Here is a 240,913-nt window from a genome sequence, read left to right as displayed (position 1 = left end):
GGGTGGTTTTGTGTACATTCTAGGACCCTGTGGGTCTCCCCAGTGAACCCTCCTGTGAGGCTGGGAGTTTCTCCTGCTGCTGCAACCCCCACAGGTTTCTGCAGTCAGGGGTTTTCAGGCTTTATTTCCCTGCTCTGGAACCCTGGGTTGTGCAGTCTGTCTTGCTTTTCAGTTGTTCCTCCTGGTTTATTAGCAAGCGAATGTAAGACCACCCACTCAGCCAGCTGCTGCCTTGCCCCATGTCCTCGCCACCCAACCGCCTGTCTCTGCCCCTCCTACCAGTCTGGATGGATGTTTCTTTAACTCCATGGTTGTCAGACTTCCGTACAGTTTGATTTTATGGCAGTTTATTTTTTTGTTTTTAAATTTGTTGTTGTCATCCTTCTTTTGGTTGTGCGAGGAGGCACAGTATTTCCATCTACGCCTCCATCTTGGCTGGGAGTCCTCTTTTTTTTTTTTTTAAAGATTTTATTTTTTTATTTTTAGAGAGAGAGGAAGGGATGAAGAGAAACATCGGTTGGTTGCCTCTTGAACAACCGGAGACCTGGCCTGCAACCCAGGTATGTGCCCTGACTAGGAACCAAACTGGCCATCTTCTGGTTCCCAGGCCAGCACTTAATTCACTGAGCCATGCCAGCCAGGGCTACATTTTTTTCCTTAAACCCAAGGCAAAGCAAAATTTAGACTATCAAAAGGTACTGGAAAGCATCGGAATAGACTTGAAATACATAATGTAGTAGCATGATTACATGAGATGCTCTGCACCATTTTGGATTTTTCAAATGTCTTCAGTAGTTGAGATGGCCACCATTTCCTGAAGTTTTGCCTGATTTACCTGCTTTTGATGAACACTTTTGTTTCAAATATAAACCCCGCCCAAAATGCTTAAAAATGATGAAATAGGTGTAGAGACAAATATTATATGAGTCCTACATTTTATTTCTTTATATTTTTCCTTATTTTGTAAGTTTTGAGACTGTCAGGCTTACCATTATTTTCTCTAAGTGGTAAAGAGTGTAATTCCAGTACTCTTCTATATGTAATGTCTTCTAATTGCTAGTGAAGAAAACATGCTCATTCTTCCTAATCACTGTGCTATTTCCAATAGAGAAGCCTTAACGATACCAGGCTCACAGTGATTGGAGCCATGGCTGGTGAAAGTAACCTATTAACCTCTACCCTTAATTCTGCCTAGTTATCTGAGGATCTGTCCAGAAAGTACCCAGCTATGTAATATGAAAGAGAGACATTTAGTGAAGATACAAGACAAAAAAGACATCGTACATAGAACAATGATGCTTCAGTCCCCTTGAAAGTAGGCACCTTGGAACTTCACATAGTTCCCCCTATCGCCATCTACTGCCCCACTGTATTTTTCTGAATCTCATTGATGGTCTGAAAGCTCTCCCCTGTCAATGGTGATTTTAGATTTGGGAAAAGCCAGAAGTCACAGGGCACAAAATCTGGACTGTAGTGGGGCTGAGTCACCTGGGTGATTTGATGTTTCATCAAAAATTGTATGAGACGTGAGGCATGACTGGGTCTGTTGTCATGATGAAGCTGCCAATCACCAGTTGCTCATAGCTGCAAATAGTTTCTGCAAGAAATGTTCAAGCTTAATGCAAAGTTTGATGTAGATTCATTGCTCTACTTGCTCAGTCATTTTGAATGTGACGGCCACAGTAATGTGCTCACTCAATGGCATCTACCTCCCCCCACTGACTAGTACAGTGAAGTAATCATCACTCACGCATAGGCATTACAGTCCACTCTCCTTGGCTGCCAGGTTATATCAATGCTGCACAAACTTGATCCCATCATATTAACAGAGGCTGAACCTTCTTCCAGACAGACCTCGTATACCTAACAACATGTAATCTTGATGCTAGTATTTTTTCTGAGAAGCAGTAGAGGCCTTTAATGAATGCTGTAATATGGTGAAAATGAGGAATAATGATGGCATCCTTATCAAGTCCTCTGGGAGTGGGCAACACATGTATTGCCCACTCTTTCCCTCATATTGTTTTTATTACATGAAACGTGATATATGAATGACTGTATGCACCAGTGTCAAGTCTACCTATTAAATATTAATGAAACTTAATTTGTCTTTGGCAAGTGAAAAAATTAGTAGAATTTCAAATATTTCCTTCCCACAATCCACTGGGTCATTTTGCCTGCTGTACGACCTACTTTGAGACTATCAGCATGTAAAATAGAGCATGACGGATGGCACGTAGTGGTCCATGGTTTCTCCACCACCGAGCCCAACAACAGAAAACAACAAACCAAGAAATAGATTTCGTTTTAAGCCATGTCACCAAGGCAACATATTGAAAACTTTTTCTGCAATAGCTCCTAATAACATACAGCATCCATATATATGATAGTTCTATGTTCAAATGGAAATCAAGCACTCGTATATAAAATTACCCAAGAAGGGCCAGGAAGACTTTAACATTAGATTCTAAGTATAGCTGATACTTTATTTTCACTTGAAACTGATTGAAAATCCCACTCATTCAAAACTTAAATCATTAAAAAAAAAATTCCCAGTTTAGCTTGTTAGATCTTTAGTGCTACTGAGTTGGTCATTTGGCTTGACTGTGTATCAGGAAGTTTAAGCATTGTCAGAAATCAGGTCAGGCCTTTACTGATTAGACAGATTGAAAAGAATAGTTCACCAGGGTCTATACACAAAGCTTCCTATTCAGTTTAGCTGAGATTTGTTGTCCTTTGTTGCCAAATTCCTGTTAATCAAGGACGGAAGAATATAAACTAGAGCTGGCCTATGGGCCCCATCTAGTGGTGTCTTGAAGAAAAGCAGGTAAAGCTAAAAAAAAGTTTCATGTCACAATCTTCCTGTAAATATAAGCTACTATTTATTTTCCTGAAACCCTAGTCAGGAGAATTAGTATGCATGAAATTGCTAAATGGACTCTCATTCACTGAAGAATTTATTTAAAACAGAGAACCACTGAGGAAGCACATTTAAAATGCAGATTCCTAGGCTCTGCCCTAAAGAATCTGATTTGGTAGGTCTGGGATAGCACCCACCTTAATAGACTCTCCACTTTGAAAAAGACTTCTTGAAGTGCACCAGGCATATTATAGCCGAGTCACTTCCCGTCTATTAGGAAGTCAGCCTACTTATGTACACAGCAGAATGGCTGGCTGCACGGTAAAGGTGGCAGCGAACAATTTAGAGATCAAATGAGGCTTTGCAGACTACTGATAGGGGACCCAAGATTTGGAGGTGGTACGGACATACCTGGCACAGCCCCTCCCCTCAAAGAAGTTGAAGCGATTAGCCAAGACAGAAGACTGACTTAATTTTTTTTAAACCTTTTTATTATGAAATAATTATAACTTGTATTTTCAAGATTTTCTGAGGTAAACTATTCTAATACAGATATTTAGATATTCCCCCCACTCTTATAAGAGAAAGCATTTGGCCTAAATATTTTCAAAGTGTCTTCTAGCACTAACCTTTCACAATTCGAACTCCCTCCCCTCCTATACCTATAATCTAAATGTAAGGTTAATTCTATTTATCTTAATTCACTGGTATAATAAATATGATTCAATAACTTATTAAATTAACACATTTTTAATGGCCTTGGTCTCTTATCCTATTATGTTAATAGGAGACAAGGGCAGTATCAGAAAATAAACTCTTATTGGGAACCTGGTATCAAGTACTGGGGCTAGGCTATTTTTTTAAAGACCTTGTTTGTTTATTTTTAGAGTGAGGGAAAGGGAGGGAGACAGAGAGGAATACAAACATTGATGTGTGAGAGAAACATTGATCTGCTGCCTCTCACACATCCCCCGAACTAGGGACCTAGTTCCAATGTCCCCATGGGCCTGTGACCAAGGCATGTGCCCTGGCTAGGAACTGAACCAGTGACCTTTTGGTCTGCAGGACGACACCCAACCCACTGAGCCAAACCAGTCAGGGCCAGGCTTTTTATATACAGTAAAATTAATGCACTGATACAAGCTCCTTATGAAGTAGTCTCTCTACAAAAGAGGAAGGGAGGCCCAAAGAGGTTAACTAATTTGTTCAGAATCAGAGAACCAGCAAATTAAAGGCAGTATCTGGACTTCGGTTTGCATTCAAAGTGCATGCTTTTTCTGTATGTCCCGTTTCCTACTAAAATCTACAAAGAGCCCTCCAACAGCCAAACTCTATTAACTGTTTCTCAAACTAAAACATCTTTGGCCAGAATTACTGAAAAGGAGAAAAAGTATTTTATGGCTACTTTTCTGTTCTTATTTAGATATGTACGTCTAAAATACAACAGGATAAATTTGTGTGCCACAGGGTAGTGGACAAAAGAAATGAAATAATCTGCCATTGAGTACATGACAACACTGCTTGTGGATGTTTTATTCACTTTAAAATAAATATTGTGCTGTCAAACTGTCCAGAAGCAAAATCTGTGGTACACGGAGGCAGGTATGAAGGAGAGCCGCACAGAATGTCTTGTTAGAGTGACTCATTCAAGTAAGAGAGAAGGATCGCCGACTGTACACTTGGAACACACTCAGGGAAAACACATTCACATCAAGGAGAAAAACAGATAGAAGTTCTGAGAGAAGAGCAACCTATTACCAGTAGGAGTGTCTTAGGATTAACAGAGGTGAAGAAAACTTGTACGTGAGGCTCTACGTGCCCAGCTTTTAGTTCAATACCTGGTAGAGGGAGGTTGCAAAATAAAACTGGCTGAAACGATTGCAGTCTCTAGAACACATATTTTACATGGTCTCTCATTTAAACAACCTCCTATCAATTTCTTTATTATCTTTACTTCATCAACTAGTCATATATACTATAATTTACATAATAAATCTGTTATTTAAAAACTTTCAGTAGGTACAACAATTATGGCATTTCATTAGGCTGGACTGTAAATTGCTCGGATATTTATTTAGGAATCATATTATCCAAGCAAAGGATAAAACACAATCAGTTCGTAAGATACAACAAAAGTGATAAATGTGAGACAAATGCCCACCGTAGACATTTATCAGTAACCTCTTATATACACATATATATCCACAAAGTGGCTGAGAGTCCTTTCCCATGATCCTTTAAATGAGGTCCAGTGGCTGAGAACTCTATAGTAAGACGCACGGTCAGATCGAAATCATCAAGACTTTCAATGATCTTTTCTTTCCCCAAACTTTATTATCCTTTAGTTTGGGAGAGAAAGAAGTCCATTTTCATCTGCCGTATCTAAGATTTTACAGATCACTGGAGATTCAACCTAAAGAACAACAACAATAAAATCATTAAAAAGTTGCTAAGCTGAACACTTTCTTCATCCCATATTATTCTGCTGAATGAATACACATATATAAATGTGTTAAATGTATCCAAGTCCTTGTCTGGATAAACCATCTAATGTTATTTCTACAAATTGAGCTTTTTGAAAACAATCTTTTGTCATCCATATAAAATACCAAAATGGTAGAAAACATATTTTTAAGAGATGAGAGAGAAAAGGAGTAAAGGACAATAATTAAAGAAAATTATAGTAAATACGATGGAAGCAATAATAAAAAATGAAAATAACACATATGGATAGATGGGGGATTTTTAAAAAGATTTTATTTATTTATTTTTAGAGGGGAAGGGAAGGAGAGAAATATCAATGTATGGTTGCCTCTCATGAGTCCCCTGCTGAGAACTGGCCTGCAATCCAGGCATGTGCCCTGCCTGGGAATTGAACTGCGATTGTGTGGTTCGCAGGCCCGTGCTCAATTCACTGAACTACCCCAGCCAGGGCTAGATGGGGAATTTTAATAGAGAAAAGCAAGCCATAAAAAACTAAACAGAAATGCTAGAAGTAAAAAAAAAATGTGGCAGAAATTCATTCAAAGAGCTGGATGGGATGCAGCATAGGGAAGAATCACTGCACATAAAATCAGTTCAGCCCAGTGGAAATGACCCAAATTAAAAAAAAGAGTGAGAATAAAAGAAAGAGTATCTGAGATTTTGGGACAACTTAAACTAACATGTTTGATTGGAATCCCAGAAATAGAACAAGGGTCAGGTAGAGAAAATCTTTGAGGAGATAATGTGCAAAATTTTTCCAAAATGTATGCATTACATCAATCCACAAATCCAAGAAGCTCAGTGAATTCTAACCAAAACAAGCATAAGGAAAACTACTTTAAAGCACCACATAATCAAAGGTAGGACAATAAAGTTCCCAGAGGAAAACATAGGAAAATATGTTTGTGACTTTGGGGTGGCAAAATTCCTTAGGAAAAAGGCATTAGCAATAAAAGGAAAAAAATTGAGGAAAGAAACTTTATGCAAAGAACTTTTGCTCATGAAAATACATTAAAAAATGAATAGGCAAGCCACAGACTGGGGAAAAAATGTGCAATATAAATACAAAGAATTCATGTCCAGAACATACGTGAATTTCTAGAAATAGATAATAAGACAAACAACAAAAATAAAAATGGGTAAAAGACTGACAAAGACTCTCTTCGTGACCAAAACACCATCATCCAGCAGGCTCCCCTGAGCCCTCTTTCCAACCAAGCCTCTTTTTGTCCTTGGGCCCTACCTTGGGCCTGCTGAGCGCAGCTGTAGCAAAAAATCCTGACACGTCAGTTTAGAGAGGATCCCTCACCCTTAAAATCTAAGCACCCTCCATAGTGAACAAACTCCTCATCCCTCACCTTAGATATTGGATTGTCCTGGCTGGCCTTCAGCAATAATCCTATCAAGTCAGTTTAGCAAGAATCTCCTCCCCTTGACATCTCCGCTTAGCCATTTTCCATTCATTGGCTAGCCTGTTCCTCCCTGTTTCTACTTGTTGGCTATACCCGCCCAGCTGCCTTTACTGTATCTAGAGTGGAGCCAGATCTCTTCCACCTATTGTGACAGTCTAGACACCTGTTACAAAGTCCCGAATGAGTCTTCCTACTGTTTTAGTCTGTGTCAGTATAATTTTTTTCTTTAAAAAGTCTTGGTTAGCCAAATCCTTATCCTCCTTCCTTGACCTTAGGGATATAGCTATTTCTTGTCCTGTTCAAGTGGCTGCAGCAGGGGTCAGGTGAGGTCAGGACTGTAGCTTCTAACTGGGGCCTATTTCTATTTTTATTTTGTATTTCTTGCCTGAAAAAAACCCCTAACATTTAATAAAGGAAACTGACACTGGGAAAAAAAGACTTGGTTAGACACTTTGCAAAAGAGGATATATGAAATAATCATATGAAAAGGTGCTCAACACCATTTTTCATATGGAAAATGCAAATTAAAACTACTTAAATGGCTAAATCAAAAGACTGACAATACCAAATGTTGACAGTGAGAATGTGGAGCAACTGAACTCTCATACATTGTTGACAGAAATGTGAAACAGCCCGACTACTTGGAGAAGTGTTTGGTAAAAGTTAAACAAGTATCTAATCTGTGAATCAGCAATTCCACTCCCAGGTAGTTAACAAAAGAGATGAAAACATATGACCACAAAAAGACTTGTAGAAAAATGTTCGTAGCAGCCTTATTCATATAATCAAAGATGAGAAAGAGCCCAAATATTCATCTACAGGAGAATGGATAAGTGAAATTGGCGTACTTACACAAAAGAATATTATTCAATTATAAAAGACAACAAAGCACTGATACATACAATATGCCTGAGTCTGAAAGATGTGCTGAGTTAGAGGCCAGGCATGAAAAAAATGTCTATGCTATATAATTCCATTCATATGAAATAAAAGAAAAGGCAAAACTGCTCTACGGTATCAGAAATCAGAAAGGGGTATCTCTGGGGATTCAGTAGTATTGACAGGGAAGGGGTTGCGAGGAAATTTTCTGCAGTGACAGACACCTTGTTTGGGGTGAGAGTTACATGGGTATATGAGATTGTCAAAATTCATCTAACTCAACATTGAAAATCTTTGTATCTAATTTTATGCATATTATACCCCAATCAAATGGTAACAGCTTTTATAGAAGTAGTATTACATTTTAAAGACTAGTGAAGGTCTTTCTAGACTCAAAGCTAAAAACAACAATGTGGTCCCAAGCTGAATTCTTTTTTTTTTTTTTTTAAATATTTTATTTATTTATCTTTAGAGGGGAAGGGAAGGAGAGAGGAAGGAAACATCAATGTATGGTTGCTTCTGGTGCATCCCCTGCAGGGAACTGACCCCTGCCGGAAACTGGCCTGCAACCCAAGCATGTGCCCTGACTGGGAATCGAACCGCGATCGTCTGGTTCGCAGGCCCGCGCTCAATCCACTGAGCTACACCAGCCAGGGCCCAAGCTGAATTCTTAAGTATTATTTTTTTACTTACCCCAAGGATATATTGACAGGAGTGAGGCTCTAGCATATATACTGTAACAGCATGAGGAGAATCTGATTCTTTACACCTAAAACATAGAGTACTTTGAGGTACTGCCCCAAATATACAAAATTATTATTTTTTAAACAGTTTTATTTATTTTTTATAGAAGGGAAGGGAGGGAGAAAGACAGGGAGAGAAACATCAATGTGTGGCTGCCTCTCGCATGCCCCCCCACCACTGGGGACCTGGCCCGCAACCAAGGCACGCGCCCTGACTGGGAATTGAACCAGCGACCCCCTGCTTTGCAGGCTGGCACTCAATCCACTGAGCCACACCAGCCAGGGCCATACAAAATTATTTTAAGTTGTCTTCCTCTTATCTTAAGTGATAAAAATCCCATAAAAGTGACCCCGTGTAATTTAATAAAGAATTGAATGTGGTTTATTATCATTTATAATTTAATAATTATTATAAATAACTTGTGAATAAATAACAAGTACATTATTGAAATCAATTTTAACAGACTTAGAGTAAAAGAATAACCTTATAATAGATTATTATGAATAAATACAACTATTCATAATTACACTGTATATTTATAAAAACTTTTGCCCAAAGGAAGTAGTTTAAAGAGAACAGCAGGAAGCATAGCTTGGCAGTCTGACTTACTTTAGTTTTACAGTCACCTGTCTTGGTTTGTCAGTTATATCACAAATATCTCCATTCCCATAAAAATGTGACACCATCCTGAATCAGAAAAACACAGACACTTCACTAACTAAAATTTCCAGTAATTTAGAGTCATTGTGATGAGTAAGGAGATAAGATGGTTAGAGGGTCAGTTTTGCATTAGTTAAAAAATCTGCCTATTAAATATTCTTTAAAAATACATATTTTTATGGCTACGTCACAGTCTTTCAGATTTTAAAAGAGAATATACAATTGAGATACTTCATAATGCTTTAATAATAATGATCTTCATTTTGCATATTTATCTGCATAGGAATAGTTAAGATTAAGTTGGTTTTAAAAACATTGTTCTTTTAAAATGAACCATTTCTCCAGAAGTGATTTTCACACGAAAAGTATACAAACATAAGAAAAATCCTTCTGTTGAGTATATTCTAATTTTTCTCATACTTCAGTGCCAACCTCGTAACATTGCTAACTTTGGTTTGGTGAGCCCAAGCAGTCAGCACCTCCTACAAGCAGTCTCTCAGGCCATCCGGCCTAGGGAGAGTAAAGTGAACGCCCAGGAAGGGGAAGATGGATAATTAAATTAAAAATTCACTGGGCAACAGACACTAGGAAAGCTAAAGCTTAGTTATTGTTGGGAAACAAGAGATTAATAATATACTTCAGCTATAGCAAGATAACAACTATAGAGCCCAAAAGGAATGAGACAATTTTTTAAAAAGCCACTGTTCAGCTAATTTTCAACCATTACCTCGGAAAAATTAAGTAACAAAGGAAAATGCTAGAATATATTTAAATAGAACCAAATAACCTAAAGGGGTAAAGACTGTATATGCAAGAGGCAAATGCTTTGTAACAGCCTTAGACCTAAGGCCTGCGACCAGAGCCATTGCTAACTAACATCACCACCATTCCCACTGCCACAACCCTACCCACTGTGAAAGGAAGCAGCCAAAATTTGCTGCATGCTATTGCTAGGCACTATGCTTTACCTGAATTACCTTATTTAAATGTCACAATAATAGTACGAGACAAATACTACTAGGTAAGAAAAGTGAGGCTTGAGAAGATTATGTAATTTGCCCAAGACAGTACATGGATTCATTACTATCATTACTATATGTATGTGTCCTGACTGGGAAATTGAACCCACAATCTTGGCGTAAGAGGACGCTAGTCTAACCAACTGAGATACCTGGCTGGGGAAAGAGAATTTGAATCCAGAGTGGTGGACTTCAGTGAGCTGCATTAACTATTATACTAGTTATTTCCCCCCCAAAAGAAAACTACCCTAATGTCCCTGACAAAAACTGATCAGAGACTATATCTGTTCAAATTTTGTTTTTCAATATTCCAAGTTTCAAATATTCTACTTGTTAGATCCAAAGGCAGATAAAGTCAACCTACCTGACTGACTGGGTGCCATCGTCCTGCAGGTGATAGGCTCTTGCAGTGTTCTTTTTAGCCCACTCAATGTGCTCTTCTTGGTTCCATGTTCCGACAACCACAGAAGTTTTCCCACTATCCTTGTCCTAATGAATGAAAAAATATTTGTGATAAGGTATGCACACTTGATAGCATCAAGTAGACATTAATGCAAATGGCCTATAAGCTACAGTCCTTATCCTCATATTCACACTGGATATCTATGTTCAGAGGTAATAATGTTTTAGTCAAACTTGACTAGTAGAAATTTGAGCTTGTTGTCTTTAGTCCTTGTTTCTTTTTTAAAAAGATTTATTTATTTATTTATTTTTAGAGAGAGGGGAAGGGAGGAAGAAAGAGAGGGAGAGAAACATCAATGTGCGGTTGCCTCTCACATGGCTTCCACTGGGGACCTGGCCTGCAATCCAGATATGTGCCCTGACTGGGAATCGAACTAGTGACCTTTTGGTTCACAGCTGGCACTCAATCCACAGCTGGCACTCAATCCACTGAGCCACACCGGCCAAGGGCTATTCCTTGTTTCCCTGAGAATATGAAACTATGTTCTAGTCGGACTAACTTCAGACACAGTTATTTTTAATTCTTCTATTTCTTTTCTTTCCCACATCTATCAGTCCTGTCCTTTTTTTTCCTAGAGATGTTCTCAGCTTCAGACTCTTCCTTCATATTTCCACTGTCAACACTCCCCCCACCCCAACCAAGAGTTTACTTTCTCATACCTAGATGATATAACCACGTACTACTGTGATTCTTTGTGACATTTTTGGCTTCTATTACCCTGAGCCACACTGTGGCCACACGTAACCTACCCTCATCTTACTCCTTACTCCTTCAAATGCAGACCTTCAAACTATACTACTCTTCACACTCCTCATTTGACACCACACTCATTTCTGCATCCAGACTGTTTCAGAAACCCCCTTTCCCATTCTGCTTTTATTATTTTTAAAACACTAACTGTATGTTGTCTTGTATGTGGACTTCATTCCCTCTCCTTCCTCTTCCTTCCTCTAGTCCCCTTCCTTCTTGTCTTCCTCTCCTTCTTTCTATTTTATGCTGGGCACTAATATACATGTGATTAAAATGAAAAACCCTTACAGTGGCAAATGAAACAGGCATGGCTACTGTGCTAGTGGAGCTTACTGCCTAATGGGAGAGAGAGCCATCAAACATCCTTTTACCAAGTGGACTGTACATTCATAGAAAGACATGGATCAAGAGGTTGGAGATGGAGCAAGACTACCTGGGTTTGAATTCTACTTTTACCATTTACTTCCTATATAATTTCAGGCAAGTTACTAAATTTTTGCTTTTTTTAAAAGTCTTTTTAAAAAGATTATTTATTTAGTTATCTTCAGAGGGGAAGGAAAGGAGAGAAGTATCAATGTATGGTTGCCTCTTGTGCGTCCCCTGATGGGAACTGGCCTGCAACCCAGGCATGTGCCCTGACTGGGAATCGATCCGCAATCCTCTGGTTCGCAGGCCTGCACTCAATCCACTGAGCTACACCAGCCAGGGCTAAATTTTCACTTTTGTTTCCTCATCCTGGAATAACAGTATTTACCTTTTACAGTTGTTATGAGCATTAAATGAGTTAATATATGTAAAGTGCTTAGAACAGTGCCTGGTATACATTATACAGTGAGCACTATATTTGTTAGCTGCTATTATTTTTAAAGGTTTTGTATTCACTTATCTTTAGAGGGGAAGGGAAGGAGAGAAGGAGAGAAATATCAATGTATGGTTCCTTCTTGTGCATCCCCTGCTGGGAACTGGCCTGCAACCCAGGCATGTGCCCTGACTGGGAATCGAACCATGATCCTTTAGTTCACAGGCCTGCATTCAATCCACTTAGCTACACCAGCCAGGCAGCTGCTATTATTTTTATATTTCCCAATGCTCCAGCAGAGCTCCTCTGAAAGTTCTAGGTTATATGACCTTGATCAAAATAAGGCAGTTAAAAACCTAGTGTAGGCAAGAGTATGGGAAAACAGACATTGTTAATGGGAATGTAAAGTGTTCCAACCCACTGGAAGACAACTGCTCAGTATGCATGTACTTTGCCCTAGCAAATACATTGCTAGAAATGTGCCCATTGAATATACATGCAAACGTTCACCACCAGAACTATCTAAAACTGCTCACTAAGATGCCATCACAGCAAAACTGGGAACAACTTAGAGGTCTATCAGTAGAGGTCTGGCTAAATACATTGTGGGTACAGACATAATCCTTTGTAGCTGCTGAAAAGATCAGCTGTTGCTGACAAGGAAAGATCTCCAAGATACTAAATGAAAATATTAATTGCAGAATAGTGAAGAGTATTTAGTAGACATTTTCTGTATAAATCAAAAGGTTACACTAACATTTACACATACACATCTTTTTTCTTGTGGAGGGTTAACTAAGAAAAAGTTAAGTTATTTTGGGGAAATAGATCAATGGTAAAGAATTTTACTTTTCATTCTAAATTTCTGTCATATATTTATTCCTTTAATTAAAAAAAGCTTTTGAGTATTATCTGAACTATAGTTAGATGATATGTGTACTTTTTCATTTTTCTGTATGAATAAATGCTAGTAAAAATAAAACATCTACAAAGCAAAAATAAATGGAAAGAATAGTGAAATTAAACTTCTCAGGTTTAAGTGAAGAAAAAAATGTCTTAGTTTGCCAATGCTTCATAAATTTGGAATGATTTAAATGTTCAAGTTGAGTTGATTATCTTTCCTGGTATGATTCTCTTGGAGTTTAAAATTGGCTTAAAACATCTCAAGAAGCCAAAGCCTTTTAAAAATAGCCAGGTCAATATTTATTAGTGTTTGTCTCAAACATCTAGTAGTTTAACTTATCAAAGTATAACTATGACAAAATTACAAGTGCTTAAACTTCAGAATTTAAGCAGCTTGGCTAAAGTGTGGGAGAATATGCTAATTTATGAAATTATAAATAAAAAGGAGAATAAAAAACCAATGTATGTAATCTTAAAACTTACTTTATTTTAAACTTGGTATACTATGGTACCTTCTTTTGGCTGAGAAACTTGTTGTATGTACCCTGTTTTACTAACTCTAGTGGTAATGTACTATCTTACCATTCACTTTCTTAATTTAAAGATGAATTACAGCTGAATAACAGAATTTTTCAGCAATACAAAAATGAAATTTTGCCATCTGTGACAATGTGGATGGACCCAGAGAAGCAATTTTCAAAATTTTTCATCTCATGGTACACACAAACTAATTACTAAAATTCTGCGGCATACCAAAAAACCCCACACGTTATATTTTTTGGCAATCTGACAAAAAACAGGTATAATTTTAATTCATTCACACCAGATGGTTATTGTTGGTTTGGCTATTGTCATTTTGACGGTCTAAGGGAAAAGAGGTCAGTGCCCCTGACTAAACAGTCAGGTATTGCAAGTTTTAAAAACTCTTGCAGCACACTAGTGTGCCTTTTGTGACATACCAGTTGAAAATCACTGACCTAGAGGGTAGAGGGTATTATGCTAAGTGAAATAAGTCAGAGAAATACTGTATGATTTCACTGATATGTGGAATCTAAAAAACACAAAATGAATAAAATGCAATAGAAACTGACCCACAGATACAGAGAACAAGGCAAAAGGAGGTAATGAGGAGATGGGAATAAAATGTTACATAAAAAAATTACAAGAGAACACTAACTTCTTTGTTATGTATGAAACTGGTGTTGGAGGAAACCCTGCAAGACAAACATTCAGTTCAGGGGCTCTCCCAGTGGTGTCGGGAGATGGTGACCAGAAGAGTGAGACGTTAATTTGGCAGACCACCTGAATTAATTTGTGAACATTGAAAGGCAGGCCTGGTACTTAGTTTCAGGTTTTAAGTGCAACGGTTATGAGTCAGAGAATAAGTTAGTATGATTTTGGATGTCAGAAGCTAGTGAGGAGAGAACAGATAGCAGGGATGCCCAAAAAGGAAAGTTGGACTGAAAGGAAAAAAAGATAAAGGTCAATTATAACAATGACTAATTTTTCAGTCAGAGCTAAAGAGTTAGCCATACTAGATTATTCTTTCAGGCTCATAGTAATATAAGAATCTGAGTAGTTAATACACAATGTTACTTTAATATGACTGACTGAATTAAACACCAAGTTTTACATTTTCCAGAATTTAAATAGTTCAGTGAGTATTTCCATATGAAAATCATGTCATAATTTAAATAACGCTCTCCCCCGTTTTTTTCCTACAGAAAACTTTAATCCATCTACTGGGAGATTGGTATATATGCTGTTCTATACCTCATGGTATTGGTGTACGTGTTTGCCATAGCAGAATTCGTATTTCCACCAGCCAACACCCTATAGGAAAGACAACAGATTAAGTTATATACAGAGAAGGCAGGACTGGGGCCTGTCTCAATATTGCCACACAGTAGCAATAGAAATATATATAATTAAAAAAACCAGTAACAGCATTTAATATGATTAAAAATCTAAAAAGTTACTGACATAAAACAGACAAATACAGAGAACAACTTCTGTACATCCTTGATAAAATAAAATAAAAATTCCATTTGTAAGTAAGTGTGTTTCTCAGTGGAGCTAGTAGTGAGAGGCAATATTTACCTGTGTAAATGTTAACTTGAGTTTTAAATGTGATCGCTATACAATCACTGATGCCCATTCTAGCAATCAACCAGAATTACATGTGTCTTAGTTATATACATTGTCTGTCAAATACATGCCAAACTTTGGTTTGTGAGTAAAGATTACAGTAATGGCTATGGATTCGAGCATGGCAAGAAGCAGAGAGACAATGTCCACTGGGAGGCTTCCAGATACTTGTCATTTCTCTACAGACCAAAATCTTTTTCAATGCTGTTAATGCCCCCCTGAGTAAACAACACACAAATGAAAGCTGTAAACTAAATATTTAAATGGAAGGTTCATTTCTCACCCCATGAAAGCAGTAAGAGCCACTAAGAAACTCTTTTATGAGTTGGTCATCTGTCAATTTGGATATGTGGGTTGTTCCAACAGTGAGCATCAGCTGAGAACCAACGGCAATGGGTTTGTGGACTGCTGGGAATCTCTCTTCTTTAGTTGGCTGCAAATCTTCCTAAAATTAAATACATATGTTTAAGGCCTTCTTTGCCACACTTAATTTTTTCAGTTATGACTTATTATTTTTACAATGTAGAAAACTTGGAAAATAAAATCTATCCATAATATATTTTAAAAAATAAATTTTGCAATGCTTAGTAGTATAGAGAAAGCTCTAGAAAAATGTAGTCCCACTTGTATGGGAACCCCTTCCATTGCAGAGATAATTTCCATTTCACATATTTTGTCCCATTATTTTTAAGTACTTTGCTATTTGTTACATTTTGTGTCTCTGCATTTAGTATTAAAAAATGTGGTTACTATGGGTAAAGAAAGAATAACAAGGAAAAGAGAAACTGAGAGCAAATATGAATATTAATTATAATTATTCAATATAGCAGGGCCTGGAGGAATCTGAGATTTAGTAAAGGAACATACTAACTAACAAGTGTGCAGAGGCCAGCAGATTCATAGAGGTAGCACTGATTCAAATAGACTCTGACAATGAACTGAAACATAATGAATTGAAACATAAAGACTTCACAAAAAGAAAACCCTCGTTTAACTCATAAAATAGAAATAATAACAATTTGTGATTTATGTGAATGTCTGTGTAAGTGTTTTGTGTGTGTGTGCATAAGCATGTGAACCTCTGGAAGAGGTAGGAACAAAGATGTGAGAAAGGTATGATATTTAAATGTAAAGAGATAAGCAGGTACTATGTTGTGAAAATCTATATAATCACTAGAAGTTTGGACATTATCTTTCAGGCTTCAGGTAAAGATGTGGAGTGATTAGGTTTTTAAGCAATCACTAGAGCGGAGGCAGAGAAGGAAGAGCAAGAACAAGTCAGGAAGTGAGGTACCAACTAAGGAGCTGCAGTAACGCAGGCCAGAGACGAAGAGGAGTAAAAGTAGGGGGATGACCCAAGCAGGGTAGAGAGAAGAGGACAGTTTTGGAAGAGGTTAATAAGTTAGCATCTGGTAGTCAGCTGGGTACTGACAGTGAGTGAAGAGAAAATGAATCTAGACGAGAATTGAAGAAGTAAATGTACCAATTATAACCGAATTGAATAATTAAAAAAAACAAACGGTAAAAGGTTTCCAGAAAATGTTCAGTGGACACAACCTCTTTTTTCCCTGGCTGTAGGTGCCATTGACCAACTGTGGTTCTGCCCTACTTCAGCTTGGAGAAGTCCCTGGAAATCTCCTCCAACATTAAGAACAAAGATTGCCAAGATGGTTTATTTTTTGAAAGGACCTTGAATTTTATGTATAACTGGTTGTATATTCAGAGACTGCTATGCTCTTGACACTGTTTTAAGTGCTGAGTACTAAAAATGAAACAGAGTAACTGCTCCTAAGGAGCTAAAGTATAATAGTCCGAACTAATTACTTAGAATACATGGAATCCATAGCAGTTAGTGAAGAAAAACACTATGGTGAAACCTGAAACCGAGATAAAAGGACAGGAAGCAGGAAGAATAAAAGTATGACTATCTATATTATTGCTTCTTGTGGAGAGGACGTCTATTATTTTTTTACCCTCATCTGAGGATGCACTTATTGATTTCAGAGAGGGGGGAGAGGGAGAAAAACATCGATGTGAAAGAAACATTGATCAGTTGCCTCTTCCATGTGCCCCAACTTGGGACAGAACCTGCAACCCAGACATGTGTCCTGACCTGGAATTGAACCCGCAACATTTATTGTTTTTAAGAAAAATTATTCCAATAAAAACAAGGTGATAGTAGTTTTTTTTTAAAGAAGATTTTATTGACTCTTAGAGAGATGGGAAGGCAGAGAGAAAGAGAAACATCAGGTTGCCTCTCACACACGCTCCCAACTGGGAACCTGGCTTACAACCCAGGCATGTGCCCTGACTGGGAATTGAACCTGTGACTTTTTACTTTACAGGCTGGCACTCAGTCCACTGAGCCACACCAGCCAGGGCTGATAGTAGTTTTTGTAGTAAGGTTTAAAAATTCATTAAAAGGGCTCTTAAAAGTCCACTAATCTCCAAATTAATCTAATAACAGAGGCAGAACATTAACCCAGAATTCTGTTAGCCAGATTTGTATTATTGCATAAAAAAGAAAAAAATTATTTAATCTTTATAATAAAGCTTGATCCACACTTAAAAGGCAAACCACCAGCCAAATAACAACCTTTGAAAGAATAGTTACATGTAACACACTAGATTTATTTAAAAAACGGTTCTGAAGTAAAGATGACCCATTTTAAGTGACTACTTATCCTATAGTATTACCTAAGATTTTCATATACAACATGGACTCTAAAGATCCTAAGTGCTTTCAAAGCATTACCATCTATAGCTTTTGAAAAATAGTTTTTCTCAATTGGAAGATTAACCACATTAAAGAAAAGTAAATTGGCACTTTTTCATTGAAGAGTAATTATAGTTGAGTCCTGGCTGGTGTGGCTCAAGGGACTGAGTGGCCTGTGAACCAGGAGGTCGCCAGTTCGATTCCCTGTTAGGGCATATGCCTGGGTTGCGGGCCAGGTCCACAGTGGGGGGGTGTGTGAGAGGTAACAACACACTGATGTTTCTCTCCCACTCTTTCTCTCTCCCTTCCTCATTCTAACAATAAATAAAGAAATCTTAAAAAAAGTTATTACAGTTGGGATTTGTGAAGCATTTTGGTAAACCTGACTTTTAAGTTTTGTTAGTATTTAAATCACTACCAAGAAGATGACTAGAAAAAACTCTATTTCCAATCTTTTAATACAGCACTTCAAGTCATATGTAGATGAATGTTAAGGTAATTTTCCCTTTTATCAGAATGGCAGTGTTCACAACATCCACAAAGACTGACAATACTTTTGTAATAAGTACTCAGGAGGAAAGGGAGAAACAGGCCTTGCAGCCAAATGTTAGTTATTTAAAACATTGTTAAGTACTCATAGCATACCAGGTATCATGCAAGGAGCTGGAAAACCCAAAATAATAAACCCATAGTTTATTCTTTATCTATTTTAATGTAAGAACTATATGGAAAATTAGCAATTTTAGCCATGTAAGGCTACAATGGAGGCTTAAACAAGAGACAAGACCATGGAAAGGAAACATCCACCTCTCCCTGAAATAACGCATTAGAAGTCCTGGCTCATTTGCAAAGAAGTGACACTGGAAGCACGTCTTCAAGCTGAAGAAGTAGAAGTTTATCACTCGTAGGGGAGGGAGGGGAGAAGGCAACAGAAGAATGGAAACAGTATAGAGAAAGGCAAGGAGGTTAGAAAAAAATGTGGTGTTTTTAGAAACTTCTAAATTGTTCAAAATAGTTAATATAAAGGGAATGGTGATGGGAGATGAGGTTGAAGCCCAATCACAAAAGTGCTTGCATTCCCCCTTGATAAAGTCATAGTACAAGCAATGACTTATCCTGAGGGACAGTTTATGTTAACTTTCAAAGGCTCAAATACGTAAGCAAAGGTTCATTACAGAAAGAGCATTCCATCAGCTGTGTGCAAAGTATTAGAAAGGGGAGGTGTGAGGAGGCTTATTACCAGTCTTAGGAGATGACGAAGTCCTGACTTAATGACAGGGTAGATTTGAAGAGCCTTTAGAAGATAACATAAATAGCTCTTAGTAAGTGATTAGAGTTAGCGATGATGAATGAAGAGACAGGTTAAGAAAGGACTTTGGCTTCTGACTTAACAATTGGGTAGAGCACAGTGCTTTAAAAGCAACAGGGAAGACAAGAAAAGAGAAAAAGAGAATGAGCTTGAGATTTTGAAAACGTATCTTCCCGGTGCATGATGGGAAGGGAGGACAGCCCATCCAAAGGAAGCAGCAGCACAGAGAGAAGCGGTTAGGCCAGGCTCTGAACCAGAGTGCTCTGATTCTAATCCGTAACCCATCCGGTCACTCCCCCCACACACCTCAAGCCTTAATCTGTTGAGGAGGATAATAGTAGTATATCTTCTAGGACATTGTGAGCATGAGGAAATTGCCGTTAAGACTCAATACATGTTAATAACTGTGATTGTGGTTCGAGTTCAGGAAAAGGTAAGTGTAGATAGAGGTATATTCGGAACTCATGGGCATACAAATGGAAGTTGGAAGAGTGGGCATGAATGAGCTCACTTAAGGGACTATGGATTGAATTGTGGAGAATGTCAACATTTTAAGGGGCAGGAAGTAGAGAAAAACTAGTACATAGGAGAGAAGAACTGTAGACAAGTAGAGAGAACGACCTGAAGTAAAGGGAGGAGAAAAAGTTCAAGCTTCAAATATTCAGTGTTTTATGCTACTAAGATGAAGTTATGTATATACGCAGTGAATTATACTGAAAAGAATGCTGAGATGGGTTGTAGTTTATTATTTCAACTGGGAATTTACAGTTGCTTAGCTGGGAAGTTCAGTCAACTACTTAAAATTTAAGGTTATCTAGAATGAATAGATGTCAAACTTTAAAATATTATAAAATCAGAAGTGTCAGAGTGCTAAAATAGTTTCTGAGAAGTACTAGAATAGGAAAAAGAATTAAAATCAATAAAAAGAACTGGAATTTAGAACTCTGAATCAGGAAAGCAAATTACTACTATACTAAAGAAATCACTGAAATATTGATATATACCCTATAAACTGGAAAAGGAAGCACTGAGAAAATACTGTTAGATGATTCTCCTACCTCTTTACTTCTCCTAAAAGGCACCCTTAGAATTTCTTCCTGCTGTTCCATCTGTCTCAGGGTGAGGGGTTTAAATGGTGATCCTGGCAGTGATTGGCAAAATATATCATTCACAGGAGATGCTCTGAATCTGTTCAGTAAGAACAAAGCATTAAAATTATGCACGTAGCAACTTTAAAGCATGCACATTTCATGTTAAAATATGAAATTCACATCCTACCTATATTTAGGATGATTGCACAAGAGTGGTGTCAAAATGACAACTTCATATTCACAAGTTGTAACTTCAGCTACTGAGAGAATTTCATGCTTCGATTCAGGATGACATATGTACATCACAGTACTTGATCTGGGCCGGTTTTGTTTCAAACTACAAGGTGTACCATTTCCCATTCCCACTGGATAGTAGGGTGTCATCTGACCTTCGATATTTTTAGTGGGAATCTTAAAAGAAAAGAGTATAAGACAGACTTTTCATTAGAAATGGGGGTAGGATTGAGGATGGGAGAAGCACTTATTTTAAAAGGAAGACAACTATATTTATAAACTAACATTTATAAAGGTAACATTTATGTATTTTTTGTAAGTTCTCCCTCTAATATTCTTTTAATTCACGAGTTCTTATTTGAGAAAATACGCATTTTCAGAGCCTGTTTAATATAGAAAAAAAAGATATTTTTAGCTCTGGCTGATGTAGCTCAGTGGATTGAGCACGGGCCTGTGAAGCAAAGGGTTGCGGGTTCGATTCCCAGTCAGGGCATATGCTTGGGTTGCAGGCAAGGTCCCCAGTGGGGAAACACATGAGAGGCAACCACACATTGATATTTCTCCCCCACTCTTTCTCCTTCCCTTTCCCTCTCTCTAAAAATAAATAAATAAAATATTTTTTAAAAAATATTTTAAAAAGATATTTTTAAAGATATTTTTATTTGGTAGTAAAATTAAGGTGTTAAGTAAGTGTACATTTATATAAAAGGCTATAATATCATGATTAATATGACTTATTTTTAATAGCTCTAAAGAAAGAGACTAAGACAAAACGTAGGAACTTACTATGTTGAGTTGGTCAGAGCTTTCTTCACTAAACTCTCAGCACATGGCTGTGTTAGAGTTTAGATTCTATAGTTGTAAAGTTTGGTTCGTCAAAATGTAGAGCTACATAATAAAACACTATCTTCTAAAATGGGAATCCACTGTACTGGTTCATTAATTTGCTTATTCTATTTCCCTGTTTTTAATATTAATAGACATATTTTTCAGCATATAAACTCACATGAATCTATTAAAGCCAGCAAAAGACAAATGGAGAAATTTTCATGGGCTGGGGGAACAAAAGAGATGACCTCAGAAGACAAGGATTATTAGAAAGTTATGTCCCATACTATAATCTATACAAACACAAGAAAAACCCAATATAAGGGCTTTAAAAATATCATTAATAATACCTCCCAACAAGCCCTTTGGAGGCAAAGAGCTCATCCTGTATCACTTTGGTACGCTGTCAGTGCATATCCAAATAGGCAACAAATAAATATTTACAGGGACAAATATTTTGAGATTTCTTATATGCTATTTTCATGCTAGTGCCTGAAATTAGAAAGTCCTGGGTTCAAACCCAAGCTTTGAATTTACTAGCTTAATAACTCTGACTAAATTCCAGTTTTTGTCATTTGTAAAAATAGAATAATAATATACAGGGTGGGGGAAAAGTAGGTTTATAGTTGTTCATATGGAAAATAAGACAATAATGAATAAATAATAATACAAGAATAAACTCTGTGTTATGGCTATGTGCAACTGCAAACCCACTTTTCCCCAACCAGTATGCTTAAAGGTTGTGGGGAGAATTAAGCATTACCTTTTATTACATGCCTGGCAGAGCACCTAGCTTATAAAATGGGGCTCAATAAATGTTAGCTTTCTCCCCTTACCTTTTTCTTTCTCTCCCTTTATCATTTCACACTTTGAATTCTATCTTGCTATCCTCTAGAGTCACAGTAAATAAGTATTTTAGGTAGTTTGTAAAATTAAAATCTTTTAAAACAGCAATGCTATGTGTGTCTATAATTAGTTTTGCAACACCCCCTAAAGCCATCCCTTTGAAGTAATTTTTAAGGCCTGCTGCCATTCCACTTAACTTCTGATAAGAGTACCATTCTGGTATGAAGCTGTTTAGAGAAATATCCTCTATTAATAAGTTATTTAACTCTGGAAATTCTTACGATTCAAGTATTTCTTGAACTACAGGGGCATTTAAAAATTGTGATTAAACATCCTAAGGAATCATTCTTTTAAAATAATCTTAGTCAGCATTAAAGTATGCATTCACATTCAATAAACATTGATGAGCTGTCTGTTACATCTGATACTCTGCTTTGCACTGCAGGGGGTAAAAAGATAAAAGACAGTCCCTGTTTATAAGATGCTTGAAGTCTGGTAGTTTGTTGTTTATATAGACAGTTTTCTCTGTTTTACGCACAGGGGACAGGGACCAAACAAAAATGCTGTTATTATCATTGTTTCCATGGTTAAAGAGAGGGAAGAATTGCTAAGCACAGAAATGATATGATGCTGTCACAGAAACTTTTCCAGACATGACTTTGGTAAGGTTGCTTAGTTTTGTATGACATAAAAGTGACTTAAAATCATAGTGTAACTTCTCTCAGAAAAGCCTAGCATATTGCAAATTTCTCTTATCCAGTCTTTTGAGATATCTGATATAGTTAAAGAACACAAGACTATATTCTGTCAATTAAGTTGTATAAATTCATGCCTCCCAGATGTTAATACAAAAATCATTTGTCACTTGCCTCTCTTGATTTTTCCTTTTCTTCTGCTTCTTGTTCTATGGAATAATATAAAAGAAAGTAAATGTAAAGACTGACCAGTGATTTTACATATAAGAAACAAATGACTAAGTTTTCAATCAATTCTGTCACCTTAAACTTTTTTCCAAAGTACACTCCAAAAATGCATGTACTTTTTATCTTACTAGTCTGAGCAAGTTTTCCTTGAAATGGTTTTGTGTGAAAGAACCGTCATATTTAATCTTTACCTAGGAAATACTCTATTTGGCACATAAAACCTGGCCGCCACAGCAGTATTTTTTGAAGTACTTTTATCTCAGAGAAAGTTTAATCTTAAATTAGTTAATCAATTTGAATAGATGTTAGTAAAAAATTTCATAATTTGAGGGATACATCAACATGTCTATTTCAATAATAAAACTTTGCTTAAACCAAGCAAGACCAAGCACTATATAAATACAACACTACCATGTATATCTTCTCAGATTTTTAAAAAAGTATTATAGGTAAAAAAAAAAGCATATTTGTTAAAACAGAAAATAATGAAAATATCTTTAAAAAAAGTTTTCTAAGAAATTGTTCAGAAATTGATATCAGTGCTTTAAAATTAAGAGTCCACAACAAAATTCTTCAAATTCCGTTTTGAACATTTACATGAAATTTCAGCATGACAATCAAGTCATTATAGAAACAAACCTTTTTCAGATAGAAGGTTCTTTGCCAACATATTCCCAAGGTAGTACTCATGAATATTTACTTTCTATATTTAAAAAGAAAATAAAAATATAGTTGAGATTTTGCAAATGAATTTTTCAAGAATACAGATTTAAAACCATTAATTTCATTATTAGAGCTCTCATTTGATAATGTTCCACACTTTGTATTTTGAAGAAAAACGATACCTGACCACTCTCTTTCTCTTCGTGGTACTGCCGAATATGTTTTCCGTGACATACTTCGTAAGTCCAATAAGACTCAATCTAAGAAAGATGGATGTATTTAAATGAACAAAAGCTGTATAACTCAACTGAGTTATTTTTGATACTTTAAGTAGATAAGTAGATTGCCCCCAAGATTTACAGTAAGCTTTCATTAAATGAAATGTACTCTAATGCCTCAGAAAAATATGAAATTTCTGGTCTATTCATTATTTTCACTAATTAGCTATATGTGAAAATTCTGTGAAGAAAACAGGTCTGGAATAATCACCTAACTTAGGGGTCATTTTCCACATAACTTAAAAATAATAATTAGTACTTTTAATTAAAATTGTGTGTAACTTCTTTTGATTTGAAAAATATTCAAAACAGTTTGGTGAGTGATATTACTCGATACTGGTATTATTGGGTGCTTGCCATATATACTATACAGGAATTTAAATTAACAAAATACTATTAAGCAATTGCTTAGATTTACAACCCAAAACTTGATACAACATAAAAGAAATGGAGAATTATTTTCCAGGGTCTATTGGCTACTGGAAATTTATTTTCTAGTTATCAAGTGAACATAAAATACATACTCTGTAGGAACAACTGCTTTGTTTAAATAGTGGCTCCAATAGCTCTCTTGGATTAGGGCCTTTATAATCCTTTTCTTCTTCCTATGAAAGAACTAGAGTTTAGTACTTAGAATTATTCTAGAACTTCACCCAACTGTGCTGCTTGGTTATTAACACATTGGTCAAATCACAAATGCTTGGAAATAAAAAGGGGGGAAAAGTCAAAACCTTTAGTAATAATCTATGGTATACCATTTCTTTCAAAAGAAATGAAGTAGAAAATATGGAGCCATAGAATAATCTTCCATTCTTTCTTCTCTTAAGAAAAGGTTTGAGGATTAGTTTCCTAACAATTCTTGTAAACCTATTTCAGAATTTTTAAATGCTTGCATCCAAACAAATTCTAGCTATAAACGCCTCAGAATAGTTGAATCTTGTAGCATGTATTGGAAAATTTTGAGGTACTTCTTAGTTTTCTATGTATTTTCACGTTTCAGATTGCCAAATGAAAGACAAATATATTCATATATGTGAGTGGTTTGTGTCTTTAAGTAAGTTTAAAATGAAATTAAACTGCTGTCTTTCACAGATTTCAAATCTGAACAAAAACTAAGAAAGCACTGAGTTTTATATTTCCATCTCACAGATCATGAAAATATTACATAGTTAGCTCAATACATTTACTGAGTGGAGGAAATGAGTTTCAAATTTTTTCAAGGTTCTGTGGCTAACTATAGCCTATACCTCAGCCTCCTGGCTCCTAGGCTGATGTCCTTTCCATTTTACCATGCTGCCTCTCCTGTTTCATCTTGAAAGAAGTCATTGCCTTAAAGGATGGATAAGAGGCAGTTAGTTAGGGCATTTTAGGAGGAAGAAATGGGCATGAGCTAAGGCAGTGAGAAAGCATAAGGTACCTATAGATTTATTATCAATTCTTTATTAAAATGTGACATATACATTAAAATTATATCTTGTGTCAAAACTCTCTTTTTTCTTAAGTGTCAGTGTAATTCTTCATTGAGAACTGTGGGTTTAAAAACAAAGATTTTATTTATTTAATTTTAGAGAGGGGTAGGGAGGGAGAAAGAGAGGGAGAGAAACATTGATGTGTGTGAGAGATACATCGATCAGATGTGTCTCACATGCCCACAACTGGGGATCTGGCCTGCAATCCAGGCATGTGCCCTGACTGGGAATTGAACCAGTGACCTTTTGGTTCGCAGGCCAGCGCCCAATCCACTGAGCCACACCACTCTCATTTCTATAAAAGAAAGCAGGAGTGGAGTTACATTTTAATTTAAAACATCAATAATTCGTGGCTAATTTTTCCAAGTTGAACTCTAAAATCAAGGACTTCAGGATAATAGTGATTACTATTAATATGGTAAAACAGCACTATTGAGAATCTGTGATTCACTATTGAAAACATATAGTTGCAATGTTTTAAATAAATGGCTTTGGTGACAGGGATTATCAATATACTTATAAAAACGTACCTCATCCCCACCTGTCACAAGAGGAAGAATGCATTTATATTTTTCTTTATGTGTGGTTGTCATGATGACATAATTATCTTCTTTATAAAAAACTCCAGTTGTAGGCTAGAGACAGAACAAAAAACACACATTACTTTCTCTGGTTAAATTGTATTACATTGCGTAACTTATAGTCCTAAGTCAAAATAATTCATCACTTCAACAGAGGATTTTTAAACACATTTTCAAAGAAAAAGGGAAAAGAGTCTATGTATTTTTTAGTGACAAAATGATGACAAACTTCATCCTGGTGTTACAATATAACAGAAAAAAATAAAAATATAGTTTGGAGTATAAAGAAAGTAGTAGTAATGCAACAGACTGAGTTAAAATATGGATTAAAAAGCATTAAGAGGCAAGAAATGTTCATAAATACATCATCGCTAAGTACTTTTACTCCCACTAACAATCACCACCTAAATGTAAGAATTTCCAACACTTTACAAATGAAATCCCAACAGTATTGCATGGGATACAATTTTTCATATTTGTATAACATATGGGTAAATCTAAAAGAAAAATCACTGGGAATTATCTGTGATGAGGGTTTTTTTTTAAAGTATATATTATGGGTCAGCAAACCTTTTCTATAAAGGGCCAGACAGTAAAATATTTTAGGCTTTGTGGGCTGCACAGTCTCTGTTGCCACTACTCAACTCTGCCACTGTAGTAAGCAAGTGCACAGGCAATATACAAGGCAAGTAGGAATGGTTATGTTATGAAAAAAATTTTTTAATGAAAACAGGTCGTGGGCCAGCCCAAAGGTATAAAGTACCAACTCCTGGTATATATTAACTAAATCATCTTTAAAGCTTCCCATACTATGAAGCCAGACAATTTCACAAGTCAAGTATGAATCGATGTAATTCAAATGAACATTTCAATGAATATAACGTATTATTTTAAAAGGTATCTCTGTGATAGCAAATGTGTCACTAACTAGTAAGGCAGAGATTTCACAGTCTATGATATGAATTCTGTGATAATTCAATTTTACTTTTTTCTCTTCTTACAGTACTATGAAACCACTATACTATTTGGCTATTCCTAACAAGGAAAGAACCACTCTTATTAAGTACCTTTGTTCTTTTCTCAGTCTCACAAAAACAACTCTTAACCAATGTCCTCTTAAACACAAATGCAAATTAGGGCAATGTTTTCCCAAGACAATAAATCAAAACAAAAAAATAGTAGTAAATATGACCTGGCTGGTGTAGCTCAGTGGACTGAGCATAGGCCTGTGAAGCAAAGGGTCACTGGTTCAGTTCCCAGTCAGGGCACATGCCTGGGTTGCAGGCCAGGTCCCCAGCTGGGGGCATGCAAGGGGCAACCACACCTTGATGTTTCTCTCCCACTCTTTCTCCTTCCCTTCCCCTCTCTAAAAATAAATAAATATTTTTAAAAAAAGAAAAATAGTAGTAAATATGAGCTGTATTAACTACACCAATGTACCACTTTGTCTTTCACGTTTTATTAACTCAGTGATCCTCAAAACAAGTACTCTACCCATCTAACAGAAAACTAGAGCCCAGAGTTTAAATAATTTGTCCAACGTAACACAGTTAGAAAAGCAGCACAGTCCAGAGATGAAACCAAGTAGATGCTTCCATATTCTGTACTCTTAACTGTTTTAATATATTTGAATCAGCTTTCATTAACATTTTCTTAGATTACAGAGTCCTGGATTATAGCCGATAATCCTTTCTAAAGAAACTAAATTTACTGGAATGACATTGGTTACTAAGATAATATAGGTTTCAAGTGTACATCTTTTTTTAAAAAAATATTTTTTAATTTATTTTTAGAGAGAGGGAAGGGAGGGGGAGAGAGAGAAACATCAATGTGTGATTACTTCTCACGTGGCCCTCACTGCAACTGAGGCATGTACCCTGACAGGGAATTGAACCGGTGACCCTTTGGTTTGCAGGACTGTGCTCAATCCACTGAACTACACCAGCCAGGGCTCAAGTGTACATTTCTATGATACATGACCAGTATATTGCATTGTGCACCCACCACCCAAAGTCAAATCATCTTCTGTCACCATATATTTGTCCCCCTTTATCCTTTACTATCACCCCAAGGTTCTTTTTTAAAAGATTATTATAAGAGAAGAGAGGAATCACAAAGATTTGAGTTACAAAGTAAAATTTACCATCAAGGAACCTTTAGAAACATTTATTTAGTTAAGCCAATAAATTGCTGTAACATTTATAATGCTTTTTAATGTTTTCAGATATATTCAAAAAACAGGACACTGAATTCTTCAAAACATGACTCACATTCACTTATCAATGGATGGTCTGAAGGCTTGTAAAATCATTGCTGTACTGTAGTGAAGGCAGATACTAGGACTCATATATGTACTTATCCCTATTTGTGAAGTCTCTGCAACTCTAACGTTCAGAGTTGAATTCTATAGCAACATCGACTCGACTTATTTGCCAACATGTTCACCAGAATGCTAACACTGAAAAAAGGAACAGCTTGTTTGGAACCACAGCAAAGAAAGAAAGACAATCCTTTTTTTGTAATAAAAACTACTCTTAGGTTTTATGTTCATATGATAAAGAAACTCATTTCTCTGCCTACTGCTTTTTAAGGGGTAAAGAGAAATAGAAGTCATCACTATTTTTGTGTGAAGATGCAAAGATTTGATATTCATTAGTTTAGGAAGCGCTGCCTTCTCTCATCAATAAAGCAGACCAAATAAAATTTTTCTCTCTGAAAACACTGAAACAGTGAGTGACTTATTGGGATCATAAAATAAAATTTGTAACAAATTTTACCCTACTTTTTTGTAATAGAAATTACTGGGAAAAACCTCTTGTGATTTTAACCTCTTGTGATTTTCTAAGTTCAAAAAATTTTTTGATCTACTACTAAAATGCTTCCTTCTGATTTTGTGAAAGGTTCTTATATAAGAAAATGAAATATATAAGTTCTCAATGAAAAGAATTAGTGTAAAAAACTTGTTTTATGTAACATAAACCTTAGAGTGTTTTAAGTGTAATATTAGTGATTTGATAAAAATCGGATTTTAATATAATGACACTAAACAAAGAGCGCTTCGTACTTTAAGGTTAAGAAACTTTACAAATATCTTGGCAGTGGAGAAACTCCTAATGTTTGCCATGAGTCTGCAGGAGTTAAGATAGTTAGGGGATGAGAGACAAAAGTATCCTGGAAGCGGCTGTAAAACCAACTCAGTGGCACAGCCAGTCAGCACGCATAACCCGCTTGCAACATCAGAGCTGGTCACCTCTTCCCAAGTAAAGTGTTTGGGGAAAGTTTTTGAATGGGAATACATTTCTATATTAACAACAGAAGTAAGTAAAATTAGACTTATTTTTTTTATTTTGTAGTTTTATTTTGGTGAAACCCATGAACTCTGTGAAGTAATGAATAACTGAACATTTTAATGACCTGCAGGAAAATGTATACACAAAGATAAATTTTAATGCTAAAAACCAGTAAAGAATATAATTCTTAATTAATATAAACATTTTAAAAATCACAATTTTAGTGATTAATACTGTTTCTCAATATATTTGAAATCAAAATTGTAATAATTATGTATTTTTTACATATATGAATAGGAAGAAGATTTAAAGCACAAAAGTATTTTAAACCTAAGAAAAATTCAGATCTAATCCAGTCCCTTCCAATTTTAGATGGCAGATACAGAGTCCCTCTGCCTAGTTCATACAGCTGCTTAGTTTTATATAAATGTCCAACCGACACACACACAAAACAAAACAAAACAAAGCAAAACAAATGACAGTGCCAGGTGAGGAGGGCTGTAGTTTCAATTATATAAAATATGAAAAGGAAGACTTAAGACTATAAAAATACTTTTAAAAGTCAAAAGAGCAATGATAATGTCTCTAGGGGCTTATTTTTGGCAAGAGGGCCACAGACCTTTTGCCAGCTCATAGAAAAGTGTCTGGATTTTTCGGAAAGTAACTCAAACCAAAAAAAAGAAAAGAAAAAAAAATCCTCCCAAGTCTTCAAATGAGCCCACCTTAGATTATGTTCCATTGCCAAAGTATTTAAAAGCAAAATTTCAAAATAAAATGGACAGTATGTCAAAAGCTGGTACACCATAACCTCCTTTTAGCAAGCAAGCAGCACTGCCAGAAAGAAAAGTGAACAATAATTTGATAGTAACCTCTAAAAAAGCTGGTTTAAGCCATCCACTTACAGGTCAGGAAGTTTGCAGGGCTGTATATCAGCATGTGTTTTTAAATTAAAAAAAAAACAACACAGGTGCAAGAATAAAAAAATTTAATGATCACATTCTTTAAACATTTGACATGTTCATTCCAAGTGTGGTCTTTGGAAACAATAAGCCCAACCCTTCTAAAACTATATCTGACTTACAAGTGTTATATAAGTATTTAAATATACTATCAATATTTCATGGCATTAAACCTAAAGATAAACCTAGGTCCCCAGAGAAATATTCACTTAGATAAATTTGAACTACCAGAATGGGAGAACTGAAAGCAGGGGGGTGGGGTGGGGGAAGAAACAAACCAGGTGTGAACTATTACAAAAACTAACATTTGCAAATAGAAAGCAGTTGTGGTGATGACGCGTCCTTTATCTTGATATAAATTGTTCTGACACGATGGTATCACTTACTCATGTTTCAATGAACCGGTAATAGAACATACTAAAATAGTTTCACATGAAATGACAATAGGTAATTGGAATAAGAATTTTAAAAAGTTTCGCATTCTCTAGGACTTAATTTGAAAAAAAAATGCATTAATCACTACACGGTATCACATAAGACCACAATTTTTTATTGGTCTACAGTGTACAGGAAGACTTTTCAGCAGTCGACTCCCCCAAGAGAAGGACTGCAGATTTTCGTTACTCAGGTTATAAATATGTTCTTCACTGTAGGAAAACTGATCATAAAACCTCGTGTTTTGTGGTCTTAACAGTCGTAATAAATCAGAACTGTAAAAGATATTCTGCATAGAGCGTCGTTAACATTTCAGGCCAAATAGCCATTTCAAAAACAACCCTGAAGGGAAAAGAGCTGTGCATATATGTACGTGTGCATATGCCAGAGAGACAGAATGAATATGACGAGCTAGGGAACTCACACCTGCCCTGCCCACACACACCCCTGATGTGTGTGTAATAGCGAAGGAAAGAAGGCTGCAGGTGGTGGGAGAGCCGCAACTGACTTTCCAAAGAGAAGATAAAAGTGCACGCCTGACGTGGTTCTAAGAAAACTTCTTCCACAGGGAAGGAGTGTTGGTAAGCAAGTCTAGTGACACATTTAAAAACAGGGTGGGGGAGCAGGTGACTGTTGGATCCCCAATGCTTAGCATGGAGGACACATTCACGTATTGTGTTCAATAAACACTTGCTGTATGAATGAATGAAGGCGAGATAAATGAAGTTTTGGAGTGGGGAAGGAAACATGCGCCTGCACGAGTGGCTCTAGGGGGGAAAAGCGTAGAATACCGAAGGAAGGTGCCGAACCCTTAGTGCCGAGAAGTAGAGAGACTGCTACGGGGTTTGCGAGGGCACTGACCAGAGAGAACTCGGTGCCGGGCCAGTTGACTCGGAAAGGGATGTCATCGCTGAGTTGGGGGAGCGCTCGGCCGCCGCCGGATGCCTCTAGGAGGCCGCAGAGGACCAATAACATGGGTCCTCCAGGAACCAGACTCCGTGCGCCGCCGCCTCCTTCCTCCATCCTCCACCGCCGATTTCTCCAGCCACCGACACAAGCTCCTCTGCCACAGAGGAGAGGAGGGGGAGGGGGGGAGGAGGAGGAGGAGGAGGCGGCGGCGGGACTACTAAAACGCCCAAGCAACCCGGAGCCCAACCGCCGCCACGTCTCCTTCCGGAGAGCCGGGCAACACCGCCCTTGCCCCGTTGGGCCACCCAGCACAGCTTCCGGGGCAGGCGGCACATCAACATCCGGGGCCGCCGAGGCCCCCGCCTACGGAAGCCGGGACAACGGCGGGGCTTTGCTTGTTTCTCACAACCGCAGTTTCGCCGGGCAGTCGGGCTCTGCTTTCTCCCGCCAGGGGACTCTTAGACCCGGCCTGGGACCAGTCTTTTGGGCGGAGAAGTCGGGGCACAAGAAGCGGGTGAGTCCGGGAGACGGTGACGCGGCTCTGCAGCGGGTGGCAGCAGTTTGACCCATACTAGAGCGGGAAGAAAGAATGTGAGTAGGGCAGGAGCTGGTCTTTAGACGAGGAAATTCGTAGTAGCAATAAGTGAAGAGTGATAGTTCCGGACTGCTCTTCACTCGTGCTGCTTTTCTTTTTCTCTCTCTCCGCCTGTAGCATCCGCACGCTTCATCTCTCTGGCCAGAGCGTCTCTCCGCCTCTTCTGTGGTGGGTGGTGGTTATTATCTCTGTACTTGGCACCTACGGCTAACGCGGGCAGTTTGCTTAGTCTCTGCAGAGACTGGATTAGGGGATGCCTGAGTTGAAGAAACCTGTCACAAATGTAAGAATACTGTAATTCTCCGAGGTTGGCATGGACGGGACCTCTCACTATCCCCACATTTTTACCCCACGTGGAGCTCTCCTCTTATCCCATAGATGAAGCGTTGAATTGTTTTAGTAAAGAAGCTAAGTTTCCTTAACGTGAGCTTCAGCGCCAGGTTAGTGTGAGGTTATGAATCATGTGAGGTCAACGTGTTGTCTGCCTGCATTCAAAATAAGACAAAAAGTTTTGGATTTTTGTCCCCATTTTTAATTAAAAAACCTCATTGTTGCCCATGCTGGATATCTCAGTTGGTTCGAGCGCATCTGGATACGCTAGAGTTGCGGGTTAGATCTGGTCAGAGCACCTACAAGAATCAACCCATGAATGCATGAATGAGTAGATCAAGTCCATGTTTCTTTCTGTCTCCGTTAGAGATTTGTATTACAAGTCCCTTTTCTCCATGTAGGGTTTGCACACATACTTGAATTCTTTTTTTAAAAAATTACTTTATCGTTGTGGTCATATTTGAATTTGTAATACATAACACCTAACTATTTGTATTGGGTTGGCCAAAAAGTCTGTTTAGTTTTTTTCTAAAATAAAAGACACATTTCTCATTTTCACCACTAACTTTATTGATTTGGATATTTTGAGTATGTCGGCTATCTCCCTCTATTGGCTTCTAGTGGGTAGAAGCCTGGAGTGCTGCTAAACATTTTTCAATGCACAGGACAGCCCCACAGCAAAGAATTATTTGGTCAACATGTCAGTAGTACCATAATTTTGCACACCACTTTTGACATGTTTGATTGGTCACAGCACCTTCTCCATACACTGCACAAATCTTTTTCTGCATTTCAGTTGTTTTTCTTTTTCTTGAAATAATAAAGCATAATAGGCCCAAAAGGTTGCATATCTTTTTCCATCTTCAGTATTAAAATGGCTGCACAAAAATCCACCAATTTTTATGTTTTTTTAAATGCACACTGATATGACAGCTGTCACAGCACAATCGTAACAAACTTGTTTCAAATGAAGTTAAAGGCAGCTAAGCACTGTTAGAGCCATCACATGGAAAAAAAATGTAATGAGCTTTGTGACCTATTTAATATTCTGAGAAATGAGAGCCTCAGTTTTGTGTGTGTTATTAGGTTACAACGAGAGAAGCTGTTTTGAAAGTGAGTTCTAGGGGCAGTGAAGAGAGACAGTTTTGCTAACAAAAGTAAGCTCTTTTGTTATGATTGTTTTTGTTATGTATCTTTGTTATGATTCTATTTTGGAGTCTCCAAATCCTAGCTTCTCTTTGGAGAAGAGAAGCTTCTCCATCTTTGTCACATTTTACCCTATTCAATGAAAATAAATATCCGTGTTCCTAGTCCTTTTGGAACAGGGCCTCCCTATAAATGTTGATGGTATACCACATTATGTTCATATATTATCTAATTTATACCTGGAAGCTGGAAAGGAATATACATAGGGATCACAAAGTAATCCCTTCCCCTTGATGTTTTGTTAACAGTTACATGTGATATGGTAGAAGAATCACTGGGGAGTCGCCAGCTCCTTTGGACCTAAGTTTGTTTGTAAAATAAAAGGCTAAATCTTTGAACTCATCTATGTGATTGTGAATTACAGCATGTGAATACTGGATAGGCCCATTATATTTGAGGGAGTAGCTACCACAGTTAACTCTAACATCTTTATGTAACAAATTATATACTATTTCATGATACAAAACAATCTTTTATACCTCCTTAAGATTCAGGATAGTGAATATGGTTAAGGTCAGGTGGTTTTTGAAATATATTGTAGAAAGATCTTGTGCTTGAGTCAGAGAAACCTGGATTTCTGCTACTTATTAGTACTTGTATGCAAGTTACTATGGAAACAAGCTTACAGGCGTTATATTGAGAAAATGCTTCCATATGTAAGGTGCCTGAAATATCCTCTTTAGATATTCATTAATGAATGTTAGTACTTTTCTTGTTGCACAGGACACATGCAATATCTTCTGGAAAACTAATATTAAAATGGAAAACATTTAAAAAGCTATATAGATTAGTAAATTACAAAGTAAGTTGTTAATAAATAGAAAAACATAAAAAGGACTACTGTTCTTACTATGTAGGACAGCTTTATTTTTATACTGTATTTAGTCATGTCTGGGTATGAAGAATTTTTATTAAGTTTGTTTTAGATTTGTATGATACTGAAATTCTTTTCATATTGAAAGATTTTTAGAGACTGTATATCCTATTGAGAAAGAAATCACTTATATTAGAAATAATCTGATTAGTTTGAATCAAGGCTGATTCTACATGAATTAATAATGTATATGGATAATTCCTGCTTGAGTGGCATCATCAACACTATTCAGTGGCTACCTTTGTTTAGGTTACAAGACAGGAGGGAAAAAAAAGCTGTGTAGCACATGACCTAGCAAATGATCAGGTCATGCCATTTCTTACGTATAAAATTTATTTATTCTATTTACCTATAGAATTTACCATTCTAAAAGCCATTTCAAACACCAGACCTTCAGTTTATATGTTTGTTAATTTGTCATAACAGAACCCCCCCCAAAAAAGAAAAAAGAAAACCCATCTTTAAAAAAATTTCAGTATAAGATTAATACAAAGAAAATGACAGACTACATTCCTAGTGGATTTATGTTATGTAATTTGTGCTTTTTTAGCTGAATGAGTTTTTTTCTGTGTAGTGAAATAATTTATTCAAAAAGAAGTACAGTATATTATAATTCCAAAAAATTTTATATTAAAAATGCAAAATTTTGGCTTAAATTGGAAAGGGTATTATTTAATACCTCAACAAGGAATTCACAATCAAGATTGACATTTCACAACAATAAAATAATTTTAAAAAAGACTGAAATCTTATCTATCTTACTATATATTTCTAATTACACATTATTTTAAGCTTGCATATTTTTAAACCATGGTTATAGAATTATTGTATAGGAATATATTAAGTGTATACCTTATTGTATGCCCTGGACCAATTTTAGTGTAATTTTCTATAACTTCAAAATAGTACTGTGATATGAAACAACAAAATTGTTTTTACTCTAAGAAAAAAACAAGCTGCGAATTGAGTCTTTCATTGTATTTCTTTTTTAAGGAACTCACTTCTTTTTTTTTTAAGATTTTATTTATTTATCTTTAGAGAGGAAAGGAAGGAGAGAAGGAGAGAAATATCAATGTATGGTTGCCTCTCATGAGTTCCCCTCTGGGAACTGGCCTGCAACCCAGGCATGTGCCCCAGCTGGGAATCGAACTGCGATCATGCAATCCATTGAGCTACACCAGCCAGGGCCAAGGAACTCACTTCTTACTAGCAAGTGTTCATTGTCATATAGTTAGGGAATCATTATATTATTAAAACTTGAATTTTTTCTTTAATTATACCCTAATATTTTTAAATACATATATGTTTCAGGACATTTGCAATTAAACTACAAATTGTGATGATATCTTGACTGCAACATTAAAAATATATGACATCTTCCAAGTAAATACATTTCCAAATCATATTGTCATTGCACAGTGAAACTATTCTCTGAAGACTGAAAGTTCTGCTACTCTGGAAGAATCAATAATCAGGTCTTCATAAGCAATTGAGGTTCTGTTTTCCTTCTAAACGTTCTTTTACTAATTTTTCCAAGGAGAAAAGATGCTCGTCTGCTTCTTCTGGCACAAGATTCCTAATAGAATTTGCAAGTTCAAAAAGGTATTCTGTATTTCTTCCACTTGGACCAGCTGCATTAAAAATTTGTTCAGCAATGTCTTCCAGAGGTGCAGGACCAAGATAATTAGGATTATCACATGTTCCAATATATAGCAACACACTGAATGGTTTTGTAGTGGGATCTTTTGGGTAAAAAGTGACTGTCGTGGTCCTATAGCCTCCTTTCTCTCTGAAGTCAAGGTATGCTTTCACTTCTTCTTCCTTTCCTACTGGGAGTTTGTAAGCAACACCCCATACACAACCCTATTGAATAATGAAAAGAATACATTATTTATCATTTACAAGGCTAATGCAGGTGAAAATATGTTGTGATATAAGAAAATATCTTGAATATTCTTAGAAATCAATGCAATTCTCTTTACCTAGTGCATTGAGGAGGTACACACTAAACAATACAGGAAATCATTTAAAATTTTTCAATCAGAAAAAATTATTTCCTTGCACACCAGGATATTTATTTTTGTTTAAATTTATGAAAGTAGTCTTTTATTTAATGAGTTGGAAATGAAAAAAATAACTGGTCTTTACTTGATTATTAAAACTATAGCTCTAAAAATTTAAATCCATAGGCACTGCACTAATGGTATAGGGCAGCAGTTTCTAAACTGCCGCATGGAGTGTTATAGCCACCCGAAGTCTACCTCAAAGGCTGTCTGGATATGAATTTTGGGGTGCTGGCACCAAGGGTTTGGATACCCCAATCCCCTCCCTTCAGCTAGGAGCTGAGCATCACTTATCTTTTTACATATTGGGTGTTACCTTTTTTTTTTTTGCAGAAAGGGTTCTATGTTTTAAAAGCTCTGAAGTAATCAACTACTTAAGGCCATAGCAGTTTCATATTATTGGTTCATTTCTTTAGTGCCTAAACTTTCAAATATCCTTTGTAAATTCTCTATGCAGAATACTACATGACAACCTCGTTTTGTCAAGAGACCCCCAAGAACAAAGTGTCAGTAAGCTGCAAGTATTTTTTTTTAGTATTAATAAAATACCTGTGGGAAGACTAACAGCTGATAGAATCAAGGTGTTGACATAAGTAAAATGGCTACCCTCCTCACACAACCACGTCAAAATTACAACTAAAATATAGAACAACTGTCAACTCAAAACTATCAGGAATTGAGTTGAATGGAAGTCTGACAATTAAGGAATTAAAGAAATCACATTTGTCAAGACTGGTACTGGGGTGGAGACATGGAATTGGCTAGTCCCACATTCACCTGTGGTGGATGAAAATTTGGGAAGAATATCTTGGGAGCAAGAAGTCCCAGCCCCACAGTAGACCCCCTAGTGCAGGGTTCTAGTGCTAGGAAGGTTAAGTCCCCATAACTTCTGGCTGCAAACTTTAGCAGGGATTGAATTGGTGAAAGAAACTTCTGGAGTCCCAAACAGTTCCTCTTAAAGAATCTGCACACGGACTTAGACTCACTCACTCTGGGCTCCAGCAATGAGCCAACAGCTTGAAAGGCACCAGTAGAATACAGGGAGGAACCAGAGTGTCTGGCATCAAGGCAAGAGCTGGGGGACAGCTTTGTCTCAGGCAGAAAAGTGGATAGAGGCATTGTCCCTTTTATGAACCCTCCCCACACAGAGCCACAGAGGTGACAGGTGGATGCCATATCTGAGACTCCATCAACTTGGCTAACACTGTCTGCCCTGTGCTGGAGATCCCGAGACTCTGGTCCCACCCAATTTAAGGGCCCACCCAAGCTGTTAATAGTGACTTTTCCATATGAATGGCTGATCTTGGCTCATGCTTCACAACTTCCAAAATCCTATCAAACAAGCAACAGTTAGCCTCAGTGAGCTCCCAGCCCCTGTACCTCTTATAAAGTGGCCCTAGTCACCGCATTAGCAGCAGCCAGCCTAGATTCACAGCTTGGCTTCACCTCTGAATCTCCAAGCCCAGCATAAGCAGCAGCTGTCTCTGATGCAGGGTGACCCTGGGCAGAACACAGGTGGGAGCTGACCTTGGTCTGCACCACATGGGAAACCCCAGAGCCTGCACACCCAGTGGACAGCTATAGACTATGTCCCAGCACCACCACCCTGTCCTGCACAGCTGATCCTCCACAAAGGACAGAGGTTGGTGGCCACAGCCAGTTCTTGCAGCTTACTGCCCTGAGTAAATCCCTCCCATTGATCTGCCAACAGCAATCAAGGCTCAACTACAGGTGGAGTGTGTACTCAGACCACACAAAGGGTGCACTTTGAGTACTCAGTTTGGGTGATAGTGGAGGCAGTGCCATTGGACCCTACAGAACACCTGCTGCATTGGGCCATGCTGCCAAGACTGGGAGTCATAGCAGCTCTACCTAGTATTTAGAAAAAAACACAGAGAGGCTGCCAAAATGAGGAGACAAAGAAAGATGGCCCAAATGAAAGAACAGCTCAAAACTCTAAAAAAAATAACTAAATGAAATGGAGATAAGCAATCTCTCAGATGCAGAGTTCAAAACACTAGTTATAACAATGCTCAAGGAACTTAGTGAGAAAAAACAGTGGTTATAAGGATGCTCAAGGAACTTAGTGAGGACCTCAGAAGCATAAAAAAGATCTAGTCAGAAATGAAGAATACACTAATTGAAATAAAGAACAATTTACAGGAAAATACAGTACCGTGGATGAAACTGAGAATCAAATCACTGATTTGGAAAATAAGGAAGCAGAAACAAGCAATCACAGCAACAAGAAGAAAAAAGAATCCAATAAAACAGGGATGGTGTAAGTAGCCTCAGGGACAACTTCAAGCATTTCAACATTCACATCATAGGTATGCTAGAAGGAGAAGAGAAAGAGAAAGAAATTGGAAATCTATTTGAAAAAATAATGAAAGAAAACTTCCCTAATTTGGTGAGGGAAGTAGACATGCAAATTCAGGAAGCATGGTGAATCCCAAACAAGATGGATGCAGAGGCCCACTCCAAGATGCATCATAATTAAAATGTCAAATGTTTAAGACAGTGAGTGAATCTTAAAGGCAGCAAGAGAAAAGCAGTTAGTTACCTATGGGGAGTTCCCATAAGATTGTCAGCTGATTTCTCAAAATTTGCAGGCTAGAAGGGATTGATTCAAAGTTGTGAAAAGTAGGGACCTACAACCAAGATTACTGTACCCAGCAAAGTTACCATTTAGAATCAAAGGGCAGATAAAGAGCTTCCCAGACCCCCCCCAAATAAATAAATAAAGGAGTTCACCAAATAAATAATGGCTCACCAAACCATTATTATATAAAATGCTAAAGGGACTTATTTCAGAAAAAGATGATCAAAACTATGAACAATAAAATGGCAATAAATACCTATCTACTGACAATGGAATCTAAAATACTAAGCAAACAAGAAGAACAGAGAGAGAATCATGGATGTGGAGAGTGTTTTGATGGTTGCCAGATGCGAGGGGGTATGGGGGAATGGGTGAAGAGGTGAGGGGATTAAGAAGTACAAATGTAGTTACATAATAGCCATGTGGATGTAAAATACATAGGAAATGAAGTAGCCAAAAAACTTACACACGTGACCTATGTACATGAACAATGGTGAGGCGATTCCCTGAGGGAGTAGGGGATGTTGGGTTGAGGGGAGCAAATGGAGTAAATTGGGACAACTGTAACAGCATAATCAATAAAATATTATTAAAAAATAAAAATACATCTGATACAAGCAAGATTTCCAGTTTGTAATATGGATTTTCTAGTTTCTTGATAAAATTTATTTATTAAACTTTATATTGCTAAAGCATTTTGAGTGAATTAACATTCTGTAGAAATAGTACCATTTATTAACTTTTTAATTAAGAGATAGTTACTAATTTAAAGCCATTTTTATAGATGCTTTTCCTAATGTAAATTATGAAATGTAAAGCATTTCATAATTTTACCATTAATCATGGGCTGTTGCTAGCTGCCGATTTGTGTATATCACAGTCCTTTCCAAATTTAAAACTTTTAACCTCACAATATAAAACTTTAAATCTATACCTCAATTAAATGACTGAAAATATTTAAGAAACAGAAGACTATTGAGGAAATAAGAGTTTTCTAGTGCTTCCAACCTGTTAAAAAACCTGTTGTGCTATTGTTAAATTTAGACAATAAAGCAGGTAACCTCACCTGCTTGGGCTTTTTGCTGAAAATATTAGAGTCCTAGTAAATGTGCGGAGAGTTTTAAGGCTTCCATTTGATTCTTTTTTTTTTCTTTTTTTTTCTTTTTAAAGAGGTTCCTTCAGCCTAGTTATAGACTTACTCATCTTTTGCCCCATTTGTCTCTCAGGTTTTTTAAATATGTTATTAATTATGCTATTACAATTGTCCCATTTCCCCCCCTTTATTCTTGTCTGCCCTGCACTCCCCCCATTCGCATCCACGGGTTGTACATATAAGTTCTCTGGCTTCACCATTTCCTTATGGATACTATCCTTAACCTCCCCTGGTCTATTTTGTACCTACCACTTACGTTTCTTATTTCCTGTACCTTTTCCTCCATTCTCTCCTTGCTCCCTCCCTGTGGTCTCCATTTCTGTGAATCTGTTCCTATTCTAGTTGTTTGTTTAGTTTGTTTTTGTTTGGTCCAGTTGCTGCTGGTGTGAGTTTGTTGTCATTTTGCTGTTCATATTTTTGATCATCTTCTTTTTCTTAGATAATTTAACTCCTTTGTTGTCAGACTTTCATACAGTTTGAATTTCCAGCAGTTTTTGTTATTTTTTGTTTTTAAATTTGTTGTCCTTTTGGTTGTGCAAGGAAACAAAGTGTATCTACCTATGCCTCCTCTTGGCCGGAAGTCTCAGGTCCCATTTGATTCTTAGTTGGTAGTTGGGCTGGATCCATTCATGTCACAGAGGACCGCAAAATAATCAACAAACTCATTAAGAAAAATAAATGGGACTACATGCCATTTGGTTTTCTTTTGTTGTTCTATATTCCAACTTTTTCCAGCAGGTGAATACAGAGAGGAATTCTAGATCTAGTTCAGTTCAAATCATCTGTAATGACTTAATACAATTCCATTTTTTATTAAAACAGAAACATCTCAACAACTTATATGATTAAGGGCTATAAAAAAATTATACCATACCACAGAGTCTTCAACAAGAGTCACAACTCTTCCAGGCTGTTTTAAAAAAAGTAAAAAAAAATTTTTTTTCCTGAATCAAAGTTCATCAACTAACCAGACATTAGCAATTATTTTTGACATGCAACATTTTAACTTCATTTGCTCATACTAAAAGCTCTTATATTTTTGATAACTTTTAAAGTGAATTAAGTAAAAGAATCTATTTTATCCAAACTATTTTGGCCTTTCTAAACCATTCCCTTCAGCCTGTATGTATTAGGTATATTTTAGTTTGACTTAAAATGGATATATTAAAAAACACACCTGTGACTAAGGCTCATCTGAAATGAAAGGCAGAAGGAAGAGGCAGTTATAAATAAAAATATATGAAGTTTATTAGGGAACAAAACATGGCACTCCAAGGTGCTTTTAGGGAAGTGTTTCTTTTTCTTTTTTTAAAGATTTTATTTATTTATCTTTAGAGGGGAAGGGAGGGAGAGAGGGAGAGAAATGTCAACATGTGGTTGCTTCTCATGAGTCCCCTGCTGGGAACTGTGTGCCCTGACTGGGAATTGAACTGCGATCATCTGGTTCGCAGGCCCGCGCTCAATGCACTGAGCTACACCAGCCAGGGTGGGAAGTGTTTCTTAAGATCAGAATTACTTGGAGGGCTTGATAAACACATTGCTAGGTCACACTCTCAGAGTTTCTGACTCGTATAATTCCTACTTGGTGCCAAAGGTTGTGTGTGTACTGATATGTCAACATCATTAGTGAGAGTGTTGAGTTATAAACCACAGTTTTACTTACTTGATGCCCATTGTCTAGCATACAGCCTAAATCTTTAAGATATTGGTGTCATCCTCGTTGCTGTTTCCTTCTAGTCTTCCTCTACTTGTATAGATAATTTGTAATCATGGGTTATATGGCATTTTTGGATTTTGTTTATTTCCCTGTTAGTTTTTTCATACATTTTAATAGTTGTGTAATATTCTGTAATCAGTGAAGTATAAACATTCCTATATTTATATCAGGACATTTAGATTTGATTTGTTTTCTACTTAAGATAATGTTACAGTGAGAGTGCATGTAGTGTTGTGGGTCATGTGGGTACTGCCATAATAGTTCCCATTTCTAAGTGAATTCGCTCTTTCTAAGTGAATACATACTCTGTGTTGTAGAGAAGATAAAACCTTGATTCCTACTTCCAACAGCTTATACTGGAATAAGAAGTGGACATGAGAGAATACCTAATGGCTAAGATGTATGGTATTAAGTGAGGTAAGAATTCTGAGTCTGCTATTGAGGAGTGAGGGTCTAGAGGCAGAATTATACCAGGCCAAGTGTCTGACTTTAGCAAGGGGTCCCCCAGGTAGGGAAGATGATTCAGAAAGATAAGGGCAGAAATAGGACAGAGGTCAGCTTTGAAAAGCCAAAGAATAGAGTTGAAATTAGGGGACAGTGGGAAATAAGAAGTTGCTGAAATTGGGGAGAAAAAGGAAATAAGGAGCCACTCTAGAACTTAGTAGGAGGTGACTGGCGTGAAAAAAGAAGTGTTGTGGGAAGATCATTGTGGTAAAGTGTGCAGTATGCAGAGCAGAGTGGGAAGGAGGTGGATTCCCAGTAAGAAATGCAGTGCGGACAAGTTCTGTGCTGCACCCTTCCTTGCCTCCTTTTACATCCAGCCAAGGCGCCAGTACTTGATAGCTGTTTTCTGGTAATCTGCATTTGGTTCCCTTTTCATCCTTCAGGGCCTTTCTTAGGGATCTCACTGCCTGCTTCTACTTTTGCTTCCCTTCATTCTGTTCTCTACTTGGGCCTAGAATAACTTTCCAGTGCAAAAACTGGGCCACTCCTGTGCTTTGAATTTTTCAGGGTTATTTTCTACAGGATAAAATACAGATTCCTTTGCACGACTTAACCACAAACCTTATTTCTTACCACTGTTCTCCTCAAGCTATACTGAATCATTTATAACTTTTACAAACATTCATACTTTTGGATGTACCAGCACTCAGTGTGGAATGCCCTTTCTTCTTTTGTACTTCTGTGATATTCTCCTGCCACTTTCTCCATAAAGGCTTGGCTGACTCCCCAGACGACTGCAAAAGCAGCTCCTTCTTCTAAACTCTCATTGTACCTTTTATTATTTTCCCTTATAGCAGTACCCAAGTGTTGTTCTTTGCATAGGTGTCCCCCACTCATATGTAAGTGCTCAATAGTAAGTTTTGAAAGGAAGAGGAGGGTAGTAGAATCTTGGACTTAGGTGGTGGTAGTTGAAACAGAAAACAGTTTTATATGGGGAGTCATCTTAAGGAAAAAAGTAATGGATCCCTGTGACTGCTTATGAATATAAGACATGGACTGCTTGCAATACTGACATATTTATAAGAAAATATTTTTAAAACTTAAGTTTTTTCTTCCTAAAATATAAATATATGTTATTGAGAAACAATGTAAGTTTGTAAATGCACTAAATTGCTTTTTTGGGGGGATTGAAACTGAAGGAGGGGTCTTTCCAGCTGACCGGAATTGGAGGATCTTGTCCCATTCCACTGTGCATCCTGCTGCATGCTTTCATTGGGTAACGAGTAATGTTTCTAATCTAGAAAAGTTAGAGATTTAGGAAGTGTTCATGATTATCTTGTGTTAAAATGTTTCCTCTTTTTTGAAACTTACATTTTTATTTTCTCTGATGTGAAAACAGTTTCACATTTAAATAAATCTTTAATTTGATGAGAAATTGCCGGTTTGTTATGTATGAGATGCTGGATTAAATTTAGTAAAAGATTAAAGTCTAATGAAGCCAGAAAGCATAAATTAATAAAGCAAGTAGGTTCATTATTTTTTCCCACAAATAACACATTGATTGCAGTATGTGGAAAGAAGTTTAACGTTTGTTTAATGATGTTGCCTTTTGTACATAGCAACGACTAACTTAGGAGGAGCATGTGTTGCTGTAAAAACAGTCCCTCCCGTACAGCATCCATGCTGTTCTTTTAATTTGCAGGATATTGCTGTAGGCTTTTGTATTCTTGTTTGTCAGACAGTTAATATTTACTTAAGGCTGGTGATCCATTATAGTGAAAAATGTGAAGTAAATCATGTTTTTCCCAATTTTTTTAAACAGCATTATACTTAGAAAATGTTTAGTACTTAGACTTTAATTTGCTATGATGGATTGTTTAAATAAAAGTAGGTGTAAAAGTATTACATTTAAAAACAACTGCGGTTGTTCTCCCTAACTTTCCTGCCTTATATTTTAGTAAATTTAAGTAAAAAGAGAGATACTGGCTTTTATAGCTGCCTTCTTTTAGAGAACCGTGTTGTATTGACTTGGCAATTTCTTATCAGTCTGTTCTCACACTGTACATATCTCAATGTCCTGTGTAACAAACTTGTACATTTTGGTCAAGACTAGAGTAGTAAAATATGCTATTATAACCTTATATGTAAATATTTAATACTTGGTCATTAAGCCCTGACTTGGTGTGACATTGTCCTGCAAAGTGAAGGGTAAGTTTGCTCAGGCCACATGCCTTAGTTGCGAGTTCAGTCCCCAGTTCAGGCTCGGAGCTCATACCAGAAGCAACTGATCAATGGTTCTCTTTCACTTTGATGTTTCTCTCCCCCATTTTCTCCCTCCCTTCCCTTTGCTCTATAAATAAATAAAATTCTTAAGAAAAATAATTAAAACTAGAGGTTAGGCTAAGGCTTTTCTTTCCAGAATGGCAATATTAAGTGTTCATGCCTGATAACTCAAGACATTTTATTTAACTTAGTTCCTTGAAGTCTTAAATATTGTTTTTTTTAACATTCTTAGAAATACTTTGGCCATGAAGTTTCCCTGCTGGCCTATAAATGTGCATTTGCTCTAAGTCACTCCCCTGTTTTCAAGTCATCTATTTACCTTAAAGCCAAATTCTGAATTAATCAACTCTAGTTGAGACAAAATAGCTTCTGACTCAGGTTCTTTTTGTGATTTTAATCCTATGTCTCTTTTTATGAGCAGGTGCAAACTACTGTACAGCCTTTCTCACTTCCTATTTCCACAGCTGCAGGTATTTCTTTGGAATTAACCCTAGTCTCTTTCTTCAACTGATTTCTAGCACTGTAGGTAGTGTGCTTTTTGGCCAATATTAATCACTTTAAAAAACAGAAATTGAACTCTTATAACTTTTGGAGTATTTTAGAGAATATAGCAATAAAAAATGCTAAACTCTTTCAGAAGTTAGTTTAATTAAAACAAGTGGTTGAATTATGCAAATTGTTAGTTACCCCAAACTAAATGTTACTTATGGATTATTTGTTTTACAGCCACTACAAGGCTGATTTCCATAAGCAGTGAGCTGCGACTAATATTTTGTACAAATAGATTGAGATGAGTGTCTGAGTGATTGACTGAAAAATTGATCAAAGAACTTATATTTCACATTTATAATTTAGAGAAGAACCATCGAGAAACATTAAAATAATGCTGGATATAGTAATGGATACTGTGTACTCAGGTAACAAACCAGGAGCTCTTTACTGTAACTTTGCTAGTACAGTACCTGACCATCAAGGCACTCAAAGCTTCACAATAAACCCAGGTTATTTTGGAAAATAGTTTTCTGACCGCAGGTGTCATAAAATAAACTTTTGGAAAGATACTAAAGAAAACTCAGAAATAACTTACACGTTTAAATTCAAATCAATGAAAGTCTGTCAAATGCAGAAATGCTAACGGATTTAATTGCCAAAAAGCCGAATCTGCAAGTTGATACTAGTATTTCAACTCAAAGATTGATCTTCCCGCTTTCTTTTTTTTCTTGTTTTTTTTTGGCAGAGGTTGCCAAGACAAGGGATCCCTTGTCGGCACGTCAGCTTTGTGCGAGCTCTGTGCTTGTGCCCACGTTTCTTGCCTGCTCAAGAAACTAACCGCTAGAGTCTCAAGTAGATTTGGAAGGAGTACCCTAGGTTTGGGAGAGGTGGGAGTCAGGTAGCTGAGGAAGATGCACAGGTGTAACAGCATTATCCCTAACCCACATACTTGTCCCTGGACAGCTTTAGGGTGTGGGTCCCGCAAAGACGGATGGGCAGGCGGAGGCGAACAGCGCTCTAGGGACAATAAGTGTAGGGCACTGGCTGGCGGCTCACCTTGCCGGGGACTCCGCGGTGGTCTGTACTGCCTTGCCAGAAGCGTCTGCTGTAGCCTGTGATGTATCCGACCAGCTTGTCCTGATATGGGAAATCCACCTTCCAGATCAGGGACCCGTAACCAAAAACCCACATTTTTGCCTGCACCTTTACCGCAACTGTGGCTGAGTGCCGGCCGGGTCCTCTGCTTGTCCCAGGCGAGTTACCGGCTGAGCAGGGCGCAGGCGCGGTAGGAGCAAAGCCTGGCTGGTGGCGCAAAATGCACTGGGACATGAAGTTCGGAGTGCATTTTCGGCTGTATCTTGATCAACGTTATTATTTTATTTTCTTCCTTAGGGTAGCAAGTAGCATTGCCCTTCAGCATGCTAAGCAAAGATTGTCCTGCTGCCTCCGTAAACCACCTTTAAACCTTCCTCTGGTGCGCGTGTGCAGAGGACTACAATACCCACAATCCTTGTCTGGGATTTGTGGCTCAGAGGTTGGAACTGTCAACTTTTTTCGAACTGGGGTAGGGTAAGGGGAAGGGAAAGGGCAGGAGTCCTGGCTGTGGTCTGGATAGCGAGAAAAGATGACACGTGTATGGCAGTTGGCATGTAGAACGACTTTTGTCCTGCTTTAAAAGCGGGATTTCTGCTCTTACAACAGCCATAGGAACGCAAGCTGGGAATGCAATCCATATTTAACTTTATTTATTACACCTTTACATCTGCTTTTCAAATAAAAACAGGAAGTTTATTACAGATGTTTTATTTTTGCCAAAGAGCTATTAATGCATCAAAATTTTCTTATATATTTAAATGTTACGTGAAAAACAGCCTTATACGTCTTCAGTATTCTCAGCAGCTTTCTCAGAAAAGAGTAGGCAAAGGTTCTCAGCTTATATACAGGCTTTGGAAGCTATCAGGGGAGCCTCCTGAAAGTGTATACAATATTTGGGGTCTACATGCATTTTTTGGAGAAGAAACTTTATAAGCCTTCATGAGTTCTTCCAGCAGGTCAAGGGTCCTAAAAAATGTTGCAATCTGCTGGTTAGAGCTAATACCACCACTCTGTTTCTGTATGTTAAAGTAAAGGCCTTACCAAACAATGGTTCGTCTTTGAGGATTTCTAACTATTTTCATGGTCTTTAGCTTATTAAAAAAATGAGATAACACCCAGGTTCAAAAAGTATTATTTGTGCCCTTAAATCACTAGGAAACTGCTACAAAGAGAAACTGAGTTTAAGAATAACTATGTGTTTTTATATTTTGTCTTAAGTTGTAGTTTCATATTGCTTAAGATGGTTAGTTTTTCTCTACCTCCCCTAACTTTTTTGAAAAATTTCAAACATACAGAAAAGTTGAATGTTAGGGGGTGGAGGGATAGAGCAAAAAGGGAAAAGCACTCATGGACATGGACAAGTGTGATGGTTGCAGTGGGGAGGGGACTATCGGGGTTAAATGGTAATGGGAAAAATACAATAAAAAATTAAAAAATATTTCAAACATACAGAAAAGTTGGAGAAAAAAAAGTATAGTGATCATATATACCCTCAATGTGGATCCAATAATGTTTTTGCCGTAGTTTAATTTTTTTTCTGTATGTACTCTTTAAAACATTTGGGGTAATTTGTATGTGTTATGGTTTTTCACTGCTAAATAGCTGTAAGAATAAAGACATTCTCCTAATAACCACAGTGCCATTCATTATCATTTTAGGAAAATTAACTAATTACATCATCAAGCGTCTGTTTTATGTTCAGATTTCCTTAATTATCTCAAAATTGCTTTTGTAGCTCTTTTTTTCACCAATCCAGCATCCATTTGAGGTTTACCCATGTGGTTGCTTGTCCTGTATTAGTCAAGAACAGAGGAAAGTTTTTATGGAAGGAGATCTTATGAACAGTTTATTTATGTTAGCCAGTTGGTATTAAGGGTTGAAGGGAATGATCCTGCTATTATAGTCATTACTTTTGACTTCTCCTTTCCATAAGAAGCTCAAAGATATTGCCCAGTTGTGATATTTTCCCAGATTATTGCCTATTAATCTGGATCCACTAACAATGTTCCTAACCATGAGAAAAGTCAGTAAAATTTTGAAAAAGATGCATACCTGTTTCTACTTGAGTGCTATTTTTGCTGTCTTTGCAGTAGGGTTGTTATTTGTGTTTGTGTTTTTCCTGCACAGAAAATGTTTTTTTCTTGTGTTAGATAAATATGCTTATAAATTGCCTTAAAGTGTGTGTGTGCACATGTGTGTATAACTTGGGTGTAATGGCTATGGCTAGAAATTAGCATGGTTTGAAAAAGTATAGGTTAACATTCAATATTCTCCACAGTTTGGCTTCAGTTACCTCTGTAATCTCATTTTCTTACTGTTCTTTGTTTACCTAATCCTCTTTACAAAGGGAAAAAATTGTTCCCCTTATTTACTGTCCTTTACTCACCCTTGCTTGTTCATTTCTGTAAGTTTGGTTATGCCTTTCCTTCTGCCCATTGTCAAACCCTCCCTATCTTTTTCTTAGCCCAGCTCATATCCCATCACCAAGTTGACGTAGTTCTCTTTTTGTTTTTGTCTGCTGTGGTTCTTTATACCTCTCTTATGGCACTATCTGCTTTTTTATTTTGAATAACATGTATTTATTATTTCTGTGAGACTGTATATAACTTGAGGTAGAATCTACATGTTATCTTTATATCCTTTCCATTGCTAATCATCTAGTTGGTGCTCAGTAAATAACTGTTAACTGAAAAATTAAATGTTTTTATAATAAATATCTTTACTAATAATGGTCCAGTTGATCTGATCAAATTAATCCATAGCTAACCTTAGCTGTTTGGCTCATTGTAGAATCAACTTCAGCAGTTACAGCTTTGTATTTAAATGTGACCATGGATAAGTTTAAATTTAATGTGGGAAATACTGTGTGCTTTTTTTAAACCTCTTCCCTCAAACCTTCCTTTTCTGGATAAATTATTTATAATGTGGTTCTAGAAAGTTTTTCACCTCTTATCAGACTAGACATGTTCGTGTGTTCTGAATTACCTCCTGTGATGATTAGAAAACTAAGAAGGATGAGATCAGAGTGTTACTGAGAGAGTGTACTCCATGGGAGCTAACCACTCCCCTGAGAATCCTGAATCTGAGCCCGGTCCACCTCTTAGTGTGACTAACAAGAAACTGCCTCTGTGAGAGTCACATACCGAGAGTTACACTGTGTACCCTTACTTGAAATGAAGATGAGGAAGAGGGCAATATGCCTTGAAGAAGTTTCTGGGCTGGTGTAGGAAAGGCAGACTCATCTTTTTATGGTGTTCTTTATGCGTTTTATTATATTTGGTTAGTGGGACTGTTTCATCAAAGAAAGAGAACCTGAGTGTTTAGCTTCTTCTGGAAAGGACCACATGGGGCAGGAAAACTAGTTTACTACTTAAAGTAAGTAGTAAAACTATTTACTACTTATCTTTGTTCTTTTTAGATCCTTACCCGGGGATATGTTTTTGATTTGGGATGAGAGGCGGGGGGGGGGGGGGGGGGGAAACTGAGCCAGCCAATCAGGGCTATCTTTGTTCTTTTCAATAAAATGTCCTTCATTTCTTTTCTAGCCTTATTGGGTTTAGCATTTTGCTGTAAAGGGCTATAAATTAATTCTTGAGGCTGATGGTCATTAAATGACCATCTCTGTATGCATTTGGGATTAATTGGAGGCATTTAACTCTCTTTCTCTCATTAACAGAGTTCTAATGAGTAATTTAAGGGGAATATGAGTAGGAGCAGGCACCTGCGTGAAGGAGCTGCTCAGACAGCACTGCCGGGGAAAGAATGACAGAACACTTAAAATTCCCTTGATATCTTTGTTAAGAACATGCCAAGGAATTTCAGTTCCCCAGAGAGACTTCCCGGGTTAGACTCTAGCAGAGGCTCAGGCAGGACGGGCTATTTCTCCATCTCGGGCTCTTCCTCAGCAGTCATGTGAGAGATGCTGGACAGGCCCACTTCGATCTGTTAATCTCTAGGAGTTTAGTGTTGCTTTATTGACTCTAGTGTTTTCTTTCTGCCTTGTTTTGTAGACTGGTCAAAAGAATGGATTTTACAGAGGCTTACTCTGACACATGCTCCATGGTTGGACTTGCTGCCAGGGAAGGCAATGTTAAAGTCTTAAGGAAACTGCTCAAAAAGGGACTGAGCGTTGATGTTGCTGATAATAGGGGATGGATGCCAATTCACGAAGCAGCTTATCACAACTCTGTAGAATGTTTGCGGATGTTAATTCATGCAGGTAAAGTAAATTCAGGGTATGGGAGGGTGAGCCTGCTAGCCGGATTAATAAAAACAGAACAATGGCAATACATGACTTATTTGTTTGCCTTTCTGTAACCCTAAGATAATGGCCTCTGCGTTATTAAGAACGATAGGGTTGCTTGCCTTGGGTTGTGTGTGTCCCAGCTGGATGGACATCTGTAAATGTCCTTTGTATGGAAGTACGCAAGCCTGACACATTTTTGTTGTCTGAGCCAGGGGTAAGCATTTGCTGTTAGTGGTCATGGTTATTCCTTTTTCTGAACAAAAGGGCAGAGTTACTGATATTGAGGATGTGAGTATTTTGCTTGAATCAATCTTTTTTTAAAAATAGTTTACAGTGTCCTTAATTTTGGGAATCTTTCCTATTAACTTTGATTTTGTATTTGCTGAGAACAATCAGAAAACTGGACGGACGAGGTCCCTGCCTTTATGGTGCTGACATTCCTGTCAGGAAAACAGACAATAAATAACTAGACAGTTCACCAAGATAATTTCAAAAGTAAAAGTGTTGTGGAAGAAAAATAAAACAGAGTAATGGGACAGAGAGCACTCATGTGCTACTGCCCATTTCCAAGGCTGTATTAGTTGACTTCATTCTTGTAACTCAAGATAAGCTCTGTGGGAGTATTTATACCACAGAAATCAGCCAAGGCTACAAACCAGTGCTGTAACTGGGCTTTTTTCTCCTTTCCTGAGCAAGTTCTACATTTGCCAGCACACTACTGAGTGAAAGGCTCAGGGAATGAGCCTAAGTGGGAGATTCTGACACGCAGGAGATAGGATGGGAAGAGAATTAATGGTGGCGATAGAGCACTGCTTTGTAGCAGTCGTCGTACTAGATGCTTGATTTACATTATTTATCTAATATATATAAAACTGTTCTTGAGGCAATATTATTCTCATTTTATTGGTGACAAAACCCAAGGCTCAGAGAAGTTGACTTGTAATGTAATAAACTAGGATATTTGATGAATCATTTTTAAATAATGATAATGACAATGAATGCCATTAAATAATTTAATTATTTCATTATTAAATAATTTACTAACTAAAGATCACTTAGAATCTTGTAATTAATTATGGCACATCACTAACAAATATTTTAATGTGGCAAATATATTAACTCATAGTACTTCTTTAAAAAATTCTCACCTGAGGATACGTTTAAGGATTTTAGAGAGAGAGGAAGGAGTGGGGAACATGGATGTGAGAGAGAAACATTCATTGTTGCCTCCTGTGCATGCCTTCTTGTAAGGAAAGGAATAGAGAGGGTGGTAGTTGATGGCCTGATAGCAGATAGATAAGTTCTCCTCGGGCCCCACATACTAATTAAGGAGGGCAGTTTATTTTTGGAACTTTGAAAACCAATTTATATTTTGTCCTGAAAACTTTCTTAAAAAGGTATTTTGAAGACTATTCCAAATTTGTGACAACTGTGACAGTAGATGAATACTGTAATTCTATTGAATCTCTTTAAGGGTTGCCAACTATTTTACCTGTTTTCCTGTTAAGGAACCTGCATCTCAGAGAGTTTAGTAATCCACCCAAAGGATAATCCAAACCATAACCAGCAGAGCGAGAAGTGTTGCTCAGATCTCCCAACTTCACATCCATTGCTTTTGCTAGACCATGTTACCTCCTAGTTCAGTGGTTTTAGAGTTAGCTAAATATATCTTTTTTTTTGTATAGGTTAAAATCTTTTAATATCTCAATTAAGTAGTAGTAAATTGCTTTTAATGTTTTTCATTCTGAGTGAGAAGTGCCTTTTCTTTGCTTCCTAGATAATTGTACAGGAGGTTTTTTCCCCTTTCCTAAGATGTGTGTGTATGCATCTCACTAAGGGTGGCCCTCACTGAGGTGGGAATTAAGCACCTTTTGTCTCAGGGGAGTATCTACTACATACATTATTTGGAATTCTGATATTAGGAATATATCTTCTCTTCCATTTATTTATTCATTCATTTCTTATCTGCATGGACTCATGGGCATTTTATACATTGGGTGATAATCCAATATAATGCTATTTATTTTGTTGCTCATATTGTTCTGCCTTCATCACTGGGTGTTCATATTGGCTCCTGCGTTTCTTTGACAAACCCCCATTTTTTGTTTTTTGAGCACTGTTTAATTTTCTGGGCCTGCAAGATACTCTAGGCTCATTTTGTGTATAGTGTGTGCCAACCCTGGAATTAGCCATTCTCCTAGGAGCTCTGGTTCCTTTTATTGGAGAATGGTATTCAAACCAACATCTGGGCACTGGGTTTGTTCATTGCTATTTGCATATTATCGCTTTTTAGCTTTTCAGCAGAGCTAGGAAATATGTATTATAACCCCTGTGTATCCACATACCTGTTAGTATTTCTTTACCTGTCCATTTGTATCTGTATTAAAGGTAAACACGAATTCATACTGATATCCGGGCTCTAATCCAGTATCAGGTGGTTTATTGTAGTCTTCTACCTTCCTTTGAAACCTCCCTCACCAACAGGGAGAAACCTGGTTCTTACTAGCAACCATCCACATATCGATTCATTAAGTCTTATTGTACATATACAGTGGGTTCAGAATTCTCAGTCTGTACCCCTGTAAGACACAACTTCACCAGGTAGACTATAGTGTTTCTGTACAGTTCCTTTGGTCATTAGCCTTACTATTCCTACTCATATAACACCATTTTCCAAAGTTACTTAGGCCAGTCATATCTTTTTTCTTCACTCCCTCAGCGAGGTTGTGTAGTACTTTGTAATCCAGTTAAATGCTTTCATCAGTCTGTATTCTCTCCTAGGACCCTGCTACTGCCATCTCCTGGTTGATTTCTTAAAAATGGTAAAGTTTTGTGGATATCTGATTGAAGGTCAGCTTCTGACTAGTTTGGGAAACACTGTTTTGTGATGTGAACTTTAAAAATGTAACTACCTAGCTTGTTGTTTAGTCCTGTGTTCTGTAAAGTCGGAGGCTCTTTTCTTTGAGTATTTATGCTTGCAAACTGTTATTTGAATGTTATTATGGCTTAATCTGCCAATTTTATCAATGAGTTACAATAGCCAGAATTACTTAAAAACAAATGATTATTTTAGTCAGGAACATTGATTTTATTTTTTTAATTTAATTTTCAATTACAGTTTACATTCAATATTATTTTGTATTAGTCTTGGGTGTGCAACATGGTGATTAGAAAATCATTTACTTTACAAAGTGTTTTCCTGGATATTGCCAGCATCCACTGGGCACCATGTGTAGTTATTACAATATTATGAACTATGTTCTCTATGCTATACTTTATATCCATGTGACTATTTTGTAACTACCAGTTTTTACTTCTTAATTCCTTCACTTTTTTTAACCCAACTCCCTCCCCTGCCTAGCAACCATCAGTCTCTGTTCTCTGTATCTACGAGTCTGTTTCAATTGTTTCTTTGTTTATTATGTTCTTCAGATTCCACATGTAAGAGAAATCAAATGGTATTTGTCTTTCTCTGACTTATTTCACTTAGCATAATACTCTCTTGGTCCATTCATGCTGTTGCATATGATAAGATTGCATTCTTTTTTTCTGAGTAATACTCCATTGTATATAGGAACCATCACTTTTTTAAAAAAATTTATTTATTTGTTTACCTTTAGAAGGGAAGGGAAGGAGAGAAGGAGAGAAATATCAATGTATGGTTGCTTTTGGTGCATCCCCTGCTGGGAACTGGCCCCTGCTGGGAACTAGCCTGCAACCCAGGCGTGTGCCCTGACGGGGAATCGAACCGTGATCTTCTGGTTCACAGGCCCGTGCTCAATCCACTGAGCTACGCCAGCCAGGGCGGAACCATCACTTTTTATCCACTCATCCTATTGATGGGTGCTTGGGTTGCTTCTGTATCTTGGCTATCATAAATAATACTGCAATGAACATAGGGATACTTATATTCTTTCCTGGGTTTCTTCTGACACACATCCAGAAGTGGTATCACTGGGTCATAAGGCAGTTCTATTTTGAATTTTTTAAGGACCCTGCATACTGCTTTCCATAATGGCTGCACCAGTCTGCAGTTTCACCGACAGTGCATGAGGGTTCCGTTTTCTTTACGTCCTTGCTGGTACTTGTTTGTTGATTTATTGATGATAACTATTTTGGCAGGTGTGAAGTGATATCTCGTTGGGATTTTAATTTGCATTTCCCTAGTGATTAGTGACGTTGAGATTCTTTTCATATATGTATTGGCCATCTGTATGTCCTCTTTGGAGAGGTGTCTATTCAAGTCCTTTGCCCATTTTTAATGGGATTTTTTTTATATTGAGTTGTCCAAGTTCTTTATAAGTTTTGGGTATAAACCCCTTATCAGGTGCATCTTTGGTGAATACGTTCTCCCGTTGAGTGAGTTGTCTTTTCATTTTGTTGATGATTTCCTTTGCTGTGCAAAAGCTTTGATTTTGTCCCATTTGTTTATTTTTTCTTTTGTTTCCTTTGCCCGAAGAAATATACCAGAAAAAATACTGCTATGAGAGATACCTGAGATTTTACTGCCTGTATTTTCTAGGATTTTTATGGTTTCGAGTCTCACATTTAAGTCTTTAATCCATTTTGAGTTTATTGTATATGGTGTAAGAAGGTTTTCAAGTTCATTTTTCTGCATGTATCTGCCCAGTTTTTCCAACACCATTTATTGAATAGACTGTCTTTATCCCATTGTATATTCTTGCCTCCTTTGTCAAATATTAATTGACCATATAGGCATAGATTTTTTGTAAGTTCTTTATTCTGTTTCACTGACCAGTATGTCTGTTTTTATACTGTCTCGATTACTGTGGCCTTGTTGTGTAGTTTGAAATCAGGTAGTGTAATGCCTAGGAGTGTTAGTTTTAATTATGGTATTCCAGAAAATATTATTTAAAGTATTAAACATTTTTTTGTTTATTACAGCTCTCAGAAATGCTTTCACTACTCACCTTATGACCCTGTCCTTCTATTGTTGGAGTAGAGGTTTATTATTTTGGAAGCAAAGATAAGAAAGTCACTTCCCAGTATTACTGAATTTTTCAGACTGTAAGATGCCCCGGATCATAAGATACACCTAGGTTTTAGAGGAGGAAAATAGGAAAAAATTTTTGAAGCAAAAATTTGGAAGCAAAATGTGGTAAAATATTTAATAACATAAATGACATAAGCTGCCAGCCCTGTCCCCTGCGAGCCAGGTAAGCTACATTTGGACTATAAGATGCACCTCCATTTCCCCTAAATTTGGGGTGGAGTGCATCTTATCGTCCAAAAAATATGGTATCTATTGCTGTGGAGTTACAAAATTTTAATGTAAACATTATTTACATAATTTGAAAGTTACCAGAACATTGAGATTTTTTTGTTAACAAATAAACTTCAGAAACTTTAAAGTAAATGACCTTTTAAGTTCCTTATAAATTATATACTACTGTTTGATTTCTTTGGAGTGCATTTTATTATTGTGCAATGCAGTCTTCCTTAACTAATAGACTGTAGTCTTGCATTAGACAAGGAAGGCTTTTTTTGGTTATGTTTTGTTTTGTTTTCTACATTACAGCCTCGTGACTTACTTATTTTATAACTGAAAGTTTGTATCTCTTGATCCCCTTCACCTGTTTTGCCCACCCCCAACCCATCTTCCCTCAGGTAATCAGTAATCTATTCTTTGTGTTAGTAAGTTCTGTTTTGTTTGTTCATTTGTTTTGTTTTTAAGATTTCACTTGTAAGTAAAATCCTGTTTCTCTGTCCGACTTATTTCACTTAGAATAACACACTCAAGGTTCATTTATGTTATCCCAAGTGGCAGGATTTCATTCTTTCTATGGCTGAGTAGAATAACAGTGTGTGTGTATGGGCTGTGTGTAGTACATATATGCCACATATTCATTACCTATTCCGTGGACACTTGGGTTGTTTCCATATCCTGCTGCTGTAAATATGCTGCAGAACACGTAAGGGTGCAAATATTGTTGAATTAATGTTTTTGTTTTCTTGGATATGTACCCAGAAGTGGAGTGTTTTTTAAATATATTTTATCAATTATGCTATTACAGTTGTCCCGTTCCCTCCCCCACGTCCCCACCCCCGCTTTATTCCCCTTCACCTTGCACACGCCCCCCACCCACATTCCCCCCTTTAGTTCATGTCCATGTATCACAAGTTCTTTAGCTTCTGCACTTCTCATACTACTCTTCCCCTTCCCCTGTCTATTTTCTCCCCAACGTTTATGCTACTTATTCTCTGTACCTTTTCCCACCTCTTCCCCCTCCCACTTCCCCACTGATAAACCCTTCATGCAGTCTTCATTTCTGTAGTTCTGTTCTTGATCTAGTTGTTTTGCTTAGTCTTCTTTTTTTTAGGTGGGTTGTTAATAACTGTGAGTTTGCTGTCTTTTTACTGTTCGTGTTTTTTATCTTCTTTTTCTTAGATAAGTCCCTTGAACATTTCATATAATAAGGGCTTGGTACGGACGAACTCTTTGAACTTGACCTTATCTGAGAAGCACTTTATCTTCCCTTCCACCTAAATGATAGCTTTGCTGGATAGTGTAATCTTGGATTTAGGTCCTTGCATTTCATGACTTGGAACACTTCTTTCTATCCCCTTTTTGCCTGTAAGGTCTCTTTAGAGAAATCAGCTGACAGTCTGATGGGAACTCCTTTGTGGGTGACTATCTCCTTATCTCTTGCTGCTTCTAGAATTCTCTCCTTCATTTTTATCTTGGGTAATGCAATTATGATTGGGTCCACCTTCTTTGGGACTCTCTGAGCTTCCTGGACTTCCTGGAAGTCTGTTTCCTTTGCCAGATTGGGGAAGTTCTCCTTTATTATTTGTTCAAATAAGTTTTCCACGTGTTGCTCTTCCCCTTACCCTTCTAGTACTCCTATAATTTGGATGTCAGAATGTTTCAAGGTGTCCTGGAGGTACCTAAGCCTCTCCTCATTTTTTTGAATTCTTGTTTCTTCATTCTGTTCTGGTTGAATGAATGTTTATTTCTTCCTTCTGGTCCACACTGTTGATTTGAGTCCCACTTTCCTTGCCATCACTATTGGTTCCCTGTACATTTTTCTTTATTTTACTTAGCATAGCCTTTACTTTTTTGTCTAATTTGTGACCAAATTCAACCAATTCTGTGAACATCCTGATTACCAGTGTTTTGAACTGTGTATCTGATAGGTTAGTTATCTCTTCATCACTTAGTTGTATTTTTTCTGGAGCTTTTTTTTTTACTCTTTTTAAAAAAATTTAATTGTTGTTCAAGTACAGTTTTCTGTCTTTTACTCCCATCCCAGCCTCCCCCCGCCCCCCCAATTTTCTGGACCTTTGATCTGTTCTTTAGTTTGGGCCATTTTTTTGTTTTGACATGCCTATTAGTAGTGAGGGGTGGAGCCTTAGTTGGCGGTGGGGGGGGGCAACCCACATTGCTGCATTGTGGTGCTGTATGTGGGGGAGGGGTCAGAGAGGGAACAACAGCACTTGCTTTGCTGCCGGATTTTGGTCACTTCCCCTGCTCCCACAAGCAAGGAAGGGGTCTTTCTGGTGCTGATTCCCATGTGGGTGGGTTTGTGTATGTTCTAGGACCCTGTGGGTCTCTCCAATGAACTGTCCTGTGAGGCTGGGAGTTTCTCCCACAGCCTCAATCCCCACCAGTGTTTTCAATCAGTGGTTTGAGGCTTTATTTCCCTTCGCTGGGGCCCTGGGTTGGCAGTCCATCTGGCTTCTCAGCTGTTCCTCCCGGTTTATCTGCGCTCAAATGTGGGATTGCCCAGTCCGCCATCTCTCTGGGTCCGCAGCTGCTGCCTTGCCCAGCCTGGTCCTCTAGCTGCCGCCTTGCTGTGAGTCCAGTCCACCTGGCTGCCCATCTCTGCCCCTCCTACTGGTCTGGAAGAATGTGTCTTCTTTAACCCCTTGGTTGTCGGACGTCCATACGGTTCGATTTTCTGTCAGTTCTGGTTGTTTTTTGTTCTTAATTGTTGTTGTCCTTTTGGTTCTGCGAGGAGGCACAGTGTGTCTGCCTGTGCCTCCATCTTGGCCGGAAGTCCAGAAGTGGAGTGTTTTAAACCACCTAATGCTTCTAGTTGAATAGCAAGAAGTAATGCTAGAGATGAGACCATTTCTTTCATGGGTATATATAAATAAAAAACTTGAATTTGTCAGTACTTCAATAAATCTTGCTTAAGCAAATCTTTGGTGCTGCATCCTCTTCAGATTTTGCTTTTGTGTTACCTTTCAACTCCTGCTGCTTCCTTTCCTTTGCCGTCCAAAAATTAGAGAAGAGGAAATGAGTGTGTGGGCAGAATTTTTGTGTTAAGAATATCAGAGAGCTGTTCACACTGTGACCTCTGTAGAACATTTTTAAAATTTTTTTCAGGTTGTTTTAAACTATGAGACCTCCTATTTATAATTATGCTTTAATATTTCTTGAAATCTTTGCTTTTTAATTCCAAGAATTAAAATTGATATCTTCTAATTTATGGTTTTTTATTTCATAGATTCATCTGAAAACTACATTAGGACAAAGACTTTTGAGGGCTTCTCTGCATTACATTTTGCTGCAAGTCGAGGACATTGGAAGGTGGTACAGATTCTTTTAGAAGCTGGGGCAGATCCTAATGCAACCACTTTAGAGGAAACCACACCACTGTTTGTAGGTGAGATACACTTTATGATACAGGTGCAACTTTTAATTCTTATTTATTTTCTATTTTTTGCTGAAGGAACTAAGCTAATCCCCCTCTCACCATGGTGTTATACTTAAAGTATGTTCTTTGGCAAATATAATACTACCACTTCTTTGATTCAGAAATCAAAAAGGTATTTTTAAATTCTGCTTCCTTGTTTTTCACCCTTAGGTGATAGCATCTGGGAATATTTTTAAATGTTTATGTAAAGTTGTAAAATCTATTCTGAATTGTCATTATCATTATTGTTCTCAATGTTGTTCTGAAGACCAAGTAGAGTATTTTATGTTTGCTTTCTTGCTTTTTCTTAGCATTAAGGTATTAAGAAGATTTTATGAAAGAAATTACTAGCCAATCCTTTAATGCCAGTTAATTTGTTGCCTATATGAATCACTATTCAGACTTCTTCAATTATGAACAGTTTTTTAATTCCTTGAGGACAAAAGCCAGGTCCTAAAGGGCACATTTCCAGTACCTGTCTCTTTTTTTCCCTTCCCTCCCTGTGACCTTGTCTTCAGGGACATCAAGTTGAGTGGAAGATGAGAAAAGCAGGAGAATGAGATATTTGTTGAGAGTTAGTGCACCTGAGCCAGTTTTAGTTCTGCCACATGGAACTCATACGTCCACGTATTTACTGAATGTTTCAATGTCCTTACTTACGTAATGAGAGTGATGGTACCTATGTAGTCTTTATTGGGCTGATGATAAAATGAGATGTGCATGAAAGTACTTTTTTCCTCATAAACTTAAAAATATAGATTTTTAAAATTTACATACAGGGAACTTTATTCTTTTTAGTGTACAGTTCTATGGTTTTTATGTATGTATAAAATTGTGTAAAGGCAACAACAATTAAGACACAGAACAATTACATCATCTCCCAAAATCTATCATACTGCCTATTGTAATCAACCTTTCCTGCTTCCACTTGTCTATGGATTGACAACTACTTGTCTGTTTTCTTTCCTGTAGTTTGCTTTTTTGCAGAATGTCATAAAATCACGTGGAATATTAGAACATATGTAATCTCTGAGACTAAGTTCTTTCACTTAGCATAATGCTCTTGATATTCACATTGTTGCATATATCATTGATTTACTAGGTGATAGGCATTTGAATTGTTTTCAGTCTTTGGTGATTATGAGTAAATTACTGTAAACATTTGAGTGTAGGTTTTGTTTGAATATAAGTTTTTGTTTCTTTTGGATTAATACTTAGCATTGTTGGGTCATGTGGTCAGTGTATGTTTAACTTGGGAAAACAATTTGGAAGTTTCTTTTATTTCTGCTGTCATAGAAAATGATGGATTAAGCAGAAACTTTATTTCTAAGCTCTTTGAAGATTATTACAAAACAGTAAAGTGTCCTGTTAAGTGTCTCAAATTAAAGGGACATCATCAAAGTAAACATGACATTGAGAATTCATTTAGGTTGTAAGATTTCCATGTTACTTTGTTTTTAATCATTTGCAGTGTTCTGTAAGTCATATTTTAAAAGTTTTTTAAAGACATGAAATAATGTATTTTTTAAAAGTACCACCACAACTATGAAGTAGAGGAACTTAAGAAGACAAAGATCAGATCTGCCTCATGCACAGAATGGGGGGATCTAATACACGACACGTTAATCATTCCTAACACGTTTGGTAAGAAACAGCTTCTCTGTTTAGTGGTAAAAATAAAACAGTCTTCTCTCAAAAATCAAGACAACATCAAGAAAAATGTTTTCCTGAGTCTCGGAGGCGGTCATTTATCACTTTGTGCCTGCAGGCGTTCCTTGGTGAACTTCTTTCCATTGTTCAGAGTGTCCAGTGTCCCGTTCAAAGCACCGGATCTGGGCTCCCTGAAGCGGTTGCTTCCTGCTTACATGCCTGTCAGCAGGGCATCCTTGCAGGCGTTCTGCAGGCAGTATTGTTGAAGCCCTGTAGCCACCTGAGAGACCTTGAGCCTCTCTTTGGCGGCCTCCAGCTTGAGCTGCTCCACCAGGCACTGTAGGGTATTCACCCTCCCTCCAGAAGACATTCTGGTGGGTGGTGCCATTTGGAAGTTTCTTATAAAGTGACGAGTGAGTATCATTTTTCATTCCCTCCAGGAATGCTTGAGGGTTTCAGTTGCCCCACATTTTCACCAACACTTGGTGTTGACGAATTTTTCTTTTTTGCCTTTACATTTTAATTTTTCATAGGGATTTGATTAAGTGGTATCTCATTATGGTTTTAATTTGGATTTTTCCTGGTAGCTGAAGATGTTGAGCATCTTTTCATGTGATTATTTGCCATCCTTCCTTTTTTCCCCGATTACTCTTGTGTTTAGACATTTTGTTTTGAAATAATTTCAGATAAACAGAAGTGTTAGTAATAGTGCTAAAGGATTCTTAGATGCCTTTCACTCAAATATTGTTCTTTTGCCATATTCACTTTATCATTTGATTTCTCTGTACTGTTTATCCATGTGATATTTAAGCCTTTGAGATTAAATGTAGATACAATTCTTCTCTACTCACAAATACTTCAATGTGAACTTCATAAAAGTAATGAAATTCACGTATAACTGCCATGATCAAAATCAGGAAGTTAACACTGAGACAGTATTTTATGTCCACGTCTTACACAGTTTTGCCAGTTGTTCTGCCAATGTGTTTTATAGCGAAAGGCCGTTATTCAGGATCCTGTCATGATCGCTTGTTACATTTAGTTCTTAAGACTCTTTAGCCTACTGTAATTTTGAAGTTTTTCCGTCTTTATCTTTTATAATTTAAAAACTTTTGAAGAATTTAGGCCATTTATTTTTAGAATGTCTTTCAATTTGGGTTTTCTGGTGCTTTTTTCTTGCTAGAGTTCAGGTTATGCATTCCTGGCAGGAATACCACAAAGTGGAATGCTATCTTAGTGCCTCTTTATCAGGAAGGATATGACCTGTTACTGGTAATGTTGATATATAAAAGTATTTTGAATATGTGAAGTGTGTCACTGTGAAGATATTTTGTAGAAGTCTTGATGTAAAATGGTTTGGGTTTTCCATAGGGGAGATTGCTTTTTTATGTAAAATTTCTTTTTTCCCCCACATCCAACTTGTGTTGGATATTCTGTGCAACACAGCAAGCTTTCACTGAAGCCCAGCTATATGCAATCTCTATTCTAGTTGCTGTCTTTAAGGAATCCATGGAGAAGTGAATGTAATGAATTAAGTCCTATAAAAAGAGAGAGAAATAGTCAGATATTAAAGGAGGGAAAAATAAGTCACCCTGGATGACAGAGGAAGACATCATGTGCCTCTAGAGTGCTGTATTAATTGTAACAATAATGGTTTTTGAGGAGAGCGGATGCCAAGCCCTGTGTCAGGTATTTTACATGGATTAGCTCAGTTTGCACCACGATTCTCTGAGATACATGCACTTTTTATTTCCCTTTTACGGATGGAGGAAATTGTAGAAGCACTGTATTTAGGATCAGACGAGGTGTATTTGAGTCTTGATTCTGCTATTGTCTGCGTGTTTTTTAGAATAGCATTTCCTGAGTTGATTCACTGAACTATTAATGGATGTTCATTGATAAAAGGGTTTTTGATGAACATATGTTAGAAAATACTATGTTCTATATTCCCTCATGTAGGAAAACAAAAACATTAGCCTTCTAGCTTAATGTGTTCACCCAGTCTGAAGTATCTTCTGTACTCTGTTATTTCATATTAGTATGTTTATAGCTCTTATCACCGACTGCAGTTATTTTATATATTAGCTTTTTTGTTTATTGACTGTCCTTTCCACTAGAAGGAATGTTCCGTGAGAACAGACATTTTATTTATTTTACTCACTGTCGTAACTCTCAAACCCAGATCAGTGCCTGGTATGTGGTGTATGCATTCAGTAAATTATTTGTTGAATGAAAGAATGAAGGTCTTTGAAGAGGCCTCTTATAAAACAACACTTGTCAAAAAAAATAATAAAAATAAAACACCACTTGTCCTGACTCTAACCCAGTGTTCTGAAATGTATTTGACCATAATGTTGTTTTTCTTTGTCAAACACAAAGAACAGTAATATTTCATGGGACTGTTTGAAAAATGCTACTTTGGTCACTTATTTTATACTTTCAAAATGTGGTAGTCCCATTTATGAAATTTAGTATTGTTTACTTATATAGGTATATGAAGAAAATTAGAGATTCAGAGTTTTTAGTGATTTACATATTATGATATAGTTAACTTGTAATTTTTTTATGTTAAGGAAGAGTTGCTAATGTAATTCAAACCCACGAATGACCTTTAATTCCTTGTTTTTAATAGTAGGATTTATTTAGTTGTTTCTTTGGCAGCAAACTTACCATTCTAGTAGTTTTGCATTGGTTAATAACAAAAAATAATTTGACTCAAGCAGGGTGTTTAAACCAAGGAGATGTAGTCGTGTAGTACTTTTACATACGCAAGTATTGCATCAATTATATCAGGTCCTTGTTTGGAAGTAGATCAGAGTATTCTTTTAAATGGAAAAGTACTGTCTTAGTTTTTGCAAGAACATAATGTCAAAGAATGGATATATGGCTTTTTAGTTAGGTTATCTGGGCTCTGTTGTGTGGTCTGTCCATAAGTAATATGACAAACTTTAGCAATTTATTTTGCTTCCTGTGTCTTTCTACTCTTCCATAGCAGTCCATGTTTTAATCTATAAGGGAAGAGAGTCTTTTCTTAAAACAAAATCCAGAACACTTCAAGGTTTGTAAAACTGTAGATGATAATCTCTATGTGAGAAAGAGTGGCCAGACCAAGTGGACTTAAAATGAGAAAAGGAGACTGCCCATGTATTATAACTTCCTTCCCCATCTGTAGATATCTTCTTTGCTGAAACTTCAGTCTGTGTTGTCCCCTTTCCCTGAGGGAAGCTATATTCATGTGCATGTTGTAGTACCTGTCCCAGTGGCCCAGTTACTACCTAGACTGTTGCTAGGAGCTATAAATATAAAACCAGAGGATCAAGAGATAAAAAATGAGTACAAAACTATGGAAACTTGCCAGATGACTGGAAGAGTCACTGACATCAGTGACGAGTGATTATGATTGAACCGGAAGTTAAATGCAAAGTTAAAACATTTACTAATCCACAGTTTATAATGGCAACATTTTCCCCTGTACACAACTCACCAGGATTTTCATAAAAATTAGTTCAGAAGGGAACTCTTTAGTCTGATAGCAGTAAGAAATTAGAAAACCCCCACAAGAAAAGGGGACTTCAGGAAACTGCTTATTTTTCCACGTGAAAATTACCCTTTTAGAATATTTTTTATTAGCATGCAATTTAAAGTTTATGGTTTAATAAGGAGCCTGTCCCCTTATTTATTTTGCCCTCATCTCCTCTTTTCTAAACTTTCTTTTCCTTGTCTCATAAATGCAAATATAGTAAATATTTTAAGGATAGATTTGTAAAATTGCTTTGGAAGTAAGAATATCCTTATGTATAAATATAGCAGATTTTAAGTGAAAATCCAGCTAATTATATAGGAAATAGATTTTCTCTTTATTTTGCTGTGTATAAAGCAACACTGATAAATTGGAGGCTGAAACCCAATCCAATGTGACTTCATAAAACAATTTCTGTGGGAACTGCACAGCATGCAGTTCTGGCTTTTGATGGATTATTTTTCATTTTTTGTTCTTCTGAGTCTCTGCTTATTCTGTGTAACCTTCAATGTTAAACATAGCAGTAATGTTTAATGAGAACAAAGTGTTTTATAAACAGTGTTATGTGTGACTGCCTATTTCAGTATTAAACTATAAAAATGTGTTATACTTCAGCCTGTGTGGCATATCCTTTAACTCTAACTCTGCTGATGTGTTCCAGAAGTGAACAAACCACCATCTCTTCTACTTTTCACTATTTTCTGGTGAAACAGTCATTTATAGTGTTGTTTTTGGAGGTGCTAGGAATTTGGGGGGTTAGCATTCATATGCTTAATATATATATTATATCAAACTTTAACTTTGGAGTGATTTAGTTTTAGACTTTTAGTGGAAAGACAGATCATCTTAAGGATTGTAACATAAGCTTTTTACTTGAGGTCATATTAGTTCTTGAAAATACAGGTTTGAGTTTTTCTGGATCAAAAGTATAGCATTCACTACAAGTTACATTTTAAAAATGTTAATTTTATGTTTTATTTACTTTTATCTATTTTATATGGTTTTATGTTTCTTAATAGAGCTTTTTATTATTTTATCGTATACTCTTCTATGTTTTAAGACTATCTTTTTGTTCCTTAATGTAAGCAGTTAGGAAACTAAGATATTTACTATCTTATATTTACCTTCATACAATTAAATATATTTATACAGTCATTTTATTAGTCATGTTTGATTGATAGGTTTAAACTTGTAGCTTTTAAAGATGAGGAAATCAGTTTCTTTACATTGTTGTTGTGTAATTATTTTTCTTCCTCTCTTTCCAACTTTTGTTAGTTGTGTTATATATGCATTGTCAGTGGAGTTAACATTTTGCATCCTGTTCTTGCATTTTAATTCCTTCTTTTCACTTTATTCTTAGTTGTATGGTTGAATAGCTCTGAAGTTTACCACCAGTTATTTTGCCATGACTTTTCCAGCCTTGCTTGGTTAACTAAATTCTTCCTTTAGTAGAGATCTTTAAAAGGACTGTTTTACTAAATCTTTTCTGGAATTATATCTTTACATATTTGTTTTATTATTATGAAGATCTTCTTGGGCTCTAGTTATTCATATGCTGGATATTCTTCTGTTTTTCATATTACTATTTTTTCTCTAATCATCTTTGTCTTTATTTTCACTTTACTTTCCTGTTTTTTAAATCTTCTTTGTTTCTTTTTGGAAATGTCTGTTCTCTCTAGTATTTCCTCCAGTTCCAATCGCAGTCCTGTGATTGTTGTTTTTTCCAGGTCTGTCTAAAGTTGTCCATTGTTTTCTGTCATCTAGTTGTCTGTTACTTGAGCACTTACATATCCCAGTGTTGTGCTGTTTTTCACTAAGGTAATATTTTTCTTTTAAAGGTGCATAGTAGATGGTTTAGCCACAGTTTTTATTCCCTTTGTGGATATATTTTTATGATAAGAGGTTTTCTGGGGGGCGGTCTACTAATAGTTTTTCCTGTAACTTTCTCTCCCCTCCTTTTTATACCTTTGTATAGATGTGTACTTGTTCCTTTGGGAGGACTCATCGGGAAACATGAGGTTGTGCTCATTCAGCTATTTTCAGATTTTATTTTTGTTGGGAACAAGAAAAATAGTCTCAGCCCCAAGGAGCCTGCGTCCCTAGCAAACATCCTGTAAGTTGATTGCCATCTGTTTAGTTTAAAATTTTCCTCTCAGTTGAGACAGACCCCACCCTGTTCCCGCCCACAGGCTCTGTAAGCCAATAGCTAACCGCCACATCTGCTTCTGTGCAACACTTGCTTGCTTGCTTGCCTCTATATAAGGACTTAGCTGTAAGCGCTGGGTGTGACTCTCATTTGCAGCCCTTGTGAGCACTGTGTCGCTGGACACTTTGAGAGTTCACCCCTGCGCAGGTTAAACTTGGCCAATAAAGTAACATCTTTGGAACCCTGAAAGTCTCTGACATTTGTTCTCGTGGTTGGTGGATTCAACAATTTTCATTTTTATTTATTTATTTCTATCCTCACCCAAGGACATTTCTTCATAACATCGACAAGAGACTGGGGACTAAACCGACTGTCTAGGCGTGTGTGTGCCTTGACTAGGAATCAAACCTGCAACCTTTTGGTTTTTGGGACGATGCTCCAGGCAACTTGGCCATTCTAGCCAGGGCTGTTTTCAGGTTGTAAGTGGTTGGGAGCTACAGCCATATTCCTGACGAGCTAGTTTTCCTTTTGACTTGGGGCTTTTGGGTGTGAGTTTATTTAGCCACTATCACCAGTCAAAGGACATAGGCAGCTATGGGCTTTGCAGAGCAGCTTCCTTTCTGTAGTAGCAGAGACCAGTTACTCTTGCAAGTATAGCTTCTTTGTGTGATCCTTTGTTTAGACCCTGCTCTTCTGACTTTCAGACTAAAATTGGATCCAGAGTTCTGCTGTCAGCCCATGAATCTATCCTTTGCTGAGAATTTGAGTTTTGCATCTCAGAGGGAGCCTCTCACCTTTGAGAAGTTTACTTTGTCAGCTCTTTCTGAGACATCTTCCCACCCCTTCCTCCCTTGAGTACCCAGGATTGACCTCCATTCTTTTACGAAGTTCTTTTACCTATTTTTGATCCGTAGTTTTAGCTGGATCCTAGTTTTGCTATTAATGGAGAGAGTGTTTTTATTTCTCCTTCATTGATTTTGGGTTAATTGCTTTTGGATGCTTTCTAAGAAGAATGTGGGGGAATGCTTACTTTATGCCACAATATTAAAATTGGAAGTCCATATTAATTTTAAAGTAAAACAAAAATTCTTGATCTCAGTATTCTGCAATAATTTGATATTCTACTATATGGTAGAAAGAGACCTAGATGAGCTCCTCCTCACCACCATCCCACCCAATCAGTGCAATCCTTGTTCCTGTTAGGTATCACAGAGCAGTGCCACTCAACATGTCAGTGTACTGACATAAGGGGCTTGAGCCAGAATATAAATCAGTGTACCGCTTCCTTCATCAAAGAAGTCATGTTTCAAGGAAAATGTCAGCTGGACTAAACAGTGTGCTCAGGGACATAATTGATTTACATTCTGTTCAAAGCGTCTTACCTCATTGAGGACTGGTAACAGTTTGCAGATTGACAGCCAGTCTATGAACAATATTGAGTAGCACTGCTGGACAACTTGTGTGGCCATCAAGCTGGATCATTGCATAGTTCATTCAGTTGTCTCTTCATTCTTCATAGTAATTATTGCTGCTGGCCAATTATAGGGTTATCACTGGTTAGTATGGGGGAAGTTGGAGTGTTGCTCTTATTTAAACAGGAGTCCTGGGGATGAGAGATAGTTTGCCATGTACTCTTTCTCTGCTAGAGATTCCTCAGTGTAATTATTTATTTCTGTAAGTTATACTATAGGGATTATACCTACAGAGGTGGCTCCTATTAAGAGAATACTACTATGTGAATGCTTCAAAAATGGGAATGGATAATTACAGAAAGGTTTCTGATGTCTGTTTAGCCATTAGACTTTTCTCTGTCGGAAACCATGAGTCACGCCATGTTGTCTGTGGCAACAGGTAGACTTGGATTGGGCCATTGGCCACACCTTCTCGTCACATTCCTATCCTAATGAATTTTGGGCACGAGGTCATGTGTTTTTTTGTTGGTATACATCTTTTAAGACTGTTAGTCAATGGACAGACATGAGGTACTTTATAAGAAAGAAATGTAACTTTTTATTATAATCTTAGAAAAATTAAGTATCAGTGAAATACTGTATTTGAGATTAAAGATTCATGGCCAAGATTCATTATAGGAATCTACCTGAATATATACAATGGTTTGAAATTTCATATATATCCTTGGTAGTAAAGCTCTACTTTATAAACATTTTGATTATAAACTTTAATTTTGAAATGAGTAACTATGGACAGCCCTATGTACCTAGTGACATTCTTTAACTAATTCTACATCCTCGCCAGTCATTTTGCCAAAGTAAGGGTTGCAACTAATGTATTCTGTCAGTGGAGTTCATGTAGTACTTTAATAGTTCTACATGAACTACATGTCTTGGATATGGGTAAAGTATTAGAAAATTATAAACTCTGAAGTCACATAGAATAAATTAGCAGTACCAGCAAAAAAAAAAAAAAAATCCATTTTTTTGCAGTCTGGTTTCTTTTCTAGTGCCACCAGGTGTCAGTATAACCACAGCACCAGAGAAGTATTGCTGTAGATACGGCTTATGAACATTCTTTTTGCTTCATGAAAGAGGTAGGGAAAAAGTTTTAGTACAAAGATTATTTTATTGTTAAATTGTATAGAAAAATGAAAGCCATAATGGAGAATAGAGTACATGTAGAACTTAGAAAAGCATAGATACAGTTAAATATTCATATAGAAATCAAATATACTAATAGAATATGTAGGTGATCTTTATACTCACCAAAGTCAGCACCTGGCTGCTATAACTAGAGTGGTCGAACAACGTGTGGTTAAACTGTTCACTATTGCCTCACTAACTGTGATGATTGCCATTAGAATTGCTATCCAAATCGGAGCCTCAACATGAGTATATATATTTCTACCTTATAGATGTAAAACAGCTCACTGTGATTTGCATTCGGTATAGAACTTATCTACAGTAGTTTCGTAGAATACATAGTCACATTAGGCATTTTTCCAAAAGAACATTCAGTAGGATAATTACACTTTTAAAAGTCTCTGTTTTTTAAAAATATTTTTAATGAATGTGCCATTAAGTAATAATCATTGTTTATTACATATGTGTATAGGTCTGCCATGTCTGTCCCAGATGGGAATCCTACATTGAGTCTGTGCCTTTATGAAGTCTTCATGCAGGCTTGTGGCAAATACTCGGTGCGTTGTAACGCCTCAACTGGGTTAGAGTTTGGTTGGAAGTATTGTGTGGGTCAGAGGCTGTTTCTAGTTTTTAAAATTTCTTTTCAAATACATTTTGTTATGATACGCCTTCCCAAATTACTTCTTTTTTCTTTTTCCCTCTAATTCAGAGAATGGAAAAACTTGCTTCTTCAAAAATATAAAGTGCCCCCTTAGAAATTATTGCAGGATATTCTCATGTCATTCTTGCCATCTTAGATTTTTGCTCATACAGGTTACATCATATTAAGGACCTGTTGTGAGAGAGGCCGTGCCCCTACCCTCAGCGCTCTTGATTTTTCTCTTCCATTGTCTTAGCGGGAGTCGTGTAGACAATACCTGTTTGATTGAAGGGAGGAAAGCCTTCCTGCCATCTCTGTGTGTCTGAGACACTTTAAGATCTGCCTTCCCAAGTGGGGTATTTTATTTCATCCTTATTTATCCTTGGGCTCTGGTGTCTATTGAATGCCAGTGTAATACCACATCCTATGATTCTGCTTTCTTTTTCTCTCTGGGAATCCACAATACTTTTCTAGGTTCTAGAATTACTCATTTCCTTTATTTCCTTGAACACTAACTGGTGGCCTGGCTCCCAGTCCTCGCTGCCAGGCAAGTAGGGTGGCAATAGATATGCCTAGATTCTAGGTTAAATTCCAATTTAGTTAAATTTTAAACTCTAGGCCAGGGCTGTCCGATAGACCTTGGAACTGTCCTATATCTACGTTGCCCAGTAGGATAGTCATTAGTAATGTTTGGCTCTTGAGTACTTTAAATATGGCTAGTTTCATTGAGGTACTAAAATTTTAGTTTTATTTAATTTAAGTTAATTTAAATTTAAATAGCTACATGTGGCTAGTTACTTCTCTGTTGGTGAGTGCAGCTCCTCATACATCTTTAATTGTGCCGTTGTCCTCTTCTATCTTTGAAGCATGTGTCTCCTATGCCCTAGCATGCAATACTTGGGGTGGGTCCCACAAGGAGAGACAAGGGAGCAAAAACCAGCAGCTTAGCCAATCAGCTTTGCTTGTCAGTGGGATGGTAGAAGTTGTTGCTGAATTTGCGTCTGCTACTGATTAGGTGATCATAAGGGTTCTGCCCTTGATTCCTGCTTTCAAGGCCTTCCTGTCTAATTGGGGATAGTATAATAACTAGCATTCAAGGCAAACTATAAGTTTTATAAAAGGCACAAAGTACTATGAAGCTAGTCTGTTCTAATTACTGTTGGTTTCCTATTGTAGGTTCATCTACTTCCTTGTCACCTCTCTCTTTCCCTATTTCTTTAGGTTTCAAAGCATTTTTAATTAATATACAAAATGTGACCTTAAAATACTATGTTGAGAAAGTAGGAGAGTGTTCAGTTAGATTTTTATTCTGATATGTTTAAAAAAATTTGCATTTATACACTTTAGGAATATTTCAGATACTCAGGGTTTTTGGAATTCCTATTTGAAATTCTCTTCAGAATTGGTGGTAGCCTTTTTTTTTAAATACTGCACCGACAGTTTGAAAGTATAGAGGAAAAGGTAATAAATTGCCATGTACCTAAACCTCAAGGCCAATCTAATTTCAGTTATACTTCTACACACTGTCTCCACTCATTATTTTATTTTATCTTTTAAAGATTTTGTTTATTTATTTTTATAGAGGGGAAGGGAAGGGGGAAGAGAGGGAGAAAAACATCAGTGTATGGTTGCTTCTTGAGCGCCCCCTACTGGGGAATCTGGCCTGCAATTCAGGGAGGTGCCATGACTGGGAATTGAGCTGGTGACCCTTTGGTTCTCAGGCCGGCACTTAATCCACTGAGCCACCCCAGCCAGGGCTCCACTCATTATTTAAAGGAAAACTTCATTCACCGTATTTAAATATTTAAAACATAAATATTTGTTTATGTATCTCCAAAGGATAAAGATGTTTAAAAACAATTTTTTTATCCTCACCCAAGGACCTTTTTTTTAGTGGCTTTCAGAGAAAGAAGTATTGATGCTAGAGAGAAGCATCAATTGGTGGCCTCTAAGATGTGCCTGAACTGGGGATCAAACCCACAACCTAGGTTGGTGCCCTGACCAGGAATTGAACCCTCAACTCTTTGGTCATGGGATTGCGCTCCAACCAACCGAGCCACACTGGCCAGGGCATGATTTAAAAACAAAAACACCAGGTACTTTTTCAAAAGAACCAGTCAGTTTCCTAAACTTGCACAGACTTTAGATGGGTTTACATCCCCTAGTTAGACTGACAGGCCTCTATGGTTCAGCGCCTCCCCCTGAGCCCCCTAACAATCTGGTGCCAGATGGGGGTTGGGGGAGGGAGGAGTGTTAATTTCCTTGGCAGAGTGCGATGCTGTGGTTCCCTGGAGTGTGTAAAGCGGTAGCTTCCTGGTGGAGCAATCAGGTTTTTGCTTCCCAGTTTATTAAACTAATGTCTGATTCCCTTTTGCTCCCTGTTTTTCTCCTTTCTCATCTATAATTATGATGGTAACAAAACCAATGTAATTTGCTGATTTTCTTGGATCTGTGAGTCAATATGGCTTTTGTTTTTTGTTTATAGAATCAAATTTTGGAAAATTTCAGCCATTATTTTTTTAAGTATTTTTTTTTGTCCTATTCTCACTCTTCTTCTGGAATTTGTATTTTATGTATGTTGGACTGTTTGATGCTGTCCTAAGATCTGAACAGTTGATATTTTCCTTCAGACTTTATTCCTCAGTTCTTTAGATAAAGGATTTATATTCATATCTTTAAGTTCACGGACTCTTCTGCTATCCCTAATTTTCTTTTCTCTCGTTTTTTTTCAACTCTAGAATTTTCGTTTTGTTCTTTTTAAAAAATAGCTTCATTTCCCTGAGGAGATTCTCTATGTTTACGTGTCTTTATACCATATATATTAGAAATAAAAATTTTGAATGTATTTTCCTTAAAATTTTAAAACACATTTATAATAGCCGCTTTAGTTAATTTGCTAAATTCAATATATGGACCATCTTGGGGTCAGTTTCTTTTGACTATTTTCTGACTTACATACTGGATAGTATATGATAGAGATTTGAATTCTATTCTGTTCATCTGAGCAATCTTGATTTTTTATTTATTTATTTTTTAAAATATATTTTGTTGATTATACAATTACAGTTGTTCTATTCCCCCCTTCATTCCTCCACCCGCACACTCCCTCCCCCACTATTCTCCCCCCCTTAGTTTATAACCACGTGTCTCAATTTCTTTAGATTCTATATTTCCCCCACTCTTCTCGCCCTCCCCCCTATCTATTTTCTACCTACCATCTATGCTATTTTCTGTGCCTTCTCCCCCCTTCTCCTCCTCCCACTCCCCTGTTGCTAACCCTCCATGTGTTCTTCATTTCTATGGTTCCACTCCTGATCTAGCTGTCCTCTTGGTTTGCTTTTGTTTTAGGTGTGGTTGTTAATAACTGTGTGTTTGCTGTCCTTTCACTGTTCATATTTTTCATCATCTTTTTCTTATATAAGTCCCTTTAGCATTTCATATAATAAGGGCTTGGTGATGATGAACTCCTTGAACTTGACCTTATCTGAGAAGCACTTTATCTGTCCTTCCATTCTAAATGAAAGTTTTGCTGGATAAAGCAATCTTGGCTGTAGGTCTTTGGATTTCATGACTTGGAATACTTCTTTCCAGCCCCTTCTTGCCTGTAAGGTCTCTTTTGAGAAATCCGCTGACAGTCTGATGGGTACTCCTTTGTAGGTGACTGTCCCCTTATCCCTTGCTGCTTCTAGGATTCTCTCCTTCATTTTAGTCTTGGCTAATGTAATTATGATGTGCCTTGGTGTGTTCCTTCTTGGGTCCAACTTCTTTGAGACTCTCTGAGCTTCCTGGATTTCCTGGAAGTCTATTTCCTTTGCCAGACTGGGGAAGTTCTCCTTTATTATTTGTTCAAATACGTTTTCCACTCGTGGCTGTTTCTTTCCCCCTTCTGGTACCCCTATAATCCGGATGTTGGAACGTTTAAAGATGTCCTGGATGTTCCTAAGCCTCTCCTCATTTTTTTTGAATTCTCATTTCTTCATTCCTTTCTGGTGGGATGTTTTGTTCTTCCTTCTGGTCCATTCCATTGATTTGAGTCCCAGTTTCCTTTCCATTGCTATTGGTTTCCTGGACATCTCCCTTCATTTCAATTAGTTTAGCTTCATATGTTCCTCTAATTTGTGACTGTACTCTACCAATTCTGTGAGCATCCTGATAAATAGTGTCTTAAATTGGGCTTCTGAGAGGCTGGCAATCTGTTGGTCGCTTAGAGTTATTGGCTCTGGGACTTTGAGTTCTTCTTGAGCCATCTTTTGGGCTGTTCGTGCCTGTTAAGTAGCAGGATCGGAGCCCTAGGTTTTCACCAGAGCAGGGCAACTAAGTCGCTGGGTTGTGATGTATGTGGGGGCGGGGTCAAAGAGGGACAATGGCTTCCTTCTGCTGCCTGCTGCCGCGACCCCCACCGGCACCGCAGCCACCACTGTCACCAGGCCCATGTGCCTCGCTCCACTGCACGCGAGTGTGCCACCGCTGTCAGCCCTCCACCACTGGGTTCACCCCCTGGGGCCTGCGTGGTCCATCTCACTGCGTGCGAATGTGCGACCTTGGTCAGTCTGCCCTGTACCCTGACTAGTTCTGGGCTGCCTGCGCTCCTAGGTCTGTCCTGCCCGACCCAGCTCCGCTGCTGGCTCCACCTCTCTTACCGTCCTCGTTGAACGGTTCGTAGCTGTCGGACTTCCGTATAATTCCGTTTTCTGGTCTCTGGGTGTGTCTTAGTTCCCCAAAACTTTTGTTGTATTGAAACTTGGTTGTGGGAGAAGGCACAGTGTTTCCACCTATGCCTCCATCTTGGCGGAAGTCATCTTGATTTTTTTTTTCTTAACAGGTAAGATTATTTACTGATCTATCACCTTGAAATTGTCTAGGCTTGGTTTTATGCTTTTTTAGACTTGGTCTGTGGAGAGCTTAAGGTGTTTCCCAAGCCTGTTTATCTTGGGGGGACACACCTCTCAACCTCTGCCCTCCTTCCTGATCTTTCAGGCTTAGAGCAGGTCTAGGGTTGGTTTGCTCTCAGACATGGTCCTTACTCCGAGGGCTCTGCCTTTTGGGTCTCGCAGCTGAATGCCCAGGGTGTTCATGAGGTCCTGTGGCTTCACTATTCTGACCTGGACAGAACTTCTGAAAGTGCCATTGCTTCTCAGCACTGTTCGACTTCTCGTTATCTCTCTTTTGTTTTGAGCCCTTTGGCAGTTCTCTTGTAGGCGTCCATCTTGCGTTACACGTGTACAGCCAGATCACAGCCAAGGATTTTTGGAGAACTTCCACACTGGGGCCCTCCCCTTGGCATAATTCTGTTTTCCCCGGGGCCTTGTTCCACAGATTTCAACTGCCTAAACTTGAATCCCTGTCTCCTTAGCTCAGTGGACCGTTGGACTCTGCTTGGACCATTTCCTCTGCTTGAAGTACTCTTTCCTCAATCTTAACCTTGCTCTGCTTAGACTTTAGCTTACTATACCCTAATCAAGAAGTATCCCCAGGCAGAGAGAGTTGAGACGATCATAGGGCTCACGTTGCGTGTTTTCCTTCTCTCAGGAATCAGTCTTTGCCTGCTGTTTGATGACAGAAAAAATTGTCTCTCTATATTTTGTCCACTCTTAACAATAGTTTATGGTGGGATGGCTAGTTTAGTACCAGTTATATTGTTATACCCAGCAGTATAATTCCAAAGCCTATTCAGTTTGGAGAGGGAATGTGTTTTTAAAAAGAAAGAAATCTTATATTTCTTTAGACTTTTTTCCCGTTCATCTAGTCAGCAATTATTTATTGCCTGTCTCCTGTCTGTGATTAGTACTGGGCATATAAGGGTTTCTTTTCTCAAGAAGTATACTTCTTAGTAGATTAGATGGTCAACAAACAGGAAGTTTGAATCTGTTTTTTAAAAATAAACTTTTATTGATGCGTAACAGACATTGTTATGGTGTGATTCCTGCATTGTGGTAACTTGTTACATAAGGACAAAGGAGGTTAACCCGCCTCTTCCAAAGGAGAGGCTTTGGCGATAGGTGTAAGCTCTTAGTACAGTTCGGTAAACCTCTACTTGTAATGTGTTAAACCACTTCTTAATTATTAACAAATTTGCATTGTTTTGAAATAATTAGAAAAAGCTATAAAAGTGTTATTTATATTCTCATGTATGGTTTCAATGGAGATGCATAATTCAGTTATCTCAATGTATTTATGATAATAAAAGTGAAAACAATTTTTGTCTTTGACTTCTATAGTATATTTAATAATCAAAACAAGTTTTTTCAACTTCCTTTTTTTCAACTTTCATTTTTATAAGATCAGCCTAACTTATGAAAAACAGACATACCTTCACTCTGCTTCATATATCACCTTTGACAACCTGATAATCAACTTGATATCTGGCTATAGAATAATTTTTGCCAGCAATCACTGATAAATGATACGTGAATTGGATATGCAACAGATTTTCTCCCTTTTCTATCATGACCTCTATCCAAAATTAGATTGACTTTAGATTGATTATACAAAAATAACAGCTTGAAAACTGTTGTTTTTTCCTAGTAAAATGCCCTTGAGTGTTAACTTAGAAATAAGATTTACTAAAGTTCTTCTGTAGTGGTAGTGTCTTAACCATAGTGGTTACCTTTCAGAAACCTCCCAGAGTGAAAGAATTCTTCATTAAAGAACTTCTGACAATTCTTATGGGGAAAATAAGCTTTAGTATACATTCAATATATAAAATTAATAGAATATCAGTCTGATGGGAACTCCTTTGTAGGTGACTGTCCCCTTATCTCTTGCTGCTTCTAGGATTCTCTCCTTCATTTTAATCTTGGGCAATGTAATTATGATGTGGGACTTCATAATTAAACTTCTTTGGGACTCCCTGAGCTTGCTGGACTTCCTGGAAGTCTATTTCCTTTGCCAGACTGGGGAAGTTCTCCTTTATTATTTGTTCAAATAAGTTTTCCACTCGTGGCTGTTTCTTTTCCCCTTCTGGTACCCCTATAATTCAGATGTTGGAACGTTTAAAGATGTCCTGGATTTCTCAAAAGAGACCTTACCAGGAGGTATCCAGACATGTAGTATGAAAGATAGAAACATTTGTTGAAGAAGATACAAGATACAAGAAACACTGTACATAGGATAATGACACCTCAGTCTCCTGCAAAGTAGGTACCTTGGAACCTCACAAAGTTCTCCCAGTTGCCTTGCCATATTTTCCTGAATCTCATTCATGGTCCGAAATCTCTTCCCTTTCAAAGGTGATTTTAGGTTTGAGAAAAACCAGAAGTTGCAGGGCACCAGATCTGGGCTGTAATGGGGCTGAGTCACCTGGGTGATTTGATGTTTCACCAAATCTGCATGAGACATGTTGCGTGTGTGGGCATGTTATCATGATGAAACTGCCAATCGCCAATTGCCCATAGCTGTGGCCTTCGGAATCATATGAATAGTTTCCACAGAGGAATATTCAAGTTTAATGCAAAATTTGATGCAGATTCGTTGTTCTACTCCCTCAATCATTTTGAATGTGACAGCTACACAGTACACACACTCACTCAACAGCATCTATTTCCCCCCATTGACTAGTACAGTGAAATCGTCATTGTTCACCCATGTGTGTTCCAGCCCACTCTCCTTGGGTGCCGGGTTACATCAGTGTTGTGCAAACTGTTTTTGTTGTATTAACAGTGGCTGGACATTTTCCAGACAGACCTCGTATATCCTTATGAATAAACGTTTTCAAATTTTGGGGGGTATATACCCTGAAGAGGGTTGTTGGACCATGTGGTAACTCTATTCTTAATTTTTGGAGGAACCTCCATACTGTTTTCCTAAGTGGGAGTCTTTAGGTTCAGTTACTATAGTCAAGTTAAATGCTTTTGTTTAGCAACACTCTTTAGTTTATCTGCAGTGCCCTTTTAGTTCAAATAAGCAAAGTTTACTGTTTTTTTCCTCAAAATATTCTCTAAGCAAAATTAAATTTGGTTTTAATAGGTCTCAAAATTCCGTGACAGATTTTTGGTCAACTTGTTTCCATTAAAATTCTGATTTTAAAAGCTAGTAATTTAAAAAACTGCCCCCCACACAAAAAACCAAGGGGTCCTTTCCTGAAGGTTTTATGATGCATTGTAATCATTTACCAGTTTTTACTATTAAACTTAAATGGCCAAGTGAGACAAACATTCTGAGATCATTCTCCCGTCAGTGGGTAAGGCTGGGGTGGCAGGTGTTGGGGGTAATATTATTTAGCCTTCTGAGCTTTCTGGGCAGACCTGGTGACTTTGTGAGCTCCAGCTGCCTTCTTGTCCACTGCTTTTGATGACTCCAACAGCAAATGTCTCCTGGCACAGACAGCAAAGCAGACCAGAGAAGGGTAGTCAGAGATGCTCTCAACACACGTTATCTTGCCAGGAACCATATCAACGATGGCAGCATTGCCAGATCTCAAAAACTCTGGGCCATCTTCCAGCTTTTCTTCAGAACAATGATGAATCTTCTCCTTTCAGCTCAGCGAATTTGCAAGCAATGTGAGCTGTGCGACAGTCCAGAACAGGTGCATATCCTGCACTGATTTGGCCTGGACGGCTGAGTATAATCACCTGAGCTGTGAAGCCAGCAGCTTCCATTGGTGGGTCATTTCTGTTGTCACCAGCCACATTGCCACAACAAACATCTTTGACAGTCATGTTCTTGACATTAAAGCCTGCATTATCCTCAGGAAGAGCTTTGCTCAAAGCTTCATGGTGCATTTCAACAGACTTTATACTTCAGTTGTAACATTGACTGGAGCAAAGGTGACCACCACGCCATGTTTGAGAACACCAGTCTCCCCTCAGGGACAGTAACAGTACCACTGGTTTTGTAGACATACTGGAGAGACGGATGCAGGAGCTTGTCAGTTGGACAAGTTGGTGGCGGGGTGCAATCAGAGCTTTAAGCATTGTGTTTCCACTGGCATTGCTATCTTTATGGGTGACTTTCCATCCCTTGAGCCAGGGTATGATAGCACTTGCTTTCAGCATGTTGTCGACATTCCAACCAGAAATTGGCACAAGTGCTGCTGTGTCAGGGTTGTAGCTAATTTTCTTAATGTAGGTGCTGACTTATTTACCAGTTTCCTCTTCTGGCCATCGGATAGCTCAGGGGAATCCATTTGCTTAACACCAACAGTCAGCTATTTCATGCCCCAGTGTGTAAGCCAGAAGGGCATGCTCATGGGTCTGCCCATTCTTGGAGATCCCTGCTTCAAATTCACCAACAGCAGCAACAAATCAGGACAGCACAGTCAGCCTGAGATGTGCCTGTCATCATGTTTTTGATAAAGTCTCTGTGTCCTGGGGCATCCATGATGGTCACACAGTACTTTGGTCTTGAATTTCCAAAGGGGGATACCAGTGGTGATTCCACGCTCACATTCAGCTCTTAGTTTACCCAAGACCTAGACACACTTGAAGGAGCTTTTCCCCATCTCAGCAGCCTCCTCCTCAATTTTTTCGATGGTTATTTTGTGGACCCCACCACATCTGTAGATCAGATGGCTAGCATTGGTGGACTCATCAGAATCTGTGTGTCCAGTGACCCCAGTGTTGATGTGAGCTTTCTCTTTTCCCATTTTGGCTCTGATTTAGTCACGGTTTTTGCAATACATGTGTTCTGGTGGCAAACCCAATGTGGAAAAGCTGTATTTTTATTTTTAACAATGATTGCTGTGTATGGCAAAAAAAATATCTAAGGTACAGAACTTACAGTTATTTCTCATTCAGTCGCCAGTGACTATTGTCATTTTTGATCAAATGATGATAGGAAACTTTTCAATCATTTTGAGACTCTCTTCTAACCTGTTTGCCCCAGTCTCCTCTCAATTGCATTCTTAACAAAGTAGAAACATATTGTCTCCATTATCAGAGACAATAAATGTTTGCTTCTTGCTTTCCCCCCCCTCTCTATATTTTTAAACACAATTGTAAATAGTCTTTATGTCTACAGACAGGATGTGTGTATTAGTGGGTTGGGCTAAGAAAATTGTGATAAATGTTTCGGCGTTGCATAGGGCACATGTGTTCTGATTTGTTGATTGGAATGATCACAGCATTGTGAGTTGCAAGGTGAGTAAGTGATGAGAACATCACCAAAATATCTAGTCTTACAAACATGCCTTTCTACTGACAAATTTTTTTGACTCCTGTGTTGCAGCTGTTGAGAATGGACGGGTAGATGTCTTAAGGCTGCTGCTTCGACATGGAGCAAATGTTAATGGGTCCCATTCTCTGTGTGGATGGAATGCCTTGCACCAGGCTACTTTTCAGGTAACTTCTGAATTTGTTATTTCACCTTTCTGTAAATTGTGTGTGCTTTACCCTTTTAAAGTGACAGTTCTATACAGTTTTTGCTTCCTACTTGGCTGTGATTTATGATGGGTAGTACAGTGCAGAAAAGGCAGTCTAAATGCTAATGACCACTTTGAATAAGCCAACTGCTCTGGGAGTTTCAGCAGCTTTGGGACAGGGATTATCTGGGTTTTTCAGATGTTGATAGCATAGTTAAGAGACCATCAGAATATTTGGGATGTAAACTGATAAGGAGAAATGGCTTATTTTAAGTATAGTAGTGTGTTTAGAAACGATAACTCCTTAGTGCTTGGTCTAGCAAGCTAATTTTATAGGATTTTATAAGGATTATATTTCCTAGAGATCAGTATTTATCTATTTGTTTAATGGGCTTGTTAGAGGTGTAGAATAATCTGATCATTTAATATTGGGTTGGTCAAAAAATCTGTTTAGTTTTTTCCCATAAAATAAAAGATACATTATTCATTTTCACCAATAACTTTATTGATTTGGATATTTTGAGTGTATCAGCTGTCTCCTGCTATTGGCTTCTAGAGCATGGAGGCCAGGAGTGCTGCTAAACATCTTTCAGTGCATAAGACAGCCCCACAGCAAAGAATTATTTGGCCAAAATGTCAATAGTACCAAGAAACTTCTCAAACCACTTTTGATATCATTTAATCATAGCACCTTCACATATTGTACAAATCTTTTGTTTTTGCATTTTAGTTGCGTTTTTACCTTTCTTGAAGTAATAAAGTATAATACACTGAAAATCTTGTGTATTCCACCTTCAATACTAAAATAGCTGCAAAAATTCACCAATTTTGAAAAGTTTTTTAAATGCATGCTGATATGACAGCTGTCACAATACAATCTAACAAAATTATTTTGAATGAAGTTAAAGATAGCTAAGTGCTACTAGAGCTATGGTACGGAAAAAAACAACAGATTTTTTTTGCCAGTACTTCCTTCCCATCCAACTTTTTAAAAAAGGTTTTTCCTTTAGTGAGGAGAAAAAAAACAAAACAAAAGACCAAAACAAAACACAGTAAGAAATGAGGTACCTTCTATTTTCTTTGTTTTCTCTTATTTAAAATGTGAATCTGTGCTTCAGGAAAATGCTGAAATCATAAAATTGCTCCTTAAAAGAGGAGCAAACAAGGAATGCCAGGATGACTTCGGAATCACGCCTTTATTTGTGGCTGCTCAGTATGGCAAGCTAGAAAGTTTGAGCATACTTATTTCTTCGGGTAAGATTAGTCCATTCACCTTTGCGCTGTTAACGATCATGAGTGTTAAGTGTGTGTCCTAGGAAGAAGAATTCTTGACCAGACGTAAATCAGGTCGTGAAATTTATGGTTTTATGTTGGTGGTAAATAAGACTACATACAAGTTGATTTATAAGTCTGGTTACTAAGTGTCAATTATTAACATAATGCAATGTACAGCTACTAGTTTATCTGGAGAGAAAAATAATGATCTATCACTAAAGCAGCTTTATTGGAAGCTGAATGATGGGGCTGTCTTTTCTTAGAGGGACCTGAGCAGTTCCAACTTTCTAGGGTAGAAGTCTCTTTTAGGATTGATTAAGTTTATTAGATAGCTATTTTTTTATATTAAGTCTTTGAGTTGTATGTTTTGATCAATTGCATGATTATTTACATGGGTTTATTTCAAAGAATGTTTATACTTTTTTTAAAGATGTTATTTATTTATCTTTAGAGGGGAGGGGAAGGGAAGGAGAGAGAAGGAGAGAAATATCAATGTATGGTTACCTCTCGTGAATCCCCTGCTGGGAACTGGCCTGCAACCCAGGCATGTGCCCTGACTGGGAATCGAACCGAAATTGTGTGGTTCGCAGGCCCGTGCTCAATCCACTGAGCTACACCAGCCAGGGCAGAATGTTTATATTTTTTTATGTTAATAGCAACGCATAAACCTGCTAAAGAGTTCTCCATGACACCATTATACATTCAGCATTGTGAGAGAAGATGGGTTGTGGTGGCTTTCTTAACTCTGTGTGACATTTGTGACCAGAAGCATATGTTACGTAAGGGCTTTAAAATTTCTCCAAACGCCTCACATGCCCCACATGAGTACTAACCTGCCAAAGCGTGGATAGTGAAGAGCAGAAGGGAAATACACCAGGTTTGCCATCAGACAGATGAAAAATTTTTTTCAATTACATTTAATACAAAAACTTTAAGTAGCTATCCTTTTCATATACCTTCTATAATACCTAGGCTTCTAATAAATTACTTCTAAATATATAAAAGAAAGTAATTACACAGCAGGGCAATAAATATTTTTATTTAAAAATAAAAATATTTTCTTATTTTTAATTTGGCTTTACAAACATTCAAGTACTCAAGCTGAAGTAGGGAGCAAAAGAAACAGTCATTAAGTTCTAAATTAAGATATCTGTTATACACATAAGTCTGTAAGTCTTTTGTTGAGAGGAATCTCCAAAATTATTTATTTGGACATGTGTTTTTATATTAAGAATCCCAGGTCCTGAGTGTTTAAGTGTCTTGCCAGAGATCTGAAAAATATCTCTGGATGGAATCAGGACTTGGACCCAAGCCTTCTACCTCTCATCTTCCTTCTTCTACATTGTGCCTTCCTGAGGACTCTTCTAATTCATTAAAGCTTCCAGTCCCATAAATTGCAATTATTAGTGTGTAAGTAATATTTAGAATAAAATAGGTTAGACTGCACTTTAATGACTCTCCTTATGCCAAGCCTGTCTCCTGGGATGTTAAGCACCTGTCGTTTTGTTTTGTTCTTTTTTTTTCCTTCTCTCTTCTCTTGATAATTATGAACAGCAAGTTGAAAAAAGGTGTATAGGTGTGTTTATAATGTGATTATTTATGTTTCTAGCCCCTTAAAATGACATTACTTTCAGTGAATTATCTGTCATTCTTTTCCAGCTTTTCCACCATAGTCTTATAGGGACTGGGTTTCTTATTTTCTGATACCTTGAAATTGTCAATCAAAATGAAACATTGCTTGAAAAAGAAAGTTAAATAGACCTTTTTCTTGACTTAATATTTCCTTAGTATAATAGTCTCTACTTCTTTCTGAGGCTGATAGTAGGTGAGGCATCCACATTGTATTGAGATTGTACTTGTCTAGACATGTTGAATGTCCAGTTGGAAAGTTGACCCATTTAAGTGGGTCCATAAACTCATTCATGTTTTCCATAGTTTTTACCCATCTCATGACTTTGGTTTATTAAAGGTGTATTTATGGAACATCCTTTTAAATAAAAAGTAGTTTTTCCCCTTTGATAATGATGATTTTACCATTGAGATATACTCCAGAAATTTTAAAATTCTCCTTATTGTGTAATAACATCATAGTATATTTAACACATTGATAGTCAGAAAAGTTTGGGGAAGTCTTTTGGTTATTTTCAAACCTTTACAAATATTGAGGTCACTTTCAACTTATTATCTTTATATACTTGTGTCTGGTACCTAAATAATTAATTAATAATTAATAAATTAATTAATTAATGCTTTAAAAAATTCAGCTCAGGCCCTGGCTGGTGTAGCTCAGTGGATTGAGTGCAGGCCTGTGAACCACACGATCGTGGTTTGATTCCCAGTCAGGGCACATGCATGGGTTGCAGGCCAGTTCCAAGAAGGGGACTCATGAGAGGCAACCATACATTGATATTTCTCTCCCTCTCTCCTTCCCTTCCCCTCTAAAGATAAATAAATAAAATCTTAAAAAAAATTCAGCTCAGAGCCCACTTAAATAAACTTTTTTCTTTTATTATAGGAAAATAATAATAATAATGCTCTGTCATGCATTGGCCATGAAGAAAAGAATGCAGTAGTCAATATGAGTGTAGTCAGTATGAGTTTTAAGGCATAGCCCCTGTGTATGTCGTATCTTATTCATAGAACTTAGCCTGAATTGATTAGTGGCATCTACAAAGGTTCATAATTTCTTTTTTTGCTTACATTTTCAGTAATTATCAGAAAGGTTATCCATATTTGATGGTTTTCTTTTTATCTTGTTAAACGATTATTTATTGGAGCCACAGAGGGCTTTCTGAAAAGGGGGTTAGAATGAAATGAATCCTTTGTTGACCAAGACTTTTGTTTTAACTCAAAAATGAATTCTAAAATATTAAGAACTTCTTTTCTTGCCAACAAAAAAGCAAAAACAATTTAAATGGTTACCAACAAGTTAGGTGAGTCAGTGTGTTGTGACAGCAGTATCCACTAAGGAGAGGAAACTGTTGTACAGTTGACCCTTGAACGATGTAGAGAGTGGGGCTCTAACACCACCCTCTCCACACACAGCTGGAAACCTGCGTGTAACTTTGACTCCTTCACAACTTAACTACCAAGAGCCTGCTGTCAGCCAACAGCCTTATTGATAACATGAATGGCCGATGAACACTTTTTTTGTTTTATGTATTCTTACAATAAACTAAGCTAGAGAAAAGAAATGTTACTAAGAAAATGAAAAGAGAGAATACATCGACCGTGCTGTGTATTTATTGGTAGTATAACTTCACATCATCTGTTTACAAGGTGGAAGAAAGTCCACATATAATTGGATCCCTGCAGTTCAAGCCTGTATTGTTCAAGGGTCATCCGTACTGTGAAACTCTTTTAAGGAAGCTGCTTTGAAATTCATGTTCATTATTATGTTTTTTAACCCCATAAATGAGGATCATCTGTTAAATGTCTCATTTTGTATTAGGTGCAAACGTCAATTGTCAAGCCTTGGACAAAGCTACTCCCTTGTTCATTGCTGCTCAAGAGGGCCACACCGAGTGTGTGGAGCTTTTGCTGTCCAGTGGGGCAGATCCTAATCTCTACTGCAATGAGGACAATTGGCAGTTACCTATTCATGCAGCTTCACAGATGGGCCATACAGAGTAAGTGTTAAAAACAGAAAATTAAAGTAGTTTCATAATTGAAAGGCAATAAGGAGTAAGTCTTCTGGGCCAGCCCTATAACCTCCAGACAAAATCCTTGGTGTTCCCTTCTCTACCACACTGCTGAGTGACTAGATCCACCCCTGCCTCTGTCCCCCATGCTGTCCCCAGTTCCTCTTAGTCATGCACTGTTCCAGTGGCTGGAAGTGGGACAAGCTCAGGGGCTTTCTCTGGGTGTTAAGTCTTTTCCCTGATTTCTCAAGCTATGGCCATACTCTTAGGCTATTCTCCAGTTTTATCCCAGGCATCTTTAGTTAGCTGTCTGATGGCCTTATTACCTATTTATCTTACTTCTGTGATTCCAGAAATCGTTTGAGTTTGTGACTCCTGTTGGAGTCAGTCTTTTGTGTGGTTTGTGTAGGTCTTCCATTTTGAACCCTTTGATTAGACTTCTGCTTATCTAATCTCAAGTCCAAACCAGTACTTTTCCCTGCTCATATTACTCCTTCTCCTTAGCCAGTTCTCATGAAACTTTTGGTATTGAGAGAGAGAGAGAGAGAAAGAGAGAAAGAGAAAGAGAAAGAAAAGATGGTTGGAAATCCTTGAAATTGGGGGTTCCAGGAATTTTGGAAGCTAATAATCTGGTTATACCTATGAGAATACAGTTGTTTATCTTATCATAAATTGGCAATGAATGGTTTTTTAAAGTATATGATTAAAGTCTTTAGAGTTATAATTGTACAATAATAACTTTATAGCTATTGTTTTATTTAATTAAAAAATTGCAGTGAAATTGTCATTAATGTTTGTTCAGTAGGAAGGCAGATTCTGCAATTTGGTTATTTTGACACTAGGTGGCATGGTATTTTACTGTTTTTTTTAAAGATACTGGTAAGGATGTTTGTGCCTCCTAGGTGAGTATTTCTCTGACCAATTAAAAAAATTAAACACATTTAAGTTGTTTAAACAAATTCTTCATTTTAACACAATATTTGAGTTTTAAAATTTGGTGTTTTTCTTAACTTTCAGTTGTTTATTTAAACATAAATCTTAGGTATAAGCATACAACATAAACCTCAGATCTTTGAATCTGAGCTTTAAAAAATCTTCTTGGGAATTTGTCCTCATTCACTCTTGATTTTGAGAATTCTGTTTGTCCCTGATGCTTTCTTCCATAGACTACTTCTAAGCCCTGTAAGTGTAAGCTCTCCTTTAATAACTATCACCATCTTGGGCCTACCTTAGATAAGGAAAAGTATCAGAGAGAAAGAACATACTTCAGAGTAGCCCTGTCTTTCTTCTTCAAGAAAGAGGGGAGGTTTCCTGGCTTTCATTATCTCTAGTTTTTTTTTATTTTATTTTTTTAAAAGATTTTATTTATTTATCTTTAGAGGGGAAGGGAAGGAGAGAAATATCAATGTATGGTTGCTTCTCGTGAGTCCCCTGCTGAGAACTGCCCTGCAACCCAGGCATATGCCCTGACTGGGAATCGAACTGCAATCATGTGGTTCACAGGCCAGCTCTCAATCCACTGAGCTACACCATCCAGGGCTTCCAGTTTTATTTTCGATTTCAGAAAAGTAGACTAGTCCTCTCTCTGCCGCTGATGCTGGAGGTGAGTTTGCAAATAGTAGAAGGACTTCTGGTTTAATGATTTTCTTAAGCACTTTTTCTGCTTATCAATCAATTTTCTTTATAAATCTTCCTCAGTGTTTAAAGAGCTCATATTCTTTTTCAGAGAGTAGAATATTTGAGCAGAAATTCTGATTTCTTCCTGATGGAAATACTATTCATTTCATGTTACTTATCATTTTTAAAAAATTGTACTAATTAGAAAAATAAAACTTTAGTTTGTACTTTAAGAAGGAAAATAACTTATTTCTTGATGCAAGTTTATATTTACTACAATGAAATTTGAAATAATTGACTAGATCCTAAAATATCTAACATAAAATGTGAATTTTGGGGAGTAGGGTCATCATGGTAAGATAAATAATTACTGAAAAAATAAGAAAAAACACCCTGTTACCTATTTACCTGTAAGAACACGATTCTGTTTCAAATCAGTTTAAAGATGTTTGTATTGAGCAACAATAATAAGTGTAACATTTTGGAGTATATAGCCTGTAAAATTTAATATAGGTAGAAGCTATGCTGAAGACAGACTTTTAGTATGCATATATCAATAGGTGACTATAAATGTATGCTGTAGAAATGTGGCCTATACTTATGTGCATATAAACACATTAAGTGCTTTTACATTTGTGTACTTGCAGAATCTTGGACTTGCTAATACCACTTACTAGCCGGGTCTGTGACACTGGGCTAGACAAAGTGAGCCCTGTCTACTCAGCAGTGTTTGGAGGACATGAAGACTGCTTGGAAATGTTGCTCCGGCACGGCTACAGCCCAGATGCCCAGATGTGCCTCGTCTTTGGGTTTAGTTCTCCACTGTGTATGGCTTTTCAAAAAGAGTATGTATATTTGCTATATTTTTATTCTTTTTTCTATATGGAGATGTATTTCTAACTCCTGACTTTCTTTTATGATAAAGCTTAATATGTCTTAGTGCTAAACTGTTAACTTAAAAACAAAAAACAGACAAACAGAAAAAACCCCTCTATGATGTACCTTGTTCAGTCCAAGTACAGTAAAAATGAAGTGATAATGTCAGATTTTTTTCCCTTCCCTCTTTGGATCTGGAAAATAAATAAGAGAGGGGGAGGAGAAAGAGAGGGAGAAAAACATCAGTCTTTCACTCCCCAAATCAGGGACCAGGCATGTGCCCTGGCTGGGAAATGAACCGGTGACCATTCGGTTTTCTGGCCAGCATTCAGTCCAGTGAACCACACTAGCCAGGGATGGATTATTTTTCAGTGTAACAATTTTAAAGACTACTTTAATTATATTAAAAAATTTAGGGATTCTCTGATATCCTTGGTCTCCAAAACAATTTATAAATTAAAACAAACTTCCAGTTATGTGATGAATAAGGTCTGAGGGCCTGAGTGTAACATGGTGACCTAAAGCTGGTAACACTGTAGGGTGTAACTGACATTTGCTAGGAGAGTAGAACTCACGTTCTTTCCCCCCTCCCTAAAGAAGTAAATTCGATGGAGGGAATTTTTTTTCACAGTGTATACATTTATGGAATCATCATTTTGTACACTTTAAATATCTGTCTTATTTGTCTAGTATACCCCCAATAAAGCTGGGAGGAAAAATTGAAAATGACTGTATCAAATAAAGTGTTGACTATGTTTCATGTTATTTACTAATTGAAATTTGTATTTACAAAACTTGTTTTAAACCTAAAAATCAGTGTTGTAGATATTATTGTATTTGGCATGTAGCATTGTCTATGTGAATCAGAATAATTAAATTAAAATTTCTTAAAAATATCTGATGACCTGCCCCATGATCCTTAAGTTAGAAGAAATGAATTACTGATGTTTTATTAGCTTCTGGCCAATGCTTGTATATTAAGACTCCTAAAGTTTTAAAATACACAGTAAGATTGTAACAAAAGCCATGTGAAGTAATATCTGTGGTTCATCCAATAATGGACCACAGTAATGGCGTAGGTTGTGCAGATAGCTGCTTTTGTTTTTAATGACAAAAGAGGTTTCAGTCATACCTCGAATTGCATTGGCTTTATTCACTATTTGTTGTCTATGATTTAATTTGAATACTTATCAGAAACTTATTTACTAAGATTTTGAGTCTGCCATCTCTTTGCTATTTAGAATAGTTCATTTTATGTATTTGGAATTTAAGTTTCCAAGTATATTTTATAGTCTGAATATTTGGGGTTTTGCTTAATCTGAGTCTCTGGGACCTATTCTATGTATAACTTTCATGATTTCATAGAAGTTTGTTTCAAGTTTTTTCTTTCCAAACCCATTAGTTTACTCTCAGTAAGACTGCATTGATGACTTTAGTTGTTTCAGTTTTCTCCATTCATATCTAACTCCCTTATATTTTATTATTAGGTCAGTTGAACTGGACTTTTAAAGATTAGATCAGAACATGATGATTTTGGATAGTTTGTATGTGTGTGCAATATAATGATGGTTGTTTTTTTTTTTAACCTTTATCTTACTTTTTGGAGAAATGATATTATTAGCCTTTCTCCCTTATCATCTTATTAGAGTATAACATAAAACATATAATATAGTGCTCCTGTTAACCCTGGATCACCTTAAAATTAATGTTTTTCTGGCCTGAAGAGTAGGTAACTAGAGCCATGTGGAACAGAGAATGTAAGGGGGACCTTGGGGAAGAAGAGGACTGGAGTAGGCAGTCCTCTCATTCTGTGTACGAACCTGCATATGTCCTGAGCTCATGCCAGGCTTTGAATGCACAGACCCAGATTGTTGAAAACAAGTTTTAAACTGCCACCCAAGTCTCAGGTTAACCCTCTGAGTGGCGTATTTCATAGGACCGGTTCCAGAGCAGTATAGCAACGCCTTTAAGAACTGAACTGACATTGGAGTCACTGTCTGCAGAAGGTGAAACAGAAACTGTAGTCTGGCCTTTCTGTGGCTCCCTACAGTGGGGTCCGTGGAGCATTGTCCTGGGTTGCTGTCATAATTTAAAGGGAAACTTCACCATTTCTGTAGCCCTTGATGCCCTGCATTTGAGGAAGGCAGGATGTCCACAAATTCCTTGCTATAGGAGCCCTTTTAGGTGTCACACAACTGGACTTAAAAATGGAACAGTACATTTACCAAAGAAATAGCGATGGCATCTGCATCATAGGTTTTAAGAGAACCTTGGAGAAGCTTCTGTTGGCTGCTGGTGCCATTGTGACCATTGAAAATCTGGCAGATGTCAGTGTTACATCACCCAGAAGTACTCACCAGTGAGCTGTGCTGAAGTTGGCTGCTGCCACTGGAGCTTCACTTTGGAACCTTCCCTGTCAGATCCAGGGGCCGGGACTTCTGGTGGTTACTGATCCCTGGGCCGACCACCAGCGTCTCACGGACATTTTATGTTAATCTACCTACTATTCTCTGTATGACACAGACTTTCCTCTGCTCCATGTGGACACTGCCATCCTGTGCAACAACAAGGGGTTCTGTCAGTGTGTCTCTCAAGGGGTACTGGCCCAGAAAGTTCTGTGCATGTGTAGTATTGTCTCCCGTGAGCACCCATGGGAGGTCATGCCCCAGCTCTGCTTCTACAGAGATCCTGAAGAGACTGAAAAATAATGGCAGGCTGATGCTGGCAAGGCTGTGACCAAGGAGGAATTTCAGGGTGAATGGACTGCTCCAGCTCCTGAGTTTATTGCTGTCCGGCCTGAGTTCTCAGACTGGTTGGAAGGCACACAGGTACTCCTTGTGCCTATTCAGCAGTTTCCTACTGAACATGGGGGTGCTCAGCCTGCCACTAAAGACTGGTCTGTAGCCCCGACTCAGTGCTCAGGTCACTGAATGGGTAGGGATAACCACTGAGTGGCCTTAAGCTGTTCTTCCACAAACTCATAAACAAAATGGAAGTAAAGTTGCTGGAAATTAAGCAGTTTCTAAAAAAAATAATTGCAGTGTGAACCTAACTAGGTTATATGCTTACTCAAATAAATAAAGCAACAAAAATCAATATTCCTTAAAGGATTGTAAAAGGACTCAGAGTCTGTACAATGTTAACATTCACAATGTTCAGGATACATTCTAAAATTACTTGACATGTGAAGAACCAGTAAAATATGACCCCTTCTCAAGGGAAAAGACAGTAGGCGCCAACCCTGAGATGATACAGATGTTGGAAATATCAAATATTGAAAACAACTATTAAAATTATTCTCTATGAGGTAAACACACTTGAAGTAAATAGAAGGGTAGAAATTCTCAGATGAGAAATAAAAACTATAAAAAAGGAATCAAACAGCAATTTTATAACTGAAAAATAACTAAAATGCAAAATTTATTGCATTAGCTCCATAGCAGAGTTAGAATTGACAGAATCAGTTAACTTGAAGATGGACCAATAAAATTATCCAAACTGAAGAACAGAGTTCAGAGAAAAAAAGATTGGGAAAACAAAACAAAACAAAACAAGGAACAGAGCCTCAGGGGCCTGAGGGACAATATGGATGGGTTGACATTCATATTGTTCAAGTTCAGAAGGATAAGAGAAAGAGATCGGCACAGAAAAATTATGTGAACTAATAATGTCGAGAAACTTCCCAGCACTGAATGAAGATGTAAATTTATAGATTTAGTAAGCTTACTAAACCGATGCAGGATGAAGCCAAAGAAAAGCGTGTTCAAAATAATTGAACTCTTGAAACCCAAAAGTGAAGCAGCAGCAATGTGGTGTGTAGCAGTTCATGGTCACAGATGTGAGCTGTCAACCTTTGTTTTTGCTGTTCTTGGAAAGTTTGCTCCATGAAGTGGCCCTATGCAACATAATTGAAATCTGGTTCGTTGGCTTTAGAAGGGCTTATCAGCTGTTTTCTTCCATGTGGGAACTTGTAATTGGACCAGAGGTATTCTTAATTAGTAAGGCAGTTTTTCAGTGTTTCAGAAATTATTGGAAGATGTTATTTGTTAGCCTGTAGGGAAAAAGCTAAAACATCAAGATACCTATTTCATGAGAATACCTTCTCCTAGTCTTTCTAATTGACTTTTCATTTGCCTGGGATCCATGGCAATAGACCTCATTTTTGTACATCTTTGCCATTTGTTAACTACTTTGTGGGGAATTTAATTGAAAGAAATCTTTTCCCAGGGCCAAATCTGAAAGATGGTAGTATCATTTAATGCTTGCATTTAATGTGTCCATATAAAGGGATGGATATCAGTATAGTACATAGCACACAGTAGAAGAATATCCAGGTACTTTTCTTCTTTCTACTACCCTTTGTCTATCTAGAAAACAATATACATTAAAATTTTAGTGCCTATACTACATTTATATTAGCTAGTGTCTGCCTATTAGTTTGCATTCAGTCACTGTACATGTAATGCGAAGATCATTTGATTATTTTGGGACTCTGGATAAAAATTTACTGGTCAAAGAAGAAAACTGATGGTCTCCTAGTAGGTTTTGTTTAGTATATCAAGGAGGTAATATAGCTGGGTGTCTGGGGGAAAAATACAAATTAAAAAATTTATTAATTTTTTTCAGTAAATGTGCCTCTTAAAGTTTGGATTCTCTACAGCAGTGATTTTCAACTTTTTTCATCTCATGGCACACATACACTAATTACTAAAATTCTGCAGCATACCGAAAAATATACCCTATAAAATACGCCAATCTGACAAAAACATTAGGTATAATTTTTATTCATTCACACTGGACGGCTATTGTTGTCTGGGCTGTTGTCTTGTGTTTTTTTTTTATTTGACTATCTAAGGGAAAAGAGGTCAGTGTCTCTGACTAAATAGTAAGGTACTACATGTTTTAAAAATTCTTATGTCACACTGGTTGAAAAATGCTGCTCTGCAGTGTCATACCTAAATTAATTAAATTAACTAGAATTCCCATATAAAAAGCAAGGATAATTTAATGTGATTTTTATTAAAAATAACTATCCTGTTCTATTGCTCCTTAATGAAACAGTGTATGAATTTTCTGTATCCCATTTAGCAATTATTAATGAGGAATTGAGTTTTGGTCATAAAAATGGTACGAGGAAAATTCAAAAACTTCAGTTTTCAAAATTAATTATTAGTCAAGTTTGGAGAGAATTGGTAATAGATAATGAGGTAAGTTTAGTTGTATAAATTTAGAAATTTTTATAGCAACAGTATGTTATTATAGTAATTTTAGTTTGGTGTGAGATTGTTGTATAAAATGATTTGATCAACATTTATCTCATTTAGGTGTTAATGAGTTAACAACTTTTGTTTCCTCATTTGTGTGCGTGTGTTTTTGGCACTTCTCTGAGATCTGGATATTGACCATCTGTGGCTCTCCTGGCACTGTTGGCCAGTTGTGTTGCAGTGAACTTCTGTCTCTTTTATACATGCTACAATTTTAATATCAAATGGTAATGAAAATAATAAGTATAAATGATGGCTCTGTGTTTTACACTTTTCCTTCTTCATTGTTCTATTCAGCTGATTTCACTTTAACTCAGGATTAGCATCCTGAAAGGTTTTTGCTGGGTATCCCTTTGAGAAGGATGAGCTTCCCTTTGAAGCAGTGACCTTTCGCTTTTCTCACCACCCTGAGGAACAGTGGGAAGGTGTCTCCTCCACCACTGGACAAAGCAGTCTTTGTCCCTTGGGGCTAAAAAGTTAACAGCTACAGTCACATGAAAGCCAGTCTTTTAAGGGCACAGTTGAGAAATTCAACTGAAATAAGAAAATACAAGAAAATAAAGACTCCTTTAACTGAAATGTGTGAAAGAGGAGGGAAGTTGAGACATTTCAGGACAATTTGAACAAATATTAATGTTTTTTATATATGACTGCAGGAAGAGCTCATGGCTTCTTTGACCTGATTTTGTATTTTGAATTGATACTGATCATTGGTAGCCTGTTCTGTAGAAATTGTATTTTTTCTTATCATCACATCACACATAGGTACATCTGATAAGGCCTAGTGTCTTCATTTTGTTTTCAACAAATGGCTGAAAGCCATTCAGTTAAGGCTTTCTTTATGATCTTTGATCATTCAGCTAATAAGTTGGTTAGATTATTTTTTTGGCTAATCAAACACAAAATGCTCCAGATGTTTGCCCATTTCTGTTTGTTAAAATAAATCTTGTTAGATTTAATAAATCTTGTTAAAATAAGTCGTGTTGGATCTTCTTTCACTGTGCTTCCTTTGATCTGGGCACTGTTTCTGTGCACATTTTCTGTGTACATTTTTGAACTTCAAACAGCAGAATAAAGAAAAATGTACAGGCCCAAAGATAAAGTTTAGACATGTCTTTTTTAGCTTTTAAATTTCTCCTCTTTCTTAGTTATTTGATAATTTTTCATGGTTTACATAACATGCAGTCTGTTAATGTGTCACACTTAGTTGTTGATATTTATATTAAGTAGATCAGCAAACTTTTGGTCCTATCCAAAATGTCCATGATTAGAAAACATCCATGGGTTCAGCTAGCCCATAATGTTTATTTTTGCTTTTGGTTTCAGACATAAAAAATACTACCATGTTTTATTGTATTGTGGTGGTATTGTCAATAATAATTGACACAGGAAATTGTGTTTTTGGTCCTGTTTTGACAGGACCAAAAAACATACAAAAAACATTTGGTCCATGCCAAAAGCTCCCTGATATAATTGGCCCTGTACCAGAATGCCCAAAGAGACACTTGATCTACTCATCTACCACACCCCATGAGCCATTAGCAGTTAGGCTACTAAAGCAAGAAAAATTATTATTGACAATACCACCACAACAGGACCAAATATCATACAGGACCAAATATCATATCATACAGGACCAAATATCAAGGACAGGACCACATGTCCTGCAATGGTTAAATAGGATGCACGGTTTCTTTCAAACTTTAGGACTTGAAGAATTTTTTTGATTCTTTATCAAGATTTAAGAGAAAATTTGTTTCATAAGAAGAGAATTTGTTTAAAGTCTTAAGAGAAATGTGTATGTATGTTCATGGAATTTATCATTTAATCAAAGGTTATCTACACCCTAGGGTCTCCTGTTGCTCAGTAACGTCTTATCATTTGGATCACTGATGTTGCTTGTGTTTTTGGAGCTTGCGTGTGAATTTGAGACCTTCAGCCCTCCCAGAAGCTCAGGGCATGCCGACAGAGTTTTATGGTTCTCCAGTTTATTTTATGTTTATTATCCACCATATGATGGGTTGTTTTGTTGGAAATGGGTTAATACTGTAGCACTAGACAGTTTTATGAGTCTTTTAGGAGTGTGCTTTTGTCTCTTTTATCACAAGACTAATTGGAAGAAGTTTAAAGCTGGACTTTCCCAAATGTCTTTTTTTTAGAATACTAATTCTGTAGATTGTTCATAGATACTACATGGGGTGAAATAGTTAAGTTTGGAAAACATAGGGTTAAGTAATGTTTAAGAGTTAAGAAATAGATTTCTTTCTTGAAGGGCTTCTAAGGATTTTTTTTTTAATGGTGGTGGTTTGTGAATTATTAAGAGGGGAATAAATCTACAAAAATTTGAAAAGCTTGAGAACATAGGATGAACTTAAGTTTATACTAATTATACTATGCTTGTTCCCATGCTTGTAGACTTTTTGGGCACTTTATACTCTATATTATACTTATTTGAGGTTAGTGATTATATCCTTTGCTTTAATTTTAACCTACTTCTCAGAGGTGTCTGGAGTCTGAAGAAAAATGTTTTAGCATATAATTTGAATATGTACTAGAATACTGTGTAAAAATATGTTTATCTTATATTTTCTTTTTCAGACTCTGTACTACAGGGTTTCTCAAATATTTTCATTTCAGAGCCTTTTTTATATGGATTATTTTCAGGGACTAATGTTTCAGGTAACATACTTTGGAAAACATAGGTCTGGCCATAAAGTATTCCTCAATTTGACTACTTCATGAAAGTGTTCAGTTTTCATAGTGAGGGGATATATTTTACACATTTGCTGTGTTACATTCAGTTAGGTTTTGGTTTGACATTATCATAATTCTACTAGTCACTAGTCCTGTAACAAAGCTTTCTTTAATTTTTGCCTCTAGAATAGAGATAACAGTAGAATGTAATTCTCGGGGTTGTTGTGAGGATTAAGGCACATCTTCCATGTAAAAAATTTAACATGGTGCCTGGTACAGAATAAATACTGAAGTTTGTTTTAGGGAATTGTATGTCTGTATATTCCTTTTACACTTTAGAGATTGATGGTTTATCGCTTGGCTTTATTCTTAACATTTTTTTAGCATGAGCCACATGTCTGGGTAGTATTTTGAAATTTTCAGAAGAAAGTCTCTTGGTTTTGTAGTTCTTTTTTTTTTTAAACAGAAAATCTGTAACCTTTAATTTGATATGTGTATTTATGGCTCACATTTACCTTTGTATTCTGTAGCGAAAGTATGCTGTCTTTAAGAGCTATTGATGGTTTCAAAGTACTCAAGATGGCTTCAGAGGGAAGAATTTAGCCAATCCCTGAGCTGCACATGTAAACACACATACCTGGAAAATTGCCAGGCTTCTTGAGAGTGATGTAGCACATTTGTAACAAGTCAGTGTCTTGAGCTTATAGTTTGCCTGCATATTTTTTTGAAGTATGTTCAATAGTCCATATATAGTTTATTCTATAGTAGATCCAGGAAGTAATAATAACTGCAGGCAAAATAATGAGAACCTAACGGGGTTGAAGTGGTTGGAATAAATTGATAATAACTGTTTAGAGCTGTAAGTCAGAAGTGTATCCTTTAACATTTCTTGCAGTGCAGGACTGCTGGCCACAAAGTCTCTCAGCTTTCCTGTGTCTGAAAACAGCCAGAGGAACAAACGCAAACATACAGGACTATTTTCAAGAACAGCGACCTAATGATGGACTTCTTATCTGGAACAAATAACAAGATAGTAGACAGACAACAACATTATTAATTTTTATAAAGAAGTTTTAGAATATAGACTTTTAAATTGCTGTGGAAATAGTTAAAAGTGAAGAAAATATTGTTTAATCTTTTGACTAAAGAAAATAATCACAAATTCGGGTATAAATGAAATAAATTTTAAAAAATATGCATGGGTTAAGTGACATTTTACTACTATATATAGTGTTTTAACCTTAAAACCTTGATTTAAAGTTCTGTAGGAAGTCCTCAGAAGTAGCTGGTCTCACTTAAAGTGGTTTAAACATGCTATATTGGTTTTACCTACAGTGCCTCTTATTTAGATTCTGTAACACTATGGTTACAGAATGGTTAAATATTTTTATTTGTTTAAAATAACATTAATGTCAGTTTTAAAAGGAGAATAATTTTATTCTTGCATATTTTTTCACGGTTGTCTATATGGTAAACATATGTGTTTATTGGGCTTTATAACTGTTAAAATTATATAAATATTTTTTAAGTGGTCATACAACCATGATAATTGCAGGGTTTTTAAAAAAAATTTATCTGTAGAGAGGAAGGGAAGGAGAGAGGGAGAGAAATATCAATGTATGGTTGCCTCTTATGTGTCCCCTGCTGGGAACTGGCCTGCAACCCAGGCATATGCCCTGACTGGGAATCGAACCGAAATCGTGTGGTTCGCAGGCCCGTGCTTAATCCACTGAACTACACCAGCTGGGGCCATAATTGCAGTTTTTGATGAGTGTATCATATTTTATACTTACCCGCTCTTCTGTTATTCAACGTTTAGGCAATATCTTTCTTTTTAAAGTCTGTTACAGATAATACTATGGTTAGCATTTGTGTAAGTAAAATATAATTAAAAAAATTTTACTTCCTGGATAAAGTCCCATGATTTATGTTTATTATATTTTATTTTAGTTTATATGGTATTTTACTTCCCATATCATTTATCTTTACAAATACTTATGGTACATAGGGCTAATTCTGTGCCAGAAAGGTCAAGTAACTCATTCAGTCACATAGCTAGTAATTAAGTGGCTGAGCAGACTGGCTCCGGGGTCTGCACTCTTACAGCTTTGCTGATACTCTTTTTTTCATACATCTTACCAGTTCACTCTCTCAAAAAAGGATCACACTTATTTTTAATCAGTTTAACCACAACTTTTCGGTATTAAATGATAAAACATTTAAAAATAACTAGTTTAATAGGTATAAAGTGGTATACTTTTATTCTATGAAAGTACTTGAGAAAGATTAATTTAGAAATAAAGCTATAAGTTAAATTTTTGTTCATGAAAAACTTTTCTATATGATCATTATTTACCATAAGACATTTGCAAGTAAAGGGGACATTGACTAAGGTTATTGCCAAAGGAAATGGTATTTTGGAGATTGCTAAGGACAGATGGAGTCATATGTTTTTAGAGACAGGTCATAGTGTTTAGTAACTTCGTTCAACAAGTAGTTTGTGGTAGAGATACTTACTTGTACAAAAATATAAATTGAGAAGAGGTTTCTGTATGTCAATGATAATGTTTAAAATTATTTAAGATGAATGTTTAGAATTCTAAGGGCACTTCCTGTTCATAGTTGAAAATTTAAAACCATGCAGGAGTGTAAATGAAAAAGTAAAACTCTCTGCCCTGGCTGGAGCTCGGTCAGGTGGAACAGCGTCCTGGAACGCCAAGTTTGTGGATGGGTCGGTCTCCTGTGTCCCCCTGCGCCCACCATCAGGGCACATATAGGAGTCAACCAGTGAGTGCCTAAATAAGTGGAACGACATATTGATGTTTCTCTCTCTTTCTAAAAGTCCTCAAAGAAAGAAAGAAAAAAGTGAAACCCTCCCTCCCTCTTAGTCTCTAATCTCAAATCCACTAGAAATGTAAAAACCACCTACTATCCCGTCGGCTGTTCTTATTTTGCAGCTGTAACTACTATTAATTATTTGTAACATTTATTCTTATTTTTTTTTATGTAAAAGTCTAACTTCTTTCTTTTCTTTTTGTGGTGGAGCTGTGAATTCTTTGGAATTGTGAATATTCTTTTGAAATACGGAGTCCAGCTAAATGAACTTCATTTGGCCTACTGCCTGAAGTATGAGAAGTTTTCGGTATTTCGTTACTTTTTAAAGAAAGGCTGCTCATTGGCATCATGGAACCATACATCTGAATTTATAAATCATGCAATTAAAGCACAGGCAAAATACAAGGAATGGTTGCCATCTCTCCTACTTGCTGGATTTGACCCACTGAATCTTCTATGCAATTCTTGGTAAGCAATCCTACAATAGTGGACCTTACCTTTTTGAATGGATATATGCCCTTTAAGTTCCCCCAATTTCTTGAGACCTCATTTTGGGATGAGGGGGTGTGTGTGTGTGTGTGTGTGTGTGTGTGTATTAGACTGTAATGGCTGGTTTGGGAGGCTGCTAATAGTGAGATTGAATGTAAAGACAGATTCTTGCCAAAAGAATCTAGGAGGTAACTGGAAGGGAGTAGAAAGGGACAGATGCTAGTACACTCTTCTGAGAGGTACCGTGTATCTCTCCTGCTTAGGCCTCTCTCATGCTCCTGTCAGACTGTCCCTGACAGCATGGTGTAGCTGCGGTGGAGATTTCTGCTGTCGCTTAGTCAGCTAGATCGAGCACTTCTGGTGTACAGCATCTCGTTGATTTGAACGTTGTCTCCCTTAACAACTGCTAATTTCTGAAGTAGCTGAGACTGTAACTTGTTTACCTCAGGGAGTTTCTTAGAAGGGTAGCCTCTACGAGTGATTATTTTGACAGCTGGGTTAGGATCTTTCTTGGGCAAGAAGAGGAAAACCGTTTCTGCAGCCTCCAGCCTTTGCAAAAGTTGTTGGTGTCTAGTCGGGGCTGAGGAGGTGATTGTAGAGTGAGAGAACTCTTTTGGCCAGATAATCCAACTAAGTGAGAAAATAGAGTAAAAGTCTCGAGGAAAATAGAGGAGAGGGTGTTTTATATGTTTCAATAAACCATTATAAAAGGCTTAAGTTTTGTGCTTCAAAATCTACCATTTACTAAAATAGTGTTTAGACTAATACTGAGATTTTGCATGTCAGCAGAAAAGTGTTTGGATATGTTGTTATTATTTTTTCAAATGAGATCCTGTTGGGGTTCATGTCGGTGACAGAATGGTCTCTGCTTGTAAGTTTAGTTGGGATTGCTGGAGGCTCCGTTTTCCACCCGGTGGCTTCTCCATCTGTATGTGAAGAACAGTCCTTCTTTTGGCAGTATCCCAGCATTTCATCTTTTTATTATGTTTTTCCTTATAAATAATTCAGCAATTTTCACTAGGCAGGGTTTTATGCTTAGGGATGCAGTAAGTGATTTGAAGGATGTAGAAGTAAAGGCAAAGTTTAGACACACCCTCTCATTTCCACTTTATTTTTGTGTGTGTACAACAGGTTGAGTTTTTTATTATGTTTACTCTATTCTCCAACAGCAGATTAATACATAGTTATCTGTTAAATGCTCATTGTTTCAGTTTCCTCTATACCTTTTTAATACATTTGCACAAAAACTTTGTATTTTCAAGATAACTGAATGAAATACAAAGATTATTGACAGTTTATTGGGAAATCTCTGATTTTTAAGTTATTTGTATATGTATATTCGTCTTAACAGATACACACACACATGCGACTAAGGTATCGACACTCACTAATGAAATGCTATATCTAGCCATTAATAAAGCTGTGTAAGCATCCTTAACTTTTTACTTAATGAGTTTTATTTTGCGTCTGGGCTCCTGACAGCTAGCAGCAGTTGTTCCGTACCATTCTAGGATTCGCCCACTGACTGCAGCTGGGAATCCAGCCCAACACGTTGAGTAGCTGTTGGCAGCGTGCCCTCTTCCCTCTCTTCTCTCCCTTGATGCTTGTCCCCAAGGCGCCACGTTCTCTCAGCCTCACTCTTTGTGGTCCGCTATTGAAGCTGCTCACTCAGCGCCATACATATTATTGGCCCACTACTTTCAGTTTTCTGATTTCAAGTGTATTTATTTCTCATTTCTAGTTTATTTCTTTAACCAGCACCTGGAATACTACCTGACACGTGGTAGGCGCTATTTTAAATTCTTTACTGTATTAACTTGTTTACTAAGAAATACACTAGATACTATTATTTTTATTTTATAAAAGAGGAAATTGAGGCATAGCGATTAACATACTTGCCCAAGTTTAAACAGCTAGTTAGTGATGGGACTTAGATTTGAACCCAGGTTGTCCTGTATTGTGACTCACATCTGCTTTTCTGACCACTGTGCTATATAGTTCTATCACTTAATTTTGGGTATCTCAATCCCTTGCCTAACCTGTTGAGCTGTGCCAATTTAACTTGTTCCTTTCTGTTCTTAAATTAGTAAGAACCTATACAGGGAGAAAAATTAAATATTGCCTTTTTTTTCCATTCCTCTTCAGCCAGTTACTTAGACTGCTGGGAGGAGAGGGATTTATTTAGCTTTATTCTCTTAGAAGGCTTTGTAAAAATGACTCTCCCATACCAGTTCTCCCCCAATGTGAGTAGCGCATTTGAGAATTTTTGTGGTAATAAGCTGCTGAATATAGTGTGAGCGGTATTTATTGCATGGATTAGGATAGAAAAGAGTTAAGAACCAGTAAACTACAAATTATTTTGAAGTAAATTATAAAATTTACAGGTTTCTGGATTGAGAATGCCAATTGTATATAGTTTACTCAGAGGGGGTGACTTTAGTCACTTTATATTCATTAGAAAAATACAGTAAAAATTGTCACTTTAGCAGTATGCTTATCATGGTCAAATTTTTGCTCACTGTTCTTTATTGAATGGGCAAAGCCACTGTTTACACTGAATATGATAAATGTTTTGCTTTCTTTGATCAAATTTACATTCATAGAGCTGTTATAAGAAAAATTCCCCCGTAAAAATTCAGTGTGCTGTTAAAGTGGATTTTGGTTATATCTTATTTATATCATGTAAGATATAAATTATGACTTACTTATGTAAGTCTGTTGCTTAATCTCTGTTGCTTTAAGTCTTAAATTAAGACTTACTTATGTATGTCTGTTGCTTAATCTTTGTCATGTAAATTATAAATGGCTTTCCTAGCTTTTTTGTGTCTTGAATGTTCTTTAAAAATGTATCTGGCTGAATAATTTGCCTATTACAACATAATCCACAAAGTTGAAATATTTTTTCAACTTTAAATGCAAAACTGAATGAGGGTGCCCCCCACTGAATGTAACAAGTACCATGTTTTGCTGTGTATAATGCACACCCATGTTTTTTGCCCTTTCAGGAAAAAAATCTTTTGTTTTAATTTTTTAACTCAATTTTTTTACTTATTTATATTTCGATAGTTGTTTTTGTATTATAAAGGAATTTTAGCATTTATTTTTTAACATATTATGGTACAAGAAATTTTATGTAACAAATAATTACAAAACACAGTGTGCTTTTTCCTCAGACAGGGTGATGGTAGGGAGCTTCTAACTGAGTTACAAGACCGGTAACCTTGTTAGAATGTGTTGTTCTCTTTAAGCTCTGACTGAATTTCATGTCATCAGGCCTGCTGAAACTTCCAAACCAGTGGTAGTAATAGCAAACATTTATATAACATTTTTTAATTTTAGAGTATGTTTACTGTATTTTCTTATACTGTTGTCCCAATTAGTCTTCTGAAATTGGCAAGTTAAGTATTCTCGTTTTTGAGGGCCAGGCTCAAGGGCTTAGAGAGTTTCAGCAACATGTTTGTAAGTGGAGGTAGTTTTAGAAATCAGAACTTTTCTTTGACTAGTGCTTTTCATTAGGATTCAAGTGCTTATAAAATTTGGGGAGGTCTCTTTTGGGTAGGTCGGTAGGAAATCTGAAATTATTTGGTAAAAATAGAGGGAAAACTGTTTGTCTTGAACAACTTCTTTTAGATCCTAGAGATGAAACAGATTCTGCTACATCCTTTAGAGGTGAATGTAAATGTGGAAGGTTCTTAGTGGGGAACAGTGTACATCTTGGGAGTTGGGCAGAAACAAGCCGTTTCCCCCGTGTGCTTAGCTTAGAGATGGATTGGGGTGTTTAGGCTTTATCCTTTTGGGACTGTTAAAGCAAGATGGTCCAGTTGGGGGAAGATAATGGCAAATTCACTGCTGACACTGGTGCTCTCTCTGTCTTTTTCCCAGCTGGGGAGGGGGAATGAACGTTTCTACCCTCTTTAAGAGTAGAGGTTCCTCTTGTCATCTATGGGGCAAACTATACACGGAGTCAGTTCAGTTTCCTGGGGGAACCTGTAGATGCCTATTCATATTCCCTGAGCTTGCCTCCAGTGACAGGAATATTTCCTATGCCCCAGTTTTCTGTCTGCCTTCCATACTAAGGTGTTGTAAGAATAGATATGTGGTGTTTTGGGGATGAAGCTCTGTTGTATCTAATGGTGTGTTAATATCTTGCTAACACAGGATTGATGCAGTCAGTGAGGACACCCTGATCTTCACTTTGGAGTTTACTAATTGGAGGAGACTTCCCCCAGCTGTTGACAAGATGCTCTCTGCTAGGGCCTCAAACTCCTCTTGGGCTCTACAGCAACATATTGGTAAGAAAGTACGATTTTTAAACATAACTCACTACTTTTTCTTCTCTAGCTGTCTTGTAATTTTAAGAATTGTCAGTGAACATACTAAATTGGGCATCATTAGCGTTTTCTTTATGTGGAGGAAGGATGGGGTTGTGAGGAGAGATGATAGTAATTTTCTTCCATAAAAATCATACCTGATTTTATAAGTTTAGCCTAAGGAGCATATAAAGAAAAGGATGTATTTACTGATATTATAATTTAATGATATCCTTTTATTTTTACTAAGTATCACGTAAACAAAAGGGAGTTCTAAAAGTCTTGTTAGTGAATAGTTTGTCAGAAAATGCTAAACTTAATTTTCTTTTTCATGGTGTGTTTGTATTTGTGTTCTCTCTTAAATATCTTATCATTTCTAAAGGGAAGTATTACCATGACTTATTTCTACCTGCCCTTACTGAATGTATACTGATGTATTGGTATAATATAACTATGGAGGTGAGCTGGGTGAAAATTCTGTGATTGATATTTTATATGACTGTTATAAAACAAATTCTCAACTTACTCTCACTTATAAAGAAGTTTAAGCTAATTAAAAAAATTAAAGAGCATGCAGTAGAAGATTTTACACAGGAAAACTAGTTTAAACTAAATATATGCAAAATATTCCTATTGTGTTTTTCAGATTTATTTTCCTTTAACTACATTTTGTTAACCAGATTATGTGTCTAAGAAAATTATTTCTTCACTGCTACTTTTACATTAAATGTAGCTGTGCATAATACATGTTGAATAAGCTTTTAACAAGTGAACTTATGCACATGTAGATATGTTTTCTTATTTCTAGGAAAGATATATTTAAGTTTTCTCAATCAAAAAACAGACACTCAGGAAAATGAATTAAAATTCAGATTAAAAATTTAATCTTTATTGTATATTTTTCCATTACTATTTGGTCCCCTTATTCTCTCCTCCCCCACAAAATCACCACACTGTTGTCCATTTCCACGAGTCCTTTTTCTTTCGGAAACTTGAACTGAGGCTCATTCAAACTGTCAGAGAGGTTATTGTTGAAGAAAAAGTTATCTGTTTTTAACATAGAACAAAGGAGTCTCCAAGCCTTTTAGTATAGAATTTGTTGGAAAACTCACTTGCATGTAACTCTTAATGTGGAGAATTGCACCTGTTTTTACTAATCATGTATCTGTAGCAGTAGAGAACAATGATCTATTCAGAACAGATATGGGACAGTGGACTTGGGAACAAAAAGTCAAAAGAGGGAGCATGTGCCAAATGGAAAAATTACTGCAGCGTGTCAATTAGTAAAGATATGTGAGAGTTTACTCTGAATACTTTAACATGCAGCGAGTTTGTCCAGATGAAGGTAAAAATTGAGCATGAGTACATTACCCTGCAATAGACTCACTCCACCAGGGCTTCTTGTTTTAATAGGCACTAGGTAGAGCTTGTGTAGGGAAATAATTATCATCTCTTAAAGAGCATTTTATTTTGGCTAAAATTTGTGAAAGCCTTTCTCAGAGGCTTTTCTGGTCTGTTCTCTAACCAAGACCTCTCAGTTCCAGCCTCATATATCCAGCTGCCTTTTGGATACTTCTGCTTGGTATATACTGCATTTTGACTTATACAGAATTTGAACTTGTCATTTTTTCCACAACTCCTGCTGTTCCTTCTGTCTGTTTTCTGGTTAGGAGGTGGGATGACTTGGGAGCGCTATTTACTAAGAGAGTGAGTTATCCCTGGCAGCTATTTGTTTCATCCATCACAAGGGTGTTCAACAGGGGTGACTTGGCCCCCTCGCTCCCAAGAGATGCTTGGCAGTGTCTGCAAACAGCTGTTGGTGTCACAGTTGGTAGGGCTGCTGTTGCCATCTAGGGGGTGGAGGCCAGATGTGCTGCTAAACAGCCCTTGACACCAAAGAATTGTCTGGCCTCAAATGTCCATAGTGCTAGGTAGGGAAATCCTGATTGACACTTGTCCAGTCTTAAGGTCTCTTATTACTATCCTGGAAAGACTTTTTAAGCCTGCTCTTACTGCAAACTACTTAGGAAAAGTGTGTGCTTTCCTCCTAGTCATGTTGGTGTAACAGGGTATTTTTCAGTGGTTCCTCATCTGCAGAGAATGGGAGCAATTCCAATGCTGGATTTTAGTAAGGCTGGGAGGAATTAGGTTTATCTTCAAAAAACTTTTTTTTAAATTTAATCTTTATTGTATATTTTTCCATTACTATTTAGTCCCCTTATGTTCTCCTTCCCCACAAAATCACCACACTGTTGTCCATTTCCACGAGTCCTTTTTCTTTCAGAAACTTTTCTTGCATCAGAAAGGAAATGTGTACCAGGTAAAATTTACTGGCTGGTTACAGCTTTAATAACAATTATTTCTTATTTTTCAATTCTGTTGACATTCAGATTATTTTGTAATAGTTTCTGGTATACAGTGTATTTAATTACAGTTTTTTATCATGTATACCTCTTGTATACCTCTATCATGTATACCTTTTATATACCTCTTAAAACATTAGTTTAACTGCCACGTAGCAGTTGACTTAATAAAAAAATTTGCCAATCACTGGTCAGCTGTCCAAGATCAAGTCTAAGAAATTTAATTCTTATGGATAAAAGCACTGGCCTTTAATTCATCTCGAACCTTTAATGATCACCTATGTGAATTCTATCAATAGTATTATATGGCTCTGGATTCTACAAAGGACCCTGAAAGTGCCCTAGGAAACGCTTGATCTATTCATTTCAGCGTTCCTGTACTTTGTTCTAAAAAGGAGTTAAGAAAGTTTGTAATGTAGGCTATCATAAAACAGTACAAGTTAAAAGTAAAAGCAAATGAAATAAAGGTGGGGATTGGTATGAAATGGGGTCGGGAAAAGCATAGCATGTTAATCTGAAACTCGTTAGGCTATAAATTTGGCTCTAAGTCAACTCTCTGGTCATTGATAGTAAGTTACAGAGTTCTTTTTTTTTTTTGAAAAAAAATTTTATTTTTATGTATTTATTTATTTATTTAGACAGAGGGCAAGGGAAGGAGAAAGACAGGGAGAGAAACATCGATGTGTGGTTGCCTCTGGAGCACCTTTCATAGGGGGCCTGACCCACAATCCAGGCATGTGCCCTAACTGGGCCAGCAACCCCTTGGTTTGCAAGGTGGTACTCAATCCCCTGAGCCACACCAGCCAGGGCAGGTTACAGAGTTCTTAAGGTGAACCAACGTCATTGCTCAGAAGTAAAGATATTCTCCAGTGTTGTAATAAACAGTTTCCTAGACAATATTTTAATAGTAGCCATGGTTCTTGGGGCTTTATTTTACCCATCTTCTGTGTATGTGGAGTATTGCTATCATACCAAAGTGTAATTCAGTACAAACTGTTCTTAAGCGGTCTATAGCCTGGTCCAGGTACTCAAGTGTCTGTTGCTCTGACTTTACCAGGGCTAGGTTTATAACGTCTGGAGGAGTGGATAACTTATGTGCCCTTTGAGCAGTTCTCTCTAAATATTGTCTGTCTTAACTCAGTTTTCAACAATGGTAGTTAAGACATGAGTTCAGAATTAGACTGCCTGAGATGTGTCAGTGCAGCTATTTTGCATGGCAGATTGAGTTGAGCACGTTTTTAAGAGATAGTTGATTTTAAGTAGAGGCAAAAGAAAAGTGAAAAGTCAAGTTTCTCTGTCTTAGGCTAAGTATTCTGTTGTGGAACCTAAGGAACATTATGAGGACTCTTTAAATTTGATGGAGCAAGCAAGTATCCACAGTTTCACCCACAGTTTCCTTTGAAACTTTGGGTGGTGCTCCTAGTTTTGGGTGCTCCTCTGTCATATACCCCTCAGGATAAACTAGCAGTTGTAGTAAGTACATGAAGCTAGCTACACATGGCAACTTATTTTATGAGATTGTTACATTTATAGTTGGTGATTGGGGGATAACTACCAGAAACTAAATTTAGGTGTAGGAGTAGTAGATTTATAATGATTTCTGATGATAAGAACTAAACCTTTGTTGTATTAAGGTACTGGTTTTTAGGATATATACGTTGTCCACAGCACAGCATAGCCTGTAACCAAGCTAACATATAACCAAATCCTGTCTCGGAGTCAATGACCAAGGAAAGGTTAATAAAAGCTACATACAATGTAGTAGGTGGTGTAATTGGTAATGAGTATTTATATGAATGCTTTGTGATGGAATAGCTTAACTCAAACCTACCTGTTTCCTATGCTTATTTAAACACTGATTTGCAAAACCCCAACTTGCAGTTTTTAGATAAAATGTTCAATTAAACTGAAAAGTTGGGTGGGGACTAAGGACATATGGGGAGTAAAGAGTTGCCTTTTTAAAACTAGGATAAATTGTTTGTTGTATCTAGTCACAGGGGCTGTGCCCATAGAATTAATAAAAGTAAATATTTGGTGAGATTTAGAGCCCACTTTCACAAGAGATTTTTAACTCGTAGAAGTGTTTCCTCTGCAAATATAAAGGATACATGGACAACAACTAAGAAGGGTGGAAATTGGAGGGAGGGGGAGCGTGGGGGAGGGGTTGGGATGGGAGTAATAGACAGTAAACTGTACTTGAAAAATAATTAAATAAATTTTAAAAAAAGAGTAATTTTTTTAAAAAGTGTTTCCTCTGGATGCTATTAATCTGAATGAGGCATTATCACTAAGATCCCCATCAGTAAGTACATTTCATCTTCAAAAATGAGACATTGATCTATTTGTAAAGCAGGAAAGTTTTAAAAAAAATATTTTAATTATTTATTTTTAGAGAGGGGGAAGTGAGGGAGAAGGGGAGAGAAACATCACTATGAGAAATATCGATTGCTTCTTTCTCACGTGTGCCCCAACCCAGGCACTTGCTTGATCAGGAATTGAACCTGCAACCTTTTGCTTTGTGTGATGACACTCTACCAAGTGAGTGATGCCAGTCAGAGTGAGCAGGAAACTTTGGACCTCATCCGTTAGATGCTGGTCATGCTGGGGGCCTACACAACTTCAGCAGAGTCATGCTTTCATTAATAGTGTCCTGCAGACTGCCCTTATTATTAGATTTAAGAGCCAGATTTCATTTTATTTTTTAATGAAAAATTTATACTTTTTTAAAATTTTTTCTTTATACGTTATTTTGTTTTTTTAAATATATTTTATTGATTACAGTTGTTCTGTTCCCCCCTTCATTCCCCTCCACCTGCACCCTCCCTCCCCCACCATTCTCCCCCACTTAGTTTATAACCACGTGTCTCAAGTTCTTTGGATTCTATATTTCCCCCACTATTCTCGCCCTCCCCCCTATCTATTTTCTACCTACCATCTATGCTATTTTCTGTGCCTTCTCCCCCTCCTACCCCCCTATTTCTAACCCTCCATGTGTTCTTCATTTCTATGGTTCCACTCCTGATCTAGCTGTCCTCTTGGTTTGCTTTTGTTTTAGGTGTGGTTGTTAATAACTGTGTGTTTGCTGTCCTTTCACTGTTCATATTTTTCATCTTCTTTTTCTTATATAAGTCCCTTTAGCATTTCATATAATAAGGGCTTGGTGATGATGAACTCCTTGAACTTGACCTTATCTGAGAAGCACTTTATCTGTCCTTCCATTCTAAATGAAAGTTTTGCTGGATAAAGCAATCTTGGCTGTAGGTCTTTGGATTTCATGACTTGGAATACTTCTTTCCAGCCCCTTCTTGCCTGTAAGGTCTCTTTTGAGAAATCCGCTGACAGTCTGATGGGTACTCCTTTGTAGGTGACTGTCCCCTTATCCCTTGCTGCTTCTAGGATTCTCTCCTTCATTTTGGTCTTGGCTAATGTAATTATGATGTGCCTTGGTGTGTTCCTTCTTGGGTCCAACTTCTTTGGGACTCTCTGAGCTTCCTGGATTTCCTGGAAGTCTATTTCCTTTGCCAGACTGGGGAAGTTCTCCTTTATTATTTGTTCAAATACGTTTTCCACTCGTGGCTGTTTCTTTCCCCCTTCTGGTACCCCTATAATTCGGATGTTGGAACGTTTAAAGATGTCCTGGAGGTTCCTAAGCCTCTCCTCATTTTTTTGAATTCTCATTTCTTCATTCCTTTCTGGTGGGATGTTTTGTTCTTCCTTCTGGTCCATTCCATTGATTTGAGTCCCAGTTTCCTTTCCATCACTATTGGTTTCCTGTGCATCTCCCTTCATTTCAATTAGTTTAGCCTTCATATGTTCCTCTAATTTGTGACTTTGTTCCTCTAATTTGTGACTATAATCTACCAGTTCTGTGAGCATCCTGATAAATAGTGTTCTGAATTGTGCTTCTGAGAGGCTGGCAATTTCTCGGTCGCTTAGAGTTATTGGCTCTGGGACTTTGAGTTCTTCTTGCGCCATCTTTTGGGTTGTTTGTGCCTGTTCCATAGCAGGATCAGAGCCCTAAAGTGTTCACTAGAACACGGCAACTCAGTCGCTGGGTTGTGACGTTGTATGTGGGGGCGGGGTCAAAGAGGGACAATGGCTCTCACTGGTCTTGCAGGGCAACTAAGTCGCTGGGTTGTGACGCTGTATGTGGGTGCGGGGTCAAAGAGGGACTCTGGTGTCCCGTCTGCCACCTGCCGCCCCGGCCCTCACGGGTGCCGCAGTTGCTGCCGTCACCAGGCCCACGCGTTTCGTCCCACTGCACACGAGTGTGCCACCGCCGTCAGCCCTTGCCCCCTGGGGCCTGCAGGGTCTGTCTCACTGTGCGAGAATATGCGCCCGCGGTCTGCCCCGCACCCCAACTGGTTCCCGTCTGCCTGCGCGCCTGGGTCGGGGGCCCTGTCCTGCCCCACCCTGCTCGCTGCTGGCTCTGCCGCTCTTACCGTCCCCGTTGAACGGTTAGATGTAGTCGGACTTCCGTATAATTCAATTTTCTGTCCATTGGTTGTGTCTTTGTTTCTCCAAACCTTTGTTGTATTCAAACTTGGTTGTGGGAGAAGGCACAGTGTTTCCACCTATGCCTCCATCGTGGCAGAAGTCTTAACTTTTTTTTAAGGTTTCATGTGCCCATTGATAATTTGAGCTTCACACGCCCTCTTATCCAAGTGTTTCTTTTTTTGTGTGGTTGTGGTGGTGTTGGGGAAATCCTTACTAATCTAGGAATGGATTGGTTGCATGCACATTTGCTAGGACATTTTGCTGTTCAAGCTGTTTGTATGTTGTCAGCAGTCTGTTGGTAGCTAAGAGAGGAGAGTTTGTTGCTCTAGAAATTAAAACAATTTTTTTTAAAAGTCTCTAAACTGTAAGGTTACCAATAGTATTTGAAAGCTCATTTTAATGTTCCCAGTTATGTACTGTGTTGGATATGTGAGCTGGCAGACCCTTGGGGCAGCTACATCCCAATGAAAACACAAGAAAATTATTTTCCAGATTCCAAATATCTATTTTAAGGTGGAAAGGCAGTAAGGACAGAGCATTAGCTTCTGATAACTTTATTTGAGAACATTTAACCACCCAGTCTATAATTTCAGTTCTAAATGTAGACCACAGGCAGAAGTTTCAGTAAACAGAAGCTATCATGGAAGTATTTCTATAGGTGGGCATTTACTAATCTAGAAGTTTATATCCGTAAATTTTTCAGTAAGTGGATTCTTTAATTACATGTCAACTATGTATCAGATACTGATTTAGAATCTGTGAGTGAAACACAAAGTGAATGTACTTCTTTAACCAGTGCAGTGGCTAAAAGGGAATGATGCAGGGTCATGGCAGAATTTCCTTTTTCTTTTTAGGATAAGGGAGGTTGAACATGTTTCATAGATCAAGATGTTTCAGTTTTTAAATAAATAAATAGAAGGGGAGGAAGGGAGGAAATAACCCAACACACACAAACATTAAAGATTTGGAGACAGGCCCGACTGGCATGGCTCAGTGGGTTGAGCATCCTCCTGATCAAAAGCTTGCCGGGTTGAGTTTTCAGTCAGGGCACATGCCTGGGTTACAGGTGGTCCCTGCTTGAGACATGCTGCAAGAGGCATTTGGTTGATGGTTTTCTCGCTTCCCCTCTCTCTAAAAATAAATAAATGAAATTAGAAAATAAAAAGATTTGGAGATAGCCCTAGCTGGTGTGGCTCAATTGGTTGGGCATTGTTCTGCAAACCCGGAATCCCAGGTTCATTCCCAGTCAGGGCACATGTCTGGGTTGTGGGTTTGGCCCCCAGTTGGGATGTGTGATCAAGAGGCAACTGATTAATATTTCTCTCACATTGGTGTTTCTCTCCCTCTCTTTCTCCCTCCCTTCCTCTCTCTCTAGAATCAATAAAAGAAAACATAATAAAAAAAAGATTTGGAGATGAAAGCAATAATTCATGTAACGAAATTTCAGGTCAGAAGGAGAGGTGAATAACCTCGGATAGGTCCATTCCTTTTAGGAGAGCAGAGGTGAGGATGGTGGGCATAGGTAAGTTTATAGTTGGGGGATTTGAAGCTCAGAGAAAGATCCTAGAATACCTTTGGTTTTTACTTTGAATACTTTGTTCAAAGTAAAATCCTTTGTTTTACTTTTGCGAAGAAAGGTAAGGCACTTGCTAAGAGAGTTGGGTAAGGGACTTGATGATTTAGAATGGTTGTTTTGGGATTGGGAAACAGTGAAAAGATTTGCTGAGCAACCCTGTGGACCTGGGGGAGGAGGGAAGTGGTAATTGTTCATGTGGTTACATGATTACTTTTTTCCCAGCATTCCTTTGCTTTCTCTGTATTGGGGTGCCAAAGGAAAGTGGTTAGGTTGATCTTGGGGGTTGTCAGACCAGGTACAGAATGGAGATGGTAAAGTAAGATGGCAGAAGTGATAGGCCCATAGAATTGTGTCTGGTTAGGAATGAGAAGGGGAGGGGATCTGATAGACCACGTGGCAGGAGGAGTCGGGGGATCTGAGGTCTTAATGCTATTGAAGCTTGGGTGTAGTGGCAGTGAGGGGGAGCAAACTCTGGGAGGCTTGGAAGTGACATTTGTTGGAATTTAAAGACAGAAACATGGATCTGAAGGTGGTGCAGGAGATCTATGAGGGTGCTAACATTGCCGTCTGAGACCTGTGATAGGTGTGGAAGAATGAGAAATTTCTATTTAATAATTGGTCAAGGAAGTCATTTTCTTGGGAAGATCAGGCTTCTCTGAGGACAAGAGGTGGAGCGAGTATGTTGTGGATAGTGTTCTAGGTGTAGGTGAATTTGTTAATGGTAGAGTAGGGATTTCTGAGAACTTTATGGAAAGGTTTTAGAGGTACTTAAAATTTGCTTTATAATATTGAGTTTAATTTTTCCCTATCAGATTGCTGTACTCTAGTTCCCTAAACAAGTTAGGGAAATGAAAAATGGATTTTTATTTTCTGAGTGATTCTGAGACCACGATTTATTCTTTCATTTGATAATCACAGGAAATGCTTATGCTAGGTGATTTTACATAGTTTTCAAATATTCCAGACTCTAGAGAGGCATCCTCAGGGTAAGAGCGAGGAAGATGGTATTGTTTATCAGTGGTTAAGTTCCCTTTCATTTGACCTTTCTTTAATAGTGAGGTTGTAGCTGTAAGAATTGCACTTTCTTCCTTCTTTCCCCACCATGGAGCACACATACCTTGTACCTGCGAACCCATATGGGTTCGGTCAGTGCTTCCTCAAGTGGGGTGCTTCCCAGAGTGGGGTGCTTCCCAGAGTGGGGTGCATGGAGGTTGATCATGCAGTCACACTTGTGTGCTTTAGTGTCTTGTGATTCGTTGTCATTGTTCAGTGGACCTATGGCTGTGTCATCCAGTTTTATCTTGAGCAGTTCTCAAAAATTGGTAAAGCAGCTTAAAAAGATTTCTGCAAAGAAATAGTGTTCTGTGCAGATAATACTTAAGGTACGAGTCCAACTGAACCAACAAAATAATCATAGAGCTGCACTCCTGTTCTTTATCAGATAGCCAGGTGATATGCTAAAAAATGACATCTAATCTGAGCTGGCAGGAAGTTTAGGAGTATTGAGGAAAATATTTAGAATGTGGTTCACCTTTACTGGTGTTAACAGTGAGCCTGACCTGAGGATGTAGTGTGTCTTGAGATACTCAGTAATAAAAAGAAGTCATAATCAGCAAGACACTATAATCTAAACATCCAGAACATGAAAGATAAACTCTGTGACTTTTTGTACCAACGTTTAATTCATATGATGCTCAATTAATTATTTTTATAAAATTTACTAAGCATAATGATAAGTGCTTAGAACTCTTTTTGAGGTTTTTTAAACCAGTAGTGACAAGACAAAAAGCCACATACCATTGGGGAAACATGTTCTGGCTGCCACAGTAAAACTGGCTGAAATAATATGAGAACAAGGTAAAATACATTCTTTCTTAGCAAATATTGTTGAAAGAAGTGTGGAAAACATGCTAAAGAGTTAAAGAAAACAGTTAAAAAATAATGCTGCAGGCAGAAAGTATGGTATACTAATTTGGAAGAAGATATATAATATTTATAGCATGTTTCAGGTTATGGTATTTGTTAAGATTTTGTTTCATTAAGAAAGTAGTTACTTCTCTGAGGGCTACTAAAGGAAATACGTATCAGAAAAGATATCTTTGCCACAGTTACAACTTCATAGAAAAGTGTTTTTTGGAAAAGCTATGTAAGAATGACTTACATTTCAGTAAATATAAGGAAATGGATATAACCTCATACATGAAATGAGTTTATTGCATCATTAATAGGCCAATACAGGAAACCAGAGGAGTTGAAACCAGAATTGCATGAAATAATAATATTGTGAATAATTTTATAAAAACATGACCTTTAAAATATGTTAGTCTTTTTAGTACTTTATAATGACAGTGGTCATGTTTATATATGTAGAGGCTTGCTCATTATCTTGTGATGTAATATATAAGAGTCCTTGAACTTAAAGATGAATTATGTACCTTTATGAAAATACAATTGTTCCAATTATCTTAACCATTTTTTCTTGGTGCTAAATAGCTATCAGTAGTATGAGACCTAGTAAATATTTTATAAAAGTTTTGTTCATTTAAGGTAAGGATGACATTTCAACTGATTTCTGAAAGCAACTTTGCTATGGGGGTATGATTTTGAAATGAGGTTCTGGGAAATATTTCTACTGTTATTGTTATTTTCTTGCCAAAAACCAGTGTGTGTCACTTAGAAAAACTCATACTGACACATTTAAAATATTTGGAAATAGTTTTCATGGGTTTTGGATGCTTTTTAAAAAAATGTAAAAAAGGTAAACTCTGAAAAGCTTGTAAGGTTATTGATAGCAGGAAAAATAGAAAACTGTCAGATGAGTTTTGATGAAAACTTACATAATTGATAGATGGGATTAGGATAGTATCTTGCTTAGTTCAGCTAAGCCATGATATACTCCCATTTTGATCTGCATGCCTTTGTAAGATTTTTTTTTTTCAGCTGCACCAGTCCTTAAAACCAGATATCAAAATAAACTGGACTTAGAATCAAATCTTGGAATTACCAGATCACCAAGATTTAAATTAATAAAACTTATTTAATCACCTTACTCTTGTTAAGATATTATTAATATTTTTAGTAAAAACAAAGTTTTTTTATACCTTTAATAAATAAATGAAGTTATTTAAAATGTCTTATTTTATTTTGGCTTGTTCTTTTAATTTTGTCTGTGTTATAGTGCAAATAATTTAATAGTATACACATGTCATTTATGTAAGTGAATGTTCTGTAAGTGAACACATTGGGGCTGCTGACTCAAAGACCTTCCATTAACTGCATGTGCTGTCAGAACATTTGGCAATCAGTAGATTAGATCTGGCTATCTAATTTTGTAGGATATTTTGTAGTTTATAAAATAAATTTGTTAATGTGTTCTAACTTGAACCTCATCAAGACCCTTTGATGCAGAGAGGTGTCGTGCCCATTTTATGGAGGAGGAACTGGGGGTCAAGCATGTTTAAGTGACTTTCCCAGTGTTGCACAGTTAGTAGAGGCTCCTCAACTCAAGCACAGGTCTTATTACTGGATAGTGTTCTTTCCACTTATCCCATTTATTGCCATTCTACTGTCATTCTTCAGCTTTTGATTTCCTGCTCTAACCTATTATTTCTTTTTCAGAATCCTCAGGTAGTTGCCTTTTGTATTTTGTCTAGACTTTCTAGTTATAATCAATTGGAGAGAGAGGCTGTACAAGTAAATTAAGAAAGATTGGGAGCAAAAGGATGGAAGCTGGTCAGAAAGACAGTATATGAATGATTAAGATATAAATTGCAGTAGGTGGCCTGGAATTCAAATGAATACACGTGGTGTGGAAAGCCATGCAAAAGACCCATAGGAATCCAGTTCAGGCAGATAGATAGTTTGAATGTCGGTATGAGGGTGGGCTAGAAATGCCTGGTTGTGGGAAGTATAGATAGTGGGTAAGTTTGCTGTACATGGAGTTCAGTGCCCTACTAAAGTTGGCATTAAATGGACGACTGTGTGGTGATTGTGGGTAAGGAAGGTGGAAAGGGTTGTAAGGAAATTAAATTATGATGGAAAAAAATACAGTCAAGGGAATTTAATTTCCAAAAAATTGAGGCGTGTATTTTGATCATTGTTTTGATTTTAATGAAACTTCCTACAACAGGTAGCCTATTTGGATTATTCAATCAGTACATACAACAGAATGAACAGAATTGAAGAACTCTATATAAGAATGAGCATAAAAGATTGCTTGTCTGCTAATAATAGATCTATAGATAAACCAGGTAGGTTTAGCATGCTAAATTGAAAATGATTGGGTCAGAAGGTAACTTAAAAGTATAGCAATGATACCTCAGACAAGGGTTTAATCTCCAAAATGTATAAAGAAAACTCACATGACTAAGAAGACTAAGAAAACTCCACTCTAAGAAGACAAGCAACCCAATTAAAAAATGGGCAAAGGATTTGAACAGACACTTCTCCAAGGAAGACATACAGAGGGTCCAGAGACACATGAAAAGATGCTCAGTATTGCTAGCTATCAGAGAGATGCAAATTAAAACCATGATGAGATAACCACCTCACACTGTCCAGAATGGCCATGATAAAGGAAGCAACAAACAACAGGTGTTGGAGAGGTTGTGAAAAGAGGGAACCCTAGTGCACTGTTGGTGGGATTGCAGACTGGTGCAGCCACTGTGGAAAGCAGTATGGAATTTCCTCAGAAAACTAAAAATGAATCTGCCTTTTGACCCAGCAATTCTACTGCTAGGATTATATCTTAAGAACCCTGAAACACCAATCCAAAAGAAGGTATGCACCCCAATGTTCATAGCAGCTCAATTTACAATAGCCAAGTGCTGGCAGCAACCTAGGTATCCATCAGTAAATGAATGGATAAAAAAACTATGGTAGATTTATATAATGGCATTCTATACAGCAGAAAGAAAGAAGGAGCTTCTACCCTTTGTGGCAGTATGAATGGAACTGGAAAGCATTATGCAAAGCGAAATAAGCCAGGCAGTGAAAGACAAATACCATATGATCTCACCTTTAACAGGAATCTAATCAACAAAACAAACAAACAAGCAAAATATAACCAAAGACACTGAAATAGAGAACAACAGGCTGACAGTGACCGGGGGGGGGGGAATTTTAGGGGGAAAGTGTGAAGGGTTTGCAAGAACAAGTATAAAGGACACATGGGTAATAACAAGGGTTGGGGGGGAAATGGGAGGGAGGTGGGGAGGGCTGGTGGGGGTGGGCTGGGATGGGGAAAAGGCAGAAAACTGTACTTGAACAACAATTAAAATAGAAAAAAAGTATAGCATGGTTTCAGACATCATTTTCTAAGCTATGATCAGTACTACAACCCTAGAAGAGAGAGATTTATTTAACAAACTGAAATCTGGTCTTAAAGGAAGTTTTACAGCTTCTGGGCTTTTTCATACTCTAAATTCAGTGCATGGCTTGATCTTCTCTCAGCCTCGTGGCAACACATCTGGAAATACTACCTACGCATCACTAAAACTTTCATGGGGCTTTGGCATGCTTTGAAATACTGCATATATGATTATAAAATTCTCTTAGATTCAGCGGCATAATAAACTTAGACATGCTGATGGGTATATTATTGTCTTCATTAATCTACAGATGAAAGACTTCTTCAGTTCAAATGAATATTGTTCTGACCTCTAATTATTCATCAGTCCAGTGATCTATTGTGCTCGTGGGGAAGAAACCAAAATGGTGCAATTAAAGTTGGAACCAGTATTTGAAATAACTATATTTCCTTTTCATTATCATTATTATTAAATGGAAAGATCTGAACGTTTCAGTGTTTCAGATATTAGAGAATTATTTTAGGCTTATCACAGTTTAAAGCAGTGGTCCCCAAACTTTTTGGCATCAGGGACCGGTTTCATGGAAGATGGTTTTTCCACAGGCCAGAGTGCGGGGATGATTCAAATGCATTACATTCGAGCTTACCTCCTGCTGCACGGCCCAGTTCCTGACAGGCCCAGACTGGTACTGGTCCAAGATTGGAGGTTGGGGACCCCTGGTTTAAAGAACCTTAGACTTGGAGTCAAATCACTTGGATCTGGTGTCAGTTACATTGCTGACTGACAGTGTCAACATGGGCTGGTCACTTAAGCTTCCCATAACAGATGTGTGCTTCTTTATATGTAATAGTTGAACATAGTGTGCCTACTTGTTGAAGTCGAACCTGCTTACTCCTTTGGAAACCTGGGGGTGGGAGCATCACGGTTTGGGTACGGCCTCCATATGCACTCCTGCTGACCCTCCAGTGCTCACTTTGCCTGTGTTTTCCCGTCTTAGAAGTGAGAATGATGATTCTTCCTTTGAGTTTACAGAACTGGTAAAATTTAAACAGATATGAATGCGAAAACACTGGAAATAGATGTACCATACATTACAGATGCTGTAGTGTTGTTTACAGTGGAGAGTCTATGACTCATGGTTTAAGAAAATACTCATCTCTTCTTAGACTCGGGTTTTTGTACAAAATCAGATGATTATGCTTTTTCCTCTTTCGGCACTCTGAAAAACTGGTTTGAGGAGTTTCCCAGACCCTTGCATAAACTAAACTTAAACCATATGCTTAAACTAAATTGTAAGATGATGGATTACAGTGGTTTAGAAGGTGTTGAAGGTGTTAGAGAATTAGTATGTCTCAGGCCTTATGGGGTATTAAACTTTAAGAAACCCTGGACTTGAAGTCAGACCAGCTGATATGGTATCAGCTGGGTTCTTCATACAATTTGTCTTTGCTGCTGTGTTTCTAGTCTGTTAATTATGTTATGTTTCATGGAAATTTATACAAGGTTTCTTGGACTAATAAAAGGCATTACATTACATTCATATAAAACCAGTAGCTGTTTTGAGTACTCTCAATTTCCATGGACATTAATTTCTTTAGTTAACACTTTTCATCATGGAAATTGAAAGTGCTATTGTATGACTCTTAATTAAGTGTGTGGGGACTATCCTGTAATTGACAATTAGCTTTTGGCAGCAGTTGGTTTAGTGCGTGTGCATGCGCACGCATGCTTTGGGGTCGGAGGCACTTGAGTTTGAATCCTAGCTTCACCACGTGCTGGATGTAGGACCTTTGGAAAGTTACTTAAGCCTGTTTTTAAACCTCCATTTTTTTTTTTTTATCTAAGAGCGTGGTAATATATATCTCATAGGGTAATGAAGATGAAAAGAGAATGTGTATGAAGTGTATGGGCATTTAGCATGGTAGTCACTTTTCTCTGTGTCAATTTTTAAATTTTATTTTTTCTTATGGATAAGAAGTGGAAAGCTTTTGTAAGCTACACATTTATCTACTTAGTGTGGTAGGTCTGGAGACCATTGGCAAAGAAGCAGACTAAAGAGGGTGTAACATATGTTGTTGTGAGCTCTCATTTCTAATGTTAGTTCACCCACTGCTTAAGTAACAACTGGTATTTCCAGATCTTTAGAATTTGAACATTTAATTTTACATGGCCCTGGGTATTAACTTTGAGTGTGTGACCAGCAAGTGGAGGGAGTGGAACCAGGTGAAGGCTATAAAACAAAGTTTATTGTGGTCATCTTGGCCCAACTAATCTTTCAAAGTAAGTCCAAGTAACATATCACTCCTCTTTTACTACATAGAGATGGGGGAAAAAGGCATTTACCTTAACACTTAAATTTTGTCATCTTCCTTTTTTGATGTTTCTCCAGCTGCTGTTCCATCCCTGACCCACCTTTGTCGTTTGGAAATTCGGGCCAGTCTAAAACCAGAACACCTACGATCTGACAGTTTTATCTGTCAGTTGCCACTTCCCAGGAGCCTACATAATTATTTGCTCTATGCAGAGGTTCTGAGGATGAATGAAGTTCCGGAACTGGCAGTTATTCAAGATGGAGAAATCAGCGAAACTACTTAACATATCTTATGTCTTACTTTGAAAACCGCCAAGACTAAGAGCCACAGATTATGAAGTCTTTGTGGTTTTATAGTCACTAAAGATGATTTTTGTTGCAGTGGTTGGTTAGGCTTTTTTGTGGGGGAGGCATTAGTTAATGCAACTGGGGGCTTCCTGGTCAGAAATACTGTAAACCCCACTCACTTTATTATAGTTTCATCACCAGTACATTTTGTGTTGTGATATTTATTTACCTAACTGTTTTTTGCTTTATTCTATTAGCGAACTGTGGTTCTGCTTCTAATGTGCACATGGCATATTCCCACGGATGATTCTGGGTTTGTCTCATGCTCGGGGCTTAGGTAGAAGCTTACATATAACTTGACTGGAAGTGGACGCAGAGTGGGGTTGGATATGTTGTTATCATTATTTCATTTCAGGGTGACTATTTCTTGTGTTCCTGATAGAATTTTTTTATATTTTGTTCTTATTTCTTAATTTAGTTACTTTTATGAATAATTGATATTTATTGGCTTTTCATGGGTAAACTCAGAAGAATTCTTTTAAAAAATATAGAGAATAAATTGTTTTGCTGTTGTTTTTTCTCTTTTTCAATTCCTTTATACTCTCTTTGGCTAAAAAAGACTCTATTTCTGCAAAGGCAAGAACAGATCTAACGTCAAAAAAGATATTCTCAGTTGAAAAAAAATTACGTCGGTATTGGGACAAATAAGCATTTTGCCACATTTAGAATACAAATCAGGAGACTGGAAGGGGCAGAAAGGTACGTATTTCTGAGTTACTTAATATCAAATACAAACATTCAGTCTCCATTCAGCCTCCAAATCAGAGGGCAGCTTTGACCCTATGGAGCAAAATTGCCAATTCTATTAATATTATAGTGCGTTCTTTTTTATCTAGATAGGCTAACAAATAGTGCATGAAATTTAGATCTCAGAGTCCTAGGTTAATGAGACTCCGCCTCATTGATTTACAATGGCTCAGTCTGAATCTACAGTCAGAGAGGACTAAACACTGGATCAAATGAACCATAATAAGAGACTCTGGGGACTAACCTTGAAAGACAAGTTGTGAAAGTATTACTGTCATGACAGACACCTAGAGATGACATTCAAAGGAGGGCAAGTCTTCTGTCCTAGGGATTCTGTGGCTTGAAGTAGGTGGGAGTGGGTCAGCCAGGTCCATCTCCAATAGTCCTTGGCTGTTTGATAAACGTACCGATGATGGCAGACCAAATGATGGAGGCATCGTGAAAAGTCCGACTGAACTCAGCTAATTAGAGCTGTAGTTTCTGCCTGTGAAGTAGAGATAGAGTTTGAATATAGGTATACAGGCAGAAATAGGGAGCATATGGAAAACCAGGTGGAAATGCTGGTACTGAATAAAATTCCAAGAATGTGTGTACTGTGTAGTATTTTTAAGATGTTCTAAACTTCATTTTTTCAAACCCAGAGTCTGTGATTTTTAGCATAATCAGTTTTTTTGTTAGGGCCAAATACAAATAAACTGTTTATATTTGTGTGTGTCTTTTTATGTGTTTTTCTTCATGTTCAAATATGAAATAAAAATTCAACTATCCATAACTTATCATTGAGCTCTTATTCTTAAAAATCTGAAAATTAATACTTCAGAGAGTTTTAAAAGCCCTTAGTATTAAAACAAATGATTTTACTTAGTATGTATAGTATGTCTTTCAGATATTTTATAATAAAATATTTATGAATTTTATGACCTATAGCAAGGAGTCAGTGAGAAAACTTAAAAGTACCTAAAGGTTGGTGAGTTATAGTTACAGTTTCAGTTACAGTTTCTGATCAAAATGATACATCTAGTTAGTGTAACCTTTAGGCTCTGCCCTTCATGCACAGTGGTTCTTTAATACTGTTTAAAGTTACTTTGAGTCTAATGAAGAATCCCATACAATAGTTCTATTGTAGTGGAACATATTACCAGAGCTGGACTCAAATCATATTATAATAACAGTTGCCCAGACTTCACCCTTCCTCGATTCGATGTTATCTTTCGAGTGTATTTCCTGCTGATCCTCCTTGGTATACTGTAAGCAATCCAGCATTCTTTTTTGTGATCATTTGATGTCAGGATATCTTTCTGTGATCATACTGTAAAAGTGGTGACCTGAACAGCTTCTTTAAATTTTCCTCTTTGCCAAGTAACAAGTGTCTTGACATGCAGCTTTCTGGTGGCCCAACTTCCAGAGAGCAGTTGTACTCCTCCTGTGTCCCGTGATCACCTACGACTGATAATCCTTGACACACAGCTTGTGTCATATTTATACTGTATAACTGGTTGATATCTCTAACTTTAAATCTGTGCTTCCCACCTAAGTCCATGTGTAAATATGTGAGTTTGACACACAGCTTGTATAACTCATATTTATACTGTATAACCTGTTGATATCGTTCACTTTAAATCTGTGCTTCCCACCTAAGTCCATGTGTAAATCTGTGAGTTTTTGTGATGTTTATGGATGGATCTTCAAGTCTTGTGTCAAGTCCACATTGAAGACATGAATATTTTTGACTGGTTCCTCCCTAAAATTCTTCTATAATTTTGTTGGTTCTTAAAAACTTACAAGTAATAATCCTAATAGGAATCGAAATAACTACATGTGTTTTCTGGACCTGATGGTTCCCTCAGCATAGAATAAATATAGAAAGGAGTTGAAAAATTCATCTAAAAGTTTGCCTTTTACTTTCCCTTAATTATATTTCTTACTTAGTCTTAGGAATATTTATTTGAAGAGGAACTAACTCTCAGTACAATTGGTGCCAGCAGGTGTCTCTTTTGGAAAAATTTTAAATGCTGAAAATGGTTCCAGGGCTAGTAAAGTTGCTAGGAATCTGATCATTTTCAGTTTCATGATCATTAGTTTTAGATCTAAGAATATGGGGAAACAACCAGTAAAACTATGCACTATCTTCTGATTTCATGAGTTCATCCTCTATGTATAGCAAATAAAGAAAAATTAAAATATATTTTATTGATCGTGCTGTTACAATTTTCCTGATTTCCCCCCCTTTGCCTGTACCCAGTAGCCCTCACTCCCTCAGGCAATGCCCCCACCCTTGTTCATATCCATGGGTCATGCATGTAAGTTCTTTGGCTACTCCCTTTCCTATACTGTACTTTATATCCCCATGGCTATTCTGTAACTTTCTATTTTTACTTACTAATGCACCCAGCTCTCACCCATTCTCCCACACCCTTCTCCATCTCTTTATGTTTATCCTTTAGCATTTTAATAATGATGTGTCTTGGGGTGGGTTTCTGCATCCTACTTCTTCGGGACTCTGTGCTTCCAGGACTTGTCTATTTCCTTCACTAAATTAGGGAAGTTTTCTTTCATTATTTTTTCAAATAGATTTCCTGATTTCTTGTTCTTTCTCTTCTTCTGGGACCCCTATGAACTGAATGTTGGAATGTTTAAAGTTGTTCCGTGGGCTGTTTACACTAGCTTCATTTTTTTGATTTCCTTTTCTGGTTGTTGTCCTGATTGGTTGTTTTTAGCTTCCTTATATTACAAATCATTTATTTGATTCTCAGCATCACCCATTCTACTGTTGTTTTCCTGTAAATTGTCCTTCATTCAATTAGTGTATCCTTCATTTCTGACTGGATCTTTTTCATGCTGGTGAGGTCCTCACTAAGTTCCTTGAGCATCCTTAGAGCCAATATTTAACCTCTGCATCTGATAGATTGCTAATCTCCATTTCATTTAGCTCATTTTCTGGAATTTTGATCTGTTCTTTCATTTGGGCCATGTTTCTTTGTCTCATCATTTTGGCAGCCTCCCTGTGTTTGTGTCTATGTGCTAGATCTGCTTTGACTCTTTGTGTTGATAGTGTGACCTAATGTAGTAGGTGCCCTGTAGGGTCCAGTGGCACAGCCTTCCTTATCACTTAAGCTGGGTAGTCAAGGTGCACCCTGTGTGTGGGTTGGGTACACCCTCTTGTAGCTGGGCCTTGATTGCTCTTGGCAGATCAATGGGAGGGATTTACCCAGGCCAGTCAGCTGCAAAGCCTGGCTGTGACCGTTTACCTCCAACCTCTGCCCAGCTGTGCAGGGGCAGGGTGTTGGTGATCTGACGTGGTCTCTGGCTGTCCACTGGGTGCACTGGCCCTGGAGTTTCCCAGGTGGTGCAGGCCAAGATCAGCCCCAACATGTGTTTTGCCAGGGCCAACCTGCCTGAGTTATAAAGCGATCTGAGATGGCTGCTACTTGTGCTGGGTTGTGGATCTAGGCTGCTAGATCCAGTCCTGGCCTCACCGTGGCTGGGTGTTGCTTGTTTGAGAGGATTTAGGGAGTTGTGAAGCAAGAGCCAAGACCAGCCACTCGTACGGAAAAATAGCTTGCTTGGGACTGTACATTGGATGGAGGAGAGTGTCTGGGGATCACCAAAGTGGGTGAAAGAGTGTCAGCCATGTTGATGGAATCTTAGATATGGCGCCAGTCTCCTGGCTCTGTGGGGAGAGGGCAAATCCCCACACCAGACCTTCCAGCCCAGGGTTCCAATGCCAGGAAGACACACCCTCGTAACTTCTGGCTGTGAAAATCTGGGGATTGTGGCGGAGTGAAATGGAGGGTGTGTGGCATCCCAGACAGTTCCTCTTAAAGGGCCTGCATGCACATCAATTTACTCAAGACTCCCTCTGAGCTCTAGTGCTGGGGCAGCAATTTTAAAGGAACCAGGGACATACAGAGGGGAACTGATTTATGTAACATCAGGGTGAGGGCTGAGGGAAACAGCTTTCTGCCAGACAAAAATGCTGGCAAGAAGCCATTGTTTCTTATCTGAGAACCACCTCACCCTCCACAGAGCCCAAAGGCAGGTGCCATATTTGAGTCTCTATTCATGTGGCTCACACACTTGCCCTATCCTGGTGATTCCCTGAAGCCCAGTCCCGTCCAACTTGCAGGCTCATCCAAGCCATGTCCAGTTGCTTTTCCATACAACTGGCCTCTTTTGCCTCCTCATGGTTCAGACTTCCCTGAACTCTCAAGCAAGTAGCATCTGGACTCTGTATACCTCCTATTTCTTGCTGAGTAACCCCAGGCCCATCACTAGCAGCAGTCTGCCTGGTTCACAGCTTGGCCTCTACTGGGCACTTCCAAGTCCAGCACAAATTGCAGCTATCTGCAGATGTTTTTGTAGCTTATGCCAGGTGGAACCAAGCAGAGGACAGGTAGTGGTTGCCTTTGCATTTCCCAGAAGGCTCCAGAACCAGTGCATCTGGTAGACTATGCTGGATTATAATCGTACCACCTCCACAAGCAGTGCCAATAGTAATCAAGGCTTGTACAAAGCCCACGTGGACACAACCTGGAGTGTCCAGCTCGGATGACTGGGGAGGCTACACTACTGGGGTCTACAGGGCATCTACTAAACAAGGTCATTCTTCCAACTTTGGGAGATGTAGCAGCTCTACTAATACATAAAAATAAACAGGAAAGCAGCCAAAATGTGGAGACAAAGAAAAAGGTCCAAAATAAAAACAGGAGTCTCCAGGAAAAGAGCTAAGTGAAATGAAGGCAATCTGTAGATATAGTTCAAAACGATGGTTAAAGAAATGCCCCAGGAACTTAGTGAGAAATTCAACAGCATGAAAAACTACATAGAAAATATAAAAAAGCATCAGAAATGAAGAATGCACTACTGAAATGAAGAAGAATTTACAGGGAGTCAACAGAGTAGATGATTCTGAGAATCAAATCAGCAACTTTCCTTTTTGCAGAATTCAAACATGAAGACAGTGTAAGGGGCCTCTGGGATAACTTCAAGCATACAAACATTCTCATCATGGGGGTACCAGAGGAGAAGAGAGCAAGAAATTATAAATTGTATTTGAAGAAATAATGACAGAAAACATCTCTTACTTGGTGAAGGAAGGCATACAAGTCCAGGAAGTTCAGAGAGTCCCAAACAAGATGAACCCAAAGAGGCCCACACCAGGACACATCTAATTAAAATGTCAAAGGTTAAAGACAGAATCCTAAAAGCAGCAAGAGAAAAGCAGTTAACTACAAGGGCATCAGCCGATGCCCTTAAGACTATCAGCTGATTTCTCAACAGAAACTTTGCAGGCCAGAAGGGATTGGCAAGAAATATTCAAGAGATGAAAAAGCAAGGAACTACAACCAAGATTACTCTATCCAGCAAAGCTATCATTTAGAATGGAAGGACATATAAAAGGCTTCCCAGACAAGAAAAACCTAAAGGAGTTTACCACCACCAAACACGAACTGTTAAAGGATCTTCCTTAAGAATAAGAAACTATTAAAAATATGAACAATAAAATGGCAATATCTATCAATAACTGAAACTAAATTCAAAATAAATGTACAAGCAGGACAGAAACAGACTCATAGATACAGAGAACATTTTGACGGTTACCAGATGGGAGAGAGGTGGGCGATGGTGAAGAGGTGAGGGGATTTAAAAGTACTAGGGGGTAGTTAAAGAATAGTCATGGGAATATGAAGTACAACATAGGGAATATAGTAAAAAATATTCTAAACTGTCAGATGAGTATGAGATTTATCAAGATGATCACTTAGTAAATTTTATAATGTCTACTCACTGGGGGGGTACACCTGAAACTAACAGTGTATAGTATATGTCAACTGTAATTGAAAAAATTTTTAAATGGTTAAAAAAACTCAGAAAAAAAGGAGGAAGTTCTACCATTGTGGAGACATACTCACCCAGTGTGGGGGCGACTTTCCTCGCAAGTCCCCCCATGTGCCATGGATGAGAGTAATCGTGACTGAGACATGATGTGATCTGCTTGGGGAGGAGAAGTGGCCATTTTCCCAGAGGAAAAAGGCCTTGAGCAGTGGCCAGTTTCTCGGGAAAAAGGCATCATTGAGCTCCCTCCTCTAGGGGTTTTTATTGGGTTGTAATACACAGGAATACAGAGTGGCAAGGATCAAAGAGTAGATAACATTTCAAAGAAATCTGAGGGTTTTGTCTGAGTCCAAGTTTGTCAGGAACAGAGTTTTAGGCTTTCCTGCTAGATCCCTTAACATATGAATGAAAGCACTCTTAGCAGAGCAGATTTCACAGGTTTATCAGGAAGTCTTTGTGATGCCAGATTTTCCCCCAGGACATGCTCTAGTAAGGCAAGGAGCTGCACCTCTCCCCAACAGGTATTCAGGCTTAAGGGGATTAGAGCCAGGAAACACTTCTCCCAGGGGACATGGGGACTCCGGCTATCTCAGAGCTGGGGGGCGAGAGTCCATTGCTCTTTGTTGCAGCCCCTCCAGTCCTTCCATGATGGCCTCCCAAGTGATCGTGTCTGGCCTAGGTTGCCCCTCCTCTGAGTGGTTTACCCATCAAGGACTTCCGACCATGATTTAGGGGCAGGGAGGAAACTGAGGCAGCATTTGCTGCCAGAGACATGCTGTGTTTCCTGCGGCTCACATTCCAGAGGTCACTGACTCATCTTTAGCCATAAGGGGTAGAGTTATAATTCCTGAAACCAGGCTGAGCAGTCCACAACAACTCAGTATTAATGCTAACATGTATGTTGGAATATGTTCTTAATTTCTTAGGCTTTTAAAAAATCTGTATACAAATTTGAGGAGTGTATTTTTGTCATAGTTATAATCATACAACAATTCTGTAGTTTGATGAAATCTTTTTTTTTATCATGTTAATGATACCTGTAGCCAGGCTCAAGCAATGAGTTACCACAAATTCTGAATTGGTAAGAATGAGAAATAAGTTATTTCTGGGTTGATTTTTTTTTTTAACTTAAATGCCTTCATAAAGAAAATAACCCCTCCCTCCTGTTTGCAAGGAACAGAAGAAAATGGAAGTTATCCTTTTTGAACTTGAGCTAGTCATCTGGTCTCAGCCCAGAATGGTTGTGCAGTTGCATATCCCTTGTATAACTCTTACGCCTGTGTATGGTATGTATTTTTAATGAAGGAGTTGAAAATACCACTGTTGCAGTAAAGATTTGTGTCTGCATGATTTTCCTGTCTCTTGGCTTCTCTTTCCTGCGTGGCACTAATAGCGAAGCAGGACATGTGGTAATTGTCATTGGTGCCCTGAGACTTTTGAAAGCATCTGTTTATGTCTCTTTTACCACCCAGTGGTGAGCATAAACTTCTCTTCACTGCTCTCTTATGTACATGATAAAAGTCTGTCATGAGTATTATAAGTTGCTAATTTACACTCTTTTTTTTGGTACCCTTTTTTTTAACATGGTGGAATAGCTGAAGAAGAAAATCCATCTGGTGACTAACTATGACTATGATTTGATTTGAATTTAAAAAAGGTGTAATACTTGTGAGGTTATTACAGAATATTAGATCAAACAATATGTGTCAAAGGTAATTCCAAGCTAGAGTAGGTCCATAAATAGATGCATTAGTTAGTAGTGGTATAGTCTTTTTAAAAAATATTTTATTTATTTATCTTTAGAGAGGAAGGGAAGGAGAGAAGAGAAAAATATCAATGTATGGTTGCCTCTTGTGAGTCCCCTGCTGGGAACTGGCCTGCAACCCAGGCATGTGCCCTGACTGGGAATTGAACCTCGATCATGTGGTTCGCAGGCCTGCACTCAATCCACTGAGCTATACCAGCCAGGGCAGTAATGGTATAGTCTTGCTTTTGGTTTTGACACTTAAAAAATTACTTAGTTTAAATGATAAAATTTAAATTCTTAGGACTTTTGCTTGTAATTATTTGGTTTTATTAAGCCCATTTAAGTGTTATAATTTGGTATTTGTTTATGTATATTGATGTAAGTGCGTTATGTATACTGATTCTTTTTATCCTTTTTATTATGGAAAAAGTAGAGAATTGTATAATGAACTTCCCCATTCCCATCACCCAACTTATTTCCTTCTCCCCACCAATTTTCTCTGTCCCATAGCCATTTTGAAGCAAATTGGCAATATAGCAACTGTAAATATTTTAGTGTGTATCTGTAGAAATCAAATGCTACTTTTAAAAAATACTATAATGCCATCATTATATTTTTCTTTAAAAAATCAATAATTTCCCCTGGCTGGTGAAGCTCAGTGGATTGAGCATGGGCCTGCGAACCAAACAACCATGGTTCATTCCCAGTGAGGGCACATGCCTGGATCACAGGCCAGTTCCCAGCAGGGGATGCATGAGAGGCAACCATATATTGATATTTCTCTTCCTCTTTCCTTCCCTTCCCCTCTAAAGATAAATAAATAAAATATTTTTTTAAAAAAAGATTAGTTTACATTTAAAAAAACACCAGTAATTTAATGGAAGCTATCTTTAACTTTTTAAAAACAATGTCTCAGCTGTTTTCACTACAGGAACTCATCAATCTACTCAGTATTTATTTTATATGTTTTTAGTTGTCCTGTAACTTTTAAAATGGTTTGCTTAATACAGGTAAAAAAGTGTCACATGATGTGATTTTTTTTCTTTGAAAATTTTTGGTTATTTTTTCATAGCATTTCCCACAGTCTGGATTTTGCTGATTATATTTCCATGCCATCTTTTAACATACACCCTATATTTCTTATATTATTGTATATTTCTGTACTAAATTGCCTCAAAATGTAGCAGCTTATTATAATTACCTTTATTATTGTATATTTCTGTACTAAATTGCCTCAAAATGTAGCAGCTTATTATAATTACCTTTACCACACACAGTTTCTATGGGTCAGGAATTCAGGAGTGGCTTGCTGAGTGGTTCTGGCTTAGGGTCTGTTAAGAAGTTGCATTTGGACTGGTATCAGGGGCTGCCGTGATCTAAAAATAAAATTTAAAAAAGTCCTTCAGGAGCTGAAGGATTTACTCCAAGATGGCTCATCTTCGTGGCTACTGGCTGGAGGCCTCAGTTTCTCATGATGTGGACCTCTCCAGAGAGATATTTTTATTGTCCTCGAATGCCAGCTGGCTTCTTCCTGAGCAAGTGACCTTAGAGGGAGAGCAAGGTGGGTACCACAGTGCCTTTTTATGATGTATTCTTGGAAATCACACCATCATTTCCAACACATTGTGTTAGAATTGAATCCCCAGGTACATCCCTTCCTCGAGGAGAGAGAAATTGGGCTCCATTGTTTTGAAGGGAGGAGTATCAAAAAATTTGTAAACATCTTTGTAACTCACCACACTTCTGTTTTCTGTTAATTGGTAGGCAGATGCTGAGAAGGACTGGCTACATAGTTTGCAGGGCCCAGTGCAAAATGAAAATGTGGGACCCCTGTGTAAATTTTAAGATGGGGACAGCAGAGTATTAAACCAAACACGGGGCCCTTCCAAGCCCAGAGCCCTATGTAAGTGTACAATGGCACCCATGAAACCAGTCCTAGATGGAGAGGCTTGACCAGGTGCAGGTTTGATTCTCACATACTCTTTGTTCTTACAGTACTGCTTCGTAGTAGGTGTCAGGTGCTTCATCTCCCCTAGTGATGTTAGGAGCCATTGGTGATCACTAACTAGAACTATTAATTCATTAAAGTTGTATTTCTTTTATTATCTGTAATACTTTGAAAAAGAGAACTTCCCTTAACTATGTGGTTATTCTGAGGTCAGGTATGTATGGAAAAAGTAGTAAAATCCTTGATTTGGATAATGAATTGATTCTCTAATATCCTTTAAGGGTGATCAATACTTTTAAAATATGAAACATATTCACAGATTAGTTTTTTATTTTTATTTTTTGTTTTGATATTCTTTTTATTTTTTGTTGTTTCAATTATCTTTTTTCTTTTTAAATGTATTTTATTGATTATGCCATTACAGTTGTCCCATTTTTCCCCCTTCATTCCCCTCCACCCTGCACACCCCCTCTTACCCACATTCCCCTCTTTATTTCATGTCCTTGTGTCATAAGTTCTTTAGCTTCTACATTTCCCATACTATTCTTGCCCTCCCCTGTCTATTTTCTATCTACTGTCTATGCTACTTATTTTTTGTACCTTCTCCCCCCTTCTCCTTCTCCCACTCCCCTGTTGCTAACCTTCCATGTGATCTTCATTTCTGTTGTTCTATTCCTGTTATACTTGTTTGCTTTTGTTTTAGTTGTGGTTGTAATAACTGTGAGTTTGCTGTCATTTTACTGTTCATATTCTTTATCTTCTTTTTCTTAGATAAGTCCCTTTAACATTTCATATAATAAAGGCTTGGTAATGATGAACTCCTTGAACTTGACCTTATCTGAGAAGCACTTTATTTGCCCTTCCATTCTTAATGAAGGCTTTGCTGGATAGAGTAATCTTGGATGTAAGTCTTTGTCTTTTATGACTTGGAACACTTCTTGCCAGCCCTTTCTTGCCTGTAAGGTCTCTTTTGAGAAATCAGCTGACATTCTGATGGGAGCTCCTTGGTAGGTGACTGTCCCCTTATCTCTTGCTGCTTCTAGAATTCTCTCCTTCATTTTTATCTTGGCTAATGTAATTATGATGTGCCTTGGTGTGTTCCTCCTTGGGTCCAAGTTCTTTGGGACTCTCTGAGCTTCCTGGACTTCCTGGAAGTCTGTTTCCTTTGCCAGATGGGGGAAGTTCTCCTTTATTATTTGTTCAGGTAAGTTTTCTACTTGTTGCTGTTACTGTTCCCCTTCTGATACCCCTTTAATTTGAATGTTGGAATGTTTCAGGATGTCCTGGATGTTCCTAAGCCTCTCCTCATTTTTTTGAATTCTTGTTTCTTCATTCTTTTCTGTTTAAATGTTTCTTCCTTCTGGTCCACTCCATTGATTCGAGTCCCAATTTTCTTTCCATCACTATTGGTTCCCTGTGCATTTTCCTTTATTTCACTTAGCATAGTCTTCGTTTGTTCATCTAATTTGCAACCAAAGTCAACCAATTCTGTGAGCATTCTGATGACCAGTGCTTTGAACTGTGCATCTGATAGGTTAGCTATCTCTTTGTCACTTAGATGTATTAGCTCTGGGGCTTTGATCTGTTCTTTCATTTGAGCCATAATTTTTTTGTCTGGTTGTGCCTGTTTTGTAGTGAGTAAGGGAGCCTTAGGTGTTCACCAGGGCGGGGCAACCCAGTCACTGGGTTGTGATGCTATATGTGGGGGTGGGGTCAGAGAGGGAACAATGGCGCTTGCTCCACTCTCTATTGAGTTTCAGTCTCTTCTGCTGCTTATCCACAAACAAATTGGGCCCTTCTGATGCTGGTTCCTGGGTGGGTGGCCTTGTGTAGGTTCTAGGACCCTGTGGGTCTCTCCAACGAACTCTCCTGTGAGGCTGAAAGTTTCTCCCTGCACCTCAACCCCCAGAAGTGTTTTCAATCAGTACTTCTAGGCTTTATTTCCTGTCTGGGGCCCTGGGTTGCACAGTCTGTCTCACTGCACGTTTTCATCTGGTTTATCTGTGCTTGAATGTGTGACTGAGGTCAGCCAACTGCCTTGCGTGCCTCACTGGGTCTGGGTCTGCTCATTTCCACCTTGAGTCTGGGGTCCACCAGCCACTGCTTTTTCCAGCCGTGACCCCTCTCTGCCAGCTGCTGATTCTGCCTCTCTTACCGGTCTGGATGAATGGTTGCCAGATTTCCGTACAGTTCAAATTTCTGTCAGTTCCTTTGTTTCAAATTTTTGTTGTCCTTAATTTTGGTTGTGCCTAATTTTGGTTGCACAGTCTGTCTACCTACACCTTCATCTTGGCCCTAAACAGACTCTTGTTATATTCTAATCCATTTTATTTTCTTTGAGATGGTTTTTATTATATTTTTTCCATTACCATTTATTCCTTTATACCCTCATCCTCTAATCCATTGTCCTTACTGTCCTTATTGATATTCTAATTGTCCCATCTTTAGCATTTAACTGGTCTTTGATAATTTTTTTGCTTTCTGCTAATAAGAAATTTCAGGCTTATCTTGTATATTCCCTTCCTCAGACCTTTCCTTCCAAGAGCTTTGTTTACTTTTTCAGAAATGGTATATTACATATTATATACAGAAACACACACACAGTAATCTTGGCATTAGGGGTGTTCATTTCATCTAGTTTATCATTGTTCAGTTAACAGACCTAAGAAATAAATATATATTCTGTTTATATTGATATTTCAGATACAGGATTACATTTTAAAATTCAATTTCAGTGATTTTACAACTATGTATTTCCTTTCCTATATGCTGAAAATTCTACTTCTCCATGACACTAACAATTGTTCATTTGTTTTATGCGAGATTCACACACAATAGTCTCAGAATAACAATTTCTATTCTACCAGTGATAACACTAGTGAAAACAGTTTAAAATCCACCCCCCCCAACTCACTAGGGGTGTACAGTTCAAAGTGCTATCTGTGTTTTAAAGTCAGTCAAGTGCACAGGGGTGTGTATTTCATTTTGTCTATTAGGAATTGTTAAAATTTAATTTTGTTTTATAATTACAAGAAATATTTACATAATTCAAAGTTAAATGTAGAGGAAAAAGTATGTTCGCAGAAATCTGACTTCTATCCGCTGTTCATGTGACTTACTCCCCTCTCTCACAGGAGGCTTTTTATGGTTTGTAGAAGGACACGGACAACAGTGTGGCGGTTGTGGGGGGCAGGGGGTGAGCATTGGTGGAAGAGGATATAGGGGGATAAATGGTGATGGAAAAACACAATAAAAATGAACAATCAAAAATAAACATTATTTTATACATGTATTCTCAAAGCTCTTTCTTAGATAAGCAGAAGAGTAGTATATACAGTTTTCACCATCTTGATTTTTTTCACTTAATAAATATATTGTTCCATAATAGTATATAGAGATGGTCCTCATTTCACGGCATCAGTGTGGATCCACCAAAGATTATGCAACCTTTCCCAATTGATAAACATGTTGAAACTGATATTTCTACATTTGTGCTAAAACATTGCAAATGGTGCTGCAATGAGTAACTTTGTGTTGTTTGCATTTTTACCAGCTTAGCATTGGAAGATTCCTAGAAGTGAGATTGCTGGATCAAAAGGTAAGTATGTGTGCATGTTGGCTAGATATTGTCCATTTCCCTTCCATAGGCAAATAGTGTGTGCCAGTAATGTTTATGAGAGTGCCCATAGAGAAAGTTGTCAAATGCATGGCAATTTGCTGGTCTCATAGGTGAGGAATGTACGTCAGTACAGTTTCAGTTTGCATTGCTCTAATGTGCAAGATGGAACATCTTTTCATGTTGGTGGACGGAATGGAATGCAGCTTTAATGATTTCTATGTGATTATCCAGTTATCCTAACAGTATTTGTTAGAAAATCCATCTTTTCCCTACTGATTGAGAAACTGCCACCAATTGACACTGCATCTCTACTGATTGAGAGACTGCCACCAATTGACACTGCATTTCTACTGATTGAGAAACTGCCACCAATTGACACTGCATTTCTACTGATTGAGAGACTGCCACCAATTGACACTGCATTTCTATATGCCCTTTTCTTCTCTGTTGGTCTGGCTTCTATGTATGCACCTCTACCAAACTCTCAATAATAGACATAATTGACTGACTCTTCCTTTTTCACTTTTTTTGACATTTTCTTGTGGCTGTTTTCCCTTGTTTGTTTTTCCAGGGAAACTTTAAGTCTTTTAGATCCAGTAAAATATTTTATGGTATTTTCATTGAGATTGTGCTAAAGTAATTTAGAGGGAATGAACATCTGTATGTTATCTTCCTGCAAGAACGTGGTTTGTCTTTCCTATTGTTTAAATCTACTTTTGTGTATTTCAGAAATATTTTATGGTTTCCATTTATATTCTCTAACTGCTTTTTTGTTTGTAAATATTAAAGCTGTTGATTTTATAACCCACCGCTTCATTAATAACCCACCGCTTCGTCTCTGTTTTTAGTAATTTTCCCCCATTAATTTCTGTTGATTTACTATTATGTTTTCCAAAGTACAAGTATATAATCATGCCATCCATAAATAGAGATGTTTTCCATTTTCCTTTCGATTCGTAAACTTTAATGATTTCTCCTCTTTAACTATATTAGTTCACATTTTCCACCTTTAAAGAGCTTCCAGATTGACGAGCGCCTTGCCGTGCTGGGAGAGCGGTGCACCTGGAAAGGTATGGAAGTTCTGTGCCCCTTCCCATACAGGTTGCCCTATGCACCTCTTCCAGACTTATATCCATTATAATAAAGAAGTGGTGGTAAAAAAAGTGCTTTTCTGAATTCTGTGAGTTATTTTAGCAAATTATGGAAGCTGAGGAGGGGGTCGTGGGAGCCTTCAATTTATGACAGGCCCTGATTGGGTCTGAAGTGGGGGCAGTCTTGTGGGATGTTACATGAACTCCAGGTAGACAGGGTCAGGATTGAACTGAGCTGTAGGACACTCAGCTGTTGTCAGAGAATTGGTTGATGTGAGGGGGAAAAAAATTTGGTGTTGGAAGTAAAGTAGTGAAAAGAAAAACAGATGTTTAACTAGTAGTAGAGTATAAGAAAAAAGATTTTAAAATATTATTTAGTATTGACTATACTAAATTGATTTTCTCAGGTGTGTGATGTGCTATTTTAATATATAGACCAAAGGTTTTTAAAAGGTTTTAAATTGTTAGTCTTGATTCCATTTCTTTGGTTCCTCCTTCAGTAATTCCAACACCATGTATTTTGCATCTACTTTGTCTACTTTATACATCTGTCACTTTTTCTCAAATGATTATATATTTTTTTGAATTAAGATTTTCTTTTTTTGCGTGTTTTTTTAAAGTATTATTGTGTATATTTGCTGTGGTGTTCTGGTTTAGTCTTTACTTCTGAAATTATGTTTTTCTTTTAAATTATTTTTTAACTTCTTATTTTCTTCTCTGTCAACTCTTCAGTCTTGTCACTTCTGTTTTCCTGCTTTAAGTGTTTTTTCAGTCTTCTGGCATCTTAGTTTCTTTTAGCTCATTGTGAAGTACGAGGCGATAGTTCTCATGTTTGTGGGCCTGTCTCTGGCATGTTTTTACTGTCTGTAGGGACGCTGTGTTCACTCGGTTTTATTCTTACGTCTACTTTGATTTCACCTTTTTGTCGCTTTTTTGTGTTAAATAGATATTTTTCTAGTGTACAGTCTTAATTCCCTTGTCATTTCTTCTACTACGTATTTTTGAGTTATTTTCATAGTGGCTGCCCTGGAGATTGCAATAAACATAATTTATAGCAATCTAGTTCAGAAATTAATATCAACTCAATTTATTATTATACAGAAACTTTCCTCTTGTACAGCTCCATTTCCTCTCTAATTTGTGTTGTCACACATTAAATCTTTGTACATTCTGTGCTCATAAATGCAGATATATAATTACTATTTTACCTGGGCTGGGTATAGAACCCAGTTTTCTTGATTTTCTTTTCTTGTGCTACTATGTACCTCAGATGCCATGAGACCAGGTTATCCTACCTGCACCCAAAGGACTCCAAATGAATTTTATAAAAACATCATTGTAGCCCTGGCCACTGTGGGTTGGTTGGTCGGAGCATTGTCCCATAGCCGAGAAGTTATGGGTTGCTTCCTGGATAGGGCACATACCTAGGTTGCCTACAGATTCTTGACGTTCCTTAATAACTACAAAATAAACCATGTTCGTTCAGCTAAGGTGTTTATAGCAATATGAGTGGCACAGTTTGAGAGAGTAAAATATGTAAAGGAATTATTTTGTCAGTGGCTGGTTTAAACTGTATGTGTGGAGCTACATTTCTAAATTATTTCTTAAAAATTATTTTTTTTTGTGGTGGTGACATGGCCAAGTTGGCAGACTTGGGGGCAGGGTTCCTCAGTGGAGCAGAGCCTGGTTCAGAGCCTGGAGAAGAAGAGTTAGAGATCCTACACCGGAGCCAGTAGCCAGGTCTGGGACCTGCAGAGAGTGGTGAGGTGGTGGGAGGGCGGTGGCAGAGGGCTGGTCTGCACCCATCTTGATGGTCCGCGTCCACCCTGACCACGGCATACAGGCCACAGGCAACCTCTTTCGCAGGCTGCAGGAACGTGCAGGAGAAATGAAGCCAATAGTGTCTTTTACAAAAGCCATGACCCCAAATAATCAGCATTGTGAAAAATAAGAAAAGCAAATCACCAAGCCAGACCCACAGATTTGCAAGTGCAATGAGCAGCCATGCCCAACTAAATGGATAATGACAGAATGGGCCCTGAGTTTATTAACCTGTGGAAAAGGGGTGCAGAGCAGACAAGTGACATGTACGTAACAACTAAGTAATGAAACCAAGTTCAGGGTCCCAAGAGGGACTGTGCTGGGCCATAACCCACCTCTGGCCAGTGCTGTGAGGGCCAGGACTGCATGACCATGTGGGAGCAGAGCGTGGTCAGAGTGACTGGGCAAGTGTGCCAAAGGTGTTTGTCACTGGACCTTGATGTATATTAACCCTAGAAAGAAATGTGTCCTTTTCACCAGGCCCAAGGTGGCTGAGGACTGTGAGGATTATTCAAAATGCTCCCTGTGGTCAGTGGGTGACTGGGCTAAGCTGCATAGGAACTTCAGAATTTTTTTTTGTTTTTTAAAAAATGTTCCCAACACTTATACACACTGGAGTCAAAGCCCCTCTTATGAGCTCACTGGCTCCACCCCTTCACCAGGTTACCGTGGACATTTGGCTAGAGAGATGCCAACATTCTACATTCTGAGCTGTTGGAGAGGGAAGAGTGAGAAGGAAAGAGGAAAGTTGTGTGAGCTGTTGGAGAGGAAAGAGTGAAGGGATTCAGGAGCATCTTTCTGTGCTGAGCTGATGCGGAATCCACCTGAGAGACTGGTGAAGATCAGGTACCACAGTACCCACTACCACAACGGTGGTGCGGCTGAGATCTGGAGCACCCAGTACTGCGACAACGCGGCAGCTGAAGTCAGTGGCTCCCACCACTAGGAACACGGTACAACATTATCCCTGGGAACACGTTGCCCCTCAGGTGCAGAGCATCCAACCCAGAGACCATGGTGCCACCGAGGTCTGAAGCACCTACCTGCAGGACCATGTTGCCCCTGAGGTCTGCAGCACCAACCAAAACCTCAGTGCCACTCATGGCTGAAGCAACTACCAGGACACCCGTGGCTCTCAAGCCCTACCTGGCCAGGTGAGCTGGGACACAGGAGGCTTCTAGATGATGGACACTAGTGCTGGGCTCAGACTCCAGGAAGCAGGAATACTTCCCGAAAGGGAGGGCTGTAGTAGCCCCCATATCACATTTTCCTTTAAAAAATCCTGCTTTAAAGCAAGAAAAGCCAACAATAGCAGTGATAGGCCTCATAAAAAAGACAATGGAAGTGATGAAGCTGGACCACCAAGTAAGAGAAACTCAAATCCAACAAGAGTGGTAATGGAGGAAGCCAGCTGGTTACTCAATGAAAAGTCACTTTTTCCGGGCTAACACTAAAGTCATGATAGTGAACTTGACCAATAATGCTAAGAAGTATCGAAGGGCAATCAAAAATCAGTGGGACAAATATGCCCAAGAAAGTGGTGAGATGTTACCAACAAGACAAGGATCAGCCTCCAACTATGCAATACAAACTTCAGGGTTTCAAACAACACAGCTCTTGGAGAAAGAAAAGCTGGTCTCCAATTTCCAGCAGCAGTGGGAGCCACTGAGGAACATGCCACTGAGGAAGGGAGAAGGAGTACAGAGAGCTGCAAACAATACAGGAGGAGCTAAAGAAAGCCAGAGCTTAGACAGCTGCAAAGGCACAGGCCCTGTGCCTCCAGGAAAAAGCATTACTGGAGAGGCAACGGTGAGCACGCTGGGGGAGAGAGAAGAAAAGGAGGGCCTGGGCCTTGGAGGGGCAGCGGAGAGCGTGCTTCTCAGCTGTGCTGCCTCCAAAGAGGGAGCCTGGACGTACACAGAGAGTCCTTCCAGCAGTCCCAGAAGTATTGGGAGTAAAAGACCCCCCAAAGCTAGTTAAAGATTCAGAAGCAGCTGCAGCAGGAAAAGTGGTGGTCTGCAAAGAGCTCACTTGCAGACAGGCAGGAACTAGAGTCCAGGAAGAGCTCACTGTGTGATGTGCCAAGAAACCTGCTTAAAAGACTGGAATCCTGGAAGAGCTCGCAGCAGGGTGTTCCAGGGTCTCAAAGAAACTCCCAATAGGGAATCGAATCACAGCTGAACTGCTGCATATTTGTGTGATCAGCTTTCTTAATTAGGCTTTTCTTTAATTAGCTCCTGTTGATAAACCAGATATTCCTCACACCTCCAGATCTCGTAACACCACTTGCCAAACACTCATACATGAAATCAGGTGGAGAAAACCACCTTGAATAATTGAAAGGAAAACAATTCTGTGATTTATTCCATCTAGCTGAGGCAGATTTCTTTATAGGAATACACCTTTAAGGATAGCATCTCAGATTGACTATATGTAGTACATTCTGCTTGTAACAGAGGGGCCAGGCCAAATCACCGAGAGAGGGCAGGGGGTGGAGAGAAAACCCCAAGATTGAAGGTCAGAAGTGACTTGCCCTCCCTATGAAGGGAGGGGCCGCCAGAGCAGGAGCTTGTACAGAGCGTGTGGGACTGAAGACTTTGCCCCGTTGCTAATAAGCATGGTGGCCAGAAGAGGGGCAAAGGCAAACATGGCCAACACTGGCCTGCATTGCTTGGAAAGGGGGACACTCCCACTGGCTTTCGGGGCACATGGGATTTTTAGAGCAGACTTTTAAACAGAGCATGCTGGGAAGCAAAATCAGTTGGTTCTTTTCCCTCCCCCAGTGTGGGGGCGTGTCCACAGTCACCAGCAGGCCTGACAGCGGTGGCCAGTGCAGTCCTGTGAGTGGAGGCCTGGAGGCATAGATTCCAAGGTGCCTGGAGCTGGACAGTGACTGGAGACTAGTTAAGCCACTTACGTTTATGATGCTTTAGGTGGGAAAAGAGGCTCCTTGGGCCACCTTGAACTGAGCTGGTAGAGGGTGACAGGGTGATTGTTCTTTGGGAGTCTGAGAGGAGATGGGCTTTCAGGCAGAAACTTGCTGTTATTTCCAAAGACCTTGGTGATAGAAGCACTGTGAACAGATTTGTTCTTTTGTATTTTCAGTTCTGAACCTATGTAGTAGTTGTGATGACGAATATTTAAATAGCTATTTTTGATGTCATACTCTTTTTCTTTCCCCTTTTGTTAGATAATTTAGAAACTTCCCATTATTTCAAATTATAATATTGTTAAATAAAAGATTCCTTTCTTAAAAAAAATAAGATTTATAAGTCAAAAAAAATCTATAGGTCTTCCTAACATTTTAAAGGACCTACTTTGTACAAGAGCTATGAAGTTTGTAAAGCAAGATAACTTTAAAGTACTTAGTAGGAGAAAGATATGCATGCACAAAGACTATTAAAAAAAGTATGTGATAAAAGTTAGGTCAATAAATTGTTGGGACATTTGAGAAAAGGAAGAGGATGCTTTTATCATCTTCAAGTCACAGTGCCTGTGGTATTCAGAGAGGCCTATGCAGGGCAGAAAACAGACACAAATAAAGGGGGGAAGCTCCACCAGGTTCCAAAGGACTTCATTGACGGCAAGACTAGTGAGCCAAAGGAATAAAATATGGTGGTTTTTAAAAATGTTTTCTTTTAGAACGACCAGCTTGAGATTAATATTGATCCTTGCAGCCAATTCAAACTTTCATTCTCCTGGTCTTCAGTTCTTCATGGGCAAAAGCTCCTAAGATAATTTGCATCACAAACTCAAAATCACCAAGGAGCAGCTTTACTATAAAAGAGTAACCATAAATGCTTGAAGTGTGATTCAGACAGAGAGGAGGAAACCACAGCAGGAGGAATTTTTGCCCATTCAATATTAGTGGTTCACTTTGTTTGTCAATATAAGATCAGAACTACGCTTTTTTTTGTTCCTGTTTGCAAAACATACAAATAATATTGGTCTTAACAATCCTTTGACTTTCTCTCCAGAATATTTAGAAATCTAACAAGATGCTTTTAACTGGTTCAGAGGGCAGTTTATTCATTTTGTTCTATTTTTAATCCCCTAAAGACCCACTGCATGAAATGGGATATTTATGACCTGTGACTAATACCTGGTACTCATGATGGACAATGGCTTCCATCATTTAAGAGCCACTTGAGGAGGGAGAAAGACCTCCAGTGACCAATAGGGCATTAAAAAATCTAATAAACTGCAATTACTGCTTTAGTAATAAAAAATAATGTCTTGTTAGACATAAAAATTGCAAGAAATTTATTTAAAGATAATTTTGGAGTCAGAAAGGGAGATTTACACATGTAATTATCCTGTTGATTGAGGTAAAATGAATTAACTTGTTCTCAGTAAAAAATGTCAGAGGGCATGCCTATATTATTCTTTTTATATGTTATAAGCCTTGGGAAGTTTTAGATATTGGTGGTGACTGCAATTTCAGAGCAATTATTTATGGTAATAGTTTCCTTTGCATATTGTTCAAGTAGGGTAGCTTTAGAGGGGGTTGGTATGGAGGAAATGGGTGTAGACCTCCAGAGACCTGGGAGTCAAATGACCATTTCTTGTCAAACCTGAGTACTAGCATATCTAGGGGGTGATTTGAATAGTTGGAACTTTTTTCCAGAATCTTCTGAGTTCAAATGTGAACCCCTAGAGGATCTAGGGCAGCCCTATGTGATTGCGGGGGGGCACCTTAAGTTTATCCACTGGGCAGAATTTGGCTTCCCCATTAATTTGTTTTCTTTACTTTTCTACTGTCATATCCATGATCTACCCACCTACCACCAAAAATTGAAATTGCTTAGCTACTCACAGTTGTTATTTTTTCTTTATATATTACTCAATGTAAGTAACATATTTGTATTAGTTATTGCTGCATAACAAAGTACCACAAATTTAATTCCCTAAAACAATACACATTTATTATCTCAAATTTCTGTTGGTCTGAAATCTGGACATGGATTAGCTGGGTCCTTTGCTTTAGAGTTTCTGGTGAGTTGACAATCAGGGTGTCAGCCAGAGCTAGGGTTTCATCTGATAGCTCCACTGGAGAAGGGTATGCTTCCAAGTGCATGTGGTTGTTGGCAGGAGTTAGTTCCTTGCAGTCTGTTGGACTGAGAGCCTCAGTTTCTTGCTGGCTATTGGCCAGAGGCCACACTGAGTTCCTTGCCACACGGGTCTCTCTAATGTGGCTGCTTGCTACATCAAAGTGTACAAGACAAGAAAGTGATAAGAGTCTTCTAGCAAGGCGAAAGTCACTGTTATGTAACTTAGTCATGGGAGTGACAACCATTGCCATCTTCTGTCATCCAGAAGCAAGTCACAGGTCACATCCACACTAAATGGGAGGGGATTACACAAGGGGTAACTACCAGGAAGTGAATACAATTTGAGGCTCTTTTAGTGTGTCTTCCACAATATTATTTTATTAATATTGAAAATATGTTCTGTTAGAAATTGTAAGCAGGATGGGTAAGTCTTTAAAAATATCTCACAATCTTACGATCCAGAAATAACTATTAATATTTTAGTACATATTCTTCCAGTCTTTTTTCTGTTTTATACATTATTAAAATTAACAAAAATATAGTCGTAACTTGTGCACTCTTGTATAATCTATCTCATTTAATTTCTTATGTGATGATATGCAGACACTGGTCCGCAGTGTCTGTGTCATTACGGATGAGATGAGACATTCACGTGGACTACTGAGTCCTGTGGAGGAAAAGGGACAGCATGGCTTTTCCCTCAAGGGGAGCACAGCCATGGCCCTTGTCGTGACGGCCCTTTATTGGGTTTCCCAGCACATTACATGATGGTCCTCATTTACTATGCACAGGTTGCTTTAGGTAGTTACCTTGTACAGAAAACAAAGGAGCCAATGCTGCTAATCACAGCACAGAAGAAGGATATTTGCAAATGAAAAGGAAAAAAGTGGTTGGACCAGTTACACTCCATACTGGGGAGTTTTATCATGGATTTTAGGAAGTTACATTAAGCACTTGTTATCTCAATTCAGGGAGAGGGAGTTTTTAGCAAAAGCAAGACTCAAAGTGACCTAGGAACATTGCAGGCCTGATTCCCCGTGGGAGAACCTATCCATGGGCGTGGGTCCTGTGCATCTCTGAGTGGGAGCTGGGCCCACACCATGCAGAACGGTTTCCTACACTTAGGCTTTCTTGCAGGCTAGCACATAGTCTTCTATACTGCTTTAAATGGCTGCATAAATTTATGCTATGAATAAGGCCATGATTTATTTAATCCAGAGAATTGTAAACTTTTTATGTAAAAAGAAAAATTGTAAATGTTTTAGGAGTGGGGCCATACAGTCTGCCGCAACTGCCCATCTCTGCAGTTACGGTGTGAAAGCGGCCATAAGTAATATGTCTGAGTGTGGGTGTGGCTGTGTTACAGCGAGTCTCTGTTAATGGACACTGAGACTTGAATTTGACCTACTTCTTTGTCATAAAATATTACTCTTTCGATGTATTTCAATCATTTAAAAGTATCAAAACTATTCTTAGCTTGCAGGCTGGATGTGAAAAAGGTGTTAGGTTGGATTTGGTCTGTGGGTTGTAATTCAGTTTATTCTGTTATTTCTAGAAAGATATTCAGATAGTTCCATATTTTTAGTATTTTAATTAATGCTTAGATTAACATCTTGGTAACTAAGTTTATATGTCTACTTAAGATCACTATTGAGGGCAGATTCTTAAAAGTAAAATGATTGGACCAAAGGTTATGCACATAAAACTTTATGCTTCTTGGTAAATTATCCTCTATAAAGGTGGTGTCAAGTTTATGCTTCTACCATAGGGTAGGAATGTGATTATTTTTTTGTGTTCTCTCCAACAGTGGGTGTTATCTTTTTAGAAATCTTTGCCAATATGATAGGTTTAAAATGTCAAAGATTTCTCTTTTCAACAAAGTTTATGTTATACATTAAGTTAACATTTAGACAATTTATTTCAAATCTGTGGGGTTTTTTCCTACTGTAGACTTAGGTATTCTAAGATAACTTACCCACTTGGAAAGACATGCAAATACAGTCAGGTTTAGAGCCACTTGGATATTAAGAATTAATAATACTGTGCTAACACCTTTTACAGGAGATTTTTGATTAGAAGACTGACTGATGAAGCCTCTGCCTATTTGAACTGTTGGCATTACATTACCAGAAAAAATAAGTTGGTATATTGACATTTTGTGGTATTTAAGGTATAAGAGTTGATTATATCCATGAAAGATTTAATCAAATGGCTTTGAGCCATTTGAGAAAAGGACAAAATGGAAATTAAACAATTTTAATCTATATGTCTTTCCATATTTGTATGTATCTTTTCTATCAGGATTTGATTCTATTTTCTTTCTAATATTCCAATATGATCATGTCACTCCTGCTATTAAAGTGTTTTGACTTCTTCTTGTTGTCTGAAATCAGACTCCTCAGGATGGTATTCAGGATTCAGTGAGATCTGTCCTTAACTTACCTTGTTGTTTTTTTTAGGTTATTATTTGTCACTTGGACATAGACACATTGCCATCTCAAAAATTAGGAGTTTTGAGTCCTTAGCTTACCTTTATAATCTCATGCAATGCTCTTTCATAGGAAATAACAAAACAATAATGGCACACAGTGTTTATTAAGTCTTAAACTATATGCCAGATAACGGGGCGAGTGCTTTGAGGTAGGTATTGTAATTCTTACTATTTTTAATTGGGAAAACAGGTTTAGAAAATATAAGTAGTTTTCCCAAGATCAAACAGTAAGCAGTTTCTCCCCTACTGGCTTCACTGCCCTTAAAAAGTTACTTTATCCTTTGCTACTGTGAAGCCCTCACTTAACTGCTCTATCTAACAGAGTCTGGCAGGTGTTTTCTCCGCTCTGACTTGGAGCTTCATGAGTTCTAATTGCACCAGCACTTCATTCATTGGAAACAATAGTAATAGAGATGAACTTTGGAACAACATGCGACTAATTCCCCTGGACCCTTGGAGCTTTAGAGTACCCAGGAAGGGAAGTACAGCTCCCTACGGAATATTCCCCTGGGTAATAAAACTCGTGAGCAGCTTGCTTTGAGTTGGTGATCAATGGCAGTGTATATATTTTATTTTTATACTCCATGGAAAAATATAGCAATAATAATTCAGGGCATAAGGGATTTCAACTATTATTATCTTTAATGAAATGAATGTCTCATTGGAAAATGATGGGGAATTAATGACTTAAGCAATAAGCCAACATCACTACACCCTGTACAAAAGAAATGGCAGGAATAGCTCCTTTCTCAATAACTTTTCTCCCTCTGGCTTAGAAGAGATGATTTAGAAGCTGAGGAAGTGCCTGTGTTTATTAGGGAGAGTAATGTGGCTGTACCAAGTGCAGGGAAGCCTGAATCCCTGCTGCTGTGTGTGAAGTAACTAGGAGCTCTGTTGAAGGAGCCAGTGCAGCACAGTGCACGATGTTGCCAGTGGCGATGCTGGGCATTTGAAGAACCACTCTAAGCTCATGAACCTGAGGGTCCTAATTAGAAGACCCTATTTTAATAGTTGGTACAGCATCACTGGTTGCTGACTCCCCTTCCTACCAAGCAGAGGATGGTCCCTTGCAAGGAATTGTGCTCAGGGCTATTATCACTTTCAGTCATTTTTCTTACACTGAATTGTACCCACGATGTCCCTCAAGAGGCTCACAAGCAAACAATGAAAAACCTGGCAGAGCAAATTTCCCCGTTAGCTCAGAAAAGCCTAGCAGAGGAACCATAACTGTGTTTATTTTTTTCACCAACCAAACTATGCAAAAGTGCATGATTCATTATTCTTTGTCACTAAATGTATGTGAGCAAAAAATGTCTCTCAAATTTTGCTCTCCCTCCTCCTTTTTAAAAGCTTATTTTAAAATTTTAGTTGACATACATAGTATATTAGTTTCAGGTGTACAACATAGTGATTGGACATACACCTTGTGCAATGCTCACCATGATAGTCCAGTCACCATACATAGTTATCAGGATATTGTAATATCCTGTACTGTATGTTATACTGACTATATTTCTTTTTTTTTTTAGTTTTTTTTTGAAATATATTTTATTGATTATACCATTACAGTTGTTCTATTCCCCCCCTTCAATCCCTTCCACCCACACCCTCCCTCCCCCACCATTCTGCCCCCCTTAGTTTATAACCATGTGTCTCAAGTTCTTTGGATTCTATATTTCCCCCACTATTCTTGCCCTCCCCCCTATCTATTTTCTACCTACCATCTATGTTATTTTCTGTGCCTTCTCCTCCCTTCTCCCCCTCCCACGCCCCTGTTTCTAACCCTCCATGTGTTCTTCATTTCTATGGTTCCACTCCTGATCTAGCTGTCCTCTTGGTTTGCTTTTGTTTTAGGTGTGGTTGTTAATAACTGTGTGTTTGCTGTCCTTTCACTGTTAATATTTTTCATCTTCTTTTTCTTATATAAGTCCCTTTAGCATTTCATATAATAAGGGCTTGGTGATGATGAACTCCTTGAACTTGACCTTATCTGAGAAGCACTTTATCTGTCCTTCCATTCTAAATGAAAGTTTTGCTGGATAAAGCAATCTTGGCTGTAGGTCTTTGGATTTCATGACTTGGAATACTTCTTTCCAGCCCCTTCTTGCCTGTAAGGTCTCTTTTGAGAAATCCGCTGACAGTCTGATGGGTACTCCTTTGTAGGTGACTGTCCCCTTATCCCTTGCTGCTTCTAGGATTCTCTCCTTCATTTTGGTCTTGGCTAATGTAATTATGATGTGCCTTGGTGTGTTCCTTCTTGGGTCCAACTTCTTTGGCACTCTCTGAGCTTCCTGGATTTCCTGGAAGTCTATTTCCTTTGCCAGACTGGGGAAGTTCTCCTTTATTATTTGTTCAAATACGTTTTCCACTCGTGGCTGTTTCTTTCCCCCTTCTGGTACCCCTATAATCCGGATGTTGGAACGTTTAAAGATGTCCTGGAGGTTCCTAAGCCTCTCCTCATTTTTTTGAATTCTCATTTCTTCATTCCTTTCTGGTGGGATGTTTTGTTCTTCCTTCTGGTCCATTCCATTGATTTGAGTCCCAGTTTCCTTTCCATCACTATTGGTTTCCTGTGCATCTCCCTTCATTTCAATTAGTTTAGCCTTCATATGTTCCTCTAATTTGTGACTATGTTCCTCTAATTTGTGACTATAATCTACCAGTTCTGTGAGCATCCTGATAAATAGTGTCTTGAATTGTGCTTCTGAGAGGCTGGCAATTTCTCGGTCGCTTAGAGTTATTGGCTCTGGGACTTTGAGTTCTTCTTGCGCCATCTTTCGGGTTGTTCGTGCCTGTTCCATAGCAGGATCAGAGCCCTAAAGTGTTCACTAGAACAGGGCAACTAAGTCGCTGGGTTGTGACGTTGTATGTGGGGGCGGGGTCAAAGAGGGACTATGGCGTCCTGTCCGCCGCCTGCCGCCACGGCCCTCACCGGTGCCGCAGTTGCTGCCGTCACCGGGCCCACGCGTTTCGTCCCACTGCACGCGAGTGTGCCACCGCCATCAGCCCTCGCCCCCTGGGGCCTGCGTGGTCTGTCTCACTGTGCACGAATATGTGCCCGCGGTCTGCCCCGCACCCCAACTGGTTCCCGTCTGCCTGCGCGCCTGGGTCGGGGGCCCTGTCCTGCCCGACCCTGCTCGCTGCTGGCTCCGCCCCTCTTACCGTCCCCGTTGAACGGTTAGATGTAGTCGGACTTCCGTATAATTCAATTTTCTGTCCTTTGGTTGTGTCTTTGTTTCTCCAAACCTTTGTTTTATTCAAACTTGGTTGTGGGAGAAGGCACAGTGTTTCCACCTATGCCTCCATCTTGGCGGAAGTCTATCCTGACTATATTTCTTATACTGTACATTATATCCTCATGACTCATTTTATAACTGACAATTTGTACTTTTCTTTTTAAAATATAGTTTATTGAATATGCTATCACAGTTGACCCATTTTCCCCTCTTTAGTGCCCTCTTCCCTGCACCCCCCTCCCTCTCTCATTCCCCTTCCCTTAGTTCATGTTCATGTCCACGTCTCATTCCCCTTCTCTTAATTCATGTCCATGGGTCCTACATACAAGTTCTTGGGCTTCTCCATTTCCTATACTATTCTTAACCTCCCTTAGTCAATTTTGTACCTACTATTAATGTTTCTTACTCCCTGTACCTTTTCCCCCATTCTCTCTCCTCCCCCTCCCCACTGAAAACCCTCCATGTGATCTCCATTTCTGTGATTCTGCTCCTGTTCTGGTTGTTTGCTTAGTTTGTTTTTGTTTTTGTGGGTTCAGTTGTTGATGTGTGTGTTGTCATTTTACTGTTCATAGTTTTTTATCTTCTTTTCCTTAGATATGTCCCTTTAACATTTCGTATAATAAAGGCTTGGTGGTAATGAACTCCTTTAACTTGACCTTACCTTGGAAGCACTTTATCTGCCCTTCCGTTCTAAATGATAGCTTTGCTGGATAAAGTAATCTTGGATGGAGGTCTTTGCCTTTCATGACTTGGAATACTTCTTTCCAGCCCCTTCTTGCGCGCAAGATTTCTTTTGAGAAATCAGCTCATAGTCTTATGGGAACTCCTTTGTATGTAACTGTATCCTTTTCTCTTGGTGCCTTTAGGATTCTCTCCTCTTTAATCTTGGGTAAGGTAATTATGATGTGTGTTGGTGTGTTCCTCCTTGAGTCCAACTTCTTTGGGACTCTCTGAGCTTCCTGGACTTCCTGGAAGTCTATTTCCTTCACCAGATTGGGGAAGTTCTTCTTCACTGTGTTTTCAAATAAGTCTGAAAGCCAGGCTCTCCCTGGCTTTCAGTCACTTCCCTTGTTACTCACAAGCAAATCAGGCTCTTCTGGTGCTGATTCCTGGGTGCATGGGTTTGTGTAGGACCCTGTGGGTCTCTCCAGCGAGGTCTCCTGTGAGGCTGGGAGTTTCCCTTGCTGCTGCAACCCCCACAGGTGTTTTCAGTCAGGGGATTTGAGGCTTTATTTCCCAGCACTGGAACTCTGAGTTGTGTGATCTGTCTTGCTCCCCAGTTGTTCTGGTTTATCTGCACCTGAATGTGAGAGTGTCTGGTCCACTGCCTGGTCCGCGAGCCACCGCCTTCTTGGGAGTCCTCTCTGCTCTGGCTGCCCATCTCCACCCCTCCCGTAGGTCTGGATGAATGTTTCTTCTTTAACTCCTTGGTTGTCCAACTTCCTCACAGTTTGATCTTCTGTCAGTTCTGGTTGTTTTTTGTTTTTAAATTTGTTGTTGTCCATCCTTTGGTTGTGCAAGGAGGCACAGTGTATCTACCTACACCTCCATCTTGGCTGGCTGTATTTTTTAATTAAATGTATCCGGGTGACATTGGTTAATATTAATACACAGGTTTCAGGTGTACAGTTGTATAATATATCTATCTATTGCATTGTGTGCTCACCACCCATACTTTAGTCTCCCTTTGTCACCATCTATATAACTCCTCTTACCCTCTTCAGTCTCCCTCCACTCCCCTCCCCCTCTGGTTACTACCATACTGTTGTCTGTGTCTGTGAGTCAGTTTGTTTGTTTGTTGTTTTCTATTTTATATCCCACATATGAGTAAAGTCACATGGTTCTTGTTCTTTTCCACCTAACCTAATTTTGCTTAGCGTGATACTCCCTAGGTCCATCTGTGATGTAGCAAATGGCAGTATTTCATTCTTCCTTATGGCTAGTATTCCATTGTATATACAGGAGTGGGCAAAAGTAGATTTAAATTACCAGCCATCATTACCTAAAGATAAATGATAAGTCAGGATATAAAATAATAACAATAATAAGACAAATAATTTAAATATGCAATACAAAAATAAATAATACAAGAATAAGCTCTTTTCTTTTTTTACTCATGACTATAACCTGCTTTTGCTCACCCCTGGATGTACCACATTTTCTGTATCCAATCATCTATTGAAGGACACTGGTTGTATTCATGTTTGGTTACTCCTAATAATGACAGTTGATACTTTTTTAATATCCTTAATTTTTTCATCCACTCTCCTTTCCATTGGGCAACCATCAGTCTGTTCTCTGTATCTGTGAGTATGTTTCTGTTTTGTTTTTTTAGATTCCATATGTAAGTGAAATCATATGATATTTGTCTTTCTTTGTCTGACTTATTTCGCTTAGCATAGTACTCTGTAAGTTCATCCATGTTTTCAAAAATGACAAGATTTTATTTTTTATGGTTTCAGGTCTTCAATTTAGTCCTTAATCCATTTTTAGTTTATTTTTGTTTATGGTGTAATAAAGTGGTCTAGTTTCATTTTTTGCATGTGTCTGTCCAGTTTGTCCAACACCAGTCATTGAAGAGACTGACCTTACCCCATTTGCCTCCTTTGTTGCAGATTGACTACATAAGCGTGCATTCCACACACCCCCTGCATTCTCTATTCTGTTCCATTGATTTATGTGTCTGTTTTTGTGCCTGTACCATACTATTTTGATTACTATAGCTTTGTAGTATAGTTTAAAATCAGGACATGTGATACCTCCTACTTTGTTCTTTTTTCTCAAGATTGCTTTTGCTGTTTGGGTCTTTTGTTGTTTCATATAATTTTTGAATTATTTGTTCTAGTTCTGTGAGAACTGACATTTGTATATCTCACAGAACTAGAACTAGAACTAGAACTAGAACAGAACTAGAACTCATAATCCCTTCTTCTTTTTTTTTCCATTTATTGTAAGAAAAGTACCTTATCAGGTTGGTAACTTTCTCAGCTCCCTCCATAGCCAAATCTACTGACAACCTGTAAAAAGAAAGGCACAGGCAGTAGTGTTCTTACGAGTTAGGAGACTTTTCCAGATGTAGTCCTCCCCATTGTCCAGTTAGGACCTTGGATCTCATTTGGCTCTGTTGTTTTTTATTTAGACACTTGGTCTATACATGTAGCTTCTTTGGATTTCACCAAAGTCCATCCAGGTTGTCAAAAATGGGAAGATTTCACTCTTTTTTTTATGGTTTCAGGTCTTACATTTAAGTCTCTAGTCTGTTTTGAGTTTTATGTTGTTTATGGTGTAACAAAGTGATCTGTCAGGTGAATTGTCAGTCCGGGTTTTGGTCTGGCTCCTTTTCAGGATGCTGCCTCTCACTGTGGCCTGTGGGTGAGCTGGGTTCTCTCACCTGGGCCAGACCTCAGTCCCTTGGGTCTCTGCTTGTCTGGAAAGAGGGCACTGAATTCAAAGCAATGTTGAAGGTAATGAGGACAGAGGGGGTTGAGATAAATATCAAGAATTAGGAGGCAATTGTTCCTTATCTCCAGAAGTTGTAGTCAGGAAGGATAGATGAGAGATACACTTGAAAGGTAATTTATGATCCAGATAATGTGATTCACAGGACACTATAGAATAGTTGTAATGATCATTCAATAAATATTTACTGTGAGTTTAGTTCGATGATGTTTTTTGTTTAACTGACTGTGTAGTACCACAAATTACTATTGGGTATTGTTGAAAGAGAAAAGTTCTGTTTATTCCAACATTGGGTTACTATATATTACATGAGATATAATATATACTATTACATAAAATATAATATAATAATATATACTACACTATAATATATTTTATTATCATATACTAGATGTGATATATACTATTATATAATATATAATATATTTATTTTAAAATTGGTTATAATATGATTCATTCTAAAGTTATACTAAATTTTTAATATTTAGTTTTATAAACTGATATCTTAATACACACAAATGTACCCAATATACCTAATGGAAAAAACTTAAATTAAGCATTTGTGTTTTTTTGTTTTTTATTGGACAATAAATTATATAATGTTGAATATGCTTTAAATTTGAATGGTTGAAAAGATACATTGTGAGTTTTCATAGACTTGGAGCAGATCAAATGAGTCTGTAGACACATTGGAATGTAGATATAGTAACCAGATGTAAGAGCATTCATGGTAAACCTGATATTGGAAAGGCTAGGAAGTGAAAGTACCTGGTAACAGGGAATTGTATTTCACAGAATGCTGAGTATATACAAAGTTTAACTTTATTTGGGGTAGAAAGCATGTGATCCAGTACAGTTAAGGAAAAACACAATTTGTATTGAATGCTTGTATGTATTAAACATAAAATATACTGTATTTTGCCATATATAATGTGCACCTGCATTTTTGTGTGCATTATACACAGCTATTATACCCATAGTGTGTAATCATTATACCCATGTATAATGCACACCCTTACTTTTCCCTCCAATATTTGGGCAAAAAGGTATACATTATGCATGGCAAAATATGGTATGTAAAGCATTTCACCCTGCTGAGAAGTTGCACAGTAAGCTGTTAAAAGGTGCTGGATAGTAGCAACTTCACCAAGAATTTTCAACGTGCCAAAGAAATAAGATAAGGACCCAGGTAAGCAGGATGAGAATAGCTAACCTGTGAGGGTGTCAGAAGGAAGTGTCTATGTTAGGAATTGGACAGTCTTTAAGAAGAGCAGCTGCTTAGAAGGAAGGGAAAAACTGCAAATTAATTTGTTGGCAAGGATGTAATCATAGTCTGCATGAAGCAAACATCTTTACCTAGAGATGTACCATTTGTTTCTCAAGTTTTTAGTCATTTTGGAGATCAGCATAGTACTTGAATGTTCTGGAGCCCTGGTCATTAAACATTTTGTGTAGAATGTGGGAACCCAAGGGGAAAGATCAAGATGGCAGAGGAGGTGAAAGTTGCACTCACTTCCTTTCATCACAACATCAAAATTAGAACAAAATAATTGAATAATCAACTGGATAACTGTCTGAAGACTAGCTAACAGAAGTCTTATAACTAAGGTCATGTGGAAGAAGCCACGTCGAGACTGGAAGGAAAGGTGGCAATTCGAAACTGCTAACCCCATGCCCATGTGTGGCAGTTGAGAACCCGGAGGGCTATCTGAGTTGCAGAGGCCCCTGTGAGCAGCAAGGGGTCCCACACTGAGCTTCCCATCCCAGGGCACCAGTGCCAAGAAGAGGGGCCACATAACATCTGGCTGTGACAATCAATAAGGATTTCATTTGCCTGGGTTAGACAGAAGGCTGTTGGAGACTCAGGTGTCCTCTTAAAGGGGTAACACACAAAATCTCACTTGGTTCCACCAAATTGTGTGGCTTTGCGGGGAGGGCTGGAAGAATAGCCACCTGTGTAGAGTCTGTCTCCTACACTGCACACAGATGTCGGCTTTCCTGGGTTGAGCACTGCCCCACACACTAGCCTGGGGAGCTGCACTAGTTCCACCCTGATGACTCCCCGAGGCCCCACCCTACCCAGTGAACACACAAGCTGTAGGTTCTGCCCTTGGCCAGCCTTGGCTTGCATTACGGTCTTTCTTGAAAAACTCTCAAGGAATTCTAGACGAGCTTGAGGGGTGGCAGAGACACACGGGGAGAGACTGAATTGTGTGGCGTTAGGTTGAGAGCCATCTTCCATCGGGCCCAACATGTGCTGTGCCCTCCCTCTACGGGGCCAAATCTCAACCTGCATTAGCATGATGAACTCTACTAGTTCCACACCTGATGACTCCCTGAGATCCTGCCCCGTGAAAAAGTCTGCATGCCCCAGGCGGGTAGCAGTGGTGGGTGACCTTAGTTTCTTTAAGACTTGCCAAGTGACCTCAGACCCAGCACAGAAGCTGAGTTTGAATCTGTGTAAAGTGGTTAACACTGCTTGCCCTTACCTGGTGACTCCCTGAGAAACCTGTCTCGCACAGCTTGTGTACTGCCCGAGGGTCTTTCAGTGACTAATCCTAATAGGCAACTGGCTGACAGCAATGGGTTTTGGGGTGCCTTGGGCCTTTTGCCAACCTTCCCCAGGCAAGATACAGGTGACAGCTGCCTTTGGTACACAGTGTGGCCTATCCTATGTGCACCCAGGCTTAGCCCAAACCATGGATCATTTTATAGTTCCTAACTAGTCACCCAAGGCAAGTCATATGCAGCACCTGATATTGACTTGCACTATAGTCCCTCCCAAGAGGCCCCAGAAACAACACACCTAGTGGCCAGCAATAGACAACATCAGAGCAGGATCCAATGGGCTCCACAAGTGGCACACCCAAGGAAGGGCTTGGCAGGCATCAGGCTCTGCTGGGGCAAATCCCACTTCATGAGATTCGTTCCCACATAGCTACTTGCACACTGTGCTTGTGGCCAATCCTCACAGTCAGGCATTCTAAGGGTCAACCTCCCCCATAGTTGTGTCAACAGCAATCAAGGCTTTACTACATTAGGAGGGCATACACAACCCACACAAAAGATACTCCTGGACAACCTGACCCAGGTGGTCATGGACATTGCGCCACTGGACCCTACTGGATACCTACTAGGTGTCCTACCAAGACTGGGAGACATAACAATCTACTTAATACACAGAAACAAACAGAGAAGCAGCCAAAATGGAGAGACAAAGAAACATACCCCAGATTAAAGAACAGGAGAAATCTCCAGAAAAAGAACTAAATGAAGTGAAGACAACTGATCTACCAGATATAGAGTTCAAAACAATAGTTATAAATGTGCTCAAGGAATTTAGTGAGAACTTTAACAGCCTAAAAAAGTACATACAAACCATAAAATACCAGTCAGAAGTGAACAATACAATAACTGAAATAAATAATACACTAGAAGGAATCTCCAGTAGATTAGATGGAGCAGAGGATCAAATCAGCTATTTGGAAGACAAGAGAGCAAAAAACACCTAATCACAGCAACAAAAAGAAAAAATAATTTTAAAAAATGACTATAGTTTAAGGGACCTCTGGAACAACATCAAGTACAACAACATCAACATCATAAGAGTTCCAAATGATAACCGAAAACTTCCCTAATCTGGTGAAGGAAAAAGACACCCAAGTCCAGGAAATGCAGGGAGTCCCAAACAAAATAAACCCCAAGAAGCCCTCACCAAGGCACATCATAATTAAAATTGCAAAGTTTAAAGACCAAGAAAGAATCTTAAAAACAGCAAGAGAAAGGGAGCTCCAATAAGGCTGTCAGCTGATTTCTCAACAAAACCATTTAGGCTAAATGAATTGGAACAAAATATTCAAAGTGATGAGGAGCAAGGACCAACCACTGTGACTACCCTACCCAGCAAGGCTATCATTTAAAATTGAAGGTGAACTAAAGACAAGAAAAAGCTACAGTTCACCACCAAACCAGTATTACAAGAAATGTTAAAGGAACTTCTTTAAGAAAAAAAAGAGGAACATAAGTGAATAATAAAATGGCAATAACTGTGTACCTATCAATAATCACATTAAAGGTAAATGCATTAAATGTTCCTGTCAAAAGACATAAGGTAGCTACATAGATAAGAAAACAAAAGACATATATGTGCTGTCTGCAAGAGACCCACTCAGATTAAAGGACACATATGCACTGGAAGTAAAGGGGTGGGAAAAGATATTTCATGCAAATGGAAACAAGAAAATTGGGGCAGCAATACTTATATCAGACAAAATAGATTTTAAAACAAAGGCTATAATAAGAGATAGAAAAGGACATTACATAATGACAAAGGGGTCAATCCAAGAAGAGGATGTAACCCTTGTGAACATTTATACACCCATAATAAGAGCACCTAAATATATAAAACAAAGACTGATGGTCATAACGAGAGAGGAGAGTTTAATACCTATTGACATCCATAAAAAGATCTAGACAGAAAATCAACAAGGAAACAGTGCCTTTAATCATACATTAGATCAGATGGATTGAATTGAATCAGAGGATTTCATCCCAAAGCAGCAGAATATGTATTCTTTTCAAGTGCACATGAAACATTTTCCAGGATTGATCACATATTAGGTCACAAGGCAAGTATCAATGAATTTAAGATGACTGAAATTATATCAAGCATCGTCTCTGACCACAGTGGTATGAAACTAGAAATTAATTACAGGAAAAACCCCCTGCAAAACATCCAAACACTGGAGGCTAAAACATATTACTAAATAATGAATGGGTAAACAATGATATAAAGAAAGAAATCAAAAGATCCCTTGAGACAAATGAAAATGAGAACACAATAACCCAAAGTCTATGGGACACAGAGAAAGCAGTCCCAAGAAAATCACAGCATTTCAGCATTACAGGCTTACCTGAAGGGAAAAAAATACTTATGTAAACAATCTAAAGTAACACCTAAATGAAAGAGAAAAAGATCAACAGACAATGCCTAAAGTGAGTAGAAGAAAGAGAATAAGCAAGATCAGAGCTGAAATAAACAAGACAGAATTTAAAGAAACAATGCAAAAGATCATTGAAACCAAGAGCAGGTTCTTTGACAAGATAAAACAACATCGATAAACCTTTAATCAGACTCCGAAAGAAAAAAACAGCGAGGCCCCAAATCAATAAAATCAGAAACGAAAGAGGAGACGTGACAACTGGCACCACAGAAATACAAAGGATTGTAAGAAAATGTTGTGAACAATTATATGCTAACTGATTGGACAATGTGGAGGAAATGCATACATTTCTAAAAACATACAATCTGCCAAGATGGAATCAAGAAGAAACAGAAAATCTGGACAGACATATTCTAACCAGTGAAATCAATGCAGTAATCAAAAAACTCCTAACAAACAGAAGTCCTGCACTGGGTGGCTTCACAGGTGAATTTCACAGACATTCAAAGGAGAACTAACACCTCTCCTTCTCAAACTGTTCTAAAAAATTCAGGAGTGGGGAAGATGCCCAAGCTTATTTTTCGAGGCCAGCATTATCCTGATTCCAAAACCAGATAAATACACTACAAATTAAACAAGTCTTCAGGGGCACATAGCTGTTTAAGGTTGTGGGTTATTCTATTAAAATTTTTTATTTAAATATTTGCTGGTAACAATAAATTTCTATGGCCAATTTATACTCCATTTTTAGTACTCTAGTATAAAATATACAGTACTTTTATAAAGTGTCTTTTTCTTGTGAAGCTACTTAAGGTATTTTTAAATACATGTATGTTGAAAGTACTTGAATGCTTTTCCCTAGGGACATTTCTTTGCACAATAGAGTGGCATGGATGTTATACCTGTACGCATCAGCTATGCAGGTTTACAGGGCACCAAGCTTGCAAAGATCTATGTTGGGAAAGGCACTCTTGAGCCTGCATCTTTGGGCACTCGGTTACATAAGAATGGGCCTTGTGCTTAGAATACTTCCTTACCAAAAGATAAGGAGCCTGTACTGCCTTTTCACCATCTGTGGGAACACCTCTTCCTGTTTCAAGCTCGATGAATGCTCTTTGTCTCTCCTTAAAGGGTGTGCATCATATAGTACCTGGCCAACCCCACTGTTCTACCCTTTGTGGGGAGGGCCTGGGGTCTCTCCACCGCATCACAGGATGGGCGTGCTTCAGCAAATCACCCACGTCGGTCTCCAGGAGGTGGGAATCTGCTGCATAATCTGAGAGTGAACTGGCAGAGTGCAAGTGATTTATCAAAGGTTAGCTTGCCGGCGTGGGCCGAATGTCCCCCCAGACCCCAGTTCACATGTTGAAGTCCCAATCCCCAGCGTGATGGTACTTGGAGGCTGGGCCTTTGGGAGATAATTAGGTTTAGATGATGTCATGAGGGTGAGATTAGTGCCCTTAAAAAAAAAGAGAGAGAAGAGACCAGAGCTTTCTTCCCCCCCCCCCGCCCCCCCGCCCCAACCCCATGTGAAGATACAGCAGGAAGGCCAGGGAGAGAGCCCTCACTAAGATTTGAATCTCCGGGCACCTTGATCTTGGTCCTCCCGGCCTCAAGAACTGTGAGCAATAACTGTTGTTTCAGCCACCCAAACTATATAGTTTTGTTACAGCAGCTTGAACTAATAAGATTCTCTCTGTTCTGCTACCCTCTGCTTTGCTGCCTGATTGTGTGGGTGAACTGACAAAGGTAAAATCTTTAATATGCCATTACTTTAATTAGAGCCACCGATTTATTTATTTCAATAGGCCTGAAGGAAAACATGAGACACAGAGACTTGAGGCTCTTCCTAACTAACAAAGGAATAAAGGACTATTCTATGGCATTATAGACACTCCGTTGAATAGTTTCCCATGACAACCAATTACTGTGGTTGAGATTAATGGTTACATTTCACAAAAGATAACATTAAAGTTTTGAGGTCTTGATATCTTAGCAGGACATTAAATGTGATAGCAAGGTCACATTTCTTTTGGTTACAGCAACAGTAACTAGGATGGCTGTAAGATATGGAGCAGGGACAAATCCTCCCTGGGGCGCACATCTGAGGGCTGCTTTGGGGTTCCTGCTCTTGTGAATGTTCCCAGCCTTTGTCTTTATCTAAGAAGTTCTTGTGGTTCCACCAGAATCTTGTCTCCACGTTGCACGTGTAACCACTGATCTTAACTGGCTGTAAAATGGTCCAGAAACTAAAGCAACTTGCAGGAATTCAGAAAGTTCTTATTCTCACTCTTTGTTTACATTGTTCTTGTAACCATAACCATGTCATTTAATTCCTCATTCTCATTAGAAAATCAGAAGCTGTCCTTGACAGGGGATGTTGAAGATTTAGTAACCATAAATTAAGTTGAAAAATGAAGTGCTAGATAAATGATGAAGCATGTATGTGTGCATGTTAATTTCAGAACTCAATCATATACAATCGTTATTTCACAGCATGAAGTTTTCTCTGGGCCACTTTTCTTCATTCTGAACAAGGCTTTGTGCCAATTTTCTAAAATTCTTATTTCCCCAAATTAAAGATTTCGTAAAGAACGTGCACTGTAGTTGATTTGAAGGTTAAACAGTATGCACTTATTCTGAGTACTGATTTAGTAAGAGGTATTCTTCCACGATGTAAATGCAGCTCTTGACATGCCTGGTTTCTCACCCTGGAAGCTTTTATCTCTCACTAATTTGTTCTTTTGCCAAAATCTTTCATAATTCTTTAGTATTGTAGGGCTAAAACATGGTAAACTGTTGCCATCTAAATCTGACTTTTCATCCCCAATACTCTTGAGCTTCTCTCGACTTCCTCCTTCCGCTGGTTTGAACTCCGCTCCAGTCCTGCTGACGTCCTCGTTGCTCTCGCGTGTGTGCAGCACCTGGGGTCACCCTGTTTCCCCCGAGGGAACATTTTCCCTCCTCTCCTCTCCTTTCTGAGTCCTTCCCATTCTGCAACACGCAACTCACGGCCGCCCTGACCACGGTTCCCCCAGGGTGATTTCTCCGTCTGAGTTTTGACTCTTTCCTTCATTCATCCTCCTCCCATCTTTGTTTTGTCTTAAGAATGGATTGTAAGATGTTTTATGGGTGCAAATCTATTTTACGCTTCTTTGCATCTCCTCAATTTCGAAGTATGGCAAACCTGTGTCGGATTAGTTGGTGGGTGTTCTGGATAAACTACTTGATTTCATCCTTTAGTATTGGAAATGTCTAGCATCTACCTAATGGGATTATTTCAGGCAAGTCATATAAAATTACCAAAGGATGACCATACGATAAGACAATTAGCTTTTTAAATAGCTATCTCTGGTGAAATTTATGTGTAAATTTATATTTTGAAATGCTCAATATAAAAGGGGCCCCAAAATTGCATGTGTTTATTAGTAGCATGAATTTCTTCTTTAGTAGTGTCTTTAAGCAGATAAGGAACAAAAAATTGCTAACACATTATAATTTGTAATGCAATTTAAAAAGTAGAAACTGTAACCCTGAAAGGGGCTAGTTCTATTTTGGTAGATAATTGTAAGCTTAAATCTGAAGTTGCCTTAAGCTATTTGCTTATTTATGCAAGAGTTTCATGAATTTACAATTTCTTAAATATTTCATCTACTTAATACTTTTGTATTCACTGATGGCTAAACCTAAACCACAACAAATAAACAAATTAATAAAATGATTATTCTACAGGAAATAAGTGTGGTGCTGCGCTGTTAGGAATCAGGCCAGGAGCATTCCAGAGGAAAGAAATAGTAAGCACAAAGCCCTGGAGGTAGAGGAGCTTTGGGAATGGAAAGGAGACCAGTGTGATGGGCGCTGGGAGGGAGGGCAGTGGGGTTGAGCAGGGGCCAGAGGCCAGATCAAGCAAGGCCTAGAAGGCCACAGAGGACGTGGGTTTTATTTTAAGGGCGATGGGAAGACTTTGAAAAGTCTGAGGGAGGGCAGGGATAGGGAATGATTACATTTTCAAAAATATCTCTCGGTCTATTGTGGGGAAAAGAAAGTGGAGAAAGGCTGGTCAAGAAGAGTTAAGCAAAACAACAGCAATAACAAAAACCCCCCAAACAAACAAACAACCCAAAATCGACACAGACAACAGTATGGTGATTTCCAGAGGGCAAAGGGAGGTGATTGGGGACGGAAGGAGACTTTACTTTGGGTGGTGAGCACCCGATACAGAGCGCAGATACTGTGTTACTGAGATTTACACTTGAAGTCTGTATCATTTTAGTAACCAAATATAAAATGAAGTAATGTGCAAGTGGCACACTATTTGTCACCAAAAATAATGTTACTTTGAACTTTATTAGTTGAGCACGTTTATTTAATTTGGAAATACATTTTGGTTTATAATTTTAGAAGGACTGTGAGCATAAAGACTTTGTGTATAGTTTCAGGCTTGTACATATTTAAATACCATCATAATAAAAGTAATTTAAGTCGAAAAAGGAAAAAAAAGAGACATGGGTGCCACGGCGGCTTGGGCCAGGCCGTCCGCAGTGAAGATGGAGTGTGTGGTTCGTGATAAACTAGCAGATGGAACCGACAGAAGTGGATGGTGAATGAGATGCTGATGGTGAGGTAAGGGCGGGGTTGGGGATCAATCCCATGGCCTCTCATGCACATGTGTCCTTTCTCCCTAGGTTATTTTTGCTTTTACTAAAAACTAAGTCTGAGAAGTCTTAAAGAAAGAATAACAAAAGGCATATAGAAAAAAAATGCTGCCATGGCTTTAAACAATATTGTGAAGTTCTTCGAATTCTGAACACATGGCTCTGGGCCAGAGGCAGTAAAATGCAAACATGCGCATCGGGTGCCTAGCTAGCCAGACTGGGGGATCATTTACAAAAGCATATTGAAAAGTGTTTCTGTCCCTTGAACCACTTCCTGTTGTAGTATGAGTTCTGCCAGTCCAACTAATTTTATATGCACAGAAAGTGGTACAACTCCATAGGAAATATAAATTTTTCATTGACTAGCAGCCTGTAACTGCTTTAAGTGTAATTACACATTTTTCATTTAAGATCAATTTCACAAAATCGTTTTTATGACCTAAGGCTGCCTTCTTAGTAATTGTGTGCAGCTAATTGATTAGGGTTTGCATGTGTCGCTATTGGTGTCACTCTCGCCTGGGTCCCCATGTGGACGTGGAAAGATTCTCCAGTTTCGTCTTTATTTCCTTGCGTTGCTCCAGTGAACCCTTCTCTGTTTCTCAGCATATGGCTCCGTAGATAGCCCACGATAACCTGTTCTTAGAACAGCTCGGTAGACAAATGAGGATATTTTCCACTTAATTCTAGGGAAGATGCCTCCTCACAACATAATTAAATCTGATCTCTTTCACTTTATGCAACATGAATAATTCATGGCATTTAGGCATAATCAGGTTCTAGGCTTTGGGAAATTTTTAGTTGATGTGCAAAGGTTACTTTTTTTTTCATTAAAGGAGAAGATCCGGTAGAACTGTTTGCTACGCCAGGATTCAAATGCTGCGGAGATTCCTGCAAAGGATTGCCGGGGGCAGAGGTGGGGGCCACAGCACCTTGTGTGGAGGGAAATGTACTTGTGTACACACTTAATTCAACTAGTGTATTTTTACCTGCATCTCCTCTCCTACTTAGATATGAGCAAGAAGCCTGACTTCATGCAGCGGGAAGAGTCTAGAATTACGGGACACATCCCAAAGCTTTGGCCCTTTGCCATGTGGACCATTAGGAGGAACTTGGCACTTCAGAGTTTGTCCTCTGGCTATGCTAAGTCAGGGGTCCTAGAGAAGCACCCAGCAGGGGTGCCCAAGGACGCTCTGTGTGGACTCCAACCCCCTTTCTCTATTTTTCTTCAGTAGGGACAGCCTGGGTTTTTTCATTTTTGTTTCTGTGAGAGATCCAGGTTTTCTACTCCCCACCTTTCCCCCCCTTTTTCTTAAGGGTGCCACCAGGGCATCATTATGCAAGTGATAAGACTACATAACCAGAGACACTGAAATTAAGAACAATTGGACAGTAGCCAGAGGGGAGGTGGGAGAGGATAATGGGGAGAAAGAGGGGAAGGGGTTTCAGGAACAACTATAAGGGACACTTGGACAAAACCAAGGGGTGGAGGTGGAATCAGGGGAGGGAGATGAGGATATCCGTCTGGGGTGTTGTGGGGAGTGGTGGGAGGTAAATTCAGACAACTGTACTCGAACAACAATAAAATAAATTTTAAAACAAGAAAAAAAAAGACCTTTAAAAAGATCCTCAAATAAAATAAAGATGAGTCTAAACCTTGGCAGGGATGGCGGGGGGAAGACTATGTGGTTCTTGCATTGAGAAGGAGCTTGCAGTTTAATTAGATCAGACATGTACACAAGAAGCTGACCAGCAGGATGACAGTCTGATGAGTGGCACCACTGGCAACGCAGATGCTCCCGGCAAGGGATCACTTTATACTGGTGGGAGTGCACAGGGAAGGCCCCTTGGCAGTGGTACTTCAGGTAAGTTTCGAGTGACTCAGAAAATTTTGATAAGTGGCAAGAAAAGGAGAGGGCTCCTTAAAAGGCTCGTGATGGGCATGGACACAGCTTGTTAGGTGATGGTGGGATGCAATTGGAGAAGTGCAGGAGGTTTGGACCAGGGAGATAAGTTTGGGGCAGGTTTTCAAGGCCTTGAATGCTGGAGTAAGGCATTTGGAGTGAAGGCAGTGGGTGGCCTTTAAAGGCTTCCCGGTAAGGAGGACGCATGAGCCAAAAGGCATTTAGAAAGCAGGGTTAGAAGCCCTGGCTGGTGTAGCTCAATGGATTGAGCTCGGGCCTGCGAACCAGAGGATCGAGGTTCGATTCCCAGTCAGGGCACATGCCTGGGTTGCAGGCCAGTTCCCAGCAGGGGACGCACAAAAGGCAACCATACATTGATGTTTCTTTCCCTCTCCCCTTCCCATCTAAAGATAAATAAATAAAAAAATTAAAAAAAAAGGGGTTAGAAGCAGGGTGTGCAGTTAGTTGGTGAAGGTAGAATTCTAGGTGGGGATCTAAGATTGTAGATGCTGAATCAGTTGCACTTATTTGCAGGATAAGAGAGGTGACCAGCATATGTAGGGTAAGTGGATGGCTTTTTTCTCCTCTTGGATTCCAGTGAGGTGCCCCGTTTTCTCAATCTCTGAAATGAGGAGCCACTTTGGGTGCCAGGTGCACAGTCCTTGTTGCATTTCCCCTGGGATATAAGTAGCATTTGTGGCAGGAGCTTGGACAATATCAGTTTAGCATGGATTGTAATTACCTTGTGGTTCTGTTCTTACTGCTGTGACATGATGGAACCTGCCTCATGGAGCATCCAGTCCACGGCGCACAGTCCAGTGAGACTTCTGCATCCTTGACTGGCCCCCACAAGATAATCTGGAGATCCCTAGACACTGGCTATTTGAAGTTTTGTTCCCAAGCTCCCAGGACACATAAGGAAACTGGGCAATAGCACGAACAGTGCAGATTTAGGCAAGGACTTGTAATCAGAGGACTGTGAACTTCTTGAGGGCATGAATTCATTCACTGTGCATGTGGATAGTGAATACATGGGAGTGAATACTCATACACTCATCGGTACAGGGTTTGGAACATAGTGCTTTAAAATGTTAATTGAATGAATAAACGTTGTTTAATACCCTGAAGATCCTCTGAATCTGTCAGCTGCCTTAGTAGATGAGGTATTTATTTATATGTATGCATATATGTATGTATGTATCTATCTATTTATCTATCTGTCTGGAAACAGATGAAGATAGACAAAGACCAAGACCCATCCTACTATGTATGCCCTGGAGGGAAATCAGTGGAAATGAGAGAGTGATTGAAGGCCCGGTCAGACACAGCAGGGAGGAGAGCTGGTCACTTGAAGGACTGTGTGTGATCTAGCAGCAGCTTGAGGGCAACCCTGGGCTTGCTTCCTTGGTCTGTTCCCCTGGGGCTTTGGAGAACTGACTGGGAGATGAAACCTCCTGATGGCTTTAAACAGTCCCTTTACAACATTAGGCTTTCCTCTATGCTTCGTGATTGGAGAGCTAGCTGTGTGGCTTGGTGACCTGGCCAGGAATAGGTATTTACCATGCTTGCGGACCAAGCAAAGAGCAGTGTGACATGTACCCAGGGCAAAAGCCACACTTGAAACAGCAGAGATGAGGCTGGTATCTTAGATTTGGGTCTTAATGTGAAGAGCCTCATTTGCTAAGGAGCTTGGGCTATTCCATAGATAACAAGGAGGGAGCTGTTGCAAAATTTTGGAGCAGAGGAACTATAATTTCCTGGTGTATGTTTTAGAAACATAACATGGTTGAAGTGTGCATGGAGCTGGAGAGGAAGAAAATGGAAAGCAGAGAAAACAGTGAGAACGCTATTGCCATGCCCTAAGTGAGCAGTGCTACAGGCTACACATGAGGAATTTTTAGTATTTTTCTGTCTATTGTGTTCAGGGATTCAATTTGGCTCAAGATGCAGCTGAATCTGCAAAATGGCAGAATTCTTCTGTATTTCCATCATAGTTTAGTAAATTGCGAGATTAATCATACCCATCCATGAATCAACAAATAAAAATTCTGAGGTGTTGTCATGTGACAGAATTGCACCTCCTTATATTTTGTTCTTTGCCCAAAGGCATGCTTTTGGTTACTTTGTATTTCTTCTTGTGGAAACTGAATTGGAATCACCTAAAAATATAGCCGAACATGACTTACAGAGAAGCATTTTTGCGATGGGCCCCTGGTGCCTTGCAGGAGTTGGCTTATCCATCAGGGCACCTAAATTACCTCTGGCGAGGAAGTTAGAATCGGGCTCACTTCACGGAGGGTAATCCACATACAGGTTCTATAACTTTGGTCAGATGCAGAGCGAGGATTGTTATTTAGAAAAGAGGTTTCTTTTTTCCTCCTCAGTACCTACCTCATATCCTCACAGATCCTGCAGTTGCCTGTGGGTGCCCCGAGTGTACGAGGGCTGGGTATGGGAGAAGCTTTTTAACAGGAGTGTGGCTGGAAGAACCTGAGAACTGTGTTCTTAGGTAAAAGGAAGGGAAGCTGCCACATCTCCTTTGGCCTCGTTTAGGTTTCTCTCCGTGAATCCTTTGTTTCTGCAGTAGTGGTGTCACAGCTCCTGGATTAATCATGACAGCAAAGGGAAGAAATAGCCCAGTGGAATTGTCTTATTCCTGGTGGAGGGATCATCTGCTGGCCTTGGCCTGTAAGGCAAAGCCCAGGTGGAGTCTTCAGTCGAGGCCAGGGGTCAGCAAGCTTTTCCTGTGAAGGGCCAGCTGGTAGATATTTTGGCCTTTTCAGGCGATGTGGTCTCTCAGTGGATGTTGCAGTGAGGAGAGCAGCCACAGGCAGTGCCTAAATGAATGAGCGTGGCTGTGGTCCAGTAATTCTTTATTCGCAAAACAGGGAGTGGCAAGAGTGGCCAGCTCGGCCCGGGAGCTGGCGTTTGCTGACTGCTTAATGTTAGGGAGCTTCTCTAGGCAGTACTTAATGTTAGAGAAGTGGATTGAGGGGGACATGATTGCGTTATTAAACTATATGCATTTGCCACCCTCCCCGAGTTTTTTATTAGGATTGCCTCTAGGTACCTGCCCACAGATATAACAGAAAATGATAGCACCTTCCAAACTCGGCAACTTGTTTTAAGTACTCAATGCCATGTCATGGTGAGTAAAGGATGTGCCTAAAGTTATTAGGGGAATGCCTGACATATAAAAAGGGGTATTTCACACGCAGGTGGGAATTTATATTTTTCATTCTCCTGCCATATGGAAAAGAAGACTGGGTCATTTCTGCATGGTCACGAACACTTGAGTTTCTCTGTTTACATCCCAGTGGCCTTCCAGTGGCAGTTTATCACTGCCCAGAGGTTATGATGCTGCGCTAAGAACCATTAGGTATCAGGCTGCCTTTCTGTTTTTTTCCCAAAGCCCAGAAGACCCATTGTGCCCAGCCCCCCTTATACACCTGTTCATATTTTCTCTGTCTCTCCTCGTGCTCCAGCTCCACAGGGCTCTGAGGACTTTGCCCAGGCACAACCTGACAGCACCTGGCTCCCCACTGGGGCTTCCTGGTGGAACGCTGCAGCGGGTGCCCATGCCCACTCCTTCACAACCCAGGAGTAGTGGACTTTAGCAGATGGGCAGGGGGGACCAGTGGACAAACTCTCTACCTTTCTTCCCCACGTGGGTCGATCCTGAAATGCTACTTATACAGCTTCTCGAGGATGCAGTCCTGCAAATCAAACTGACACTCAGTGGTCAGTTCAATGAAGCATCAATATGGTGGCTCCCAGTCCTTCCGTGCTCCACTCAGCCCTGCTGCTCCCTGGCACCGTACTCTGATTAAATGTTACACGTCCTCTGCATCAGGCTCTGCCTTCTGGGGAACCCAGGCAAAATCTCTGCTTGAGGAAGAAATAGCTTATGTGCCAAAGAAACTGCAGACTAGGAGAATACTTGCAGGAGGAGATGCTGTGGGTGTTTTGCTGGGAGGAATGTGCAGATTATAAGCCTAAGAGAAGCAGCTCCTCGGCTGGATCACTCAGCAAGCAGACCGATGGCACTAAGGATCCCATTGCTCACGGTAAGGGAGGTGGTGGCCACACTGGCATCAAGCAGTATCGTGGTTATCAGGATTTCTTAACCTGTGGTTCACCGCCAGCCATCCAGCTAGAAGGTGAAGACTTGGGTAGTGTGGTGACTAGGCAACAGCATGGGGCATGTGGCAGTTAGGAGGATGTTGGAATACTGTGGTTTCTGTGGACTGCATTGTGAGTTTAAAAACAAATTTAAAAAGGACAGTAATATGCTGGTACAATCAACTTCCCACTCATGACATGCTTGGAAACCAGAAGGCTTCTATGATAGCTCTGAAGGAGACTGTCATCTGCATCTGTCATCTGTGTTGGATTGTAAGGGTCTAGCAGTAAGGGTGGCAGAGCTGAAATAGAGCCTGAATGAACAGCCCCAGCAAGTCTCCTTGTCAGAGTCAAGGCCCTGGTTAGAAATGAGTGGAGCCCCGCAGCCTGGGATGGGGATGTTTGGGGATGTGCCCAAGAGCAGTAAATCCTGAGATCCCGCCAAGGCCCCTGTCCTTTTGTTAGCAGATGGTGCAACGACCTCATCTGAGACAGATCCTTGGAAGATAATTCTCTTTTCCCAAGACCTGCTTCTCTGACTCCTTATTACTTTCCAGCTGATAAACAAAGTAAGGTCTCCACACAGTCTGATGGAAAGAAGCAGCTTGGCTGCCAAGGTATTGCAGGTCCTTAAGGAACCCGTGTAGGAGGAGGGGTCTTGTGGGTGTCTGGAGGGGAGGCTGGATGGGGAGAATTTATTTACTTTCCTGTGACTCTGTGCTCAATNAGAGCTGAAATAGAGCCTGAATGAACAGCCCCAGCAAGTCTCCTTGTCAGAGTCAAGGCCCTGGTTAGAAATGAGTGGAGCCCCACAGCCTGGGATGGGGATGTTTGGGGATGTGCCCAAGAGCAGTAAATCCTGAGATCCCCCCAAGGCCCCTGTCCTTTCGTTAGCAGATGGTGCAACGACCTCATCTGAGACAGATCCTTGGAAGATAATTCTCTTTTCCCAAGACCTGCTTCTCTGACTCCTTGTTACTTTCCAGCTGATAAACAAAGTAAGGTCTCCACACAGTCTGATGGAAAGAAGCAGCTTGGCTGCCAAGGTATTGCAGGTCCTTAAGGAACCCGTGTAGGAGGAGGGGTCTTGTGGGTGTCTGGTGGGGAGGCTGGATAGGGAGAATTTATTTACTTTCCTGTGACTCTGTGCTCAATAGTCTGCCAGCAACTTCTGGAATCAGTGTGAAAAGCCACAGGAACTTCTTCTGTTTCACTCTGCCTAGATCTCTTCCTTGTGTTACTCATTATTTCGCCGATGCCTGTGGGGTTCATTTTGCCCAATCGCACATTCCAGGAGTTTGCCCAGAATACAAAATAACCGCTGGCTGATACTTGTTCTGTCTTATTTTTCAGAGTCTATAGGAAGGAGGCACGGTGTGCTGTGTCCTGTGTTTTCTAAGACATGCCCATTTCAGCCCTGATGAGGATGCCTCCCTCCTCTGTGAACAGTCTTGGCCAGCAGCCCGGGAGGCGCCAGGGACAAAACTCAGCCAGCAGACAGTGGCACTTGATGGAGGCTCATGTTTTCCAGCTGGGTTTTGGCATCTCAGAAGGTGGGTGGCAAGAATTCTGTTCCAAATGCGATCTCAGACTTGGAACCAGGTCCTAAAAATTCCTTCTGACCACACCACAGGGACAGTGGGGACAAAAACGAGGACCGTCACAGCCAAGTTGGCTGCCCTCTCCTTGCTCTGGCCTGGTGCCTTAAAGGAAAGGTATGCTTCCTAAAGCTAATGTTGCTGTGAGTAATTATTACTTTCCCTCCAGCAATGGTCCTTCCAGCTCATTTACCCAGCAGTAAAAACTGTGATTCAGCATTGTCTTTTTTTTTAAACCAGCCTCTAGGAATTTTCTATTACTTTTCTTTATTGTATTAGTTTCATGCTTCAGCTGTTTATGCTTCTATAACTGCATCTACATTTTTGTCTCCAATCCCAGGCCCATTTCAAACAGTATCATCAGTGTTAGAGCATTAGAAGGGAAAAAGGAAAGTGCCAAGCAGATTGAGTGGCAGAGAAAGAAGGAGACAACATCTGGGCCATCAAAGCCCCTACTGTTCAAACCTCCTGGTTCGCACATGGATTTATAGTGAGTTTGTTCACAAATTTTCACTTGTGTGACTTCCCTAGCCTCCTCCTTGGTTTTGAAGCGCTGATAAAATTGTGTTTCCCCTAGTTTGGTTTTCTTCTTGACTAGTTTCCATTAACAGCCGAAAGTTTCTTTAAAAAGGTCGAAAAGGTGTAAACTTTGTTTCTTTAAAACCTAGTCAGGAAGGTGTGCTTAAATCTCTCTCAGCAACTCTGAAGAGGTTGGCTCTCAGGGTGGGGAAACTTCCCACTATGGAGGAAGTTCACCAGGGTCTGCGGGGCCACGGAGCTGAGAACTATGGCATCTATGTAATTATTTTCATCTCTATTTGATAGTGATCCCTGTGGGAAAGAGGGTCATGTAGGAGAAGTAGTAAAATGTAGAGGAGTGCTTGGGATGATAAACAGCAAGCTCAGGTTTATGGTCACTTCTGGGAGGGAAGGAGTGAACTGAATTATAGGATAGGAGCCTTAAATGCCTTTGTAACTTTATTCTTAAACTGGGGAGTGGGGACATGGGGGCTTACTCTATCATCTTCGATTGCTCTGTTTTCCCTCGCACCTCATTTTTACTAATGATCAAATCTTTCATTACTAACTGAAAAATGTCAAATAAGGCCCAGGTGTTGGAGTACACTTGAATTCAAATACTTTATTCTCTTTTTATTAGAATGAGCGAATATCTTAAACTGTTGTAGTTGCAGTTTCTCCATCTGTAACATGAAGACATAGTAGTTCCTTTTCCCACAGGGTTATTTTAGGATCGAATGAGATAGCTCAGTGTCTGGTGCACACACATTGAGCACTCAATGAATATTGTCTATGATAATTCTAGAAGGCTCTTGTGAGATGCTTGTTAAATTTTATTTTATTTTATTTTTTATATTATTTTTTTATTTAACTTTTGTTCAAGTACAGTTTTCTTTCTTGTATTCTAAATTTTAAATGAAATAATGTCAGTTGTGTGGGTGTGTAAATAGGTAAAGGGGACAAAAGGTATGAACTTTCAGTTATAAGATAAATAAGTTCTGGGGATCTAATGTATAGTATGAGAACTACAGTTAACAATACTGTACTGTATGTTCGAAAGTTGCTAAGAGAGTAGATCTGAAAAGATTTCATCACAAGAAATTATAACTATGTGAAGTGAGAGATATTAACTAAACATTATAGTAATCATTTTACAATATATGCATATCTCAAATCATTTTGCTGGACACCTTAAACTTATATAATATTATATGTTTTTTTTTAAGATTTTATTTATTTATCTTTAGAGGGGAAGGGAAGGAGAGAAGGAGAGAAATATCAGTGTATGGTTGCCTCTCATGAGTCCCCTGCTGGGAACTGGCCTGCGACCCAGGCATGTGCCCTGACTGGGAATCGAACTGAAATTGTGTGGTTCGCAGGCCCGTGCTCAATCCACTGAGCTACACCAGCCAGGGCCAATATTATATGTTAATTATATCTTAATGAAACTGGAAAAAAAGAAATAGTGTGAGCTCTCAATAGCAAACGTATCATCAGTTGCCTTCTTGCCTCCCAGACTGTTCCACCGCCCACTCCCCTGGGCGTCAGTCCATCCTGCACTTTGCATTACTGTCCTTGCTTTACAGTTTGTGGTGGCTTTTGGGTCACTGTCAGATAACTTCAAGCTGAGTCCTGCAAACTGAGTCCCTTCAGCCCATGTCCACTCTGTTGCCTGCACTACCCTGCCTTTCAAGCCTGCCTCCACTCCAGCGAAACCTAGAGATGCATCCTCCCAAAGCCATGGCTGTGCTGCATCACAGCTGAGTGTCAGGACTGCCCTGGGGTGTGCAGGCCTCCTTGCTGGGCTGACCTCCCAGGGGAGAGACGGAGGAACAAGGAGCCCAGGAAAGGTCTCCTGCACAGCGACAGAGGAGGACGATGGTACAGCAGTGTGGTGAAAAGAAGGCAGACTTCAGAAAGCTGGAAGAGAGTCAGGCAACATGCTGGATTTTTGTAATAAAATTTGTAATAATTCCCTCCTACCATAAAATCAAATAATTGCTGTGAAATCAACTATGAACACCATGACTTAATTTTCTGATTAATTAAAACCACGTGGGAATTTGAAAGTCTAGTAAACAAATCTTTCTGGGCTGCAAGCCTTGCCCAAATGTCCTGGCACCAGAATTCCAGTGTTCAAATCCCAGCTCCACCTTAACACAGAGAAGCCAAGTAACTTGTGTCCTTCAGAAAATCACTTTACCTTTGTGCCTCTTTCGGATGGGTGGAATGAGAGTACGTATTTCCTAAGTTTGTTGTGAAGATTGTGAGTTAAGATGTGTCTAATAATAGAAAGCATGCAATAATTATTAGCTATTATTCTCTACCTAATTTGATTGGACCAGAAAAGATCTTCAAGTAAGTTGTTGCTATTTAAAAACACAAGCATGAATGCTGTGGAGGTAATCATTTTCTTTATGTAAGTGGATCGAGTCAACACTGTATGTATTGAACTTATACAATGTTATATGTCAATTTTATCCCAGTAAAGCTTAGAAAATTTAAAAGCATAATTTGATTATATTTTAATAGAGTCACTGTTAGATAAACTGAAGGGGATCTAAAGAAAAAGCAGGAAGACCAACTAGGAAGCTTTTTGTAGGAATCAAGGTAAGGAATACAGTGGTTTGGACAGCGTGGTAAACTGAGGTGGTGAGATGTGTACAGAACGACATATAAATCATCTGTGCTTTGTGGTACCTGTCTTTATCAGAATCAGGTGCCCGTGTGTATGCGTGCATGAGTGTTGTGTGTGTGCATGTTTGTACACGTATCTCTGAGCTCTACTCCACCCCGTTTCTCAATGTGTCTCTTCCTGTACCAGCACCATATTTTCAGTACTAGTGGTTTGTGGGGTGTGTAATATCTGGTAGAGGGAGTCCCCCCTTTTTGCTGTTCTTTTTCAGATTAACTTGGTTATCTATGCTCTTTTGTTCTGCTATTTGCATTTTGCAGTAAATTTATCAAATTCCTCAAACCAGAAATTTTGTTTGGGATTATATTAAGTCTGGAAGTTAATGTGGAGAAAATTATCATTTTTGCTACATAATTGCATCCATGAACATGCTTGAGCTCCCTAGTTTATTCATGTCCTTTATTTTAACCCCTATAGAGTCTTAAAATAATCTCCATAATGAATGCTTTATTGTGAGGAGTATATGATTTTTTGTTTGATTATAGCTGGAATGAAGAACTGTTATTGGTTTTTATAAATTGATCTTGTTTCCGGAAACCTTGATGATGTGTCTCTATTTTATTGGGTTTTGATATTCTCTATAATTTATTACAGTTTGAAGCTGAAGTTCATAATTTTTTTGCTTGCAAGCTTAATTTCTAATTTTAATAAAAATGAAAAATTCAAGATCCCTCATTTTTATGAGGTTAAACAAAATGTACAATTCCAGGGCCTTAGCAAAAACCGCAACCAGGAATAAGTATTTGTACAAGTATAGTCACACCAAAGTACATTGCCAAACAGAATCTTTTTTACTGGCAATGATAATAACAGCAACAACAAAAATGTTAATCTTTCAGCTCATATATGTTTTCAGCGCAGTAATGCAGAAGCAAATACGGATATCTCAGTCCCTTATATGTTTAAATTTATTATACTGCAGCTAAACATTGTTTTTATTTTTTATTCATAATGCATACTTGTCTTTACCAATAATATGAACATTAATATTATGTTGTTTTCAATTTTGTTTGCATATTGCATACATCAAGGATTTAGAATTATATATCCGTAGTGAAATTCACCAGGTATTTAAATATTTAAACATGAGACTAAAAGGAATCTATTTTCAATATTCTTTATTTACATCTTCTCTTAATATAAAAGAATGCAGAAATCCATCACTTTTAAAACAATTCAGAATTATAACTTTTCAGATTAAAAAATCATTCATTTATATGGATTTATAAAAGACTAAGTGCATTTCTGTGAGCTACTCAAATAACAGTTTCTGTAATCACATCGCATTTTAGTAAATATAAGTATTTAAATTTTGTAGTAATTTAAACATTTTCTAGCGGTAGTGACTATTTTTCTGCCTAATAAAATACCACATCATACCATTTCTAGCTGTAGCTGAGGACAGTCCAGTATAAACACTGGCCTAGCCATTTGTTTCTAGACTACCCATAAGGACACACACAAATTTATTCTCTGTGACATGATATTCCTTTGTTTAAGAGTTTGAAATGTTCCAAGGAAAGGAATAAACTGTATGCAAAAGAGATGTCTCTTGAAAAATTAGAAGCAGCATAATTCATCAAAATTAAGGAAATAATTACATAAATTACTGTATGTCCATTCACATTGAAATGGTAAGCAACCATTAAAATCTGCAGCCTATGTAAGATATGCAAAAATATCTATGCTGCTAAATAAAGAAGGAAAATCTATAAAACTTGAACAAATATAGAATCTTGAAAGTATGTTTAAAATAGGTATCCTTAACCAAACAAGAAATGAAGTTAATTGTTACTTGGGTGGTGAGGTTGTGATAGAACCCTTCAGTCTCCAGAATTTTTGTGGTAGAAGTAATAATAACCACAAAAATGAGTTTTTGCTTTTGTGCCAGGCACTGTGCTAGACACATCATGCGTGTGATTTCTAATTGATTTCTAATTTTCAGGTTGTTTATTTTCTAATTAACAACCTGAATCAGTACTTCTCAGGCTTTAATGATCTCCTGAACCCTCTGGAAGGCTTGTTAAAACCAGGTTGTTGGGCTCCGTATTCAGAGCTTCCACTTCGTTAGAACTGGAGTGCAGTTCAAGAATTTGTGTTTCTTTTTTGCCCTAGAGCCCTTGGGGGGGGGGGCGGTTGGTGTGGGGTAGGGCAGGGACTGACACCCATACCCCCTTAGGTGCCCTGCATGCATAGCTCTCCTTTATGCCTGGTCCCCTGCAGACGGGCATGGAGCCAAGGGGCTGGCTAGGGAAGGACTCCGGAAAGAGCTCCACCCCCTTCACACACTCCTGCCCAGAGCCTCAAGGGCAGGGTGCGGTTGGTTTTTTTTCTGTGGTGAGGACTCTGGAGAGTGGTCAATTGTCCCAGTTCTGGCTTCTCTTGTCCCAGCTGTGGGTGGGTCAAGAATTTGCATTTCTAATGATGCCCTGCAAGCCTGGTTGCTGCTGGTCTGGCACTATAGAACAAATGTTTGTGTTTGCCCCAACATTTCTATGGTGAAATCGAAGAGCCCCTAGGAGGTGGGGGATCTTTGAGAATTGGTTAGGATACCAGGGCAGCACCCTCATGAATAGGATTAGTGTCCTTATAAAAGGTTTGCCCCTTCCCCCGTGTGAACACACAGTGGAAAGAGAGCCATCTATGAACCAGGAATCATTCTTCGTCAGACACTGAATCTGCCAGTGTCTTGCTCTTAGATTTCCGGCCTCCAGAACTGTGAGAAATAAATTTCCGGTATTTGTAAACCACTCAGGCTATGGTAATCTGTTCAAGCAACCTGAGCAGACTAAAACACCTAGGGTCTACACTTTTAGGACCACTGATTTATAACATAGGCATTTCCCCCAATTTGTAAATGAGGAAATTGAGAGTGAGAGCTTAAATAACGAAGCCAGTAAGTCACAGAGCCAGGATTTATCCCAGTTTGTCGAAGTCCCAAGCCTGTCCCATTTGCTCTATGCTGTACTTGTCCTTTAAGTGTGGTCCTAGTGCCACAACTGCCACGTGTCTGAGCTACCTTGTCGGGGTCGCCCGCCCACTGGGGTGCTGCATGGCTGGGTTGTTGGTCACTGGGCTTCACAAGATGGCACGTGCTTGAGGGCATCAGAGCTTGGCTCCCAGGGCGCCATGTTCAGAAACTGACATCTTGTTGGTAGTCTTGAGTTGACTGCAGATTCCTGGGGAGCTTGCTCGCACAAAGAAAGCTCTCAGCAGGTTGATGTATAAAGTCACGATACTAGCTTAAGAATTTACTATGAGATGTATAAGTGCCAGGGACCAGAAATTCCTGGTTGGCCTGACAAGGCATGTTCTCCTCAGAGACATGTTATGTGGATGGTAAACCAAATTATCAAAAAGGCATTTGGTGACTATAGAGGCCAACTGAGGTAGGGGACAGACTATGACTCAAATGTTTCAAGTCATCGGCTCCGCTGACTTGCTGCAGTGCATATGTTTACAGAGGAGAGATGTCATATCAGGTGGATCGGCATTCAGGTTGAACTGACCAACTTCACTGGTTCCAGGATGCTATGCAAATGAGCCCGATACTATTGACTGCTAGGTGTCCCCTCTACCTATGTTTACCTTTTCTCACACTTGTTGGGTTTTAGGTGTATAAATAGCTTCAATGTAATGAAAATGAAGACTTGTAGGCCTGGGAGTGTTATGGTCTGAAAGCTTGTGTCCTCCCAAAATTTGTATGTTGAGTCCTAGCTCTCAAGGTGTTGGTATTAGAGTGTGGGGCCTTGGGGAGGTGATTAGGTTGTGCAGGTAGAGCTCTCATGAATGGGATTAGTGACCTTACAGAAGAGGCTCCAGATGGGCCCATTGCCTCTTCTGCCACATGAGGTTGCAGTGAGAAGACAGCTGTCTCTGAGGAAGTGGAACCTCACTAAACACTGATCTGCTCGTGCCTTGATCTTGAACTTCCCAGCTTCTAGAACCATCAGAAATAAATGTCTGTTATTTATAAGCTACTCAGTATGTGGTATTTTTCCTATTTTAAAGTATATTTTATTGATTATAGCATTACAGCTGTCCCATCTCCCCCCTGCATTCCCCTCCCCCTGCACACCCCTCCCCCCACATTACCCCCCTTTAGTTCATGTCCATGTGTCACAAATTCTTTAGCTTCCACATTTCCCATACTATTTTTGCCCTCCCTCTGTCTATTTTCTACCTCCCATTTATGCTACTTATTCTCCGTACCTTCTCCCCGCTTCTCCTCCTCCCACCCTGCTGTTGCTAACCCTCCATGTGATCTCCATTTCTGTTGCTCCACTCCTGATCTAGCTGTCCTCTTGGTTTGCTTTTGTTTTAGGTGTGGTTGTTAATAACTGTGAGTTTGCTGTCCTTTCACTGTTCATATTTTTCATCTTCTTTTTCTTAGATAAGTCCCTTTAACATTTCATATAATAAGGGCTTGGTGATGATGAACTTCTTGAACTTGACCTTATCTGAGAAGCACTTTATCTGCCCTTCCATTCTAAATGAAAACTTTGCTGGATAGAGAAATCTTGGATGTAGGTCCTTGCCTTTCATGACTTGGAATACTTCTTTCTACCCCCTTCTTGCCTGTAAGGTCTCTTTGGAGAAATCCGCTGACAGTCTGATGGGCACTCCTTTGTAGGTGACTGTCCTCTTATCTCTTGCTGCTTCTAGGATTCTCTCCTTCATTTTAATCCTGGCTAATGTAATTATGATGTGCCTTGGTATGTTTCTCCTTGGGTCCAACTTCTTGGGGACTCTCTGAGCTTCCTGCATTTCCTGAAAGTGTATTTCCTTTGCCAGATTGGGGAAGTTCTCTTTTATTATTTGTTCAGATAAGTTTTCTACTTGTGGCTGTTCCTCTTCCCCTTCTGGTACCCCTATAATTTGGATGTTGGAATGTTTAAAGATGTCCTGGATGTTCCTAGGCGTCTCCTCATTTTTTTTTTAATTCTTGTTTCTTCATTCTTTTCTGTTTGGTTGTTTTTGTCTTCCTTCTGGTCCACTCCGTTGATTTGAGTCCCAGTTTCCTTTCCATCACTATTGGTTTCCTGTGCATTTTCCTTCATTTCACTTAGTGTAGCCTTCATTTTTTCATCTAATTTGCGACCAGAATCAACCAGTTCTGTGAGCATCCTGATCACTAGTATTTTGAACTGTGCATCTGATAGGTTGGCTATCTCTTGGTCACTTAAAAGTATTGGCTCTGGGGCTTTGATTTTTTCTTCCAGTTGAGCCATACTTTTTTGGTCTGGTCGTGCCTGTTATATAGTAAGAGGCGGAGCCTCAGGTGTTCGCTAGTGTGGGGAAATCCTGTAACTGCGCTGTGACACTGTGTGTGGGGGCAGGGGTAGGGAGGGAACAATGGTGCTTGCTTCTCTCTCTCTCAGATTTCAGTCCCCTCTGCCACTTCCCACAAGCAAATTGGGTCCTTCTGGTGCTGGTTCTGGAGGGTGGGCTTGTGTACATTCTAGGACCCTGTGGGGTCTCTCCAATGGACTCTCCTGTGAGGTTGGGAGTCTCTCTCAACACCTCAACATCTTCAAGTTTTTTCAATTGGTGCTTTTAGGCTTTATTTCTTGTTGCTGGGGCCCTGGGTTGCAGTCTGTCTCACTGCCCTTTTTTCGCCTGGTTTATCTGCACACGGATGTGTATCTGCAGTCAACCAACCGCCTTGCTCGTCTCACTGGGTTTGCTCATTTCCTCCCCGCACCTGGTTTGCCAACTTCTGCCTTTCCCTGCCTCGACCCCTCTCTGCCGGCCGCCACCTCCTCCCCTCTTACCGGTCTGGGTGAATGGTTCATTGCTGTCAGACTTTGGTACAGTTCAATTTTTTGTTCTGGTTGTGTTTTTCTTTCTAAATCGTTGTTGTCCTTAAATTTGGTTGTGTGAGGAGGCAAAGTGTTTCCACCTACACCTCCATCTTGGCCGGAAGTAGTTTGTGGTATTTTTATTATAGCAGCTCAAAAGGACTAAGGCCGGGAGCCATTTTGCTCTTCAAGGTGACTTTACATATCCACCCTGCTCTACTATTTATAAATAATTATAGTTCAGCTCTTAGGGGACAGTCTTATTTCTGTATGCAATGGCTTGATTCTTGGATCGAATGAGTAAATTCATAGATGTGGGTTTTCTTGGCTTTATAGATGTAAGTTCAGAAAAAGGGTAGAGAAAGGAGTATACCTCTGTAAGCCCCCAGAGATGAGGTAGCCGGTCAGAGCCCGAGAGAGCCCTTCTAGTGGGCACAGCAGACCTTGGGGGGAGGGGCATGGGTGATGCTCATCAGTGAAAAAGGTTCAGTGAACACATTCAGTTTGCTGGCGCTGTGGTTGGGTGTCCACGTGGGGCTCCTGCCCAGGGCACGCCCCGTGTGTGCTGGTTGCGCTCTTTTTTTTTTTTTACTGTCCTCCCCGGTTGCACTCTTTAGAGCAGTGGCTCTCAAAGTACAGAACTATTATGGGCTGAATTGTGACACTCCAAAATTTGTAAGTTAAAGTCCCACCCCTAATCCCTCTAAAGTTTATTTGGAAATAGGACCTTTAGCAAAGTGATTAAGTTTACAAATGAGCTCATATGGGTGGTCCCTAATTCATGGAACTATATTTGGAAAGAGGGCCTTCAAAGGGGTGATTGAGTTAAATTTAGGCCCTTTGGGGCCCCTAATACAATATACCTATCATTCTTATAAGAAGAGAAGGATACCAGGGATGTAAACACGCAGAGGAAAGGCCATGTGAGGACACAGAGAGAGAGCCCTCAAGAGAAACCAAACCTGCCAACATCCTGACCTTGAACTTCCAGCCTTATGAACTTCAAGAAAATGTATTTCTGTTGTTTAGGCCACCCAGTCACTGGCATTGTGTTATGGTGGCCCAAGCAGACTAATACCGGTGACCTTCAACAGCAGCAGTAGCACCTGGTAGTTGGGGGAGATGCAAATTCTTGGGACCCACAAACGAGAAACTGGGAGTCAAACCCAGCAGCCTGAGTTTTAACAAGTCTTCCAGGAGATTCTGATTCTCGTTATACTTCGATAACTGCAGCCCTACACCTTCAAGCCTGAATCAGTTGGATAAGAAACTCCAATATATTTCATATGCTAAATGAACGTTAGTGTAATATTGTCTGTTTAATTCCTTCTTGACGATATGTATATATTTTACATTAGTGGTTACAGTGAACAGTAACCAGAGCCTGTCCATGATGATCGCAGTCCAGGAAGATATTTGGGGTATTCTCACTTATGGATAAGAGCTCATAAGTGATTTAAATGCAGATAGTTCAGGTTTGCAAGTTACTTTGTCTTCCTGTGCCCAGTGTCTTCATTGAGAATAAAATAGGAATAATGAGAATATCATGTAGTAGGCTTAAGAGGATTAAAGCCCTTACAACCTCTGATACATAGTACGCACTAGATAAATGTCTATTAAATGAGATGACTAAAAGACTTCTTCATTAAGTCAAAGGAATAACTTTTTAAATGGTTTAGAGAGGAGCTGGGGAGGTTTGTGTAAGCTTTGGAGATGCCTCTTGGAGGCAGTTGGTGATGGTATTTCCATACTTACTACTTTAACACCTCGTAAGGCCAGCTTGCTGTCAAGCACGTGGTAATTCACACCTACCTAGCAAGGCCACTTTCTCAGGGTGCTCCTCAGCAGTGCCCATAGAGGTAACAGAACGTACCAACGCCATTGATATAAAAGCTGTTACCCAGTGTTTCCATTCATTGTTTCTTATCTATGGTGGTTAAGAGTGCAGATCTTCCATAGAAGACAGCTTCTTAGTTAGGTGCGGGTCAACACAGGCATCTATTTCCAGGCTGTGGAGAACCCAGGAGGGTTTTTTTTTCCTCAGGAATATTTAAAAATCGCCCATTCCTGGGAGAGGACACTAACTAATATACAAATGTATGTGACAGTTTCATTAGTGCTCTTACAGTGTTTGTTCAGATAGAAGCCTTCACTTTGTCAGATTCCAGTGGGAGAATTTTCAGAGCTTGAATTTCAGAACATTCCAATTTAGAATTCCTTTATTGGTTATGCTTCCCTCTATGTCTAGAACTGCATTTTTAATATCTAGGCAGATGGTGTGTAAACACTCAGGAATTTTATACCCATATTTTGTTTGTTGTGCTGGTAGGGCATTTCTTCAGAGTATAGGTTTTGTTTGTTTTTGTTTGTTTTTATAACTGCAAGATTTTCATCAACCAACTTAGAGAAATCTGGGTATATTCTACCTGTGTTTGCACCTTAAGCAGGAGTTTCAGCTCTTATTTCTTATAATTTGATAAGTATTTTTTTTCAACACCAAATCTTGCAATATTTCCTATCGATTTTTCAGTAAGGGAGAACAGACATTGAGACTGGGAAGAGTCAGCTTTATGCGAAATCTTGCTCAAGGTCTTTGGGTGATAATGTGTTCTAAATAGTAAAACAGAGGATTTTTTATGATAGAAAGAATTTTTTATGATAGACCTGCATGGTTGCAGGTCAAGTCTTTTGGATGTGACCATTTGACTTGGGACCCAGGACCAAACTGGCCAACCCACTGATGAAACAGGTTAGAATTTATAAAGTTTCATTTTTTTCCACAGAATTGAATAATTAACTTTCCACAGCCCCTGCTCTCATTGCCACTCCTTTTAAAGTCAAATATTTATTAAATACTTATTATTTACTCAGCATTGTATTTGCATCCATGAGGGATACAAGACATATAAGACATGGTTTTTGTCCTGAAGAAGCTTAAAAACCCAAGTAGAGGGACAGAACTAACATGCATGGGAAAATTTAATACAAAACTATGTGCTTCGAGGAGAACAAAATTTTCCCCTCTCTGGCTTTTTTGAGGAGAAATTTTCCTGAGTTCACTCCAGGTTTCTCTCTCCCTTTTATTTACTCCATGTCCATTTTTTAGGGGGGTGACCCATGTGATTGGTGAGATAGTCTCTAGATGGTTCCATCCATACTCCTCTTGGAAGCTAGCTTGTTCACATCGAGCATGGGCTCTCCTCAGTGCTTCTCTCCCAAGGTATATGTTTTACCTGGGCTCATATCCATTCCCTGCTCTGGCCCAGCATTGCCTGAGTCTGTGGGCAAGTCTGACTAAAAAAATCTAGGGGTTAGTATTAGCAAAACCACTTTGTAATAGAGCTGATATTTTATCCTTCATATTTATTCTTTGTTTTAATCCTCAGTTCTTACAAAAACCAGGCTAGGCAGAGACCTGAACAATATATGATGCTGAAGCTAACATCCAAGGGAAACAATGTGGACTATGATTGGTTGGGGAAGACATGGGGAGGATTCATTAGGTTTGCATCTTGAAGGATGACTAAGACTTGGAAAATAGGAAGAAGGTAGGAATCTTTTCAGACTCATTTGCAATCTCTTCAACTATTAGACTAATGTAGTTGGAAGAAAAAAATGATTTTTTAAAAATTGCAGGTGACCTAATGGTGCCAGTAAAAGGATTTTCAACAACATCAAAAAGGAAAATAAATTAAGAAGAGAATTTCAGATTGTTGTTCACCACTTGCCCCTACCTGGTGACTAATAGAGAACCTTCCTCAAGCAACTTGAGTACCTCCGGAGGCTCTGTCAGAGACTGAATCTAACAGGCAGCTGGCTGGTGGAGGAAGAAGAGGAATATCCCTAGGTACCTTGGCCCTTTGCAGACCTTCATCCAGACTTGGTGCTGATGGGAACCAGCCTTGGTGTACTGCTTGGTTCTTCCCCCACACACCAGGCCAGCAAAAGCAGCTATACACTGTGGATCGCTTTGTAGCTCTAAACAGGTTGCCCAGGGCCAGTCACAGGCAGCATCTGGCATTGGTCTGCACCAGACTGCCATCCAAGAGGCCCCAGAACTAACACGCCCAGTGGCCAGCTACAGACATCAGAGGAGGATCCAATTAGCTTCACAAGCAGCATATCCAAAAGAGAGACCTCGACAGGCACCAGACCCTATGGAGGTGATTTACACTTTATGTGGTTAGTACCTGCCCAGCAGCTTGTACATCATGGTCCAGGTCAATCCTCACAGCCAGCCAGCCTAAGGGTTGAATGTGCACATAAACAGGCCAATAGTAATTCAGGCTAATTACAACAGAATGGCCCATAACCTACACAATAGACCTTCCTGGAACACCTAGGTCAGGTGATCAAGGAGACCACATCCATGGGTCCCATGAGACAATGACTGCGTAAGACCACCCTTTTAAGACCATGTGGCCTTATTTGTAGAAATCAACCTAACATATAGATCTACCTAATATATAGAAATAAACACAAAAAGGTGAAATAGAGTAAAAAAAGAGTAAAAAGGAAATACAAAGGATCAATGAAATCAAGAAAAAAAATTTTCTTCTCATTTTGAAAAGAAAAAAAAATTTAACAAACCATTAACCAGACTCATCAAGAAAATAAGAGAAAGGACCCAAACAAATAAAATAAAAGAGGAAAAGTAACAACTAACTCCACAGAAATAGAGTATTTTAAGAAAATATTATAAACAACTATATGCCAACAAATTGGACACTGTGAATAAAACTGATAAATTCCTAGAAACATACAATCTTCCAAAACTGAATCAGGAAGAATCAGAAAGTATGAAGAAACTGATTACAACGAATGAAATTGAAGCAGTAATAAAAAACTCCAAACAAACAAAAGTCCTGGACCAGATGGCTTCACAGTTATCTTACTAAACACTCAAACAAGAACTGACACCTTTCCTGCTCAAATTATTCCAAAAAATTCAAGAGGAGGGATGACTCTGAAGCTCATTTTTTGAAGCCAGTGTTATTCTAATTCTAAAACCAAATAAAAACACTACAAAGAAAGAAAATTATAGGCCAGTATCCCTGATGAACATAGCTATGAAACCCATAGCAAACTGGATCCAGCAGTATACCAAGATTATGCACCATGTTCAAATGGGATTTTCCAGAGATGCAAGGTTGGTATAATATCTTCAAATCAATAAACATAATATACCACATAAGTAAAATAAAGGATAAAAATCACATGATCATACCAATAAATGCAGAAAAAGCAATTGATAAAGTCCAGCACCCATTTATGATAAAAAACTCTCAGCAAAGTGGGATTAGAGGAACATAACTCAATAAAGGCCATATATGAAAAACCCACAGCCAACATTATACTCAATGAGTAAAAACTAAAAGCTTTCCCCCTAAGATCAGGAATGTCTAATAAAACAGGGATGTCCACTCTCACTACTCTTATTCAACATAGTACTAGAAGAAGAAATAAAAGGCATCCAAATTGGAAAGGAAGAAGTAAACTGTCAATCTCTGCAGTTGAGATGATACTGTACGTAGAGAATCCTAAAGATTCTACCAAAAAACCTACTAGAACTGATAAATGAATTCAGTAAAGTAGTAGGATACAAAATAAATATCTAGATATTGGTCGAATATTATACACCAATAATAAACTATTAGAAATTGAAAACAAACCCATTTATGATTGCATAAAAATAATGAAGTATTTAGGAATAAATTTAATGAAGTGTGTAAAAAGGCCTGCACATGGAAAGTTATAACACAAGACACTGAAAAAAATTGAGGAAGCTACAAATAAGTGGAAGCAGATACTGTTTTCATGGATAGGAAGAATTAACATCATTAAAATGTCCATACTACTCAAAGCAATCTATAGACTCAACACAACTTTTATTTAAACACCAATGGCATGTTTCACAGAACTAGCACGAATATTCCAACAGTTTATATGGAACCACAAAAGACCTCGAACAGCCATAGTAATCTTAAGAAAGACCAAAGTTGGAGGAATCACTTTACCTGATATCAAAGTATACTACAAGGCCATAGTAATCAAGGTAGCATGGTACTGGCATGAAAACAAACACATAGATCAATGGAAAAGAATAGAGATATAAACCCACATCTGTATGGTCAATATTTGACAAAGGAGACAAGGACGTACAATGGAGGTAAAGATAGTCTATCGATAGTCTATTGAATGGTGTTGGGAAAATTGGACAAATAAGTGCACAAAATTGAAAGTAGACCACCTAATTACACCATGCACAAGAATAAACTCAAAATAGCTCTGGCTGGTATGCCTTAGTGGATTGAGTGCTGGCTTGCATACCAAATGGTCTTTGGTTTGATTCCCAGTCAGGGCACTTGCCTGGGTTATGGGCCAGATCCTTCATAGGGGCGTGTGAGAGGCAACCATGCTTTGATGTTTCTTTCCTTCTGTTTCTCCCTCCCTTCTCCTCTGTCTAAAAATAAATAAATACATTTTAAAAATCTCATCAAAGTGAAAGACACCCACTTAAAAAAAAGAATAAACTCAAAATAGATTAAAGACTTAAACTGTAAACATTCTAGAAGAAAACCTAAGCAGACATTTCTCACAGCAATATTTTTCTGATATGTCTCCTTGGGTAAGGGAAACAAAAGAAAAAAAAAATCAGACTACATCAAACTAAAAAGTTTTTGTACAGCAAAAGAAACCATCAACAAAACAAAAAGATAACCCACTGAATGGAAACACATATTCACTAATACATTTGATAAGGGGTTGATATCCAAAATTTATAAAGAACTTATAAAACTCAACACCACTCCCCCTGCCACAAATCCAATTAAACATGGGCAAAAGACCTGAATAGACACATCTCCAAAGAGGACATACACATGGCCAATAGACATATGAAAAGGTGTTCAATGTCACTAATCACTAGAGAAATGTAAATTACAATCACAATGAGATATCACCTCACACTGGTCAGAATGGTTATCATGAATATACTAACAAGTGCAGGTGAAGATGTGGAGAAAAGGGAACACTTGTGCATTGTTGGTGGGAACACTGATTGGTGTAGCCACACTGGAAAGCAGTATGGAGATACCTCAGAAAATTAAAACTGGAACTGCCTTATGGCTCAGTGATTCCACTTCTGGGAATCTATCCAAAGAAACCTGAAACACTAATTTGAAAGAATATATGCACGCTTATGTTCATTGCAGCATTATTTACAATAGCCAAGATTTGGAAGCAGCCTACGTGCCCATCAGTACATGAGTGGATGGTAAAGACGTGGTGCATTTACAGAATAGAACACTACTGAATGTGAAAAAGAAGGAAATCTTACCCTTTGTGAAGGCATTGATGGACCTAGAGTGAATTGTGCTAAGTGAAATAAGCCAGTCAAAGGACAACACATGCCATATGATTTCACTTCCATGTGGAATCTAATGAACAAAATAAATAAAAAGACTCATGGACACAGAAAACAGACTGCTGCCAGAGAAAGAGGAGGTTGGCGCACTGGGTGAAAAGGGTTAAGGGATTAAGAAAAAAACAACTCATAGACACAGACAACAGAATGGTGATTACAAAAGAGAAAGAGGGGTTGGGGAGATAGAAGAGGGTAAAGGGGCAATAAATGGAGACTGAGAGACTTGACTTTGGGTGTGAACACACAATACAATATACAGATGATGTATTATAGAATTGTATATGTGAAACCTATATAATTTTATTAACCATTGTTGCCTCAATAGAGTCAGTAAAAATTACAAAAAAAAAAGGAAAAGAAGAAATGTCATTGGCCCCAAACCACTAGCTGAGCTTACCCAAGTTCACAGAGAAGTGGGTCTGTTGGCTGGAGGACACTGATGCCTTCAAGTCTCATCAGCTCAGAGTGGCAGGGGCAGGCTCCTGTCTCCTAGGGCCACTCAGCATCTCCAGGGCTTCCCCCAGCAGGGTGTTTAGGATGGACCCTGAGAATCAGAGGCCAGACATGGAGCCCAGCCTTCAGAAGGCGTGTTGGAAGGTGGCTCCTCAGCACGCTGTGTGATTGTAGACAAATCAGGTAAGGGTTGTGGATGGTTACTCCTCGAGGGTCTGAGGTTGAGGTAAGTGCAAGATTCTGAAGCCCACTGCCAGTTCCTGGATAGGGCTTTTTGTTAGAAAATCTGAGTTAACCAACAAGTTCCTAGAGCTCTGTAAAACCTTGTGGATTTGAACACAAACAAACAGAAAATGTATATTACCTCCAAATTAGCCCTCCTGCTGTGTTTTCAAATGGATCCGAGATCCCCATTTACATGCTGTCATGGCAAAAAGCCTCTCAGAGCTTATTTGGAATCTGAGCTGATTGCAAAAGGATTGATTTCCTGCAAATGTGGCAAAATGACCAAGAGGGATTCAGGACAACAAAGGACACGGACTTGGATGCGAGTAAAGATTCCTTAGCATGTTTACCTGCTTTCCCGCTGCTTCCCCATCCTCCAAGCTCCAGATGTGCTCGCCTTCCCTGCCCCAACAAATGACCAAATGTTGGAAGAGGCAAGTTGACATCCTGCTGTGCTTATTTTGCTTTATTTGTTCTGGATTTAGAGCTCAAAACCTTCCAGTACATGAACTGTATCAAGGGCTTTTTGTTTCATATTGTGAAATGTATTGTTATGTAGAGTTCCTCTGTTAAAAAATGAACCGTGTAAACCTAAATTAAAATGCATAGCATGGATCCCTCAGAGGGGGCTTTGGAAATACCCAGGCATAAAATGTTGCATAGATTTCTTGTTAACCAGAAAATTATTTTAGCAAGCCACCCTTCCTGAGGCCTCAGGGAGGAGCTGGGGCGTTTCGAGCCTCTGAAGCTGTAAGGTGGGTGCGTGCTGTTATATGCATTTATCTCAGTTGCCAGGAACTCTACATGGCCATCTGTCACACGCTTCGCCAGAAGCTACCTGTGGTTTAAAAGGCTGGAAAGGTCTGAGCAACAAGGGGCCTTGGGGAAATAATGTGGAAATAAAGTATTTGCATTTTTTTTCATTAACTCTCCTCTTGACACACTGTGTGAAGTGTTCAGCTCTCTTTCTTAGGGTTCATGCTGTGAGGATGCTTTTGTCATTTTTTAAAATGACAAAACCAACTTTCTATGGTGGACACAGTCATAACATGGTGTCTAGAATTGCAGTTATCAGCCCTTATATTTGAGCCATTTGCTAGTGCTCCAGATAGAGAAATGAATTGCTGGGTGAAGAGCTTTCTACAAGGAGAGGCTGAAGTTGTTCAAAACCCTCATTCCCTCTATAGCCAAAGGGAGTAAGAGACCTCAAGTAGTCATCACTACAGTTCAGAAAAATCCTTTCAAGGCTCCATTTCCAGTAATTGTCTCAATGCTTTGGCACTACTACTGATATCTGCCCCTTCTGTCTTCTGCAACTGCATTCTAAAGAAACAGTGTGGAAAATCAGATTCTAAATTGTGGCTGTTCAATGAACTGTGGACCACTAAGGCCTTAACTAGGTACGTGAAGGGGGAATGGAAATTGGCCAGGTAATTGAAAATGTAACAGGAAATCTGTTGTGTTTTTATTTCAGCCATAAAAATCAAAGTCTAACCCATGCAATATAATCTGGAAAAAAAAAAGAAGCAATGAGTTGAAATGGCAATTGGCCAGCAGTTCTAAAAGTCAAGTTTGGGCCAGCTACTTTGTTACTTGCCCTGTGACCTCGGACAACTTAACTCCTGTTTTCTGATTTCAAAAATGAAGAGTGATGAGCATCCAATGACATAATTCACCAACAGCAGTGCTGGGCACATTGGGAGGTTCAATATTTCTTCTTTTTTATTGCCATCCTCTTTCCCGTCCATGTTCTATGGTTTTATTTAGTATGACAAAGTTAGTGAAAGTAACAAGTTAACATCAGAAATCATGCTTTCCTGTTTATTTAAAAACAAAAATTGTAATATTAAAAACATTTTCTTTGATGATGCCAAGTAAATACATTGTTTAATTATGGAGAACCATCACTATAAAATTTTTTTTGCATGGTTGCATGATTTCAAGATGTCCTGTCCATTGAAGCTTGCCTATCCTGCATTTCCTCCATGACATTTCTTAGTAGTCTGTTCTGCCCTTTTTATGAGTAAACGCTAACAGAGCATCCTGTTGATGAGGATTAGAGGGAGCTTCAGGATCTTTGGAGGAGTTAGATACTAGGAAATGGGGGACTAAGTCTTGCGGCTCCTTCCACCTCTGACAGTGGTTTCTTGGGCGGCCTCAAGTTAAAAAATTAGTATGAAAGCATTTGTCAGAAATGAGTTCTCCTCCTCCTCCTCTTTGCACTTTTTCCTTCTGGATGGAGAAAGGGTGAACCATATGTCCTCCAAGGGTTTCCAGTTTTTAGCTTGGTAATAACAGGAGAGTAGTATTTCATGAGTCTATAAAGGCAAGTTTGTAGAATAGGGATCCCAGTGCCCAGGGGTGTTTTAGGTAATTGTATGAAGGTGATAATCCAAGAAGAGCAGAAAAGGTGGAGAAGGGTAAGCTGGAGAGCACAGCGCATGTCAACGTTCCTCTAAATTCTTCCAAACTTATCTGACTGCAAATCTATAAAAATGGCATCTTCTCCTGGAGGTGGCCTCAGGTTGCCAGTTGACAGATTCTAGTGTGGACGGTGGGTTGGAAAGTCAGGCAAACCTGGAAAAGGTGCCGACTGACCTCTTCTGGGGAGGTGCCCCAGCCTGAGTTGTAATTTTTTTCCCTGTTTTTAAAAAATTTGGCCTCATCAGACCCTCCCGTCCTGGCACATCCGCAGAATTTTAAGGGCCTGAAATGTCCCCGAGTCAGCACGGGATGCTGATGTGCTCGGTCGTGCCTCGGGTTGGTTTTGCAATTCGGAATTGGTTTTCCCTGCTGTGGCCCATGCAGTTGGCTTTGGTTAGAGTGCAATAAATTCAAATAAACATTTATGAGGATAAGCAATCATGTGTTATGCAAACAAATGTTTCTTCCTCAGAAGTCACTTGTAAAAAATGCATGCTACTTTTTTTTCGGCATATCAAGCTAATAAAAGTTATTGTGTTATCAAAATTCCCTTCATGACTGTTTATTGTTCCATTTATGTTAAATTTAGAAGATTGTTCTCCATTTTGTTTTTCCCTTCCCCCCATTAAAATTTTATACTCTTACCACTAGTATAAGAAATCATGGCTAGCTCACGTATTGCATAATTATGACAAAAAAACCAATTATGGCTACTTCCAAGAGAGTACAGTGTCCACTAAAAGTGTGTGTTCATTCCACATCTAATGAAACACAAATTACTAGCTCATTGAAAGTGAAGTTTAATATTAAAACAAAGAGTTTTGTGACTCAAAGTGTCTTCCTAGTCAAACGATTTAATACTTTTCTGGGCCATTTTACCCATTTTGCTTCCTTGTCCAGGACTGCCTGGTCACCGCTGAGGTATTTATGCAGAATGTGTGCCAGAGAACATTCCTCAGCCCCCTTCTCAAGCAGTGAGGGAAGAACATTATGAAACTCAGACTTGTTACCTTGGTGCCCTTATTGAGTATGTGCATTTGATACAGGAAGGTGCCTCTGGGGAAGAGATTGGGAGATGCTGTCAGTTATAAGACAGTCTAGAAGGGAGGATAGGAGGAGAAAATCATGGGAATGAAGGATTGGGTGGTGTGTCATTGTCAGGCACAACCCTCCTGAAGTGTTTTGCTAGGAGGGACCCTGAGTAGATAATTAGTATTTGTTAAGTGTCCTCAGTGCCTGGTCCATATACAGTATTCTCTAAGGAGTGTGCAGTCCGCTGGGGGCAATGTTTAAAGCCCCCCAGATCTTGAAGTGGCATAGGAAGCTCCTTCTGAGGCCATAGTTCTCTGCAAGAAACCCTCGGAAACCCACGTGGGTTAGACTTGTGTTCTGTGTGAGGGAGTATGCAATCTGGTTACTTCCTGGTGATAGAACATAACTCTTTAGAGTCTTTCTGTCTTATTTTCTGTCCGGTTCTAAAGATGGTGGCGTTTGGGCCAAACCTTGTACTCAGAACAAGTACCTGCATGTCATCTGTCCAAAGCCTGAGAGGGAGAAGATGATGTTGGGACATAAAGTACGTACACACTTCTGCCAGGTGATGCAGGTCTCAGTCTGATTTGGTCACTTACTAGCTGTCCAACCTTGGGCAGATTGCTTAATCTTCTTGCACTTTTGTTTTTTCATCTACAAGATAGGATTAATAATACCTACCTTTAAGGGTTATTTTGAGAAGAGAATGTGTATAAAATATCCATCACAGAACTTGGAATAAAATAGGTACTTAGAAAATAGTAACTCTGTTACTTTTATTATGGTGATTTCCTAGCATAGTAATTCTAACAGAAAACAGTTAAACTGATTTGCATGTACTATTTAGATATGTAGTTCACTCTGGTTATTTAATTCCATTTTTATTACATATTCAGTTTGAAGTATAGTTCATGTCATGAATATTACTTTCAGTCTTTATGCTAGAAACATTGAGAGAATTATTGCCAGCAATGTCTAATAATTATAATATTTTTGACTCTGTGTTTTAAAAGAAAACCAGTCAGACTTATAAATATCTACACGTAACATTTTCTTTTTAACTGATGGGAAAATATTTTTCATTTATTGCAGTTTAACTTCTGAAAATAAACACCATAGTGTAAACATACTAGCAAGGCTTAAAATTCAGTGAGAGTAAAATTAGTTTTAGAGAAAGATGGATGCACCCCTCCAGCTCCCGTTGGAGAATATGTGAACCCTGGGAATAATGGCGTTGGAAAGTAGCTGCGCAGAATGGGACGCCGTCTCCAAGCTGGCTGAAAATTTTCATCCTCATCCTCTTCCTCATCATCAAACTTGCTGGGCTTAATGTATCATACTCTGTTTTCTGGCTTCCATAGAAATGAGATTTCACCCTGCAAGAAATATCAGGGGCCTTCAAATTCGCAAGTGGATTTTCTGGCTCAGGTGAGAGCTGCCGATTGGTTAAAGGTGTGTTGACAACCGTAAGGAGCTGCATCCATTTCCCCCAGGACCCATAGTCTCTGGTTCCCGTAACAAGGTAAGTACTTCACTGGTGCAGTTTCCACCCTTTTGTCCCCAGCTGGTCTCTCTTCCTGGGTCTTTCTTCCCTTTGTACTTTCTGTCAACAACCTTTCCTTCTCTTTGTCGACACTGACTCTCCAGAGCTGCCCTGTTCGTGGCTTGGTCTCATTAATCATTTTGTCTTACTGTATTCTTCCACCTTGCATTTCTGTGTACTTCCTGGGCCACTGGATTCTTGCTTCTGCCCCTGATGGTCACTGCAGTCACATTCTGAGTCACTTCTGGTTTGACCCTTGACCTGCTTCACCTTTGGCTGAGCTTCAAGTCCCTCCATCTGAAAGGAACTCATTCACACGAACTGATCACTATATGAATTGATGCTCTATTTTGAGCCATGCTTAAGTCAAGAGGGCAAAGGATGATGGTCCCAGAACTCCCAGGGTGGAGCTGAGTGTTCCAGAGAACAGCTATGAAGCACAATTGACCCAGGTGTGGAAGCTACGTAAACCCCTTTCCTTCATATACACCAGGGGAAGAACACATCTGAAAAGGTAGGATATTTGCTATTTGGTGGCATCAGTGTCCTGTACCTAAAGACTATCAGGAACTCAGACGACTCTATCAGTTTCTGAACTGTGGGGCATCTCTGTGAAAGGATATTCAAAAGGACTTGTAGGATTTGGGCTTGTGTTGATGATTTGGGGGGAGGTTTCAAGGAAGCAGGCGGGGCTTTGTTCTCATTGGATGCTATCAGGAGGTGGGAGTAGTTCCGTGATTGGCTGTCTTAACCATCTTATCTACAGAGAGGGTGGACTAGAGGAAGACTGAAGGTGTCAGTGGGAAAGAAGCGGCAGTTACCCATGTTATCCGGGAGGGGAGGGTTTTGGTATTTGTGGGTTGGACAGTGTTCATGTTTTGTTTGTTTTCACACATATGGCATGGTGTTGTTTTTGTCTTGATTGGTCACTTGTCTGATATTGTTGTTCCATACAATTGTTTGTATTCAACAGAAGAACACCCAGGCCTAGGTGTGTGTGTCAGGCCAGTTTAAGGATGTCAGGGGCTGCTCCTTTTCTTTCTCAGTATTATTCTTGTTGGAATCATTTTGTTTGAATGTTTAGACAGGCTGTACGATTGGGCACATCAGGGTGACAAGCACCTATTTGAATGCTTGCATGTGTGATGTATTTTATGTGTCACACATAAAGGTTGTCTGGGTAGTTGTTGTATGTTTGTTGATATGTATGTTGAGGATGAAGTTCTCTCCTTGGAAGGAAACGAAATCCACATCCTCATCCATTGAGGAAATTTCAGTCTCAGTTGCGACTCCCATTTATTACCCTTAAACTTGCAAATGAACAAATTAGGAAGCCAGGCTCCGACTTTCGTTTGCTAGTGTACTTTGGGTGACAAGGTCAGGTACCTTTGATGTTGGATGGAATTGATTGCCTCCATAAATTGTGATGGGATCTTGCAGATACAACACTGTAGCATTCTTTGCTAAATGCCAGAGGCCCTGTAGATAGTCGGAAACATGCAGCTCCCACAAAGCGCTTGCTGAGCTGGGGAACCGGGCTGGCAACAGCACACATTTGTGTGGCTAAATTTAGCTGAGCTCCATTTGAAAGACAGCCGCCTGGTCTGCAAAGGAAAACTTAGACCTATAATGAATCATTGCACACCAGAGTGAGTTAATACCATAATATCACAGAGAAATCATTTATAACGATGGCAAATTATTCAACGCATCAGTATGCTGACTTTAATTCTAGTGCCATATGGCTTTAGGCTTACTTTTGTGCCTTTGGGGGGTGGGCTGGGATGTTTTAAAGCTTTTTGCATAGAGAAGATCATAAAAACACACTGTTATTTTATCAGGAGAATGGAAGTCTTAGTAAAATATATACCTAGGACAGAAAATGGAGATGAAGGAATAACAAATGCAGAATGATTTTTATTACTTTGCAGTCATTGAGAACTGTGGGATATTTATGGCTTCTTTTCATGTTTCCCGAGGCAGTGGGTGACTTCAGAATTCATGGTTTCCACTGTGGTGCTGTGGCAAACCTGTCTCTGGGCACTTGGATTAGGAGGGGGCCAGGGATGCATTAATCTGGGCCAAGAACCTTGCCGAGACAATGGCCAAATTGAGTGGTGATCATTCTAGGAATAGGTAAAATTTCCAGGTACTTATAATATATCGGGCGCTTGGCTAATGATTTTTATACATAATCTGATTACTTCTCATAACAAAGCTGCTAGGTAAATATCACTGATGCTTTCATTTTACAGAATGGGTATGCTGAGGCTTTGAGAAGTTTAATCATTTATCCAAAGTCACATAGATAACAAACACAAGCCTTAAATTGATGTTGATGAAGAGAAAATAAAAATATATAGTGTTTGGAATACCAAAAAGTGTTTCAGAAGGAGAAACATTTCTAATTAGATTTCTCAGTCTAATTATGGCTGCAAGCACTCATTGAACACTCACCCTGAAGGCTGCTGGACAGGCACAGGATTCCTGCTGCCTTATAAATAAGTCACCTACCGGTCTGAGAGCGTACAGGAGCCTCAGGAGGAGCAGGGGTGGCCCGGGATATGGAAGGACATGGGCACAAATCACTAGTGATTGTTACCAGGAAAGTGAGGGGTTTCAGTGAAGACACCTGTAGACCACAGTCTGTATCTTTTGCATGTATCTCATTATTTTAAATGCTGCCTACACATCCCTGCAGAGGAGGTTATGATTTCCCCTTCTTTAGAAAAAACTTTGAGATTAAGAGGCATCACCCAACTTGCTTAAAGTGCACAAGACTAAAAGCCGTGCTTTCCAAGTGCCAGACTCATTTCAAATCACGGCAGGTGCAGGCCACTGACATTGCACTCAGATAAAGTCTTGACTGGTTGCCTTTCTCTGCACCTCTGTTCTCCAGACTAGCTACATGCTCACCCCTGTGTCACCTGTGAACTCTGAGGCAGCTAGGTGCTGAGATTGATGCCCCCCAAAGTCCTGCAGTCAGCAGGACTGCGTGATCAGCTGGTGCCTGGCTGGCGACTCTGCCTAGATTCTTGGCTTGAGGTACTACTTCTCGTTGTCTGCCTTTCTGGGACGTGCCATCCTCTGACCTGAGACACCTGTGCATCCATTACATCCTGCCTGCCTCCTGCCTTCTTTTCTTCATCTTAGGTACTCTGCACCATCTAGGACTTGCTTGCCCCAGGTCCAGGGCCCTGTGCTTCATTATCTCTTTTAGCTCTCCAAATCACTGTTATCCTTAATTTGGGGGGTAGTTTATAAGATAAAAAATAAGGTTTTATTTTTTGAGCATAAAATTATATTAAAATGTTGAATATGCTTTTAAAAATACATATTTTTCCCTGCACTTAGATCCTGAGGGACCTCTGATTTGCCTCCCTGAGACGTTACACTGGAGTCAGTACAACCCCCCAGCTCAGTGGTTCTGGAGCCTGGCTGCCCATTAGAACCTTTGGGGGAACTTGAAAGATGTCTGGGCTCCACTCGAGAGACTCTGATTTAGCTGCTGTAAAGGGTGGGCTCAGGAAACCACAGATAATTCTCACTCATAGCCAGAACTTGGGACTGTTGAGCTTGCTTCATCAGCATTCTTTTTTTTTTTTAAAGATTTTATTTATTTATTTATCTTTAGAGGGGAAGGAGAGAGGGAGAGAAACATCAATGTATGGTTGCCTTTCGTGGACCCCCTGCTGGGAGTTGGCCTGCAGGGAACTGGCCTGCAACCCAGGCATGTGCCCTGACTGGGAATCGAACTGCGATCCTCTGGTTCACAGGCCTGTGCTCAATCCACTGAGCTACACCAGCCAGGGCTTCATCAGCATTCTTAATGTAAGGTGAAGCACTAAGATTTACCTTTTAGGTAGAGTTGCCAGATTTAGCAAATAAAAATACAAGATGCTAAGCGAAATTGGAATTTCAGATAAGTGACAATAATGTTTTGGAGTAAGTATGTCTTATGTAATATTTGGAACAGTAATAAAAAATTACTAAAATTATTTGTTTTCTTAATTATCTAGATTTCAATTAACTGGGCATCTTGCAATTTATTTGTCAACTCTGTTTTTTAGGGAGAATCCTCATGCTTTGGGGAATTTTTTTTCCTTTTCCTGGTTTGATTGATACTGAAACTAATACTGTTCTTTGTTCTCATGTTTCATTGTAAAGGCGCCTGGAATTAAGTTTGTGTGTTTAACCCCTCTCAGAAATGTTACAGGAGAAAGTCTTATATATTCAAAGAAGCAAATGTTTCAGCTAGCCATGGATTATTTCTTACTGTCCAGCTCCCTTGTACTTTGGGACATTCTGCTTGGTGACTTATCCAAGCAACTTTATCATCATATCGTTGTACTCGTTTCTTCTTTGAAACAAGTGAGCCTATTAGTCAATCTTCTTGGCTTGGAACAGGGAGGATTTCAAAACACTCTTTTGGAAGAACCGCAGGAGCCCTCGGAACAAAGCATTGTGGTGGGAGGGGGCGGACCGTGTGGTGGGATGTGGAGAAAGCATGTTGCAATGTTGGCTTTGTGAAATGTGAGTGAAGTGATTATGAACCAAGGTTTCATCAATAATGCATTATTATTTTGAAGACATTAGAGGTAACTGTTTGTAAGCTTTATGATGGTTCTGACATTTTAATGGGCCCTTTAATGAAGTGAATTATTAAAAAGCATACTTTGGATGACGTCATGGACTCTTTAAGTTTCGGGATCAATAGAAATGGCCTGTGCTTGCCAATATGACTAATGCAATGCCAATAATTTGTGCTGCCAGGGTATTACACTGGGACATTGAGAACCTGACTGTCCCTACTGCCCACCCTCCTCCACCAGGCATTGAGAAAACTGGATACAGAGCAAGGACCCAGTACTGAAAGCCTCACTTCTTTAGATCTCATATAGAAAATATACCTATGTTGATCTTTCATTAAGTTGTTATACTAAAAATAACAAGAAAATAGGGATGGTGTTTTCTGTCTCACTTTCTGTCTTTCCCTTAAGGATATGATTTTTTATTTTGTCTGACTGCAAACATCTGGATGGCTTTGAATATCAAAGGTGTTGACTAGTGCTTTGATACTTTAAAAAAACACACACACACTTTTTTTTCCAAATGGAGTATTCTGTACAGGACCAATATGTATGTAGCATGGATAAAAGTGTGCCTTTTCATTTGAAACAGGGGCCAGAATTGTTGCTCAATTCCTCCCACAGTCACCTGAGGGGTCTTTGTAGAACAGAACCCTGAGGGTTTTATGGAGCTCAGTTCGAAAACCACCAGTATAGATGAACCATCTCATTTATTTGCACTTTTCATTTAGCCTCAGGTTGCTTAAATATTTGTAATCATTAAGATAGTTGTGGGTAGGGCCAACTCTTATTTCTTTGTGGCAGGATCTGTGAAACAAAGCAGCTAGGGCTCTTAGGAAAATCTTGTTTGCAGAGTGCTCAGTTTTCATTGTGTTCCTGCAGATAAAGAGGTGTTGAGAGGTTTGCATTTAATGGCAGTGGAAAATGGAGCTTGCCATTCCCTGTAACTGATCCTCTTAAATTGGAAGGCTGTAAACACTTAGGGTTGTTTTTTTTTTTTTTTGCATTTTTTATTGTTGTTCAAGTACACTTGTCTTTATTTTCCTGCCACCACTTACGCCTTCCCACCACGTACCTCCCCTCCCACCCAACATGTAGGGTTTTGTACTTGTAATTGAGAGGGAAGGTAAAGAGCCCTGAGTGCAAAGACAGTTGGAACATGGAGAGGAACAGTCCCTGAGCTCTTGAACGTGGAGAGAAACAGTGAAGACAAGGCCCTGGCAGATGGGGAGGTTTCAGGGAATATCCCCTCCTCGATGTGCGTTAGCTTTTGACCTCTTCCACAACTCAGGAATCAGGTTCTTAAACCTGTACCATACTCAATACTCAGTAAGTGACATGAGAGAAATAAATGAGCAAAGCAAAAAATATCAAAGATTTTAAAAAAATCTTTATGGGCACTTTATTCAGATGCCAGGGATCTGAGAATATGGCAGGTTATGTACCCTCAAAACCATTTCAACATCTCATCTCAAGCCGAACTTTTGTTAGGAAGAAAAGGGTAGGTAAGGGATTTGAAAAAGGTTAATTACATAAGAGTTGCAGTCCATGGGTGATTTTCCTATATATCTTTATCTACTGATCAATAATTTTTAAATAATATATTTTATTGATTATGCTATAACAGTTGTCCCATTCCCCCACCCTTAATTCATGTCCCTGAGTCATACATGTAAGTTCTTTGGTTTCTGCATTTCCCAGTCTATTCTTAACCCCTCTCTATTTTGTACCTACCATTTATGCTTCTTATTCTCTGTACCTTTTCCCTCATTCTCCCCCAACCCCTCCTTGCTGATAACCCTCCATGCGATCTCTATTTCTCTGATTCTATTCTTGTTCTAGCTGTTTGCTTAGTTTGGTTTTGTTTCTGTGGGTCCAGTTGTTGATAGTTATAAGTTTATTATCCTTTTACTGTTCATATTTTTTCTCAGTTTAGTTTTATTTGTTCCAATTTTTATAATATATTTTATTGATTATACCATTACAGTTGTCCCATTTCCCCCACTTCATTCCCCTCCACCCTGCACACCACCTCCCACCCACATTCTCCCCCTTTAGTTCATGTCCATGTGTCATAAGTTCTTTAGTTTCTACATTTCCCACACTAATATTGCCCTCCCCCTGTCTATTTTTTCCCCACCATCTGTTACTTATTCTCTGTACCTTCTCCCACCCTCTCCTCCTCCCACTCCCCTGTTGCTAGCCCTCCATGTGATCTCCATTTCTGTGGCTCCGCTCCTGTTCTAGCTGTCTGCTTAGTTTGCTTTTGTTTTAGGTGTGGTAGTTAATAACTGTGAGTTTGCTGTCCTTTCACTGTTTATATTTTTAATCTTCTTTTCCTTAGTAAGTCCCTTTAACATTTCATATAATAAGGGCTTGGTGATGGTGAACTCCTGGGACTTGACCTTATCTGAAAAGCACTTCATCTGTCCTTCCATTCTAAATGGAAGCTTTGCTGGATAGAGCAATCTTGGATGTAGGTCTTTGGATTTCATGACTTGGAATACTTCTTTCCAGCCCCTTCTTGCCTGTAAGGTCTCTTTTGAGAAATCCGATGACAGTCTTATAGGAACTCCGTTGTAGGTGACTGTCTCCTTATCTCTTGCTGCTTCTAGAATTCTCTCCTTCATTTTAATCTTGGCTAATGTAATTATGATGTGCCTGGGTGTGTTCCTCCTTGGGTGTACCTTCTTTGGGACTCTCTGAGCTTCCTGGACTTCCTGGAAGTCTTTTTGCTTTGCCAGATTGGGGAAGTTCTCCTTTATTTGTTCAGATAAGTTTTCCACTTGTTGCTCTTCCTCTTCCTCTTCTGGTACCCCTATAATTTGGATATTGGAACATTTAAAGATGTCCTGGAGGTTCCTAAGCCTCTCCTCATTTTTTGAATTCTTGTTTCTTCATTCTGTTCTGGTTGGTTGTTTCTTTCTCCCTTCTGGCCCACTCCACTGATTTGAGTCCCAGTTTCCTTTCCATCACTATTGGTTTCCTGTGCATTTTCCTTCATTTCACTTAGTGTAGCCTTCATTTTTTCATCTAATTTGCAACCAAAATCAACCAGTTCTGTGAGCATCCTGATCACCAGTGTTTTGAACTGTGCATCTGATAGGTTGGCTATTTCTTCATCACTTAGTTCTATTTTTGGAGCTTTGATCTCTTCTTTCATTTGGGCCATATTTTTTTTCTAGGCATGCCTGTTATGTAGTAAGGGGTGTGGAGCCTTAGGTATTTACTAGGGTTGGGCTACCCACCTTGCTGTGCTGTGGCGCTGTATGTGGGGGTTTCTGAGAATGAACAGTGCAGCTTGCTCAGCTGTCAGCCAGCTTTCAGTCACTTTTTCCACTTCCCACAAGCAAATAGGGCACTTCTGGTGCTGATTCCAGGGTGGGTGGGTATGTGTATATTCTAAGACCCTGTGGGTCTCTCCAACAAACACTCTTTGGAGGCTGGGAGTTTCTTCTGCTGCCTCAATCCCTACAGGTTTTTTCAGTCAGAGGTTTTGAGGCTTTATTTCTCGACTCTGTAACCCTGGGTTGCACAGTCTGTCTTGCTCCCTAGTTGTTCCTCCTGGTTTATCTGCATGCAAATGTGGGACTGCCCAGTCTTCCAGTTGCCACCTTGCCTTGCCCTGTCCTCCAGCTGCTGTCTTGCCTTGAGTCCTCTCTGCCCCAGCTGTCTGTCTCCGCCCCTCCTATCAGTCTGTATGAAAGTTTCTTCTTTAACTCCTTGGTTGTCAGGCTTGCATACAATTTGAGTTTTTGGCAGTTCTGGTTAGTTTTTGTTTTTAAATTTGTTGTTGTCCTTCTTTGGGTTGTGTGACAAGGCAAAGTATATCTACCTACACCTTTATCTTGGCCAGAAGTCTCAAAGAGGTTTTTAAGTTTAGGTTACCTTCAGCTGAAAATAATAGAAAAGACACCAAAAAGTGGCCTAAAAATAGGAATACATATTCTCTCACAGAACACATTCTTAGGTTGGGCAGTTCTATGGCTCAACATTATCTGGCCATCTGTCTGCTCTACCATTTCTAGGGTGTGAACTCTGACCTTTCCTCACATGGTTGCAAGGGCCCTGATGTGTTCCAGGCATCACATGAAGGTGGAAACTTTGATGGAAGAGGAGGGATCTTTCTTCTTGTAGGTCTCTTGTTCAGTGAGGAAAAACTATTCCAAAGGCCCGTTGTAGATATTCCCTCGCACATCTTTGGCCAACACAATTAGATAAGGTCAAGTCATAGGAAAATAAAATATTTGGCTTGGCCAGTCACCACCTGGAGATGAAGAAAAAGGGAAGCAATTTCAATCATAGGATCTGTCAGAGGTCCTAGTGCTGCAGGTGGGCACAGGTAACCAGGTTCTTAGTGATGACACACAGAAAGTTTATAACAGGAAGAGAGTGAGAGAGAGAGAGCAGATTTATTAAGTGATAGTACGCTCCACAGAACATGGGAGTGGGTCAACTCTGAGCAGAGATTGACCTGTAGCGGCTGGAGGGATTCTGTTCTTATAGGGTGGATATTTCCTGGCCAGTTTTGGCGGGCTTTTATTGTGCATGTTTAAGTAGTTATATTACTTTTAAATGACTGCACATGCAGTCTCTCATGATTTTTCTTGATTGCCCACTGGGGAGGAGGGGGTCCCACAATACTAATTTACTATAGAAGCAGGGGTCATGTAGCATCTTCTGTGCAGGTGCAGTCATGATTGACCATGATAAAGTGCTTTTCCAGAAAGCAGGGACAACAGGGTCTCTGTCCTGTATCAGTGTCCTTTGTCTTAGTCCTGGGCTGCCTCTGGAGTTTCTTCACTGCTGACTATTACCTGCCTCACTAGGTTTGTTACTCTTTGTGATTTGTTTTTGGGCACTTCAGTGATTTCTAGTAAGCCACAGGAATATTGTAAAAATTTTAAAGCCAAGTTACTGTGAACTATTCTTAATAAAAAATGAATAACCAAAAGAACAATTTTGGAAAAAAACTACATCGTATAGCACACACCCAAACAAACTCCAGATGAGTTTGAGGCAAATACAAAAAACAAGTAGAAGAAAACAAAGCACCTCTTCATAAATTGTGGAGTGACTGAAAGAAAGTAGCAGTTCACATCAGGGGAAGAACGTAAGTTCTCTTAGCTTTGCAGCAACAGAAAACAGTAGAACAAATATAAGCATTGATATATCTGAATATAAAAATTATGGATTTTTGTGTAATAAGAAAGCAGACTAATAAAAATGGACAACTTACTACAAAAATATTTTAATGAAAAATTACAAAAGGTTAATATTTCTAATCTATAATTTTCTCTTTAAATTCATATGAAATGGTATTTATTAGGGCTAGGATAAACATAAAATAGTGAAGGAGGTCATTCACAAGACAGGAAGTAAATAGTAAGTGACTACACATGTAAAGAAACCATACAACTGCCTTAGAAATCAAAGAAATTCAAATGAAAACAAACTTCAAATGCAATTTGTATCTTCCAGCAAAACTTTAAACAATCATAATATAATTATGCTTGTAATAGCTGATCCACTAAATCATTGCTGATAAACTGATATACCTTTTTCTAAAAGGAAATATATGTAATGAGAGTCACAAGATGTTTATATTCTTTTTTTACCAGTAATTCAAATATAGAAAGTTTATTCTAACTAAATAAATCAAGAAAATAAAAAATCTATATATCAAAGGTATTCAGTGCAGTATAGTAGAAAAAACATGAAACCACTGAAATGTGAAATATATGGAAATGGTTTAATAAATACGGTAATATATTATTCAAATACCTAAAATGTTAACTGTGGATAGGAATTTCTATCAAGATGGTGGCGTAGGTAAACACAGTACTTGGAACTTTCCACAACCACATCAAAATTACAACTAAACTACAGAACAACCATCATTCAGAACTGCCTGAAATCTAGTTGAACAGAATTTCTAAAACTAAGGACATAAAGAAGAAACCACGTCAAGACTGGTAGGAGAAGCAGAGAAACAAAACAGGCCGTTCCCACTCCCATGTGTAGTGGTTGAAAATCAGGAGGGGAATCCTGGCTGTGGAGGACCTGCTGAGGAGCCCAGGGTTCCGTCCGCACACCAAAACCTTTAGCCCATGGTTACAGTGCTGGGAAGAGAAGTCCCCATAATTTCTGGCTGTAAAACCCAGCAGAGATTGTGGCTGAGGAAGATGGAGGGCTTCTGGAGTACGAGCATTTCTCTTAAAGGGCCCTAGTGTGGATTTACACTAACATCACTTCCTCTGAGCTGCAGCACTGGTGCAACAAATTGAAAGGTGCCGAAGAGGAACTGAATTGTCTGCACTCAGGAGGAGGGCTGCAGGAGCAGCTTTCTCCCAGATAGAAGTACTGGCAGGGGCCCTTGTTCATTTTTTGAGCCCTCCCTGCAAAGAGCTGACAGCTGAGTGCCATGTATGAGTCTCCATCAACCTGACTAATACTGTTGGGCCTGCCCTTGTGATTCTCTGAGACCTGCCCCACGCAACTTGCAGCCTGCCCAACTCCTTTCCAGTGGCTTTTCATACAAATGGCCTTTAGGAAGGGCTTTAGACTTTCCTAAAACCTCTCAAACCAGCAGCATCTGGCCTCTATATTCCCATATCTCTTGCTGAGTGGCCTCAGGTCTGGCACTAGTAGCACACAGCCTTGGTTTGAAGTGTGGCCTTTCCTGGGAAACTCCAAGCTGAGCACAAGTGATAGCCATCTGCACATTGCTCTGTAACTCATAGTGGGTGGTCCTGGGCAGGGCACAGTAGTGGTTGACCTTGGTCTGCACCTCTCAGGAGGCTCCAGAGCCAGTGCATCCAGTAGTCAGCTTCAGACCATGCCAGATTACAATCCAACCACCTCCACAAGTGACACATTTACAAGGTGGACTCAGTAGGCACCAAAGCCCCATTGAAGTGAGTCTGCTGTATGGGTTTGGCCCCTGTGCAGCAGCTTTTTGCTCCAGTAACAACTGGTCCTCACAGCTGATTAGCCTTTCCCAGTGATGTGCCAATAACAATCAGGGGTCAACTGCAAGAGGACCATGCACACAGCCCACATGGGGGGCACATCTTGAGACCCCAGCTCATATGACTGAGGAGGCCGAGGCACTTGGCTCTTCAGAACACCTGCTACATCAGGCCACTCTACTAAGCCCAGGAGATGTAGCATCTCTATCTAATACATAGAAAAGAACACAGGGAAGTAGTTGAAATGTGGAGAAAAAGAAACAGGTCCCAAATGAAAGATTAGGACAAATGTCCAGAAAATGAACTAAGTGAAATGAAGGCAAGCAAACCAGATACAGAGTCCAAGACAATGATTGTAAGGATGCTCAAGGAACTTAATGAGAACTTCAACAGCATTGAAAGGACATGGAAACCATAAAAAAGAACCAGCCAGAAATGAAGAATACACTAACTGAAATGAAGAATACATTACAAGGAATTTAACAGTAGAGTAGATAAAGCAGAGAATCAAAATAACGGTTTGGAAGATAAGAAAGCAGAAAACACCCATCAAAAAGGTGAAAAGAAAAAGAATCCAAAAACATGAGGATAATGTAGGGGGCCTCTGGGACAACCTCAGGTGTACCAACATTTACATCATGAGGGTGCCAGAAGGAGAAAAGAGAGCAAGAAATTGAAAACCTATTTGAAAATATAATGACAGAAAATTTTCCTATCCTGATGAAGGAAATAGACATACAAATCCAGGAAGTTCAGAAAGTCCCAAACAAGATGAACCCAAAGAGGCCCATCCCAAGACACATCATAATTAAAATGCCAAAGGTTAAAGACAAAGAAAATCTTAAATGCAGCAAGAGAAAAGCAGTTAGTTACCTACAAGGGAGTTCCCATAAGACTATCAGCTGATTTCTCAACAGAAATTTTGCAGGCCAAAAGGGACTGGCACAAAATATTCAAAGTGATGAAAAGCAAGGATATACAAACAAGATTACTCTACCCAGCAAAGCTATCATTTAGCATCACAGGAAGGACAGGTAAAGAGCTTCCAGACAAGAAAAAGTTAAAGTAGTTCATCACAACTGAACTACTACTGCAAGAAATGTTAAAGGGTCTTCTTTAAGAAAAAAATCAAAATATGAAAAATAAAAATGGCAATAAATACATATCTATAACATTGAAAGATGCACATATACTGAAAGGGATGGAAAAAGTATTTCATGAAAATGGAATCAAACAAACAAAAACTAGGGTAGAAATTCTTATACCAGACATACTAGACTTTAAAACAAAGACCATAACAAGAGACAAAGAAGGACTCAGCAACTTCACCTTTGGGTATTTTTGAAAGAAACCCAAAACACTGAATTCAGAAGACATATACATCCATATGCTTCTTGCAGCATTTTTTTTACAATAGCCAAGATATGGAAGCAATTTAAGTCCTCTTCAAGAGATTAGGATAAAACATAAGTGATGCATATATAAATGGAATATTTTTCAGACATAAAAAATGAAATCTTGCCATCTGCAACAGCTTGGATGGACCTAGAGGGTATTATGCTAGGTCAAATAAGTCAGAACTGAGAAAGACAAATGCCAGATGATTTCACTTACATGTGGAATTTAAAAAATAAAATAAACAAACAAGTAGAAAATAAACTGACTCACAGATACAGAGAACATTTTCTTGGTTGACAGATAGAAGGGGGTTTGGAGCGGTAGGTGAAAAGGTGACCAAATTTAGAAGTATAAATTGGTAGTTACAGAACAGTCATGGGGATGTAAAGTCAGCGTGGAAAATATACCTATATATGGTGTCAGCTGGGTACTAGAGTTATATAAATTTCTAATCATGGGGTTGTACACCTGATACTAATATAATATTTTAGGTCAACTGTACTTTTAAAATAAATATATATAAGGAAATAAATACTAAATTTCTTAGAAAACTAAATAAAGCAATAATCAAATGATTTGTCAAAAGAAAATAACCAATGACTAACTGACCTGTTTAAAAAAGAGTCTAAGTAATAATAATAATAAAAAGAAGAACAAAATAAAACAGCAACAATATAATACTATTTTTTTCTTATCACACTTGCAGTTGGGCAGTATATATCAAAATAGTTCAGAGTGTGCATATTCTTTGATCTGGCAATTCTACTTAAAGACTACATCCTTGGGATCCAAGTAGGCACGTGGGGAAAAAAAGGATGTTCGCAGCATAGGTGTTATGTATGGGTTCCAACTGCTGGTGACCTAAACGGGCAATAAGGGGATTAGTTAAATCATGGTAGGTGCACCATGAATTATGAGAGGTCCATAAGAAGTTTATTTGTTGATAAGGGAAACTGTTACTTATTACTAAGTTACTTATTTGCCACTTCTTAATAAGTATTATAAAATGCAGGTCACAGAACAATTGTTACAATATGAAATCATTTAAATAATGAAATGTTTATGTGTGTGTGTGTGTGTATCCATATTTATGCCCAGGGAAAAAATCTTAAAGGATGTAATCATACAAATAATAAAATATGTGTCTATGAAAAAAATAAAATGTCAACTATGAAGGCACTGTAACAACAAGAAAAGTGCTTCTGATATAACATGAAAAAATAGGAGAAATCATAGTTGTATTTGCTAATGCATTGGAAAAACAGGAGCCCTGGTCCTTGCTGACATTACAGAGGCCTGCTGGCCACCCTGCTTTTCCTGCCTACAGAGTTGTTAGGTAGGAATAGATTCTGCTTAAGCCACTCTGGACCACATTTCTAACTGATAGAGAATGCAGCATCAGGAGTTTGAGATAAGAGAAAAGATGAGGTTGGAGTTATGAACCATGTTAGGAAATGTAAGCCCTATTTGAAGAGCAAATGGAAACTTTAGGCAAATAATTTCTCCAGACTTTAGTTTCCTAAACTAAGCTTCATCTGTAAAGCAGGAACAATAGCCTGCCATGTGGTCTGTAAAGATTGAATGAGATAACGTATGTGAAATGTCCAGCAGTGTTGGCACTCAGTAAGCAAATTAGTAGTCTACAGCTATTTCTATGGTGTTAACAATGATAAAGAAGAAAAGGATTTCAGTGATCTGTACAGCCAGGCTTTCTGTGGCTCCTTTGTTCATTCATTCACCAAAACTATGTTAAGCAATAATTGTGTGCCAGTTTCTGTGTTAGGCCTGGATGGAAATGATCTTTGCTCTCGTAGAATGTAACAACTCTGGTGGGATGTGAATGAAAACAAGCCAACAAACTGGGAAATGAGATAATTTCACGTGTGATTGAATTATTCTCTGGGTTGTGCAGTAACTTGGTAATAGAAATTTACTTCTTGAGAGTGGATCTTTCATAGGCAGAGAGAAGAGCTTCTGATGCATCTAGAAATACCAAAGAAGCTAAAGCACCAAGGAAACACACGGAGTGAAATGAATGTACTTTTTTAGACAGCATTATCAGACAACATGGTGTGTAGACTGGGGAGAGAGAAAGGACACTGAGAAAGAGCAGGGGCACTGGGAGCAGCCCTCTCATTAGCATATTTCTTCGGCTCTTCATGAGCTTCCTTCTCCATCCTGAACACAGACCACAGTCTAGTGGCACTTCCTGGCCAGGGAGTCCAACTGTACATTATAACTCATAGGAAGTAGCCTAGATAAGCCCAAGCATTTGGTAGGAAACTAGAGATAATTTTAAGGGAGTGTAGTATAGATTCTGGAATTAGGCTGTCTGGGCTCACACTGAACCCTACCACTTCAGAGTTGTGTGATCTTAAGGAAGTTATTTAAGGTCCTGGCTGGCTGGGTAGCTCAGCTGGTCGGAGCATTGTCCTGATCTCCCAAAGTTGCAGGGTTTGATCCCTGGTCAGGACCCATGCAAGAATCAACCAATGAATGCATAAATAAGAGGAACAAAAAATTGATGTCTCTCTCTCTCAAATCGATAAATAAAAATTAAAATGTAAAGTTACTTAGTGTTGCTAAGTCTCTATTTCTTAACTATACAATGAGGAGCCATAATAGTAATTATCACCTAAGGCCCTTTAGAATACTGAATGGACTAATCCAGGCAAAGCACCAATTGGTAGTGAGCACTCACTAAACACGAGTTAGTTTTGTTGTTGTCAGTTTCCCTTGTGGTAGAGTCTCTCTCACCCATCAAAGACAATCATCAGTTTTGGAAATTCACAATCTCTCTCTTTTTAAAAGAACATGCACTATTTTTAAAAGAAACTTTCTATTTTAATATGAATGTTTGTGTCCACTCAGATCTTGTGAAGAATCTCTAAAGATTACTGTCAGTGGTTTGGTGTTCTCGGAAGGAAGCTCTCTAAGTGTGCTGGGATATATGTCATGCAGCCCAGGAGATGGGTTTACAAAGCAAATGAGCTCCCTGTTGGCCCCCCACTGGGGTGTCCATTGGAAACCAGACCATCTCACCANTCCTTTGTGGTAGAGCCTCTCTCACCCATCAAAGACAATCATCAGTTTTGGAAATTCACAATCTCTCTCTTTGTAAAAGAACATGCACTATTTTTAAAAGAAACTTTCTATTTTAATATGAATGTTTGTGTCCACTCAGATCTTGTGAAGAATCTCTAAAGATTACTGTCAGTGGTTTGGTGTTCTCGGAAGGAAGCTCTCTAAGTGTGCTGGGATATATGTCATGCAGCCCAGGAGATGGGTTTACAAAGCAAATGAGCTCCCTGTTGGCCCCCCACTGGGGTGTCCATTGGAAACCAGACCATCTCACCATGATCTATGTGCACCGTTGTGCTCACATGTTTCTTCTTTAGAAGCTTAAATATGGCCAGTGCCACAATGCGGAAGCTAGGGGCTTCTCCTCCTTTCAAAGTCATAAAATGTTCATTCAATGAACAGATATTTACTGAGCACTTACTACATGCTGTCCGCGTTTTCCAGAGCACACAGCGTGGAACTCTCTGGCGCCTCTCTCAGAAAGGTCATGTGTTTGCATAGCCACTCAGTAGCTGCCAGTTGTCTATAGCTGACACAGAGCTGTCCATAACCAGATGAACAGCTTGTTTGCCTGGGAATGATCATCCGGTCTGGGAGGTTGACCGTTTTTCCTGGATTTCATCAATTGCTGCAAGATACCAACCTGTAGGTAAACCTCTTCCCTTTGTGAGAGAGTACTGTTGCACAGTTTCCTGTGGTGACATCGTGGTTTGAAGATTCACTTCTCCTTGACTGGTGGCTCTCTTGAGCCTTTGATTTTACTGAGAATCACTCTTTTCCTTCTGTACTTGAACCTCCCGCCGTATTGTGGTATTAACTGTCTGTGAAAACCATTTCTCTGTGCGTACAGGGCAGACCCAGGCAGATGAAGCGACTGGATTTTCTTTTCTTGACTAAGGAAGACGATTTTGAGCCATGAAGGTGAACGGCTGTTGTCACCGCTTTACCAGTTGGTCCTTCACTAAAACAGGTTCTGGTGGGCCAGGTGTCAATATGAATGTTACAGCTGTACAAGTAATGAATTATAAAAGAAATCGTAAATAAACGTAAAGACAATTTAAGCATTGGTGTTCCTCACAAGGATCCTCCTCATTCTGCAGTCTTCTATCAAAGCAAGAGAAGGCGAACAGACCTTTTAACTTCGGGATGATTTCTACGGTGGGCAAAGGAATCTCTCGCTGCAGGCTTGTGTTCTCCTGCAACGATCTGCATTATTAGCTCAGTGGTTCAATGGTATTAGAGCCGGCAAGTGCCAGAAGTGTCGCTCTCCTTTATGAGGAAAATAAAACTCCCCCCCAAAGCCTCTCCATGTCTGACTTTCCTTTAGGAGGTAGGTCATTACCAGGACTGGGTCACATGGCTACCCCTCCATGCAGGAACGTCTGGGAAAGCGGGCAGTGGGTGGTCATGACTCATTTATATCAATCAAAATTCATCCCCAGGGATGGGACATATTTTCACCTCCATCAAAATTAAGGTTTTATGATCAAGAAGGAGAAGTAGGCAGTCAACCGTGTGTGCACTGTAGTTCATTTTCCTTGACATTTTTGCCGTCAGGAGCCACATAAAACAGGGTGTTGGAAAGCACTTAAGAGGACCACTGTTTTCCATTTATTCTCGCTGATTCAGAGCACAGCAGGCCCCAGGGACACCCACTTTGCGATGGCGTGTTCTCAGGTTGCAGTTGGTGTCTCTTCAGGGGCACTGCCTCCTGTAATTCATTCCCACGTGGAGACCAGTGGGCTTACCTCATGCCCCATTCTCCCTCTAAGCTTGGTTCCAAACCCTTTTGGTGGCTGCAGAGTAAACAGCAGAGCTTTTCTACTGGTCACGGTCAGACACACCTTTTGGGGCTGGTAACAGAGGGGGAAATAGGATGTCAGAAATAGATGACTATTTCTGCCAACAGATGCTGTGTGTTTAAAATGAAAAGCAAAACAAATCTCCAAACCCAAAGCAGTAGAGATCCAGACATAATTCATGATGGAAAAAGTTTAAAGTTAGTATTACAGCTTTACCCAACAGAGAGGAAACCATTTTCATCACTGGTGGCAGGTAAGTAGAGTGTCTACCATTGACGTTTTATTTCAGCTTTGTCTTATGTTAACATTCTCTAGTCCTACACTGTTTCCTCCCTGGGTAGCAATGAATTAGAATCACGACCAGTTGGTTTATAGCCCTGTTTTGGGGACTGGAAATTAGAGGAAGTTGCAGGGCCGGGGTGGGTAAGACAGGGGATATTGAAGACACATTTGTCACCATGCGCTTCCAACAGGAACCTCTTCCCCAGGAACACACTTGCATCCAGGGCAGGTGAGAGCTGCCATCCTCAGTATGAGGCACATCCTCGGCTGTTGGACAGTTATAAAAGCTTAGTGTTTGCATGACCTTTCCAGAGAGGTGGGCCGAGCGTTCAGTATGAAAAGAAGTCTCAGGACCTAGGAAGGTTGTTAATCTTGACCCTTTTCTTACGTAATTTCCTCTTCTCTAGCAGCCATGTTGGATTCAACGAAAGGAGTTCTATGTAACAAATTCTTTATTTTTCTGTCTAGTGGATAAAAATTCTTTTTGGCCACCAAAGTTTGCTGTTATATTCCACATGTCCAAACGGCCCCATTATTGATGTTGTCAGCTGTGGGCTGTCAGAGATCACCCAGCAACAGGGGATGAACATGGGCTGGACTCATTGCAGCACAGAAGCACGATCATCTGAACTGAAATCTAGGGCGGACTGCCAGCCTTGCACTCAAAGACAAAGGCTCAGACCCCACCGTTAAATTAGAAATGAGTGAAGGATTTGAGGGAGTTCCACAGGCTGGTGATCCATTCTTAGGTCGAAAGCATAGAAGGTGTGGGGGGATAAATGGTGATGGAAGGAGACCTGACTTGGGGTGGTGAACACGCAATACAACATACAGATGATGGATTATAGAATTGCACACCTGAAACCTATATAATTTTATTAACCAGTGCCACCTCAATAAATCCAATAAAAATAATGAAAAAAGTGTAGAGGAAGTTTTCCTTCAGGATTTATGCTCCAACTCACAGGTGAATGAAAATGCAAACTCAGGGTTTTTAGCAAAGAAGTTTTGATTGTTGTTATATCTTTTATACACCAAATAGAAAGCAGTAAGAAATGTGTGATTTGTGCAATACTTTTCGCTGCAGCTAATTTTAAATGAAAAATAAAGTTGGTGCTGTTCCCCTTCCTCCTTCTTTCCTAATATACCTACAGTTTTATTATTTACAGGTGATAATTATTTACATTATTTCCTAATATACCTAGAGGTTTTAAGTTTCATGTGAGAACAATAACTGAAAAACATAACTGAATGCCAAAAAACAGAAACACAATCACATGCAAACAAAACACCTGGTGTTTTCTGGACTCTTGTTTGTCTCAATTCCGTCAGCGAAGTTTTTCCCTTATTAGCTTTGCAGGTGGAAACCCTAGAAAGACAGAAGAAAAATCCTCTTTCTGTAATTCCAGAAGTCCATGTATTCAACCTTGATGGACCTTGACTTAGCTCCCCCGGGAGCCATGGCGACCTTGACTCCACCTACCTGCAGTGGCTTGTGGGGCAGGTGTACCAGCCAGGCACCGCTTGTGAGCCGACTCTGGGAGCACAGGCCTGTTCAGGTTTTGTCGGAAACTTTGTGCCTGGGGCTTTGCGGAAAAGGATGCTGTGGGTGGAAATTGTCAGTTTTAAGCTTTCTAGATTCAATTATCTTATTTCTATTGTGTGTTATTTCCTGAAATAAGCTTTTATACGTGTGGTTTCCAGAATCGTTTTAACTTGACCTTTGCGTGGAAATCACTTTCACCGGCTCCCCTCCTTCCGTGGGGAGGAGCCTCAGCTTCGGTTGTGTTGTTGAGGCCTCTCTGTTCACAGGTGAAGCCCTTGAGGCGCCCCCCTCCCTGGGGGAGGTCATTAGGCACTGTAAGGGGGAACGTGCAGCAAATATGAGATGAGGCTTGTGATATGTGTCTCTTGTGCATTAGGTTGTTACCTTTACCTCTCATATGGCCATGAATAATGCCATTTCTGCAGGGACTTTTCTACTTAAGCTGGTTTAGGCGGAAATTAAAAAATTAATTTTTTTCCATCTTGCTAAGCTGGAATGTTGCTACTGTTGGGGAAATATAATTAAAAACCAAGTTGTCTCCCAGTGCAGAAATCCTCTCTGCAAAAGTGGTAGGAAAGAAACCAGTTCTATTATTGAACAAGCACCAAACCAGAATGTGAAGTGCCGCACAGGCAATCTGCTAAGAGATTACAGACAGGAAGGAATCTCACTGCCTTGTGTAGCCAAGCATACAATCCAACACACAGATGTTCCAAGAGGAGCGATAACTCATCCTCAAGTAAGGGGTCTTGTTGGTGCCGTTTGTCACACATAATTGATCTAACTTTGCCTTGTCGCTGGGGTCACCATCTGTGTTACTGGCTTTGTCCAGAGAAAAACAACCCCCCTGTCTTTATGACAGGAAGTAGCTTTGCAAATTGGAGCAAGGCTCCCACCGAAGCGAGGCTGCTACCTTCCTACCTTCCTACCTACCTACCTACCTATCTACAGAAGCTGGGGGGAAGGGCGCTCTTTCCCCAGATACTTGCATTCAAAGAGATGACTCCCAGGTCCTGGAGAAAGGTGTTCTTGGGTCCTAAAGCTGACATAAGGCCTATGTGGTTTTCAAAAGGATTTATGTCCATTTCAAAGAGAGGAGAAAGTGCTTATAAGGACAAGTTTTCTAAAGTAAATGAAGAAGAAGGAGATGGGAGAAGTCTTTCCTATTATTTCAAAAGGGAGAATTCGGCTTCTTATTTTTAATTATTTGTCCTTACGTTACTCCTACTCATGACTATAGGCACTGAGCATGGGAGAGCTAACTGTACCCACTCCAGGAGAGCTTCTGAGAGGCTGTGCTTTTAGGCTTTAGCGTGTGTTGGAGGAGGACATCAAGAAGACGTGGCCACAGGTTGACCCTCAGTTGGACCTGGGACATCTGCAGCTCCTCACCCCCAACCCTGTCCATGGAATATACGTCCACCCCACCCTTCCCACAGCTGGAGCCGTTTTCAAGGATTCAGCCTTGAGAGAGTAATGTGTTGTTGAAACCATATGGACTGAGTCTGTGACTGAACCTAGTTAAGGTCTCTATATAACTTCAGATTCTGGCGGGTAGGTGTAGAGATCTATCCATCTTGTGGTCTCTCAAGACAGCTTTGTAAATTCTCTTGCTTATTAAACCTGCCACCTACCTGTCTGGAGTGGTCTGCCTCCTTTTCAGTATCTCCTTGCCCTCCATGTCCAGGGTCAGTTTCACATTTCACATGTCACTTGGGAACCTCCTGAGTTTTCAAGCTAAGAGCACGGATAAGAATTAGATGAGATACATGTTTAAGCGGCAGACTCCTGGACTCTAATCTCTAGTTTCAGCTCCCTAGGGTCTAATCCAGCCTGTCTGAAAAGAACTCAGACACCTGAATGTTTAGCAATTCTCAATGTGAATTTAATACAGACAGCCCTCAGATCACCAATGGAAAAACCTGAGCAGAGTGGACTGCTCTCTGGCATCAGACCAATCTAGCTTTACCTTATTACTAGCTGCACAATCCTCATGAACGAGGAAATTCACTTGTTAGAACTGAGTGAGGATGACAAGGCTGAATGTCAAATGCCCTAAATAGTGCCTGGAGTGCAGTATGTGCTCAATAAATAGTAGCTGCCATTTGTATTAATATGTAAACCATCAACTTCAATTATATATTTAGAAATGGACGTCCAACACAAAGAAAGGCCACATAACCTCTGAGGTATCTGTGCGATTTAACAGGTGGATCTGGCCTCCTGAATGCATTATATTGGACTTTTGGTTTTTGCAAGTAACAGAAATAAACTTGAGCTAGTATGAACAGGACAGGAAAATGAAGCATTTATTATAAGGATCCCAGGTGTCGTCAGGAATGTGTGACTAGGAATGTGCTGAAGGCACCTTCTCTGTCTCTGCTTATTTCTGAGAAGCTCCTTCATTCTCTCTCCACTCCGTGGACTGCTTCCTGCCTTGAGTGTGAACCTGAGGCCTGCAAGTTGTTGCTGGCAACTGTGACGTGACCAGTGTGATTAGATCCAGGAAGCTCAGGATGGAGGAGGGCCAGCGCAGCCTGGTGGAGGCACCGCGTCAGCCCTGGACTGCCCACACTGGACCTCCTGTCATACGAGGTAAGTGTACCCCTTTCTGTTCATGGCACCAAAATCTTGACTTTTCTGCTGCTTATGGCTGAGCATTCTCCTTACTGAAATGGGCATTTGGGTAGTTACAGTCACATAACTGTTATTCCCCAGTGGCACTGGGATAGTTATACTCATTCTCTTCTGGCCACCGAGGAGAAATTGTGTCAGCAATTGTTTAGGGGAAATTGTGCCTGATTCTAACCTGATTTGCTTGTAGTGTCTCAGGGCACACGTGCAGTCTGCCTCTGTGAACGGAGGCCCCTGTGGGTGGGGGTTTAGCCTGCCTTTCCTAGTCATGCCTGAGAGGTAGTAGAGGACTTCTGCCAGCAACGTGCTCCCTTTGTCCTTACACTGTGCCCTGTTAAGCATCTCACCTCCTGACAGGCTTCCCCCGAGACCCCTGCCACGTCTGGTCCCAGTAGGCAGTGCTGGCTCCCCTGGGGAACCACGTGTGCCCCACACAGTTAATTTTTCTGTCTTATATGCTGCAGGCCCTGGCATTGAGCTGAGGTGACTCGTGCACTCTGTAGGAGGTGTCCTGGGGACCTGGCGCCAGGTTTAGGCACCCCACTGTCCTTCCACATTATTTATTCAGCACAAATTATTTCCATCTCACCTGGTGCAGTGGGTACCATTTCTTGCCTAGACATTTGTGTTTGCCTATTCATGAATGTTCTTGTCACCCGTCTCCCTCTCCGCAAGCTGTCTTGTTAACACCGTAACCGGGGTTCCCTTTCTGAAGGTCTCTGGCACAGGGAAGCTCAAATTCCCAGACGTGGATTAGCTCACCTTATTAAAAGGTAGGTCCACACCTGCGAATATGCCTCCTCTGTCCCGGGGCCCACCCCAAGTGATGGGCTGAGTCGGAGCCTGCCTTTGGGTCTGGGTGTGGCACTCTGTAGGGCCATCCTTATCCTTTGGGCCCTGCCTAGCAGGAAGAGGCTTGGAAAGGCCTGCCTGTGTTGAGCCTAAACCATGTGCTTCAGCCCCATTTAGCAAAAATCTCTGCAAAGGAAAGAGGGGCAGGAGGGCACAAGTCTGTCCCCTACAGTCAAACGGGTCATGTTTTCTATTATCTGTTCTCTGTGGAAGTTTATGTCCTTTGAGAACATCACAGGAAAGGAAATCCCAGACAGGGTTCAGGTATCCTGAGTCCTTGAGTCAAGTAGCATTTAACAATGCTCCAAATTTTTTCAAAGCCCTACAACTTGTTTAAAAGAAAGATATTTCATCTCACCATTTTCTTGATTCTCTTTGTCTAGAGCAGGGGTTACAGACCCCAGTTTGTAACCTTTGGAAGGCAGGCAGGTGACATAAATGACCAAAGCAGGCTAGGAGTAGTCACCTGGCCCTCCCTATCTCTTGTTTTTTTCCATCTTGTTAGAGATGCGGGTACAGAGACTCATTTCTGTCTACTGGGAGGAAAACAAGGTTAAGCTCACTTATGAATGGCAGCTAATACTTGTCCTTAGTACTGGAAGGATGATAGGGAATGGTAAAGACTGTGGCAAACTGGACAGGGCAAGCCCTGAGTGAGAAGCCAGCTACCACTCACATGGAATACAGGTCTGCTATTGCCAGAAGTTCTGTTTTCAATATAAGTCAGACACCAGCTTTTTTGGAGGAAATTCCTGAGTTTGAAACATCAGTTCAGTATTTAAAAACCAGAACAAAACCAAGCACTGTGTGGATCAATTAAAAATGTCTGGGACCGTCAGATTATGACTTTTGACTCAGAAGATGAAGCTCACGCCACTTAGCTTGGCACATAAACATCTTCATGATTCTATCTGCCCTGCTTGCCTCATTCCTACTTCTCAGACTTCCCACAGCTGCCTAGAACTACACTGCCTGCTTTTCCTGAACATACCTTCCCCTTTCCCAACCCCATACTTTTACACAAGCTGTTCTTTGGGAATATTCTTCCCTGGTTGATTAATTTTGTAAATAACTCATTCTTAAAAATCCACATTGAAATCATCTCTCTTCTTCAAATCTTTCACATACCTCCCAGCCACCTTCCAACTAGGTAAATCTCTAATGTCTTATCTCTCTCTCCCTCTTTTTTTTTGGAACAATGTTCTCAGTGTTCTTATATAACTTATCAGAGTCTCTTGGTTGCGTGTCCACCTTCCCAGTTCATCACCGAGGTTTTCTCTGTGTTCCTGGCGCTCAGCGTAATGGTCGGCCCCCGTTCAGTGCCCAGTCACCATCATTGGAATAGATAAATACACAGACTCACCGTGCACCACACGTATGTTAGATTCACGTATGTTTTTCTTACAAGATGCCTTCATATTTGTTGCAATATTTGTGTATGGCACTAGTGATACCTTGGGTGGTGCACATTTTGAACGGTCTACTGTAGACTGTACAACATAACTAATCTGTCTTGGAAGTATTTTTTTTTTACATTGCCGGCCTCACAGCGTGATGCTATTCTTTTCCAAAGGAAGACATCCGAAGTGGCATCCTTACTCCTGAGCGAGAACATTAAAAAGTGAATGCAGTAGCTTCATGCTTTTGAGGGCTTGTCTGGTCAGGCAGGGACAAGACAGGGAGGAGGGATAGTGTGGGGGCATGTGTTTTACAGGACTCTTTTTCCAAAGCCATGGCAGGATTAACAGGGGATTTAAAACAGGAAGGGCTACCTGTGCCGTGTTCATTGACAAAGCAGGAAAAAGCAGTTAGCTGCAGAACTCCGTCTGCGTTTAGGTTTACAAGTCTAAGTACATTTTCAGGCCCTCCCTCTGGACCCCCATGCCACTTGACATTTTTCTCATCTGACAGCTTGGAAACAGGAATGTTGTAAATGTCTCTGCTGGGGTTAGTTTTAAAAGAAAATGAAAGCATGCTACGTGCAATGGCTAAATTATAAATTTAATCAAACCTGTAATTTAAATCAGCCCCAAATAATAATAGGCTGAAAGCGTGTCAGGCTGTGTTGGGTCTGGTTTGTGTTACATGGATTATGACAACGGAACCGCAAAGTGTAGCCCTTTAAATGCTTTTACCCATTAGCTTCATCAAGTAATTGCAGGCCTGTAAGCATCAATAACAACAAAGGTTGACACCTTGGGAAGAAATGAATCTTTCCCCTCGCAGATCTGGCAGGAAAGAAGAGTGCCGTGATGAATGCACTGCGGGCATATGGATGTTTGGAGCCAGAGAAAGGAAGTGAGACGCATGGGCAATAGAATAGCTTCGACTTGCTGAAATGAACACCCTGTTTTATTGCTGTGTGGTCCCCTTGACCCACTCAGCCCACAATGGTATCTCAGTAGGCTCACGTCTGGTCATCTCAGCATGAGTAGTCTTCTAAAAAATGCTATTTCTTGAACACATAAATTTTTTAAAAAACACCCGGTGATGTGAGCAGGAAAGCAAAGAGCAAGAAATCTCTTCCAGACTCTAGAGTAAGGGTGTCAAACTCATTTTCACTGGGGGCCACATCAGCCTCGCAGTTGTCTTCAAAGGGCCAAATGTAATTTCAACTCCTCAACAGTTAAGGAGTAGTTACATTTATACAGTCCCAAAATTATTTCTTCCCTTTGAAGACAACCATGAGGCTGATGTGGCCCCCAGTGAAAATGAGTTTGACACCCCTGTTCTAGTGGAAGCAGAAAGACACTAAGCAGTGAGAAAGTGCAGGGGAGAAAAGCCCACCCATTTGAGACCAGGACTGTGTTCCCCTAATCATTCACTGTGAAAAATCATGTGTTCTCTGTTGACACTCATCTCGGAAAGGTCACAGTTCTTTTTGGTTAGAAATACTCATAAATATTTATTATATTCCTGGAATGAACAATATGGAAATCTTTTGTTTAAGACGAGTTTCAGGCCAGTAAAGAGGATAAATATATAGCTAGATTAACTTTACATTAAAAAATGATGACTTTGAAGATGAAGTTGGCAGATACTTTTTTGGGGGTGAAATCAATTTTGGGGAGTTTCCACAGTGTTATTAGAATACATGTTTTTACTGTCTATTTAGAATTTACTGAGGGGACCACAAGAGTTTGAGTTACCTCTGAAAACTATTTTGGTCTGGCTTGGAGGGGACACCTGTTGGAGAAAGGAGGTCACACTTATAGACACTCTCAACAGTCCTTGTCCTTAGCCACATATGTCATCCCTCAGGGCCGTGAGGAGACACTGCCGCATTTGAGAATTCCCTGGGGAACTTTAAAATACGCTAACTCCCAGGCCTCTTCCAGATTTTCAAATTTCATATATTTAAGTGTGGGGAGAATGGAAGGAGCATTGGTGTTATTTATTTATTTATTTAAATATTTTTTAACATTCCTTCAAGTGATTCTGACAGGTGTTCAGGGTTGACAACCGCTGAACCACGAAGACGGGGTGACCCACTGTTACAATATGCCTGGTAGTTGTGAATGTGATCTTCTGTAGGGTCTTTGCAGACATGATTAGCTAAGATAAGTTCGTACGAGACGGAGGTGGGCCCCACATCCAATGTGACTGCTGTAAGAAGAGAAGAGGCACAGACCCAAGCGTGCAGGGAAGATGGCCATCTGAAGACGGAGGCAGAGAGGGGAGTTATGCTGTCAAGAACAAGGAGCACCAAGACTGCCAGCCACCATCAGCAGCTAGAAGAGACAAGGAAGCATTGTTGCCTTCAAAGCCTTCAAAGGAAACGTGGCCTCACTGACATTTTGGTTTCAAACCTCTGGCCTCCTCCAGAACGGAGAGGGTACATTTCTGTTGTCTAAGCCACTCCAGGGTGTGGTAATTTGTTATGGCAGCCCTGACAAATGCTGTACCTGCTATCGAATTCGTAGGAAAGATACTCAAAGGAGATCCCTCTGAACAAGATTTGTGAGCTCTTAGAGGTTTCAGAAAGAAATTTTGGGTTGTTGGTTATGGATGTAGAACTGTTAGTGAGTGTGAGATCTAGGAAAATCCCAGGTGAGGGATTTGAGGTTTGAGGTTTGTCAGACCAGATAGTGTGGAGTTCTGGATGACGCTAGCTGTTCCAAAGTGGTTCCTAAATTTGGACACAGGTTATGAACCTGCCAAAGGTGAGCAGTTCTTTGTTTCCTATATATAATGGAAACTAGAAGTCAGATATGGATTCAGGAGAAGGCTGATGATCTGAGTCTGGTCAGCCGGACTCCTTTCAAGAAACACGAGATCATTTCTGTTTTATGAATGAGACGTGATGGATGCTGGGACCCGAGTTGCATGAGAACACTGCTCAGGGAATCGTGGAGACTGGCTGCTTCTTGTCGTCTCATCAGAGAGCCCCTCTATGCCTTTTAGGTTAAACTGCGTTACGCTGAAATCGTCATCACAGGAGCCAACACTTTGGCTGAGCTCTTAGATCCACTCGCCTTCATTGGCTGTGGGATGAATTGTGTTATCCTTGCGTTTCCTAGTGCCTGTCAATCATGACAAGGTAAAAATGTGCTAGGTTGTAACTATGACTTTTGAAAGAAAATGAATATGACTTGGGTTTCAGTGGAAGCAAAGATGCTGCTTTGAAATAGTAGACCCTTCATTCTATTTAATGGAAAGTACAAACTTTTCATTAGTTAGAAAGGATTTTCTAATAGCAAGTGGCCCATGCATTAAGGAAAAAGTTCTGATTAAATATCTAGTAAAACTGGGTTATTGCCAAGAGGCAAACGGTTTGCTTTCAAAGGCACTCACATTTCAGGTGCTACACTGGGGGGCAATAGTGATATTATGCTGCATATGCAGGGGTCTTCAATGTCCCAAATTCCATTTGTGGTGTTATTTAAAATGAACACTCCCTTGATGTAATTTTGAGAAGCCATCACGGGGCATTTCACAGACTTTTCGCAGAGACTTATTTTTGGTTAAAAGTGTGAAATTTGGCCGGGGCTGGGGGGCAGGCATTCTTTGAGGAACAATATTTATCTTTATTCTTGGTGTGACCTTTCTATGCCTGGCCATCTCCCCCCTTCTCAAGTAAAATAAGAATAAAAAGATAGACTTAGCCTCTGAGGAATATTCAGAAGATGGAGTAATAGCTATAAAGCATTATTCAATTTAAAAACTAAAAGGATTATTCTCGCAGAATACTGCTATTAACCCGCAGCATGGCAGCCCGTTCATAATTACCCCATTAAATAAATGAGACCACTCTTGCCTTTGAACTGGGCTGGAAGCTGCACCAATATTCGCAATGCTGTCTGCTCTCCTTTTGTATTGCGTGAGTCCAGATTATGAGTCTGTTCCTCGCAGGTCAAAGATACCGCTACCTTGGTTCTTTTTGTCAACAGTGGTACCTGGGGATGCCCTGACTGCCAGCCTCATTAGGCAGCATTCATTCCTCTGGACGCCTTCGTCAGTGTCCCACTAACCCCGTTTCTAAGGGAGAACAGTCGATGCCATGCCAAAAGGCCACAGAATGTTCTCTGGAGCCGTGCCTTTTTCTGAGCAAGGGATGGTGGTGGAAACTATATCTCTGATTTTCTGACTTCTATCATAGCTGAATCTGCCAATACTACTGAGTTTTGGATTCCATTTGAACTTGACTTTGTGCAATGCAAAAAACCCTCTATATTCAAAAACCATTGTCACGAAGTAATAGATAAGTCCAAGGCAGACAATCCTTCCCTAGCACACAACTTAATAAATAAACCAGGCAAATCTCTGCATACTCATACTGATTTTTCCTGACAAATCCATTCTATTCAGTCTTTTAATTTCCCCAGTGTTCACAGCCATGCTGGCATTTTCAAGAGATAAGCCCACACACATTTTCTTTGGGAAAAAATAAAAAGGTTTAACTAAAGCGAAATGTGTTCTGTGGTAAGTCATTATTTTCAAGCAGTGCCCTTTGTTTCCCTGCTTTTCGGATTGTCAAAGGGATGGCACTTAATCCTGTAGGGAGCGTGGCCATGCATCGCACTGAAACCTGGGTCGTCTTAACATGAACAACTGATTTCTTCCCCCTAAAGCTGGTGCCACCCAAGAGGATTGGAGGAACCCCAAGTCTCCAAGGTAGAGAGAAACAAAGGGGTAGACTTGTCTAAGGTTACCTTAGTAACAAGCAGCTAATTATAATGTTAATGGGCATACTACTCTCCTTTTTAGCAGTGATTTCACTCTTAAAACCAAGGGACATTATGAAAAAAAATAGTTTCCAGTTGTCTAAGCTCAGAGACCGAACTAGGAGATGATGCCTTTGTAACAAGGAGTCTGACATCCCTTCACTGGCAGAGCCTCTGAAGGGCGGGGTTGGGCAGCAGACTCTGGTTTTGAGCACTCTTTTCCTTACCTGCCCTGCACAGGGACATTTACGCCCCCTCAGTGTTTGGACTTGAGCTCTTAAAACTGCTCCTGCCAATGACAGTCCAAGTCACCTGCGGGACAAGAAAGGAAAATAAAATCTTCTCATTATTTTAAAGTGTTTGATGTAAAAGATGTTCAAGAAATTGAGAATAAAAAATTTAGTCTATATTTCTGGACTATTAAGAATATAAATCCAGCCCCAGCTGGTGTAGCTCAGTGGATTGAGCACGGGCCTGGGAACCAGAGGGTCATGGTTCAATTCCCAGTTAGGGCGCATGCCTGGGTTGCAGGCCAGTTCCCAGCAGGGGACACATGAGAGGCAACCATACATTGATATTTCTCTCTCTCTCTCTCTCCTTCCCTTCCCCTCTAAAGATAAATAAATAAAATCTTTTAAAAAAGAATATAAATCCTTTCAAATCCCTATTTTTGGCAATAGGTTTTATGTATATGTGGAATCTTGGGTCTCTATCTATCATTCATCTATCTATCTACTACCTATCTATCTGGCGCTCCCACACACGCACGCACGTGTGCGTCTGTGTGTGTGTGTATGAGTGTGCGTGTGTGTGTGAAGAGAGAGAGACAGAGAGAGCGGAGAAGAGGAGAGAGAGAAGAAGAAGCCAGTATATGGGCATCAGTGGCAGAAACTGGAGATGTTGGAGGTGTTCATGTAGAAAAAAGGCTCAGCAATTTCTCATGAAGTTAAACTTTATGTGGCTACCTTACAACTCAGCAAGCCTACTCCTAGGTATTCTCCTGTGAGAAAAGAAGGATGCATTTACCAAAAGACTGGTGAAAGAATATTCAGCACAGCTTATTTATTATAATCTCAAACTGGAACCCCCCCCAAATGTCCATTACCAGGAGGTAGAAAATGAAACTGTGGTATAGTCACATAATAAAGTGCAGGTACATACAACATGAACGAGGCTTGAAAGCGTTATTTGAGTAAAAGAAGTCAGATTCAAAATGGCTCATACTGTGTGATTCCATGGCCCTGGAACTCCAGAACAGGCCAATCTGTGGTAACAGAAGAACAGCAGCTGCCCCTGCGTGGTGGTGGTTGAAGGGACTTTGGGGTATGACAGGACTTTCTGTGGTGATGGAAGTGTCTTATATCTTGAGCAACATTATGGTAACATGGATATATACATTCTTCAAAACCCATCAAATATATGCTTCAAGCCTATGCATTTCATTGTATGTAAATTATCTCAATTTGAAAAGAAAAAAAAATAGATCAGATTTTCTATTGTTCAGGTCCCGAACGGATTAATGTGGCAGCAGTCAGCCCATTAGTGGATTATTGCAGTGTGGAAGCATTTTGTTTCCAACCTAATGGTTTGTTTAACTGTGCTCACCAGGAACTCTTAATCAATCCAAAGGATTTTAGGATTCTAATGACTGGTTTTCGTAGTACAGAAGGACACACAGACACAGTTGGTCTTTTGCCAGTGTTGATACATGCTGTTTTGATAAGCACAGGAAACGTCTGTTCAAGTGACCAGACATTAGAGCGAAGCAGGGCTTTGGTCAGTGAAATCTTCGGATTTCTTGAGAGTTCACGGGCTGATAGTTGGACACAGTTTTTTTCTTACTCCTCATCTACCCTACTTCTATATCTAAAATTACAGAAGAGCTCGCTGCATCTCCACTGTACTGTGTATTTTCTTTTGAGAGTCATGTCTGAAAACTCTGCTACAAGTGCTTCGGCTGATAGGAATTATACTCGGTCACCTTGAGAAAACATGGCCAGCCCATCATCTTCTTAAGAGTCACGAGAAACCACACGATCGCGGTTCGATTCCCAGTCAGGACACATGCCTGCGTTGCAGGCCAGTTCCCGGTTCCTGGCGGGGGACACATAAGAGGCAACTAAACATTGATATTTCTCTCTCTCCTTCCCTTCCCCTCTAAGATAAATAAAAAAAAAGAGTCACAAGAATTAAGGTAATTCAGGAATAGACAACTAGAGGGACGAACACTTTCCAGAAAGTCTGTGAGTCTAGGAGTCTCAGGACCCCAAGAGGAGACCTGAAGACACAGACGTATTCTGTGGACATGAGCTGGCCCAGGTACAAGTGCCTTCTCTAACATTTGAAAATGTTTCAGTTCCTTAGAAAATTCCTTATTTAATAGTTAGCTACCCTTGTCACTGAAATAAAGTTATGTATTTGGGAACTGTTTTGGGCTCTGGAAGATTTGCTAGCTTATTTTTTCTCCATTTATTTCATAAAACCATTCATTAGCCTGTTCAGGAGTTCCATTTGGAGTTGCAGGTGTGAGTCGTGAGACAGATATAAACTAAATTTTAGCACATGCAGAACAGACCCCTGACAAATGGAAAATGCATATTTTCTGCTGACCTGCTGCTCAGTAACAATATGCTTACAATAAATGTTCTGCTCTCACATATTATTTTTTTAAAGTTTCAAAATTGTAATCAAACAGCACTGATGGAGTTGAGTAGCAGAGGAAGAGGACAGGGAAGGAAGATTTGGTCCAGAAGTCAGTTCCTTGGGAAACACATGGGAGGCTCTTGGGAGCACACACAAGCAGTGGCCTAATGTTTGTAAAACAGAACCATTGCAGCGATTGGTTGCACAACCAGCTTGCAATCTCAGGTCATTCACTATTTTTAAACAATAATAGCTTTAGCAGTAATTCCAGGGAGACTAAAGGAATTATAATTAAAGAACCAAATCATGAAAACATTTGAACGAGTGACCCCTATAACTTAAAAGTAATTGAAAACATGACATCTCTACAATAATTCACCATAAAGTTAAAAGGGAGCTTACAATTTTCCTGGTCTGCACTTAGTTACACAGAAGACACTGGTTTTTATTACACGGCCTAGTGAGAAGTAATGAAATACCTGTTAAGAATTCTAGCGCTATGAAAACCAGGCAAATAATACACTTTATTAAATGCAACAGATATCAAAATGCATAGTTTATTTTATCAAGGTGTGAGTTATCTAAGACTAACTCAGCATTTAGCATGATAACAAGTAGGTGAGTAGAGAAGGAGTTTGTATATGTGTCTTAATTTTTTTTTTTTTACCTCAGTTGGTATGGCTCAGTGGATTGAGTGCTGGCCTGCAAACTCTCAGCCAGAGCACTTACCTGGGTTGCTGGCCAGGTCCCCCGTTCGGGTCATGCAAGAGGCAACCAATCTGTTTCTCTCTCACATTGATATTTTTCTCTCCCTCCCTTCCTTCTTCTCTCTCTAAAAGCAAAATCTTTAAAAAGTTTTTTAAAGCAACATATTTATATACTTGGAAAGAATTTACCAAACTCTTAAAGAACAGATAGTTTCTGTCTTATAAAATATATTAGTTTAAAAATAAATTTAAAAAGATGATTTATACATAGGAAAATGCATTATTGTGAAGTATCAGTTTTATGAATATTTTTGCATACATAAACACATATATTCATCACCCCAGAAAGTTTCTTATATCCCCTTATAGTTAAAATTCCTTTACAGTAAAAAATTAAAACTATTCTGATTTCTATCACCATAGATTAATTAATCTTGCCTCTACTTGAACTTCATAAAAATGAACTCATTCTGTCCGGTTTTGAGTCTGACTTCTTTTGCTCAGTATGATACTTTTTAATTCATCCATATTGTAGCAGTGATTTGGGGACAGAGTCCGTTGTTTTTCTTGATGTTCATTGTTCATCTCTTGCAAGTGACTGGCAGGTGCACTGTTTTTCCCAGGCATGGGAGAAAACCCAGTCCTGACTCTCTGATGGACCCCAGGACTCATGAATGAGAAGTAAGAATTGCCAGACTTGAGTTTCAGTCTTTCCTTCTTAGTTGAGGAGCTGGCAGTCGTTAACAAATGGTAAGAGGACAAGGTAATATCTTGTGGCCAACTCTGGTTTCAATATGTGCCTCACTGCTAACTTTAATTCTGTGCTGCCAGAAATGAGGTGCCTCAGTATCCATCCCCGCCACATGGGGGTTACATTCTGTTGGCCATTTCTACAGGGGCCTTCCCTCCAAGGAACATTAGACCCCTCATTTTGCATCTCAGGCTAATACTACAGGAAGGTCATTAGTATCACTAATTTGCAGGTGGGGAAGCCAGGATATTGTATTTTGGGTCTGGTATGTTTCTTTTCACTGTGCTCCTCAAATTAGGGAACTAGATTCTTTATCATTATTGTTACTAATGGTTAACATTGTATTGTGTTAGGAAATACAATACTTTAAACTTCCCACATTGCTTCCACGTTGATTATATGTTGATCCCTGAAGAGAAAAAGAGGCAAAGCAATGTTAGGTGCCCAGCCCAATACAGCACAGATGATGTGGTAGGGTCACACTCAAATGTGGGTCTCTGCGCTGGGCATCTGCCTTTGCCCTGAAGACCAGGACATCTTCTCTGTTGTAATCTAGGCCCTGTGAAAGTTCTCTGTGAGCTTGCTTAAGGATCGGAACATCGGAAGATGCCGTCTGGGTGTTGAAGAAGTCAAATGAGGAAGGGAGAGAAAGAAGGGCTGATGATATAAAGAGGCAGCTGGCTGCAGTGACATGAACACAAGGCTCGGGCTAAGCATTAACAATGGGAGCTACTGTATGGTGAGTGGTTTCTCTGCACTCGGCACCGTGTGAAGTCCATGCAGACTTTTCCATCAGTCTTAAGAACAACTCTGTGATGAAGATCCTGTTATTATCCCTGTTGAATAGATGAGGAACTAAGGCTTAGAGAAGTTAAAGAAGTTGCCCAAGGTTGCATGGTTAATAAGTGCTGGAGCCAGGATGGAAAGCCCAAGGTCTTAGTATTTCTACGATTTCTCATTATTTGAGTCCTGTAATCTACCTGGTCTTGGTTCATGTTTACCTACAGAGACTAGGCTAGCTAGATAGTCTGAATATAACTTCCTTGGGCCACTTACATGCTAACCTTTATTGAGTGCTTACTGTATGCAGGGCTTGGTCTGAGCCCTTGGCATGTATTAACTCATTTAATCACCATAACAATCTCTGAGGATGGTATTATTAAAAATATCCATTTTATAAAAAAGGAAATATAGCCAGAGACATTCAGTACATGGCCCAAGGTTGCATAGCCAGTGAGTGGTAGAGTTGGACTGTGAATCCAGGTAGTCTGGCCAAGATGTCTAAGCTTATAAGCTTTCTCCTGCCCTGGCTCCAAGTGAGAGGGTCTTAGTATCTGGGGTCATGTGAGTCCTCCTTAGGACATAGTCTTCTCATGGTGTGATGGATCATGTGGTGTCTGAGCCTGCAAATCCAGGAGACAAACTCTGGAGCAGGAAGTACTCATTAAACTAAAGAATGTCTTCCTGGCAGGCTTCTTAGGAGATAGCCTGCTGACTTCTTGCGAGATAACCCTGCCCGAGGTGGCCATATTTTAAAGTAGTCCACACATGCTCTTTGGGACACAATGAGTGCAATTATGTACTGCAGATGTGGTACTGCAAGGTCCCAGGAGGAGATCACTGTTGGAAAGGCTAGTGACAGCTTCACGTAGGTGGAGGGGTTCTGCTGGAAAGGGAAGGGATGATGGGTGAGGACAGGATGAAGCAAGGTGGGTGGGGTGGGGAGACGAGTGTGGAGGGGAAGGTCACCAAGCAAAGGTCTCTGCTTGGAAGCAATGAGAACTGGTGAGCAGGAAGGAGAGGCTGGACCATGAAGAGAACTGAAAGTTCACAATTAATGTTGGAGATCATAGGCGCCAATGTCAGCATGAAAGGGGTGTTCAAAGGGAGGATTCTGGCAGGAGGGTCTGATGTGTGTGTGTGTGGAAGGCCAGTCATTTGCTTGAAGGGATGTTCAACTGAGTAAGTTTAGAAATGTAAGCATAGGAATGCAGAGGTTGAAATGTTAGAATGGTCTTCATTTGATTTCATTTTTTCCCTTTTGTCACGGGGTTACAGATTTTTCTGAGCTTAATCCCGAATGGAAAAGAAGAGTCCAACATAGAAATAGAGGTGTCCTGAATGTCTAGGCATGGGAGAGCCACCTACCTCCCCTTCCTTTGGGAGGATATTTCTGGGCCTGCGAGCCCAGGGGGTTCATTTGTGGGACAAGTGAATGCTCGTAGCTGTGCACTCTTGGTTCTAATGGGTCACTCGCCCTTCACTTCACCTCTTTTGCACTGCTCGCAGAGGTCCACTGAGCACTGCTGTTAGTCAGTGGGGCATTTTCTGCCTTCGGACCTCTGAAGGGAGACCTGTAGGAAAGATCTTCTCAGTGACAGTTTGCACTTGTGCAGTGGAGGAGGGGACGTGCCATTTTGTTTCTGCAATGGATCCTAGGGTCAAAGACAGTGTGCTTACCTCTGTTCTCAGTTGCTGGGTGGCCGAGATGTGGAGTCAGGGCCCACTTCTCCCTCGCACTCCTTCCTGTTTCTCTGGGCTCGTGTCAGAGAATCTGAATCCTTCTGGAGAGAATGTGTGCACCTGTTAGCATCTCCTAATTTTATGTTGTCCTTTCTCCTGTCTGACTGACCCTGTGCAGTCTTTAAAATTTTTTTCCTGGCACTGTGAGGTCTATGCAGTTTTTATATATTGGCATTTATTAGATCTATTCAGGTTGTAGCCTCAGTCTATTTTCCTGCCTGCCCCCCTTCCACTCATACTCGAGGTTCGAGCTCCTTCAGAACCACAGCACATCTTCAGCTACTACCATCCATGTGACATGACTTCTGTGGCTGTATCTCCAGTTCAGAGCACTGTGGAGTATGACAGACAGCCAGGAAAGCCAGTTCCAAAGCACCACAGGGACCAGCCCCCTTTGTCCTTTTCAGGGACGGACAGTGGCTTCATCTCTGACTGACTACTATAAAATAAATGGCTGTGGTCATTGGTGGGTTGGCTGGTGGTGGTGGCCGATAGGGGAATAGAGATGAATCAGCGTGAATGCATTTCTAGCACTGGAAAGTCAACAGCTAATTCTTGTCCTGCTGTTGGCAAAGGAGCCCCATTGATTGTGCTCGGGTGGAACACATCTGAGAGTTCCTCCTGTATGTGCCCTGATAGAAAGGAGGTCAGAGGGCCAGCTTGCTGATTCTGCCCCCTCCTGGAGATAGGCCATTGGGACAGGGACCGACCAAATAGCAAAATGTTAGCTCTAGAAATTCTCCAATAAATAGTTTATTTACTTTTCCACAGCATTTTTCCAAAGTAAACATTGTTTACGAAGCATGACATGCGTATATATATATATATATATATATATANTGACTGACTACTATAAAATAAATGGCTGTGGTCATTGGTGGGTTGGCTGGTGGTGGTGGCCGATAGGGGAATAGAGATGAATCAGCGTGAATGCATTTCTAGCACTGGAAAGTCAACAGCTAATTCTCGTCCTGCTGTTGGCAAAGGAGCCCCCATTGATTGTGCTTGGGTGGAACACATCTGAGAGTTCCTCCTGTATGTGCCCTGATAGAAAGGAGGTCAGAGGGCCAGCTTGCTGATTCTGCCCCCTCCTGAAGATAGGCGATTGGGACAGGGACCAACCAAATAGCAAAATGTTAGCTCTAGAAATTCACCAATAAATAGTTTATTTACTTTTCCACAGCATTTTTCCAAAGTAAACATTGTTTACGAAGCATGACATGCGTATATATATATATATATATATATATACACATATTAAATTGATGAATCTTACCAAATAAACATACCCATATTATCGTCACTCAGATAAAAGAAATACAGCATTACTCTCATCCATTAAATTTCCCTCTTGCTATCTCCTAGTCATTACCATTCCCCCCAAAGTAATGTATTCTGTCTTTTTATAAGATTTATATCAATGATTCATATAGCAAGTACCCTTTTGCTTCTGAATTCTTTCTTTGACCATTATATTTTAAGATTTATACATGTTATTTTGAAGCTGTATTTAATTTATTTTCACTTTGAATGTACCACAATCTATCCTGTTTGCTGTTAAGGGACATTTGTACTGTGTTCAGTTTCCGGCTATTTAAAAAATGTGCCATGAACATTCTTGCAAGTGTCTGGTGCTCCCAAGCATGTATTTCTGTTAACTCCATAACTTGAAGTGGAAATGGTCTAAGAATATGCGTATCTTCAGACTTAGTGGACTATGTTAAACTGTTTTCCAAAGTGGATGCACCAACTTGCATGCATACCAGTGCTGTTGGAGAGTTTTTCTTATTCTGTATTCTCAGCAACACTTAGTATAGTCTGTTTTGGGGAAAAAAAACCTAACAAAAACAGCCAATCTGGTGGTGCATGATACCATTCCATTGTGATTTTAAAATTTTTATTTTAATTTATTTTTAGAGAGAGGAGAAGGGAGAAAATAAAGAGAGGGAGAGAAACATCAATGAGTGAGAGAAGCATAGCTCAGAGACTGGGCCCACAACCCAGGCATGTGTGCCTTGACCAAGATTTGCACTGATGACTTATGGCCTGGCGGGTCGATGCTCAACCAACTGAGCCTTGCTGGTCAGGGCTCCATGGTGGTTTTAAGGTGGATTTTTCTAATTGCTAAAGACGTTGAATAGTACTTTATGAGTTTATCAGTTGTTCGGATGTTCCTTTCTAGAAGTCTCTTGCCTATTCTTTAAAAACAGTTGCTGTTTTTTAAAAAATTGATTAACAGTGGTTCTTTATATACTTGACATATAAGTCCTTTGTCAAATATCTGTGTTGCAAACACATTTTTCTTTTTATTCTTCTAAAGTTGCCTTTTGATAGCAGAATAACATAGCCTTTATTAATGATTTATTTCCTGTATGCTAAGTGCATTTTGTGTTCTGTTTTAGAAGGGTTGTGAAGGCCTGGCCAGGTGACTCAGTTGGTTGGAGTGTCAACTGTAGGGGACCAGTTTGTCTTGGCCTGGCAAAGTGACTCAACTCTGCATGGAAAACCTACAGATGCAAAGTGGTGGGTAGGAGCCAGATCTTCAAACTGAGTTTTCTTGTGGGAATCACGCCTAGAAAATGCATACAGACTGTTATGGCTTGCTCTTGCTAAAACTCCCTCACCCTGGTCTAAAGCAACAGATGTGTGTTGTCTATCTTCAGGTAATTTCCAAAGCCTGTGTGAGCTCTCCCAAGGACAGAGCTAATCAGCTCTGCCATCCCCCTTGCATGTTATTTTTATTTCCTTGACTGTACCTAGAATGTAGATAATAATATTCTATGTGATAGATAATAAATCTTTCTTTGATGTAAGACCCCAGAAAAATAATAAAAGCCTGTCTAGGCAAGGGTTGGGGTGCTCCCCTCTTGAGGGAGTGGCTGAGGCATCCATAGGCACTCTCCCCTTGAGAGAGTAGCCATGCCATTCCCTTTTTCTCCACAGGATTGTTGTTGCCTGTGCACTCATTCTCATTGTCAGCCACAATAGGCAACCTCTGCTGGACAGGGTCTGCTACACCTGGCGCCCAGGAACAGGGATGTGAAGGCTATCAACCAAGGCTATCAGGTTGTGGTGAACACACCAACGTGGGTGGAATGCATGCAAAAGCCCAGGTAAGGGTTGACGACCCTGAGTGCTTTTCGGAGGATGTAGGGTGTGTTGTATTTTAGGAAAGGGGTATTTTTTCTTCTTTTCCAAGGTCACCCTCTGTCCGACCACACTTTCTTTAGTAAGCAGAAGCCGTACTCTCTCTCTGGCAATTGCTGCACCCTGGGCACAGGTCAAGCATTTAAGAGCCACAAGGGCGCTTGCCACAACAAAGATACCTGTGACAGGTATGAGTTGGATGTGGGCCAGGAAAGAACACTAGGTTTTCTACCAACTGCAAGCAAAAGCCCATGCAACAAGAGGTACACTGTAAAACACACTCACAAGCCCATCCCCGTGACACAATCCCTGATCAGGTTTTAGGCTTGGGAGCGAGAGCAATAAACTTTCCTTTCAATTAGCTTTTTTTTTTTTTAAACAAGCGCTTCTGTGCATTCTTTCTTTAAAAGCTGCTTTTTGCAGCCCTTTTGATTCTGCCTTTTCCCTCCACCTGCCTGTAAACAGAAAAGCAAATAATAAATGAGTGTTTGTTTCAACTGGTCTCTGAAAATTGCTTTGAGAACTCAAAGTTAGTTAACAGGATTGCTTATGAGTGCCCTGGCACCGAAGATAAGAGGCATCTCTTCCCTCCGGCTTGAGATTTCAAGCGTTCCTATGTGAGTAGGGGCCTTGCGGAGGTGTCTGGGGTCAATCCCTGAGATGCGAAGGGGCCTCACAGATAATTCCAGTCACGGTAATTTGACTCTGGGCTCGGTCAGAGTCATATAAAGGTTAGTCACCTGGTGCTTCGAGCCCTCCCTCAAAGTCTTAGACGTGTGGGAAAAACCTGAAACCCATAAGCAGGGTTAGGGTACCCTGGATACCAGGCAGCCCTCCCTGACAGTTTTCACCAACATACATTTTTGACCCACCACACTATACTCCCCAATAGCTAATTAGTTAAGGTTTAATATGGGCTGCGGAATCTGAAACTACAGAAATCAAGAGTAAAAATGGAAACTTTTTAACCACAAGTATAGGCTCTCTAAAGAACGAGCAATGTTTTATGCTAATTTGGCAGTTTTTTAAAGCTGCTAAATATCTCCCTGATAAGGGATCTTTAGATATAGTTATTTTAAAAAAATTGGGCAGAAGTTGAAACAGCACCAGGTGGTGTGAGATAAAGACTAGCGTCTCACTCCCTCCTTTAGAGGAGTTAATTTGAGAATACTGCTTTGCCTGAATTTTGTTTTTGTTTCTGTTTTTAAAAGTAACATCTCGGTCTCAAAATGTTTCAGTAAATAAAATGAGATCTCTAATATTATTACATCACAAAGATTCTACTCAGAAAGAATTTAAATTCATTATGTAAAAAAATCCCACTTCCCTCAGACAATAAAAAGCTCAGAAAAGAAAAACCAATGAGAAAATGTGTCTTTTAACCATTCTGAATCCTCTCTCTGAAGACCCAGGGACTGCTTCAGTCCTGGGAACAAGCTATGCTGAGCTTAATATCTTCCCTCCCTCTTCTTCAACCTCCCTAAAAATTTTCAAGGACAACTAGATAATGAGACAACTCACTTTTGAGCACATTATGAGAATACAATAATCACCAAGAATAAAAAAAAAGTACATACATTTGCCAGGCCAAGACAGACCAGTCCCCTACAGTCAACCAGTATACCAAAAGGTTTTGGGCTTGATCCCCAGTCAGGGGTCATACAATATTTCTTTCTCACATCAATGTCTCTCTATCTCTCTCTCTCGAATCAATAAAAAACATATCCTCAGATGAGGATCTAAAAACAAAAAGAAAGGTTGTGAAGATATTTTATTATGTTATGCTCTAGGCCAGCAGTCCCCAACCTTTTTTTTTTTTTTTTGGCACCAGGGACTGGTTTCATGGAAGACAGTTTTTCCACAGACAGGAGGTGGAGGCGGGGGGGTGGGGGGTGGCCTGCCACCAGATGTAGCTTAATTGCCACTTGTCATTCACTGATAGGGTTTTGATATAAATCTGCACCAATTGATTTATTATGGTCTCTGTGCAGTCAAACTTCTCTGCTAATGATAATCCATATTTGCAGCTGCTCCCCAGGGCTACCATCGCTGCTGCCGCCTCAGCTCCATCTCAGATCATCGGGCATTAGATTCTCGTAAGGAGCGAGCAAGCTAGATCCCTTGCATGTGCAGCTCACAATAGGCTTTGTGCTTCTATGAGAATCTAATGCTGCCACTGAGCTGACAGGAGGCGGAGCTCAGGTGGTAATACACGTGGTGGGGATCAGCTGTCAATACAGATGAAACTTTGCTCACTTGCCAGCCACTCACCTCCTGCTGTTCCTCCTGGTTCCTAACAGGCCACAGACTGGTACCCTTCTGTGACCCTGGGGACGGGGATCCCTGACCTAGGCACTTTAGTGATTGACCTTCAACCTATCTGGAACTCTGCGTGTGTGTGCTATGTAATAGAGATGGAGATATCATTTACTTAAAACCCATTTAATATAAAGATCATAACTTTCCCCACAATGTTGCCAGCGTTGTTGGATTGCAAGATTGCCATGACTACTTTAGGCCCTTGAATTTTCACATCAGTGTTAGAATCACCTAGTCATTTCCATTAAAAAAAAATTCAGCAAGAATTTTGATTGTAATTGCATGGTATCTGTAGGTCAATATAGAGGAAAATTGGCATCTTTGTAATGTTGAGTCTTGCGATACTTAACTAGGAAATTTATCTTCTACATCAAAGCTTTTATTTTCTCTAAGTAAAACAATGTTTTGTTGCTTTCTCTATTGAACTTTGAATATCTTTCCATTAATTTATTTCTTGGTATTTGTGTTTGACTAAAATATTATTTTAAAATTGTGTCATGTTAAAAGTTTTATTTTTCAAAACATTTTTTGGCTGGTATATAAAAATAGAGTTGTTTTTGCACCTCACTCATCAATGACTCACTTATTAATTGTAATAGATCATACATATTCTTTTAGATCTCTGTATAATTATGTCACTTGTGAATGCTGACATTTTTATTTCTTCCTTTGCATTTCTTATACCATTTATTTCTTTTTTCTTGTTTTGTTTTATTGGCTAGATCAAGGTTGAATCAAAGTGGTGATGACTGGCATTGTTGTTACATTCTAGCTCTCAGAGATAAAGCTTTCAATATTTCATCATTAAGTGTGATGCTTGTTGTAGGCTTTAAAAATATACCCTTCAGCCCTGGCTGGTGTAGCTCAGTGGATTAAGCACAGGCCTGTGAAGCAAAGGGTCGTCGGTTCGATTCCCAGTCAGGGCACATGCCTGGGTTGCAGGCCAGGCTCCCAGTGGGGGACCCATGAGAGGCAACCACACATTGATGTTTCTCTCCCACTCTTTCCCCTTCCTGTCCCTTCTCTCTAAAAAATAAATAAATAAAATATTAAAAAATATATATACCCTTCATCAAATTAAGCAAGTTCCTTTCTATTTCTAATTTTATTGAACCTTTTTTTCCTTATGAATGTATGTTGACTCTTACCAGATTTTTTCTGCATCTGTTGAAATAAAAATATGAGTTTTTCTTTCTTTTGTGACTGTGATGAAAGTCACAAATAAATTGAATTAATGTTCACATATTAAATAATCTTAAATTTTTATTTTATTTTTAAAAGATTTTATTTATTTACTTTATTTTAATTATTTATTTAGTTACTTTATTTTTTTTAGGGAGAGGGGAAGGGAAGGAGAAAGGGCGGGAGGAAAACATCAGTGTGTGATTGCCTCTCGAGCGCCCCCTAGTGGGACTTGGCCCACAACCCAGGCATGTGCCCTGACTGGGAATTGAACTGGGAACCCTTTGGCTTGCAGGCCTGTGCTCAATCCACTGTGCTACACCTGCCAGGGCACAACCTTAAATTTTTAAATAAACTCAATTTGGTTGTGTCAAACTACCTTTTTCATATGTTGCTGAATTCCACTTGTGTACAATTTTTGCATCTTCAGAAATGAGATTGGCATATTTTTTTTCTTTTAATGTGCTTGTCAGGTTTTGGTATCAAGATTATGCTGGGCATGTAAAAGCAATCAGGAAGTGTTTCCTCTCTTTTCTAGTCTGTAGAAGAACTTGTGTAATATTACTATTAGTTGTACCTTAACTATTTGAAAGAATTCAATAATGAAGTTCTTTGGGCTTGGAATTTTCTTTGGGAAGGTTTTAAATTATGCACTCTTTTTTATAAGCCTCATTCCTTGGGTGAAATTCTCCACATAGTAAGTTATTTTCATAAACACTGAATAATTATTTCAATGTCTAATAATTTCATTATCTGGATTTTTGGTGAGTCTGTTTTTATTGTATTTTCACAATTGATGTTTATTTGGTCATCTCTGTTGACATGCCTGATGACTTTCTATTTAATGCCAGACTTCGTTTGTCACAATTTATAGGTAATCTGTATGATGTGTTATTCTTCATTAGAGGAGGAAGGTCATGGAGAAGACATGGCCACTGTTTGATCTGCAAGCTGGACTCAGGCAATTAGAGGCCACTCAAGGCATCCCTTGTGCTGGGAGTATACATTCCACGCACTGTTTCCACAGCCAAAGCTATTTTGAGGATGCAGCCTTGAGAGAGTTAGGCATTGTTTAGGCCATCTGGACAGTATACAAAAGTGAATCCTCTTAAGGCCTCTGTATAAACTTTGAGATTTTGGCAGGAATGGAGATCTACTCATCTTCTGCTGCCCAAGACAAGCCTGGTCAAGCCCTTGCTTGTTAAAATTGCCACCTGCCGGTCTGGAGTGGTCTGTCTGCCTTTCTTTCAGTCTCTCCTTGCCCTCTATGTATGGGGCGCAGTTTCGGATCTCACCTGGGAAGCTCCTGAAGTTTCAAACCAACATTCCTCCCAAGAAGATGGGATTTCTTTTCAGCCTGCAGTTAGACTCTGTTACAGTAAGGGCTGACTACCTTGATTCAGTTAGTGAAGGATACTGTTTAAGGCTGGATTTCAGTCCTTGTGGCAGTTGGTTCATTAAGTCACCTAGAACTCTGGCCTTTCAGGGATTTCAGATGAAAATCTGGTGTTTGTTAGGGCCTCGCATCCTTCAGGGTCCTGAACTCCCAATTTTGTCTGCTATAAGCAATGCTTAGATTTTTAGATTTTTTTTTCTCCTCCACTTTTCTGTTTTGCCTTTTAACTTATTTTCCTGCACAACTTTGACCTTGACAGATGTCTCTAGAGAAATGCTGTGCAGCTAGTTGGGGGTCTGTATTTTGTGGTTTCCTTTTCTTTGGTGCCTTGGCTTCCCAAACCCTGGCTGAAACCTTGAAGTTACTATTTTCTGCTCCAGGATCTATCTACACTGACATTTGGAACATACCTGGAGAGAAAAGCAGTGGAGAATGTCAGGGTGTTTACTTTCTCCCAGGGATCTTGGTTTGATGTATTAGTAACCTTGACATAGCTGGAAGTAACAGCATCTTCCTCCTCCAGTATTTCGTTACTTCTCTGAATGGACACATACCAATATTGTTTAAAACATTCTCTGTATCTTCTTAGTTTATGAAGTTCTGGAAAGCAGCTGACTGTTCATTTCCATTAAAAGAAGCTTTATTGAGATAAAAGTTATTTTCCATAAATGTATCTACAGTAAACATATAGTTCAATAATTTTTCAAGAATTGGTAGACTTGGTAACCATTATCCCAATCAAGTTTTAGAACTTTTCCATCACCCTACAAAATTCCCTCATGCTTGTTTGCAGTTAAGTCTGCTCCCATTCATTGGACTACTTTTCTCCTTATAAATTGACCTTTTCTAGTTATTTAACATCAATGGAATCATACTATATGTGGCCTTTTGCTTCTGGCTTCTTTACCTTAGTATGATGTTGTTGAAGTTCATCTATATAGTAACAGATACAAATTTTTATAATTTTATTGCTGAATAGTATTCCATTACATGGATATACTACATTCTGTTTATCTAGTCACCAAGTAGATTTGGAACCATTTTTAGGGTTTAGCTATTAATAATAATATTGCTATGAGCATTCATGTAAATGAACATAGTTTTCATTCCTTTTGGGCAAATTCCTAGGAAGAAATTGCTATGTTATATGGAAGTTGATGCTTAATGTTTTAAAGAACTATCAAACTTTTCACAAAGCGGAAACACATTTTACATTCTAATAGCAACACAAGTCTCTCTGTTTCTCTGCATTCTCACCAGTATTTGTTATTGACAGGCTTTTTAATTATTGGCATCCTAGGAGGTGTGAAGCGTTATCTCATTGTGATTTTAATTTGAATTTCACTAATTGCTAATGATGCTAACCCTCTTTTCATGTGCTAATTGGCTATTTGTATATCTTATATTCTTGATAAAATGTTTGTTCAAATTGTTAGATTAAGTTGTTTATCTTATTAATAAATTATAAAAGTTTTTTTACCTATCCTGAATACAAATTCTTTATCAACTTTATGATTTATAGATATTGTCTTCTAATATTTGACTTGTTTTTCCATTTTCTTAATGGTGTCTTTCAAAGTGAAGACATTTTTAGTATTGATAAAGTCCAATATGTTGAATTTTTTTTAAGAGTAGACTATATCTAAAACTCTCTGCCTAATGAAATGCATGAACATTCTCTCCTGTGATTTCTTTGAAAAATTTTATAGGCTTAGCTTATATATTTAGGTCTATGATCCATTTTCAGTGAAATTTTGTACATGTGTGAAGTTTGTTTTTTTTGCATATGCATATCCAGTGATCTGAGCACCATTTGTTTGAAACTATTCTTTCCACATTGGGTTGTGTTGGCATCTTTGTCAAAATAGAAGCGTTCATCTCTAGAATCTTTAATTCTGCTTCATGTATCTATATGTGTATTTTTATGTCAGCACCACAGTCTCAATTACTACGGCTTTACAGTGTGTTGTGAGATTGGCTTGTAAAAGTCATCGAGTGGTTTTTTTTTCAAAGTTGTTTTGGCTATTTTTCTTCTTTACTTTCCCATATAAATTTTGGGGTCAGCTTATAAATTTCTATTTAAAAATCACACTGGGATTTTGATAAGGATTGAATTAAATTTATAAATTAATTGGACAGTATTAAGTCTTCCAATCCACAAATGTGGAAAGTCTTTCCATTTATTTAGATTCTCTTTATTTTCTTTTGGCAATTACCATTTTCAGTGTATGAGTTTTACACTTCTTTTTAAATTTTTTAATGGAATTNTATCTCCATTCCCCAGTTCCTCTAACCTTCCTTGGCGCCTTAGGTTATTAGGGCAGTCTGGCAGCTCTTACAGTGACATTGGTTAATAAAATCATATAGCTTGCAGGTGTAGCTATTCTATAATACTCATACAACATATTGTATCATGTGATCACTACTGCAAGTCAGGTCTCCTTCTATCACCATTTATCTCCCCGCTGCTCTCTCCACCTCCTCCCACCTCTGTGTCCCCCTGGTAATCACTGTACTCTTGTCTGTCTATGAGGGTTTTTTTTTTTTTTTGCTTAATCAGTTCACCTTTGTCATCCTCCCCACAAAACCCTCTCCTCTGACAGCTATCAGTCTCTTCTCTGTATCTATGAGTCTGTCTCTATTTTCTTTGTTAGTTTATTTTGTTCATTAGATTCCACATATAAGTGAAACCATATGGTACTTGTCTTTCTCTGACTGGTGTACTTCAGTCACAGAGAAATGTGTTAAGTGAAAGGTTCATCCATGCTCGTTCATCCGTGTTGTCACAAATGGTAAGATTACCTTCTTCTTATGGCCAACCAGTATTTTATTATGTAAATGTACCACAGCTATTTTATCCACTTGTCTACTGATGGGCACTTGGACTGGTTCAAAATCTCTTGTAAATAACATTGTGATGAACGTAGGGGTACATCTATTGTTTTGAATTAGTGTGTTGGACTTCTTCAGATATATTTCCTGAAGTGGAATTGCTGGATTATAAGGCATTTTCATTTTAATTTTTGAGGTGACTTCATACTGCTTTCCATAGTACACTTCTTTTGTTAAAATAATTCCTAAATATTTTATTTTCTTGATGCTATCATGAATAGAATTATTTTCTTAATTTCTACATTGTTTAATGGTTGTATGTAGAATTATAATTGGTTTTTATGTATTCATTTTTTACCCTCTGACTTTGTTTGTTCTAGTAGAGTTTTTGTGGATTCCTTAGGATTTTCCACATGTACAATCATGTCATATGCAAATAAAGACATTTTCACTTCATCCTAATTAATCCAGATGCCTTTAATTTCTTTTAATTTGCCCTTTTAAATTTGCAGTGCATTGTTTAATAGATGTAGAGAGAGTGAACATCCTTTTTATAGTCTTAGAAGGAAATAATTAAGCCATTGAACTTCAGTATGCTGTTGTAGTTTATTGAGTTTTTTAAAATTAAAAATGGTATTGGATTTTGTTTAATATTTTATCTGCATCTATTGAACTGATCATGTGGATTTGTTCTTTATTTTATTGAAATTGTATATTACGCTAATTGATTTTGAAATCTTAAACCAACTTTGCATTCCTGGGGAAAATCCCACTTGGTTGTGGTGTATAATTTTTTTCATATGCTGTTGGATTCAGTTTGCTAATCTTTTGTCAAAGATTTTTGCATCTATGTTCATGAGGAATATTGATAGCTTTTTTTTCTTGTGGTGTCTTTGACTGGATTTGTTCTTGGGGTAATACTGTTTATGTAGAAGTAGAGGAGAAATGTGCCCTGTCTCTGTTTCCTGAAAGAATTTGGAAAGCATTGGTATTTTTTTTCTTTTTAAAATATTTGGTAGATCTACCAGTGAAACCATTAGGGCTGGACTTCATTGTGTGAGAAGATTTTAAATTATTAACTTATTTTCCTGTTATAAGTCTATTCAGATATTCTGTTTCTTATTGGGTCAGTTTTGGTAATTTGTGTCTTTCTAGGAACTTGTATGATTCCTCTAAGTTTCCTAAGTTTATGGTATAAGCTTAATTTGAATATATTTTTGTAATGGTTTTAATTTCTGTGTTATAGAAATGCTTCTTTCATTTCTTACTTTGGTGGTTTGTATCTTTTTTTTTCTTAGTCAGTATATTAGTGTCCTGTGACTACTGTAACAAATTACCACAAACTGGATGCCTTAGTAATATTTTATGTTGATTACATGTTGAAGTGATACTTTGGATATACAAAATATATTAATGAAATTAATTTTACTCTTTAAATATGGCTACTAGAAAAGAAGCCATATGTCATGTGGTTTAACATGACATATGTGGTTCACTTTGTATTTCCATTGGCCAACATTACGTTAGAGGTTATGTTTCTTTCTTGAGCATCTGGAAGGGTCTATGTCCAGCCCTGGTTAGGAGAGTCGCTATTGGCAGTTTAAATCTGACCTTGGGTCAAACCACATCACTAGATGCCCACATAATCAGACCAGACTATTTTATCTAGTAAAACTACTGCACCATGGGAAACTATTACATATTCTAATAATGATGTTTAAAGTTTGCTTTTTTATTCATTCATTTAATAAATTTGCCAGATATTGTTATAGGCCCTGGGATACAGTAGTGAACAAAACAGGAAAAATTCTGATTTCATGAAAATTACATTCTAGTTGGTGATGGGCCTGGAATTACAGGCAATGAACAACATGAGTATATTTTATGGTGTTAGAAGATGAGAAATGCTGTGCAGAAAAAAACCAAGCGGAGAAAAGGGGGCAGGGAACGTAGAGGTCAAGGTGTAGGTTTGCAATTTTAAGCAGAGTTTTTTGGGGAAGCCTCCCTGAGACCATCCTATTTGCAGTGAGGAACCGAGACGTGACGGAGGGGAAAAGCATTCGGGCTAGCAGACAGGGACCTCGGGTCAGGCGCAGGCCTGGCATGTTTGTGTGGCTGCGGGACCAGGCATCCCTGCTGTAAAACGGCACGTGAGCATTTTGTTTGATTCTGATGGGAACTTAGAACTTGGCTTCTTATGTGCAATTGGGATAATTTACCCTTGTGTAACACAAATGTATGCGTTGCTGGGAGAGGTTTACTCTTCTCTTTCCTTTGGCTCCCAGGGGCTTTAAGGACCCCTTAACAGGCCCTTATGAGCATCCATTTGCGTTTTTATCTTCACCTTGTTTTGCCTTTCTACTTTAGTTCATGTTTTTCATGATTTTCATGCTCTTCTTATTTTATATTTTACCGTGATTTTTTGTTTGTCCATTTTGGGGTGTGTGTTGTAGGAAACCACCTCAGCTACTTGATAGGAGGCAGCAAACGCTTAGGGAAGCAGGAGGGTCCAGTAGCAGGATCTGCAATTTGTCAGTGTTAAGTCACCGATTTATTCAGAACATTTAGCAAATGTCTGCTCCGTGCTACTCAACGTGGAATGAAATAAACATCTACATAGTATAAAAATAATCCACTTTCAGATCATTTTTGCTTAAGAAGGTATTTAATTGCTGGCTGGCTCACCCCCAAATTCGTGTCTTTGTATTGTAATATTGTCATGGGTCGGTTAAAGGTCCTAACCTGACAGCAAATTACTGTGTGAAAATACTCCGTAATGTCAATTTTTCTGGTGGCTGCAAGTTTGTAGGAGTTGCATCCAGCTTTTGAGTTTGGGGCTGGCTGTCCCCTTCAGATGACAATCAAATTAATACAATCCAAATTTCTCTCGTCCAAGATGTTTAAAAATCTTTCTTGGGCTTCCTAGGGACTCCTTATCACATGCTAACACATGAAAACTACGAAAGGTGGTTGGTTGTTCTCTGGTGAGTGGAGCAGATGGGTTGCTAAGGAGGGAGGCGCATTTGCGTCTGTTGGTGGGTATTTTCTGTGTGGACATTCCGTACCTCTTGAGATGAATTTGTTTCTTTTGCTGTTGTCATCCATGCTGTTCTCTCCTCCTCCTCCTCCGTGGCTCTGGTATTTTATTTTTGTGTGGTTGAAAGGAGAAAAAAATAATGACAGTTTTGGGTTTGCAGAATCTCTGAGGTCATTCATACCCAGAGAGATAAGGAAGTTTTATTAAGTGTGTACCTGCTGAGGTACTAAAGAGAGGCAGAGCGTGTTTGTCCTTCATCTTTATTCATGAAGCCCTTGAGGGTGATGGGAAAGGAGACTGGCGATTAGGAGAGCAGGCACACTCACAGACAGGCAGCCCGTGCAGACACAGGCGGGCTGGCGAGCCCCGCTGCCTCCGTTGATGTGCATTCAGGGCCGTGCCAAGCCGCCTACCTTGAGCGCGGCATTATTAATACTTTCATAAGGGCACTCATTCGTATGCAGTGGGGGAGGCCAGGTTGGCACAGGCTCATCTCCTCTGGACCCTGCCTATTGGCTGCTGTGACACCAGGGCTCCCAGAATGATTCAGACTTGAGCAAGCACAGCTGGAAGACAGCAGATTGTCTGGAACAGGGAAAAACACTCGTTCAGTCAATTTTAAATTAAGAGGCTTTGTTTATGTTTTCTCAGCTCCTCTTACAGGGTTAGTCAAATTTTAGATTCCCTCCAAAATTAAACAAGCGTCGGGAACAGATGGTGGGTTTATTTTACTTCATTCAACCCGTTCAAGGAGTGTGAACTCAGGGACCGATCAGTGCGACACAACTTTTCATGTTAAATTGTCAAAAGGAAGCTAGGGGCCTGGCTTCCTCAAAGAGAACAATTTGTAGGCATGGGAGGTGGTGACCGGAAGCCAGACCGGTCTCCTGTCTGGAGTTCTGTCCACAGCGTCATCATGCTGTCCTGGGAAACCACCAGGCTGGGGGGAAGGCTGCTAAAGAGGAAGGTAGAAAGACAGGTCTGTACTTAATCTCTGGCTTATGT

General features: G+C 39.1%; 3 protein-coding genes, 1 long non-coding RNA gene and 2 pseudogenes across 7 annotated transcripts; 2 read left to right on the top strand and 4 right to left on the bottom strand.

The window, feature by feature from the left end:
* Positions 1-4,365: 4,365 nt before the first annotated feature.
* ERLEC1 (endoplasmic reticulum lectin 1) lies at positions 4,366-31,932 on the bottom strand. Its single transcript, XM_037047897.1, has 14 exons — positions 31,605-31,932; positions 26,009-26,113; positions 24,534-24,614; positions 23,914-23,991; positions 23,708-23,771; positions 23,015-23,049; positions 20,425-20,648; positions 20,205-20,334; positions 15,405-15,566; positions 14,747-14,806; positions 10,423-10,547; positions 8,989-9,066; positions 8,329-8,404; positions 4,366-5,273 (listed from the first exon to the last, which is right to left on the bottom strand). Exons 1-14 carry the CDS (start codon positions 31,764-31,766, stop codon positions 5,202-5,204), a joined length of 1,452 nt encoding a protein of 483 aa, XP_036903792.1. The 5' UTR covers positions 31,767-31,932; the 3' UTR covers positions 4,366-5,201.
* An 11-nt stretch (positions 31,933-31,943) lies between these two features.
* Positions 31,944-121,119, top strand: ASB3 (ankyrin repeat and SOCS box containing 3). Of its 3 annotated transcripts, XR_005066753.1 has the most exons (11): positions 32,075-32,243; positions 50,517-50,725; positions 59,227-59,385; positions 80,133-80,245; positions 81,384-81,519; positions 84,992-85,169; positions 87,446-87,643; positions 98,678-98,935; positions 103,115-103,248; positions 119,149-119,291; positions 119,401-119,492. XR_005066753.1 is itself a non-coding variant. In XM_037047896.1 (10 exons), exons 2-10 carry the CDS (start codon positions 50,530-50,532, stop codon positions 119,604-119,606), a joined length of 1,578 nt encoding a protein of 525 aa, XP_036903791.1. In that variant the 5' UTR covers positions 31,944-32,166; positions 50,517-50,529; the 3' UTR covers positions 119,607-121,119. The 3 variants fall into 3 exon arrangements, 2 of the variants coding, with proteins under 2 accessions (XP_036903791.1, XP_036903790.1); XM_037047896.1 differs by lacking the exon at positions 119,149-119,291 and having other exon boundaries at positions 31,944-32,166; positions 119,401-121,119; XM_037047895.1 differs by lacking the exon at positions 119,149-119,291 and having other exon boundaries at positions 119,401-121,119.
* CHAC2 (ChaC glutathione specific gamma-glutamylcyclotransferase 2) lies at positions 35,847-46,699 on the bottom strand. Of its 2 annotated transcripts, XM_037047899.1 has the most exons (3): positions 46,468-46,698; positions 41,350-41,385; positions 35,847-36,520 (listed from the first exon to the last, which is right to left on the bottom strand). In XM_037047899.1, the coding sequence occupies exons 1-3, from the start codon at positions 46,600-46,602 to the stop codon at positions 36,137-36,139; spliced, it is 555 nt and encodes a 184-aa protein (XP_036903794.1). In that variant the 5' UTR covers positions 46,603-46,698; the 3' UTR covers positions 35,847-36,136. The 2 variants fall into 2 exon arrangements, with proteins under 2 accessions (XP_036903794.1, XP_036903795.1); XM_037047900.1 differs by lacking the exon at positions 41,350-41,385 and having other exon boundaries at positions 46,468-46,699.
* On the bottom strand, positions 61,160-61,435 carry LOC118988954 (guanine nucleotide-binding protein G(I)/G(S)/G(O) subunit gamma-10-like; annotated as a pseudogene).
* LOC118988375 (uncharacterized) lies at positions 67,418-79,468 on the bottom strand. The gene is made up of 3 exons (XR_005066754.1): positions 79,199-79,468; positions 68,364-68,368; positions 67,418-67,428 (listed from the first exon to the last, which is right to left on the bottom strand). It is a non-coding gene; the product is annotated as an uncharacterized LOC118988375 (long non-coding RNA).
* LOC118988801 (40S ribosomal protein SA-like) lies at positions 89,416-94,440 on the top strand (annotated as a pseudogene).
* Positions 121,120-240,913: the final 119,794 nt, after the last annotated feature.

This window comes from Sturnira hondurensis, unplaced genomic scaffold, assembly GCF_014824575.4.
Source record: "Sturnira hondurensis isolate 20B ecotype Veracruz unplaced genomic scaffold, ASM1482457v3 Scaffold0006413, whole genome shotgun sequence".
NCBI classification, from domain to species: domain Eukaryota; kingdom Metazoa; phylum Chordata; class Mammalia; order Chiroptera; family Phyllostomidae; genus Sturnira; species Sturnira hondurensis.
The sequence above is the reverse complement of the archived record's forward strand: the minus strand, read 5'-3'. Positions and strand labels throughout refer to the sequence as shown.

What these genes read in the sequence shown, in the direction of transcription:
- ASB3 (XM_037047896.1), top strand. Translation starts at nt 50,530, where the DNA reads ATGGATTTTACAGAGGCTTACTCTGACACATGCTCCATGGTTGGACTT. An exon ending in TGTATGGCTTTTCAAAAAGA is followed by an intron (nt 87,644 to 98,677) that starts GTATGTATATTT and finishes TTTGTGGTGGAG; the next exon opens with CTGTGAATTCTTTGGAATTG. An exon ending in AATCTTCTATGCAATTCTTG is followed by an intron (nt 98,936 to 103,114) that starts GTAAGCAATCCT and finishes TTGCTAACACAG; the next exon opens with GATTGATGCAGTCAGTGAGG.
- CHAC2 (XM_037047899.1), bottom strand. Translation starts at nt 46,602, where the DNA reads ATGTGGGTTTTTGGTTACGGGTCCCTGATCTGGAAGGTGGATTTCCCA. An exon ending in ACCGCGGAGTCCCCGGCAAG is followed by an intron (nt 41,386 to 46,467) that starts GTGAGCCGCCAG and finishes TTTTTAAAACAG; the next exon opens with CCTGGAAGAGTTGTGACTCT. An exon ending in CTCTTGTTGAAGACTCTGTG is followed by an intron (nt 36,521 to 41,349) that starts GTATGGTATAAT and finishes ATTATTCAATAG; the next exon opens with GGTTGTGTATGGGGTGTTGC.
- ERLEC1 (XM_037047897.1), bottom strand. Translation starts at nt 31,766, where the DNA reads ATGGAGGAAGGAGGCGGCGGCGCACGGAGTCTGGTTCCTGGAGGACCC. An exon ending in AAGAGAAAGAGAGTGGTCAG is followed by an intron (nt 23,772 to 23,913) that starts GTATCGTTTTTC and finishes TTTTAAATATAG; the next exon opens with AAAGTAAATATTCATGAGTA. An exon ending in GCTCTTACTGCTTTCATGGG is followed by an intron (nt 14,807 to 15,404) that starts GTGAGAAATGAA and finishes TCTTTCCTATAG; the next exon opens with GGTGTTGGCTGGTGGAAATA.